Source organism: Tyto alba, unplaced genomic scaffold (genome assembly GCF_018691265.1).
Source record: "Tyto alba isolate M040663 unplaced genomic scaffold, T.alba_DEE_v4.0 Super-Scaffold_2, whole genome shotgun sequence".
Classification (NCBI taxonomy): Eukaryota; Metazoa; Chordata; class Aves; order Strigiformes; family Tytonidae; genus Tyto; species Tyto alba.
Genome location: NW_024881282.1, coordinates 8,346,773 through 8,635,130, shown reverse-complemented (window position 1 = coordinate 8,635,130; position 288,358 = coordinate 8,346,773). Strand labels below are relative to the sequence as shown.

The 288,358-nt window shown below is 43.3% G+C and overlaps 7 protein-coding genes and 2 long non-coding RNA genes across 20 annotated transcripts; 5 read left to right on the top strand and 4 right to left on the bottom strand.

Annotated features, from left to right (window-relative positions):
- Window positions 1–15,238: 15,238 nt before the first annotated feature.
- Window positions 15,239–17,333, bottom strand: FAM181B (family with sequence similarity 181 member B). The gene has a single exon (XM_042793427.1). The coding sequence runs from the start codon at window positions 17,250–17,252 to the stop codon at window positions 16,167–16,169; it is 1,086 nt and encodes a 361-aa protein (XP_042649361.1). The 5' UTR covers window positions 17,253–17,333; the 3' UTR covers window positions 15,239–16,166.
- Window positions 17,334–46,107: 28,774 nt separating this feature from the next.
- Window positions 46,108–78,777, bottom strand: LOC104363095 (prolylcarboxypeptidase). Its single transcript, XM_032991124.2, has 9 exons — window positions 78,555–78,777; window positions 62,700–62,840; window positions 61,462–61,563; window positions 60,957–61,138; window positions 60,071–60,228; window positions 58,585–58,757; window positions 56,205–56,369; window positions 53,659–53,846; window positions 46,108–49,307 (listed from the first exon to the last, which is right to left on the bottom strand). The coding sequence occupies exons 1-9, from the start codon at window positions 78,675–78,677 to the stop codon at window positions 49,103–49,105; spliced, it is 1,437 nt and encodes a 478-aa protein (XP_032847015.2). The 5' UTR covers window positions 78,678–78,777; the 3' UTR covers window positions 46,108–49,102.
- Window positions 78,778–79,153: 376 nt separating this feature from the next.
- On the top strand, window positions 79,154–95,113 carry DDIAS (DNA damage induced apoptosis suppressor). Its single transcript, XM_032991085.2, is given in 7 exon segments — window positions 79,154–79,391; window positions 79,611–79,732; window positions 88,069–88,197; window positions 89,191–89,352; window positions 90,508–90,625; window positions 92,434–92,506; window positions 92,509–95,113. Coding segments are annotated over 5 exon segments (2,724 nt in total). The 5' UTR covers window positions 79,154–79,391; window positions 79,611–79,732; window positions 88,069–88,084; the 3' UTR covers window positions 94,767–95,113.
- An 11,782-nt stretch (window positions 95,114–106,895) lies between these two features.
- Window positions 106,896–151,827, bottom strand: RAB30 (RAB30, member RAS oncogene family). The gene is made up of 5 exons (XM_032990859.2): window positions 151,181–151,827; window positions 117,186–117,286; window positions 115,562–115,645; window positions 110,176–110,359; window positions 106,896–108,031 (listed from the first exon to the last, which is right to left on the bottom strand). Exons 2-5 carry the CDS (start codon window positions 117,276–117,278, stop codon window positions 107,781–107,783), a joined length of 612 nt encoding a protein of 203 aa, XP_032846750.1. The 5' UTR covers window positions 117,279–117,286; window positions 151,181–151,827; the 3' UTR covers window positions 106,896–107,780.
- Window positions 151,828–152,238: 411 nt separating this feature from the next.
- LOC116961117 lies at window positions 152,239–172,413 on the top strand. The gene is made up of 2 exons (XR_006165282.1): window positions 152,239–157,020; window positions 166,825–172,413. It is a non-coding gene; the product is annotated as an uncharacterized LOC116961117 (long non-coding RNA).
- Window positions 172,414–174,009: 1,596 nt separating this feature from the next.
- Window positions 174,010–177,972, top strand: LOC122153384. Its single transcript, XR_006165283.1, has 2 exons — window positions 174,010–175,213; window positions 176,895–177,972. It is a non-coding gene; the product is annotated as an uncharacterized LOC122153384 (long non-coding RNA).
- Window positions 177,973–180,752: 2,780 nt separating this feature from the next.
- On the top strand, window positions 180,753–202,349 carry PCF11 (PCF11 cleavage and polyadenylation factor subunit). Of its 2 annotated transcripts, none has more exons than XM_032990790.2 (16): window positions 180,753–181,232; window positions 186,136–186,261; window positions 188,536–188,724; window positions 189,128–189,319; window positions 190,166–191,271; window positions 191,538–191,727; window positions 191,818–192,460; window positions 192,547–194,042; window positions 195,953–196,040; window positions 196,735–196,854; window positions 197,390–197,492; window positions 198,094–198,277; window positions 198,745–198,900; window positions 199,968–200,060; window positions 200,568–200,603; window positions 201,227–202,349. In XM_032990790.2, exons 1-16 carry the CDS (start codon window positions 181,044–181,046, stop codon window positions 201,434–201,436), a joined length of 5,121 nt encoding a protein of 1,706 aa, XP_032846681.1. In that variant the 5' UTR covers window positions 180,753–181,043; the 3' UTR covers window positions 201,437–202,349. The 2 variants fall into 2 exon arrangements, with proteins under 2 accessions (XP_032846681.1, XP_032846680.1); XM_032990789.2 differs by having other exon boundaries at window positions 197,387–197,492.
- A 1,443-nt stretch (window positions 202,350–203,792) lies between these two features.
- ANKRD42 (ankyrin repeat domain 42) lies at window positions 203,793–229,929 on the top strand. 10 transcript variants are annotated; one of them, XM_042792235.1, is made up of 16 exons: window positions 203,793–203,907; window positions 205,224–205,466; window positions 205,613–205,768; window positions 206,793–206,956; window positions 208,496–208,603; window positions 208,926–209,045; window positions 209,639–209,774; window positions 213,231–213,431; window positions 214,430–214,555; window positions 216,083–216,188; window positions 216,826–217,001; window positions 217,403–217,529; window positions 220,228–220,372; window positions 220,852–220,911; window positions 224,145–224,278; window positions 229,510–229,929. In XM_042792235.1, exons 3-15 carry the CDS (start codon window positions 205,750–205,752, stop codon window positions 224,238–224,240), a joined length of 1,584 nt encoding a protein of 527 aa, XP_042648169.1. In that variant the 5' UTR covers window positions 203,793–203,907; window positions 205,224–205,466; window positions 205,613–205,749; the 3' UTR covers window positions 224,241–224,278; window positions 229,510–229,929. The 10 variants fall into 10 exon arrangements, with proteins under 10 accessions (XP_042648169.1, XP_042648166.1, XP_042648168.1 ...); XM_042792232.1 differs by having other exon boundaries at window positions 203,793–204,316; XM_042792234.1 differs by lacking the exon at window positions 205,224–205,466.
- On the bottom strand, window positions 226,039–237,134 carry CCDC90B (coiled-coil domain containing 90B). 2 transcript variants are annotated; one of them, XM_032990849.2, is made up of 9 exons: window positions 237,010–237,134; window positions 235,318–235,437; window positions 232,560–232,663; window positions 230,133–230,234; window positions 229,464–229,505; window positions 229,313–229,384; window positions 229,176–229,229; window positions 228,325–228,439; window positions 226,039–227,267 (listed from the first exon to the last, which is right to left on the bottom strand). In XM_032990849.2, exons 1-9 carry the CDS (start codon window positions 237,098–237,100, stop codon window positions 227,212–227,214), a joined length of 756 nt encoding a protein of 251 aa, XP_032846740.1. In that variant the 5' UTR covers window positions 237,101–237,134; the 3' UTR covers window positions 226,039–227,211. The 2 variants fall into 2 exon arrangements, with proteins under 2 accessions (XP_032846740.1, XP_042648175.1); XM_042792241.1 differs by lacking the exon at window positions 229,313–229,384.
- Between the last annotated feature and the right edge of the window lie 51,224 nt (window positions 237,135–288,358).

Here is a 288,358-nt window from a genome sequence, read left to right as displayed (position 1 = left end):
TCATGGGGAACAGCATGGCATAGATGCTGAATGATGCCTGAATGGCCTCTCCTCATCTAAAGGAAGCCCAGGTGTAACAAGGGCTGAGGATTAATTTGTGTGCAAGGACAACACTGGGGGTGTCATTCCCACCCTGCCCCCAACCAGCACTCCTCTCGGCCAAGCTACACTGACAGTCTCAATGGAAAAGGTGAGTGTGGTGGGTTAACCCTGGCTAGCTGACCGGTGCCCACCAAGCCGCTCTAGCACTCCCCCTCCTCAACAGGACAGTGGGGAGAAAAATACAATGAAAGGCTTGTGAGTTGAGATAAGGACAGGGAGATCACTTAGCAACTACCATCATGGGCAAAACAGACTCAATTGGGGGAAATTAATTTAATTTTTGCCAATTAATAAGAGAGTAGGATGAGAAATCGGAACAAATCTAAACACACCTTCCCGCCACCCTACCTTTCATCCCAGGCTCAACTTCTCTCCCTTCTCCACCCCAAGCAGCGCACGGAGATGGGGAATAGGGGTTGTGATCAGTTGAAAACACTTCAGCTCTGCTGCTCTTCTCTTCTCCCTCTCTCCCCTTGCACCAGTGTGGGGTCCCTCCCATGGGAGACAGTCCTTCACAAACTTCTCCAATGTGGTCCTTCCCACAGGCCACAGTTCTTCACAAACTGCTCCAGCATGGGTCCTTTCCACAGTCCTTCAGGAACAGACTACCCCAGCATGGGTCCCCTGTGGGGCCGCAGGTCCTGGCAGAAAATGTGCTCTCACACGGGCTTCTCCCAGTGGGCCACAGGTCCTGCCAGGAGCCTGCTCCAGCATGGACTCTCCACAGGGTCACAGCTTCCTTCAGGGCACATCCACCTGCTCCAGCGTGGGGTCTTCCCCGGGCTGCAGGTGGAATCTGCTCCACCACGGACCTCCCTGGGCTGCAGGGCACAGCCTGCCTCACCATGGGCTGCACCACGGGCTGCAGGGGAATCTCTGCTCCGGCACCTGGAGCATCTCCTTCTTCACTGACCTTGGGGGCTGCAGAGTTGTTGCTCTCACATATTCTTATTCCTCTCTCCCAGCTGCTGTTGCGCAGCAGTTTTCAACCCTTCTTAAGTATGTTATCACAGAGGAGCTACCACCATTGCTGATGGGCTCAGTTTTGGCCAATGGCAGGTATGTTTTGGAGATGGTTGGAACTGTCTCTGTCTGACATGAAGGCACCTTCTGGCATCTTCTCAGAGAAGCTGCAGCCGCACTGTTACCAAAACCTTGCTACATAAACCCAATACAGTAAGCTTGGAGGTTTCTACCCCTTCCCCACTCTGTCCTGCACCAAACAACTCTTCTTCTAGGCTCACCAGGCACTCTTCTTCCTAAACTAGTCATTGACCCTGATCTGTAACCTAGCATTGCTCCTCCAGTTGGTTCTCTTACCCAAGGCCAGAGAGGTCTTGGGGCTTCAGGGAAAGAGAATGCTCTTTTTTTTTGAGGAAAAGCCATCTTTGTGGCAGGCACAAGAGAAGCACCAATGGGAGGACTTCTTCCGCCACTAAATCACTTTCTCCCTTGCCTTCTCTCCCAAAAACAATCTCCCTTAGGAACCTCTGCCAGCATTTTGGAACACCTAACGGTGTCTCATGGAGGTGGCAGGACAGGAGGGATGGCCACCCCCCGGGGCACTTGTCCTGTGGAGTGTCCATATGGGTCTCTCTGTCTCAAGGGGAAGGCCTGCATCTGAGCACCCCAGGCAGCAGCCAACAGCTTCAGCAGCCCAGCTCAAGGCTACCACTCTGTGCCATGCACTGTTCTCCAGCAGCCACACCTTCTGCTGCACACATGGGTAACCTTGTGTGAGGAACTGAAGGAGTTAATGCCTCAAACATTTATGGACGCAGAAAACTTTGACAAGTTGTGGCCTTTGTGATTAGCCTAAGGAACACTGCCTGGCCCAAGGAAGCGCAGAGTGTATCGCAGGATGCATGGCTTTTCTCCCTTGTGGTTGTAGTGCCAAACTCCTTAGATAAGCCCCAAAAGGAGGCAATGTAGACTGAGTGAAACCATATGTTGGGCTAAAAATTCTGATAAGAGAGATAAACAACATGCACCAGATGGATCTAAGCAAAAACTAAGGAAAAAGTAAATGTAGTAGGGGGGGGAGCACGACCACCAACTCAATTGAACGGGGGGTTGGGGCACCCCATCCCCACTCAATGCATACATAAAACCCATGCTCCACCTTTCCCTTGTCTCCAATGGAAATGAGTTCATGGAATACCTGCCGTGCAAATCAGCTGATAAGATGAACCTAAAAGGCAACAGAAATCTTTGTCAAGTGTGCACCCACCCACCCAAGATTACCAGACCTGAGACAGGCTGGAACCTGGGGTGGTGATCTGGATTCTTTGACTCTCTCTCCTTTCCTTTCCTTTTCTTTCCTTTCTTTTCTTCCCTTTCTTTTATTTCTTTTAGATTTATCAATAAGAGGCTACATTGCTTACTAACATTTTCCAAGTTCAAGTTGATTCTACCGCAAGTAAAGCATTTTGACCAGTTGTTTGGTGTTGTTTCACCTTAATTTAACCCAAGGGGGATCACAGAACCTTTAGGACTCCCTGAGCTCCCAGTCCAGGCTGTAACACCTTGTGGTGAGCACAAGCTGAGGAGGAGACTCCTGTTGTGTGTCTGCAGATTGCTGACATCATGGGAGGGCAGCTCCTGCAGGACACCAGAAGAAGGGCAGCAAGAGCCAGAGCCCAGATGGAGACCTCTGAGATGGGCATAAGGGAGCCGGAAAAGTACCTTCTGTGTGTCTGTGTCATTAGTGTCCATATTTCACAAATGCTGAGGAGCAGCAGTGTAAAGCAGAAGAGGAGAAATATATCTGGGATGATTTCCAGGCTCACACAGAACAGTTTTAGAGGTAGAGGGCCCAGGCATGGGAGGCATTTTTAGATATTTCCCAAAACAGCCATTGCCTCCTCCAGGGAAGCTTAGGACTGAAGGTACCCAGGTCCCAGGAGTACTGTTGCCCCCAAAGAGCCAGGCAGGGGCTGCTGTCTCTCTGGCTGGCCCCAACCCTACAAGACATGACAGACAGCAGGCAAACCCAGAGGATAAAACAAGGCCCCTCTGTGGCAAGGGCATGGCTTGATCCTCCCTCTCTTGGACTCTGGCAGCCCGCGAATTGGGGGCTGCCCTATGGCTGGGTTAACCCCAGAGGAGAGGTGATCCCTCACTGGAACGCAAATGCCCGGGAGGGGCTGAGCTGCCACTTGTGACACACACAGCGGGGTGCCAACGGGGCCAATTTTGACCTAGCAACACGTCCCATTGACCAGCCCCGCAGCCCTTGGCGCGAGGTGCTGGCTGCTCTCCCTTGCTGCCACTTCGCTCTCCAGGAGATGCCGTGCAGTGAGGAGCAGAAGGCAACTGGAGGCAGTGGACCGGCGTGGGACAGCTGCTCGGTGAAGGATGCAGAAGGGCAGGAGCCAGATGGAAGCCAGGAGCGCTCCCATCCTGCGCTGTGGCCGCCTCATGCTTCCAACCCTCCTGCACCTCTCGGATGATGGTAAGGCCCTCCGGAGGTGTCGGATGAGCTCTGCTGTAGGGCAGGCTCACCCTGTCACGTGGAGTTCATGTTGGGGAGGGGAAAGGTGTATCCCAGGACACTGGCACCTGCCCACCTCCATGCCTTGGGCTGACGTAGAGGATGAACTCCCTTTCTCTTGCTTTCCAGAGACTGTGAGAATTTGGGATGGTGTATCCCAGTACATCCTCCGGCAGTTTGCGCTGAACAAGGTGAGCTTTGCCATCTCCTTATCTCCTCCTACCCTGTTTGTCCCAGGAGTCCTCAACTTGCAAACCACCTCCAAAAGCAGAAGAAACATCCTAGAGGTACCCTGCGGGCTACAGGCGTGCCACCAGCCCCCCTGCTCTGATGCATGGGACAGAAAAAAGAGCCCAGCTGCAGCAGAAGGAACTGATTCATGCTGCCTGCAGCTAGCTCATTGCCCACGACCAGTGTAGGCAGCCCAGGATTCAGCCTGATCCATTTCTACAGGCTCTCCCCACTTCTGGAAAAGCCCTTGGGGGGTCCTCCCTAGATGAGGGTGTTTCTCTGCTCTTATCACTGCATCTGTTCTTGAGGGAGCAAACCAGAGGGAGGTGAAAAAGACCCATAGGGTGAGGCCATCTCCAAAGCTCTTCAGACTGCTGCCATCCAGACCTTTCCTCATGAGCTGGGTACAATGGCCCATCACCTTGCTTGCAGAAGCTATGTGCTATTTCAGAAAAACTGAGCCCTGTTCCTCCTTTGATGTCTTTTCAGGGTGTCACAATTCCTGGCCTGGGCACCTCCTGCCTTATTAAATACTCTCTGCCTGTGGGGGGCTCTGATCTCCTCCACACACAGAAGCCCACCTTTCAGCTCTTGGAGAACTTTGCATGGGTTCACAGGCTTCAATATAAGAAAGAAAGTCTTCCTGGTAAGAAGGCAGATAAAAGGGATGGATTTCTCTTAGAGGGCTATTGAGGTGCATGTTGCTTCCAGGGGACTGAGAGGAGACTAGAGCTCCATCAGAAAGTCCTGAGAACAGCCTGAGCTCCTCACAAGCAAAGATAGCCCCCCACCTTCCACCGCCTGCCAAAGAGCAGCTCCTGAAAAGGTCCCTCTCTGAGCTGTTTGCACCCCAAAGGCTGCACTGGCTGTCATTTCTGCTCGTGGCAACTGGCACGGCTGTGGGTGCGGGCTGGCAGCAGGGGGGATGTGATGTGGTGCAAGAGATGCACCACCAACGTGGGGCACCAGGCCCTCAGAGCTCTGTTTTCAAGGATTCTCTTCTCTCTCATGTTGCCTCTCAGCCCAGAGAGTGCTTTGAGCTGGGGGTGGGATGAAGCTATGAACATCGCATTTTTGGGCTGCACCAGAGCAGTATGCTAGAGAAGCTCTGTAGCACACCCTTGCCTGTGGGCTAAGGCAGCTGCCCAAAGTTGAAGTCCTCCACTTCAGCAGAGTCGCTTTCCTCCTTTCTTCTTTATTCCTAGGTGATCCTACCAATGTACTGTTGAATTATACCTCAGTATCCCTGGACACCCACATTCCTCGGGACACGGTGCAGTGCTGCATTCAAGAGCCTGCTTTTTCTGTCTTACACCCTGGCAAAGAAGCAGGATGTAGACTTCATCTTCAAGGACACTGGCTGCCTGCACTTCCAGAAGAACAAAGTCAAAACGCAATTTTCTGCAGACTTTCTTTGCACCCTGGATAGATCCGGCCACTTGCTGAAATCTCTCCTCAGCGTGAGTGTCTCTTGGCCAGCACTGCCACGGGTTCGTGGGAAATGCCCCGAAAGGCCGTTGGCAGTGACTTCTCCTTGAGGGTCCGACTCGTCTCCTGCCTGGGATGGCTGCCTCTTGCCCTTGCGCAAAGCCTGGCAGTGTTAGTACCCAGGTGCGGGCACTTGCTGTGCAGCTCCTGCTTGTAATAAAGCGGGGTTAACGCTGAGGACAGGGAGCTCTGCCAGAAGGCAGCTTTCTGCCTTAGCAGCCCACAGGCTGGCTGCCTCGGTTGGCAACAGGATCCTCTCCTGGCAGTGGTCTCACCCAGGGGTGTCTATCCTGCAGAGGCCAGGGATGACGGGTTCAGCCATCTCAGGCAGAAGGAACGCCCCTTCCCAGACAGGTTCGGGCGATGTCGTTGTGTTTCCCAAGTGAGTATGTTTGATTCTGCAGCCCTTGGCTGCTGACTACTCCAGCAGCTTCTCGTCTTCTCTTGGGTCAGCTGCTAGTGCCAGGGATCCGCCCGCTGCTTGAAAAGGAGCTGGGGGGAGATTTTTTTTTTCCAAGGCTTGGATCACCCATTACTCCACGCTTGCTCCTGCTTGTTTTGGAAGATGAGTGGATTCACAGCACAGAGCATGGGCTAGTGATTGCCCCTTCCCCTCCCAACCTATAGCAAGCATCTCTCAGAAGGTGGCACCAAGACCAGAGCCCTGCAACCCTGGGAGGTGGCACCCTGGAATCAAACTGCTGTTGTCCTCTTGCTTCCAGGATTGGGGTCTACACAGCACCCGAAAGAGCTGCTGGGGAAAGGCCTCCTCAGACATGCAAGGGGCAGCTGGAGGAGAAGAAGAAGGGAGAAGTGAGGCGGGAAGAAAAGGCTAAGAGATCAGGTACTGTGAGATCTGGATCCTGGGAGCAATGGCTCCTGTAAGACCTCTCTACCCTTCCCTTTTGTACTTTCTCCTAAGGGCAAGGGGTTCAGAGCCACAGCTGGAAGGCTGCTCTTTGTACAGGATGAGGCCCTCCTGTGAGTCTGACTCCCCATGACAGTAGCTCTGCAGGGCCTCGGTAGGGACCAAGATGGCAGGGCAGCCCAGCGCTTCCAATTGCATTTGATACTGCTTAGCCCTCTTCTGCACTGGGCTCCTGTAACTCCTGTCTCCTGACAACTCCTCTGTGGGCTTGACATGCCCAAAGGGACACGGGGGCCACAACCGTAGCAGGGACACCCAAAACTCACTCACCCCCCCACCTGGGAAATGCGCGGGAGGAAGGAAGAGCAGTGGGAGAACTGTCAGGCCTCAGAAATTAAAAGCTGGACAAAGTTCAGAGGGAGAACTCCCCAAGCACAGATTGGTGTGCAAGAGTGTCCCTGTCCCGCTCTGCTAGCCCCTTTCCTCACTGGCACGGAGGGAGGCTTGGTCCCTGCCTGGTCACAGGGTCACCAAGGGGCTGCTTTGACCAGCCTTTTTGTCACCTTCTGACAGTGTCTCTCACTGGCAAATGCCAGCTGCTCTCACACAACCGTCTCTCTCCAGCCAGACAGCCTCAATTGACAGTGGAAGGAGAGCTGGGCGAGGCTGCCAGGGCAAAAGAGCCTTCTCTTAGGTGAAGCTGGTGGGGAGCTGGAGGAGGCAACCCCAGGGCTCTGGTCCTTGCAAGCAGCAAGAGCTTGTCTTTGGACAGAGGGTCTCAGTGAACTCCAAAACCATCGTGACACTGACAAACAGTCTTGCCTTGCTGGGCAGCGAACAGAAAGCAGGTTTTTGCAGGGGTTGCTCTCCTGACCCTGCTGCCAACATACAGCCCTGTTGGGAAGTGCCGGTAGAAGCTCACAGCAGGAGTTGACTTCACACTCTCCACAGCTGCACGAGAGCCTCCTCGTTTGGTCAGAGGAGGGCAGGGCTCAGGGACTGCCAAGGGAGAGGGTTCCTCTGGATGGGGCCTGGATCTGGGCACTTCAACTCTGCTTCAGGAGGCTGGTGCCACAGCAGAGTTTACAGCTTCTCCTTGGGACAGAACACAGAGAAGAGATGAGGGGTGATCCATGCAGAGAGCTGCCCCGTGCTGCCAAAGAGGCACAAACCGTAGCTAAAACTCTCTCCCCACTCCTTGTGTGCTTGCAGACTGCCAGCAGTGCACAAGGAGAGCTCTTCAAGGAAGGGAGAAGAAGGGAAGCACAAGCGGTCTGCTACGGCCTGGCCCCAAACAGTATCCCCCGTCTGTGAGGGCCACCGGCGAGCAGGACAGGTAACAGCGTGCCTGCAGCATTAGATGGATACTGATTCCAGATATTTCCTTCCTCGGTGTCTCTCTCACCACTGCCTGCTTTTACTGCTGGCAGGAAGTATGCTACCTGTGCGTGCAGCGGGATGAAAGAAATCTCCGGGCATCACTGGCTGAGGAGCGGCTCCAGAAAGAAAGGGAGGAAGAGCACGTGTGGGCAAAGTACCTGGCTCACAGGGAGAGGAAGGAGGCAGAGAGGGCCCCAGTATGACAAGTCGTTCAAAGCACTCCAAAACTGAACCTTTCTCTGCCCACGGGGGGCCTTTGCAGAGACCTTTTCCCTCTCTGAGCGTTACCTGTAAGCTTCTCTCTAGGAGAAAGATCGGCATTTTCCTTTCAGAGCCTCTTTTTCCTCCCATGAGGACAAGGGATCCTTCCAAGCCCAGTGCAGGGAAAGCCTTCTTCCCCTTGGCTTCAGAGGCTGAGGGCTGAAGCCTTTTGGGCTGATTTTCCTGGAGAAAGGCTGCAAGAGGGTCTCTCCTGAGCTTGGGCAGACTCCGCTGAGAGGCTTGCCACGCCATCAAGCTACAGCTCCTGGCTTTGCACCTCCATCGAAAACGCGTCCTGTGCTTCTGCTTGCCCCACAGCTGAAAATGCAGGCCGAGAAGCTGAAGCTGCATCCTCGCTGTGGCTCGCAGAGCTGGAAAGGAAGGGGAAGGCTGGCGAGAGCACACTGAGTATGGTAGGAGCCTTTTCTGGGAGGGAAGACTATGCCCACCCTGGGAGCTTCCTTGCCAAGGCTGGAGTGTCTTCCCAACGTGTAGGATTCAAAGCAAACCACTTGAGGGCTGTAGAGGACTTTTCTATCCTTAGCTTTTGTCTAGATCCTGTCAGTGGTACAGCACATTTTACCAGGGAGTTAAGCAGTGGCAATGAAAATTTTTTTTCTTGTTCAATCTTGTACAAGAAAAACTCCCTTTAGAGGGACTCCTTACTGAGATCAGAAATTGCTGCGTGGCTGCCCTACAAGACACATTAACTAGTAAAAGAGATTAAATCAGTGTAGGAAAAACACAAGTTGAATATTGTGGGACTTTTAGCTGCTGTCTGCTTGTATTTTGCCTTCTAATTTATAGCAAGGATATCTATAGCAGATCATTTTGGATTTCTCTGTTTGCTCCCACTTTTATTCTCAGCAGCAGAACAAGCCCTCTATTCCTAAATTGTTCTTTCTCCCTTCCTTTGAAAAAGAAGGTGATTTGAAACCAGTGATAAAAATAGCATAAATACAAGAAAAAATATATCAGTACAGGCAATAACGTGGCAATATCAATACCTGTTTCAAGCCCAAGAAGGTTCACTGTGGATGACTAAGATAATGCTAAGCCTGGCGGTTGACTGATACCTGAATTACCTCTGCCAGGAAAAATCCGTGACTTCTCTTTGCCTAGTCATTCATGTCTCTCCTCTTATTTAATAAAATTGCATCTTATTTGTAATCGCAGCTAGTCTGGATTAGTCAGGTAGTGCTTGTCCCATGGTAAAACGCATTCTTCCTTCCCCAGCCAGGCCTGTCTATCGCCCGAGCCAGCGCCTTGATCGGAGCACTCCGCCGCAGTCTGCACCACTGGCTCGTCCCCGGCGTCCAGGAGCCAGCGCGTGGCTCTGGCAACCAAAGGGTCTCTAAACAATACGATAAAAATATATTGAAGTCAGGGCCATGCTCCTCTGGCCCAGCTTGTATTTCAGCCCTTGTGCCTGGTGTTTCTGTCAGCTGGCTCTAGGCCCAAAAGGTCAACTAATTCATAAAAAATATTAATCACAGACTTTTGGATAAAAATCAGGTTATCTGGTCATCACATTCATGCTTAGCACACCAGGCATGTTGCTACAAGCAGCCACCCCAAATTAAAACTCTACCCTTTAAGTCATTTTCTGAGGCTTCTTCATCACAAGCCTTGATTTCATGTGCAAATTGGAGACATTTGTTTTGCTAGCACTTCAAGGGTGTGCTGACCTTTCAGTCCTGAAAGGAATATCTTGATAAAATCACTAATTAATGACTGAGTTTGAATCATTTTTCCCAGATATGCGGATAAACAAAGAAGCTAAAGGTCTGGCTATTAAACAGAAAAGAAAGGCTTTTCTTCATAGAGCAAGCTTGGCTGTTCAAATACCTAAAATGGTGGTAATTGATTTATATTCAATTATTTGAGTGCACAGAAGCAATTATAGCTATTCTTTAAAGCCCAGTTCTACTGTGAAGTGTTACTATGCAAAATATTATTCCTTATTAGTTACCTGCTGATGAAAAACGGTGGTAGAAGGATGGAATTTCCCATTTATTTTGAATTCACACCCAATTTTATCCATCTGATCTCTGATTTCTGTATATTGAGAAACAGGGCTCTTTACTCCAGACCTAACAAATCTAGCTGATAAACTACTGACAGGGAAGAGTCTGATGGAACTGGGAGGGGATTTGATCACAGAATTATAACATTGGCTGGTATTATTCAAACAAGATCTGTCAGAGTCCAGTTCAACTCATAGTCACCCAGGCTGTACTCATATAGTTGGCTGTCAGAACAAAAAGTAGTGTTTTAATCTGTAACTCCTGCAGATTGTTTTGGAAAATCGCTGAGACTTCCAGAGATCTCACAAATTCACTATAAACCTCATTTTTAACTGTTGGAAGGAAAAAGCACCTTTCAGGGTGCTCAGCCTCAATAACCAAAGAAGCACTCCAACTAGCTTAGAAGATGAACACATCAAAGAGACACGGGAGAAGAGGGAAATATAATCTATGTCATACTAAGGGAGGGTCCAGGATAGCTCTTAAGGCCACCCTGGAGCATTATCTCAGCCTGAACCTACAGCAGAGACCTGAGTACGGTCAGCACAGGGTTGAGCTCTTCACCATGAGGTTTGGATGACTACCTGCAGAAAGGGCCATGTCTGCTACGTGTCATTGAAGCGGGTCATGGGGATCGGTCCCTATAAACTCATTCTTTACCTTGAAGTGTAGATGAGCCTGTATCACAGTCTGCACTTAAGAAACTGAGAAGAGACAAAATCTGGGCCGCCGTTTCTCCTGTGCCACCATCCCTGGTCCAGCAGCCTGCCTCAGGCAGGATTCTTTACATTTTAAGAGTGTCTTGACAACATCAAATTAAAAATCATTCACTGAGTTTTCACCACTGTGGAGGCACACAGAGGTTTAAGCAGTGGGCCTGTATCTTTTATAAAAGCTGAACTCACAAAAAAGATCAGTAACGATTACACCTAGCTTCTACTCAAACAGGTAGAAGTCTGTATTCCCTGTCTACAGCTACTAGTAAATATTGTTGCCACCCAGTATCTCAGGTTTAACTCACGCCCAGTCTGCAAGCACATTTGCTTAGCTGAGCTGTGGCTGAAACACCTGAGCTGATCTCCAGTCATTCCTGAGCTAATCAGTACGACCCGCAGTTCAAACCATCCTCAAAGATGGAGCAGGGCACTGATCACAGGCTGGAGTAATGGAGGCACAGGTACAGTTCCCCTCAGTACACACAGCTAAGGGATGGCACCTGTGGCAAAGAGGCAAGGCAGCAAATGGGGACAGTCACCTCTTCATCTGGCACAGCAAGATTTGCCAGAGTTGGTTCAGCAGAGCCCGCAGACTGAATAACAATTAGCTGCTAAGACTGAGGCAGTCTAAAATGCCCACCAGGAGACATCCTAACACACAAAACACCCACTAACAGGAGCGCCACAACCCATCACTACAAAGCTTGAATCCTGTCCTCCCTCCCTTAATACGGACCAATTCACATTTTCTTATATGCCCAACATTGCCAAGGAATACCTGGAGGGAGCACAGGGTAAAGCGTGCAGTTTTAGCTGCCTCTCAGAGGGTCACAGAGATTTCATAAATAAGACGTGATTCGCCCCATCTCGGAGGAGGAGAGATGAAGGATCATTTGAGAAATGCTGCATATTCCTCAACTACACTGGCCAATTCAAGCAATTAAAAATATTTTCCATGGACAGCACTGCAGTGATGTTGAGTCTGTGATCTCTGGACAACTGTTGGTCTGTGGACTACAACCAAAACAACCACAAAAAATAAGGCTTTGAAAGTACATTTACATTTCACATGGAGGGGGTCCAAAAAGCATAAAAGGCTAAAAACCTCCAGTCTAGTGAAGTAGTTCTCTGCCAGTGAGGGAGGGGGAGTCATCAAGGATAATCAAGGTTACAGTGAGGTGTTGAAAAATATAAAATACATAAAATAGAACTTCTCCTCTCACCTCTGCCAATCTTTACCTACACAGATTTTGGGAAAGGGGGTCACTATAATACACTCTATTTTTACTCTTTTATGCAGATGTGTTACACAAAACATTGGATTTTTAACAAATGTTTACCAATCTTAAAAATGAGAGATGAGTTTATTGCAGAGGAGGCAGGCTGCTGTCTCTTCAGCTGGCATAAAGCTATCCTAAAAGCATTCCCAACTCTCATGTCATATAGTCTGGTTTGTAGGCTTGAACTCTCGCATTTCCATCTTAATTGCTTGCACATCACTACAAAATTGCTCCACCACCTTTTTCCTCCCGTTGCAAATAACTGCAGCATGACCTTCAGTTTTTGCTCTGTTGCCAAAAGCTGTTTCTTCAAAAAGTTAGAAAACAAAAAGAATTTACAATAAACTTTTGTATCCTTTTTATTAACATCGTTTGAACAACTATCTAAGCTCATCAAAGATGGCTCATCACTGATGGTCAGGATGTATTAGAGCAGTCCCAAGCTCAGGTCATTAAATAGTTAGCGAGCCTGTTTCAAAAGCCCATCCAAGAAAATAATCTTTCTGCTTTCTTGAAGCGGCTTTGGAAAAGACCCAAACCATTTAAGTCACAAAATATTGAGACACAGTAATAACTATTCATGGTGAATCCTTTGTTATTCATCAGGACATCACCATTAAGGAAAAGATTCCCTCACTTAAAAAGAGAATGAAGTGTTCTTGCTATTCCCCATTATCATCTTTGACTGCATATGAAAAATCATTAAGATGTGTATGCTTTTCCACCAAAATCTTCAGTAAAATCAGATAATATGTGTAAAATACACCAGCAACAAAATAGAATTTAGTATATCTGAGGAATTGAGTGCAGACTTTGTAAAACGAAATAGTTTGATAGTCTGACCTTGATCTGACCAAACAGAGCCCGCTTCCATTCAAAGGGACACACTTCTTTTAAGACAGAAAAGCTAAAAAGAATCAGCTTTAGTTCTTAGGGACAGACTCCTTGTAAAAGTGCACCCGATAAACCAAAATATCTTGCTCGATTACAAAAGGTTTTATTCTTACAGATGCTTAAGATGATGCTCTTCAGTGTTTCAGCAGAGAAAGCAATTTCCCAAGAGTGTTTCTGAGTGAGACTCTCATGTGACATTTTCAGGGCCTGCACTATTCAAGCTGGGGGAAACAAGGGCAACAAAAAGAGCCCACACATGCACAAAGCAGATAAAAGACACAGCTCCAGTAGATAGCAACACTTGGTCTGGTAGCGGTGCCTCCTCCACAGCGCGGAGAGGAGCTCCAGCACTCCTCAGGAGTTGCACAGAAGTCCTTTGTCTGGCCTCTGCTGTGGGAAAAGCTGTTGGGATTGACCCAGCCATTGTTAGCTCCTTTCCAGCCTTACCAGACTTCCCATACCAGGTACTCCTCACACACATCCTCTGGCAGAAGCGCAGCAGTACTTCAAGGAATACTGACACTAAATTTTTTTTTTTTTTTTTTTTTTTTTCAGTATAAGCTCCTACAAACTCAGAATCCCCTTTAAGGAACTCTTGCAGAATAGAGGCTAAGCTGAAGCAACATCTGCAGCTGCTGCTCAGTCAGGCTGACTCCTGGAGCCTGCCCCAACTTCTTGCAAGAAGAACACTTGCAACCTGGCAGCATCTGAGCAGGTTGCCATGCCAGCTTTATACCAGCCCAGCCCTGACACCTACAGGGCTGCTACTCCCACTGGCTTGAGAAAAGATCTCACCCAAGAAGGCTGATGATGCTCAGCTTCTGAGCACCTCAGGTCACCATCTACAAGGAACCAAAGCACCAAATGAGTGAAAACCACCGGCAGGTCAGATCTGTGGCACTTCATGGCTACTCAAAATAAAAAGGTGAAGCCTGTAGGCAACGAAATCATTCAGGTTTGCAATGTCTACATAGCATATGCCACAGTGCTCCTGAAGATCTCTTTCAGACTTTTTTTTTGAGCAAAATCTCACCGTCTGTGAGACAGCTGATAGGATAGGCTGTAAGGTCTTCAGGATTAGATCCCTGGCTAATACACAGTTGCATATTGAGCCTGTGAAATAAATAAATTGCTCAGTGAAATCTTAAGTCAAAAAAGGTGTTTTCTTTCTTTAGCAGAGTCCAGAGCATGATCAGCTTTCCCTTCATTTGCTTGGCCTGCTGCAAGTGCCAATCTCAGGCACACAGCTCAGGTGAGAAAGATGGGTAATAAGATATATTAGAGCAGCACCATGAAGCTGAAATACTCCAAGCAGCTGCCAGGATGTGCTACAAATTCACGTGCTTGAAGCAGTTGCTGAACAAAAAAAAAAAAAAACAAAAAAAACAACACAAAAAAAAAAAAAAAAAAACAACAAAAAAAAAACCAAAGACCTCTCCAACTGAAATCCCCCCCTCCAGCTGGTCTTGTCTAGATAATCTTAAAAGGCAGTTATATGCAAGCTCTGCCGTGAGCTGGCAGAGCACTGCTTGCAGATGCAAACTCGCCCTCTCTTCACTGGGAGGATTGCCAAAGTGAAGAAGGCAGGCCTGAGTTCACAGAGTAGGACATTGTCTCGTCATCAAAACCAGCAGCAGGGCAGGATTAACCTAATTTGTAGCTACCTTGGCTGGACCGGCTGCCCGTTGTTCCTCATACACGCTCTCATGAGCTTAGTTAAATAAACTATGGCAAAACTACACTTGAAAATTACATTTCCTTAACAGTGTTCAGCTATTAGACACTGGAGTGTTGTGGACATTCATCCACAGTGGTTCCTTTCATACAGCTTGTGGGCACCTTGGGCAGTCTGGGGGGAGGAAAAAGGCAGCATAAGTTACAGCTCTTGCTGTTTAAAAGTAAAATTAAGCCAATTTCCAAAACAAATTATCTCATGGTTTATTTCCAGAGGATCTTGCTTTATCTCTCCACACATCCCAACGTCTTGACCCCAAGTCTCTGGAAAGTTAAATCTAGGTTGATGAATGAAGAAAACTAGTTTACCTTTCACTTTAACTTCTAAAAGATAGAAGGCACAAGGATTTGTCACCACCAAGGGTAAAACCTCAGGCTGATCCGTATGTGGATCCCGTTTCAAAAACAAACAATCCACTTGGGACTGGCAGGGAGCCAGACTGCGGGATTGCCTTTTAAGACTTGCATCTCAATAGGAAACCTCTGAGTATTTTGATCTGTTTTCATAACTGTAACAATTTTCATCCCTTGGCTTTGTAGTGTATTATCATTCCCTTCTTTCTAGTAAGTTAAAGAAACAGCCGGTACAAATGAAGGCAAAACAAGCACGGGTCGCTGTGAGTAAAATACGGCATTTCAAAAGATTTAGGAAAGACAAAAACCACTGCCTGTCTTAACTCCTGCCAAGAAACCATTACAGAGGATGGAGGCGCGGTGAAAGCCCCTTGAACGCTGCATTTCAACAGCAGTAACAACCACAGATCTTGGATCTATTGTGTAGCTTTATTTTTATAGGACCTATCATAGACTCTTTTACATAACTTAAATGATTATCAAATAATCTCCTGTACACACTGAGACCGAGCCGCATTGCTTTCCGAGCTTTGACACATTCCTGGAAGAAATCCAACGGTCTGTAGGAATCACATCGCCGCGGTGGCTACAGTACATTTTTGTCCCGAACTTACATCATCAATTAACTTACATATCACTGTTTGTAAGATCCTGCAAGACACTGTTAAATTTCAGGACTTTATGTTTTGGTAGCAGCATTTTTAATTTTGCTTTATTTTAATAATTCCCCCCCCCTCGCCATTTGTGTCCTCAACTGAGCATCCATCAGCGCTTGCAACGCACACCAGCCCGGGAGAAATTTTAAGTGCGCCGCAAGACGTGACGGAGTCTTACTTTTAGACCGAAATCATTTACAAGTCGTCACGGCCGCCTTCAAGAAGAGCAGCCCCCGTCGCAAGGCCGCCCGAGACAGGTACCCCAAGCCACGTCTGCCTATAAAACAAAACCTGACCCCTACGGAAGGCTAAGGAAAAGTAGAAAAACACCTGAAGGAACCCAGTATTTCACATTTTATTTGCAGCGTCTCCCAAACCGCAGGAGGAGGCGACTCGCAGAGCACAAGGGTGAATCCTGCGTGGGTCTGGGTGGGGAGGGGGGAAACACACACACACACACACACACACACACAGCCCACACACACGCGCGGTGGGGCGAGCGGAGCCCCCGGCCCCACGCGTGAGCGGCGGGAGGTCCCCACTCACCCCCCGAGCGTCCGTCAGCTCCCCGCGGGTGGGCTCGCCCGCTCCCCCCACCCCCCCCCCCGTTCCGTCTCATCGTACCGGGGGGGCACTTGGGGGCGAGGGGCCGAGCCCCCCCCCCCCCCTCCCCCCCGCTGCCCTACAGACCGGGGTAGGCGGGGCGGGGGAAGCCGGCGCCGTACTCGTAGGGCCCCTGCGGCGGGGCCAGCGGGCACTCGGGGAAGAAGGGGGCGAAGCCCGGCGGCAAGTGGCCACCGGGTTCCTCGCCGCCGCCGCCGCCGCCGGGGCCCGGCTCCCCGCCGCCGGGGTAAAGCGGGCGCAGCGCCTCGGCCGGCGCCTTCTTGGGGGGGCTGCAGGGCCCGGCCGGGCTCCAGGGCGGCTCGGGGTAGAGCAGCCCGCCCAGCAGAGGGTGGTGGGCGGCGGGCAGCGGCACTTCGTAGAGGCCGTGCTCCAGGCCCAGCTCGGCGGGCAGGCGGGCGGCGGGGAAGGCGTCCGGCGGGGCGGCGTGCTCGGGCAGCAGCCCGCCGTACTCGGGGCCCAGCAGCTCGAAGAACTCGCTCGCCTCCCCGCCGGCCTTCTCCAGCTCCTTGGCGTCCGGCGGCGGCCCGCGGGAGGAGGAGGAGGAGGAGGAGGCGGCGGCGGGCAGCGCCGGCTCCGTGAAGAAGGAGGGCGGCAGGTTGCGGTCCCGCAGCGGCACCTTCCGCGGGCCGCCCGCCGCCCCGCCGCCCCCCGCCGCCCCGCCGCCCCCCGCCGCCTCGCCGCCCGCCGCGCCCCGGCCCGGCTGCAGGGAGCCGAAGAGGGCGGCCAGGCTCTTGCTCTGGAGGCTAATGGCCGCCTGCGAGGCCTCCCGGCGCGGCGGGGGCTTGGCGGGGCAGGCGGCGGGCGGGGAGGAGGAGGAGGCGGCGGGCGGCGGCGGGGCGGGAGGCGGCGGCGGGGCGGCGGCGATGATGCCGGTGCAGCGCTTGATCTGCTTCTGCAGGTACTTCCTGTGGTTCACCTTCCGCTTGGACTTCACCGGCTTGTCCAGCGCCAGCTTGATGTTGCTGGAGGCCGAGTCGATGAAGCTCAGCAGGTCCCGGGTGGCTTCTCGAAAGTCCCCCGCGTCGCCCTCGCCGCCGCCCTCGTAGCCCTTCTCCAGGTCGGCATAGCCCAGGAGGCTGCCGGCGGCGGGGAAGCAGAAGGAGAGGAGGTGGTGGGGGCTGAGCAGCGCGGCTGGCACGGCCATGGCCGGCGGCCGGGCGCCGCCGCCCCGAGCTCCGCAGGGCTGCGCCGGGCGGGCGGCGGCGGCGGCGGCGGGGAAAAGGCGGCGGGCGGGCGAGGAGGAGGGCTCAGGAGCGGGGCCGGCCCCGGCCCTCCCCGCCTCCCCGCCGGGCGCCCGGGGGCCGGGCCCGGCCGGTTGCACCCACCCCTCCCGGCCGGGGACACCGGCAGGGGCGGGGGGGCGGGAGGAGCATCACCCCCGGGGCAGGTACACACACCCCCGGGGCGGGTACACACACCCCCGGGGCGGGTACACACACCATCGGGCCGGGTACACACACCCCCGGGGCAGGTACACACACCCCCGGGGCAGGTACACACACCATCGGGCCGGGTACACACACCCCCGGGGCAGGTACACACACCCCCGGGGCGGGTACACACACCCCCGGGGCGGGTACACACACCCCGGACAGGTACACACACCCCCGGGGCAGGTACACACACCCCCGGGGCGGGTACACACACCCCCGGGGCGGGTACACACACCCCAGGGGCAGGTACACACACCCCAGGGGCGGGTACACACACCCCCGGGGCAGGTACACACACCCCAGGGGCGGGTACACACACCCCAGGCAGGTACACACACTCCCGGGGCGGGTACACACACCCCAGGGGCGGGTACACACACCCCCGGGGCAGGTACACACACCCCCGGGCCGGGTACACACACCCCCGGGGCAGGTACACACACCCCCGGGGCAGGTACACACACCCCAGACAGGTACACACACCCCAGGGGCAGGTACACACACCCCAGGGGCAGGTACACACACCCCAGGGGCGGGTACACACACCCCAGGGGCAGGTACACACACCCCCGGGGCGGGTACAGACACCCCAGGGGCAGGTACACACACCCCCGGGGCAGGTACACACACCCCAGGGGCAGGTACACACACCCCAGGGGCGGGTACACACACCCCAGGGGCAGGTACACACACCCCAGGGGCGGGTACACACACCCCGGACAGGTACACACACCCCAGGGGCAGGTACACACACCCCAGGGGCAAGTATACACACCCCCGGGGCGGGTACACACACCCCAGGGGTGGGTACACACACCCCAGGGGCAGGTACACACACCCCAGGCAGGTACACGCAGCCCCTCAGGACAGGCTGAGAGAACTGGGTTTGTTCATCCTTGAGAAGAGAAGGCTGAGGGGACACCTCATCACCACGTTCCAGTATTGAAAGGGTGGCTACAAAGAAGATGAGACGCCCTTTTTACAAGGAGTCGCATGGAAAAGAGGAGGGGGGACGGATGCAAGTTATTCCTGGGGAGGTTCTGAGTGGACGCGAGGAAAATTTTTCACAATGAGAACAATCAGCCACTGGAACAATGTCTCCAGGGAAGTGGTGGATTCCCCAACACCGAACACTTTTAAGATTCAGCTGGACAGCGTGCTGGGCCATCTTGTCTAGACCGTGCTGCTGCCAAGAAAGGTTGGGCCAGATGACCCTTGAGGTCCCTTCCAACCTGTGACTCTTTGAGGCACACTCCCCTCCAGGACCAGATACACAGACACCCCCCAACCAGATACACGCAGCCGCCCCGGGCCAGGTACACACCACTCCCCATCAGTGTGGTCCTCATCACTAGCACGCAGCCCCCCTGCAGCTGGCACTACATGTGTTCCGAGGCCGGAGCCTGGGTCACCGGCACGGCCCTGGGGGCACGGACATGGCAGCACGCTCCTGCTCTGACGCTCGCCAGATGAGCGAGCCTAAATTAATTTGCAAAGGGGTTTTTTTCCCAGCTCGTTGCTATGCGCATTACCGGGCATCTTGTATTTTCCTAGTCAGGTCAAGTCCTGAGAAAATCCAACACTGTGACCCAGTAGAGCTTTTAAATGACTCGGCTGAATTCAGTTAAAACAAGATTTCTACTTGCAGGGGTTTAGTGAAGCAGCAGTATAAATCTTCCATATGGAAGGTAGTAAAATTAGTGAAGTGGCTACTGAAAGTACTGATAACAGCTCCTGAAGGAATTATCTTGTCTTTTCTTTTGGGGAGGGGTGGGGGTGGGGGGAAAGCATTTAGTTTCCTTTAGAAAAATTTTACATTGATGCAGAACAACCTCAACCATTTGAGCTCCAGATTTATTTTTGGTGACATTAAATGTCCAAATATGAAAAAATATGCATATCTGTTTTTTACTGAAACAAAGTGAATTTTCTTGGTCTGCACTGATTCTTTAGAGGTGCAACAGTTTTGTGTTGGAAAGAAAGAACAGAAAGCAAAACTGCAGAAGAAAAGGGAAACAAGCTCTTAAGACTATACTTACTGGTAAAAAAAAGGAAAAATCAGCCACATGCACCTCACTGTGGTTTCAAACACTTGTTGAATGCAAAGCAAATATTGCAAGGAGAAAAGATAAAAAAGCACATATTTCAAGAGAGGAAAAAAAGGCTAAAAATCCTCTAAAAAATGAAAATACTGATTTTCTTGGTCTCTCAGCAGGTCTCAGCAGAGTCTCAGTGGCAAGCAGAGCCTCCCTCTGGTGCCAGCACATCTGGACCGGGTTTCCTTGCAAAACCTGCTCAGCTGGAGCCACCCGGAGTCTCTTACTTGGGAAGTTGCTCTGAGTGCAACTGTGTAATTGAAGCAAAAAACCCTGGTAGGCAGAGGGCTACGGGAAATCTATATATCTGTCCATATCAGAATGAGTATTTCTACATAGAAGATGGATTTAAACTACTTAGCTTGAGTACAACTGACACGGATTAGCTACCCGAGCTTTTACCCTCAGGTCCTGTCAAGCCCTGTCAACCTTTGCAGCCAAGCTCCCTTCTTGATGAGGAAATGTAAAGAACAACATATACATCCTCTGTGTGCTCCACTAGATAGTTTTGCATCCACTTTGAGGCCCCTTCAAACTGCACAATGGTCTATAAAATACCTGTCTATATCACTAGCTGTCACTGGGTGTGCAGCCAGTTTGGATCCATTTCTTATCTGAGAAACGTGAAACAACCCTGTAATAGAGCAGCAACTAAGTTGTTCTCAAGTTAGCATCTGCTTTAGCATTATAGCAGCAATATTTTATAGCCTGCTTAAAGGGGGTTGTTAATGAGTCTGGGTGGTATTATATGCAGAGTGGCTAAATATCCGGTGGCTTAGAGAAAAAAAGGCTGAAAGCCCTGGCTTCTCTTCTGTAAGGCTGAATTCATTCAGTGAAACAGCTTTGAGAGCTCAGCTACGGTTTAGTGGGAGACTTTATTACCTCCTAAAAATTGGAGAGTATTAAAACAATTGTCAGGCATGCAAAGGAAAGTTTGCATTCAGTTGTGCTAAGCAGTCGAATTTACATATCCTCAACCAGATCTGGAGATTTAGAAAGCCTTCATAATTGCATTAAACATGCTTATTCTCCATGTTCTCTCAAGCAGAGCTGATTACCCCAAGTCGGGCAATGCCTGGAGGGAAATTTGCTAAGACACATGATGTCAACAACTTGCAAAGAAATTTAATTTTTCCAAGGAAATAGCAGTTTTCTTGTTCCTGTGAAACACCTCTTTCCCAATGGCTGTGCAAGCCAACATTTGTCTTTCACCTGTGCTCTTTGAGGATGATGATGCTCAGCCCATGCAGGATGGCTCCCACGCCCCACCAGCGATTCATCTCTGCTCACTGGCAAGGTCTAACGTCCGGGAAGTGCTGGGATTAGGCCCACAAAATAACCCCAACCCCAGGCAAATGTTTAGACCAGATGTCCTGGTCCCTCCACTCTCTCCACATCAGACCAAGGTGAGTGAAGTGGCTGTAGAAGCACTTCCCCCACCCCAAACCTCCATCCCACAGGGTGGTATTCAGTGCTCACTAAGGGGCTCCAGGGGCTCTACTGCTATTTTCTTGCCCACTTTTGTGTAGGAAATTCATCTGGTTTTGTTTATTTTCTTGCTCATTGTAGGTAGCAACATCGCAACCAGCTCTGAGGATTAAACCAAGGCTTTCCAGAACGATGCCCTTGGCATCAAGCTTGTTTTTTTTCAGAGGGAACCGCAGCACAGCCACCCTGTGAATCAAAGGGAGCAGGGACACGCCGTGCTCACTAATGCTTTGCACAGGCCACAAATTGAGCTCATAGCCACGCAATCAAGGCCTTCTCAAGAAGAACAATTTGTTACCCTTACAGACCAAGTGGGCCAGAAAGGAGAGAGTGGCTTACACAGACAAGAAAGCCTTGCACAGCTGAGGGCTGCGTTACGGTGCCAGCACTTTTATGGAGCAGCTCCTCACCAGAGGCGGTCGCAGAAGCTGCATCTGCCCTCCTGATGCTCACGGGACTGCCCGTCTGCGTCCAACACTGGGGTAAAGCCTCTGCAATGCAGGGACAGGATCCCACTAGGATCCAGCCTGAAGGAAACATCTCATGCTGGGCCCCCATCACTAAAAAAGGGTAGATTCAGGCTGATAGAAGGAAGAAATGTTTTGTGATGGGGGTGGTGAAACACTGGCACAGGCTGCCCAGAGAGGTGGCAGATGCCCCATCCCTGGAAACATTCAAGCTCAGGCTGGACAGGGCTCTGAGCAGCCTGATCTAGTTTGAAGATGTCCCTGCTCACTGCAGCAGGGGTTGGACTAGATGATTTTTAAAGCTCCCTACCAACCCAAACTATTTTATGATTCTATGGTCAGTAGCAAAACCTTGCCTTGGGGAAGGCAAACCAAATCCAGCATGGAGCCCAGCCCTCACAATTCACAACACCCATTTTCCTTTCACTGTAGCATCAGGAAGGCAGCGTGAAAGTAAGAAAAACTCTACGACTGGGGAGGGAGGACTTTTTCTTCCCTGCCTGGTTGTATGGCCCATATGGTTGTCGAGTTATGGGAAAATCTGGCTGCCCAAACAGGTGTCACCACTCGCAACCTACAGTCTCATTTCCTGATCGCGTCTTAATCGGCGAGTTGGTTGTGAAAGTTGATTTCTTGCACATTCTTATATCAGTGGGAATTTCTGCCCTTCCCTGACAAGTATTATAGGCAGCCTTTGACATACAGCCCTACAGGACCTAAATAGGCTGCTATTCTTTCCCTACGCTGAAAGGGAGCTTTGTGCCAGGGATTCATTAAACTGCACTGCACAGCCCTTCATAAATGGGCTCAATAATGAACAGTCGATTTAACTGGAAAAGCTGCTGGAGCTGTTAAATTAAAGGGAAATAAAGTGCACTTCAGGCTCAGTCTGCCAGAAGAAAATGTTGACCTAAAAAAAAAAAATCTTCATTTTACTCCATCTCTTGCAAACAGGCTAAAATCTTCAGGAAGTTTATACTTGCAATAGTAGGAGAAATTTTAAAACATACTGGTTTGCTTCCTCATTTACAAAGAAAGAAAAATTGACAATGAAATATTCAATAAAATCAAAAGGAGGGATAAAAGGCATACTCTGCTTAAGCCAAATTTAAGCCAATTAACCTAAATTTAGTATATGTGTGTAAATATAAGTTTGTGTGGCTTATGTAGTTCCAGTCCTCATGTGCCTTAAATCACTATAGCCCCTCTCAAATGATGCACATTTATACGTGTGCATATACACAGCCCCTTCCTTTATGGTCTTGGCTTCTTAGAGATACTATTTTATTTGGATTATAGTGGACACAGGACTGCATACCTGGCACCCTGCAAACAAAGCCCCATTTTCCTCTTGCAGCTTCTGGATGGCACTGACTCAGTTTCCCTTTCCCTCTTTCAATCTTGGTGTGTGTTTCATGTTCTCCTGGGATACATTCCCTTCAGAAGAAACAGCAAAGCAGGTTTTGGTTGTTGTGCCTGTGTTTAGGGGATCATCACTCCATCAGGAGATCCCATAAAGGCTCTCCTGGTCCTTGCCCGGGGCTGGACTGAGCTCCGAGATGCCACTGGAGACTTCTGGGTTTCAGCAAAGTATAGGTGAGCTAGACACAAGTGTCTGAGGTGGACTTTAAACATTTAACCTGAGATTGTTTTATATGCTTATTTTAAGCAAGCAAGGGAAAAACAAACAAACAAACAAACAAATAAAACATATATGGTTTAGAACTGAAAAATAAATAGTGCGTCACTTCAAGCCTTCATCCAATCAACTTTGTATATCCAAATTTTCCACTGGAACTGAGTCCATAAATTCATCAGGGAGAGACCTTGTTTCCCATTTGCCAGGATTTTCTGAAATCTCGGGAATTTGTGCAGCCCAGTCCTGCAGTTCCCTGTCTGGGATCTTGGTGCTCAAAAGGCAATGGTTGTTTCACCCACATGGGGAGTGTGGGACTCAGCAGAAACATGGACCACACATGGGGAAACTATATTTAATTTTCTGGATGAACAGGGAAGACCATCGTTCACATAAGCCTGACCCAACTCTTGGTTTTAGAATAGTGGAATTCCTTATCTCAGTGAGGTTACTCCAGCCCAAAACTGGGGTTGTTTAGCAGTGAATCAGCTCTCCCATCATAGCCATCTCATTCTCCTTCATCTGAACAGTTGTAAATACTGTCCCACAGCTGTGTTATGCACTTCATATATGATATATTGTGAAGGAAATCTATCTATGGGAAGGTAGACTGGAAGCTTAAGGAGAACAAGATCAGAAAAAACATGCAATGGGGAAGGGACCATGTCCAAATCTACTTCCTGGGACATCTCATCTGAAAGCAAACCTCAGCACCAGCTTAAAAAGCTTTGTGTTGCTTTCACCATTTCAGATTGTAGCTGGTTTTTCATTATATAAACTTCCTAGTTGGAGAAACACTCATCTTCTTCATACGATTGTGACTTTTGTTCAGATTGTTTATATAATTTTAAAGGTGATAGCAGCAGACTTTCAGCTCTTTACTAAAGTTATCTTTAGTAGGTTAATTTGTTTTTTCATATTGTCTGAAAATATGAGCATTCAGGAAGAGTGTTAGCTGTAATATATCGGTCTTCCACCTAAATTTTGCATCATTATTTATGGATTGATCAAAAATTACCTGGTACAGATCAAAATCCCACAAATTTGGAAAACCATGAACTTGTCTGCTACAAAAATAGTGCATTTAATGAGTTTTGTGGGCTGCTTTCTTGAACACAGCACTTGGGTGTATCGCTGGTGGATCTCTGTCACCACTGCAAGAGTTGTGCAAAAACCACCACTTGCCTCTTCAGGAAAGAGTTTTGGGGATTGGAATTTTAGTTTCATTTCATTAAGTTCAATACCTGTTACTGGTAGAAATATGCATTGAGGAAACATTTACCTATACTTGAAAAGAATAAGAAAGGAAGTTACTTTTCACATTATATTTTTTCATACTATTTTTTTTTTCCTCAGTCCCTGTGTATTCCTTGAAATTTGCAGGATTTTATCTTCACTCAGAGACACTTCTGCAGGTAAATGTGTGGGGCTTAAGAACAAACTAATTTTTTTTTTTTTTGCTAGTCATGCAGGGTGCTGCTTGGAAGAGCTTTGCTGGGTGGAAATAAAACATGAAATGCAAGCAAATAGCAACTAATGATGTCAAGCAGTCTTCTCTGCTGCACACTACCCTTCCACTAATCTCTGTTTGTTTGGCAGGAATCAGTTTATTTGATCTTATGGTTCCTGTCAGGCTTTGGTGGGGGGTGCATGACCTTGAGGAGGACAGGAGCTCCTCAAATCTTACCTGATGTAAACAGTGAGGATTTAGAAAATGCTGCAAAATAGTCTTCATATATCTCAAAATGGTCACTGAGGTGTTTCTCAGAGGTCTGGCCGTGTGCCACCCACAACACGGCGGGGAGCATAGGAGGGCTGGGTGCTGTGTGGTGTGTGGTCCGTGGTCACACACAGCTTGGCACCAGTGTTTCAGAAAGAAGTCCTCTCCTTCGTTATTTCTGCTCTGAAGTAAGGACCCAGTCCACCTCACGGTGAAGGCATTTCTGCTGACTTTCATTGAGTGATGAATAAACCCAATTAGTGGACCTAAATTTCAGAATTGCTGAGCATCAGCAATTCTCCTGACTCTGGTGAGCCAGTCCCTGCCTCTTTGCCCTCCATTTGGGAATAATCAATTTTTCTGAGCCACGAAACCCCATGCCAAAATCTTTATACAGCGTGTGGCATCTTCCCCCAGTGTAGCTATAAACTAAACTGTGCTTGTCCTTCCAGCTCTCCCATGGCCTGGTCTCAGCCCCCTCTCCCACTCCGGGTAGGTCTCAAATGATGCTTCAACCATGCTGAAGAGTTCCTGACTTGGAGGTGACTTCAGGTACCTGTGACCCTGGCTATGCTATCATAACTCTTCATGTTCCTTTAGATCTCTTAAACAAACCTGGTGCAGCTCAGCTGATGGATCTGTAACTTGATGACACTGGCAACAAGGTGGCCTCTGCCTATGGAAGCTGCTCTGGACCCATCTCATCCATGTCCATGCCAGGGAGACAACTGGGACTGGGGTGCTGCAATGGTGGGAGCTGTGTGACCCCCTGAGAGACAACAATAGGCCCCAATTCTCACAGATAGTTACCTAAAGGAAATTTTTTTCTTTTTTTTTTTTTTTTTTTCTGCTGTGTTACACTTTTTATGAGATATTTGCAGCATGGGGTCATCTTTAAAAATTTTGGTCAGCACCATGTCCCAGTATTTAAACAGTTAAACTCTGGGTTTTTTCCAAGATTTTTTTTTTTTTCATAAAAACAGACAACTTTGGAATTTTTAATTGCTTTATTTTAAATTGAAAATTCTATCAAAACTGTGAGCAGTTTTGCCTATTAAAAACTGCCCATGAGAAAGGTTCAAGAAGTTTTTAATAAGCTTACTGAAGAGGCAAATACGATTTTCTATTCCCAACCTCTCCACCTGTCCACTGAAGCACTGGTCTGCTCCGAGGAGGCCTCCGAGACCTGGAGCTGAACCAGGTATATGTTTTTGCCATTGTGACAGATCCGTGTCAAAAAAGACAGATCCATGTTGGATGTAGCACAGCTGACGCCCCTTACTGAGCTGCCATGGGCAAATCAGCAAATCTCAGATGAATTCCATGATCTCCTGATACCAGCACCAATTTTTGTTAACTCCCTTTATTTTTTTCACCATTTATTTTCTCCACTGTGGATGTATGTCTGCAAGGAGTTTAATCTCATCAGGAGCAGGAATTGGATCCAAGACCCCTTTCTTACAGCAAAAATAACCTTCTTGCTGGTGCAGCACAGTTTGAAGGCTGAGATGGCCACTGGTCAGCAGGACTTGGGGGCGGCAGGAGTCCCTACTCCTGCACAAAGCACTTCTTTGGCCCACCCTTGGCCACGATATGTTCTCACATGGAAAGCCCCAGACCCTAAATCATCATGACACAAGTGTCAGCCACCCAAGTCAACCTCTGGATTTCAGTGGGCTTACTCTCATGCTTAGATTTGGGCATATCTTGCTGAACTGAAGACTTGATTCACGGCAAGAGGAGCTCAAAACCAGTCTGTGGGGCACAGCTACCTTTTAAATGTTCATAGGATTCATAAAGAGTTTAAATCCTAACACCTTGTCTATAAATTATCCAGATAAACACATAATAAATCATTATATACACATATAGACCCAGAGTGGGAGTATACTGTGGTTAGGAGATTTGCATACAGCAAATACATATAGACTAAAAATACTGTAAAAATTAAAAAAGACGTGTTTTGAAAGCTATAGCTAACAAAAATATTGGATTTTTGGTTACCAGGAAAGTTTTTTTAACCAGATGTTTTCAGTCTTTTCTTAACAGAGCCATTTGAAGATTGTTCCCTGAATTATTTCATGTTTAGAAATGGTGTCTTGTTAAAAGAGAGACGGAGACGGAGGGAAAGAGTTGCACAAACTGCCATTATCATGCAAATAGCCCCAGAGGAAAAAGGACAGTGAAAATGATAGCACTGATCTAATTATCTGCAGGCCAATATAGCTAAGTCACTGAAAGAGGCCCACAGAAAAGGCTGCCACAGAAACACAAAAAACAGTCAGAAAACAATAAGGAACTTAGCAACAGTATAAAAACGGACTTCTTTCTGGGCACAAAGAGTAGTTTTATGAGCATTTTTCTTGCTTTCAGTTTGCAGAAAAGGTTAGAGCACATTTTAAATTCTATGCCAGGGTTTCCCCCCCCCCTCTCTCAGCCCCTAAAGATCCTTTGGCACGCCGTCATATCGCTCCACGCCCGGTGGTGGGAACGTGGCCGCTCCTGCTTAGCGTGTCGGAACCGCCACGCGTGTTGGGGGCTGCTGAGTTCGTGCGAGGTGGATTTTTGGCAGCGCTCTTCTCAGAGACTTGGATTTTGATCAAGACATTCAAGCTTTGCCCTTTCTGTGTGTTAACTCTCTCATCTTCCTTTTGGGGCTCCCAGGGCGTTCCCGGCTGGAGGATGGAGGTTTGTACGCTGCCCACCTTCCCTCGGGTGACCCGTGTGAGGGTCTCAGTGCTCCCTCCATGGGGAGCCCCAGGAGGAACCCAAATTTTTTGCATCCCAAACCCGGGCACAGCCGTCCCCACAGCCATAATTCACCTCTGTAAGGTGTCCTGGTTTGGGCTGGAATAGAGTTAATGTTCCTTTTTGATAACTAGAATAGAGCTGTGTTTTAGATTCAGCACTGGGTTCAGTATGAGAAGAATGCTGATAGCACACTGATGTTTTTGGCTGCTGCTGAGATTTCAAGAACTCTCCAACTCCCCATGTCCTGCACATGTGCAAGTGCACAAGAAGCAGGGAGGGAGCAGTGCACAGACAGAGCACCAGACCCAAATTGGCCAATGAAATATTCCATATCACGGAACGGCGTGCTCACTAAATAGAGGAGGAGCAGTTGGGAAGGGGTTCTCTCTCTCTCTCTCTCTTGCTTCGGGGATCACGATTGTGGGATCTTGGTACTTTGGGATCACTAGCTGGGAACGGGCTGGGTATTGGTCAGCGGGTGGTGAGCAATCGCATTGTGCATTGCCTGTTTATATTTTCTATTGCTGTCATTGTTTTCATTTTATTACCATTATTAAACTGTTTCTATCTCAACCTGCGAGACTCCCTTTTACCCCTCCAATTCCCTCCCCCATTCCCAGGTAGGTGGGAGGGTGGGTGAGCGGCCGTGGGGTGGTTGGCTGCCGACCAGGCTCAAACCACGACAAAGGGCTTCAACAAGGACCACAAGATGCTGCCCACCAGATTGACAAATACAGACACTGGCAAGCGATTAAAAAAGACCCAAAAGCCACTGGTCATGGTTGTTGAAGAGGACCCCACATGAGCTTCTCACCCAGTGGTGGGGGTTTTTAGTAACAGGGGAGGGGGGCTACAGTGGTGGCCCCTGTGAGAAGCTTCTTGAACTCTCCCCTGGCTCCAAGTTGGACCCACCTCTGTCCAAGGCTGAGCCAATTAGTGATGAGGGCTGCACCTCTGTGATAAAGTATTTAAGAAGGGGGACCTAGGAGGATGGGGTTGGGACTTGTGAGGAGGAGTTGGGAGAAGGACGGACACCGAAGGCAGTAGAAGGAAGGAGAAGGAAGAGGGGGAGGTGTGCCAGAGCAGCAACCCCCCTGTATCCTGTGGTAAGATGGAAGAGCTGCCTCCATGCCACCTGTGGAGGTCCGTGGTGGAGCAGAGGCTGACCTGCAGCCTATAGAGAAGCCCACACCAGAGCAGGCAGCTTTGCTTAAAGGAAGCCAGGACTCTGAGGGGAGAAGTGTCCCCCACTGTTGTGGCTCGGCACTGAGAGGACTGCAATATGTGGGGGTGACCCATGGCAGAGGAGCATGAGAACAGCTGCATCCCGTGGGAAGGATTGACACCAGAGAAAGTTCATGGAGGACTCTCTCTCATGAGAGGGTAGCCATGTAGAGCAGAGGAGGGATGTGCAGCATTCTACCCCCCAAAGGAGGGAGAAGTGGTGAATGGACCATAACCCCCATCCCCTGCCCCCTGCGCTGCTGGGAAGGAGGAGGGAGAGAGCAGACCTGAGCCTGGGAAGAAGGGAGGGGTGGGGGTAGGTGTTTTGGGGGTTTGGTGATGCTTCTCACTGTCCCATTCTGTATCTTAACTGTTGTTTTTGTTAGTGTTTGACTTAAAGTGATGTTATTTTTCTTCCCCTAACAACTCTGTCTTTTGCCTGTGACCATAATGGGTGAGTCTCCTCTCCCTGTCCTTATTTCGATTCCCTAGGCTTTTGCTTCATTTTAGCCTTCCTAGCACTGGGGGGAAAGGGGTGAATGAGTGGATGCATCGTGCTCAGTTGCCCTCTGGTCTCAAACCTCAACACACCCTCAACTCTCTGGTTAGTAGAAAGAAAAAGGCAGCTCCGGAGTTACTTTTCTGCCCTATTTTAGAGATCCTGCCTTGTGATTGGACTGTTTTCCCACTGACCTTGAAGGAAGGTCCCATGATCAATCTAACCAAACTAATCCCATCCAGTTCTGAAAAACTCGGCATCTGTCAGCTTGGGCCAAGATCCTTTGGAGCTACAGGTGTCAAAGCAGTGCAGGGCAGTGGCTCAAAATGTCCTGAAAATGCTTTTTAGCCACTTGGAGGTCACCACACTCCTGTGTGAGGTGAAAAGTCCCAGCAATTAAATGTTTCTGTTCATTGCAGATTTAAACTGGACTGGAACCAAAGTTGGAAAGAGAGAAAACACAGAGAATCTCTCTCTCCAAATTCTCCAAGTCATCTAATCCCTCCTACCCCCATTTTTAAGTTTAACAAGCTTAATAAGATCTCAAAAATATACATAATTAGCCTCATGCTAAGAATGTACAGATGCTACAACAAATAGTTGCCAGATATGGTAAGATTTGATGATATGGATAGGTGCTCTAGGAAAACAAAGGTGAGGAAGGGCAATATCTTTTCTGAGGGTAGGGTTTTGAATTATTTCTTTTGAGCTTACGGAAGGGACTTTTAAGAAGGATCTGAATGGGAATATGGAGAACTCGTTCAACTTGGGTGGGGAGAGTCATCAATATAGGCAAAATTCAGTCTTCTTGTAGCAGCACAAGGAGGAAGAAGAGAAACCACTGGGAAATGATGAGGGATGAGGGGATTCAGGCTACATCCTGAGACACACACAGGGTGAGCATTTCTGCCAATGGCTGGAGCCAGTTCTGAGCCTGGCACCCCTCACAAACAACCAGACATGCAAGATATGAAAATAAAAGCATTGTGCCCTCAATTTTGCCCTAAGGCAGGTTATTTAGTCCTGCTTGAAGGAAATCTGAGAATTTTTTTGCAAGAGACTATCTTTAACCCATCCCTCTTCAGTCTGAGGCCTTCAGCTCTGATCTTCAGGTGAGGACCATGAGGACTGAACGACTACAGAGTGAACACAGGGCCCATATGCACTATATAAAGGTGGATTTTCCTTAGAAGCACGGTGTGGGTTCATGGGACAGTATGGGTGTCATGGAGGAAGAATCAGAAGGAGAAAGAGGGCAGAAAGACTCAAAAAAAAACCCCCAAAAAACAAAAACCAGACTTTTGGAAGGGATGGGCAGATCCACTTGAAACTCAGTTCTTGAGAAAGATGTTAACTCTCAGGTGTTTAAAAAAGTCACTGTGGATAATGGTTCCTCTATCTAGCCAGCAAGTGCTTCTTGCCCTCCTGCCCAGTCTGTGTCAGTCCGAAGAGGACAAACTGGGGATTCACAGTGCACATGACTTGAATGGAGATATACAGAAACATGGATCATTAAAGGGTATTGGTCTGGGCAGCAGAGTCCTGTTCATTAGAAACCTTCTAACGAGCCACAGGCAGACATGTGTGCATCTGCCCTGGTCCTTCCTTGTTCTCCTGCCTCAGCCCAGCTCCCAGCACGTCTGGAGCCAGCATCATGTGCAGCCCCATGGTGAAAAGCCTGAGGAGCTGCTCAGAGGTAAACCTCTCCTTTTCCCATCTTGCCAGGTTCATCTGAACCCTGATCAATTCCCCAGTGCCCTTCACTGCATCACCAAACACTCGTACCAGCTTTTCCTTAGCTCGTGAAAACACAGCAGAGAAAGAAAGAGTAGAAGTCGAGGTGGATAGGAAGAGCATGGCAGGTAGCTCTTTCTTCAGTGTGGCAATCCAACTGCACAAAGTCTTTCTACATTTGAAGATGCAACACACAACAACAAAATAAATAAATCAGATGAAGGAGACTACCACAAATACTAAGATGGAGAAATAAAAAGCACACAGCCCCTCCATTCAGCTCTCCAGGGCACTCATTGCATCTTATTTTGACTTTATAAAGTGTCCCCAAAAGTCATCTATTTCATAGGAGAGATTTGTTAGCATTTCTACTATTGGAGGGGGGGACTGTCATTTCTGTGAATAGTCAGTTAAGGTCAGAAAACAGATTTTGGTAGCAAAATTGGCTGTGTCAGATAAATATTAGTCATGGTGATTATCTGCCAGGGAACGTGACAGGCTACAAAGTGATAAGAGGAGCTGTTGGCACCAGAGATCCTGTTTAAATTTGTTCCATGTACATGGAATTTAATTTATGCAGGCTTTGCAAACGGCATCTGATCATTGTGTCAGATGGTCCAGCAGCAGATCAGCAGCCGCCAAACTTGTACCCAGTTGAACTCTGAGAGATGGAAGGGATTTGAGCCTTTTTCCTCACTACTCTTTGTGCATTTTTTAGATCTTCCACACAGCAATTCTCTCCCCATCTGATCTCTTTTGTGACAGTATCTACACAAGACACATTCCTCCTTCCCTGTTTTTTTTTTTTTTTTACTTGCTGCTTCCCAGGCCACTCTGTTGGAAGAAATGACATCATCAGAGAAATATCTGACATTTCAGCTGATCTAAATTCAAAATACACTGAGTGTTGAATAGCGTGGCAGAGAGCACACAAAGACCACTGACAGTCACAGGCCATAGCAGATACCTCAGGGAGGAACTAGATCAAGCGCTACTTTGGTTAACAAGGACCATGAAAACTAGACTTAATTGTCAAGATCTAAACCATACCCTTATAATTCAATATGTAATAGGCTTAATTACTTCTTGTGTTTCCCAGATGCAAAATACACACCAGTAATCTGCTGTGATGGAGGGGTGGAGATGACCCTCACAGTCTGATATCCACAGTCCATGATTTGCCCCATGACATGAAGGGCCATATAGAAAGGCCCATCCATAACCCAAGGGGGTAATGCTTCCTTAGGACTCATCTGGATTATGGGCAGAAGGGAGCTGAGACCAGAGGTGACTTTGTGAGGACCTCCTGGGCCAGGCACCATCAGCATGCCTGGAAGGGCTGCCTGTCTAAGCGCCCCAGTTCTTCCCATCACCAAGTAAAAATATGACCATTTTTTAAGTGCCTGGGATACACCAATCCCTTTCTGAGCACATGGAGAATATTTGTGCTGGTAGCCAGGGGGCTGGTTTCCAGCTACTTTGACTAGTAGTTTGATTTATGGCTTGCCCTAATCCTTGCCCCAGTTCATCCTGTCCATAGTCACTGGCCAAGGTGGGGTTGGTTATGCCCCTAAGACATTAGACAAAATTGGGCACTTGAGACCACAGGGGCTGCCTGGGTGGTATGTGTTTGGGCTCATACAGGACCAGAAGACACTATCTGGGTCAGTGAAGCCCAGACAGCTACACAGTAAGAGGTCCCCAAGCCATGAACTGAAGGAGGATGGGGACAGTCTAGGGGGGAGTGTTGCTCTGTGCTCACCCCATTCTTATAGCTCTTCCCAAGGGTCTCCTCTGGCCTCTGTCAGGGAGAGGACATGAAGTTGCTGTAGCAGACATCCAGTTCAGAAGGGTCTGTAGAGCATCCATTTCACATGCCATTGCATACCCTGGACCACAGGAAATAAACTCCAGCAGAAGACCAAATCAACAACTGTAACGTTCCTCAGGAAGGGAGAGGAGACCTGCAATGTCCATGTCTGGGCTTCTACAATAGCAGAGAAATCATGGAGTAAAATCTCAGATGATACTATGAAATTCCCCAAGCTTCACTATGCAGCAGAAGGAAAATCAAATGCTTATTTAAAAACACAGAGCAGATGAAGTTGGCTTGCACCCCTCACACTGGTGTCTGTTAATTCAGGATCCAGTGGGACAGAGAGCAGAAGCGTTCCTGCAGCTTCATGCCAAAGGTAAGTGTCTGGGAAGGGAAGCTCTGGTTACAGGTATCTGCTCCCAGTGCTGCTTTGGAATTTAACATGAAAGACCAAATGGCTGCCCCCTCTCACTTCCACCCTCTCCATCTCCTCCATCAGCAATGACAGATGAATGTCCTTGCATCTCCAAGATGTTCCCTGATGTCCCCTTCAGTTGTGACGGCAACCCTCTGCCTTGAGGATGAGTCCCAAAGGCAAGGATGTTTTATCCATTGGGATTTTAGCTGAAAAGCAGATATCATTTCCTGCCCAGAGGGACATTTCTTGTTGGGCCAAACCTTGAGGCTCACACCCCTAAAGGTGCCTAATCCCTACCAGTTTCTGATGTGGGTCAGGGAATATTCCCTAAATTCAGAGATGAGTTGTGATGGCAACTATCCAGGGCTGTAAGACTTAAATGAGAGTATATCACACTTGGTCAGATACAACCCCTTCAAACTAAAGTAAATCAAAAAGAATAATTTTTTTTTTAATTACATCACCCAAATATTTTATAAAATTTGTACAGTTTCATCTACATTTTCCAGTTTTTCTTTTTCTATTTGCCACACACAACATTATACTTTTGCTTTTGAAAAAGGGAGAAAGAGAAAAAACAAATAGTAGGAAATAGTAAAACAGGTAATTTTCTATCTTGCCAGGGAAACAGCCCCCCGTTAGAAAAACAAAGTCAGAATTTTTTATTTTAAGAATGACACCTGGTGGAAGCAATCTGACTGATAAATCTCAGCGAGCCCTTGCTAACCAGCTGCCCTAAGAGCAGCACCGTATTCCTGTGTCCATCGCCACGGCAGTTGCACAGGCACATCATTCACGCTGCCTCTCTTCCTCCCTGACACGCGGCTCCGCAGAGCAGCCCCGCAAACGCGACGGCGAGCAGCTCGTGATGTCCCACTGCTGCCTCCCGCCGCTGACCACCGCCTCCCCCAGCGACCGTCAGGGCCAGCCGTGGCTGTGTGCCCTGCACATGTGCGTGCACGTGCGTGCGTGGGCAAATTCCCATGCCAAGCAAGGGGCTGCTGTAGTTTGACTTTCTCTCAAGAAAAGATGTGCACGCCTCATAACTTGCTGCTGTCACTGTCCTCTCATTTTTTTTTTTTTTTTTCAATGCAAAAACTTGCCCAAAAGCGGTTGTGTAAAGATGTAATCAGCTAATTACTTGTAATTGGAATAAACTAGGAGGAGAAAAGCTGGAGGACTGGTAATGTGGGATCCCTACCCACCTTGAGGACACAGCCCACTCAGAGGGCCTGAAGATACCAGCACATTTTCAGGAGCCAATCGTTTCCTGACCGGGATTACCCAAGGTGGTGTCCATGGTGGTCACTACGCTAAAATCCTGTTCTTCACTCTGGATTTAAGGCTACTGTGACCACGACAGGAGCAAAGAGACCTTTTGATGGCACCAAGCCGTAGGTCCCAGCCCCCGAGCGGCCCCATGCACGCATCAGCAAACCCACCGGGACATCACTTATGTCCCCCCCTCCAGCTCTCAGGGTTCTTTCTCCAGGAGCCGCTTATTGACTTGCCTCAACCCAAAACAACGACGTCAGTCATCGTTCCTTTTCCTGGCTCCGTCCCCACCCTGACCAGAGTAAGGAAAAACATTGAATAATCCTCCTCCATTCGGTGTGTGGTCTGGTTTTCCATGTCGTCATGCAGACAGTACAGAGACGGGGGGTCAGGCGGGTCATCAGAATGCTAATAAGAAATCTGATTGATGAGCCGGTACCTCAGGGATGAATGGGATACTTAATTAATGACTTCTGCTCTGTTTAAGAAAAAGTTTCCCTTAACTCCCATCCCCCTTTTTCTTAAAAAAAAAAAAAAAGAAAAAAAACCCTCTATAATCCCAAGTTTTGCAAACAACGTAAAGGCAACTTCAAAGACAGACATGGTCAGTTTTTATGTGTTGGGTTGGTTCAGTGATTCTTTCCTTCCTTTGTTTACAAGGGCAGCCAGGCTTGATTCCAAGGCTGAAAAAGAAAAGGCCACATTGTTCAACCAGATTCTGGATTTTTACAAGAAATTTCCTCCTTCCCAGTAGGGCAATTAACTGCTTCATTTCTGGGTCCGTGAGTACCAAATCGCACTGCCGGCCCTGTGAAACTCGGCAGCAGTTGGTTCCTGCCAAAACACAGCTCTGCTTCGGAAACAAGACGTACTATGGAGACGCTATTGTCCCATTAAAAGCTAACCAGCGAGCCAGGACTGGGGGTGGGAGCAGGGGGTGTTGCAGGAAAATAAAGGCCCGTCAGGGAAAATACCTGGTAGGCATTTAGCTTAGGAACATCAGACTGTATTCAGGGCCATTGGAATGGGATTTCAAACCAGTAATTAGCAATGGGGAAATGGCAACAGTTTCAAATTCTCTCTTCCAGATTGATTTGGAAGGTTATTTCATGCTAAATGAATAGCAGCGGGAAAGAAGATGAAAAGGGGGAGGAAAAGAAAAAAAAAAAAAAGGAAACCCACACAAATGAATTTTTTAACTCTGAGGTCTTTTTTTAGGAACCAGCTCAGCTGCGGCGTTCAGGGCAGCACAAGCTGCTACGTATCAGCGCTGGGCAGATGGGCGATGGGAAGGGAGCGGTGCGGGGGACGGGCTGGGCCCCGCGTGTTTCCCAGCCACATGCGGTCCCTGCCAGCAGACAGCTCTGGCCACCCCGTGTGCCCAAACACCGCGACACGCAGCCAGGCCCACGGGCTCAGCAGAGCCGCGGCACCCCGAGCCCCTTGGTGGGCCCACGAGGGGAAGGGAGCGGCATCCCTCGGCCCCACGGGGGCTTCACCAGCCCCTCGCTTGGGACGTCCTAAATGCCAAGTCGACTGCAAGAACATTTTGGTAAGCAGGAGCTGCTCGTGCACTTGAAGTGAAGTGTATATTTAAGTGCTTGGTTGGTCTGAAACCCATGGGAGGAAGAGATGGACCCTGAATACGCCAGTGACTGCCCCTGGCAGTGATGCTTAGCCCAGGCTCACAGGGCTTGAGGCTGCCTTCTGCTGCATGGCTGGAGCTGAATTTTGATGTTGTTGTCTCTTTTTTAACATCTCCTTGCAGTAAGCCTGTGTGCACTTGACATAACGTGCAGATCTGTTCAGCTGTAGCTTTAAATACAATTAATTTATTTTTAAAAAGTCCAGAGACCCTGAGGGCACAGAGTCTGCACCAGTCTGAAATCTGGACATGTAAGAAAATGTGCCAATTACAGAAGAAGAAATGTCAGGCATGGCTTAACCTGGCAGCCTAGTCTACTGACTATTTGTACTTTTTAAAAAATAGTGCATGAATTTTCTAAGTGGGTAGACACCTGCTTTGGTCTAAGGGTTTAAAGCACCAGTTACTCTCACCAGCCTCGCTGGTTAAAATCCCACTTGTTCAGATCCCACTCATGGGAGATTTAGGAGTCCCTCTGTCAAGTATTTTATCACCTAAAAAGCACTGACCTATTTAAAGTGATGGGAAAGTTCAGCATCACCTTCTTCCCTCTGATCTTGGCCCTTTGCAGCTGTGATGGCCTACCTGATTTTGTCCAGGAGATGAACCCTGCAGAGAGGCAGCAAAACAGGAACATAAAGTGCCCAAATGTTCTCATCTGGGACCAGTGTGGCCCACTCAGCCATTATTTTAGGGAATTTGAGCAAGTTCTGGTTTATTTTTAGCCCTTCAGCTCTTTCTGCTAAAGGGGTTAATAAACAGGCTTTAAACAAGTTGGGCAGCGGGAAGAGGAGGAGGAGGAAGAGGAGGGCAGAGGTGTGGGAATGGAGCAGGTCTCTGACCCTCCTGTGGAGCTCCCATCGGACACACCAGCTAAAGTAAAGGGAGGAAAAGAAACAAGTGAGAAAAGACCCGCCAAGTGATGCTGGGCAGCCAGGAAAAAAAAAAAAAAAAACAAACCAACATTTACCGCCTGGAGCTGATTTGCATTTGTATTAGGTACTGGGGGAATACGGATAAAACACTCTTTATTTTTCAGGGGAATTCAGGGAATATCAGCAGCAACATCCGTGCATAAGCACAAAAGGGAAAATAGAAGTATTCGATGATCCAGTTCTTAGTCAGCAACAGTGATAAGATCAGAATAACGCATCTCACCCCTTTTTTTTCCGGATCTCATCAAGAAAAGCAGCACAGGCACAAAATTACAGTCATTTCTGGCAGTGGTGTGTGTGGGAGAAGTCAAGGAGGGAGGTTAGATGGGGGGGATGGATGTCACTAGCAATTTATTGCTAAACTGTGAACACGAGGAAGGGCCTGGAGTCTAAAAGTAACATCAGAGCCCTCCGTGCCTCCTGTCATCGATGCTGGCAGTGCTCTGTGGCCCTCCTGTCTGCCAGCTGGGCACTGGCAGTGTAAAAGCAAAGCAAAACTGAAAATTGAAAAAGAGAACTGGCCAAACATTGAAAAAAGCCACAGAAAGAAGAGTCATTTGTGGCCCACAAAACAAGTTGTATGGCTGACCTTCTTAAACCTCAGGCTGTGGCTGTTCACCATGGGTGTAGGACACACTTACTGATCCTAGATTCCCCAGTTCCCAGCCAGAGATGCCATCTGCATGTGTTTCCATAGATTGAATAGTTTGGGTTGGAAGAGACAGTCAATCCTATAGCAGGATGGATGCCCCATCCCTGGAAGTGTTAAAGGTCAGGTTGGATGGGTCATCCATCCAGTTATAGGACTGTCTATCTGTGCACTGCCCAAACACATTAAATGCCTTCCTACTGGACTTCTGGGGCTCTTCAGTCTGGTGGCTTTTCAGGTTCAGGAGCAGCTCTCTTGAGCAGATGGACATCTAGCAGCTGCTGGACCTCTGCTTAAATCTGATTTAGTTAAACAGCCATCTGAATTCTACCTGATCTATGAAAAAGCAGTGAATTGGCCAAAGTTGTGACAGATGGAAAAGGGGAACCACCCTGTGTGCTTCGTTTTCTGATAGGAAATGTGAAGACTAGTCCCAGGCACTGCTCTACTCTGTCTCCAGTGGGGAGGTGACAGCCTTCCAGACGGTGCTCTGGCAGCCCCTGGTCTGGTAGTGGTTATAGTTTGTTTGACAATGGAGCCAGCGAGTCTCGTGACAGCCGTAAGTGCTTTGTTGGATCACGGACCCAGGCAGCTCTGTGGATGCACCTATATTCACTCCTCGCATGACAGGCACTCCCAGTGGAGGATGAACTGGTCCACCAGTGCACTGCTGCAGGGTATTGCCTACCCCCAGGCAGCTCCACATCGCCAGCTTCTTTTTGCTGTACAATTTTGTGGAGATTTACTCATTTTGCACTTTTGAGGACCAAAGAGAACCGCTGAGTTCACCTCATACCCCAAGTCAAAGTGTTGATGCTACTACTCTGGTAACAACCTCCGCCTGTGATCAGAGTGATGCTCCAGGAGGGCTCCATGCAGAGCAGGGCACCCCACACACAACGTCGCTTCCCGGTCACTGGTGGTGACCTATCATCTCCCACACGTGCGGTGGATCAAACGGGGACAGGGGTCTACCATCTCAGGTAGTGCCTGAAGCAAGAGCCCAGCTCTATTACCGTGTTATGAGAACAGCTCTGAGGCAAAATATATTCTGCCAACCAACATCAACTTCTGCCAGGAAGCCTTCTCTGATCTTTTAAATTCCCTTGAGAAACATTTACCCCCATGTTTAAATAAACTATGTGCTCCTCTGCATGAGGAAGGGTCAAAGCCACGGAGGTTTTTCTTGCCTGTTTGTCAGCAGTGTGTACCAGATCAAAGCAAGGTAGTAAGTAGCCCTCCACTGTCATTTCCCAGCTGAGAAACAACTCACAGGTTACTTCAGGCTTGATTCACTTCAGGCTTTGCCCACGTAATTCCTTACTGCACCTTTGCAGCAACCTTTAGGCCAAATAGAGCTTCAGTTGGGTGAGGAAGGGTCACAAAACCCAAAGTGGTGATGTAAATTGGTTTAAAATCCCAGCTGTGGCCATGCAACCCTGTCAACACTTGCATCCCTTGGCACCCATGTGCCAGGGTCCATACACATTGCAGAAGACATTGCCCTCTACACCTGCTCTCAGGTTTTATATACGTCCCCTTCACCTAGGAAGTCTCTAATCGCAAAAAGAAGTTTCTGCTGCCATTTCTAGACATTTTGGAGGGTGGGGGGTGGGAGGAGAAGGGAGGGACTGAGATAGCAGAGGTCGAGCCCCTGGCTTACACCGCTGATCAAATCCTGGGCTGTGGCATTACCTTCCTTTCCAGCTGACCCAGTTCGAGCACTGTGACTGCCTATTCCCACGCCACGTCAAAGAGAAGGTTTACATTGTTCACTGGATATTAATTTAAATTATTCTGGGGTGCTTGGAAACCACCTCCCCCCCGTTCAGTCTCCATGGGGACTATCGCAGAGGCTGGGAGATATAAATGAGCAGCCACTGGCACACTGATCTTCCTCCCCTTCTGCTGCAAACTGCCATGAGCAATTTTCACTGTTGAAGGGGACACATTAATATTTCACTGAATGACTTGCTAGGACAAGATAAACAGATTTCTTTACTTGTTAGAGACCGGTACAATATCCTATTAATACAATTTTCCATTTGTTCCTTAGGTTCACACGCTTGTGTTGTGGTTCTTTTCTTCACACCAACATCCTGCTGCTTGTTGATGGTATTAATAATACACCCAGCAGGAGGGTGGGCCCCCCGGGGTCCAGGCTGTCTGGATAATTATTGAATGACATTAGGGTTGTTCTGTAAATTACTTTGTGACCCAGGAATTCAGCAGGTTACCACTATAACTCAGGCTCTCGCACTTGATTGCACTCACCTCCCGCTGCCCCGACATTTATTAGACTAGTTTGCGTAGCAAGTACTGACTTCATCTGTTGGGAGGAAAGGTGGGAGCCTCCGCTCTCCTCCAGCGTGACCTGGGAGGGCCTGGCTTTTCTTAATGGCCTCATTCATGGTGGCTGAGAATGGGGGACTGGCAAGGAAATTACATCCTTTGCTTTGTCTCCTCTCCTCTCTGGCACATGGTTAAATGTGAAGGGGCAGCCAAAGAGTCCAGCTTGCAAGACTGGACACATCAGCAGGCTGCAAGGAGGGAGAAGAAGGTAATTCCTTCATTTTTTTCCCATGCATGCTCACACATATATACACATTTCATGGAGTTAGGGCCCACCGTTTTCCCCTTGGACCATAGGAATTGGGCTCCACATCACCAGAGCCTGTCTCAGCCAAGAAGCTAAGGGCAGCCAGTGGATCTGTGAGATGTTTGGAGAAGCACCAGTGGGTGTTAGAAGCAGCAAAAAGTTGAGTTTCTTCCTACAAAACTAATGCACGTGCAGGTGTGGAAGCAGAGCTCTGGGTGCTCCAGGAAGCCCAGTGTTGGAAATAGTGACCCACCGGGCCTTGCCTGACATCACTCCTGAAACTCCCCCAGCACCTGCCCAGATGTACTGGATAACTTCCCTGGGAGTGCTGAGCAGCCCTGGAGCACCGCTCAAGATCTGGGCAGTGGTATCACATGAAAAGGTTTATAATTCCTCCTGAAGAAAAACAGTTGAGACCTCTCTGATCTTACTCTGGTCCAAATTCCTCACCTATGAAATGGTGATATAAAACAATGGTGATCCAATGCATGGTTCTCTCAGACTCGTTTGACCATATGAACCACCCTCCAAAAGAAATCCCTTGCTGTTTGCAAGGAGGTAGCCCAGGCCACTCTTCTTCCCCATCCCAGTTGTTTGGACAACGCTTAACTGTTAAAACTTGTTTCACAGTCCCTCACAGAAATGACTGGGCTCTGTTTTCATTGCAACACAGAGGCTGTGGTGACTGAATGTCAAGGCACATCTAAAAGCTCTGATGTACGTCAGGGCTCTGGGGGCAGAGAAGCGTGGGGCTTTCCTCCCTTGTTCTGACAGCTGGTGAGATCTCAGCTGCAGAATCCATGGCAGAATTGATGTAGTGATGCAGACAGCAGAAAGGTAGTCAGGAAAGATGTCATCCTTTCAATGACAATCCTTTCAATCCTTTTTGGTCCCCGCTGTACAAAAAGATGTAGACAAGCTGGAGATGGCCCAGAGGAGACCACAAAGATGATCAAGGGACAGGGAAGCCTGCCATGTGAGGAAAGACTGAGAGAACTGGGTTTGTTCAGCCTTGAGAAGAGAGGGCTTCAGGGAGACCTCATCACCACGTTCCAGTATTGAAAGGGCGGCTACAAAGAAGATGAGACACCCTTTTTACAAGGAGTCACATGGAAAAGAGGAAGGTGAATGGATGCAAGCTATTCCTGGGGAGATTCTGGGTGGACACAAGAGGAAAATTTTTCATAATGAGAACAATCAGCCCCTGGAATAATCTCCCCAGGGAAGTGGTGGATTCCCCAACATTGGACACTTTTAAGATTCAGCCGGACAGGGTGCTGGGCCATCTTGTCTAGACTGTCCTTCTGCCAAGAAAGGTTGGGCCAGACAATCCTTGAGGTACCTTCCAACCCAGTGTGCTGTGATTCTATGATTCAATGCTGCAAATACATTAGAGAACAACTGCTTTCAAGACTAGTCCAAGCATATATTCTACAACAGATAAAAAAGAAACTATGTTGTCCTCAGGTTTCAAGTTCTTTGGCATTTCTTAGTCTTGCAGGTGACACTAAGTTGGAGAGAAGAGTTTACACACTCATGAAAGGACAGCCATTCACAAGCTGGGCATGAGCCAGCTGTGTGTCCTGGCAGCAAAAAGACCAACAGCCTCCTGGGCCCTATGAACAGGAGCAGGGCCAGGAGATCCAGGGAGGGGATCATCCCCCTCCAGTTAGTGCTTGGTGACCACAAATCAAACACTGCATCCAGTTTGGGGCCTCCCAGTAGAAGACAATGATCAACTGAAACAAGTTCAGTGGAGGACCACTGGGATGGTTGGGGCTGGAGCATTTGACCTGTGAGGAGAGGATAGCGGGGCTGGACTTGTTCAGCCTGAAAAAGGAATAGCTCTGGGGACACCTAACAGCCGCCTCCAGTGTCTCCAGGGCTTATCAAGACAAAGCAGGGCTCTTCATAATGGTGCATGGTAGGAGGATAAAAGCATACATAAACTGAAAAAAGAGGTTCAGACTAGATGTAAAACTTTTCTACCATGTGGACAGTTGAGCAAGATGTCCAGAGAGGCTGTGCAGGTTCTGTCCTTGGAGGTTTCCAGAGCCTAATTGGATATATCGCTGAGCATCCTGGTCTGACCCCACAACTGACCCTGCTGTGAGTAGGAGGTTGGACCAGAGACCTCCTGAGGTCACTACTTGCTCTGTTAAATACTTTGGTAAGGTAGGGATTTCTACTTATCTTGCTAACTGTTGCAGGCAATAGTATTTCCTCATGTTTCTCAGATCTGTGTATCCAGATGGACATGGGGAAATCAAAAATTCATAAGCAGAGATCTATGACCAGTGGAGGAGCTAAGCAACGCCAGGCTGGTACCAGTCGAGGTCCAGCTACGGCTGCATCCCACAGCATCACTCCTCTGTGCTGTCCTTCCCATTCAAGCACGGCTATGTTCACCCCTGCTCAGGCAGCACCCTGAAATAACTTGTCAGCAGATGCAAGCTTTTCCAAAGGGTCGATATGGGAAGCAGGACCTCTGCAGAATCCGCATGGGAAAGGCTGCTTTCCCAACACACAAAAAAAGACAGGGTCCTGTCATCCAAGTAGCTGCTAGCAGCTTCCCTGCCTGCTCAGAAAGGAGAAAGCATTTCTGTATTTCATGTTGCAGGGAATGTGGTTTTGCAGGAGGGCAAAAGGAGGACCCTCTATTCAGGTGGCAGTCAAAGGGAGCGGAGGGTGCTCAGCCGCCTGGCGGAATTGGCCCTGTATTGGTTACACCCCCAACTATTTGAGGAAAAACTTGGCCTCTCAAAGCTCTCTGCCTCTCTCCTGTGCCTTTGTATTCTCTGGAAGGTGAAGCGTAAGGATATAAAAAGCTGCAAACAAGTTCCTACCTCTGGAGACCAGGCATTTACTCTAAGAAAGAAAGACCAATTGCTTCCCAGAGCATTGTCCACCCACATTAGAGAAAGGATTAAGCAGATACATTCAGCTATTCTAACAGATTTTCTTTAAACCTTGAATACGCCTCTCACACTTGGTAAGATAATCACATTAGTTTTGTCATTAAAAGATCCCTTTTATAGAAAGTACCTAAACCGCTTAAACCACCCAGAGAGGTCGCATACATTAGAAAACAACAAGACAAACGGAAGGGATTTGCTATTCCTGGTCTCAGTGTTTCACTGCCCCTACTTTCAAAACTGAGGGATTGAACTGAAAGATTTTGCAAATCACCAGCGGAGGGTAAAGCTCCCGAGAGCTGGGCAGCAGTTGCTCTCACTTGCCCTGAGGAGCCTTCACTCCCCACCAAGGAAACTCTCAGATATAGCACTGAGAACTATGGAACATACATTTTCCATATGGAGATGCTCACGTTACAGCTGAAGCACCCCACTGATTTTCCTGAGCTGAGTATTTGGGACCCAAAAGCCAACTGAAAGATAAGCAACAGCTGACACAGTTTATTGCTGCCTTGGAGAGCACAAACATTGGGGTGCTCCACACTAAAGCAGCACATCCTTGCTCTCTACTGCTGCAGACATTTGCTGTCTCTGCATCACTCCCCAGGACTGGGGGGACCTCCATCATGGGGCTGCAGAGGGGACAGAGTGGGTCCCCACCTCAGCAAGGCCCAGAGTAGCAATACAATTAGCTGTTAGCAATATAACTAATGCTATGAAGCAATTTCTTCATTGGGCTTGTGTTATTGAAAGGACACATAGAAGGAAACTGCTCTAAAGCACGTGGATCAAATTGTTTCAGATTTGCTGGTGAAAATGAGTTGGGCTGGGGGAAAAGAAATTGAAAGGTTGACTTGGGGCATCAATGCTTATGTCTCTACAGCTGGAGACAGCACTGTGAAATCAAGGAATCAAAATAATATAGGAGCACAAATCTATTCATACCAGTTGCCCAGAATCTTTAAAACGATAAAATCACAATATTTTTTTTTTTAACAATAGAAGGGGAAATTTGAAAAGCACTTAAACACTGTGAATTTATCCCAGATATCATCTTCAGTTCAGATCTTTTGCCATTGCTTCACTGCTCAGGTAACACAAGGTAACATACATTTTCTGCTACCAAAACAGACCATTTAAGTTTTTTAACATAGACAGTCTTAAAGAAGCTGGATTTGTGAAGTAATTTTTGTAAGACCAAGACTTTGGTTCAAAAACACACAAAGAGGCTAGATTATAAAAATTCCAGAGGCTACAGTAGTACCACCCCGTAATATGCTAAACATCAACACCAGTGACACTATCACAGCAAATGACAGAGACATAAGTATAACGGGATTCAAACAAATCCCTCCAAAGGATCATTTAGAAATTATTCTTAAGGAATATAAATCACATACAAGGTTTCTACTTCAGACATGCTTCTATTTTAGGGAGCAGCGGTGTATTTTGGAAACATGAGATGAATGTGTTACTCACCCAGCTCTGTGAGGACCTGTTTTATTGTTCCAACACAAGCACAAGTCTGTCCCCATGGTGGTCTTTTAATACAGGTAATTCCTTCAATTTGGTCAAGGCTATGGGTGCAAGTATTACCGGGTAACAAGCCTGAGAAGTTTCAGACATATTATTTTTAACTCAAACTATCACAAAAATATTTAATTTTTTTCCTCTAAACACATAGTTTCATGAATGAACACCCCTAGTTACAGTATAGCAATGGTGTTCTCCTGAATCAACAGGGGAGGGCAAAAAATGTGAGCTTGGAGGATACAATCCCCTGTGCCCTTTCCACCCCATGTTTATGGGTTTCATAGCATCCTCCAAACTGTCAGAAAGACACAGTGATTCCACCATTAGTGCTGGAAGGAGCTAAACCGAGTGTCTATGTGCAAAGTCTTTAACATACATAAAGCTGTTTAGGTCATTTGTGTTTCCTTAGAGATTAGATTCACAACAGCTAAATACCCTTCTTAAGAACAGAGGCAGAAAAAAAAAATCCCTTTATTTAAAGCATATTGACATTTGTCTGCAACATATTTGGTGAACAGACACTATGGGAGACAAAACTTGATTCTCCCTTTGCATACCTTTTTCCTGCGATTAGAATCTACATTCCTGGTTTCTGAAGGGGACTTCCTTTCTATAGTCTCCTTTTATGATCTTAAGTTGAAATTACCTACAAATACAAGTTGCAGAAGCTATTTAGCTCCCTCCAAGACTCTGCAGCCTCAGCCCTGCCCAATTAACTCTTTGGGTTATACAACCCAGTTAAAACCTCCACTTGCCAGGTCAAGGAGTGTTACAGATCCATCCATACAACCATCGTAGACATGAAGGAAGTGTGTTTGCTTGGGACTGCAATAAGCTTTCAAAAACAAAATGGATTTTTTCCCACTATAGCTAGCTTGATTTACATTCAACATGGTTACCTATAGAGAACAACTGGTTCATACACCTGCTCCTCCCCAGGCAGCTAAACCTCTGAAGTGAGAAACTACCGGATGAGAGCAGAGCCTCACCATCTGGCAACTTGATTGCTGTGTGTGTATAACTTGAGGATTTCCCTAACTAGTTTTCCTCCCACTCTACCAAAGTCAAGCACAAAACAAGACAATGCTATTTGCAGAACTCCAAATCTGTAAAGGGATAAAAATCCATGTTCTTACAAAACAAGAGCCAGTTCCAGAAACTCACAATTCATTATTCTAGTGCATTTTTTATTGATACAAACTGAAATTTCAACAGCAAGATTCATGCTTTGGGGAAATCATTCATTCTTCTTCCTTCTGTATTTTCCCCAATGAGTAGAAAACATACATTTTAAAATTCCAATCATTCATGACACATGCCAAGGACATACATAAGCCTGAGATGAAGCACAGCCCATCATCATACACCTAGAAAGAGAAATCAGCCATTTCTCATGGCCCATTTTGTTCTCACCTGCATGAAACAAGCAGGAGAGCTAATATTTAGATGAGGTAGCCAAACATCACAGACAGTCCCTCGGTAGCATAGAGAGATGTGCACTCAGAGATAAATTCTGAAACCTTAGAGTAAGTAGGACCTAAAGTTTCAACTACTCGAGGGGAAAAAAAACTAAAAAGGAAGAACAATTAGAAATAACAGAAAGCTAGTCACCTAATTCATAAGCTAGTCCAAGCAGGAAGAACTTGATGCAAAATGCACTTAAATCAGTCTTACAGACAGAAACTGAATGGAATAATAGTACGATTATTGAAAAACAAATAAACAAAAAACCCCACAAACAAAGCCACACTGAACAATTTTTGTCTCTAAATGTAACTTCAAAATGTACAAAATGTGCGAACTGCATGGTTTATGCTTTATTAAAGGCATTTTTTTCTGCTCATGAAAAGAGTGAAGAGGAATGGAAGCTTAAATTACTTATGCTGATTGAAACTAAAAAGTGTTTTCCAAAGAACAAAGCAGCTCTTTCCTGAGAAAGTTCGTTAGCTAGCAGGGGAGAGAGAGAGAGGAGGAGACACAATCTGATTAACAATATATGGTAGCTGTTAATTTGGACCGTTCATAGTCCAATGCATTAATATCCCCATGTCTTTCTCCATACAACACAGAAATGTTTATCGCAGAATATGCACTTGGAGTAGCACCCTGAGAAATTGGTGGGAGCAGTTGGACCAGGCTCTTCCTTGCTCAGGTAAACCATTTGTATACCCAAATTGCTTTTATTCCTGCAGATTCCGTTCCTTGCCTTGCAGTAAACCAGGATATTACCATACCCTACTTAACACTAAGAAGATACAATGGTATTTCTAAACTTGACTGTAACCCACTTGATTAAAAAATCAATTTTTATTTGTTTCAGAAAAATGTAAGGTCACCCTATCATTATAAAGTACACAAGTAACAGACTGGAATATATTTATAGCAGAGTACCAAAAATCAAAACTCTTGGAAAAATGATTGTCAGCAGGGGTCAGGCAAATTCTACATAGATCTTCCCTTCCCCCTGTGGTTCTTCTTTGGTCTTATTCTCTATAGTCTCTTAAGTAATTACCTTGCTCAAGAGCATGAGGTTCAGATTGTGGAGTCTGAACATAAATGTCATATTCAACACAAGCCGAGGAAATGCCTGCAACTATTGGAAAGAAGATGCACAGGAGTGTTTTAAAAGACAAAATTTCAGTGTTGGGTTCACTTTCTTCCCAGAGGATGGGAGGAGACTGGAAACAGAGAAGGCCACCTGGTGTCTTAGGAAAATACTCAACTATCAGGCATATCACCAAAGCTGAGAAAACTTTTCAACCGAATTGGAATTTTAAGAGTCTGGGGACAAGAAGCCTTGCCCGAGTGTTTCTGAAACAGAGTTGTCCTTTAAACTGCAAAGAATCCTTTCTGAAGAAGGGCTTCAGTGTGAATGAAAACGAGGGGACTGCCCCAAGCCATTTATTAATGTCAAATATGCTGTCTCATGAATCAGGGCAGTTTGTCTGTTTTGGAAGCCTTACAGAAAGCCCAGTGCACCTGGCTCGTTGAGCTCAGCATCAGGCTTTAGGCTGATCCAAGAGGATAGCTGCATTCTGTGTTTTCAATAGTTTGTCCCGCAAACAATTTTTTTAAAAAGGCTTTTATTGAAGACCCATCAGCAAACAGATCATGCAGAATTTGAACAATACACAGAATGGGAGGGAGGGAGGAACCCACACAAGGCACAGCCCCAATTATTTGTCACTTCATAAGATCTAGCCAGCACAAGTGTCTCTTCAAGAGAATAGCTTCGAAAGCTTCCCAATTTGAAAAAGCTAAGTGTTTGTGGGGGATACACACATATACACATACACACACACAAAAAAATATATCCAGAGTTTTCTTTGGCAACTGTCATCACAGTGGCAGATATTTCAGAATTAGGACAAACAGCAAAGGAAGAAATAAAACCCTGATGCGGATTGTGCAAGCTCAGCCAGTTATCAGCAGAGTGAGTCTGGGCCCAGCCCTGACCATTCAGTACAGCATAGAATGGAAAAGCCACCTGAGGCAGCTTTGATTAATAAACTGCCAGAAAACTGGGGGGGCATGGGGGGGGTGGGGGGGTGTGGAGAAAAGAAAAAAGAAAAATAAGATATTTACTTCTTTTCCAGCACTGATTCCAAAGGGTAAGGACTGCTTAGTTTCTTTACAAAGAACACAGCCAGTTTCCCCATGCCTTCCCTATCTCTCCACCAAACATCACAGTAAGATGTGATTTCTGTTTCTTCATTATCTCTGTGCTCCTGCCCGGACAGTTTATACCATCCAAGGGTGCCTGAAATTCAGTCCCACTGAAGGCAGCAGGAGTTTCATCAACAGCACTGCCATTTAATCCACAGTATATACCAGCAGTCAGGACAACCACCACCTAGCTCAGCAAGGAAGGCATCAAGCCTAAAACAGGAACTCTTTATGGTAAAGCATTTGAGAAGAGCAGAAGAGGAAAACAAGCCAGAGCAGGCAGCTCAATCCATGCATTTTGACTAAAGTTTATTATCTGAGAATGCTCTCCATCTATCTGCTGCCTGCTTCTCTCATGGGCACAAGCAATAGTTAGCACTGCAACACGGGTGAGGAAGCAGGAGTGAAACGTTCAAATGACTGTGTGATAACGCTTGGCCCTACTCCCAGCAAAGCCAGCAGAGGTATAATGGCCACAGTCGTTGCAGTACCACTTCAGTGGCTGTGCCTGGCCTTCTTAATCCACTGCTTCATGTAGCAGATTTCCAAGGCTCGAGCTTGCTGCACAGATCTGGGGTCCAAAGGGTTGCGGCTGCGTAGGTCTAGGTGATGGGCTCCATCTGGGATCACAATTGCCACGAGGGAATCGGTGATGTTCTGAGTCACCCCACCTGCAGACCAGGGGTCCAGGCCACCATTGCTGTCAGGAGAGAACACTTCATTAGGGTACATCTGCACAGCAGCCAGCAGTGGGGCTGCAGCTCACATCAACATGTCCGTGTTGACTTTCACCTGGTTTTGCATGTGTACTGACAGAAACAGACCTCAGCCCTGCCTCAGTGTCTTGTGCCCATCACTCTGCAGAGAGAAGCCTTCTTGACAGAGGTACAAAGATATTAGTAACTTAAGCAAGGCTATGCTTCTGTCATTAATTATCTGTTAATTCAGATAATAGCCTATAATAGTGCCACAGTATCCGGAAATCAATTTGTTGCCACCTGTCATTGTCACAAAAGGTTCAGGTTCCCTTGCACCAAGGCTCCCCTGCAGCCAGACATGTCCAAATTCCAAAATCAAAGCTCTTTGCTCTCCTTCTTCACAGTATGCCATAATCTAATAAACAACTGGACCCTTTAGAGATGAATTTTCAGGAAGTTTACCTTTTGCTGTCTCAGCTGCATGTCAACCTGGTTTTGCAAGGAAATGCTTGGACTTCTGTTGGTCTCCTTATTTCTAATAACAACCACATTAAAAGCTTTTATCCCTCAAGAAACTGTGACTCTTCCTCTGTGACAGGACAATTTAATGCAATTCACTTCCCCTTCTCCCTCATCCCCAATCAACAAAAGCATTCCTTGCTCTATAGATCTGGCTCTGGATAATGCCTCGTCCATGGAGCAAGCCAATGGCTGAACAGGGATGTGGGTTTTTCTTCTCTCATTCCTAGCTTTGGGCTTGACCCAGTAATACCTACCACATCTTATTTTGCTTTACTGCAAAGTTCCTCCCACGTGTGGTCCATCTTTCTGCACAAAGCAAGCAACATCTGTATACTTATGAAACTACACAAATCTAGATCTGTTCCTCATTTAAAATACTGGACCTACCCTCAAAAGGAAACATTAGAGTGGGACTACTGCATGTCAGCATAAATTTCTAGGAATATCCAAGAAATTAAAACATCCTTGAACATTGAGATATGCAGCTAGAAAAATACCAAAATGGCAGCACCAGAAAATAACAGAAAGAATGAGTTAAAAATAATTTTTTAGAAAGAACTAAGAGTAAAAACTTGATGAGGTCTGAACTAATACATTATTTGTTCCTCCATTGAAAAGAACCAAGTATCTTGAATCTCTGTAGTTCTTCATTTTCGGTGATTCTAAATATGACTTAGGAGAAGAGAAACATTTTGTATCTGCAAAACAAAAAGCATACAGAGCTGACCAATAAGCAAAAAGCATTTGATTTAAAAGGTTGCCTGAATCAGCAGAGCACCTTGGCAACAGGGGGATGAGTTGCTGAGAGACCCAAGATGTACATGAACTTGGATCTTTTGGTCCCAGTCATGTGGAAACTAAGCATGCCACAAAAAACCAACACTGTCTCTGGCTTTTCTGAGAGCTTCTGGCTGCATCCTCTGCAGTTCCTGCCAAATGATGGCACCAGAGGCACTGACGCAGTTTGGGAAGTCATACTTGCTGAGAGGAGGGGCGGTGGGGGGCTCACCATAAAAGTCTTAACAGTTTAACAGAATAAGATAATTCAGTACCAAGTGGGATGGTTTATTTATGTGTTAAAACTAAGCATGCATGTAAGTACACAGTTGCCCATCTTATAGGACAGGAGTTTCCCAATGTACACAGAAGCAGTAAAAGAAAAGAAAGAATAAAAAGTCAGCCATTCCTTTCTAGCAGTGTCCAGGCAAGTAGGGCTTCAGAAAAACAACCCTAATGCAAAATATCAGCACACTAGTCCTGTTTTCAATTCATATTTCCTTGACAGCATAAATAGGGTCCTGCCTACCCCACAGTATGCAGTTCCCTTTCCTATCATCTCTTCAGAGCCTACTCAGCTCTCTAGCCCTGCCCAGAACAGAGAGGTTTTACACAACTTTAGCAGCATATCTGTGCATCCTTTTTTATTATGTCCATTCCCCACAATTGCCAAGTTTTGTTTTATCAATTTTTTTTCTCTCACCTTTTCTCTTCAGCCAGGCAGCAATCTGCCTTTTCTTCTCCTCCATTCCCTTCTTTTATGCTAACAATCCACCTCTTTTGCTAACAATGTGCAGAACTGGATAGGTGGGTGCTCTAATTTAGAAGTGTACAGACTAGGTGTGATCCATTCAGATTGAAAAATATCAATTTTTAGACTGTGCACACCAAATTTATTACTGTTGGATACAACCTGGGCTGATTTTGACTACCATAGTATGTTGATGATGAGACACTACCAAAAGCTACAAACTCTTTGCCACCACATGCATGAAGAGCATTAAAACACCATTTCCTCCTCTGTGCAGCACTTCCACACCAAGTACGCAGCACGTTCCGCTAAGAGTACCAGGGGTGGAAACTGCTGGAAGAAAAAGGGAAAACAGGGTTCTGAAACCCCCAACTTCCTCAAACTAGTGTTTTAATAAAGATACACTGCCTGATACAGGCAAGTAATATCTGCCTACAGCCCAAGTAACCACTCACTCACTACCTACCCTGAAGAAGGTAAAGTGGCAATGGAGACTCCTGTGTCGATCCCATACAACACAGCGTGACTGCAGTGATGCACTGCTCACAGAGGTAGAAGCAGCAACACCTATTTAAGTATCCTGGCCAAATCCCACAGCAGCTAGATAAATCCACCCTACAGTGGTTCTCTTCAGATGGAACATTCTTCTCTTCCTGTGCTAAACTGTTGAGCAAGTTGCCTGACACTTGAAACACAGTGCTTTACCCCACGGGGAGCCACATCCCCTGGTAAACATAGGGGTATTTTTGTAAAGCACTCTGCAGTGTTCAAGGATAAAAGGCTCTTATATAAAATGTACAGTATTGACAGTGTATTTGTTTGAAGAGAAACAACCCAGCTTGAGATCCAAACCTCTGTGTGTACAGCACTACTTCTTCATTGATTTGGTTGCTTTCAAGCTTTTCTCATTTCAAGCTCCTTCAGCTGGCATAAACTCTTAAACACTTAGATTTGTTTGCTTGTCTATCGTTCACAAAGCAGACTTCTACTGTACAGAGCTGTGAAGCCTTGGAAATAAGCAACACTGCAGAAATTAAGTTAAACCAACACTTTTTTTTTATTAAAAAGTTTTCCAAAAAAGGGTGGACTTTCTCACTCCAGAACAGATATCCTGCTGGGACGGAAACAGCAAGAAGCAAACACAAGAGGAAAGTAACAGGTCTTTGGAGGCAAACAGACCAACGCTAACAGTTGAAATAGAGACTACTTCCCAATTCAAATGAGAACTTTCTACTTTTAAAATACACACCTATTTACCAAGCCAAACAGACTAATTCTGAGTTTTGTTTAAAGAAGTGGCAGGGATTATTTTGAAAAGGCCTTGCACGATTTTAACCAGAGCAGAGAGTAATATATTTATCTATCTATCTATGTATCTCCATATCCATCCAGGGTCTGCCTGCAGTGGGCAACCAGTACAGCAAGTCAGAACTTTTGAAGCACAGGCTCTACTGGGTTTATTAAATGCCTCCCTACCACATAACAACCTAATGAACAGCCAGTATGTAGCTGTTCTGAATTTTGTATCACCTCACAGCAGAAGTATAGCTACCCAAATATCCCTTTAAAGAAAGCAGAGTTTAAACCTTAAAAATAAGGAAAGTGAAGGCTGTGTAGAACACAAACAGCATGCACTAGTCTGGAACATTTCTTTCACTTTTTGTCCGCATTCAAAGGTGCTTCAGAAAAGCTTCTGTTGTATTACTGGTATGCCTTGCTAGAATGGAAACATCTCTTTGTGCTTGGATGTTACACAAGTTTGTTGAAACTTGCCTAAGTACCACTAAAAGAAATGGGCAATTGGCAGTGATAGGAAAGCTCCCCAAGTTATTTCCCTCTTTCTTCTGTATCAAAGAGGAATGTCACACCAGCCCCTCCACAAGGCTATCACCCTGAGCAACACTTTTAGTGACTGAGATCCTGTGTCACATCTAGAGCTTCTTTAGACTTTCCTATTATGTGGAAGAGACAGTGCTTTGGCTTCATAAAAGCTAAATGGACTTACCAGCATGGGAAACCTGGACTTTGACCACACATAAGGAGTCCACATTGGAAAAAAATTACATTTCGCAGAATCCCAACCCAGATTGTTCTTTTAGAGTCACACAGGCAGTGACAGAACTGTTGGCTTCTCTGGCCACTGCAGCTTCAGCATTTTACTCCCAAGAGCAATACAAAGCATGCCCATCATTTATTCAGCTAGATTGTTGGACACAGATCCTTTTGCTACTTATGGCAGGCTCTCTGCACTGACAACCCAAACTGGTGGAAGACTCCACTCTAGAAACTGAAACAAGGCTTACCTGAAGACAATGTTGCTGTGTGAACTGATGTTTTTCCCTCCATACATAGAAAGAATCCAAGAGGGACGAGGTCTTACTCCCCACAGCCTGTAACACTCTTCTGAAAGTGCATCAAAGTCCCATTTCTCAGGCTCAAACATGTCACTGATGCCATCTGTGCACATGGGCATCACCATTTCGGTGCAAGCCTGAAAGAGCGAGCAGGGCAACAACATGTATTCCCAGGACACTGTTCAAAAGCTGTTAGTAGAGTGTTTAAATAAATATGCTCAAACAGGATTTGATCACTAATTACCACCAAACCATTTAGGGTGGAAAAGGCCCTTAAGATCTTCAAGTTCAACCATTAACCGAACACTGCCAAGTCCACCACTAAGCCATGTCCCTAAGCACCACATCTACATGTCTCAAATACCTCCAGGGATGGTGACTCAATCACTTCACTGGGCATCCTGTTCCAATGCCTGACAACCTTTTCAGTGAAGAAATTTTTCCTAATAACGAATCTAAACCTCCTCGACACAATTTGAGGCCATTACCTCTTGTCCTACAGCTTATTACTTAGGAAAGGAGACTGACCTCCACCTCGCTACAACCTCCTTTCAGGTAGATGTAGAGAGCAATAATGCTCCCCTGAGCCTCCTTCTCTCCAGGCTAAACGACCCCAGTTCCCTCAGCTGCTCCTCAGAAGGCTTGTGCTCTGGACCCTTAACTACCTTCATTGCCCTCTGGACATGTTCCAGCACCTCAATGTCTTTCTTGTAGTGAGGGGCCCAAAACTGAACACAGGATTCGAGGTGTGACCTCACCATTGCCGAGTACAGGGGGACGATCGCTTCCCTAGTTCTGCTGGCCACACTATCTCTGATACAAGCCAGGATGCTCTTGGCCTTGACCACCTTGGGCACACTGTCAGGTCACATTCAGCCTGCTACCAACCAACACCCCCAGGTCCTTTTCCACCAGGGAGCTTTCCAGCCACTCTGCCCCAAGACGGTAGCGTTGCATGGGGTGGTTGTGACCCAAGTGCAGGACCCGGCACTGAAACTTGTTGAACCTCATACAGCTGGCCTCAGCCCTCAGATCCAGCCTGTCCAGATCCCTCCATAGAGCCTTCCTACCCTCCAGCAGGTCAACACTCCTGTCCAACTTGGTGTCATCTGCAAACTTACCGAGGGTGCACTCAATACCCTCATCCAGATCACCGATAAAGATATTAAACAGAACTGGCCCCAATACTGAGCCCTGGGGAACACCACTTGTGACCGGCCACCAACTGCATTTAGCTCCATTCCCCACCACGCTTTAGGCCCGGCCATCCAGCCAGTTTTTTTTACCCAGTGAAGAGCGCACCAATCCAAACTGTGAGTAGCCAGTTTCTCTAGGAGAATGCTGTGGGAAACAGCGTCAAATGTTTGTACTAAAGTCCAGGTAAACAGTATCCACAGCCTTTCCCTCATCCACCAAGTGGATCATCACTAAGCCTGATCACCTGGTTGTCCTGTATGTGCCATGTGATGGCACCCAAGGTGAACTGCTCCATAACCTTCCCTGGCACCAAGATCAGACTGACAGGCCTGTAGTTCTCTGGATCCTCCTTCCAGCTCTTCTTGTAGATTGTACAGAACACACATACCAAGCAAAAGTTTTCTCTTTCACACAAACTATTCTCTGATATCTTACTGATACTAGCAAAAAAAGGAAAACAAACTATATCCTGGAAGCAACATATTCCCCACCATGGCAATTAATCTGTTTGTACTTGTCCCCCTTCCTACATGCCTTCAGAAGCAGGCAGGGAACAAGCTGTATAGTGGATGTGTTGTTTTGATGAGCCCAGCTGTCATATTTTTGGTTACCCATATGGCATTTCCCCCTTTTCTCAGAGGACAACTTACAAAGCCTGCACATCTCCTGGGGCTGTCCAGCACAAATGCATAAGAGACAGCAGCCAAGAGCAGATGGTCACGACCTGAACACTGATTCCTAACACCTTGCTTCTGGAAGCAGCTGTCCCGCCCCTCTGAAGAAAGACTGTGTATAACTGTGTTGCATGTGCTTAGTAAATGGGATAGAGAAAGCAGAATGCCCTGGATCTCTTACTGCAGGAATCTGTATTTTTGTTGCTCACTTGATGGGAAAGGCTGTGTCTTGGTGAGCTACAGGATAAACAGCTTTTGTTGAAAGAAATTAGTATCAACATATCCTCACATATTTGCCTGCACAAATTGAGGTAGGCAGCTGGGATGGGGGGATTAGAAGACCGAGATGCTGCTGCTGTATATAACTTTCAGACAATGTGAAGAGCTGAAACTCAACAATTAGCTAGATAACGAAGATACAACCTAAACCTCCTGGGAAAGCTGCTTCTCTTTTGTGCCTTGCCCGCCCCACTATAACCATACCTGCTTCATGCTTACATTTGGCATCAGTACATCAATTACATCCGGTGCAATACATTGACAGCTAATTGACTTGACAATTCTCATCAGCTCTAGCCCAAAAAACCTCACCAAGTTACAATTTGGAAAGGATAGAGCACATACCTGATAGTACCAACCCAACTGTCCCAGATTCTTTGTTGCAGTCTCCAACATGTCTAAGCATGAGGCTTCTCCCGAATAATTGTAATATAAATTTACTGCCTGGAAAATATTCTGCAGCAACAATTTGTCAGAGATACTGGGATCTTTCAAGAACTTGCAGACTTCCTGCAATGGAGAGAAGGGAGAGTTAAAACTATCAGAAATAAAGATTAATACATGATACCAGATGGGATATCAATATCTTTTCAAAGTACTGTCAGACCTCTTCCAGAAAGCATCTTTCTATGCAATGATATACCCTGAGCATTATCATGAAAAGCAGTATTCCACTGGCATAGTGCATGCTACTATGAGGGACGTGAAACCACCTCCTGGTTAAAACTTTAAAACCAGTGCAACCTGAATATTTCATTCAAACTTTACAATCTGTTTCCCATTCTTTAAAACAGATACTTAATAAAGAGCATTTAATGAAAGACGACACATGCAAATATGTAACAAAAGCTCCAGGTAGAGATTTGGGTTCCCTGCAGTTTGCTCTAATATAAATGGAAACATCCATGTAGGGAAACCTCTAACATTTTTTAAGTCTTCTTATGCAGCAACATTGCAAAATTCTTACATCTTCGTGTTCAGAAAATATGAAGTGGTAAAACAAGACACTGTCTCACCAGTGAAAAATTAAGAGCAATCTTGGATAGAGTTTAATTCAAAATCTTAACTGAGGACACAAGTAGTGGGGAAAAAAAAAAACAGAACAAAACCCAGAAAACACAAAAGCTACTGTTGCAGAAAGTTTTCTCATCTTAAAACACTCTTTTTGGCAAGGCTCTCTCCTTGCCCCTGCTCCCATGGAGTTGGGACTAATAAAAGAACAGTGAAGGGCAAAAGCTGTGAATCTGAGCTCCCAGCTCACCAGAAGACTCCAAAGTTACTCTCTGCAGGAAGCAAATGACACACTGCAACTCCAGTGCTGTTCAAGTACAGGGGGCACAGGCACACGGAGACAACTCACAAGGCCAGTGCAAACTGCATCTTCCCAGAAGTGAACTTCCTACCCTACCCTCTCCTGTATAATCTTTTTCCCCTCATTTTCATTGTGGAAGCTAGGAAACCAATCCCTCCCTTGTCCCCTACAGAAAGTGTCAGAGCACAGCTCCCACATTTTGCTATTCCAAATAGGTTTTATGGTTTGGCTAGCTCAGCCATTGGTTCTTAACTCAGCAATTAGAGGTTTAGAGAGCTTACTAATTCATGCACATATACACTGCAAAGAGATATCAAAGCAGAGGGCTGCAGACAGTTCTGTATCTGAAGCTGAAATTGCGTGGTAGAGACAGAGATCACTATTTCTGAGATAGTACTGGCAGCCCACAACACAGAACAGATTATGCAATATATATCTAGCTACCCAAACACACTTTTCTCCCTTTTCTCACTCTCAGAATCAGATTAGTGCTTCTGTTTCGGAAAAAAGCCTCTGAACAGCTTAAATAACTCAGATTTCATACATTAGCATTGTCCAGATAAGGAGCAGCCTTTTCTATTTTAGGTTTATACCTCAACTGAACAGAGATAGCATGGACAGAGGCAAAGGTGAGCACATTTCTTGTGTCAGATTGATAAAACAGCAGAAATAATTTTCAAGGTGTTCATACTGCCCTTTTCAGACAGCCACCTAAGACAGATGAATGTCCCTCCCTTCCTCCATCAGGCAGCTCTACACAAGGAAAAATTTTTATTTTATATTGAACTACTACTTAGTAGTGAAAAATACTAATATATTACCTGCCTCACTTGTCATACACAGTAAACCCAAAGCCATGCAGGGAAATTCAAACAGGGTCTTAAAAGAACAAAAACACTCTAAGAAAATAGAAATCTTGAAAGCACTACAGATAAACAGAACTGCCCAAGTGAAGGTTTGAAATTGTGAAAAGTGGTTCTGCTTTGAGAAGCGACCCTGCAAGGAAAACTTTTATGGGGATCCACACTTACTCTCACTTAGTTCTCCCACATCAAAAAGAACATAGGCTCAAAACTTTGTCTTCAATTGCAAGCTCTGACAACTAAGCTCCCATCAGAAGCTTTAATTGCATGTGTTTTTTGTGCAGCAATCCTGCTCCTCATCTCTGCAGGACAGCTGAGGATTTTCAGTCATCCCTGATACTTTTCCTCTGGGCTCTTGATGCAATTTATTAGCCCTACAAGCAGCCATTAGTCAAACCAGTTGATACGCAAGAAGAAATTGCCCTGGTTCTCTTTCCAGCCATGTTGGTTCTACAAAGCCAAAAATAAAGGAAAATGTGCAGAGTAGGAGACAAGGAGAAAATTAGTTAAAACAAATGGTGAATTCTACAAGACACTGATTCTTAGTTACCTGTACAGGCCAAGCTGGCAGAGGCTGCAAGAAGTCAGCTTTGTAGGGATAGTTCACCATAGCCAAGTTTACCCATGTTTCACTCAGCCAATTTTTCAATACAGCAGCATCCTGAAGATTTTTTAATGGGGTGCACAAATGAAATGTGCTGGAAAGCCACTGTAAACCTGCATCTTTAATAATAAATAAAATATTTAATGTATTGTACCATTAACACACAGGTCAGTTGTGCTGCTGCTAAAAAATATTTTCACTTAGCATACCTAATCTGGTGAAATTATTCCACATACATACAAAGCACAGCAAATTAAATTTTAATCAACACCTCTAAGTGAAGGGAAATACAATCTGCATACTTCAGCATATGGGTGTGTCACACCTGAGATTATACAAAAAACAAAGACAGATTTACAACACTTTTGGCATTTTTTTGATAGAAGTAACATCAGGGCATGCTTCTTCCAATTAAAAGAAAAATTTCAAACCAGCTAGCTCAGTGCAAGGACTGTTAATAGATAGATCTCTTGGGACTCTCCTGGCCTTTGCTTTCATTATTTTATCTGGTCTAGAACTCATCCCATTCATCTTCCTTGATTTTAATTAGCTAACTCATCATACCAGGCTTTCTCTTAAGGACACTTAATTAAAAAAAAAAAAATCTTGGTACTTCAGTTAATTCCTTTGTTGTACAGTGATCTCATCTGATATAGAATCATAGAATCATTCAGGTTGGAAAAGACCCTTAGGATCATCAGGTCCATTAACCTAGCACTGACAATTCCACTACTAAACCATGTCCCTAAGTGCCACATCTACATGTCTTTTAAATATCTCCAGGGGTGGTGACTCAACCACTTCCCTGGGCAGCCTGTTCTAAAGCTAAACAAGCCTTTCAGTGAAGAATTTTCTCCTAATATCCAATCTAAACCTCCCCTGGTACAACTTGAAGCCATTTCCTCTTGTCCTATCACTTGTTACCTGGGAAAAGAGACCAACATCCACCTTGCTACAACCTCCTTTCAGGTAGTTGTAGAATCAGAATCGTTTAGGTTGGAAAAGACCCTTAAGATCAAATCCAGCTCAGTCTCTAGCACTGAATTCATAAGGGCTACAGTGTTTTTTCTGTACCTGATTGCCTCGGTATTTAAACTATATTTCTTGGAGTAACAACTAACCTGGCCTACTCTGTCGGGAAGAAATACAAGCCTTGAGGTTCTGATCTGGAATCAGCCCTGTCTGAATTTAGGGATGTTTGGACCTGGATTCTAGATCACATCAGGCCTGAATGAAGCTTGTGATCCAACAAAACAGACATTTAAGAAATAATCATGAAGCCATTTGGCAATTTTCAGAACTAATGGCATAGTTTCAAAAAACCCCAATACCTATATAGATGAATGCCGTAACACAAGTTTGTTGATTTTATTAAGTCATAGAACAATCCTGAACACCATGACCCTTTGCAAAAATATTGGTGAGGTCTTACCTGTTGAGGAAAGACGGTTAATGGCATTCCAGGAATTCCGGATGCTTTCTGAGCAGCCTGTCCCACTCTTTTTGAAATCATTGGTCACTATGCTGAAGTAAGTGCCACACGGAACCAAATCACCAAACTGCCAGATTGGGGCAGAGGCTGCCAGAGCTCTGCAAAGGGACATAAAAAGATCCTGAACCCCTGCAAAGCGAACTTCTGTCCTCTGGTCAGTGCCCTCCTCACAGTCACTATTTAAGTAGCATTTATAATTCAGCTTGGTCACTGAGTCCTAGGCAAACTAACCATAACGTTGCAAAACTATCCCATAGGTCTGCATGCAGAGGCTGTTGAAGGTTAAGTCTTGGACACAAACATAAAGAGACCAGTAAATACATAAAGTAGAAATTCAGACTTGCTTACTTCAGTATTTTTCATTCTTACCTAGCAACTAGGTCTTTCTCACTAGGCACTGTTTAAACTCAACTGAAGAGAGCCCCTGGCCACAAAAATCTATTCTCTAGCATAAAAGGTAGGGAAATTACTATTCTTGTTTCCTAGAGGAGAACAAAGGCACTGAAGAGATTAAAGACCTGCCTCAAGTCATCAGGAAGTCTGGTGACCCTAAAAAAAATCATGTGCGAAGTCAGTGTTCATAATAATTGTTTTCACAAAACTAATAGATAGCTCTGAAAATATATGCCATCCAGTACCTTCTGAACTACAGTTGTCTTACAGGCAAACAGTACATCTTCCCAAATTCAAGGTAACTTAATTCCTCCTCTGAATAGTGAAAAATTCAAGCCAGCTTAAATTATGGTACTTCTCCCAGTGCTGTAATATTTATAGCATAGAAGTAACAAACGCCCACTCTGTGTATGAGCAGAATGAGTACACTCACCCAACTACCACATGGGGGTACTTCATCCTAAACCAGGCTGCAAGCATTCCTCCGTAGGATCCTCCTATAGCTATGACAGGACTGTAACGGGCTCCTGCAATGGTCGTCTTTAAGTACTCAATTAGTACTGCAAAGTCTGCCAGAGCTTGTTCTGAAGTCAGGTAATTCAGATGCTTGGAATCCTGAGACAAAGAAAGCAGGGTATATACAGCATTGGAGTGATTTCCAGGAGCAGTCTTTCTATTCCCCACAGCTGCTGTAGGGTTCTAAATCTGTGCCTGATAACAAATTAAATATTTGCAGGTGTCCCTTGAAATGCTAGAACATCTCAGATTTTTTTTTTTTTTTAATCCTAGCATTGATAGTTACAAAAATAGGATGGTTGTGTGCTTCTAGCACATTCAAATCTTGCTAAGGCTAACAGTCTTTGCACTGGCGAGAATTACAATAGGCAGAATTATGTTTGTACAGAACACATTTAAGGAAGACAAAGGATGACACTTACGCTGAAAGACTCATTCCCAAAGGGCAAAGATTCTCCATAATATCTATGTTCAGCAAATACTAACATGGCATTAAGCTCTTCAGCAACATCCCACATAAACCCCTGGTTGGATGAAAACAGACATTTAAATAAGTAGAATCAATTATTTTCAAAGTCTCTATTTTCAGTCTAGTGAATTCCAACTTATTCTTTGATTAGTAAGATATCACTATCAAAATACAATTAGACAGAGTGCAATTTGGTTTTAAATTATCACTGAAGTAAGAAAACACACAAAACAGATAACCACCCAGAGACAGGGACACATACAAAAAAAACATGCATATTTTAATTCTGCAAAATATTAAACAGTATTGTTTTGTGAGTACACATGGGCAATCCTGACAGAACTCCTATGGCACAAAGTTAATACATAGGAAATAAACACTGCAGGAAAAAAAGCATGCATTTGAGTTAGGACGACATTACAGAAAACGCAAAATTTGTTTGGCAATAAGCAATAATCTAAAGCATTGCAACACACTTATTTTCAACTAATAAATAACTATAACTTGTTATTACTTGTTGACAGCAGCTTGTTACCACCAGTTATGGAAACAGGCAGACAGAGATCGCCTGCTGACAGAACAAAGTGTGTAAGCAGCCCTTGGTTGCTTTGAGCTCAGCACATGACACCTCCTGTTGTGTTACTGGACTTTGTATTGAAGTGGCTGAAAAATACCCACACACTCCATTCTGCATTTTTATCAGTCAGGGAAGTAAAAACTTCCACAGCGCTTGTCGGGGAACAAGAATCATCTATCTTTCATTTCCAGCCCCCTTCTTTTCACTTCACATTTTTCTTACAGAGAAAAAAAAACATCAAACCCTCCCATTTTACTTAGGGGATCTAAAATAATTACTAGTTATACCTAAAGTGTAATTTGGTCCAAAATTTTGCATTCTTAGCTTGAGGCACCTTATAGTGTTTCCTTGAGATTTTCTTCACTACTCCAGGAAATTAATACAAGTGCATCCCCTTGATTTCTATGGGCTTTGAGCAGGACCCTGCACCCCCTAAAACTTTTTCTGTGCTTTTGTTCAGTTTCCTCTTCCTCCTATAACAATCATAACAATTACAAACATCTCTTTAAATTACGTTCTGACACTCTCTCCTTGTTCTTTTTTATTTTTTTCAGTACATTGCTACAGGAAAGAAGGACTGTAATTCAAGAATCAAGAATTTATTTTCTGCATACCGTATTGTTGCAGAACCACGTGATGTCTCCTTCATTGCCCGTGTAAAATAGTATTGGTCCATTGTCTTTCTTCCAGTGCTGATCTGCTATAAGATAACGCTGCTGGAATGTAAGATTTTCATCAAATCCAAAGTGATCAATCTGTAAGAACAAGGAACAATATGTTCAGAAAGCTAAAATTGATCCTGGAGTCAACTGGAAGTGCTGACAGTCACTTTACGGAAGAAAAAATAAAGCAAAAAAGTTTTACCAAGATAAAATATGACATTGAATTAATTTATATTCCTAATACATCAAAATTATTCTGCTTTATGAAGGAAACCAGCCAAAATTACAGATGTATATGCCAAAGGAGAATGTTATTTTCAGCCATAATAGAAAAAAAAAAACAAACATGCCCTTTTTATAGTATCGTACTTAAAATGAGATTTTCTAAATATATTTAGGAAATGAGACAAATCTTCTGAGGTGTCACAAAGTATTTCATGTAATAAAACTGTATCAACAAGTAGAGTCATTGTCCCACAACGTTTTGAGTCTTAGGAAAATTCTTTACTAGCCTTATCATTTATTAAATTAAAAAACCCAAAACAAACAAAAAAAAGGCACCTCTTTCTTCTCTCCCCCTTTTGGCATAAGACCGAAATTTAAACAGATTCACAGATTCTTGTTAGAAAGTGTTTTGTTTTTTTAATTCTTAGAAAATACTATTTCTCTGTAGTTCTTGTGCTATTGACAGATTTTTCAGACAGTTTTGTGAACATTCTCCTCTCCGTGTAATTTTCACTATCCACATATCCTCCCCAATTTTTTCTACTGCCCTACAAATATTGCAAGCCTATGTACACCAATTAACCCAAATCCCATGATGCTAGCTCTATTCCCTCATTAGAAATTCAATTTTCATTCCTAAGGTCAGTTTTTCAGCTTTTATTGACACTGCTTTGCATGCACTATTCTCCTTGATCCTTCCCCAAGCATTCATGTGTACCGGAAAGTTTATCAGTCACTTTTACAAGGTAACCCCCTGCACGGGCATAATCTTATTCTGGAATGCCTGTGAAGGCTTTTACTATAAAAAAAATTTTTAAGAAACCAAACCAAAACACAAAACTACTGCAGAATAGCTATGCTGTTTAATTACCACGTATGGACAAATCATCACTATTTTTCTTCATCGGTTGAAGATGACCTGTAGCTTCCCAATTTTGCCTTCCATCAGCACAAAGCATCATCTTTTCCTTTCAGTTTCTTGCTGGCGGTAACAGCCTGACCTCTGCTGGCTTGAACATCTCTGCTCACCCATCTGCTTTTACACCAAAAACTCTGCCAAATCTTCTCAGATGCTCTAGGAACCAACCTTTCACAGTTTCTGTTTTGGGAACCTCTGCAAGTTAACGTTAAAAAGCAGCAAATCACACAAATCCAAGCACTCACTGCTAACCTAGTGACCCAACTGCTGGGCAGATTCCTCCAGGGAGCTCAGGAAAGCCTGACTCTTGACCTGCAGGATGCAGCTACTCCACACCACGTACTTACATTTAATTTGGGTCAAAGAGAGTGGAGGAATTTAAGATATACAATCTGCTGCAAAGTGGCTTTCCAAACTCTCTCAAAGCTTACTCACTCTTGGACTGAAGTGAGAGGACAGTTGTGTTGCAGCTCACCACTAGCAGAACAGCAGGAGCAGTTGAAGGTCTGTGCATGATCTTGACAGACATAAGAGACAAGGTCTTCACCATAAGTTAACTTCACTGACTGCTTCCAGACCCAAAGAGAACTAAATTATGTATGTTCTACAGTTTTGCTCAGTAAGACCATTTATTATTTTGTCATAAGTATGTGGTGACGTTATGTGCATATTTAAGGGGTCTTTCACTGAATTCAAGTGCTGACAGCACATGCTGTACTTCTTGCACACTGACAATGCACCTTTATCATTTGCACAGTTATTAATTTTAGTTTCGCTTTCTACATCGGGCATAATCACGAGTGATTAGATGTAGAAAGGCAGAACAAGGTCAGCAACTGAAAAGTATTTGATCATAAGACCTTGTGACAGTTAAAGAGAAGGATCAGATAACGCACATCTAATAAAAACCACAGTATAGTTTATTAAACTTCAACACTATTAGAAAGTACAACACATCTTTTGTCTCAAAAGGGGAGAAATATCTTTCTCCATTTAACTTTTCTGGTTAGGCTGCTAGTGAGAGATAGGAAAAAAACACAGCTCACGTGTCCTGTCTGCCCTTTATAGAACCATCTAAAATTAAACACTTAGTTTTAAAACTTGATTTTGCATCCTTCCTGCCTGAAGCCATAGTGCCAACTACAAGACTACACCACAAAGTATTCAACTGTCCTGATCTACAAAGTTATGTATCACAATCTTCCCAGTGCAGGCAGCTTAATATGCAACAGACAAAAAAACATACAGTAGAGGTGGGGAAGAAACAAATCCGAGTAGTTTAATGGATGAGCATCCTTTTGGCACCAGACTGAGGTTATTCAATCGGTTATTGTGCAGAACAGATTCTAAAGCCCATCTGTCTGTTCCTATTCCACAGGAGCTGTAACATCAGGATAATAATATTTAAATATGAATATATTTTCCTGAATGAAGGCAAATTTTCTTTAGAGATATGATTTACTGTGATTTCCTTGTTATGTGATCTGTCAGTCTGCTCCCACACAACAAACCGCAAAATCCCAATGCTCTAGTGAGTCTGCCTCTCAACACTGAGATGGAGAATTTAAGTTTTCTTTTGCCGGTTTTAGTAACCACACTGATCAAAGTGTCATGATTTTCCATCTTGACTCTAAGCCATGCTGTAGACTCACTCACTACCATCAGTCATGTTCTTTCCCATTTCTCCCTCAATCTGTAAAATTGATAGCCTCACAGCAGCTGAACTGCCTCTGTTCATCATATTCATAACACATCAAACCATGGACACGTGTAAGATTCCAGACAGCACAGATAAAAGTCCAGACCTCTACAGAAAAAGACACAAGTACTTATTACTCAACTGAAGAGCAGGAACTCCTTTATTGCTAGATGATATAGCTTCATACCTTGCTTTTGCGAGGGTAAGACACATAACATGACTGAAAAACCTGATGTTTGTAAAGCAGAGAAATAGAGATGTCACAATTACTGGTTATTGCCAATAAATTAAAACTGTATCTAGAATATCAAAACACAGTTTGGAGGCATCACAAGGAGTATTTCCTCATAAGAGTAAAAATTCTTTGAAAATGTATTAAGTCAGAGGGAAGAAGCACAAGAATCAATCTAAAATTGTGAAATGAAAGGTTTGGACACAAAGGGAAAGCTATGGTTCTAGAACAGCAGGTGGAGCTGTCGTGTAGCCAAACTGCGCTGCAGGAACACGCAGGGCTGCGCATGGGAGCCGCTGGTTCCATTCAACAAGTGCTTTCTTTCACCATCCTTCATAGAACAGGTACGCAAACAAGTAATAAACCCCACAAACTGTGTGAAGTATAGTTTACAACTCAAGTCACCCAGACAACTTTTTAGCTTTTTTTCTTAAGTAAGATTTCATTTAAAAGTTGAACCAGAAAATTTATTTTCCACTCACAAAAGGTATAAGGCAAAAGGAATGACTTTAGCAATCAGACTTACTTAAATAGACCACAACAACAAAAGAAAAAAGCAGTATAGTACACATTTACAATACCTTAACTGTTGGTTAAAAGTAACAAAGATAAAGGTGTACTAACATATATGAGGTTTGTCTAATTATAGTTTTCATAGTTACAATTATTGCCAGGATCTCAGAAGTACAGGGTCCTGAGCAAACTAATAGAACTTTGAAACTGGCCCTGCTTTGAGTGGGAGGTTGAACCAGACGACACGCAGAGTTCCCTTACAAAACTAAACAATTCTAGGATTAATCCAAACCAGTTACACAGCCTAAAGTTTTAAGCTTCCATAAATAGGACTACCTAGCATGTTTGGATAGAAATGAATACAGTTGTCATTAGCAATACAACAGCCATGTTTTACAAAGGAAAGTATGATGTACATAACAATCTGACACAGAAACAGTCAGTCTGGTGCTAATAGAAGGAATGGTAAAAATTGAAAAAGGAGTACTGAAGATAAGTTATGAGTAAGTTTAAGGGAAACTTCTGTCAGCTGAGGCAGGCGAGATGGGAATGCTTTGGAGAGCTACAGCTGTGAGTTAAAGAAAAAGCAATAAAATTTCAGTTCCATGAAGAAAAATCATGAACACTGCTTGATTAAAAAAAGGAATCACCTTGTAATTTCCTGCATATCTTTGAGTCCAAAAACTCACAAAGCATTTGGGGAAAATACAAACATACACACAACATTGCTTAAGAGGCAGCCAGCTCCAGATGAAAGACTGTGGCCACTACGCAAAGCATGGCTGCTGAGAACTGCATTCAGTGACTTTAATTAAAAACAGCAGTAGGCAGCACAAGACATTGTGCCCAAGAGGCTGATGAGAGCTCCAGGCTGAAGACTCAAGTCAGCAGCTTTTGATGCTTTAGCTCAGAGAAACCTTCTGCAGTCAAGTGCAGCTCCTGAGCTCATGATGAGGAGCCTTCTTCAGACCTGTCCACTGAACAAACTCACACCAGAAGGAAGGGCCAAAACCCACCTTGCTGCCTTCCACTTGAAATTCATGGCACATTTCTTTGACTTTACCTTATATGTACACAACTGTCATGTGCTTTTGTTGACTTCTCAAAGATTACTTATCTCAGGAGTTTTTTTTAATGTGTTTTGTGGTTTTGGAAGTACCTTTAAAATAAAACAAGCCACTCTGCCACACATCTCCCCTGAGGAGTAGACAAAAAAGACACAACAGATGTTACTGTACAGATGTTAGGCTGCTTAATATACTTTTTGAAGTATTCAGGAACTACGGCAATGAGTAAAGTACAAAGACAAACAGGACATGTGGGCTAAAACCCACTTCCTTCTCAGCAGCACTTCAATGTCATTAGTGATTACAGAGACAGGACAGCAGAGACAGGACATCAAACCAAAGCCTTTTCCAAAAAAAAAAGACTAAAATTCACAGGGTAGCTTCTAACTAAAAGCATTTAATGTCATTTGAGTGGTAAATCAGCACCTTATAGTTTTACATGTTTGAGTTTCTGGCAAGACTATGAGCACCTGAAAGCCTTTCTGTCATGCCTTGAATTTCAATCCTTTATGCAACAGTTTTATTTTCCTCAACTTGGACATTGCATGCAAAATCAAGTCAGTTGTTTTACTGGTGAGAATCCAGGGGACTTTAAGAGTCATGCTCCACCCCTCCACATGTTCATGGAGTTGTTTTGAGTGCTCATCCTGTCTGAATTATTTCCTGAGGACAGGAAGATGCAGGATAGTCTGAGGATATCCTCCTGTGTGAACAGCAGTGTGGGCACTAGCCTCTTTGGGATTTCACTGATGTGCTTCTATTCCTGGTTTTACTCCTGACAGGCTGTGGGACTCCAATCCACTCAGCTGGTCCTATTAGTTTGTTTCCTCTTACAGTCTTTGCTGCCTCCATTTAAGTTGCAAGTTTGTGAAGGGAAGGACTGCCTTGTCATCTTTGTACAGCATCATATTCAAGGGGACCCAAATTCTGTTACAAGTACTACTACATATAATTAAATATTCAAGCTCATAAAGCCCATTGCAGTAGTAGAATATCACTAAAAAAAAAATACAAACTCACACACTATTTATGTCTTCATAGCAGGGGAGACACAGAACCAGAAATGAAAGCTAAATTAAAAAAAGTCTCCCTCCCTGATGCTATTTTTGTTTCTTTGTTTTCTCCTACTGCACGTTTATATGTATCATAGCCTGCCAGGCCTGAGGCTGAATCTTACCAAGAGCTGCTAAGATTCTCTCAGTTTGTCCTTGTTCACTTAGTGCAGAAGAAAAGGAAGAAAAGACAAGAAAATCAGTATTAGCTTTCTTTTATCTTTTCCATTTTAAATGCAAAGAATAAGGTGTTTCCTTGCTTTCTAGGCTGATACTGCAACGGATAGTAGAGACTGAAGATTAGCACCAGTCTGTTGAAACTCAATCATCTGATGCTCTGTGGAAAAGCAGGAAGATGTAAACCTCTTGCATCAGGCTCTGTTAACCCACTAACTTAAAAGTTCTACACAAACAATGTAAGAAAGTTGGAAGAAATAGACTCTGTGTCATTGTAACCTTCCACACTCCCCACAATCAGAGGTTTTGTTCACTATATTTATTTTTACTTCATTAATCTGTCATATTTACAAAACATACAGACATAACACACATGCTTTTTGCCAATCAATTGCTTCCAACTTCTATTCTACTAGTGATGGTCTATAGCAACTGTTACCAATTTTTCCTTGGCTGGAATTAGCTTTCAGCCAAACATACTCCCCAAAACAAATGCAGGCTTAAGATCCTTGTAATGCAGGGATCTCATCCATTGTGACTATGTCCTCACGAACACATTGGCCTTTGACTAGAATCACGCTTTGTGTATTTTACTGAAGCTTCTTTTATGGTGCAGAAACCATGTCACCTGTACTTGGGAAGTTGCCACTGCTTAAGGAAGTTTGCTCTTAACACTCGTTTATCACTTCAGTGATTAAAAAGCACTGAGAAGGAAAGCCTCCACAGGAACTCTACCCCTGCTCTGAGTCACACCGTTAGGACAAGGCACTTCAAAAGACCAAAGAACATTTAAACAGCTACAGGATATGCTGTAGGAAAGCACCAGGCTACTCAGGTCAGTCCTTGTTAGAAACAAACAGTTCCCAAACAGCACATGATGAAACATGATTTTCATGTTGGAAACCTAAGCAGCTAATGAGAACACAAAGAAATTGGTTTCAATTTCCACAAACCATTAGTAGTTTTGTGCTGCAATTGAAACTCCAGATTCTGCTTACCATGTAAAAATGAAGTCCATAAACACATTTAGGCTTTAATTACTTACGTGTAAAATCCTCCAGCAGTCACAGTGACGATGCAATTCCTTGTTAAAACTGCTCCAGTTGGAAGGACAGTCAAGAGATCCCACATGCCCTCCCAACATTTTCTGACCCAGACTTGAGGGTCTTAACACTCCAGCACAAGGGAAAATGAGTGACCAAGGCAGGAGATGGCAGGAATCACTTCAATCAGCTTTACTACTCATGCTCCTTAACCACACTCTGCATTCCCCTGCTACTCTGTTCTTCTCCAAGCAGTGGAGAGGCTTGTGCTGCTGAGAATCAATCAACTACGTAAATTTATAATTACTTTGGTGATAAACACAAAATGTTCACATCATTGATGCTTCCATTCAAGGCATTATTACCCTGGTGAAATTCTTCCACAGGACAAGGGATGGGCACGGTGTAGGAAGAAACCAGGTCAGAGCTGTATTACCCAAAGTGTGTTATTTCTAAGGCTGAAATAAGAATGAATATGCACTACACCAGCAAAAACAAAGTTACCCTTGTGAAAGAAAGGTCCCTCAGACCCTTAACAGCCAAAGGCCTGTAATTTTTTCCATCTGCCTTCCAGATTGAATTACAAATCTATCACATTTGGAGGATTAACTTCAGAGGAGAGGAAAAAATTGGACATGAACCTTCAATATGTCACAGATTAAGCAGTATGAGAACATTCCTGTTTTGCTGAGAGTGTTCTAAAGTTTTGAGTAGGACTGTTTAACCAAAAGACTTTACAAAATAAGTTTGATCTTCCCTGATCAAAACAGTTTTCATTTGAAAGGCTTCCTCGATCTTTTTTTAAAATAAAGATGTGGGAAGAAAAACATTTCAGATTCAAGACTATTTTTCTTTAGTTAAATATTTAAAACACCTCTACTCCTCCCCCCAAAAAGGCTAGAACTTTCTACTTTGCCAAATATTTTTAAAAGTTCAACTCAAGTTGCAATTGTTTTACCTCCCACATTTTCCGAGCTACAAAGAAGTTTGCTCTGTTCTATCAATTTCCCAGCCTTTGTTCAACTACTATTATTTGTGTTTTATTTTCTACAGCTAATCCCACATAAGACAAGGGATCCAAGGAAGTACACAGACGTAATGAAATCAAACAGGAAAACTGTCCTATCATTCACCTGGATATTCTTCTAATTAGACAAAGCACAGGCAAAATGGCAAAAGCTCAATGCAGGGATGGCAGTTTATTTGTATTAAAAAGGCACTGAATACCTACATTAGGTCCAGTGCTAGGGATTTTACACATGCCACTGCGGATCATTTATTTAATAGCCACCAACTCTGATGAGCATCTAAGAGGGAGGGGGAGGAAGAAAATTTCAAAAAACAAAGCATCAAAACAGCAATTATTCATACAGCCCTTATGCAATAGCAAAAATACCACATTGCAACTGCTACTCAGGCAAGCTTGCAACTTCTGAACACCAAAGAACTGTCTGCTTGAAGGGCTCGGAGACATTGGTAGACAGGATGATAGGGAGACTAGCAGTACTCAGGGAAATAACATCCACTGCTCCCTGCAGGTGAAAAGTTTTTCTACAGATTCCTCTCTACCACAGAAACATCCAGGTCTCCTGTCACAACCATTACAAAAGTTCTCCAGTGGCTGAAAAGCTCTAGAAAACATACCGATAAACAATGGGTCTTTATACCAGTGCAGTTAGCACCCAGAATTGAGCTGGCTCACTGATGCTTTTCTCATAGCAAAGCAACAGTTTTCTCATCTAAATAGAGGCTTTCAAATTGCTGTCCAAAAAGATTTTTCTATTTCCCTTTTTCCACTTAAAAATGGGCAAGAACATTCTTATGATTAACCTGTCCAGAACCAACTCCAAACAACTCCATAGATATTGCTAAAAGCTATTTGACATCATCTTATAGGACAGAAGCTCCTGCTCAGGAGTCGAGGGAACTCAACATTCACACGCTTGGTAGCAGTGACTTGCAGGACTGAAAACTGTACACTTGTAGGTGGCCAGCCATTTATCACCATGTAGGAAACATTACAGAAAAGCCAGCATTTCCAGAGCAGCATGTGGTTCTGAACAGCTTTTGTGGAAGACTCCATTTTCAGGGAGTCACGCGGTAGGGCAAAGCAATCTGCTGCTTTGAGGCATAAATCAAATGTTTTGTTAATGCTAGTTTTGCTGTCACCCACTTCCTCTAGTTTGGCCTGGCCTCAGTCCAAGCCCTGCTGAAGTCAACGAGCCTGGATGCCCATCACTTTCTGTTCCTGTTGTCTTGAGAGGAAGTTCCTGCATGGAAACTACCATCTAAGCCTACCTCTGACTATTTTTTTAATTTCAGACTAAGTCTCTTTGTTGATGCTTTTTAAAAAGGTCCTTGCCTCACGATGCAAGAAGACTTACTCCCCTTTGGCAGCAGAATAAATTAACTAGGAATGCAAGGAGATATACCACCAAGTCTATCTATATCAGCAGTCAGAGGGAGAAGCTAGACCAGTGTCGTATCTCCCTGGATACTTGCATCCCATGCAGGCAGGCCTTTCAATGAACCCTCTCCTCTTCAGAATGAGACACCTGTCAGATCTTATTCTACAAAGACCTCTTCCAGACAATCTTCCCCTAACCACTCTCACTTTAAACCAGACACAAGGGTGAACTTGTACAGAAACCATGTATCTTGGATGTAGGAGTGAATAATGGAAAAAACTGTTACATCAGTTTGAAGACAGAAACAGCCCTAAAGGATCAGAGGTTTTGTTCTTTGCTGACTATATGCACTTAGAGAACAACCACACCACAGCACAACTGACTGTACTAATGCCACTTGGCAGTAGCACTGTAACAGCGCTGAGTGTCAGAAAATACTCCATGGGAGACAGCAACTAAAAATTTAAAAGAAAAAAAAAATTATCCCCCCTACACCACAGGCAAGGAGGACAGTATCTACTGACTGTGCTTAAAAGAAATTACATTCCTGTTCTTCTGTCCATATTTAATTCTCTAAATTCACATGCCTGGAAAACAAAGAAGTAAACCATTTTGCAAGTATATGGAAGATGACAGAGTACAGCCTGTTTTTTCCCATAAAGTGTCTTACAGATTTCACTGCTTTAGATCTAAAATTTAAATATTCCAGAATGTATGAAATAAAGACAAATAAGGTATTTCTTCAGTTTTTAAAGATTTAAAATGAAATAACCAAGTGTGACCTCTGGTCTCTCACCAATTTTGCATAGTATTACAAATTATCTGCACAATCTGTGACAACTTCTTATGGTGTTGGCTGGTCTTGATCTCCTCAAAGTCAGATGAAGACATCGATACAGAAAACATTATCATAAAATTCCATTTTGAACTTAATTTTCTTCCCCATCTCCCCACTCAGCCCCGCCCACCTAAAAAAAAAAAGGCAAGAAATTCAGAATCAAGACTTTGATTCAACTGCTATAAGCTCATGGGCAATTGGTACAAGTCAAAGTAACTTCAGAGAAGTTAACTGGATTTATCTCATGCATGTCTGGTTTGTAAACAGCTTGCTACTTCAGCCATACAGTTTTGTTTATTGTTTAGTCCTTTAGTCTTTCTTTAATCAAGGCAGTCTATCAGAAATATGCTAGCAGCCTATTAGAGCTTTTAATGATTGTCTAATAAGATTAAAAACACTTATTTTCAGAGAGAATAGTGATCATTGACACTTTTTGTAGTTTCTAGTATTAACTGTTCACTTGAAGGAAGAGGCTGTAAGTTGTGAGGAAATTAAGTGTTTCCTGCTTAATTTGAGAAGCTGATGCCTGCATTGTGACCCACTGATAAGTAGTGCATAAAAATAAAAATTCACTGACAAGCTTTAACAAGTACTTCCCCATTTTCCTGTCCACTGAAAAAGAGCTATTGTTTCTGCTTATAGACCTGGTTTATAGCTTACTGCTCCTGTTTTAAATCACACTATGAAATCACAGAGTAAGAGCTGCCAAGTACTCCTGTATTACTTGATGAGTAAAACATATATTCCAAGTAATTCACCTCAGAGACAAACATCAGCATCACCTCTCTAAAAAACTGACATAACTTTTAATGGGTACCAAGGGGCTCTGTAAGAAACACTTTGTTTTTCCCTTCACCAGAAGTTAGAAGTGCTATTGTATTGTGGTGGCAGACATGAAAAATAAACCCATCTTAACCATTCCCGGCATCTGTTACTATTCTAAGACACCAACCTGAGTCACAATAAGATGCTTAAAAACCAGCTAGCCAGAATTAAAAGTGATAATCTCAATCCATTTTAACATCTTCATAAGCAAGATTTAGGCCCATGGTTGAAAACTACTCAATTAACATTAAAAGAGCTTATACATAACTGTTGTATATACATTTTTAGTGGCACTCATTCACATACAACACTGAAAATTTCAAATGCTGAAAAATGCTGAATTGGATTAAAGATAACTTGTTCCATAACTGTACTCACAAGAACTAAGTTTACAACAGATGCAACATTTGTTCAAGAGCAAAACTGCACCCTTAGTTTGGATTAATTTGATAAATGAAGACAGCATTGTCAGCAAAAAGGTGATCCGATCTCTTCACCACATTTTCTTTTACTCTGAATTTATACAGCAACCTGACTTAAGTAAAATTGTTTTTTGAAGGAGTACTGATTTTCAGTTAAAGTAGGAAAATTCTGGGATTCACTGGCTTCCTCTAAACAGGCCCTTCCTGTAAAACAAAGAACCATCTCTATTAAAAAATTTCTTTCCTTGTCCTTTGCAATCCTTCTCAAATTTTCTTTTCTGGCTTGAAACTTGTAGTCTAATTTTCACACTTACAAACAAGGCTTTAATTTTCTATGCCTCAGAACTTCAATCTGTAACACAAAATAGGGTATTAAAGACACCTGATAAAGCCAGGAAAAAAAAAAAAATCAAACTGCATTACTTTTTGAACTTCATTACTTTGAAGCTTCAGCATAGGTTCCTTTTATATACACACAGTATGAAGTTCAGATGTGTTTTAGAGCACAAAGACTTGCATATAAATTTACTAAGCTATGAAATACTGACATAGGTATGAAATCTAGTAAGTTATTAAATGAAATTAGAACGCCTCTTCTGGAAATGGTGACACAATTGACATGTATTAGTTCAAAAGACAATGTGATTGAAGGACCAGACTCAGTATTTGTGCTTGTTAACATTGGTTCTTAAACAAGTTCATAGCAGTTCACAAAGCAAGGGATGTGCTTACAAAGTGTGATTGGGACAAAAGGGTCCACCAGCACTTAAGTCTCACACAGCCATCAATTATCAAATTGAGTGAAGAGACACCGCATCCACTCTCTTTTCTAAGACAACAGTTTATCACTGCGAAGCCTTCAAATATCGGGAAATTTAAGGCATCATCCTCTCAGCAGTACTGCACTTCAAGTTCTCAGGCTATGGTTTTTCTAACACTGGTATGTGCATTGAAGACAAGAACGCAGAGGTGCAAGACAAGGCTCCCCAAAGGTCAGAAAAGCTGCCTGACTCCAGACCCTCCCCACTATGATATAAGATTATTTCTGCCTGGGCAAAGTGTAAAATTCAGGTTTGGATGGATTAATTTAACACACAAATCACAAGCAACCTTTTAGCAAGCAAGCTACCAAAGCAGAAGCGAGAATAGTCTTGCCTACAAAAGTCCCACTACTATATCAGAGGAACTGAAAAGAAGACCAACTTCCCCATAGATAGAATTTGTTGATGTAGAGATGCGGGTGATGGCAGTTTCTCCTTCAAGAGCCATATACTAATCTAGGTCAGCATGAGGTACCTTTATACTGGGGTAATTTCACTCATGCCTTGGAAGAGTAGAGGGCTGAAAGGCATCAGTTACTTCTGAAAGTGAAGTGGGGGAATCACACCCCCAAACCAAAATATTAAGAGTTGGTAAGGTCATACACTGGCCAATATGCAAGCTCAGATCCTAGTCACACTGACAGACATTGCTTGACTTGTTTCTCAATATTCTAGACTTTAGCCCCGTCCTCAAGGATGTCTGATACTTAAAACAGTAAACAGGAAGTTCAGCATAAATGAGTGTTGAGCTGAACTTTGACCCTGTTATTTCTCCATTTTTATCAAAGCAGACTTATATATCACTGCTTCTCAGTAAAGGCTGACACTAAACCCTCAAGCAACACCACAGGTCAATAGGCATTCATGCTAAGAGGCTCCATTCATTTAGAGATTGTAATTCCACATGAGAACTCTCATCTTCTGAAATTCACTTCTCCAGTGTGCAACATTAATCAATTGTTGTGTGAATATTTTTTAATTTTAAAGCTATTTTTAATTTTAAAGGTATTTTTAAGCAACAGAAATCTACTTAGACTTTTCAAAGTTTTCTTTTGTGCAAGTATTAAATATTTCAAGACTCTAGTCAAAGGGAGTTTTAAATATAAATAGGTATAAGAAATGTTTCCTTTGTGACAGCATAATATTTTGCTATTTTACGAAGCAATTTTTATACTGTATGACTTTATATAGTTTCAACTGATGTTGAAAACCATCAGAGGGAGAAACCAGAATCAAAACAGAAGCTTTAGCTAAGAAGAAAGACTCCACAGAACAGAAGCAGATGATTCATGCCATAAGCAACTACGATGTAAATAATTAAACTTCAACAATCCTGAGAGGTGGCAAAGTATCACCACCCCTATTTAATATTAATCATGGTATTTATGTTCCACTACAGAATCATAATGTAATTACAAATTGCCAGACAGCAGCACTCGGTGCACATTTCGTAAGGCCTGAAGAGTTTGCCTGTCAGTTCTGCGTATTATGCTACCAATAAAGAGCAGCCTTCAGCCCTCCGCATGGTTAGATGTCTTATGCTAACCCTACATCTTTCATATGCCAGGCAGCATCGTTCAAATCTTTGATAAATACAAATCATACACACATATACACACGTCCCACCACATTCAGCAATACTAGTAAGTCTTTGGACAGGGAAAGCAAGGCTTTGAAGACCTGTGAATAGGACCCCTCTTTCCTGCAGCAGCCACTCTCAGCCAACGTTATTTTGCGTGAAGTATGAAGGGAAGAATACGTGGAAGAGACTGAATGGAGCAAGATGTGGCATCAACTTTACAATAGGATGTTACTGGGACTCTTCCCTCCCTGCTCTCAACATCTACCTACCTCCTAAAATCCAGACCTCAGGTACACAGCAGCTGTGCCACTTTGCTGGCAACTGGAAGGCACACATGCTGTCTCTGCCAATAGCTGAGAATAACCAGGTGGTATCACAACCCAGAGAGGGGATGAGGACAGAGGTGTAACAACACAGGGACAAAGGGTGGCTCAGAGCACAGCACAGAATTAGTATGACAACAGTGTGTAGCAACTGATGCACCAGAACAATTAGGCATCATGCTTAGAGTTACTACACTACCACAGGATTGATATCCTGGCCAGCACTGACCACATACTGCTGAAGGTATCTGTGGTATGTTACCAGAACGAGCTTCAGGGCTACTAGAGGAGTTAATGGAGGGATCCAAATCTCAAACCACTACCTGAGTGATTGAAAAGCATTACAGATGCTTTCAAGACACAGGAATTCCATGATTTATGCAGGGAAACCACTGGAAGAGAAGCACTCCCAAACCACTAACGCTGTTTGCAGAAGAGTATAATCTCAGTGCGTGGATTTCTCACTAAAATTGTTCCCAACTCATCTCTTGCATCTCTAGTGGCAAAGACCTTAATTCTAAAATTATTCTATAGTTATTCAGGATACTCTTACAAGGGTTATCTGTTTTCTTCATGTCTGTGCTCTGTGTAAGTGCAATCTTCCCATTTAGCTTATTCCATCATAAATTGATGTTTGTACAATGTTGAAACAGATGTTCAATCTACATCTCATCCAAGATACCTGTGAATTAAACACCTTCTCCTTCCCATCACTCCCTACATAGACCAGGGCATGAAATTCAGATGCAGGCTACAAGCCTGATTCTAACCAAACCAAGAGAATACTAGAGAAGTGTCTTCCCTCCTTACTGTGCCTCCCAGGAAGAGGAACCATTACCTCTCCTGCAAAAATCAGGTACAGTGCAGGTAAAGATGCAGACATTCCCTGACACATGCAAAGGAACTTTTGACTGTTTTTGTGAAAACCTATAAACAAGCAGGGTTTCCAGTTTTCTGCAAGGGGACCACACCAGCACTTGTAGCTAACATTGTGGAGCCTTCTGTCCACATGCCAACAAATCAAGAGAAGAATTGCTGGAGCAAGCAGAAAAACAAAGCTCAGGTTAGTAGCAGAAATCAGTTTCATATTTGAAACGAGCAAACAAAATTCACACAACTGCTATTCAAATACCATCAGTACATTTGGGAACACAGACTTTGGTGCAGAGCTAAAACAGAGCAGGCTGTCACTAAATAGTTGCAACTTAAGTAGAATACTCAAGACCTGGAATATTTTGCGGAAGGGACCAAGAATTGCAACGCCCAGAAATCTGTGTAAGCATACTACTGACTATATACTATACACAAAGCGTATGATAGGAGAAAATGCCCCCTGAGTCCCCACGGAAACTCCCTGCCCTAGTGTGACTCGGACCACCGGCTCGTCAGAACAGCTGCTATCGGCTGGGCTGCGGGCAAACCTTGCAGTGACAGAAACTGCACCGGCAGCACCTCCGAGCCCCACAGCGCGGTGGCGGGAGCCTTCCCGGGCGGACTTCCCCTCAGCTCGGCCCCGCACCGCGCTGGGGATCAGCCCCCAGCACCGCTCAGGAGCACCCGGAGTGGGAGCGGCGACCACCCACTTTATAAACAGCCTCTGGGTGAAGCGGAGCCGGGCAGACGCGGCGTGTGGGGCGGCAGGAGCGGCGGCGGGCTCCTACCTGCTGCCTGAGGTAGCGCGTGAGGTAAGGGGCGGGCGGCGGCGCGGCGCCCCGGCGGCGGGGGAGGGCGGGCAGGGCACCGGCCGTGCCGAGCAGCGGGAGAAGCAGGAGGAGCCGCTGCATCGCCGAGGAGGAGCAGGAGCCGCCCGCCGCGCCCCCGATTTATAGCGGCCCCGATGCTCCCCCCCGGAGTCGGTCCCGCGGGGAGCGGCGGGCGGCAGGACCCGGCGGAGGGGGCGGACCCGCCCCCGAGGGGGCGGGGTTACCGCATGTGGAGGGGGCGGGCCCTAAGTAGTGGGGATTTTGCGATTGGCTGCGGGGCCGAGGGCAGCTCGCGCGCGCGTTCACTGTTGGCTGCGGCGACTTGGCCGGGGGAGGGGGGCGGGGGGGGGGGTTGGGTCGCGCGGAGTCCTGCGAGGGAGCAGCGATTGGCTGCTCGGAGCACGTGATTCGCTCTGCTCGTCGCCCGGCGCCGCGTGGAGGGCGTGTGAGAACGAGGCTGGCGTCTTATTGGGCAGCGCGGGGCGGCCCTTGCCGCCGAGCTGCGTCGCGATTGGGTGATCGCCCCCCGTCCCCGCCCCCCCGCCGGTCAATCCACGCTTCCGGCTTCTGGGCTCCCTTCAGAGCCGGGGCGATAGTGGTGTGCTGCGGCCGGTGGTTTCCCGCGGCCCGGCTACGATAACGGCGCCCCCGTCCGTCCGTCCGTCCGTCCTTCCCTCCCGTGCGGCCCCAGCGAGGCGCCGCCGGCGGCTTCCCGTGTTCCCTTCCCCCGGTTACAGCGCGGGGCCGGGAGGCGTTGGTTCGATTTGGTCACGGAGCGCTGCAATAGCCACATCGGTAAGGGCGAGAGCACCGCAGGACCTGAAGCGTTTCCTGGGTGTCAGGATAAAGTGTAAAGCGCCCAGATCCGGCCTTGAGCGCCCGTGTGCCGCGCCCCGCTAGCTCGGCCTGGCGGCCTCCGGGGTCGCCTCGGGGCGGGAGCGGGGAGGAGGCCGTTGGTTAAGGGTGGAAATTGCGGCGTGAGACTTGTTAGCAACTCCTGTTTTTTTTTCTTAGGGCGAGTTTAAGGCGAGGAGCTCGCTAGAGGGCACCAGGCACCGGTGGAAATCTCGGTGAGACTTCAGGGCTGTTGAAACGTTACTGGAGGCTGGCAGTGGGGAGCACCCGTGCGATTCCCGGTATGTGGGTTCAGAGGTTTGGTTTGCTTTGTTTGTTAAAAAAAGATAAAGTAAAACACGTGTACTTATACTGTTCTTTTTAAACATGTCCAGATAACAAGTGTGGCAATTCCTAAAATGGGCCAAAACAAGTCAAAATCTGAAAAGGGATCAAAATCTAAAAAGGTAAAAGGGGAGGAAAAATAATTGCCAAATATTCCCCCAGGCGGTCCCCTTGGGACAATGCTTAAGCACTGGGTTTCCTGGCCATCTCAGGAAGGGAAAACTAAGGAAAAAATGGTCCATTACTGTATGGAAGTATGCTCGATCATCTATATTGGCTGATATTTGTATCCTTTGATGATTGGATTTGTCAGGCGTTGAATCTATACGTGAATAACAAAGAACCCTTTAGCCAGGAAGAGAGTGAATATGCTGCACTGTGGAAAGGGTCAGAAATGGGAAGATCGGTTTTGTTATTTCCTTTGAAAGCAAAGGAAGAAAAGGATTAAAACCAATAATTGACGATTTAATCCAAAAAGGGACTTTGGAGCCTTGTATGTCCCCACATAATACACCCATCCTTAAGAAGCCAGATGGTAGTTATCGGCTAGTTCAGGATTTGAGAGCTGTTAACCAGAGGACCATCACTAGGTTCCCAGTAGTGGCAAATTCATACACTTTATTAAATCAGGTATCCCCTGAACATATTTGGTACAGTGTAATAGATTTGAAGGATGCCTTTTGGGCTTGCCTGCTATCGGAAGCCAGTAGGGATTATTTCATCTTTGAGTGGGAAGATCTGGACACAGGCAGAAAACAACAGCTAAGGTAGACAGTAAGACCTCAAGATTTTACTGAATCTTCAAATTTGTTCGGACAGGCACTAGAAAAATTACTCACGCCCTTTGAAACTAAAGGTGAAGTGAAATTTCTACAATATGTAGATGATTTGTTAATAGCGGGGAAATCAGAAAAGGAGGTTCAGGAGAGCACCATAGATTTATTGAATTTTCTCAAAGAAAGGGGGCTGAAAGTGTCACGGACTAAATTGCAATTTGCTGAACCGGAGGTAAAATACTTAGGGCATTGGATCACTAAAGGGAAGAAGAAATTAGATCCAGACAGGATAGCCAGGATAGTTGCCTTGCCGGCTCCAAAAACAAAAAGGGAAATTTGACAATTATTAGGACTGTTAGGATATTGTAGACAGTGGATAGAGGGGTTCAGTGAGAAAGCAAGGTTTTTGTATGAAAAACTTACCTTGGATGTGATAAACTGGTTGTCACAAGATGATGAAAAATTCCAACGTCTTAAGGATGACCTGGTAACGGCTCCTGCATTGAGCCTCCCAGACCTAAATAAACCATTTCAACTCTTTGTAAACACCAGTAGTCACACTGCCTATGGAGTACTCACTCAGGATTGGGCTGGAAGTAAAAAGCCTGTGGGATATTTTTCAAAATTATTAGATCCGGTAAGCATAGGATGGCCAACATGTTTACAAGCAGTGGTGGCTGTGGCCTTGTTAGTCAAAGAAGCTAGGAAGGTTACATTTGGGAGATCTTTAGTAGTATATGCTCCTCATGACATTAGAGGAGTCCTCCAACAGAAAGCAGATAAATGGCTTACCGACAATAGATTATTGAAATACGAAGCTATTTTAAATCATTCCTCTGATTTAGACTTAAGAAAAAACTACAGCACAGAACCCAGCACAGTTTTTGTTTGGGGGAAGGGAGAAAGAGGCTTTAATACTCAGACATAACTGTATAGATTTAGGATTTGCAAACAAAAATTAGACCAGATTTAGAGGAAGAAGAATTGGAAGAAGGAGAGAAATTATTTATAGATGGATCTTCACGAGTGATTGAAGGAAAGAGAAAGTCAGGATATGCCATTGTAGATGGGAACAATCTTGAAGTAATAGAATCTGGGCCACTGAGTGCCAGCTGGTCAGCGCAGGCATGTGAATTATATGCCCTCTTGAGGGCATTGAAAAGATTGCAAAATAAGAAAGGGACGATTTTTACAGATTCAAAATATGCTTTTGGAATAGTCCACACATTTGGAAAAATATGGGAAGAAAGAGGTCTAATAAGTACCCAAGGAAAGGGATTAGTACATGAGGAACTAATAAAACAAATATTGCAGGCTATACAGGAACCTGAGGCGATAGCTATAACTCATGTTAAAGGACACCAAAAAGGGTTGCAATTTAGAGGAAATAATCATTCAGCAACCAGGACTAAAAGAGGAAAGCATGAAGGAACAAAAGGCTTATTCTGAACGTGAAATATTGGAATGTGAAAAGTCAGGAGCTAAGCAGAAAGACAACAAATGGATTTTGCCAGATGGTAGGGAAATGTTACCAAAATGATGTGCCAGAAGGATGTTGCAAAGATGACATCAACAAACACATTGGGGAGCTAGAGCTCTTATAGATCAATTCTTAAAATTTTATGGGTATATAGGAATTTTTGAAATTGCAAACCAAGAAGTGCGGGGTTGTTTGATTTGTCAGAAAATTAATAAACAAATGAGGCAAACACCAAAAGGAGGGTGGCCCTTGGCTCACTGACCTTTTGAAAGAATACAGGTAGATTTTACTGAATTACCAAAGGTGGGACGTTATAAGTATCTTTTGGTGATCATTGACCAATTAACCCACTGGGTTGAGGCATTCCCTACTACAAGGGCCACAGCTCAGACAGTAGCAAAGCAATTACTTGAGAATATCATTCCCCGCTATGGGATAATTAAGGTAATAGATTCAGATCGAGGATCTCATTTTACATCCAAAGTTCTTAACAGTATTGTATCAGCTTTGGGAATCCGGTGGGACTATCACACTCCCTGGCATCCCCAAAGTTCTGGAAGAGTGGAAAGAGTAAATCAGACTCTAAAACATCAGTTATCAAAGCTCATGATTGAGATGAGAATGTCATGGATAAAATGTCTTCCCCTGGCCTTGTTAAATATTACAACTATGCCAAATTCAGGAACTGGAATTTCACCTTTTGAAATGTTATATGGGATACCTTATACCCAAGGGTTGCCAATAGATCATCCTAAATTGGAGGATATGACTATTCAACATTATATCATAGAATTGAATAAAAATATGCAGAAGCTCAGGGCTAAAGGACTATTGGCCCAGAGCCCCCCCTTGGATTTTGCAATACACAAAATTCAGCCTGGAGACAAAGTGCTGGTAAAAAGCTGGAAAGAAGATAGCCTTAACCCCCAATGGGAAGGTCCATTTCTTGTTCTTTTAACTACAGAAATGGCGATAAGGATGGTTGAAAAGGGATGGACACGTGCATCAAGGATGAAGGGACCTATAAAGGAATGGAGGATTGTAACTGAACCTGGAAATACTAAACTTACCCTTAAAAGGACTTGGTGTGATGGCTGAGGGAAGTTCATATTGACTTCTGTAAAAAGATAAATTCTAACTGAACAGTGTACAGAGAGCAGACATTATCTTTTGGCTGAAGAAGCCTGCTTTTCCTCACCTTTTCCAAGCACTTGTTCGTGTTGGAAGTCCAGTATTGAGTAAAATAATTCCTCTCACTTATAAAGGAGAGGCGCACCTTGATAAAAGCTGGAGAGGGCAAGACCGGAGGGAATCAGTGCTGCAGCTGACAAGGTCTGCCAAGGGCTGCAACCCCTGGGGCGGTGACCACTGAGCATTATGATCCTGACCGGACCTCTCTTGATATGGATCCTGATTGGAACCCTGTGGGAAGGTGTGGACTCCTCTTCCGACCATTGTAGCGAGTGTATTGCTGTAACAATGCAAGGTGATACAGTTTCCCATACATTGATCTGCCATGCTCACTATGAATGTAAAGGTTAAATCATGGGAGACTGCATATATAATCAAACCAAAAATAAACTCTGTAAGGATCTTCCAACCAACAAGATCATTTGCTATGATCCTGAAATACTTCCAGCTCTGTATTGGATAGAATTAAAAGCAGAGACATACAAATACAGTGGATTGGAAACTTTGGCAGTAAGTAATCAGATCTATGATCCTAAATCCCCGGTATCAGTTATTTTTGATGTCTGCCAAGCGGTTGATAGGGACTATTACACTGACTGTGGAGGTATAAATCAGAGGAGACAATATGGAAAAATCAAGAAATACATGTGTATGAATCGTTCTTATCTTGCATCGGGGTCCACGGGAATCACCTGTGTGGAATGACATGGGAAGCTGTGTGTTGGGCAACTGCTGACTGGGGGTATGAATCTAACTGTAATCTGAAAGGCAAATTGGAAAAAATAAAGGCAAGCCCAAATTGTGGACTCCATAACTGTATGCTGGTCAATCTAACAATTATAGATTTTTCGTCTTGGAAAAATATTGAAAAAAAATGGAAAGGGATAACAGATTTCGGAATTAAGATATGGACCTCCGATTCTGATCCAGGAGCCATAGTCCATGTATTTTATCATCAGGAAGTGAGGCAAACTATACAACATCATTTGTTATTAAACTCGTTTTACCATGAACTGGAAACGGGAGTCTGATATGAAATTCCCACAGTTGCTAAAAATCTGTTTGTGAACCTTGCTGAAAATATAGCAAAAGTGCTAAGAGTAACTGTTATGTGTGTGGAGGGACAAATCTGGGAGAACACTGGCCTTGGGAAGCCTTAGAGACCAATATAACTGACCCTCAGATCTGGAAGGTAGTCAAGATAGACAACAGTGGATTTTACAAACTAACCTAATAGGGAGAAGCTGCTTCCAACATTTAGCCAAGGAAAGGGAACCAGTGGGAAATTTAATTTGTGAAGGAGGTTATATATGGAATAAAACGAGAAAGGATTGGGATAAATGGGGAAATCCAATGAAAATAAATCCACAAGTGGCCAACTGGACAAATGGTAAAGATATACCTAATGGTTGGCCTGCACCGGAGGGACACTATTGGATTTGTGGAAAATTAGCCTTCGCATCTTTATCAAAGAATTGGGTTGGGTCATGTATAGTAGGTACAATAAGACCTAGCTGCTTCTTGTTGCCAGTAGGTAAAGGAGAACGATTGGGGGTTCCTGTGTATACAGATTCTGATAAGTTGAGGAGATACAAGAGAGATTTACAAATTGGGAATTTGAAAGATAATGAATGGCCTCCAGAGAGAATAATAGCCTATTATGATGCAGCGTCTTGGGCAGAGGATGGATCTTGGGTCTACCGAACTGTGATATATGTTAAACAGGATTATACAGCTACAAGCAGTAGTTGAAACAGTAGTGAACAAAACTGGAGATGCTTTAAGCCTACTTGCAAAACAAAATACAAGAATGAGAACTGCAATATACCAAAATCATTTAACATTGGACTACCTGTTGGCACAAGAAGGGGGAGTTTGTGGGAAACTTAACCTCATCAATTGTTGTATACAAATAGATGGCGAAGGAAGGGCTGTAGATGAACTGGTTAGAGAAATGAAGAAAGTAGCTCATGTCCCAGTGCAAATGTGGAATGGATTTAACATCGGAAATTTAGGATCATGGATGTCATTCTTTAGTGGTGATTGGTTTACTAAAGTGGGTATTGTACTCCTGGGGATATTTGGAGGGTTGTTAATTATCCCTTGTATAATACCATGTTTTATTCGATTAATACAATCAGTGGTGCAGGGTATGCAATTGGAAATAAAGAATGATAAAACACCATTACTGGTATTGGAAACTAAAACTACCCCAAATTTAACTGCAGCACGGAAAGCTGTTACCGAATTGGAAACCACAACACGAATCAATGAGATGAACAAAAACAAAGGGGGGAATAGTGGAAAACATAGGCATGATTCGTGTCAAGATAGAGTATGGTGTGATAAGTGTAATTGTTGTACCCTGTGTGTATCTGAGGTGATTTGTGATCACTATGACCTGTATAATAATTGTAGTGAATGTTGGAATCAAATCGAGAATGTGTAGGAATATAGGGTATGCTTCTTGTTTGGAACAATGTAACCGCCTTTTACCTAGACCAAACGTAAACACTCTTTAGAAAACCCTCCCCTAGAGCTGATGCAATAGCAGCTTAGAAAAAGCCCCAGGAAAGATGAAACCCTGGGACTTTCAAAAGATCCAATAGGAGGAAAGCACACCAAGAGGTAGAAACCTTCAAACTTTCAAAAGATCCACTGGGAGGAGGACACTACCCCAGCAATTCAGATGACCCAGTGGAAGAAGAGCAGGACAACTATCTGATGGAAAGAGATTGGTCAAGACACTGGTGAAAGAGTGTAAGAGACACTGCTGTTAGAACTCGGTGTGCGTGTGGCAGAGCTGAGACTCTCTGCGCACCCGGCGCTGCTTTGCCTATTGCTTCTCACCCTAAATTGGTTGGACCCAAGTAAAATTATTTGCCTTTTATAAAGATTGGCTTCAGTCATTTGTATCACAAGTACAACATTTCTACCAAAGAGAAATAGAGGTGTAGATCTTGGGTCTGTTTGCTCTAAAGGGAACTCTCACCAGGACCTGTGTGAATACTTACATGCTATGCTTTATCTCCTGTATTCCAATTAAACAGTTGAAGTATTCGCAATGTTTTCCGAGGTGTGAATGTTTGTTTTATTTCATTAAAAACCACAGATGACAGTGTACTTTGTTTATGTAGTTCTGAGTTGAAAAACATTTGGAATGTGAAAGCACCTGCTGGTTTCTCCAAATCCACCTTCTTGGGCAACAGCAAAATCAGACTTAATTTTATTACTTCTTTTCTATATACTGATATGTTTTCCATGTACCCCTTACTGATATCTTAAACTGTAACTAAAACAAAATAGATCTGCTCTGGCAAGAATTGAAGGCATTCACCATTTAATATATTAGGTCAAATGACTCTTATATGCGTTCTGAAGAGAGATTTTTTTTTTCATTTTGGTTGGCCCTCCAGTAAAGCTTTTACCTTTCCCTGCCTCTGTTTTCCTGGCCTTTCTGCCATAGGGATTACTGGGATGTCTGATATTTTTTTTTTTTTTTTCTTTTCTGAACTACTGAGTAATGAGTTTAGTCACTCACATTTTTCTAGTACTCATGTTATAGGTCTTTTTTTTACCAGAATGCTGAGAACAGAGCCTCCTAAGGACAAAGGGGTAGCCTGTAAGTTGAACTTTTTTTTTTTTTGTGGCAAAATGCAAACAAAACATGATTGTTGATTATTGAATAGTTTTTAACATGTAAAAGCCATACTTGAGTCTCTTTTTTCTCCTTGGCCTTCTCCTCCCTAAAGGGGTTCTGGGATGAAGATGTAGATTCTCTTTCTATTCTGAGTTTATTTTGCAGTTTTGATTGAAAAGAGATGTATATTTAGCAACTGTGATAAAAGTACTTTTGCAAAGCAGGATTGCTAAGGTGTCCTTTAGTTCAGCTGTAGAGAACATTTTGGTTAAGTTGAAACTACGATTTGAAGTGCTTTAGGGTATTTTTGTTTACATGTTTCTAGTATCTCCTGAGAGAAAAGTTACGCTCTCTAAAATAGGGGATGTTTCCTAAAAATTGGTATTTTTGGACAGTATAATAATAATAGAGGCAAGATAGTTTTGTAGGAAAGTATTACTGAATATAAATAAATCAGTTCTATTTATTTAAATGTTTAGTTCATCGTTTATTCGTCAGATCCATATAGTTTCTGTTGAATCAATGGTAACTACTGTAGAGATGTCCCTTTGGCTCAAAGAGCATGAATACAGTTGCAATTGCAAGCCCTCTTGAGATTTTTCTGGTCATCCTCTCCTTTCAAAGTCATTGGTATTGAAGGCATTTGCAGAGTTACAAGTATAGAATCATTTCGGGTTTTAACTCCATGTTGTGACTTCATTCTAAAGGAAAAAAGCAGAAACAGATTTGCTGCAGTGCTGTGCTCAAAGATGATAGAGATGATAGTTCTAATAAAGATTCCCTAAGTACGAGTGGGAATTTGCATGATTTATCTGCAATGGTGTACAAATATCACAAATACTTGGAATCATAGAACCATTTAGGTTGGAGTCTGTTACCTCACTGCCAAGTCCACCACTAAACCATGTCCCTACGCACCACATCTACAGGTCTTAAATACCTCCAGGAACAGTGACTCAACCACTTCCCTGGCCAGCCTGTTGCTTCTTATTGCATATTTTCATCTTTTTTTTTTCTTTCTTTCTTTTTAAAGGATTAGTTAAGGGTGATAATAGATGTTGCCTCAGTTGGGCTACTATTTTCAGACAGAGATCATAATTTCCTGAGGGCTGCCTTTCAAAATGTTCAAAATACCCAGCTAAAAGCAGTTGATGTTAACATCTCAAAAAATGAGAGCTCTTTTGAACCATTTTGACTTTGTTTCAGGTGATACTGTGAGCACATGAATAGTGTGAGAGGACTCTTGGCTGCCTCTGTAATTTCCATCCAGAACTCCTGCTTCATCTACCCTGCCTGCCAAAAATGCTTTTCGAGGCTGATTCTGGATTCTAGGAGGTACATCCTGTTTTGGGGATCATTAACTGTAACTGTCACAGCCTTGGGAATCTCTGTTAGCTGAACACAAGTTATAACAAATTAGTGAAAATCTAGCCATAGTAGAAATAAGTGCTAATTTCAGACATTTATGTTACTTATCACTATTTAAATCTCTTTATATTGCAGCAGCAGCTTGGAGGTAGTTATGAATCAAGAACTCTGTTGTGTTCAGTGCCACGCAGTATCGGCCAGTTTAGGAGAATAAATTCCCTGTGCTAGCTTCAGGTGTATTCCTGCAGTCCAGTTCTTCAGTGCTGTTCCTGAATTGGAAAGCATTGCTTGAAAGCACCTCCAAATCAAGTCCTATTTTTTTAAAATTTATTCTAATTTTATATGTGCAATGCATCGGGTAGTCCTCTATGACTCTTCCACTTACTGTGTGTCCAGAAACATGAGTTGTCCTTTTTATTCCCATTGTTATGTGAAATCTATGACACACAGAAGAACAGTAAATCAATGAATGTCAGCACTAAATGGAAGGAGCTGACATTGCAAAGCAGGAATGCTTGAAATGCTGAAGTAAAAGATAAGTGATGTTTCCCGATGAATTTTTTTTTTTTTTTTTTTTTTTTTTTTAATATAAGCTTTATACTAAAGCTACAGGAATTAAAATCCCAAACTGGAACAAACTTTAAAAATGGGGGTGCAGGGAATTCCAAGATTCCTTCCCAACAGGTCATTCAAAGCCCACTGTCTCCAATTTCACAACAGGCTAGCATTTAATAAATCAGTAAAAGAAGCCAAAGGCATTTTGTCATGATACAGACACTTTGCTGAGCTTGTGGTAAGATTAGTGCCTCAAGCAGTAAAAAATAAATAATCTTATAGTTTGTAATGGAGTATTTGATGTTATAGTAGTAATACTTACAGCTGCCATTAAGTTTCTACCTCAGCCGTGATTAACAGAAGTTCTCATATTCGATCTTTTTTATCCCTTTACTGTCTTGTCAGGTTTAACTGTCTAAAATGTGGCTGCACAGGTGAAGCTAAAGATGCAAGCTACAGATATAGATTGTCCTTAAAGGTTGCTGACACTAATGATTTGTTTGAGATTACGGTGTTTGGAAGTTGCTTGGATCCATTCTTTGGGGTCACCGCAGAAAATCTGCAGAGGTATGGAGTGGATTGTTTCCAACTATATAGCTGCTGCTTTTCCTTCAGTTTAAAAAAAGTTAGATGAGCTTGGATGGTGGGGAGACGAGTGGGAAGAAGCTGCTAAAGTGCTCACTTCCAGCATTTCTGTGGTACCCATCACCTTGAGAAAATGCTGAAGCTTGGTTTCTTCTTGAAATCTTGACATCTTGGGATGGATTACTTCTAAGAGATCCTCCACTTGTCTATTGAAGGCAACTACCACCTGCTAAGTGAGCTTCACAGTTTGGTTGGTTGGGCTTCCTCCTTGTGTTCTTCCTTTGAGATGATTTAATTTTCTTTGTCTAATGGCACATTACTGAGTAAGTTGGCTTTTTCAGAGACTTAGACGTAATTTTTCTGCAAGGTTTTAGAAGAGTCTTAAGGTAAAGATAGAGCCTCTGTTTTGTTTTTTTTTTAACAATTTGGATTTGAGGGAAGAAAAAAAAATGTGCACTTTACAACTGGTCTTCAATGTGACCAGATTTTCCTTTAGGAAGGAAAGATTTCGAAGAAAAGCTTTTAGTCCTCAAAGCCTGACTACCTACATTATAAGTCTCAGACTTTTTGATATGTGAAACTGCTAGGATGGGATATTTGGATATGTTCACTGCTTGTTTTTCAATTCTGTCATTTTCCAATGCCTTGTGGTATCACTGGGTCAAAGATGAACACCTTTAAATCCCATATTAGCAGCATTAATAACATTCACATGGCAGACATTCTACACCAGACTGATGTACTACTGACAACTGTGAAAAAGTTATTTGCATGTCTTAATATAGGTGCTGCTGTCGCTGTAAAGATGCGGGCAGAAAGGATGTGTAAGCAATAGCAGTATATTGACAGCATCGTACAGTCATTGTGTTGATACAAAAATCACAGCCATACAGGGAACAGTCAAAAGTTATGTGTATATTAAACCTATTCAAACTGGTTATTTTATTTACTTCTATTTCACTATCAAAGTGAAGTAAACAAATGAATTTACAGGTTCATGATTTCCTGTTTTCATTCTATGTTTAGTTTAAGCTACCACAGTATCTCGTCTTTAGCATGTGTGCTACCTATATTACAGCTAAAATGCTACGTAAGGCTGCTTCTGTTGGTCCAATACTTCTATGTTTTTTTCTCAAGGTGTATTCAAGACTTCAGTCAGCTGTCAGGAGAAACAAACACAGATGCATCTCCAGGAGTGTTAGTTCAAGCAGTGGAAACCTGTTTCATTGGAAAAAGATTTATATTTGGAGTGAAGGTAACTTTTAATTCACATTACTCTCTTACAATTAGTTTTTTCATTAGTTTATAGCCAGTTGGGGGCATAGACTGAGTTGTCAAAGCATCATGTACAAAATCTTTTGGGAATTTGTGAAAATTTTTAGGACTAGGACATGGGAAGGATTCTGTTCCTCTTCCCCCAGACTCCTGCGTTACTTTAAATGAGTCACATCCAAAAGCCATCTTGAATGGCAGCAGTCCTCTTGACAGCTTGTCAGGGCTGCTTTTCAGAGAGCCTGAGGAGTGCCAGCTCCTGTGCATGACAGTAACAGCTTGGAGTCAGTAAAAAAACCCATGTACAGTTCAAGCAAGAAACAGACTGTCTTTTCAAGCACTGCCCTACCTTTCCCATCCTGCAGCCTCCTGGTGTCTGAAATGTAAGGAGAAACACATCCCCTTGCAACATTTTAGTATTTCTGGATTTAAGAGCATGTTTAAAAATGTTGATAAAGTACAGCTGTTCAGCATATGCATCTGTGGCTCTTTTATGTGTTTAACAGACTTTGAAATATTAGTTCTTAGTAATATTTCCATAGAAACAGTCTTCTAAGTTCTCTTCAAGTGGTGCTTGTGTGAGTCACTTGTATTATGGAATCTGTGAACTAAATCCTACCTGGCAGGTGTTTTTCCTCTCCCACAGGTACCATGAGGTTTGTATCTGAGCTGAGATAATGCACAGCATCATAAGTAATGGAAGCTGGAGAACTTCATGGATTAACTTAACTGGAACCATTCACCAGTGTCTAGGCCTTTACAAATATAAGTAATCCTACATATCAACAGCCTAGTGGCTGCTCCTGCACATACAAGGACTGAACACACATTTGAAGACCATTTGTTCAGCCTTTGGCTGTAGACAGGTCTGTATAGCTGTGTTCAGCTATGCGTACAGTTGCACTCTCCCACACAAAACTCAGAGTCAACATCATGTACTTTAAGACTTACCTGGAAGGGTACTGTCCTTGGCTAACAGCCTTCAGCCTCAACCTTTGCACAGACATAGGGAGTAAGAGGATCGTTGAATTTGAAGACGGCTCTATTTGGTTTTTGGCCTCTCTGGCATTGCCAGACCTTAAGAGGGAGATGAAAAAGGGTTTATCTGCTTCCTAAAACATCAGATAATTCCCTCTGCTTGTAATACAATTTTTCACCTATAATTTCTGTGTAGAGAAAAGCAGGCTCTGTAAAGAGTTGCATCTGAAGCTCCTTTGAAACACTACTCTCCAAATAAATCAGAGAAAATAAAGATTGTAGCTTATTTACCTTTCACAGAGGTAGCGCATAGAAAATATCATGCTGGCTTTGATAGCTGAGCTGCCAAGTCAGGTATCTGGTATCAGAGTGCTTTGCTTGAAGTACTGCCCCGTGCATCCTAGATAAAAGAAAAAGCATTGGCCTTAGGCAGCTAGCCATTTGTACAGAACTGCACTGGAGGAAGCCTGGAAGCACTCAGTGCCCTAGAGGGAGGAAAAAATTTTCTCTGAAGTTGTTTCTTAGAGTTCTTCCTTGTTTTCTTAGCTCCAAAACTGCGTAATTGCAACAAGCAAAGAACTTCTCACTGTGGTGCCCTTTATAGCCCTTGCCAGTGTTTATTTCCCAGGGAGTACTGCTTTGTGTGACAGACTGTTTTGTATTCTCTTCCTTGCAGATCCGGACAAAAAGTGAGAGCTAAACTTAAGCCTGACTTAAAAGGCATGAGTTAATTTTTTTTTCTATCACAAAATAAAGCATTGTATTAAGTTGGGTGTTTTTTTTTTTTTTTTTTTTTTTTCCTTTTCCCCTCAGGGTTGTTCAAGGGAAGATGGAGGGCATTCTGCTGCCAGCAGCATCTTGCAAAACTGTTCCAGAATTAATAGGAGTACAAAAACCTTACGGCTTGCCAGATCTTCCTGCCAAACGCTGCTGTTACTGGCTTTACTGTTATCAGCTACTGCCATTGGCTCCTGCAGTCGGCAAAATTCAAGAGCTGTAATAACAGCTTATACTTACCTGATGCATCTTCAGCTCCAATAGATGAACCTGTCAGTGAGCTCAGCAGCTTGTCTAGCCTGAGCAGAAACTCCTGGTTTTTTCAGTCTAGTGGCAGAGAAAGTTTTTTAGGGTCCTGGCAGCAGTCCTTCAGCCTGACTTCATCTGTTGCTTGGGTAACAGCGGAAGACTTTCCCACTCTGGAAGCAGGAAAGCTGGTGAGTGAACAGCATGAACAAGAGGGGAGGCCTGTCTCAGCAGAATCATGTAGTGTAAGCCTCAACAATGAAACTCTTTGGGATTCACAGTTTTGCAGCTCTTCTGTGAAGGGAGGGAATAAGGAGGAGGATAATGAATTTTGTTCACAGCCTAGTCAGACTAACAGTATTGCTGTAACTGATAAATTAGAGAGGGTATCCTCTTCAAAGACTGAGTGTTTACATGGAAACAGTTCCAAGTGGTTACAACATCCCTTGGAATTAGGGGCAAAAAGCATTTACCCAAAGACTAATAGTAGAAATTATTCTTACCCAGAAAAATCCCACAGCTCCCTTTTTTACAAGAGAGATGCTTCAGCATCTAATCCCATAAGTGTAGCTGTAGTGTCTCAGATAGACTCTATGCTTTGGGATGAACTTCCATTCTCAGAAAGCCTAAATGAATTTTTAGCCAGATTAGAAGATGGCAAGAGTGCTGTAACGTCATTCAGCCTTGATGCAGACAAACAGGCTCTTCCTAAAAGTAGCAGCTTGGGTGTAAATCTTAACAAATCATATCCCAGGCAAACCCTAGTAGTCAGTGATTTGCCTGAAGGGAAAGTCTCAGGGAGGCTCATTCCACCAGTGGAGAATGATAGTTGGGAGAACGCATTGTTTGCTTATCTTCAGTCAAATGCAAATCTGAGTGATGAGGTGTCACTTGAAGATAAAACACTAGAGGAATATACTGCTGAACATGGAGAAACCTCCTGTTTAAAAAAGAGCAAGGCAGCTACCTGTGTGCATTGTGCACATGATAGTTGTTTACCTGGTTGTGAAAATAAAGAAAATTCTTCTTCTACACCAAGCCAAAGAACAGATCTTATATTCACAGGGGCATGGGACTCTGATCCAACAACTCCCAACAATACAAGAATATATAAAAGAGAATTAAAACCATTGACCGAGCTGTCAGAAAATACCTTAAAAAGTGTTAATGGGAGAGAGATGATGTGGAACGGTATCTTCCCTGAAGGCAGTTACAATGCTTCTGCTGATCTCTTTGATGAAAGTGCAAGAGCAGTAGCAAAATCTGTAGAATTCTTAAATAAATCGTGTCATTCTTTAATACAGGAAGATACTTTGACAGAAGAGGTTACAGCTCCTGATTTGGTGCTTTGTCCTGGGGATGTTCCCAGTAATGGTTCAAAACCCAGCTCATCCCTGCATAGGTCACCTCCTGCTTGTAGTAAGCACAGTACACCAATAATGTTCTCCTTTTCCGATTCAGAATGCAATTCAGTTAGTGCTCAAGACTTTGTTCCTTATTCACAGTCGACTCCTATGGCAAAACCTCTCCAGAAACTGTGGTTTGTTGGGGAAAGAAGCCCTTTTGTCACTATCTTCACCCCTAAAAATCACGCTAAAATCCATTCCAAATGCAAGCGATCTAGATCTTCCTTTCAAAACACTCTGCTGCAGCAGCTTACTGGCAGGTTAGTGAAACGTGAAAGGACAAGTAACCAAGAAGACAAAGTAAGCAATAGCTCTGTTTCACAGCAGTTCATTAACAGACAACCACCTGCCAGTTTTGAGGAGTGGATCCTTCCATCTGCAAACAAAAGGTTGAAACCAACTCCATCTTTAAAATCGGTTATCTGGGCTACTGACTTGCAGTTGACTCGTGGGCACACTGAGAGGAACCCGGTTTCTGAAAGTGAAGAGAACAGTGAGAATAATTTATGCTTCCAAAAGGAGACATTAAACCCTGGGGATACAGCAAGGATTCCAGCTACTCCTGTATCTGCAGGTGTCACCAGGGCCTTGTTTTTAAACGATACAGTCCTGGAAACACGTTCCCCTTCAGAAGGCAGGAATCTCTTCTCAAGTGCACGTTATTCAGGGGGTGTATCAGAACATGCAACTGGCTGGTCTCCTGAGTTGTTCTTCTAAGCACGGACCCCTTTTTCCAGTAAGCCAAAACACTAAAAAAAAAGCCATTTCTATGCTGTGTGGTTTTTTGTTTATTTTTTTTGTTGTTTTTTTTGTTTGTTTGTTTGTTTTGTTTTGTTGTTTTTTTTTTTAATTAGACTTTTGGGAAGGAACCAGTAGAAGAAAAGAGCTATTTTAACAATTAAATTTTCTATATTAATATTGGCATATGCCCTCCTATGAGATGACTTATGTTTATTTGCACATCTTTATACCAGACATAGGGGCGGAAACAGAATTTGCAGTTACTATATTTTATTGTAAATGAACTTTAGAATGTGCAATAAAAGCTTTTGTAAATCTCAGAATATTTGATAGATCTCACTTTATCAAGTACAGGTGGGTGGAGTGTTTTCACATTCGGTGTTGTCTTTCATCACAAGAAGAGCCCTGGAGTCCATGTCAACTTTAGATTATTGCCTGATGATTCTCTGTGGACAAGGACCAAATTTTCATCAAAGCATTTCAGATACCATCTGGGAGCCTTGTATTTGAGTCCCCTTGGGATCCTGTGACAGAGTTGAATTGGGTAGAAGGAACCATCCTGAGAGGTTGGTAGCAGCTCTGAGTTTTCCTGTTGGCTTTTTCAGGTTAAAGACCACTATTGGCAGATTCCTGGCAGTTCCTTTCCTGACATTGGAAACGGATCATTGAATAGGAAATCTTGGAGCTGCTGCTGCAAGCTTGTAGGTCAGGTCCTGCAGAAGGATGTGATGGCACTGGATCTCACCAGCCTGAAACTGCTGACTTGTAGAACGAGAGGCGGGCCTAAAATTATCTGTTGTGATTTTTTTTTTTCTTTTTTGAGGTGTAGAACAAATATGCACCATTTACATTGTGACTGGTGACAAGAAGAGTTTACTTGGTTCATTCTCTGACATAAGATAGACATTACTACATTTCTGTGTTTGAGGCCTCACTTAATTTCTAACGTACCTACTTAAGCCCTTGACTCTTGTGTTCAGAAGAGTTTTGGGTCTTCATGCAAGGATCAGATTGTATCAATACTAATAAATAAAGCACTTTATTTTCAGGTTATAAAGACACCACCTCTGCCTTAAGAAATCCGAGAGGCAAAATTTACTGGAAGTTAGAAGAGCATTGTGGGAATGTATCATTTTGTACTCCTCTTGTTTCTATGTACTTTACTTACTATCTGCTGTTAGTCACTGTTGGAGTTGGGGCTAGAAGGGTTTCTTGTGTGACTCTGAAAGGCTTCTCTAACCTCACCTTCACTTGGTCTCACCATAGGTACATCACTGGGGCAGGCAGCCCAGCATGTTAAGGCAGGACCTAAGACAGCCAATGGAAACCATGTTTGGGAGGGAGGGAGGGATGGAAAAAAAAATAGACTTTGGAATCTGAGCTGTAAGCTTTGTGTGCCTTCATATCTCTTCTATAAAATAATTATGTAACTGCTCATTCTTTTCAGGACACTTGTGGAAGTATGAGGGCATTTACTCTCACCCCCTTGTCCCTTATCCACTACTTTTAGTATGGCTCGCCCTTACAGAACGTACAGGTAAACCTTTTCAGTTTCGTGGTCTCTACCCTACATTCTAATCAAATGCATGTCTCATTGCAGAGTAGGAAGGCAAAGAGTATTTGAAATCAAACAAGCTGCCTCTGCAGCTGAGCAGGGTATTAATGAGATACAGCCTTTCCTACCAAGGGTATGAGTGTGCTGAGTCTGCAGGCTGAGCAAAGAAAACAGTTCTTCATGGCTACACAGCAAGTCTGCACAGGTAAATTCATGTCACAAAGTTTTTCCATAGCAGTCAGTGTTGTGGGTTTTTTTCCCACTACCTACAGTTGAGGAAATTGAGGCATGGGTTCAAAGAATTGCCCAGCATTAGGAGAGTATGGAGCCTAGCTCTGGATATCACTGAATGACCTCAACCAGCAAACCATCTTTTCTCCTTGCTCCCCTACCCAGCAAGATACTCAAGCACAACCCAAAAGTTCTTCCCAACGTTTAAGGATGCTGCAGCAATAGGTGAGGCTGGCAAGAGGCTCGGGGTTTCTTCTTGTATGTCTGAGCCTAGATTCCTGCAGTCCCTGGATCCTAGACGTAAACAGAAGAAAAAAGGAACAACCAGTTAGAGCCAAAAAAGCCGGGGTTGGGGGGGAGCAGGGAGAAGAAAACAGAATTAAACATAATTTGATGACCAGGGTAACTTCAAGGATCGTACCTGTGAGCGGAGTCACTTGTGAAGTGCTGTGCCAGTGTGACCCACGTAAACCACTGTTGCAGAACGTGGCAATGCTGTGCTGTCAGGGATACACAGATCCCGATGCAGGGCTTCTTGGCATAGCCAAAGGGACAGGGTGATAGTAGAAAAAGACATAAAGCCTCTAAAAGCTGTTGAGGGCTTGCCCAGCTGAGCTTCAGCCCTGCACTTGACAGCAAATGAGCGCACCAGAACCGCACCAGGGTTGCTTCAGTCAGGATAGTGCAGGGCCCCAAGCAAACAAGCCTGTGCTTGTGCCTGCATTTACCAATGCTGTGCCTATTCAAAAGATTTTATTTACTGCAAATAAAATCCTCCTTGATGAATCTATGTTGGGGCAAGTTGAAAAGGAGTAAGAAATGTAGCCTGCCTGGAAATGGTAAATCTGCATTGATAGCTTATGTAGAACAAATAAAGGGAAAGATAGCAGTACTCACCCAAATCACTGAGCACAGGCAAGGCAGTGTTGAAAGGGTGTTAAGACATCAGTACTCAAACAAATGAAGCTTGACACTACTTGTTTCTACTACAGCCTCCCACATAATAAAAGACTGCAGTATCACTGAGTCTTTAAGCACCCCCTTGTGATAAACTGGACAAACATCTGGTTTATCATGGATGTTAGACCATGATCCAAGTGACACACCAGAGACTTGATGTGGCTAGCAATGAAACACTGCCAGAACTTCTATATCATACACCTGGCAGCATCTTGACAGGAAATGTTTTTTTCTAGCATGAGTGATTTTATTCAGCAGAGAATTTATCCACATGCTATGGTAGGTGATGACTTTGGTGCAAGCTGATGTGATTATAATTAGAATCTTGTAGAAAAAGAATAAAGCTCAGCATGTTTAATTCTGAAGGTAATAAAACTCCTGAAAATGCATACTAGGTTTGTGGTTGATTCCCTATGCATAGAAATCCATAAATCAAGACTAGATTTTAAATTAGGTAGGACTGTCTCTACGATACCATCGAAATTAATGCAGGGCAGTCAGATCTCCTGTGCTTTCTGGAAGAGGACTGCACAAATAGACCAAAAAGTACTGTTGTGTGACAGGCCCCTGTCAGCAAGATGACATGTTCTGGGCAGAGCTCCCCAAGGGCTCGGTAGGAAGACTGTACATGAGAAGATGGAGAAGAGGCAGTAAGCTGTCTTGTTTTTGCTCCTGTAGTGTGTCAGTCGTGCAATTCTTCCTCTGGGCAGTTTGTTCCTTTTTTGCAGGGAGCTTTCATGTTCCTACAATACTTTTACCCACAGCAAAGCCTGGCACAGGCTGTGCCCTTGCTGCTGTACCTGCTGAACAAGAAGGGGGAGGTTGCACATCCCATCAGTTACATGCTCCTCCCAAGTAAGAACTGCCACTTCACCTGCCCCTTACCTTTCCCCAGGAAGCACTTGGACTGGCTTCTCCAGCCATTACCCCCACAGGCAACACACTCCAACCCTTCTCTCTTCCAGTAACTACTCAATTCCCAAGCTCTCTGAGCTTTAAGGATGTTTTCTTCCCACCCGCTCTGCCCTATTCCTACCTAGAAAAATACAGGGACTTTTCCCTCTCCAAATACTTCTCTGTTTTATCACTGACTCAAATTGCCAGCTTCCTGGGGAACACAGAGCAGATGGTCTAGCCCTCATGTCAGACATTTACCAAGGAAGGAGCTTCAAGGTCAGTGGAAGCGGCAATAAAAGACACATGGTGTCTTCAAGCTTCACAGCTCATTTCTCACTCTTGGTGTTAGCAGAAGTCATCTCTGATGTGGAGCAGAGCACTGGAGAGAAAACTTGATCCCCAGAATGATTCAGAGCACAGAACTGTATATTGACCGAAAGGCTTCAAATGGGAGATATTGTCCAAAAAGATTCTAGGCCCTCAGAAAGGCAGGTCATTAGGGAAGTCCAGTGGAGTTGTGTGAGCATGAAAAGAGCAAGGTGTAGGTTGAAGAGAAGAACTAGAATTTAAAAAAGGGGCACCGGGACAAATAAAAGACAACTGAAGCATCCAACTACCATCTTCATCCAATGCAAACCTAGCGTCTTGCTAGGACGAGAGTTTAACCAGCTACAGGTTTGCAGTGATGGTGAAGATGGTACCTCTGTCGAAGACCACCCTCTAGTGACTGATGCCGGCATTTCTTTGACATTGCAAACTTCACTATGATCTCTCATTTTAAGTAAAATTTTTCCTCTGTTCTATTGCAAAGGGACATTGCTCCCATGGACAGCAGCTCTACTTTTGCTCTTCTTGTGAGGTCCCAATGCTGTGAGAGCCTTGGTATGCTCAAGCCAAGCAGAAAATCCTTAGCAGCCACTCATTTGTTGGTCTGATATTAAATCATGTCAAGTGAATGCCTTGTACATATTTTTAAGGCAACTTTGCTTTGCAGTTCAAATAAAAAACCAAACAAATCAAACACTTTAAACACCAAGTGGAAAGGATTAAACATTTATTTACATACAGATACATATGTAAGCAATTTCTAAGTATAAAAAGGACATTACAAATAAACATGAAGCATCATACATTCATCATCCTGGATCATCCAAAATACATTCCTTTCTTAACCCCACTGTACCACACTTGACCACAAGAACTTAAAAAACAAACAAGCCAAATGCTTCTGACAGTCAATGATTCACAGTTTGGCGATTTGCTAACACCTATACCCTTCCCAAAGACAGCACGACCCCAGCAACGAGATCAATGATCTGGCCAGCTGTAGTGCATTTTCTCCACTGAAATGGTTGTGCTTGAGCAACAAGAAACACATCCTCTCCTCAACCTTCCGACCACATGTTTAGGAATCAGGATTCTTGCTAAAATTCTGTACATTGTGCTAAATTCACAATTGTCGGGGAAAAGACAGCAGACCTTTGTGGGAAAAACTCCAACCCAGGAAATTCCTTTAATGCTGTGACTTCTCTGGCATGGAAGTTGCAAACAAAGTGCTGCTTTTAGTACTTAAACAGGTTTTTAAATTACAATTCAAACTACAGTTGATGTTATAAAACATACTTTGTTCATGCTGTAAAAAAAAATTACGTGCTTCAGTATTGATTTGCTAGTAGTCAAAGCTGAGAGTAATTCAGGTTTTCTCCTGAGGAAATGAAGATGCCTTTAACTTCTCTAAAAGTGATCATAGCTTTCAGGAAAGAGGAAACATTTTAGACTCAAAAACCTAAAGGTAATGCAGAGCATGACGAACTTGTCAGATAACATTACAAAGGGAAACAAGCCAGTAAACATAAAATTAAAATGCCTACTCAAAGTATTAATGAATTCAGATGAGTGCTGGGTGAGTCTTTCTGTATAGATCAAAGGCAGTTTGAAAAAAAAAAAAAATTCTCATGATCTGCAAATTCACAGAACAGCCAAATATGTGCAGCAGAACAGAGTGAAGTGGAAATAAAAGAGGAACAGAAAGAGCCTTGTCCCATATAGACAGCTGAGTGACTGCAGCTGCTCCAATCTCAGGGGTTTTTATTTTTTTTTTTTCCTTTTGTAAACAGCTGTGGGGAATAAAATGGATGTGACATATCTGCAGTGCATCTTATTATGCTAAAAACCGTGGCACATTTTAAACTACTTCTCTAATACCAAGATATACTTGTCACTCCAGAGCAGCATAGCAACAAGCGCTGGGCTTCCTCCATGCTCTCATTAGATGGCCTTTTCTCCCCCAAAACATTGGCTTAAGAAGTTGGTTTTTCCTCTTCAGTGCTGACTGTACGTGGGGGCCAGCAGTAAGGCTTTCATCCAAACAGTCTGCAGGAGTTGAGGCAATGGCAGTGCCTGAAATCCCGGCAGCTCTCCCCGCCATAGACCAAACATTTTTATTCTCACTCCATTAAAATGTCAAAACAGCATTTCCCTCTCCTCCACTTCCCCCTCAGTAAAGGCTTGACTGCTGAGGACGCTGAGGCCATTACATTTACTAAAGCTTGTGCCAGTGATGCAACCCAGACCCTCGGAGGTACTCACGCCACCACCCAAGTGACAGCTCAGAATGACTCTCCTCCTCCACACAGCCATAAGTCTCCCAGGATGGAGGGCAACATCCACCTGCTCACTGGAGATTTACTCACTTGCACCAAACCCCCACTGGATCTCGTGTTGGTCCCGTAAGAAGGGAAACATTCCTTACAGGGTGCCCTGGCTGAGTATGGGCTTATTGAATTAATTAGGTTTATGTTCATAGTAAGAAACTCAAGGTGGCACAGGAGACAAGCCATGGATGCTCTTCCTTCTAGCTAAAGCAGGAGTTGGATCCAGAGGTTCATGCAACCAGGACTGTTTCCAGTCTGAGACCTCCACAGTGCTTGAGGCATGAGCAGTATTGGGAAGGAACAGATTCATGGATAAAAGGTACTAAAGGAATCAAGCTTTGAAAAGCTCTGAAGTTTGCATTCATGTGGCACAACTGATCACTGCCCATGCAAGCATTAAGAGTAATTTTAACATCTCCTCTCCCCCAGGGAACCATGCACAGCTAAACCCATGACTGACAGAGGTCTGGGCCATGTCAGGTGCCTGTGGACTCCAGAATATGCTCAGCAGGGTCATCACTTGGGTGCACTCATGAGTGTGCATGTTACCCCCCAAGATAAGTGGCTGTGGAAAAAGCAAAGGTAAAGCTGGTATCTGCTTCTTGAGTTTAACTGTAGCACTAACTAGAGCTAAAATTATTTTCTGAGCTTGCTGGAAAAGGATAACTGGTTCAACAAATGGGATCAAATCCAAGAAGTGCTAACAGCTAGTTATTAATGTGAAAACAGCCAATCTCTGAGTACCGTACAGCCAGCTCCTGTTTATCCAGACAGATGAGCTGTTAACCCTACTAAACCAGTCTAATTTTTCACTGACAACATTAACAGCTTAAATTACACTCATTTCTATTTCAGTTTCTGCTATATCTGGGTTATCTTTCTCCAGTTACCCAGCTGACTGTATTTGGAGGGGCAATACATTAGAGATGAGGGTTTTTTCCTGGATCTGTGGCTCCCACTTGGAAAAAAAAACAAACACCCTCAACTCACATGGCATAGTTTTTACTTCTGGTTTAAGTTACAGCTCATTCACATGAGGGGAAAGGGTGCACTGGCATCCATGGGTGATGACAGCCAGCAATCTCTCTCGGCTGGATATAGTACAGTACAGCAAAGGAGACTTTGGGTCAGTTTAGCAAGGTGGTGATTAGCGAGGTAAGTCAGAGCAATGCAGCGGGCTACTTTGGGAGCCTTGCATCACAGTCAGCACGATTACCCTGTTGTCTATTTTCCTAGCCAAGATAAATCTTAAACTGAGGCAGATATGAGATCTGTAGGAATCAGAACTAGTGTTTCCCTAGAACCCCAGAACTGTAGGAACCAAGCTAGTGTTTCCCTACCGTTCATCATCGTAAGACAAGACTGTCCTTCAAAATTATGATCCTTTGCTGCTTGTGAACAGTAACTAGAACAATTATTATCCACAGCAACAAGAGGACAGACTTGATGAAAGGAAAAACTGTGGTGTCAAGAGCCAAAATTGTTCAGATAAGCAAATAAAGTTTATAAATGGAGGAAGAAAACATTTTGATATAACATCTTTCACAAGGTTTTCGCTACTAGGATTAGAGTATTTCCTTTGGCTCCAGTGGGTTTTCTGGTGAGCCCTTATGTACATCAACATTTCAGAGTTTCCATACTTGCTCACTAGGAATTCACAGAGTGTCCTCTAGAAACACCTTTCTCTAACTGCACTAACTCAAGAAGGTCTTTGTTGGTAGGAGCAACTCATATAAGCATATTGGGTGCTTTGATATTGAAAGCAAAAGAACGCAGAATTTCAGATGAGACTCAAATTCAAAGCATCCATTCTTAAAGTCCAGAGCAATCAAAACCTGTTATAGATGCATTTTTTTTTTTTTAAAGAGGATGGGATTGAGAAAATCCTGAGCGAATAGAACCATCTTCTTCCTTTGCATTTGCTACTCCACACTTTCATCTTTCCCCTTGAAAACAGCTATAGTACTCAGTCTGCCCCACAGCCAGGAGGCTTCTGTGAGAGTGTCTCCAGCCATATCCAACCACGATGGCACTACTGGGCCCCAAAGGGCAGTGTATCTTCCGTGTTTTCTCAGACTATTTTAATAGCTGGAGAATTTCACCTATTTTGCAACTAAATTCAGTCTCTGACTACAGAAGTCATGCCCCCTCAACATCTGAGCCTGACTTATAGACAGTTCTTCATAATGAAAAGGGAAGACAAGTGGAAAAGCAGCTGAACAAACAGCAGTCCTTAGGGATAACAAAAAGGCAGAACCCAGTGGGTCTGACTATAACTAATTGCATCCCTTGTCAGCAAAAGCTCGGGAAGCTTGTTGTCCCATGTGTGTGCACCCACCATGCTTCTGCATCACTAATTTCAACTTTCCCTCTTTTCAAATCACTGTCTCCTGTGTCAACCTCAGTCTGCTGCTGTTATTACTGCTGCTGAAGGAATTCAATAGCCATCAATCACTAAACCTAGACTAGCAGGAGCCAACTGTTACCAATACAGCTATTTCCAAAAAGACAAACAGTACCATAAGGCTAACAGATTTTAAGGGCTGTTTCTTGTGTTCTACAGCAAAGAACAAAGTATCTTGCCTGACAATTTGTCCTGTGTGGTTTTCATTAAATAATGATCACAAAGCCATTTAGTATTCAGCACAAACACGTATCTGACTGCATGCTCAAACAACTTACCTGTAGATCAAATCAGGACTTCAGTGTTAAAGGTAGGAAGAGGCACACAGTGTCCCCTTCTTTACTGAGTTCATAATTTTACTTTTTCCATAACAATTCTTTGACCTGAAGGTTGGTTGTTTTTCTGTTTTTTTCCCTCTAGCATTTGGTTTCTCATGGGGAACACAGACAGAAACAGAAGGGAGCCATGGCTTGTCCCAACAAACTTGCAGTATAAATACCCAACGCAAAATACCAGAGAGTACTTTACATGCAGTGGTCTGAAGCACAGAACATTTGGTGGTTTACCCAAGATCAGCCTGACTGAATCAGTGGCTGAACTGGAAAACAGAGTTTAGACCATCCAAGTTTTCAGGAGATGCTGTTACTAATCTGTGCAAATAGGTTTGCTAGATAAAGCAAACGTGTGTTGACCATCCAATACTGGCTCCTGCTTGGAGCTACTCATTGTGCTAAAAAATTACAAGAAAAGGTCTCATTATGGGACTACTATAAAAATTAATATTAACCCAGAAATAAGAAGCTTACTCCATGGCTGTGAATATATCACCTTGAAAACACATCAAAACCTAGTAACCAGATGAAAAGCAACGCTTCGCTCTCTTAATAGCATAGAATATTTCCAGTCAAATTTGGCCCCATTATATCAATTCTGCATGGCTTGTGGACACTCAACCCAGCAAGCATGACAAGGCTTTCAGTAACAGTTCTCTCAAAAATCCACTCATCTAGCAAAGTGATGGCCAGAGCTGGAGAGCTGATTGTCAAATAATTGGGATTTGTATTTTTTAATCCTCTTTTATTTTTCAAGACTTTGATCACTATGCCACAGCACTAAGTTGTCATTAGCAGTTGATAAAGCTCCTCTTCTAGTTGGGAAGCCTTCAGCAGTGGACCAGAGCATAGAACAGAAGATAAGCCCTCAACGGTACAAGGAGAGGTGGGTTGTATGCAATAGAGAGATATTCAAAGGTGTACAAAAATAACTCCTGCAAAGGAGTTACTACAATAAAACATCACTTCTTCAACAGGTAGTGTGTTTGTTAACTGCAGAAATTAGGTGAGTTTCAAACTACAGCTTTGGCTTATGACCTTGTAAAATGTTACACATACCACCACTGTTTCCCTTCAACTTTTTAAGTCTACGCAGAATAAACCTTGAAAGGAATCAGTTCATATTTGTCCCTGGAGAAGTCAGATACTTCACTGTAAAATCAGCCTAACTGCAGCACTCCACCCCGCCACAAAAGCACATCACTGTCTGGAGATAGAGTATATATCTCTATCTTATACACAGGGAAAATTTGCCAGCAATAAAAGGACCCAATGCATTGAGGTTGCTAGTAGGCAGCTAGTCTCCAAAATAGTCACCTACAGGTTAAGAAAGCACTGGAAAAAAGAGACTTAACCTTCTAGAAACCTCAGAGTGAATATCCAAGAAAATAAAGTTAACAGTTTCTGATATTGACCAGTTTAGCTTGTTCAGTCAGGATAATGTGTTAAAGTTCAACCTCCAGAAGTGATGTAAGGAGCACTTTAAAATGCATTTATAGTGGTACTCAGCAGGAATGAGAAGTACATGCCCAGCTTTGATGCTTTTGGAAATCAGACTGAGGAACCCACAGGTGTTTTAGTGGGCAGTCTCCTTCCTCCTTAACTCAGTCAAACAGCCTTGCCCTATTTGTTATCAATTATATGCTGACAAATCCAGCATCTGAAGAGTAAGAGCCTTTACAAATTAAATATTCATAGTATTGATTTTCAACTTGAGTGTTACCTTACATGTAACACCCTGAGCCTTGCTCTAAACAACTACCTAAAGGCTGTGCAGAATCAGCTGGCTCAGAGCTGGGTGGTCTTCACAAGCTCACCTGAAACTGCATTTGGCAATTTGGGGAACACTCAAGACAGACGTTGCTGTTCAGCACAGGCTGTACCACACAGTCCGGCACAGCAGAAGCCACCAAGTCCCACACATTTCTAAATCCTCTGGATTACACCATGAGAAGACACTGAAAAGGATGAGACCAATGCAGCAGATGACATGTCCCCCAACACCTCACACTTACAGAAGCTCTTTGCTAAGTGTTACTTAAATGACAAACACGCCTCATACCACTTCTACGTCTTCCTTTTTACCACTAGTCATAAATGAAGAAAGTGACCTAAAAAATAATAACAAAATACTAAAAATGGCCATGACATACCGATCCCCCTTCTCTCTGACACAGATCAAAGGCACAACATGATACAGACCAAAGAAGTCTTTCCAGAAAAATGTGAAAACGCATTTTAAAATGCCTTTTTTTTTTGTTGTTATTCTCTTCAGCAAGTACTTACTGGCAGCTTTTTCTGTCAATACAAAAGCTCTGTTATAATCTTCAGTAAAAGCCAAATAATATTAAATTTATTAACTCTAAATTACAGCATATCACAGCCACGTAATTGGCAGGAGATATTTATCCAGATTAGCTAAACTGAACTCAGACTTCTAAATATAATTTTTCATGTGCGCATTCACTATCTTCCAATTTCACTTTAATGACAACATGTAAATTTGCAATGCATTATTTGCATATGGCACTAGAGGTATAATAACATCACAAACTCCATAGCACTTCCGCTTCAAGGGTTTTGTAGAACAAAATTGCCTAAACAGTTACACATACACTGGAGTCTGGGATAAAGAGTACAAAGCATCAAGTAAATTAAGTGACTCTACAGCCCTGAACCTCAAAGCCACTCTAGCGGAGAGACTGGATGCCAAGAAGATACCTTCAAGATCATCTTGGAGAGCAGTTCCACAAGGTGAGTGCTGGATGGGTCACACACAGAATGATACCACTTGTAACCCATCGCTATTTCCACTTAGCATTAAAAAAAAAAAAACCTCTACAAAATTGGATGCCTGCCTTTCAACAAGAATTGTATCTACAAGCTTTATTTGTAAGCCAGACATACTGCAGACTGCCACTTCAAACTGTGTTCTCTTTGAACCCTTATACACAATCCATGCGCACACGAAGTTTTGGTCATGTCTGGTGCGCTTTTCCAGCTCCACAGATAACCCTTCCCAGGGCTAATTTTTCACGTTAGGACATTACTAATTAGAGGATGAACAGTTAATTATTATTTTTAGTTATTTATTTATTTCTGGAAAGTCTTTTCATCCTGTGTTGGATATCAAAGAAGCACAGTACTTTCCCACTACGTTCAGGCTTAGAAAAAGAGGTAACAAGATTTTTTTATTTTTATGAACAGTGCTTATTAGTGTTTTTTTCCTAACCAGTCTAAGTTACACATTCAGAGGACAGTAATGTAGTAAGACTACATTTGGTCTATGGAGTATTTGCTGAACTGCTAGCACCAAAGGGAGCAACGGAGCTGTATCCATGTCTTCTTACATCTTGAAAATGCTGATATATGTAGCTTTCTTTTTTTTAATGTCATGTTTATGAGAAAGTGCCAGTGGATGAGAGACATAACACCATTTCAAACATCAGAGTCGTCCATGAAGATGCACAGGAAGATGATATGTACATGTCCTAAGAGCTCACTTGCTGGCACCCCAGAAGATTGCCAGTGTAGTCCAGGGTCAGTGTTCATTGTTTTTTTCTTGTTATTTATTTTAAAAAGGACCAAACACATTGCTCTATAAGAGAGATTTTGATCTCTTCAGTGTCTTCAAGTGAGGCTGCTCTAGTCTCTCATAGAAGGAAATGCAATAGCTCAAGTTCTGCATTACATGAAGCACTTGTGCAACTCTTCTTTTCCTACCCCACTCCAGAGACTGCAAGAAAAATGACATTTAAACCATGTTATATTCTGCTATGTTGCCATGCATCTGGAACCATAACCATCAGCCTGCCATGCTTCCAGGTCTGCAACCTGACTCACAGTAAGTCAGATGGGTCAAAGTGGCAGGAATTCTCCTCAAGCAGATAAATCCCAGCAACAAAAAAAAAAAATCCTCTTGGCCCATGGTAGAAGGGGAAATCACCTGCCAGCTCTTTAATTAAAATTACAGCAAGTCAAGTAGCTGATACTTTTCCCCTCTCCTGGTAAGGGGGATGAGACATTGTTCACAAGGGTGTTCTGTCGTGCCTCGCTGATCAACCGGCAGGCCAAGTCCAGGAAGAGTTTTTCCACATTATCCGATTCTTTTGCTGAGGTTTCCAGATAGTACATGTCCTGTGCTTCAGAAAACTCTGCAGCTCTTTGCTGGGAGACTTCCCTCTTATCAGCTAAATCAATCTTATTACCTGCATTGATAAAATATTTTAGAAAATGAATTAATTTGACTTCCAAAACAAGAGAAACAGAGGTTGATAAGGGATAGAGAAAAGCTTGATGTTGTATATATGCACGGACAGTGGTTTTGATGTGAAACTCTTAGTGCTTACTCTCCCCTCCAAATAATGGCTTCCCTGATACATGCAACCAAGCTCATTTAATATCAGCCCTTTTAATGGAATATTCCCTGATACATGCAACCAAGTTCATTTAATATCAGCTCATTTAATGGAATATGCCCTGCGAACATCCAAGTCAGTTAGCTTTAATTTAGCACCAGTGCATCTGTTTGCTGCTATCAACCAGCATCAAAGTATTTTCATTTTAATATCCATTGAAAATTCTCCTGGTCTTCCTCTGAGGAGCACTTAAAATGTCAATTATAGCATATGAGAGACTAAATGTGGCATTTCTCATGTCATTACAAGCTTTAAAAATAGCCTGGCATGGAAGGCAGCTTTTCTATTCCAATATTGACGTGAAGGATTGGCTGTTGAGGCTGGAAGAGGGACAGGCATGGGGGCACCCACAGGGCGAGGTGGGGTGAGAAACCAGTCCCTTCCCTTTCAGAGAGCTCAGTTTAACAGAGTTGATTAAAGCCCCAAGCAAGCATCTGATGTGATTATACCCTATTACCGGCCATTTCACTTCAAATATGATGTTTTTGCCATAAATTAATCTTACAAAGAAGATAACAGACCAGGACCTACAATAACAGGGGCCTGTGTACCTGGCAGGTTCAAGAGGAAACATCTGGCCTTGCTTCTACCAGCAACTTTGTGAGAACTAGTGGAAGGAAAAGACTGTGGGAAGCCATGTCTCATTGCCCTCCTCTCATCTGAGATCCCCTTTCTTTCCTGATAAAGCATTTATTTGGACCTCCTGTATACACTGAAGTTACCTTTCTGAACAAATTATCACTCAACACAAGCAGTTTATGGGTGTCACCATCTTCAAAGTGTATGTTATGGATGTTATCATTCATATTTTGTGCTGTTGATAATTAACTTAGTGTTCCCTAAAAAAATAATGTATACATTTGTTAGCCATATTAATTATTTCTGTGATATTTGTACATGTGTCATACCCTTTGCATGGAGTATGAGTTTCTTGTATGGAAGCTCCATAAATCTCAAGGCTCACTTGCAATACCCCTGGGGCACGTAAAGCTCAAAAGATTTTTAAAGCCAGTTAAAAAACACTTTACAATCCTCTAGATTTTTCCTTTTGAACAGCAAACTATTAAAGGTGATATCAACACTGCAGCATGAAACTTCATGTCTTTCCCTGAGTTATTTTTCCATTGTTCTTTATATAGTCTTCAGCCTTCAAAAGACAAATCCTGACTATTGGATGCTGAAAGCAAAGCATGGAAAAGTGCAGGTAGGCAAAATAACCTTCACCTTGCTTGTAGCAGACAGATGGCCTGAGGTCTGCTTTAGGTTAATCCATAGAGCTTCAACTCCAGCTAACATTCAGTTATTTATTTTTAGTTTCCCTAAAATCCATGCAAAAATATCCAGTTTTCCAGCTCTGCCCCATCTATGAACGTTATGATCCACACAACCACCACATCCTGATGTTGTTCCCAGATCCTGACCCACTCAAGACAAGACTCTGGTCGTCCCACAGCTATGAGGTACAGCAACCTGCAGGCACCACCAGCTTGAGCAGATCCTCATATATTTGCACTGATCCAAGCTGAGAGCCACAAGGGAAACTGCTCTATCCCTAACTCAGTCGGTAGCTGCACCATCAACACTTTAGTCCCATACGGGACTGACTGTTGGGAAATATCCACCCCTGCATGCAATAGCCTTAGGCCTGAGACAGGACTGCACTTCAAGAAGTGGCTGTGGTGTCCTGAACATCACTATCAGCATCTTGGGGTTATTTGCAGAAAGCACAATCCAATCACTGGGTTGGAGGCACCGGCTGTACCCTGTGCCCACCTGCAGTTACAACTGGTTGGCAACAAGATCTGCTGTACCAGTGTGAGCATCCTGCACCACCAGTTCACACAGATGACACGCTTTCCTCCTGCTAACATCTCCATCTGCCACCAACCCCTCGACATGCACAGCTCACCCCACTAGGGACGATCGTCACTTACCCACTAGCACGGTTATGACCTTATTGCTGGCATACTGCTCGATTTCTCGCAGCCACTCAGGGAGACACCGGAAGGATTCCTCGCAGGTGATGTCGTAGGTCAAGATTAACGCGTTAGCGCTGCGATAGTAACTCTGCGTGATGGATCGGAATCGCTCTTGTCCTGCAGTGTCCCAGATCTGCAGCTTTGGGCATAACAAGGAAGGGTGGTAAAAGGAAGGAAAAAAAAAAAAACCAAACATTTTTTTAGCTGTTTTGACCTAAAAAAAAACCCCTTCGGGGTAAAACCAATGCTGGGAAAGCACTTAGCTCTTCTCTCCTTTGACTTCCCCTCCCCCAGCATTTTTTGTTTCCATTCCTGTACTTGCGGATTGAAATGCAAGGCACAAAGTCAGTTGGCACTGTGGCAAATGGCCCCTGGAAGCCACAAGTCTGTGGGTTTTCACGCGACTTGTCACACGTCCCTCTGCTGTGGACAGAGCTGCTGGTCTAGTGTTACAACACAGGTGCTGGAGGAAGAAAGTTATTTCTGCCCCTGAAGTCCAACCAACAACAGCATCCATTCCAAGAAGAAATAAGAAAGCCTCTTCTCTAGCTCCCAAAGCTAGTTACAGTTATATTGAGATGATAGTGATGGGTAGAAACCACAGAACTGAACAAGGAGCTCAGCTGAAGGCTGATCAAGGTCTAACACATTTCCTCTCTACAGCTTCAGCCATCTCACCCAGTTGCTTGCTGCCTGCCTTCCCAACATGTAGAACTGGTTGACATGTCCTTAATTATATCAAAGAGTGTTTGCCAAACCTTCTGGGTCCAGGAAGACAATATACATTTCCCAGTACAAACTAAACTCATACTGGTTTTATAATATGACCATCTGATAGTTTTTGGAGGATCATCAAAACCTCAGTTCTTCAGAAAGGCAGTCAGAGAAACAAACACCCAAAATTAAATCATTTCAGCATAAAAGAATACTTCTCTGCTTCAGCTTTTACTTTTTTAAGGCACCCCTCCCTGGAATTAAATATGTGAAAGGATGATTTCCAGCCAGCATCCTGTGTACTTTGGGAAGAAAAAGGTAAAGTATTTGAGATTTTTTCCATATATTCAGCAGCCTATAACAGAGAAAACCTTATTCTTGCCCAGTTCCAAAATCAAACTATGCCAGCTACTCATCATAAATGTGTTTGAAATGAGAGCTCCCAGTAGCAGCTTTCAGACATGGGGAATGCTTCTGAAAAAGTACATTTTTGCAGAGAAAGTAACTTGTGGCTGGCTCACAGCTCCTGGGCACCTTTGTGCTTAATCTCTTGGCACAGTTATGTTTAAATAGAACCTGGCACCTGCAGTTAAGTGACATACAAAACCATAAATGAAATTACTTGCACATGAAATTCAGAGAACAAATAAGTCCCTGTTAAAACAAACAAGGTTTGTTGAAGTTCAGCAAGGCCAAGTGCAAGGTTCTGCACATGGGTCAAGGCAATCCAAAGCACAAACCCGGGCTGGGAAAGGAGTGGATTGAGAGCAGCCCTGTGGAGAAAGACATGGGGGTATTAGTGGATGGAAAACTGACTGAGCCAGCGATGTGCACTTGCAGCCCAGAAAGCCAACCATGCCCTGGGCTGCATCAAGAGAAGCGTAGCCAGCAGGTCGAGGGAGGGGATTCTCCCCCTCTGCTCTGCTTTGGGGAGACCCCCCTGCAGCGCTGGGTCCAGCTCTGGGGCTCCCAACATCAGAAGGACATAGACCTGCTCGAGCAGGTCCAGAGGAGGCCATAGAGATGATTAGAGGGGCTGGGGCACCTCCCTGTGAGGCCAGGATGAAAGAGTTTCAGTTGCTCAGCCTGGAGAAGAGAAATCTCCAAGGAGACCTCATAGTGGCCTTCGAGGACTTAAAAGGAGCTACAGGAAAGCTGGGGAGGGACATTCTACAAGGGCATGTCATGGTAGGACAACGGGTAATGGCTTTAAACTGAAAGAGGGTGGGTTTAGCTTAGATGTAAGGTAGAAATTCTTCATTGTGAGGGTGGTGAGACCCTGGCACAGGTTGCCCAGAGAAGCTGTGGCTGCCCCCTCCCTGGAAGGGCTCAAGGCCAGGTTGGACGGGGCTTTGAGCAACCTGGTCTAGTGGAAGGTGTCCCTGCCCATGGCAGGGGGGTTGGAACTAGGTGACCTTTAAGGGCCCTTCCAACCCAAACCATTCTGTGATTCTATGAAACCAGCCTCCAAACTCTGGCAGATGGAAAAATACAGATAATTTTCTTGTTGCTCAGCTATTTTCTTATTGACTACAATCATGAGTCTACCTGTGAGCTGGGTACAGAAGACAGTGAAGAGCCTTCAACCTTACAGTCACTGACAAATTCTTCCTGCACAAAACGCATGCCACACTTCAGCCCACTGATTATTTCTGACAAATAAAAGATTTTATAGCAACCATTTTACTTGTACCATTTTTTCAGACAAACCAAAGAACAGTGGCCGACTCAGCCTGCAGAAAACCTAGATGTTTATTTTATTGGAGACAGATGATCCTTCCCACTCTCCCAACATCGGCACATACATTTAGCTTTATGCATATGAACATTTTCACCAAGTGCAATAAGATCACAGGTCCATATAGCATAGTCCTCTGTTTGCAGCACTAAGGATGTTTAGCTTTGACCTGCATAACTGCTTTCTAGTTGGCTAAAGTTTGTGTTGCCTCTTAGTATACCTGGTATACATATTTTTGGTTTTATTAGGAAAGGCTAGGCATATCAAAAACCCCCTCAACTGCACAGTTCTCAGCTCATCTGTCAGCAAGCTTTAGTAGCCACTCATATCTAATATGGCTTACACACAGCTTTTATGCTTGCAAGTCCCTCTCCGCTGACTTTCAAATACAATTTTGAAAGCTGGAAAGTATTTTTCCCCAGAAATCTATCATTTATTTTCAAGTCTGAAAACCTTTTCAGTAAACAGCTCTGCTCTCTCATCCTGGATCCCAGCAGACACGCAGGAGATGCTGCCCAGCACAGAAATGGAGTCATGGCTCGGGCACTGTTAAATGAGCTAAGAGTCTGAGAAGCGCCTCGTTTGCCTGAGATGTCATTTTTATTGCTCTGTGCTCTGACTCATTCCTGCTTTTCCCGCTCATTAAATGTTTATTCTCACTAGCACTGTTTACTCAAAAAGTTTCAGCTACAAGATCACTCCCTGAAGGAAATCCGTTTGCCTTTCAGTTGCTGGAAGGCTCATTCAAATGCTCAAATGTATCATACTAAGCTTCCTCCCAAGCTTGGACATTGTGGCTGACCTCCAGTGACTAATTTACTCCACTGGTGGGGTCGGAAGAGGGACTTTGATTTAACAACTCATTATTTGCTATGTACATTCACCAGACATTTGCAGGGCAGCAGGGGCTTACCGTGCTAACGAGTTTTCATTTAGCTTGTAAAGCTTCCCTGAACCATCCTTGCCCCTGAGGTAGCCCATGTTGGCATGACTGTTCCCAACATTCTCTTAAGGAGTTTGCATCCTCAGTCCAAGCTAGTCTTAAAACAGGATTATGTCATGGGAGCAACAAGTCAAATGCAGATAAATCCTTAGGGTGAATTCACCTGTCCAAAAACCAGACCTCGGATATAAGCAATGTTCTTAAGGCTCCATCTGTACTTGACAGGGAATCAGGTGCTTGGAAAGGAGAGGTGTCTGAAGCAGATGGGATTCATCCTCAAGATTGGTTTTCTCCCTCCATTGATCAGAACAATCTTGAGTCAGCTAGTTTAAGTCGGGTTTATAAGGGAAAAAATGAATTCCACCTTCAGTGCAGTACTTAAAGCATTTACCAGCTTAGATCCTCTGAGCTGCTCTACTGGAGCTGGTTTTGGCTGAAAGAAGCATCTTTGCTATCTGAGGAGCCTGGACAAGGAGCACCAGCATCCTGGCCAACTCTGCTACGTCAGACGCCTGCTAACAAGCATCACAACCACTGAGCTGAGCACCAACACCACGGGGGCTACACATGATCCTCACTGCTTTCCTGTCTGCTGCTCTGTCCCACTTGCACAACGATGTGCTGAATATTAACTCAGTCTTTATCAGGTGAAGGTATTTACACCTCATATCCTTCACTTGCTCAGGCTGAAAGGTCTTCTGGTCAAGGACTATTACTTGCCATAGGTTTGTATAGCTCCTCACCCAGCAGGGTGGCAGCCTGCTGACATGATCATGGCTTCTAAAATCTGTTTTAAATTCAGGAATACACCACCTGATTTTCTTCTTAAAATCCCTCTGTGCTGAAATACAGGTTAAAAAAACCCAGGGCTGAAAATCTGCACAGGTCCACTGTTCCCATGCCATCACTTACAGAAGCTTAAAAATTGCTCTCGATGTCATGTCCAGCTGCTATCACACTGCTGCTGCTCTCCCATTTCCTCACTACTAGACTTGAATGCAGCAAGGGGGAAAATGCCATTTTTCACTTTCATGCCCCTGGATTTAATACAGGCAGAGTAATTCCAGGAGCAGATCAGGGACCCTGGACACCTCGACATTAGAGGCTCAGATAACTACACTCCTCTCCCACCTCTTGGGCACCACAATAGCTCTAGTGAAATCTCTACTAATGAACAAAGCGTCACCAGCAAACATTTCTGGGTGCTGGAACATAACCATGAATCCCATTAAAGCATGAGATTCGTCCCCTGTGTGTTTTGGCCCAGGCAAAGTATCTCTCTGCCAAGTGATGCTCAGGCTGTTTGGGAGTTAGCACAGGACAAGGCCAGTTTCCCAGCAGCGATTTGGTTGCAACTGCCCTAATTTTGGAGGGTGAAAGAGTTAATAATATGGAGGACATTGCCCTTTTCCATTCAGCCTGTTGACTGAAGCACCAGTATTGTGACCATCTCCACTGCTCCCAAATCCATAACTCAGCAGAAGTGGAAGATAAGCCTTCGTTGTGCAGAACGGCACAAGTCCAGAAGCCTGCTCTCCCCGACAACCATCGTGGGAGCTCACAGGAGAAGATATTCATCAAGCACATCCCAGTGGGAACACAACAGATTTCTGCTTACCAGAAATGCTGTGAGCAGAGGTCGCACTGAAATGCTTCTTTGCGCTTCCTCAACCCCAGCAAGGTATGATCTTAGCATCTCCTAAGCAAGGACAGAGTTTTGAAAGATCCCCCCCTTTCCATTTTCTCCCTTAGAGTAGGTTCACTGTTACAATCCTGATGGTAATTGTGGAGAAGGACGCCAAGACTGTTAGATCCAGCATTGCCTGAGCTGTGTCAGACAGCCTTGCGCTTCCCCACATGCCTCCCAGCAGCAGGAGGGCTAGAGCAAGAAACCTCAGCTATGGTACTGCCACATGAATTTACACTTAAAACCATCAGGCTCCTACCTTTACTTTTTCACCATTTATCTCCACAGTTTTAATCATAAAGTCAACCCCAATCGTGGCTCCTTGACCTGGTGGGAAAAGCCCCTGCAAGAAAACAAGAGTTTCATTAAGCAAATTTCTATAGCAAGACAAAACTCTCTCTGGGTGCCAATCCTCACCCTTTTCCATCCTCAAAACTATTCCTCCCTTGTCCCCTTCCCCAGACACTTATTTCCATCACATTTAGAGAAGAAAATGTGACATTTCCCCAGTACAAAGGGTACCATAATTCAACCCCACAGAGTTTTCACTGCCTACATGTCCCTGTGTAGCAAGTTGTTGACTTGAGAGGTGGTAAACAGGAGAAGAAAAGGAGGATACATACAGGGAAAAGAGAGGGGAAAAGATCTTAATGCTTCTGTGCAGCTGGCAGAGGCAGGAAAATTGCAGATGGAGACCCTCTGTCCCATTTCCCAACGCCTTGAAAAAGGTGGGAGCGCCTGGGTGGGATGAGATGCCTTTGCTCCTGCAACCTCACACCTTCCCTTCCCTCCACCACACACCACGGCACAGAAAGGCATTTCTGGCAGCTCCCAGCACCGGGGTCACATCCCTGCACAGTAGTTCGGGAACAAAGCTTGGAGCCACCTACTGCTGGTGCCACAGCAATGGCAAGGGACAGTGTGATGCTGGTGGTATTTGACTGTAGCACCATTGGAAAGAAGCAACCGCAAACAAACAAACAAAAAAAAACAAAGCAAACAAAAAAAAAAAAAACAAACAAAAAAAAAAAAAAAAACACACACAAACCACCACAACAATTCAAAGCTTTTCAATTTCTAGTGTCTAGGTCTACAAAGTCATGTTGATTTTGGGGCACATCCATCCCCTACAGCAGCTGCACTGTCAAAGCACAAGCAGCAGAAGTAGCCACAGATTTTTGGGGTTAACCCTTTGGAGTTGACTAGCTTTATTTCCACCAGCTGTCACATGCAGACAGAGAGTATTTAAGATCACCACAGCTTTAAAACTAAAATTAACAGTGAAGGGGAAAATTACTGGCAATTCATAGTGGAGAGTGCAACAAAACCCCCACAACTTTTTGCATTATGAAAAACCTTTTTTCCCAGATCACAGAAGCCTGGTCCTTTCCCCATTATTCTGCCACAAAAAAAAAGGTCTGGTCGTTAACAGAAGACACTGGACTGATAGCCCAGGACCCAGATTATTCAAATTACCTACAAATGACAAATAAGAGGGAGAGCCTTGTACAGCAAGGGATGGGGAAGAGAAGGCACATAGAAGCACACTTGGAGATGCGCTGCCCCTTACAACCACTCCAGAGCACCTCCAAATCAGGAGGAGTTGTCCCAACAGCTTTCAGAGGGGCCCTCCCATCTTTGGCGAGGGATAAACTTTCTCCAGTTCAAGGTCCCCAACAGGGCTAAGTAGAGCATTAGGTACAGATGTGCTGCTTGTACCAGTATGTTCCTATAGGTGATGCATGTACCAAGAACGTGGAAAACAAAATGGTTTGGAGCCCTGATGCCAGCAGAGCCCTGGGTGCCCAGACACAGGCTTCATGCTCCCATCCCAGTGCTGTCTCCACCCCAGCATCCCATGTCCAAGAGGCAGCCAACCTTACCTGAGTGAAGCGACGGACTAAGCAGGTCTTCCCCACACCGGCGTTGCCGATCAAAACAATTTTGAAGAGGAAATCATAATCTTCCATACTCATTTACGCAGCTGCAGGAGAGACAGAAAGCACAAGCACAACACAACGTGAAGCAAGGCAGTGGGGAAATGCACTTCTATTCCTGCTGAACTTTATTCTCCCAAATATTCAGAACAAAGGTCTCCTGGCACGTGCATGGCTCCTCAGATAAGGGAGAAGAGCCCTTCCCGCTGAGCTGGGGCATCCACGTAGTCCAATATCAGCTGCTGTGAAACCTCAGCCACGTTTCGGCTTTCACACCATCTCACCTGGCTGCCCAGGAATTAGAGATGCTGGTTTTCAGCTTTCCAAGCAATGCTCCACAAGCCCGAGCCACCATTTCCTAGATTTCCCCAAATGTTTGTTTCACTTTTAAACTATGTCAGCTCCAACATGGACTTTGCCACATTTTCTGAGGGGATCACGTAATTTGTTTTTGTTGAGACAATACCCAGAAACACCCCGTGAGCTCCTCCAGGTGGGTACTGGGTACCCACGGAGCAGGGTTGGGGCACACATGAGGGCAGAACAGATGGGGAAAATACAATAATTTTAAAATAAATGCAGCAGCGTTTGCCTTAAAGACAGAATGAGGTCATTTGCTAAAATTGTAGTGGGGAGTGGGGTAACAGCTTGGATGAAGTATATTACAAGATGTTTTTTAAAAAGAAGAAATAATAGATTCTATTTGGAATACTAGTACTACCGTGATAATTTTCTTTAGATTTGTGAGGATAGCTTGCTTGGCGTAAAGCTCAAATGGGAAGTGAACACAGAAGAGCGTGAGGGGGAACCCAGCACACATCCCCCCCATCAAGCCCAACTTCCTTGGCAGAATGCAGAGACTGACATTTTAGCAATGTCACAGGAATGGACAGGGAAGACCTACAGGGCTTCCTTAGGCCACTCAGAGTATGGGGAGGACTAAACAGATAAATGTAGTTTGCTGCAGCTGAGCGAGGCATGAGGAATGAGTATCCACACCTCCGTCTCCAGTGCACCCAATGGTGCAGTCAGAACTGCAACCAGAAAAGAGGTCTGTAACCTTTGAGAAAAGCAAAAACAGGCAGAAAAGACTCAGTTGGAGATTTGGGGCAGACAGAAAAACCCACAGACAAGGGAGCAGAAGGGCAGTGTTCAAACCCAGCTGTGTCCAGGGGGACTCAGGTATTATACACAGCATCAAAGACCTGTCCTCAAGACTGATCTGGGGTGATGGCATAAGAGACTTTTGTGAAGATTTACAAGCCATTAATTGAGATACTGGGTAAGCTGATACCTGAGTACCGGTACCTAACCTACCAGTACCTATAGATTAGGCACTGGATGAGAAGATAGAGCCAAAGATAGAAAGCGTATGAGATGGGTGGGTGAAAAAATTAATGAAAAAGGGTATTAGGAAGTTGCTATCCTTGGTAAAGCCCCGGAATTCTTAAAGGGTTTTTACAGGGCAGACAAAGGGAGCAAATGCAGCACAGGTGAAACAAGCTTCTCATGCTCAGCCCAAAGGCAGAGTGCCCTCTCCTGCTGCCTCCAAAGGTCCTTCCTTGGGAGCACGGTTCATTGCCACCCTGCTGTGGCTGCATACCAGAAGGCCTCAGCTACACACCCCAGTCCCACCATACAGCTGTGATAGGCTTATAGTCAAACAGCCAGAGAGTAAAAGATAAAACCGAGCCAGCCTGGGTCTGCCTGGCAGGGCACACCAAAATGGCTCTCCAAGCACAACCAAGAGTCTGATGGACCTGAAGGCAAAAGAGGTGGAAGGCTGACTCAGCTGCTTCATGTCTATGTGACCTTTGGTCTTTCCAACAGCCTTTAAAAAGGGTAACCACAGCAATTAGTGACTAACGATCTGCATCACATAAGCAGATGGTTAGCAGGGACACAGCTGAGTCACTACATGGACACATCACTTCCCCTGGGCCGGTGACACAGTGTGGCACTTGCCCTGCTGTTGCTTTCCTGAGCTGGAGCTACGGTCCCCTGCAAAGGACCACCGAACAGCAGCAGCTGGAGCTGTCCTGGGGATGCTCTAATCTCGCCTTGCTCCGACACACAAGACCTTGCAGCTCCTTCCTATCTCGTAATACAGTGAAAGAGTGGAACCTTAAAGAGCAGCCTCAAAAAAATGCCCTTTTTTATTTTCTGGGGTTATTTTCTGTAATCGTTTTGTATCTTCATGCCTGGCTTTCCCAGAGTGCAACTGGATAACAAAAACAATATTAAGAACATGTTGACAGTGCTCTTACAATGAAGGCTAAATGTTAATGTATGGTTTCAAGCTTTCACGCTAGCCAACACGAAGAAAAACATGATCATCCACTAAAAGCTATTTCAAGACTAACGAGACTTACTCAGCACTGGATAATTATCCCTGGCATGCTTCAAATCCCAGAGGGTACTGCTCCCCCCTGGAGGGACTTCAGTTCTATTGCTTGTACCCTAAACAATCCAACGTTCAAAATTTATCTTCTCAGGAAGCTTAAAAATAAACTTCCTCTGCAGATCTTTGAGCTCAGAAACAGTAAATGGCTCAGATATACCCTAGAGTTATGTCTGATCCCCTTCATTTGGCTCCAAGATTAATCATATGTGATAATGACCCCAAATGGGAACTGGAAGATGAGCCAAGGCCGTAAAACAAACAACGCAATAATGAGATTAAATGACAGAACTGAAGAGACACAAAAAGTGGGGACACATGAGGGGAGAAAGCAAAGGAAGCAGCAAGGAAGAGAGAGAAGTGATTTGGGAGGTGAAGTGGGCAGGTGGGGTTGACCATCACTGCCCTGTCACCCATTTTTGCCCAAATTGGTGTTTCTCCTTCTGATGTGCGCACACACTAAACCTACCACGCTGTCAGTGCTGAACACAGATACATTGCATCAGTTACCGTTATGAAATCGTCTCCTGCAAGCCGAGCCTTTCGGCCAAGTGACCTTTGCTGCTGACTCAGGCTCACGCAACCCTCCCTCTCCCCAGGGAAGATGTGTCTCAACCTCTGCCCGGCTCACCACGGCCAGGGAATGTGCATCTCAGCAATACATCACACTTTGAATTACATACTTAAAAAAAAAAAAAAAAAAAAATAATGCAGAATGCGACTTTTTTGTTTGTTTTTGTTTTCTTGGGTTTTTTGTTCCATCCCCCCCCCCACCATCCCCTTTTCTGTTTTCTTGTTTTCGCAGGCGCAGGGCTGTGTCTTGCATCCCTGCAGCGGTTTAAAGAGTTAGGGCAGCAGCTGCCTGTCCCACCCTTTGGCAGAGACAAAACCCTGCAGCGAGGGCAGAGGATGGGATGCCCGTCTATGCCTCAGCCACCCCTCACCACATTCGTTTCAATCACAAACAAGGCTGGCTACAGCACTGAGACATGTCCTATCATGAGATGAAGCAGGAGCAGAGCCTGTGGCTGGCAGCAGGGCAGAAAATTGGGTTTCACGGCCATTTTTCCTGGAGACAGCTTATACAGCTCACATCCCAACCAGCCCCCGTGGCTCATGACCCCCCTGGGCTGTTCCCACCAGCTTTGTAGGGGATCAGTTTCTCAGGGTTCATTTGTGTCACTGCTCTGCTCCAGTACATCACACAGCCCCATGCACAGTCACCGTGGGCAGAACGAGGTGCCAGGAGGGATAAATTGAAGCAGGGTGACCACCCGGAGAGGTGGTCCACCAGCAGGAATGCAGCTGAAGGACACCAGGACGTGTTTTAGGCTTAGTTGGTGTTCTTTACTTGGGTAAGATAGCACAGTAAACGCCTTTGGTGTTTTTCAATTATTCAAATTCAACCAAAAGACTGGTGAGAGCCACCTAAAACAAGAGCACAGGGACCAGGGGCTTTCACCTCTCCTTCCCCTCATGCTCCAGCTCCCATGGAGACACCTAAAAAGGGAGGTGCAGAAGCCGTGGGCTGCCTTCCCTGTGCAGCAAGCACTGCTGCAAAGGCTGACGCTCACCAGTCCTTCCCATTTCTCCCAGTGTCTTCTATTGCTAGAAACTCTCCCATAGCATGGCCAGCAGGACTTGCTCCTCTGATTCACCCTGCTCACAGGATGTCCTCACCCTGCCTGTAGATGTGGGACAGCAGCACAGTTGATGGAGAAGACAGACACACTCCCACTTGCTTCTCCTGCTCACCACAAGCCACAAGACAAAGAGTTTATCTACAATAAATACATGCTTCAGGAAATAAGATGTCCAGGCATGTTTTAGTTTATTCCCCTACATGATGTCCTCTCTCCACATTTGCTCCATTCATCTCTTAGTTCTCCCTGATACACTTTGGTTTACTTAGTGTTTATCACCATCTGAACCAATTATTTTATTTTTGCAGTGTTTTTTCACCTATTATCTTGCAAGGGCACAGAAGGTCCCTCTTCATCTCTGACCTACCCTTACCATGCCATGCTCAGCCTCTTTGGGTACCAACTAAGTGGCAGAAGACTTTGGAGTGATCAAGTTCTCCTTCAAATGGATGAACCACCATTCTGCCTATCCCTCATCAGCTTTTACACCAGCTCCAGTCTTTGCACAAAACAAACAGCAAATGAGTGAGGTTTTTAGCTGATAAAGAAATCTCTGGCATTTCTCTTGATTCCTTTGCTCAAAGAAGACTTTCCACCTCCAGGCATGATCAGAGTAGGCTCTATGATGATGATTTTACCCCAACTCATTGAGCCAAAAGTGGAGTGGGATACATCAGAAGAGCAAGCCTTTCTCAGTCAACCGCAAGGTGTGCCAACCTCTGCCTGTCTTTTACCCTCTTGTAAGATCACAAGATAATAAGTGCTCAGGAAACTTGATGGACAGCCTTCATCTGAAGTCAAAAAACCTTTCATGTCTAAAAGAATGTTTTGATGCCTTCATTTCAGAAGAACAAAACAGAAATAATCTGTTGTTTCTAAAACTCCATGGTATCTCAATCCTCTTCTGAGTTAATAGGTGTGGGAGTCATGGAGCAGCCATTCTCATCGCCACAAGGCCAGGTGACAACTGGAAAAGGGAGTGCATGGCACATCATGGCATCACCTCTCCCCACCAGTCTCACTCCTGGGTTTTCATTTCGTATAGCTTGAAGCATCAGAAGGCTTCATGGGCACGTCCTGCTTACAAGCCATGGTTAGGGGACTAGAGGTCAAATCAGAGCAGGCTTAGTAAAGCCAGGTGATGCAGCCCCATGCATGGCTAGAGAATCACAGAATCATGTAGGTTGGAAAAGACACTTAAGATCAATGAGAACAACCATTGACCTAACACTGCCAAGTTCACCACTAAACCATGTCTCTAAGCACCACATCTACACATCTCTTCATCAATACCTCCAGGGATGATGACTCAACTACTGCCCCGGCAGACTGTTCCAGTGCTTGATAACCCTTGCAGTGAAGAAATTTTTCTTAATATCCAATCTAAACTTCCCCTGGCACAACTTGAGGCCATTTCCTCTTGTCCTACAGCTTGTTACTTGGGAAAAAGAGACCAGCCCCCACCTCACTACAACCTCTTTTCAGGTAGATGTAGAAAGTGATAAGGTGTCCCCTCAGCCTCTTCTTCTCCAGGCTAAACACTCCAGTTCCTTCAGCCACCCCTCATAAGATTTGTGCTCGGGACCCTTCACCAACTTCATTGCCCTTTTAACACTCTCCAGCACCTCAATGTCTTTACTGGAGTGAGGGGCCCAAAACTGAACACAGGATTCGAGGTGCAGCGTCACCAGCACCGAGTAGAGGGGGACGATCACTTCCCTTGTGTCTTGCTGGCCCCACTATCTTTGATAGAAGCCAGGAGGCTGTTGGCCTTCTTGGCCACCTGGGCACACTGCTGGCTCATATTCAGCCGGCTGCCAACCAACACCCCCAGGTCCTTTTCCACCAGGCAGCTTTCCAGCCACTCTGCTCCAAGCCGGTAGCGTTGCATGGGGTGGTTGTGACCCGAGTGCAGGACCCAGCACTAAGCCTTGTTGAACCTCATACAGCTGGCCTCAGCCCTCAGATCCAGCCTGTCCAGATCCCTCCATAGAGCCTTCCTACCCTCCAGCAGGTCAACACTCCTGTCCAACTTCGTGTCATCTGCAAACTTACCGAGGGTGCACTCAATACCCTCATCCAGATCACCGATAAAGATATTAAACAGAACTGGCCCCAATACTGAGCCCTGGGGAACACCACTTGTGACCGGCTGCCAACTGGATTGAACTCCATTCCCCACTACTCTTTAGGCCCGGCCATCCAGCCAGTTTTCATACCTGGCAAAGAGCTGGGTAAAAATCCCCATCCACATCTGCAAAGGCTTCTCCACATTTAGGGATAAAGACTGAAACTATATTAAGTCAGGAATGCTGACAATTTGCACCCCAGCTCTACCCAACCTCAAAGTCTCATTTATAACCTACTGCTTCAGTTAGACATAGAGAAGGATCTGCAGCCTCTTCCACCTGCTGGATCTAACCAGTAGGTTAGAGTGGGTTTTGATGTATTTATACAGTTCTTAATGAACAAGTATTTTCGTTCTTCATCATCTAACAGCTATAAACAAAAATAAATTTACCTAAACATCTCAGGTTCAAACAGCAACAGTTATGTATACAGATACTACATTGATCACACATGCCATATGAGCCAGGAAATTCAAAGCTAAGGCTATTATTTCAAGCAGAAAATTATTCCTTGCGGGCCAGAAAATTGCAGGGAACACAAGTCTGGACATGCTGCTGCATTACGTAACTCAGGATAAAATATTTTCATTTCCAAAGCACCAGCCAACCCAAGCAGGATCCTGCAGTCAGCAAGCATGAGCCCAACTCATGCCCTCTGCAAACAAGCAGCCTAGATTTCCTTCTGCTCCCCTGCCCACCTTCCTCACTCCTCCTCTCTACAAGCTTTAATTTCACTTTCATTCACACCAGAAAAATTGAGACTTCATCTAGCACAAAAGCCTCTGTGCTACTGCTGGCAAAGCTGCAAACACATGGGATCCACGCTCTTAGCTTGGTGTGACATTAAAACCTCCAGGGATGTCTTTCCCAAATTCAAGGGAGAAAGATTTATTGCAGGCACCTGGGGTTGCAGAGCCCAGCATTTCCCAGCTCTTTCCATCACACTTGCCATTCCAGGGGAGCAATATCCAGTTGTCTGTGCACTGGCAATCCTAAATGTGCCTCTTCATCAAGGATGGTCCCTCACAGGGAGGGAGAAGGTCTGAAGTGCAGAAACACCATGCCTCTAAATGTGATTTCCCAGGCAGAAATGCAGCAGCTTTTATCCCACACACGCATCACTTACAGACTACTAGTGCACACGCACCTCTATGGTCCACTGGGCTTGCGGTGTGCTCACACTACCACCAAAACTCAGGCTCAGTAAGTCCATCTAACGCTTCTAGGAGACATAAAGCAACTACACCCGCAGTGCAGTGAGGCGTGGGGCTTCCCTGTGCACAACAGCCCCGTCAGCATTGTCTGACCAGCTGCCAGTCATCCAAAAGTCTAGACGTATTTTAAAAATTAGCAAGTTGCATCCAAACTTTCCATCTGGAAAAAGCATTATATTATGAAAACCTCAGCCCTACCCTATTTGGAGAGATTCCTGCTCCTCCACCTTTTGCTCAGGATACTTCTCCTAAAGAAACCAAGCAATCTGAGTAGGGTCGAGTTCCCATGTACCATAGGTATGTTTTATCTCACAGATATATTTCTATAAATAACAGAAAAGCTAAAGCTGAGGGGTTTTGCATCAATGACTGCACAGAGCACACGGCCTTTCCCCTTACTTCTTTTGCCACTGGGGAAAATTTGCATCTCACTGAACTACTTTGATCAGGTCATGGCTCATAGGTTACTTGGCCTCCAGGAGCCTGTACAAGCGCCATGGAGGAACCTACTAACTAGTGATTACAGGCACTTCACCATAAAACAAGCAGGTAAATCCAGCACCAATATCATCCCAAGGAAGAGCCTGAAGCAGGAGCTCTGCTTTACTGGGCATAAGGAACTCAGGAGAGCAGGATGCTCAGCTGTGACGCCCACACTCAACACGAGAGGGCCCAGACTTGCCACAGCCCACAGCTGGACACCAGCTCTCCTCACTTCCAGAGGTAACTGACTGCAGACCGCCCTCTTTGCCCGCTTCACTTAATGCTGGAGGTTACAGATCTCACATTCAGGAGCAATCTTTGGATTTTCACATGTTCCTGGCATCCCCTGATAGTGCAAAAGGCTTTGGGTCCATGTTGTCCACCTCTGGGTGAAATCTTCTAGGAGGGCTTTGCTAGTACTGGTGTCAAGAGCAGCATTAACACATATCCATTAATCATTTCTTGTTGGATGTTGGACACATCCTTGAGGACCTCAGTGACACCAATGGCTCTTCAAGAGAGACCAGGCAAGTCACAGATTCTGTGGTCTGGTGTCCTCATTTAACTTTCCCACCTCCTAGAGGGAGGAGACACTCAGTGGCATCTGTAACACACTTTGGTGTTGGGAACTGCCACGGAAGTGCAAAATACCACATGCAGACAGCAAGTTATATTCCATCAAATATCTGAGGATTGAACTAGTATTCAATGATTATTCTCCTCGCACAGATAAATGAACTAATCTGATTTCTGCATTACTTAGGAAAAATGAGATACACAATTCTTGCAAAATAACAAATAGAAAATTAATTTCTTTAGAAATGGAAAAAAAAAGGTGACATGCACATCCACAACTCCACAACAGTGGCTGACCAAACTACACACTATCTTTGGAAAATTGTTCCAAGCATGAGAACAGCCCCACACTCCATTACTGGAAGAATCTGTGTTCTGACTGAAAAAAATTGGTGCAACATTAACACATGCTTTTATAAACATATTTTAAGATATATCTGGACATGGACACCCAATATTGCATGCTCAAAACACTCTGTTGGTTTTGGCCATGTTTTATCAAATCACACGACCACCAAGCTGTGTTCAGCAGCAACACATTTTTGCGTGGAAGCAGTTAAAGACTCAGCCAGCACAGCAGACAGGCTGACTTCCAAGCATGGAAAACTGCATTGCCAGAAATCCAGCCAAAAATGCCATTTTATCTACTCAAAAACAACAGATTCATCCCAAAGGAAAAAAAAAATATTTTTTTTTTTAAACTACAGACAAGCATTAACTAGAGCGTGCCTTGCATGGAAAAGTCAGGAAAGCTTCCTAAAACCATCTCTCTACAATGGGAAATAAAGCTCCCACACCCAGACATGACCCACTGAAATGGGGAAACCCATCAGCACCTTAGGTGAGAATTACTCTGCCTTTAGAAACCACGTACAAGATGAGGCTGAACCTCAGGTGTCTCCCATAAGCCAGACAAGTTTTGGGGACAGCAGTTCTACAAGCAGGAAGGCAAAACTGAAGAAGTAATGACTCTCCCTTGGTACAGAAGAAAGGTAAGTTCATGTCAAGTTCATGTCAACTGGGTAAGAGGCAAAGAAATCTGATGCATTAGTTTGCTGGGCTGGCATGGGCTTGAGTGGCATCACGGTCACATGTGGAGATGTTTAGACACTGGGTGACAGGGCTCTGATAAAACACTTGCAAGATTAGACAGTTTGACAACAATGTTTTTGAAAAGATACAAGAAAAGCTATCACAACTAAAGGATTTCAATTAAATATTTATGGGAATATCGTGACTCAAATGAGGTTGCAAATACAGAAGTATCATAAGTGTATGTCATTAACCAATTACATAAGACCCATAAAATATGAATATGTACATTAGATAGTATGGGTTATAAAAGCATGTCCAAGAAAATTTTCTTGAGTTTTAATGATAATGATGTGTCTTACTGCTGTTCACCAGCTTGTTTTGACTGTTCCACAAAAACACTAAAAACTATTGCTAATAAGGTTTTGTTTTGTAAGAATGTTTTCTACTTAAAAAAATTAGTAGGTATTTCCACCTCTTGATTTCTGCTCAAGCTAGCTTGTGATTTACATCACTTCTCCATAAAACCTAGAAGTAAAAAGTAATTAAGCCTCATCTAATCTCACTTCCACATAGCTGAGGTCAGTGTCCGGAGGGCTGTGGTTGGTACCCTGCAGCTTGGGCTGCAGGATCCACAGCACTGTGCATGATTCTTCTGTGCCGTGCCATGCTGTGTCATGCCATGCCACTGGTGAGGCCACACTGGGCCAGCCTGACAGTATCCTGCAGTACCAACCAAAAAGCTAAAAACTGTGATACTAAGATCAAAGTTTGCTGTTTGTTCAGAAGAGACAACAGGATCCACACAAAAAGAAAAAACAAAAAACAAAAAAACAAACAAAAAAAAAAAAAAAAACAAAAAACAAAAAAAAAAAACCAACACAACACACCTTTTGGCTCTTGGCTCTGTGGCTTGGGACAGATAGATCAGGCTTAAAAGGTAACTTTCCCAAAATATCATGATAAAGTAGCAATCCCAGCAGTAAAGGGAAGAGGCAACAAGCAAGATAATACCCTAGAACGGTTTGGGGGTTGGAAGGGACCTTTTCAAAATCATCTAGTTCAGCCCCCGTGTCATGGGCAGGGACACCTTTCACTAGATCAGGTTGCTCAAAGCCCCAGTCCACCCTCCCCATGAACTCTTCCAATGATGGGGCATCCACAACTTCTCTGGGAAACCCGTTCCAGTGTCTCCACCTCACTGCAAAACAAAAAACTCAAAAACCTGTCTTGAACACTGTTCTTGACAACATCTTTCATCAATCTTACTAATATTCAGACAGCTACACCTCCCGAGGAGCAGACACAGTACCTATCATTCCTCCATACCAGATTGAGTCTGCGTCCCGTATCACCAGATCTCCAGAGGAGATGTACGCTCTCCTGCTACAGCTATGTGCATTTGCACTGTCTCTCTTAAAGCAAGAATCAAAGCCAAAACTGCAAAAGCCAAGATACTACAGCTGCACTGTAGAATCTGTGTACAAAAAAAGAAAAAAATCACCTTCCTCTGAAGCATTAGGATTGATAAGGTTTCAGTGAGAGAATATTAACCCCTAACTAGCACCTCTCATACATTTTATGTTGCAGCCTGAGGTGCAGTGAAGAAGCCTTCTAAGACAATTGCTTGAAGGAGCTTTCTCCAGGAAGGAACACAAAATTATTAGGGCAATTAATCGCGCAGTGCAGGTAACCCGCCTTCAGTCAGTCATCTGTATTTTGTGGGGCAGCATCTTCCTGGTGACTCAAGAGGAAGGCTGACATCCCCAGGCAAAGCTTTCAGGGACACCCTCTAATTCAAGAGCTACTACAAAGTAGGATTGCTAAGAGAAAAGGGTTTCTTGTTATTTTTTTTTTTTCCAACCCACATGAAGAAATAAAGAAGTGATCCTGTGTTTCAGCTGGAGGCTCTCTTACCACAACCACACGTGCCAGCCACATGGGAGCTGTACATCACACCCCTCTGCCACCACAATAGGAAAGGGTGGCAATTTGCAACAGCACATTGGTATTTAGGAAAAATTCTGCCTCTGTGATGCATTCTGAAGGAAGGTTTCTCTCCCAGAAATGATAGCATTTTTGAACATGAAGTGATGAAGAAATAAAAGAGTTAAGCCTTACAGGCTCCTGTTAAGGTGGCAGAGGTGATGCAATAGCATTGGCTATTTAAATCCTTACAGGGAGGGAGATGAGGATGCTGGAGAAGATGAGGGCAGCTCGGAGAAGCTCATCTGCCAGGTGATCTTCCCTTCAAAGATAAGCTTGAAATCCCAAACCAGAGGGCCTTCTCTACCACCAAGATCAAGTCAGGGATGATGGGTCTAGGATATGCCCAGGCTGCATATTGTCCCAGTGTTCCCCAGTTCATTACCTCCTCTTATTTCCAGATGGGAAGCACAATTTACCTGTAACATCATACATGTGCATGCACCCAAGCATGCTTCTGCTTCCTAACAAAACAGCACCTCCAGTACAAATGTTGCCCCCTCTAAGAAGTTTTGCCCTCTAAAGATTCTCTCATTTGATGGAAACCCCATAGCTGAGATCAGCCAGCCTGTCTGGCAAGCAGCTGAGCTAACAGGGAATATTCCTTGCATTTCTGCAAAGAAACACTTCAATACAGTTTTAACTGTGAGTATCTGCCAGAGAACCAGATGTTTCATGAAAACAAATTGTTCAGAGAAGGAAGAAAGTGGAAATAATAGCAACTTGGGTGTAACTTCAGGGCTGGTTTAAACTGATGTAAGCCCTGGTGCCTCCAAAGGTTTGGTTCCCAGCCCTGCCCACACAGCCCTGCCTGTACCCCACACCCTCACAGCTGCAGGGGGGACCCAAGCCAGATGGGGAAAAAAATCTGGGGGGTGGTACAACAGATTTAGATTTTACAGCCCTGGTCCCAGAATTTCATTTTTGTAAAAAAGTATCTTTACTATAACTAGTATCTCTATAATGGTCATTTCATATTATAACAGGCTCCTGAGTAAGATTTGTAGAAGGATATCACAGGTCTCGTCATAAAGTAAGGAACAGTATTCATGTTCTGGTTAAATTTTAGCTCAGATACTGACACGTAGCCTGTTTTCAGTTCCCTTTATAGTTTCAGGTGGTTACAGTACTTTTCATTTGTCCTAAGCCACCACAAAAGTACAGTTACTCATCTTGGGCAACTACACACTGTTAAAACCTCATTTCAGATTCAATCCAGCTGCAATTCAAGGGACTGCACAAGTTAAATTTGACACTAGAAGAAATTCTGAAAAGAAAAAAGGCAGCTCTTTAGTGGAAGCTTTCTGCTGTAGGTCTCTTACCACTGCAGGAACATTACTCAAACAGCTTATCTAAAAGCCTTAAGTCTGAAAAAAATAATAAAAAAAAAAATGTGTTCCCAGGGCAGGGTATTTGAGATTTATTATTTAGAGCTGATACAGCAAATAGTACCTTGAGGACTAAAGCAGGCAGGCCCCCACAAAACCAAGCGTCACATGTGCATGCACGCACACTAAAACACCGTGTCGGTCACAGCATCTCTCTAGCCCAGATAAATCATGTCTTCATCTCCGCACACCTCTTCTCCCAGCTCAGTCACACATGTTAATAAATTATTGCAGCAATTTGCAGATAGAGATTTGCATTTGGAGAGGAGGCAAAGGCACAACTGCAGCTACTGCTGCACAAATATTCACCCTTTTGATGTTGTCAACGTTCGACAACCTTATGACATAGCCCAAGATCTTCCAATACACAGTATCTGCATGCCCTTTGCTCAAAAATACATCCCCATCGCAAACATGACCTCTCAGGGCTTTGCCAATACAGACATTGCTGTGTTATATATAATACCACATAAAAATTCAGAGATTGTCCTTTGCTGCAACTGATCTGTCAGCAGCCTACAGAAATTCTGACCCGTTTGGGACCAGTATTAGGAAACAAAGTTATCTCCTTTTGTTTATGTAAAGCAAACAGTAGCCAGCCCTCCGTAGGCACCAATGCCAATGACGTGTGCAGCCTGGGCAGTGCTGTCACTGCCCTGCTAGGGACCTTCAATACCCGCAGCTTCATGGTCATGGGGACCCAACTTGGCACATCAGCACTGTGTTTGTGACCATTTATTTTTATTCCTTAGCAACAGAGCAGCTCTTGGGGTTGGGTTTTGGGTTTGGCTTTTTTTTTTTTTTTTGTGTTGAATCTATATTTGGCACCCTGGGGAAATTCCTAAGCAGAAGATAGCAATTTTTAAGAGAGGATAAATGCTGGCACTGAAGCTTTACTGACAGTAACACCACCCCCAGGCTTTCCATTAGTGTGAAGTGCTCAGACCTGGAGCTGGCAGGAGTCCTTGCATGGACTAGGCATCAAGATTCACACCCATCGCATTTTTTGCCTTTGCAAAATCTTGCTCCAGTATAAGAGTAGGATTTATTAGCCCATCAAGTCTCCAAGTAATTTTTATCATATGTAAACCAACATCTCCAAGGCTCAAGGCACTGAACCCTCATCACTGTTCATCAGCACTCATGGGTCGCATGATAGTTTTTGTCCTGTGGGAGCCAGGACCCTTCAGTAATAGCACTGTCTCAAAGAAGAAAAGAAAACAACAAAAAACCCCCACCCACACACCACAAAAAAACCCAAACAAAACCAAAGAGACTTCAGTGCCATACAGTAATTCTGAACTAAGACACCATTCTTACCATGAATCATGAAAATACCAATATTGCCCAGCTCTCTACAGCTCCCAAGCAAACATGCAAATTAAATCCTGCCTAATCTACATGAGAAAAACAAATAACACCTGATGTTTTCCAACTGTTAGCAACATGGCCTTTACAAAAAAAAAAAAAAAAAAAAAGAAAAGATTTAATCATAGGAAAGACAGAGAAATCACATGGCTTGGCAGTTCCATTGGTTGTCATGGTAAATTAAAATCCCTGATTCTGACTTGTGTGTTTTAGAGGAAAGGAGACAACAAAAATGCCCTTTTTTTAATGACTAGAAAGCAGTGTTTTCCTAATAATCACTCATGAACCCACTGCATACTATATATAAACAGCTGCTCCTTCCCAGGGAAAATGTTTGCTGTTTCTTACTGAACAAATCTCAGGGATCCAGGCAATTCAGCCACAGCGGACATTCAGGCACAGATAATGAGAATCATGTGCTTTTAAATGAGGTGACTTCTTGCCTGCCAAAGGGCATCTGAACTAGCTGGGGGGGTCCCTCTGCTCCGTGATAGCTCGGCCACCAGCTCCCGGGGGAGGCTCCCAGGGGAGGCTGCCGGCACGGCATGGCCCGGGGAACCTGGCAGCGGCACAAGTTCCCCCTCCTGCTCCTATACTCAGTACCACCACGGCATTTCTTGCTAAGTGTCCAACAGCGGGACTTCCTTCATGTGTTCTCAAAGCAAGCCAAAGCCACAAGTATTTGCGTGAGTTTTAATCTTCCAGACAGGTAACAGCGGCACAGATACCCCTGTGTTTACTCCAACACAGGCAACCCAAAGCACCTTGCCTCCACAAGCCTGCATGACCAGCACCACACACCTTCATTAGAGTTGATTTTCTGAATATAGGCGGGAGTCTGGCTGTAACTTCAGAAGCAGGCTCCCAGAGAGCCAGCTCCTTCCAGCCATGCTGTCTTTTGATTTTGGCTGCACGTTAGAAGTCTGGGAAGTTGAGGATATCCATGCAGCAGATCTACATCACTTATTTCACCACCAGGTCTTATTTGGTTCGTTTTGCCTCCAGCCCTTCCCCTCCTGCAAATCTTTCTCTTCACTCCCAGGCTCCAACTCAAGGCCTTTTGTCTAGAAAGAACAACAGGATCCTAAAGAATAACGATGTGGTAAGCGACGCTCCTCTGTGGGTTAGGTTTTTTCTGCCACCCCCATCTGCCGTGGTTGCAATGGAGGGGGGGAACCAGCAGTTGCATAACCACACACATGTGGCTGGCTGGAAAGCATCCCTTTCTCTAATGAAAGCCACAAGCTCCTTCCCTTCTATTCGCCGAAAAGCAGCTGTGTCTGAAACGGCACCACCGCGCTCCAAGGCTGGCTGCGTACGGACACCGAGGGACGTGTCCGAACAAAGTCAGAGGCCTCAGCGCGTGTTTGCACTGCAGAGCCTTCGTCGTGACCACAAACCGGGCTGTGCTCCTCCCCAGACCTCATCCACAAAACTGAGCCCTCATCAGGGATGCCCATGAAAATTAGCTAAAGGCAACAGGATATAACAGGGATAACTAGTTTGGATCTTTTATCTTTTGGATAAGAGGCAGAAGGAAAGAGATTCATCATCCTCCTCCCTGGCTGGGCTATGCCTGCAGGACTGTGGGCGAGACACCCACCTTCTCATTTACAGTGTGCACATACCAAAAGGAGGTCACTTTGTATTGAGCATGAGATAAATAGATTTCCACAATAACTTTTTGGCTCAAACACTGTGAATTGTACCACAGGCCACGTACATTAACCCCTACCCACACCTCAGAGCTGAAACTTTGAGGCTGCTGAAGCTACTGGAAATGCAATCACAAGCCAGGGGACAAGGGAACTCATCTCTTTCACCCAGGCAAAACCACAGAAAATAGGAGCTTCCCAGGCAGGACTCCAACCAGAGTACCCCTCAGCACACCGGTCCCACAGCATCCCTTCCCTGCAAGGGTTGCTGGCTCACACGCTCAGTCCTCCAGCAGTTCAGGGTCCAGAGCATTTCTGGATTGCTACGCATGTGGGTGGATGTGGGGAGAGATGGGCAAGAGAGAAAGAGCAGGCCAAAGGGGAATTAAAAGACAGGCTGAAAAATAGAAAGAAAACCAAAACCAAGGAAGAATAATTCTCTTTAAGACATTACACCAGAGTGGGCTGACACTGTTGAACACCACCATTTTATGCCTTTAAGTTGAAGGTATATGACAGATCAAATGTTTTTCATCCCGACTAGAAGACTTTGTCCCAAGGCTGGTGCCAGCTGGTTACACACTTGGGTGTTCAAGATCTTGACACACAATCCTGGAGGAAAAGCATTTCAGTCACAAAAAAAAAGACTGCATTAGCAGCTTCTTAAATACATATATACTTTGACATTTTTCTTTAGAACACAGCTTATCAAAGGAGATGGCATGAGCCAGACAGACTGCTTATGGGGGTAAGGAACATCTCACATTTGTTCATTCCTTGCATTTTCCCAATTTTACACAAAACTATTTGGACTGCCACCATTTGTTCTTTAACAAAATGGGCAGTCTACCCAAAACCACTACTTGTAATTCCAAACTCAACATAAGCCATTTTCATTTAGTAGAATACAGAATTCCCTCTTCATGTTTCAGTTCACCATTTATTCCAAACACAAGCACAGCCTTGCTGCCCCCCATCAAGTATAAAGCACACCCCCATGAAGTATAAAGCAACGCACAAGCACCAGCTCCTCTTGCACAGCAAATTGTCATGAGTTATAAACAGATTTAATGTCTAATGGAGCCCATCTAAAGCAAAGAAAGGACTTCTAGAAGTTCTATATTTATTTCTAGTCTGTTCCATATGTATTTCTGTACTACATGAGACTGAAATTCTGTACCCTGAACTGTACCACAAATCAGAAAACAAACCAATGATTTTTTTTGTGCTTATTTATTCTCTCAGCAGGGGAAAAAAAGGTAAAAACCAACACTAGAAGTCAGAATATAAGCTGACTTTTTGGCTCTGCTGACAACAGCTTGCAGAACAGGTCCTACATGGCACTTCAGATTTTATTCTTCCCTATGCAACAGTCATTATATTCATTGTCCTGAAGTGGCACTGAAAAACCAAACCCACCACCCATCCTGCAAAGCTCTGTGCCAGGAACTTTTGCAGAAGCATTATCTTAAGACTTAACTTTGAAAGCAGATTTACAAAGTCACTGGTTTTCTCTCTGAAAACAGAGAGTGGATACATGTATGATAAAAAGCAAAAGAGAAGCTGTTGTGGTGATAAAGAATCCAGGCAGGGTAACAAGGCTTGCAAAACTGGCTTCATCTGGACTGGGGTATTTGCTTAGCTAGTAATACTCAGCATTGCTACAGGTAATGGTGAAAGGAAACATGTAATAGCTGTAAAAATCTAGGTTTAAAAGGAAAAAAAAAAAAAAAAAGTGATTTAAAGAAACTGTGAGTTAATTTCAAGTTAGGATTATAAAAGGAAGAAATAAAAGTTATAGAGTAAAAAGACAGGGAAAAGAGGAAGCACAGAAGGATATGGGATGAACCTGGGGGTAGGATGTTTAGGCAGAAGTTGCTGGAGCACCAAGGCATAAGCCCAGCCAGCAGCACTGCGGACCCGGCACAGCAAAACAAGAGCAAGAGTAATGCAGACCAAAGTGGATGATGGGAAAAACAAACTGGCAAAAAAACATCCCTAACCCTGGAAGGACACCTGCCAGCTACCTACAGAGACAAACTCAAAAGCCTTAGATTTACCTCTGCCAAAAGCTAGAAAACACTGTTTTTAAAAGTGCAAAGGAGATGCATATGCTGGTGAGACTGAGAATTGGATCTGGGAATCTGAATTTGAACACTGAGCACAGATCGGGGTCAAGTACAAACCTCAGTGGCCAGCCTGAACAGCAGTCACTACAACTCCAGCTAACATATCCGTCTGTAATAAAACATGCATTTGTATGTCACAAAAAGGCTTTCGGTTCAGCGTCAAAAGCACAAAACAACCCAAGACAATCAGGGAAAATTAGGTATTAAGCGTCAAGTATCCCATTTGTGCTTCAATACAAGGGAACAGGTTTGAGTGTTGTTTTGGCATAGAAACGTAGGTTGGCTTGTGGCAAAGACAAGTGCTCCACATCAGAAAAAGTCTTTGTAGCCTTTTGAGTGAAGAACTTCACCTCCAGAGGAGAAATCCAAGCTTTCACTGTGGCTCACTAATTCCCTGCTTTGGTTCACAGCTCTATTTCTGCTGCTCTGCAGTAGCCTCACATACTGCCTGGGGTTACAGCTGGCAGCTCCAGGTTCTCACTTAAATTGGTTTGAGTTTCTTTTCTTGGCAACTAATAATCTCGTTTCACCCTCCCTCGAAACTGGGTAAGCACTGAGTGAGACTTCCCAGGTACAATACAAGAGTTGCAAATAACACACAAAGCACCACGTTTGCATTTCTTTGTACTTTTATTACACTTGAACAGTCAGTGAAGACAGTGCACACTCTTTGGAGCAGATCTGTGTTCTCTCATGTCTGCCCCAAAGCCAGCAAAATAAGGTCCCAGCATGGTCACAAACATCACCCCCTTCATCCTCAACACAAATGCACTATTGGGACAGATCCAGAGCCTGGTTGTGATGAGCACGTAGGGAATAGGAAGCCACGATTAAGTATATAATATTCTATCAAGTTAAATTATTAATTCATCATGCCATTACAACAACCAACAATTTGAACACAAAACTAATTCAAACATCATCTGGGTTATTTAAAAGCATAAGAAAAGTGCATGGCTTCTCTGCTCTGCCCACTTCTCAGACTGTTCTCCCTTTTGTTCTTTGCTACTTGTTGGTGTACTTCGGTGTGCATGTACAGAAGGTTGTATCGACCCCAACAACATAAAAGTTGTGCTTTGAAATAATATATTACAATTTTTTGGTCTATCACATTGAAAGAGGCCTGTGCCATTTTTACATGGTTGAAGTTACAACTCAAAAGCTTCACTCAACATTCAACTATTGCATGGAGGAAATGTCCAAGCAGACTTTCCACCACATGCATGCCCACATCTACAACCTTTAAAGGGAGAGCAAGTTGTGCATAAACAGTACGTACATTTTTCCCCCTTTCCTCATCGTTAATAGCTTCAAATCTGTATCACGGTAACACTTAAATCTGAGCCAGGCTGATGGCCTCACGGTACTCTGTACTACACACAAATCACTTAAGCAGCACTATTGTCCATCTCTGAGCTCTCTGTACACACAGACAAGATGGAAAAAAAAGTAACAGATCAAGTGATTTGCCCAAGGTCAGAAATTTGGGAGTTGCCCCCACATAACCTAAGCCTCATGTTCTTTGTTGGACTATTTTACCTCTCCAGCTTCCTTCCCACCTGCCACCCACAACTCCACTTTACTATCCTCGAGCTCTCTTTTTCTTCTTTTCATTCTACAGTCTTGAAATCTGACTTCCTCTGCCCTGGTATCACACTCTCTACACGCATTTTTGTCTGCCAAGTAAGGTGTAATAAGGCTAGTATTTTTCTCTGGGAACTATTTCTGGGCTGTACTCAGGAAATTTCCCCTTTTAACTAAACCTTTATATAAAAGTTACAGCTACTAAAATAGAGAAGATAATTCTTTCCTCTAGCGTCTCCTCGTACCCACTCCTAGGTGCTAGAGGACAGGTCACCCATGACAGCACAGCCTTCCCTTGGGGGTCTTTACTGTTTCCCCATGTGGACAGGACACATCCCACTGTTCTGCAACTGCCCAAATACACACCTGGCCACTGCTGCCTTAGTGCCACCTCCATCCCCAGACTCCAGTAGAAATGGTTTCTATCCTAATATAACATTCTGTAGGCAGCAATGGAACTAGTAAAGCTGTGAATGGCAAAAATATATGATTCTTCCTTGTGCTACTGGTTGGAAGACTCCTGGACAGCAAAAGCAGCTCGGAAGCTCCAACAGCTGATACTTATCTAGGAAGATTTCCAGCTTAAAACAGACATCATCCACCTCTTAAATCCTCTCCTCCCCTTGCTCCAGAGAACAACCCTTTGCTCCCAACCAAAGCCTTGCCTACTAGAAGCTTCACTATTCACACAGGTCATTCATGTGAAGAACTGGCTTAATCTCTGTTGGCCAAGGAACCTCCTTGCTGCAGAAGTACACCAGTGAAGCCTTCTAAAAAAAAAAAAAGGGAATAATTAAGTCCCTTCAGGATTAATCCAACACAACATCCTGACACATCTCAGTTGTTATGGTTGTCCCTCTCCAGCCTTGACAGATCTCCTCTTGGATCACTGGCATCCCCATTAAAAAAAAAAAATCCCGTTAAAGGGCAATTTTCCCTATTTTCCTGATTTGCATCTTCAGGGTTTTCTGTTCTTCCTTTCATGGTTCCCCAAATCCTTGTTATTATTTTTCTAATTTATTTTACAGCCCACTAATTATCTTCAACAGTAGCTCTGTCAGCGATGCTCTCCATCATGGAGGTCTCCCTTCAAACACCCACTGAGCTTTCTCCTGCTCAAAAATACTGCTGTCGCCTAGCCTTTCCCTGCCTGTCTGTGACCGTGACCTGTTGTCACCCACCAGAAAGCTCTGAGCTCTACCAGGTAGAAATTGTGTTTTGTGTTTGCACAGTTATTCGGGATGCAACAATTGGCCATGGGATGCTGCAGCAATGCACAGCAGCAAGAGGCAGAAGAAGGAAACCTGCTTGGTAGGCCCCCCTTAAATTAAAGCAGCAAGTCTCCCCTGTCGAGGCTTATCCAACTGTTCCTAAAATGGAAATAGCATGCTGTTACTCCCATGACACTAATTTTCCTCCAGGTCTGATCCACAGAGAATGGCAATCCCTCCCAGCTCCATCAGGCTGAGATGCTGATGGTGAGTTGAAAGCACATGGCTCAGGATTCTTGCAAACAGCAGGAAAGCAGGGAATTATGAGGAAGGATTTGAAGCATCACAAGATGCATTTTTGATATTTACAGGAATTTCTGTGACTGTTCGGAGAGTCCTTCCCACACAAAAGCAGGAGTGTGATGGAGAGTATCTTTACTTTCCCAGGAATGTTCAAAACAGCTATTATGAACTTGCTCTTTGCAAGAGGACAAACAACCCCAATCACAGTGGCACACTGGGACCCACCTCAGGGTTAGGATAAAAAATGACAGATGTTTCTTTTTAAAACCAGAAGTTGGAGAATAAAATGTCAGAGACTTAGACAAAACCCTCAAATGCCAAACAAGCTTCAAAAAACCTGTACATTGGTCCTTCAGCTCCTGAGAATAGGCCACGCTCCCAGCAACACGCATGTCTTACACATGAGAAATCCAGATAGTTTCAGTGTACAACATTTTCATACGTATCACAACACATACTAAGATTCAATTACTACATCCTCCCTTTAAAAATGGGACAGAAGTTACAAACCCTTCCTTCCCAGGAGGAAATAGATGCTGATTACAGGAAGGCATTCTCCGTAACAATCCTCTTCCTAAATCATACCAATTGCCTTGTCCATTTGAAAGGTGCATTTGCTATATAGGAAATAAATAAGACCCTTATTATTAGCAATGTCTGAACCACTAGCCATCAAAGCTGTTTGCATACTGGACATGTTATTTTTTTCTGCATAGCACTACGTGAATCCCTGTAACACACAAATGAGAAGTTCACACTTCTCCTTCCTGTGGTCCTACTCAAGATGGTACACAATTAAAGCTATAAGCAAAGATAATGAAAGTATCAAACCAAGACAGGTTGCTTACACATGTCACAGTAATGCTTGAAAATCAGTCTCTCCTCTAATTACCACAGTATTTCCAGGAGGAATGGATTACAGCAATATGGATGAATGGGATGATAAAACTGAAAAATGTACTGGATTAAACATTAATGCAATCATTGACTGTTATCAATATATATATTTAATGGAGGGTGGGTCATAGCAAAATATAGACTTGATGGGGTCTTAAATATCTAAAAAGACCAGAATCCTGAACACAGAGGCTTTAAAATATACATACCAAAGATATCAATTTATCCACCAGGCTATAATGATACTTTGTGTTTTGTTTTTATTGTAAACATTGGTGTAAGCATATAGTGAGGCAGCAAGCCAAGACTCAAACTGTGCTCTGTTGACTGCTGAGGTCTCCATTAGCCCAGGGTGCTCCAAACAGAAATACTGGTTTGCCCAGACCAAGCCTAAAAATGATACAACACAACGTTTACTCCATACCAGGCAAGCTTTGGACGAGCACTGCCAAACAAGCACCTGAATTCAACAAGCACTGCACACGCTTTAACCCTATTTTCTAACAAAAACAAGCTTTTGCAATCATCTAGCCTGGTCAACAGGCTCAAAAGTTACTGAAAGAAAGACTGGTTCAGCAAAATTACAAAGCCAATACAGTTTCTACAATTTTTGTGACCAACAGGCAGCTGGAATGAGCTCCAAATCAGCATCTGCACTGTAACTGTGGGGCTGTCCTCTGCCCTTGCTGCTTGTTCGGCTGCAGCTGGCTGGTTGCTCAGGACAGTAATGCCTGTCAACCAAGAGAACACATAGCAGCCATGTATTTCTTCTCCAGATGTTCCTGCCATAGCTTCTAGTTGTAGCTACCCATTTGTGTTATCCAGTTTTTGGACCGCTCTGTCTTGGTTTTTAATGGTTCTGAGCCCTTGAAGCTTCAGGACACAGCCACTAGAGTTGAAAGTGCTCGCAACCACTCCAAAAACCATGATCCTGTATGGGACACAAAAGCTGATGAACCTCTTGTTAATAAATGACTTGACAACTTGAGCCCTGTGTCTAGTCAATTAAAGCACTATGCTGCTCTGGCAGGTTACACTGTACACAGTGGCACCGTCTGGTCTTACCTTTGAGGAACTAACCAAAATGTCCAAGTTAGTCGTATACAAGGTCTGGTCTCCCTACCAAACTGCGAGACAAACATCTCTGAGTATTTCTTAATCTGACATCTCTCTCCAGCGATGGTGGCTGGGTCCTACGATAACAACATTTAACTTCAGACAACCCAACTTAGGTGTCTACGATTCAGGGGAGAAATGGCTCCACCATTCAGTGAACAAACTCAACTGAACACAATCAATTCTTAGCCAAGGTATCTTTGCAAAGGTATTTATACTTTCTGAAAGGATTTAGGGTTAACGGGACTTCAGTTTGAGAGTAAGTTATCTGGGTTATACTTTCAAGTCTTTTGAACATGCAAAGCAAACTCCAAAGGACTATGCCCTTTGCCTCCATAAGAAGTGGGCATTACACAAACAGCCATACCAGCCTGAGAAACCACTGAAATCACATTGCTGTCCCACAGTATTTGAATTAAGATGTCCAGAACTGCACATGTTCTGCAAGAAAGAAATCACGGGGAGCTAGCAGGACTCTTTCTGCTAAACTGGAATTGTGCTAATACCACAGCACTGTGAGACTGCAACAAAAACACCGTGTTTCTCATGAGAATCACCTGATCTCTAGGAACCACTGATCACAACAAAGCTAAAAACCACAATTCAGGTATTGGCATCTTGTCTTCCCATTTCCCTGCCTGTGTCACCTCCACCGCTTGCAGTATTACTTCTCTTTTTTGCTACCCTCTCACATACGGCTGCCAGTGGCATTGCAACATCCATCATGCAGCACCTCACTGATAGCTGATGGCTGCTAAGGCAATATTTACACTATGGTTTGCATTACAGATTATAAAATTCTTTGGAGCTCTTCCAAAGGAAAAGCCCCACATAAATTGAAGTTATTATTGTCACCTACCGGCTAAGTCCAGTTAAGAATTTGCTTGTGAAGACTGCAGATGTTTGAAACACTGATCAATCTACAGCAGAGGGGCTGAGTAATAAACTTCATTAACATTGCCCATAACACTTTTCTTCAGTGGCATACAATAAATCACTGATGAATATTCAAGGCATCCCTCTGAGGTTATCTCCATTTTACAGATGGAGGCAACCAAGAAACAGAAAGTTCAGAAGTGACTTGCTTATAAACACAAAACAAATGCAATATTCAATTGTCTTGCCTCCAATGTACAAAATACTTCTTTCTAGACAAAACTGCAAGTTATATAGATTGATTTGCAGTGAAACTAAGGAGACTATCGTTCTCCAAAATCACTAATGGCTATTCCCCCCCGAGTTACAGCACTGGTTACTCAGATTACAGTAACACCCACAGATTGCAGAGAACTGCAGATTCTCACTGTACAAACTAGGGACTAGCAGATAAAACCCTATGCCAAATACCTTACTATGGATAATAAAATCCAATCTATACATAAAATCCAATCTATAAATAAAATACAGGAACAGTCAAAAAGAGATAAGTGACTCAAAAACTGTATCAGAGGAAGAACAACGAATTGACCAACCCTCCAGAGTATCAGACAGACATAACTAAATTCATTAACTAAGCATCACCCAACATTGCCCAGGAGATATTTTTAAAGCCTTCTTCTGTATCTCCAAGAACTGATGTCATCAAGCAAAACGAGGAATATTGTGAAAGATGTGTTAACATGATGGGAAGAATTTTTATGTAGTTTCACACATTTTCCAACAAGGAGTTTGACATTTAAGCAGAATGGCCTGGTTACTAACGGCTATTCTACGAATAGAGGTAAGAATCTCACTGCCACAATGACTGACAGATGCAGTAAATAAACAATAATTCACACCAGGTTCTTCCTCCCTGTGGCGACAGCTTTCGTAAACTGCAGAACTTAATGAGCCACCTTATTTAATATTTATTTCACAGTCAGCCTCCTTTAACAGAATTAGCCTCAGCCCACAACGAATGTTTTCCTTGGTTGTTTCATTGTGCAAATCAATACCCAATTTATTTTGAATTTCTTCGGTTCTAAATTTCTAACTAGGGGGGATTTGTTTTAAAGATGCTTTTATTATTATTAAATACCAGCTAACCACCCACATGGCTGCAAAGGGAATCAGCCTGGGGACACTGTCCCAGAAAAATTAACCTAGCAAAAATGATTAATTTCAAGATTGGCTTAAACCAAGAAGTTTCCCAATCCAGAGGCACAACAGATATAACAGAAAACACTGATAAAAATGGGATGGCCACTCACAAAAGACTGAAGGTTTACAACGAGTATGGTGAAGTTACTAATGATGGAAGCCCTAATGTATCTGGCCATGCAGCAGCTTGAGAAGAAACTTTAAAAATTCCCGATACTACATTCACATCTGCAGTAGGAAGTTCAGGAATGGTCCACAATAACGATGCATAATGGCACAGGACAGGGGAATCTCAAGCATTTCCAGCACAGGGATGTCCAACACAACCCAGTAGACACAGCTTTCCTGCAGAACTGTGACAACAGAACTGCTACTTTAGAAGGAAAGGTAAAGAAAGATTTCTTAGTAGAGTGAAACAGTCTATATTAACAAAAGTTGTTTCCAAGGTTTACAAACATAATGGAAAAACTGAAAAGTACCTCAGGATCACAATATGGATATATCTAAGGTTTTCTTCCAATTTTGGGACAAGGCAAAAGAGACTTTGAAATTTGGGGTTAGGGACTGTTAAAAAGACACAGCTTGTTTCTGCATCAAACATACGCTACATCCCTGCAAGAGATGTCCAGGGCATGCCAACGGCAGGTCGCAACACAAGAGGAGACTTCATTCCTACAGATACCACAAAGCAGTTTCCAGCCGAGTCGCACAGTCGTGCCTCCCTCTCCTAAATAGGTTGAGCAGAAATCCCTTAGCCCAGAGTTAACAGCTGGACTTTAGAATTCCTGTTTGCCTGATGAAAATAAAGAGTTAACAGAAATCTGGGTTTATTTGGGGTTTTTCTATGTGTGCACACACACACACACATCCATCCATCTGAGCAATGCTACTACCATATTTTAGAAATGTGAATACTGCTGGCTTGAAGAAAATGGGCACAGTTCCCTTTTTAGAAGGAACAAATTGTTCAGAACAAGGACAAATGCAATAGAGAAATCAGGCACTGGCTTTGCTTCTGCTGTTTCAAGCTGCTGGTACATGCAGCTCAGATACAGCCTTTGCATGATTTTTTTTTTTTAATAGACCCAACACTGTTCAAGAATTCCCCTGTAACTACCTAATGCTCTCAAGAGCAAATATTTACAGTGAGGATTTTTATATTACCAGATATATCAGAAATTAGAGGGTGCCATGATCTTCTGTTGGCTATAGACAGGAGACAGTTATTGTCCACAGGGCCAGAATAATTGTGATGGTGCAGATACTCGCTTCACTTGGGTGTGTTTTAGACAGAAAACATGGAATTAGCTGCAAAATGTGTTAAAACGACCCCCTTTAGAGTGAAAGCACTCTTCTGTAGTTATGCCACGGAAACTGGGATTACAGGGAAGAGGAACAGAGCCCAGACCCATCATCACACAGGTTGAACTTGCAGCTACATCTCCAGTCAACCAGGACATGGAACCTGATGCTGGAACCAGCCTTCCTGGGGTCCTCAGCAGTCCAGAGACACATGGAAATCCCAAACCTGCCCTTACACTCTTGTGAAAGCTACAGATTACTCCAGTCTTTGCTGAAGTTTTAATTAAACTCATTAACACAGGTTTATCCGAGTTAATACCTTTTCTTCACAGGACACAGTGCACTGTGAACTTCAGAGGAGATGCAATAATTAAAAAAGCAATGTTATTTCTCTTAAACTTTTTCTCTATACACAAAAATGAACTGATACCCTCACAGTAATTTCAGACTAGCTGATTCTCACTTCCCAAGACTATTCATCTCATGATGGAATAATCTGATGTCTCCAGAGGACTAAAAAGGAGGACCAAATGAGTCAGGAAAGCTTTTTCAACCTTACATTTATTTTTCAGGTATTTGAGTTAATAGTTATAAAGCAAGAACAAAAAAAAAAATTTTTTTTTTCAAGTGGCAGTCATCTCTCTCAGTTAATCAAGTTCAGTAGCCTTTTATTATAAACTTGAATCTCCTGTGTTGGAGAAGACAGAATTTAAAACTCCTTTCTGCCATCAGAAAGCAACAGGAAAGTAAGACCACACAGCACCCCTTAGGGGATTTATTGAGGTCACTAACAAGAATCCAGGTTGTCTAAGTAATAAATTTATATAAGCTTGTCTTACTATGTTTTTAAGAAAGGATGTTATTTTAAGTAAATATTCCCATGCTGCAGCCACAACTCATGAAAACACCAGGCGTTAGACCCTGAAGCAAAAGAGATGGCACTATGGAGAACTTCTCACTAATTAGACATGAAGCTGGCTTCCTTTAAAAACTTGTTAGATAAAAAGCCTTGACTGATCTATTTTCCATTACTCCGAGTTCAGGCAATGAAATTTAAATCACACAGAAGTGCTAATGATTATTTTTCAAGTCAGCTTTTCATTAATGAAAGCATTCTTTGCACCATAGCAAACCCAAAAATCTCTCTTCTAATCCTGGCAACCCCTGACACTTGTTCTTTGATCAACCATAAATCTGAACGTTGGCGTTCATCTCCCAACTCAAGGTGTTGATCTACGTCTTCAACATAGATCTGGGATTTTTCTGTAGCACAGATTTTTCTGGGTCCCCCACCACTTTTGTGTCAATGGATGAATGGGTATTTGGAGCAAAAGAGTGACAAAAGACAGGAGGGCTTGACAAGTTCCTGTGCCTCAAGTTTCATCCACCACAGGGCAAAGCATTGGTTGCCTGATCTACTAATCAGACACACATTCTATCTACCCAACATCTTTAGTAACCTGTTCCCTATTGGTGTCACATCATCTTCAGAAGAGAGTCTCCATTTGTGCCCATTCACAGCATTCCACAGATTCATTTGTAGTCAGGGAGTATCCAATATCCCAAAGGTTATCACTGAACATCACTAGATAGAAGAAAAGCAGAAGAGGAAGGGGAGGTGGGGTGGCTGCACTGGCACAAGGAGAGCCTTAGGTAGGTGGAAGACAAACATGGAAAAAGCAGATGGGAATAAGCACGTCCACAGTTCCCCTCAAGCTGGTACTGTCGCAGTAGTGACACTCTAGGTAAAACATCCCATACAACCCAACACAGATTTGTTGGAGGGCAACAAAGCTGGTGAAAGGGCTGGAAGGCACATCCTGGGAGGAGCAGCTAAGGGCTTTGGGTTTGTCTAGTTTGGAGAAAAGGAGGCTGAGGGGTGACCTCATTGCTCCCTACAGCTCCTGAGGAGGGGAAGTGGAAAGGGAGGTGCTGAGCTCTTCTCCCTGGGATCCAGTGACAGGACATGTGGGAATGGTTCAAAGCTGCACCAGGGAAGGTTTAGACTGGACATTAGGAAGCATTTCTTTACCAGGAGGGTGGTCAAACACTGGAACAGGCTTTCTAGAGAGGTGGTCAATGCCTGTCAGCATTTAAGAGGCATTTGCACAATGCTCTTATTGACGTGCTTTAATTTTTGGTCAGCCCTGAACTGGTCAGGCAGTTGGACTAGATGACTGTTGTAGGAGCCTTCCAACTGAAAATATTCTATTCTAACCACTTGATTACTCTGGAGAGCAATCCTGTACTTCCACATCCAGGTAAAGGAACAATCCCTTCTGCCAAAGCTATGAAAGCGCCTCTTCTTTTGGATGTGAGGGGCTCAGTCCAACACAGTCTGGAAAGCACATGCAACTGATTGCTGCTGCAGAACATGAAAGTCTCGTATGCAGTTGGATTAATTTTCTTCACTGTTTGAAACAGATTGCCATCAAGGCTCAGCACCAGCCTATAGGATAGTAGTTCCATGGCGATTCCCTTTTGCAAATAGGCTGAATTTATATCAAGAAATACTCCCACTTTAAATGCACAGACTCTGCCCTTTGAGTAACTGACTTTTTACTTAATCAAAAAAGAAGAGTTTAGTTTTTGGTAACTTCATTACAGAGCAGCAGCAGCACAGTGCAGCATTGGATCGGACTGCTGAGGCCCTGCATTAAGTTCATTTCTCTGTGGAGAGCATCTTTAGCAGGACAGACTTACCCAAGCACTGCTTGACTTCCATATACTTTGGCATCTCTAACACCTTTTTTTTCCACCCCTCACCTTTTAAATTCACCCTGCAGGACACAGTCTTTTGAGAAACCATGTGCGAGCTCATCTTTTGTCATGTCAGCACAGCCTTTCCTCCCCTTCCTCTTATCTCTCTTCCCTTTTCCATTACTCTCTTCAAGGTCTAAAAGAAAACACTATTGAGATACTTAAAGGTTACAGTTAACTTTTAGTTCAGCAGTACTTAAAAGAAAGCATTTCTGCCAAAAGGAAAGCAAATAAACAGGGTATCCTGTGATCTTTAAAAGGACAGTAGCAGATTTCCACGAGGCACTCTCTGTATCAAGCAAAGCAAGACCTTACAGAAGGGTCTCCTCTGTACAAGTATTCCTTAATTATCACAGGAAACTAATAGCTAGGTTAGCCTAAACAGGTGGTTTAAATTTTGCCTTAAGTATATCAGGGAAGACTGCACCTCTGCATACAGAAGCACAGTGTAGCAAGAGCAGTAACTCCAGGAGAGGCAAGATGACAAATAGCAATTCAGTCTCAAGCTGTTCGCAACCTAAATATCTAGCCCCAGCTCAATGCAACAAAGCTCTCTAATGATTTTTATCTACGCAGGGTGAAATCAAATTACATCATAACACAAAGCTCACCAATTCCTTATTCAGGGCCAATGTTTAATAGCACAAATAAGTTATGAAGCCACTGTAACAGCAACAAACTTTAATGTGGTGTTGACTCTGTTTAAATACTGACAATGATTTTAAGGGACAAGTTCTGCCCTAATTAATTCAGCATACTAGCACCTAAGGAATATTTTACTCGCACACACACAGAGCTTAAATTCATGATATAAACACAGGCTGACCAAGAGATACCAGGATTATATGACAAACATGACAGATCAGTTGTTTCACGTCATAAGAGTTCCATTAAAAATAAAATGAGGATTTAGTTAGCTATTGACAGAATCACTGGCAGAGCAGGAAGCTAAATGCCTTGCTGCAAAATGAAATTACAGGAACTGGAGAGTCAATCAAAACATTGCCTTAGGTCATCTCATCACCTCCAGCCAAAGCAGGGCTGTTGCTGAGCATCTCTGCCACAAGGGTTGATATTTTTGGTGTCAGACAACCGTCTGTAATACAGAAGATGATTTTATTATCTCCTAAATCTCCTGCTGTGAATCCCTGCAAGCATCCATGTGAGCTTCTTGGTTTAAAGAGTCTCATCACTGCAAGGTGTGCCCACCCTGTGCTGCCTTCTGTGCTCCTGCTATGCCAGCCACACTATCGCAATGAATCTCTGAAACTTTTGCAATGTCTGGGTGGTTATTTGGCAATACACACAAATTAGCTCCTAGCACAGTCCCCACTCCTCTTTCTGTACTTGCCAAGAGCGAGGCTTGCACTCAAACTGTTGGTCCTGCAATTAAAAAAAAAAAAAAAAAAAAAAAAGAGAAAGCAATATGCCTTAAAATTAGAAAAGGAAATTATCTAATTCTCAGCTATTATAATTTCTTGTTTGGCTATATTTTATGTAAAAATAAGAAAATGCCAACAACCCCACATTCCGCCCACCAAAAAACCCAGCTGCAGATATGCCTGCCTGGCACACACCACAAAACTTAGAGCAAGCACCTCAGTTTGACGGTTGATGGATGCCAGCTTTGCTATCACAGCAAGGACCGAACAAGAGCTAAAACCACGAGTTCTGCAGCTTGCATTAGAGAGCTCCAATGCCCCCGGCTCAGGCTGTGAGCAACATCTATCACCTGCAGCTGGACCTGTGAATAAGAGGAGCACGCAGCCTAGATCTGCAAACTGAAGAAAGCTCTTTCACAAGAAAGTGACTAACAGAGGTTCAGTTTGCTCACAGACACCTTTTTCCCCACTCCTCAATTCTCACCTACCCTCCCCATGCCTGTTTGGGAAGCAACTGCTCAGTTCCCCCCCAAAAAGCCTTCTTCATGCATCCACCTCTCCCTTCAGAAAATCCAGTTGCCTCACCATACCCCAGCACCAGATTAGAAGGAAAAAAAAAAAAAAAAAAAAAAAAAATCACTGTCTCCTCACAGCTCAGCTCTGGGGCAGAGATGAAAGTGAAGCTTAACAGACAGCAAGCCTGTCCCAGCTCTGGCTCCTCCCAGTTCCACTCATCTCACTAGTCTTTGGATCCCTCTATACATAAGGTTGGGAGTCACCCCAGCATCCCAGTGCAGCTTGAACCTCTTTCTGCAATAGTTCTGGGATAGCAAATTTAATACAGCGCTGGGCATGTAGGTGATGCTGATAAAGCCAATTTGCAAAGATGTGATTTCTGGCTTTACTAAGAAGCCAATCGATGGCATCAAGCTCAGCTTAAGAACAGGACTAAAATACAAGAAAACTGTACAGGGTCTGACCGTGAGACCACCTAGCTCTCAATCCCCTTTCAGAAACTGGACGCTAGTAAGAAATTATGGAAAAAGTAAAAGACCAGAGGAGATATTTAGTGCTGCCTTCCTGGGATAGCCTCTCTGCTTCCAGCAATTGGCACCTCAGGGACTTCTTAAAACACAGTAAATGCATACATTGCACCTAGGTCTTTGCAAGATCAGGACTCAAACTACTCAAGAGGAAGGGCCTCTTAGCTCATCTGTGCTTTTTCACAGCAATCACTCATCTATTGAGCGATTTGCAGCTTTTGGTCCATTTTTGTGTCTTTATTTCTGTTCCTATAAGGCAAATTTTCATCTTATTAATAGTGTGGATATCTGAGCGACATTTTTAGTCCATTTCTTGCTGTAGTATAACACAGCTTGAAAATGCCAGCACACAAGACAACATTGTCACAAGTCTTCCTAAATTCAATAAATCAAGTAACTTGGAAAAATAATAAAACAAGCATAAATGCCAATAAACATTTGTAAAGATGAAAGCAGAATCAAAAAGAGGGACATCACAAAAACTGCGTTACTTAAACACAAAATCCCTGACCACAGATTCCTTGCTTATTCTCCCCAACTTCTGTAACAATATTTCCCAGAACAATTCCCAGGCTACACTTTCAAATTATCACTTAATTTCCAGTGCCTTCTCTCCATAGCTAACAAAATCACCGCTATAAAACTTCTCCTTTTACAGCCAAGATGGGAAACCTTCTATTAGGTTACCCATTCTCTCCCTTGTGAAATAAAGAGGAAAATGACATTCCAGGAAATAAAAATGTTAAAAAAAGACCAACCAAACAAAGGCAACTCCTGCACAGACTGTTGTTCTTCCTCTTTGAGTCAGTAACAAAGAGGAAGGAAGGAAAAAAACACGGATAAAATAAATGCAAGGAGGAGGTGTGGATGCAGCATGTTTATCCCACTTGGAGAGGAGGCTGTAAAACGCCGTGCATCGTGCATGGACACCCCAACCACTGCCTTGGTGTTTACAAACACTTTGATCAAACCAAACAGGGAGTTTCATTGTCCCCACTGCACTCATGTCACCCCGTCCCCCAGCGCCGTGATTCCAGGGAGAGTCTGCCAGAGGACACACAGTGCCAGTTACACAAGAGAAGCGCAGAAGCAAATATGCAGCAGGGGAGGGGGAAATCTCAGCTCAGCTGCACGCTCCCTTCCTGCTCTCAGAACAGCCCCCGAGTCAGGCTTTGGAGTGAATTAACTTTAGAGGGCATGAAAAGATGCTGACAGATTTGAGGCAAGCAGGACCCCTTTGTGTGCATGCATTTCACTGCCACCAACACAAAATTAGATGTCTAGGGTCCATGAGCAATTGCAGCGATTATGTAGTTATAGAAGGGGATAAAAACCTTCTCACTAGAGATAAAAAACCCTAGTATCTTGCACTAATACCATAGCACTGTTCAAGTAAAGATCTGAAGTGCACCTCGCAAACAGCCAGGAACAGGGAAACAAATAAAAAAGCTACACTAAAATAAAGCTCTGCTGGATCAGAAAGTTTTTACAAAGTTTACAAAATACACACTTTGTGTATTTATGAGAAAAGGGAAAAAGACCAAAGTGATACTTTGGAAGTTGAAATAAACCATCAGTCTGTCCAACCAACAATTTTGAAGAAGCATACCACAATAAGACTTGGAAAAGAAACCTGGACCAACTGCACGCAGCTGGAATTGAGTCAGTTTGACTCAAATCCCTGGATTTCCCTGAAAGAGGGGAGGAACAAGGGTGTCAAAACGCAGAAGCTGCACAACATAGCATGCCATCACCCCAAAACTGATCCTGAAACAGACGTCGTTTATTCGACTTCTTAGTTTTGTTTTGGTTTTTTTTTTTTTCCCCAGGAACACCGGGTATCAGAGGCGCTCAGCAAAACTCAACAAAAGCAATTAAAAACCCATCTTATTTTCCGCTGTTATATAGTTCAGAAGCCAAACGGGAGAGGGCTCCCCTCCGGGGTCCGCCGCTCAGGACCGCGCTATTTTGGGGCGCCCGGAGCATCCCCGAGTTGCGGGACTTGCTCGGAGGCTGCGGGACGCGCAGCCAGGACCCACCTGCCCTCCGGGCCCGAATGGGTACCCCTCTTCCCAGTATTTCTCTGATTTAAGGATTTGTAGGGGTTTGTTGGGGTTCCCTCTCCCCCCCCCCCGCCCCTTTTTTCAGCAATTCCAGGGACAGGCGGGGCTCTCCGCTGGGAATGCACAGCGCGGGGAAGCGCATCGGGAGGTGGGGGAGTTGGGTGTGGGGGTAAAAAGGAGAGAAGCGCAGAACTCACCTGGTTTGGGATTTTTCCTCCCTCTCCACGACCATAAAACGAGGCGGGAGCCAGGAGCCGGTCACCCGCGACGGGAGAAGGCTGGCAGCCCCCGCGTCGCCCCACGATGGGGAGAGCGGGGCTGGGTGCGGCGCAGCCCCCCACACCTCCGGGAGGGGGGGGGGGGGGGAAGGTGCGGTGCAGCCCCCCGGCGCGGTGCAGCCCCCCCCGGGGATGGGTGCAAAGCAACCCGCTCCCCCGGGGATGGGTGCTAGCCACCCACCCGGCGGCAGCGCAGCTCCCCGGGAGAGGTGCAGCGGGGTTGGGCGCAAAGCAGCCCCGCTCGGGGGATGGGTGCTGAACCCTCCCCGCGCGGCGCACACCCCCCCCGGGATGGGTGCTGAGCCACCCTCGGGCCAGAATAGGCGCACACACACCCCCCCTCCCCTCCCCTCCCCTTCCCTTCCCTAGGATGGGTGCAGCGGGGCTCAGTGCAAAGCAGCCCTCCTCCGGGATGGCTGCGGGGCTGGGCAGCCCCCCAACCCCCGGCTGGCGCTCGGAGCAGTGGCCCCCCCAGACCGGCGCGAAGGGGCGGGAGCGGGGCCCCCCCCGCCGGCAGCGGCAGCGGGAGGCGGCACCGGCCGAGCACAATGAACGGCGGCGCGCGCCCCCGCGGCCGCCCGCTGGGCAATGACATCACCCCCTTCTCGCCTCGCCGGGGCTGGGCGAGAGGCCGCGCCGCCGCCTTCCCATTGGCCGGCGCCGGCTGGGGGCGGAGACCTCTGGGGCTTGTAGTTTGCCGTGGGGAAGGGCTGGGCGGCAGCGCGCAGGGCGGGGACTCGGTTTTCCAGCAGGCCTTACGCCGCGCCGCCGCAGTGGGGAGTGGGAGGGCGTGGGTGAGGAGGAGGAGGTGGTGCTGGCCGCCATGTTGATGGCGTGGGATGCTTTTAGCTCGGGTGGAGCGGCTTGGGAACTGGGTTAAGATGTCCGAAAAGAAAGGGAGGGTGGGAGTTAAGAGTTGGCTCAGCGGGCGGAAAGCGCTTGTGTGAGGGGAGAGCGAGGGGGGGGGGAGACTGAGGGGGCGCGGCGGGTTGTGGAGGGCCCTGAAGGACGTCCCGTAGCGGCCGGTTGTTCCATGGTGCACGCCGGCTCTTGGTAGGGCAGTGTATGTCCGTGGCCGGAGAGAGGTGTGGGGTGGGAGTCTGTGTTCCCGGGGTTCCCCCCTTCCCAGTTTGTGCGGGCTGGGGGGGGCGGGCCGTGCGCCCTTGCCAGCGGTGCCCTGAGACGGGCGGGCCCCCGGGGGAGGGGTCCGGGGGGTGGTCGGAAGGGGCTGCGGGCGTGAAGGCGGGCTGGTAGGCGGCCGACGTGTTCGTCGGAGCGAGTTTCGGAGGGGGAGGCAGCCGTGGGTGGCGCAGAAGCTGGGGCGGCTCCGGTGGCTCTCGTGGTTGTGTCTTTTGCGCTCCCCGGGGAGGGGGGGCCCAGGCGGGCGAGGTGTCTGCCGGGGTGCTTGGTCCTCGGCTGGGGTGAAGCACAGGCCGGGGTTTAAAGAGCAGGGCCGAGCTCTTGGCCTGGCCTTGGTGGGGGAGGCCCTCAGCAGGGATCGGGCTGGGACATGCCCTTGTCACACACCAGGCGACAGCCTGTGCTTGCTGATTTGAGGCTCTTCTAAGGGTTGTGGCTTCTGTCCGATGCCTGATAACTGCACTGACAGTGTTTGGCTGTCATGGATCTGCGGCTTAGTGTAACCAGCAGGAGGAGCTTTGCTCCCTCTTAAAGGCAGCTGTCCTCAGTATGTCTGCGGAGACATAAATCAACCTTGAAAAAGCCAAGAGAATGGATGAGGTGGTGTGAGACCTCAGCGTGGTATGGGAGCAGCCAAGCTAACTTGCTTCCCTGATCTCTCTCCTGTGCTTGCTGTCTGGTGTTAGCATGGCTTATCCAGCTGATGAGGTGCTGTCTGAGTTTCGGCATACCCTCTGGCTGGTGTGTAGGAGGTAGGCTACATTTCGAGCAGCAAGTTGTAGACTTTTCCTATACTGAACATCATCCCTGCTTGTGCTAGTTTCTGTGTTGGGGAATGGGAAGTGAACCATTCAACAAATGAGAGGTTAATTAAATCTCTGTTAGGCTTAAGGGACTGGAGTTCCCTGAAATAATGTGGAAGATCTTTGCTCAAAATTGGAAGGGAAGACACTGAAAGAATTCATGGTTTGTGAAATAACATTGTTTCTAGTTACAGCTGATTCCTGTGAAATAAAGTACTTTATTACTTCAAGAAGATACTCCACTGAAAAGAGTTGAGAAGAGTTTTGCAGGCTTGCTGGAAGTCTTGGTGAAAGTTAAGTAGTGGTATGGCTCAGGAAAAATGAGGTTAACAAATTTTTTATTTCATATTTTGGCTCCTCCAGGAGGTAAGTACAATACATTTGCTCAGGATATTGCCTCACAGTAACTACACAGATACAGTAGTCTGTTTGGCCTGGGTTACAGTTGAATGGTGGAAGAAAGATGCTATGAGATGTTCCTTGATGCAGTTAACCTGAATCTTGCAGCCTTTCAAGATTTGTTGATATTACAGCAATGTGTGCCATTCTTCTACCTCTTTAAATCCAGCTCCCTCTAGTTAAAGAATCTGAACCAGGTGCTTACCCTCCTCTACAGTGTCTGGTGTCCTGGGACAGGAGGTGCTTGTCACCACCTTAAGTTTTGCCATGTTCATCACTGAAGAAAAGGAGTGGAGAGAGTGTAATGCTCTGTTGCTGCTGTGACTTTCAGTAATAGTTGCATACACCTGAATAATTCTGAATTACAAGTACAGTCCCTTTTATTTCTTTTCTACTTCTGTTTCTTGTCTACACAGATGCCATTAGATTAGGTGTGCTGTGAGTGAAAAAAAAAAAAAAAAGGGCAGTGGCACAATGATTTCTGCCACAGCAGTTGTCCACTGTAGACTTCAAGCCTATGTTTATATCTCTGCAGCTTACACCAATAATGGTAAGTATTGCAATGGGATAATTGGGGCGGGAGGAGCTTGGTTGTCTTTTCTATAACTGGCAGAAAACAAGTCTGTGAAATCTTCATCCAAGATAGTCTGCTGACCTAAGGGCAGTATGCTTTCTCATTTAAACTGGTTTAGAAGCAACTGCTTTCATCTGCACTGATTCTCTCCCTGCCTTTCCCTGTTGTGTCAGTGCTGCTTCTCTGGGGAGGACACAGGGATGCATCTTGCTTTACAGATAACTCTTTTATTATTTATACCATGTTTGTTTATCTGAAGATGTAGATGCCACAGATGTCGCATCTAAGAGTTGTTATATTGAAATGTAAAAAAAGGAACTGTAGAAAAATTGTAGAAAAAAGGCAAATGAATGCTTGATTCAAGAGACAAAACAGTTTGCTGTGTGCATATAGTTCACTTTCATCAGTTTGGGGGATGTCTGATATGTCAGCGTATGGGTCTTAGTCATTGATGACAATTTGTCAGAGATGTTAATGACGAAACCTGTGTTACATGTCTCAAGCTTGGATACTCAGTTCACCAGGAAGCGCAAATGCCCAAGTCTTCTGACCCAGTGGGTCTTAATTGCAAGGTCCACAAGAAGCTTACAGTCCTATTGCAGAAATAAGTGATGTCTCAGCACTTTATATGAAAAGACGTAAGGTGATGATAGAATTGAAAGCCTGCCTTTGGCATTTCTTAAATACGTGGGTACACTCTGATTTAATACTGTTAATGAAAACTTAGTCCAGTGTCTGTATGATCCTGTGCCTATGAAGCTTATACGTTTTTTTATATTTGAACTATTGTGCTGACATCCAACACTGCAGAAACTCTGGGTTATCTTTGTTACTAGAGTGATTTTGATGACTGTGGACTCAGGTAAGCAACCACCCAGTGCCCTGAAGACCAGAAGAAGCGGTTGGAAGACCCTGCAGAAGGGATGCAGAAGATAAATAGGAATGTGTGATGCATTTGCTCAAAGAAATTGCTTAATTTAAGTTCATATGTAGAAACCCGGCTTCATACTTCGGCTTTCATTCTGACAAGTTCTTGCTCTTAATGAAAACTTCAGGAGTTGGGATGCTCTAAATTGAGCCTTCGCTAGATAGTAAAATGAGCTCTGCCATCTGTGTGAGAAACACACGAATTTACAAGATTAAGTGTACAAATATGTGGTCACATAGTTTTTAAGGTGTCTGATACTTTGCTGTCATGCTGTCAACATCCATGTCAGTGCAGCATAGGGAACTGGAAGGATGTTGGGGTTGTCTCAGTTCTTGCAAATTAATTGTCAGGCCTTACATAATTACTTGCATGCAAATTACCCAAATGAAAAGACTTTCATATATACTCAAAAGGGGAGTGGAATATGGTTTCTAAGGGCGAGTGATAAAATCTATGCTACTCTTGGCACATAAGTTTTGTTTTACAATCCCATTCTCCTAATTATCCCAGCTATAAAACTTAGTTGTCCACAGTCTTCTTGCAAGGAGGAAGGTTGAGGTGTTACTGACCAACTGCTTACTTCAGAGCTGATGGGGGAAGGGTGTAAACCGTAATATCAAAGTTACTGCTTGGATTCTGGAGAAGCTGCTATGAAGTTTTTTGGTTTGTAATTGTTTCCCATGGAGCTATTTCCCAAGGAGATGCCAGAGCTGCAATGTAAAAGGTGAGATTGAATTTAGCAGGGTATAACAGGTAAGAAGTACTATATTGTGTTATTGTTACAAGTATTTTAATGTTAGCAATAAGAAAAATACATTCTATTGCTAATTTTGTTCATAAACAGGGAGAACTTGGAAAAGCAGAAGTGAAAGGCTTCTGCATTTTTCAGTGTTCTCAATGAAATTGTGGGGAGGCAGCTGTTACACCAATTTCTGGAAGAACCTAGTATCCCTGCATCGCCAAAAAAGTTTGTAAAGCATCCCTGAAAATAGTTATGGCGACTAATTATAAGGTGTTCACTTTTGTCTTTCAGTACAAGAAGAGTGCTCTAAGACCAGTCAAGAACCTCTTCAGGTAACATGGACATGTTCTTCAGCTGAAACATGGCAGCAGTTCAACAGCAGTTACACAATAAGGAAGGGTGTGCAGGCTACTGCAAGTCCTTGAGTTCATAAGAACTGGTATCTGAAAAGTCATTTCAGTAGAGAGAAAAGCTTGGTTTCTTCCACAACTTTTAAATCCCTTGAATTTAAATGAGAACTCATCTAATACTGAAACAGGAAATTGTTTCTATCATAGATACTGGAGAAGGGCACTGGAAAAGGGGACTTAAAAGTGATAGTCAGGGCACTGTGGTGGGCCTTGGAAAAACTGCAGATAGTTCAAAAGACTGCAGTTGTGGGAAGCTCCTTTTTGGGAAGGCACATGAGCAGTGCGGGAAACCTAAACAGAGGAGACTCAGAAGTCGAGTATGTTATGCAGCTGTTTCTTGGCTACATATTGGTATATCTCTTAAGGCAGGATGGCATAAGATAACCACTGATGAGAGCATATACGAAAGTATCCAGACCCACCTAAACAGCTTCAGTTTTGGTTGAGTATTTCCTGATTTAAAAATAGCTTTGCTTGGTTCACCTGACTCCTGCAGAGCTATCTGGCTGATTGCAGCACCGCTCTGGAGAACCCTTCCCCACCTGTGGGTTGCTGGTCACTGGCACACAAACATGACTCAGATGGGTTCCAGAGCAGTACAAATCATTTGGTTGCCTGTGTTCTATCTGCCCACAGGGCGCACCTGAGTGCTTCCTCGTGGGACAAAAAAAAACACTTGGCCTAAGCTGGTTCAGCTGAGCTTTGTGTGTGCACTGCCCTCTTCAGCACAAAACTTGATAAATCCCTGTGCTGCATAAAGCAGGTAGGGCTATCCCATTGAAGTTACACTAGGTGTGGACCTCAGTTGGAATTAATCCTGGAAAGGTCTGGTGGTGGTGTGTAGTGGTAAACCTGAGTTAATAACTGATACCGTTCAGCTGATGTGCGTGTCTGTGCCAGACAAGTAGTCTGTGAGCTGACCTCAAGAATGGTACTAGCTTTCACTCCTTAAAAAAAAAAAAAGGGGTTGGGCAGGGGGGCTGTTGGATGGATGCAACAGGGAATTTTTCTGAAGGGCCACATAAACTTGAAAACCCCACTAAAAATATTTTTGTGGAAGGAATACATTTTGGCAGATGATGGATGCTGTGACAAAAGCAATGCAAACCTTCAGTTATGGTAAACTTCAAACACTCTTTCTGTGAGGTTTGCAGGAGGAAAGTGCAAGCCATAACCAGACGTAAAAATTTAATTTTAACAACTGAAAGTTGGTATCAAGTTACGCACCACTATTTATTTTCTAAGAAAGTTCTGCAACTAACTGATACGCTGGAATCCCTGATGATGCATGCTAGTGTTCTTGTGTTCTCCAGCTATTTGGATGCAGTAGTAGAAATTACATGTTGTTTACTATATGATTCAGCTTAAAATACAAGCTTTGGCAGTGTAGTTACCTAAACAGCAGTATTGCAGTTAGCATTCCTTAATGCACACAGCCCATTTTTTGGGGGGGTAAGTAAGTGTGGAAAAAGCACAACTCTGAGGAGGCCATCATTTGATAGTGTCTGCTGTGCCAGAATTCCCTGGGTTTGCTCTCTTCCCTGCCTTGGACTCCACTGTTTACCCAAACTTTTATTTAGCCTTCCTGTACATTATTCATTATTGCTGGTTGGCTCTTATGTACCACCTGATTAATTTTTGCTTGGTTTGTTGGTGTTTTTTTTTGTGTAGTGTGGTTTTTGTTTTTCTTGGGGGGGTGGGTGGGTGTGTTTGTTTTGTTTGTTTGTTTGTTTTTCAGTTTTTCTTCAAATATCTCTTCCTGGAAAACTGAACAACAGTGTCTCAGGTTCCTGGCCAAGTTTCCACTTGCATAGCTTCACTTGCTCCATTCTGTCAAGCTATTTACATGCAGTGTCTTAAGGATATAATTTAGTGGACTGCTAGTAAGCAGCTAACCTTTATGTCTTGGCCCCAGTCCACATAGGTCAGGTTTACACAAGCCTGCTTCCTCACGGTGAAGTCAATAGCTACTCTTGCAGCCATTGGTTTCCTGTTGTACAACATTATGAAAAAGATAGCGTTATGCTGCTCTTACAGAGACTTAAAAAAGAATGTGCTAGGATCAATCACTTTACCTATTGTTGTATGACCCAGAATAGCTTCTGAATCTTGCTCTTCTGCATATGCAAGACCTAGGGTTCTCAAGGTGAGAAGGGTACATTTTTCTTGTCTTAATAGGTCTGACATGCTGCAGTATAGGAGAGATTTCTCAAAACTAGCTTAGGGGTGAGTAGCTGGCTATTTAGGTTACTTTGCTCAGTCTTCTCCTCAAGTTCTGGATTCATGCCTATCAGAGTTGTTTTGTATCCAATAGAGGCATATTACCCCAGCTCCCTGCTTTAAGCTCTCAGAAAATACAGCTGCATGATGCGGTGGCTGTGGTGGCACTGCTGGTTTAAGGAGTTAGGTGTTATCTTTTGCCCCTTGCCTTTCTGTGCCACAGTACACCATTCCCTTTCACAACAACCATACTATCTGGAGCAGCACAGTGAGCTATCCGTGTCCTTATCAGGGTGTTAACGCACACTCCCTGCCCTGTGTGTGCTTTTCTGTGACTTGGAGTGGGAAGTGGAGGAGGTTTGTAGTGCGGCTTTCTAAAGTCTGGATCAGGTTAGTGAGCTGGTTTAGAGCATTTGCAACATAGCACTAAAAATAGGTGGCCAGGTGCACAGCACAGAGCAGAAGTTCTTGGGCTTGTTGCTGAAGCCTGTGTCTCATTCAGTCGTGCATTTAAGGATGCAGTTTATTTTGCGGGGGAGGAGCAGCAGCAGCAGCAGAGTGTCCCTTGTGCATGTGAATGCCTTTGTTAACCATGTTTTTCTACTTCAGGTCTCACAACCCTGCTAAATGTTTTTCTGCGTGTGGCCACCTGACTAGACAGCAGCAGTTCGAGAAACCCCAATGTATGTAAGCAGCATTGGCAATTGTTAGGTGTGGTGCACACAAATCCCAGCAAGAGAACAGCTGGAATGAGGCGTGGAGCTGTTTTCCCTTAAATTTGGGCTTATTTTGACAGTTACAGAGAGTACAAATATGCTCTCTTATGATAGAACTAATTTCTTCCGTTTAGGGAGTTGTATGTTACCCCTGCACACATAGCCAAATACCCCTTTTATATTTAATGATAGAGTGGATCAGGAAAAAAGAAAATTAAGTACTAAAATGTTTCACATGTGATAGATGAAAAGCCTAATCTTGGTTTTCCACATCAGTGTTTTTGCAGTGCTTCTGATAGGAGTGAAGTCAGCTTTGCTACCATGAACTCTTACAATGCAAATATGATTTACTGCCTCTGTTCTGATAATGGTGAAGTCTTACGAGGATGATGTGGTGGCAGCTGTTTCAGAGTGATGTGTAGTGGCTTCGCTGTACTTGCTCTGCTTTAGCAAATGTCAGCTAATGTAGTAATTGCCTCCCCTAAGAGTTAGGTTATTGCTGTTGTTAACCTTTCTGGAAAAACAAATGAGAAGGAGAGGCAGATTGTCAGGAGGGTGTTGCACAGCCAGGTGGGTGCTGTGTCTCACCAGGGATGAAGGGCAGCCACAATTTACTAGCTTGTATCATTGAGGTCCATTTATCTTGCTGCAAATTCTTGCCCGTGGAAAGCTCTCATCTCCAGGGTAGACTGTGACTGGAGCAACCACTGTCCCTGTGCTACCTCCTGGAAACAAGTGGGTGAGGAAAGAGTTTATTTTAGTAGGACCAATGAAAATAAATTAATTTGATTACTCTTTACTACAAAGAATAAATATTTTTCTACAATAATAATTTATAAATACATTAATAGGGTAAGTATATTTGTAAATGCATACCTGGAAATACAGGCATATATTTATATAAAATGTGTATAAATACATTTATATACATTGTTAATCGTTCATAACAATTTATAAAATACAAATTGATAAGGCAATCGCAGAAAAAGAGAGGAGCTATGTGTTGCCAACAGACTCCTGGCATGGAGTAGCTGTTCCCTCTTGAGAACAGATTGAACGTGACGGTCTGCTCCCCAACAAATACAGTTTGTATGAATCATCTGGTTTTGTTAAAATATCTAATCGTATCTGTCTTAAGCTCTCATCCTTGAGAAGGTTATTTGGCTGCGGATTAACCTTGTCATGAGTACAGAGGCACGTGACATGCTTGGCCATGAAAGCAGGTATGTGTGGGGTCTCTCACAAGTTTCTGTCAACGCGTCGGTGTTGCAGCTCTCCGGAATGGGTAATGTTGCTGCCGTTCATTCTGAGTGGCATTGCAGCCTCACCCACATGGGTTTGACAGTATCTCAAATATCCCAGCCTCTTGCTATAGTCAGTTCTCCATTATCTGAAGGTAAATTTAGGTACAAATCATGACAGCCAAGATCCTGGGTTTGGAATATGCCTGCCTCCCTGCGACATTCCATCATGCTCTCTGATGTGGGTGGATCTTCCTCTTGGGTACAGTCAATTTACCAGTCTTATTCTTCCCAAAGGAAACATGCACCCTGAACTTTCCCTGTGCTATGGTAATGCTTTATGTGAACAGCCTCCAGATAACATTCACGTCTGTGGGATGCAAAGGGGTGGGTACCCCATTCTCCCCTGAATTTACTGCTCAGCAGTCAGTGACATACAGCAGGGAATACAAGGTGTTATTTTGCTTGTGTCCACCACCTACAAATGGCATTTGGTTTTGGCCACCATTTTGTTTCTAGCTAATACACAGGTGTTACGGGAAGTTTTGTGCCAACACACAGGTTTTCCAAACTGGGTTTTGGGTTTTTTTTTGTTTGTTTGTTTTTCTTCCCTTTTGTGTAGCATCTCCCTGTCACCCGTACATAGTACACTGCACTCAGTGTTCAATCAGTAGGTTATGCCCTGATGTGTGTGAGAAGCCAATAGATAATTCCCCATTTGTTTGGCTGTGTGGAGCTGGCGATTCCAGTGGCTGCAGAATTCTGGCTATCACATCCCATCTTTATAGAGAAGAATAAGCTTGGAGGAAATAAGTCTCCTTTCCTTGTCTGTTGGTTTGTCCTGAACAGCTCCAGAGCTGATGCAGGGGTCTGATCAGATGCTGCCCTCCATCCATGCCCTGTTCTGGGTGGTGGGACAGCAGCACCCTGTGGGGGAGGAGGTGAGAGGACACCAGTCTCAAGAGCTGCTGTCTCCTGCCTTTGTCCCTTTCTGTCCCCATGGCTTCTGTGTCCCCCTTCCTGGAGCTCACTCCCATTCTTGTTTGAGAATGGCTGCTCTACTGTGGCCCTTCAGCACTAGCAGTCATCAGGTACAGGAGGCCTGGATGTGTCCTGGCGTGCCATCAGATGAACCTTTTTTCAGGTCCTTACATAGTTTGTAACAAAGGGGACATGAATGTGGACAAGGTCCAAGAAACACCTTTGTAGAGTCTTGTGTGTGACTTCTGTTAAATTTAACAGAGCATCTTCTGTGACTTGGTTTTCTCTTTAGTGGTACCATGATCAGATACTCTTCCATGGCCCTATTGTGGTAATCCTTCATTAGGATTTTGAAATTCTATGCTAAGAAGGCCCTGATGAGCTCCCGTGAAGGTGGCTATACACTTTTTCCAAGGGTCCTTCAGAGCAGGTGCTGATGGGAAGAACATGCTTGACCCATTTCCTTTTTTTTTTTTAGTAGATGTTTCAGCCCCAGAGTGTCCCTACATATTCTGTGTAACTTACAGTCAACTACATTTCTGCATTTTGTACAGATATGACTTTTTATGCAAAGGCATATGAATCACATTTCTTATTAGGCATTTCATGTTTTATGTTACAGCTGTATGTATCCACATTAGGTAAGTCAGGAATATTTGAATAACAAATGTTAAAATTGAGTTACACACCGCAAGAGGTACTGAGCTCAAACTTAAGAGGACCCGATTCCTCTACTAGTACGTTCAGTGGGCAAATGATTTCTACCAAGTTTTCAGGACCATGTTTTGCACTGGAGGACACCTGTGTGAATATCTAGCTGCTGCTACTCCAGCGTCTCTTACCTCTGGGACAAAATCTGGTTCCCACTGAATTTCAGGAGTGGGTGGGGAGGAAGAGATCTAATAGCACTTAAAAGGTAGATGAAAAACACTCTCTGTGTGCTGAGTTTCATATTTTTAACCCTTGCATTTTAAAAATTTAAAGTAGCACCTTCCATTTTCTAAACCGTTGACACGTGAGGCTAAATAGATTTCTATAGCAAATTACCTCAGATACTTCTGACGGAAGTGCCTTTTTGCAGATACCCAGGGAAGGTGTAGAACCACTTTATTGCTGTGAACCAACCAGTCACTATAATAGTGCAAAAACTTGTCAGCAGGCTGAGCAAACCCAGCCCTTCTTATGATGTTATGCCTACAGTGTTCTGTCTAAAAACTATTTATCCCTTGGAAAACTAGTTGACAACATTTTAAAGAGGACACTCAAATACTTAACTCCCTCTGAGAGGTTCCCGCCATTTTAAGGCACTAATAAATGTAGCCAACTACCACTCCCACTTTAATAATGATTATATTGGAAGGCATCTGTAGATAAAATGTAACTTCTTGAACCTTGAAACAGTTTTAACTACTCTCCCATCTTCATAGCCAGTTTGTAGCATCATTGGGTAGGTTCACATGTGTAAGTCCAAGATGTAAAGTGGCTTTTTGTTATTTCTTTAGAAAACAGTAAAAAACATAAAAGCCTTTTTCAAAACAGGAACATCAGATTTGCATTTCATTTAAAATGTATGTATGTTCTCATACAGTCAAAGTTCAGGCAGGGTTTGTGGCTTACTAGCCCATCTGTTTTGCCTACAGAGCAGCAAAGAGGATATGGATGGTGTTAGCAGTCATAAATCCTTCCCTTTATAGCCTCTCCCCCTCCGCAGACTCTCCTAGGGATGTGGCTGTGAGTTTAACCTGGGCTGGATGCAGCTGCAAGGGGAGTGAGGGAAGGGCAGAGTGCCCCTGCTGCAGACTCCCTGCACCCTGTAATGCTAACAGGCAGAGAGGGTGTCTTGCTCCCAGCTCCCCACCACTTGTGTCACACCTCTGAAGTCTTTAGTGCAGCCAAATACTACATGGTGCTGCAAAGTGCACCTCGGAGTTGTTGATCTCTGCTAGTTTTGAAATGAGAGAGGCTGCTCTAGCTGCTCATCCACTGTACTTGTGGGTCTCTACCAGCAGAGGGTGGCTGTAAAACCATTTATATGTTGCTTTAAATGCTACAGGCTGAATATTGAGTGTGTTGGTCTTAGTGCTTCCTTTATTTCCTAATCCATTTATTTTTATATAGTAATTATGGGAAATTGTGCATTTAACAGATTTTCACTTGAGCTTTTCCTCACTGTTTATTTTACTCTGACATTATTCTTCCAGATGAGAATAGCTAAACATTATAATCAAATTTAGGAAGACAGGTTTGAGGTTATGTTGCTATTGACTGAGCATGATTTCATTCTATGACCAAACTTTTTTAAAGAAATAACTCTGTGAATAAGTTGTCAGTGTTCTAGGATTTATTAGGGATTGCAACTTGAGACACTAATAGTGAAGGAAATGAATCTCACCGAGCTTCGGACACCTAGCAGATGCCCAGTCTGTGCTCAGGCTTTTCTTACACTCTGTGAAGAGGGCTGCACATATCCCAAGGTTGATTTCAATACCCCTTATCCTAATTTAGAATCTAAGGTTACAAATAAGGAGCCTGATCCCAAACAACATTTGTGCACATATAATTGCTCTCATGTGGAGTCCCACTGTGTGCGACAGTTAATGACTAGACAGTTAATTATGTGAGTAACTATTACACAGGAATGGCTTCAATTCTCATGCTTGTGTTACAGGGAGACTAATTTGTCTCTTGAGATGTCTGTTGCTTTCTGTTGACTACAAAGGGAGCAGAGGTTAGACTAGATGAAAGTTCTAACCTACACCTCTAGCTGAGATACATCTCACCACTGTGTCTATAGGCTGGTGTTACTATTATTGGGTAGTACTGCCTCATCTTTAAAGGTCTGTAGACACTTAATAGATTTTATGGATCTGATTTCACATCCACTGGCATAAAGTATGGCAGTTACTTTTGTAATCAGTAGAAGTCATTAACTCTTCTGAAATCAGTGGAATTGCACAAGTGTAAGTAGTTTAGGCTGTTGACTGCAGATCTGTTAGGAAGCTGTTCATAATAAAAGGCAGTAGTAAGTGATGATGGAAAATGTGTCATGTTCTAATATATAGTGATTTATATTCTGTATTAGATATACTGTTGAGAATTCTCCTACACATATTTAAGTAGTTTTAAAGGTTTGAACAAAAATTCAAAGATTCACATCCTTGATTTCAGTTTATTTACCACTCTGAACCCGTTTTCAAAACTGAATTCCTATGTAAAGTTCTTTAATTTTCAAAAAAAGAGTACTAGCAGTCTTCATTTTGAACTATTTCAGAAGTATGGCACAGATAAGGCCTTAGTATCTCCTAGAGCAGGTAATACTCCTCTCTGCAGAAACAGAGTAACCTAGTGACCAATTCAAGCAAAAGGTTGAAGAGCATCTTCCATAATGGCTACAAACAGCAGATAACCTCTGGCTTTCACTTCCACAAAACATAGGCAATACTAAACACAGACATGAGTAGGATTTGCATCCTCTTCTGCCGGGATCAAGCCTTTTGAACCGGTTTCCAAAACTGTGTCCACAGTGCAAGAATGGTGCTTGATGTATTTGAATGCAGAGAAATGCCATGAGAATGATTAAGGGGTTAGAGGAACAGAGTCAGGAGGATAAGACAAGGCTATTGCAGATATGGGAGTGTATTCATGACACCAGCATACGCTGTAGCTCTTCCGGAACAGTTTCCAGTCAATACCAGACTGTATAGAGCTATCTGCAGGATTTAAGTGTGCCCAGTACTTGTGCTCTGCTTGAGATTAATAATACGTAAAATTCTGTGTGTAATTCCTTGCTGTAATGACCTGTTAGCATACATATGGGCTTTCAAGTTATGGAAATGACCCGTGATTTATGAAATAGCCTCTTCCTTTTTGCAATGATGCAGTGACATACTGAGTCATCTCTAATCCTTTAGCTTTCCCTGTACAGGCTCTTTGTTGTTTGCTGCCTGTCCTCTAGGATTTGGATTGATGATGCTAGACAACAGTTTTTACTTGAACTAGTCTCAGTTTTATCAGTTTTGAATGGATTACTGCCTTTTCCTAGAGAACAGGGTTGAGCTACATCCCTGTTAATCTGAATTATAATGAATTGATAAAAAATGAGCTGTGTGTAGTTTGGGTTAAATTATTGAATTCTTGATTTCTGGACTAATTACTTGCATTCACTGCAAGCTCTAGCTTTTGATTCCCTAAAGCAAGGTTAAATTATGTCAGTGATTTAGCCCTTAACTTTTTCATAGAGGAGGCAAATTCTGATTTGATTTTTTTTTTTTTCAATATGATGACCATCTATACAGAAAGATGAGGTGTGGAAATATCATCCTCTAATAGCATCTTGATAAGCATGGGTTTTTGCTTTGTTAAATGGAGCCAAGCTGTAATGAAAGTATGTCATAAAACTGTATTGTAGGTGTGTAGTTATTAAGACCAAATTCATTCACATCTGTGATATATCCATTGATGCCCTTACTCTTACAATCTAGTTCAACTCCTAACATGGTTTTGGTTCCATCCACTAAAATTAAGGTGTTTATTTTCTGTGTAGTAATAACACCCTGCCATCCAAAAGTCTATTTGCCTATGAAAACCTGTCTCACGGATCACAATCCCCTATAAGGATCTTTTCTGCCATCTACACAAACCCTTCTGCTTTTGTAGGACTTGCGGTGATTTGTTTGTATGCCTTAACTCTATGCCTTGAGTGTGTCGTGGCAGTAAGCACTTCTGTCCCAAGCTTCTCCAGCATCTTGTGGGCAGATTCCCACTTGGCGTACTGACTTGAAGTGGTTTCTTCCCCAACAAGGAGACTGTTTTGTGTTGCATGCCAAGGCACCTAACTCTCCTCCCATAGCTTAATGAGCCCAGGAGCCAAGAAGTTCTGGATTCAGCCAGAAGTGTTCCCCTGGATTGCATTTCACTGCCTTTAGAAGCGAGCCCCTAATGCCACTGAAACCTCAGCCATATGACATCTGACCCTTCAAGGGCTGAAATGGAGTAGGTGACTGAAAACAACATAAATTCTTTCATCAGGTTCTTACAGTTGGATATTTCATCCTTTCTCTACAGAATATAGCAGGTGCTTAGGTAAAGCAGATTGGATGCTCCTTCTTGTTCAGGGTTGCTTAGTTTAACTTGTGACTCTGAGAACATAGTGTCTGGCTAAAGAGCTGCATATTCAGAGGCCACACAGTCTGATGGGTGTGCTGACAAATAGCTGGAGAACGCAGAGCTATGTTGTTGTTAATTCCTTCTTACCAGTGAGACATTCCTGTTCATGTCTTAAACAGTATCATAAGTCACTCATTGGTCTTGTATATCACTGGACCCTGCTGATGCAGTGTGAACTCAAGCATAATCTGTATGCCAGTTGTATAGCCATCTTGCCTTCCTAGAACCAAGTCTTTTTTTTAGGTATTACCCCCCAAGAAAGAGGAAAGAAGATAGAGCAAACTAAATTACATCAGTGGGGTAAAAGAGCCAACAATTTTCCAGATTTGAAATGCAGTGCCTTTGGATATTGACAATTTGCAGTTGTTTCATCAAGGCACAGAATTTCGCAAAATCTATGACAAGGAATACACATGCGACATGATGGGTTTTCTTGTGAGACATTTTAATGGCTATGCTGAGCTTTCCCAGTGTAATCTTTTGTCACCACTTACTTGATTTGGATGAACTTTCTACCAAAATCAACAAGGAAGGAATTGACAGGATGGACTTCGGTAACAGGGAAATTGTGACATGTTTGAAGAGAACGCATGCTCGGAGGAGGGGCTACTTCTGTTTCAAAAACTGGCTTCTTATCAGCAAAACAAGCTCTGCTTTTTCCTGCAGACGTCTTGTCTCTGCCTTGCAGCAATGCTAAGGTGAGAAGCCAAGGGAAAGAGATTTACTGTAGTGAGAACATCTATGCACTTGTTATTTAAACTCTAGACATTAGTTGAACTAAGACAAGCATTAAAAACAGCTGGAATGATAATGATAAGTCTTTGCAGTTATTACAGGATCTGTTTTTTTCTACTGAATTAACACATGCTGCAGCTTCTATGACAAAGGAAGGAAATACATATTGGTACAACAGCGCATGAAAATATCACTCACTGTCCTGCCGACTGGTCATGGGTGGCTTGGGGCAGACATGTCAGTCTTCCAAGACAAATTAACAGTGCAAAACTTGAATGTATGAAAAACATCTCTTTAATACACAAAGGTCAGTTTTAAAGCAGTGGAGATGCTAAGCAGTGCGTGGAGCAATTGTATCTTTCATAACTCTAGCTGAACACAAGTAGCCAGGAGTCCAAGAACTGACTTAAAGCAGTGATGATGCCTTCTCTTCTCCTTCTCCTCACTCTTTCCTGAAATACTACAATCACGATTCGTTGTGTACCCTGTCTTCCCAAGCCTGAACATTCACTCACAGAGAAGAACATGGGAGGCTTTTTAAAAGCCCCTTAATAATTGGAACAAAAAAACTTTGTTTAGCTATGAGTGGAATGTCCTCTTATAAAATGTCAAATAGCCTTGTGGGTTTTAGGTCAAAAGCTAACCAGATGAGCTGTGAGCTCTTATTACTTCTTCTGTTCCTTCACAGTAAAAAATCTGGAGTGCTTAAAAAATGCTGAGGACATGACAGTGATTGACAAGAAAATAAGAGATTTAAGGAGATACTGTGCTGAAGAAATTTTAATTATTTCTATAAAACAAAATTGATACTGGTGTAGGTCTTGCATGTGCAGTCACAGCTAGAAGCTAGGGCTAAGTTTTCTTAGCCAAGACCGTTACATGCTCTGCCTTTCACCCTTATGAAAGAACACCTAATTTGGTAAAATCCCAGAGTGACTTTAAGGAGAGAGATCCTAAGAAATTAAACATCTGCTTGAACTTTTTATTTTTAACTTTTTCTTAGTGAAAGCATGTCTTATTTTTAGTGTGTGTGCAGTGCATGTGTGAGGCTGATTCCATCATTTTTATTACTGGATCCGTGCACTAGTGGATCCCCAAGCATACGGTTTGGTTCCAGTAAGGTGTGGGCACGCGACCACGTTTCCATTGAATTAAGTATCTATGATATGGGCTTCATATGAGTTTTATAACAGCTGGCAGCTGATATCTGATCTGACATAAAGTGATAATGCCACAGAGAGAGCAGTAGCTGTAATCACATTGTGTCAGTGCAAAATTAACAAAACTTTTAGAGAAAATTTAACTGAGTAACAAAAGATGAGTGAAAGCTGGATCTGCACCGTGGATAGTGGGTTATGGTATATATGGTCTGATACTATGGACCCAAATGTTGGATTTATTGTGTCATTAAGCCACAGTCAGAGAGGAGGAGGGTAAACTATCTTTTACAGTTGCTAAAAATGGAAAGCACTCTGTCACTGGTATGTTCTCAGCAAAAAAACCCAGTGCTATTTGAAAAGTGCTGTTGGAGATGATTCAACCACCATCTATCTACATGTTAAATCTTCAAAATATTTTGTGTTACTGCTTAGTGATGGCAATGAACAATGTAAAACTGCTAACATATTAACAGGGAGATCTAAAGAAGATGTGGTACAGACATCTGTATAACTGTACTTTGTTGAGCTGACCATGGGCACAGTTCTTGACTGCTTGGATCATGTAACTGGCCTAAGACCAAAATATACACTTGATATTCAACAGCCACCTATGCCCAGTAGTGACAAGAGCCCTCCAGTGACAGGTTAACTCTGTCAATAAATTATTAGCTAAATAGTAGCTGGGTTTTTCTAGTTGAAAGAAAACTAGACCTTCATTAAATTCTAACATAAGGGTAACAGAAATAATTATTTCTTTCATTCTGTAATCTGCTGTGTTAACTTGGTGACTGGATAATTTAAATGTGCTAACTTACTGACTTAACTGAAATGGCAGCCTAAATCACATGAAATATAGAGCATTACTTTGTTTTTACTCAGTTTGGTGAAACTGTAAGTAAATTAGGTAAGTGATGTGCTTTGTGAGATTCATGTTTGTGCACTCTGCCTTTTTATGCCACCCATACATAGGACACGTGTTAACTTCCAGACTACAACCTGGGTCACAAACTCTGAAGGCATACAGAAGCTCTGGTGTAATATCACCAGCCTCTTGTGTCTGTCTCTAAAGCAACTACCTACATCCCTTACATTACACAGGCCGTAACATCCCCAATTAAAAAACAAAAAAACAAAAAAAAAAAAAACAAAACAAAAAGATATTTATCTATCCTGCAATAACTGTTTATAAATTATAAATATGCTTATGTGCTATGGATTTGCTTGTGTCCCTTCTTTCACCCACATAAGTCAGCAGAGGACACACAATTGCCAGATATATTCACCTATAATGAACACCCCCCTGGATATACAGCTGGTAGGAAACAAGACAAAGTAGGCAATTACATAGAGCATCTAACCGACCGCTGCAGGGCAAAACAGCCACAGCCATCGGGCCGGCTTTGCCAGGCTACAAGGGTAGTACCTCTGCTGCTCATTTTTACTATGTATGCTGTTCTCTGGAGCATGATCTATAACAAAACACCGAGGGTGGTGGCGTTTGGCACAGGGGAGGAAGGCTGCCGCTGTCTTGGATGCTGCAGCCATGGTCAGACCCGTGGAAGGAGATGAGATGCCTTTCTTTAGCGCAGGTAAGCACGGTGAGAGTTGGGTGAACCATTTCAAGAGCAGGATGGGACAGAGAGAAGCATTTGAAAGAAAGGACCGGCCCTACAAAAAGTTAATTTAGAAATTCTCTACTTCTGTTCTGCCTCACTTGAAATGTTCTCTATTAAAAAAAAAAAAAAAAAGTATTCCTTTATGTTTTGAGAATATCTGATTTCTGAAGTTAAGAGCTTTGTGTTTCGGGACATTTGCTTCAAGGGAAAACTGAAGGTAGGTCCACCTCAAAGATCTGCTGACTCTATCAGAGTGCTAATATCACTATATATGTTCATTACCTCCAAAATGAGGAGGTGCCTGCCTTTAGGTGTCTTTCAGGATTATAATGTGAATTCCTTACTTAATTGCCAAAAACGCTGTTCCCCTGCCCTATGCTAAGTGTATTGATTTGCATGCTTGCAAGGCAAGAGTATATTGCAGAACATAGTGATTTGAATTTAAACTCATTGCTAAACTTTGGCCTGGAAGCATCAGGTTGTTCTCCTGATCATTCACATTTACACAAGCTGAGTACAGAAGTAAAGAGCAATAAAAGGGCAAGGCAAAGGAGAAAGACTCATAAAGCACCTCAGCAGAGCTAACTTGTTGGTCTATATTAATCAGCCTGATTTTCACCCTTTTAAATGCTTGCGTCTTTGCAAAATTTGCAGCATGAGGCCCTTTATAACAGATGCAGAGCTTGAACAAAGCATATTTGATGCCCCTCTACTTACGTGCTTGTGTGTAATTTTTTTCAGTGTTTCACATAGTATGAGCGAAACAAATAGCTACTGGTGTACTTCCTTATTCCTGTGACAGAAGTAGTGAGAGGGGAAAGGGCAAAAGGAGAAACCAGAATTTCTGCTAACAGGAAGAAAAAGCAGATAGATTCTGAAAAGATTTTATTTGAGCAACCTACTAATGTGGCTGCTTACTGCTGAGTTTTGCTGCAGTTTACCAGCTCGTCAGTATGCATATATTCTGCTGTGTTAACTTGGTGACTGGATAAATTGAATCTGCTAATTTATTCACTTAACTGAAATTGCAGCCCAACATATATATATATATATATATATATATGGATTATCAAGGGTCAGTTTTATTATGGGGCTAGATTCTGGCTCCTTTCACAGCACTGAAGTGGTTAATTAGACACAGAAATACACGACTTTCACTCTTTGTCTAAATACACTTAAAATTATGCCAAGCTACCCAAACTTGGTATTGTCTTATATAAACCCAACTCAAGGCAAGAACTGCTTTTGTCCAGGCTAGTGACCTGTCCCAATCCTCACCTCACTTGGCACAGCTCCCAGTGGTGATTCTCACAGTATATCCAAATTTACCTGCTGCTCCCGATGTAAAGAGAACAGTTTGTTAATTCATTATAGATTGTTTATGATTGACAATATTTACTGTAATTTCTTTCTGGACAAACACAGTGCTGTGAACAGACAGGCGTATTAGGCAGCTGTATGTTCCCACAGCGTGCAGATAAACTGCAGTTGGAGTTTTATCCCTGCTAGAAACTCAGGCACAGATTGTAAAAGCACTTGGGAATTAGCCCAGGACTGTTATGATGGTCTTGAAGAAGAACACTGTGAGTACGTCTCTAAACATCCCCGCTTAGGTCACCTAGTGAATTGTTTTACTGTAGTGTCTATGGAGTCCTTAAAAAGATTACACTTCAGTTCGGCATTACTGGGGCTCAGCTGGAAAGGCGAAGGCTTTATGCACCACCAATATGTGAAGAAATCATTGTGCTTTTATCACTTTGTCCTGTAGCCTTGGAGAGCGGGCTGTCGGGTGCAGATCTGCTGCAGGGCCCCTCTTTTGAGGCCACATTCTTTGTCCCCTCTGTGTCCCCTGCACCAGCGTGCCACCACGGCGCTGACGTGATGAGCGGGGTCTGCTCAGACCACTGACGAAGGAAGTGCTGCTCACCTGGCCCTTGTGCAGGAGCCCTCAGGCAGGGTCTGCAGGGGGGCGAGGGGGCATGGCTTCACATGCTCCATAACACCCACCCCCCCAGGCACCTTCCACCTTCTCTAAACATTTGCATCACAGCCAGGGTTACGTTTCCTCTTCATATATTGAAATAATTACTCTGCTACAACCAAAATAGGATAGTTTTTCTAAGAACTGTGGACGATGGCATGTGTAGGCAACTACAGAGCTTTGGGGATCCTCTGGAGTTGGATGCAAGCAGGGTGTTCCAGCTTGGAAGTTCTCAAGAACAGCATAAAAGGTGTGTAATCGTGCCCTTCTGCTTATTCTGGCCCTCTATAAAATGAAGCTATGTGTCGTATGCTTAATATTAAATGGACTAAACAGGTCACTTGGTTTCTTTTTAATTCTTTTAATCTTCTTACAAGATACAAAATAGGCTTAAGTCAAAAACTGTTTCTTAGTGTAGAGGGTTGAGGGAGTGGTTGCTCGCTTGGCTGTTTTGTGATGATGCCAGCTGTCCGCTAGAAAGATTGGGTTTGCAGAGCACTGATACTACTCTACCGAGCAGGTTTATGCCTCCTTACTCAATATCCTTAAAGATGTCTGGGAGACAATTACAATCATAGCAGTAGGAAGAGTCAGACTGTATTTAAACCTTCCAGCCCACACACAGTAACAGGAAAATCCTGTTTGAAGAATCAGGGAAGAGCCTATTCTGGATAATAAGATATAATGTGCTGATAATGCTGCAGTTCCCCCACCCTCTGTATGGTTACTTGGGTGTAAGTGGCCACAGAGTCCGGCCCACTGTGATTTGATATTTTTTACATTGTTTTATACAGCAGGGCTAACCAGGGTGGGATAAGGAGAGATGGGTTTCTTGGAAGCGTTTCTGCAGTTGGGCTACGGACAGTTTTATTCAATGACCACACAAGCTCAGGTCACTGCAAAAATAATTGATTTCTGACCCATGCATGGGCTTTTTTGTCCAGACTGAAAATTAATGAAGGAAGAGATGTGTTGGTAGGGAGATGCATAGCAGTGCAAACCACCCCGCATGGGAGTGGGAAAGGAGAGGGGGCCTGTTTTAGCCCCTATTCAAGGTCCCATGAGTGTTAACAATGCTGTAACACAGCTCTGTTAGGTAAGAGTTAAAATGACATCCTGAGACCAGATTTGGTTGGAAATATTTTGCAATAGAGTACACACAGAAAGATTTTTCACCAGAATACAAAGCTATTATTGGGCTAGTACTGTAAGCGGAACCCCAAAAATTGGCACTTCCAGGCAAGTGAGATTTTTAGCCAAGAATCACAACATTCCTCCCCGGATATATGCCCCGAGAAGCAGCATCAAATAAAATTCATGGTACTTCCTTCTAATCTAACCAAAGAGCTGGAAAGAAAGAACACCCCCCACCTTATCTACTGACTTCGGGGAGAACTGCTTTGCATCTCACAGTCAAACCATCCATTTTCTGATGGAAAGTGTGCTTCTGTTAAAATCTGAGGCTTTGCTTTTAATTAAAAAAAAAAAAAAACAACAAAAAAAAAAAAACACAAATGTGTATGTTTTTTTCAATCCCTTGCAAATCTTTACCAACGTTTCAATTTTTTTTTCCACAGCAGGCAACAAAGACATTAGCAATTGGCAACATAAATTTATCTGGAAAAAATCTCATCAAACCAATAGAAATCCTTGTATGGGTAAGAAGCCACTTGGAGAGGGGAAAAAAAAGCATTGAAGATAAACACTTCAGTAGGGCTTTTGTCTCACATAACAGTCCCATAAGCAAAGCAGCTGAAATTTCTACAGGGTTGGTGCAAAACTGGTTGTGTAACTGTATTCAGAAAATATCAGTGATTCACAAGCAGAACAGAATGATGCACCTGCAGGGGCCCGTCTCAGATCTGTTTCCACAAAGATGTAAAGGAACAACTCTTTCTTTTCAGAGCTTGGTGTTTGCCTTTTTTTTTAACTGATTTTTACAGTGTTAGAGGTCAGATGCTTCTCTGCTAATCAGATCCTTGCTCATTGTGAGCAGGCAGTTGTGCAGGCTGTAAGTTAATTATGTAAATCACTTCCAGCATTTCTAGTGCATTAATGTAAGGTGTGTAACTTTAATATCATCAATAAGAAGCAGGATCTGATGGGTTTGGTCTTTGGAACTAACAAATTAAAGGCCAGCCATCTTCAGTTGCTTCAATTTGGAACAGATAAAAAGTTATTTGTAAGCATTTGGAAAATAACAAGAGGAGTAGCAGTTACCATGGATTTATCATGTAGAAACCGCAATCAGATTTCTTTCTATGATAGGCTAACAAGACTCATAAATAAGCGAGAAGCAGTAGATATCAGATATCTGGACTCCAGTGAAATTTTTGTCTCATGATGCATTCTCATAAACTCAATAGCTGAAATTCCTACAGGGTCAGTACAAATCTGGTTTCATAAATTTTCAAGGCAGAAAGGTGGCTACAGGGATCTAATCTAGTTTGTTCAATGTTTTCACTAACAGCACAGATGATGGAATAGAAAATACACGTATGAAATTTGCTGATAGTACAAAACTGTGAAGGCTATAGTTATAATGGAGGATGGGATTCAAATTCAACACAAACCTGACGACCAGAGTGATGTTTTGAGGACTGAAACTCAACAGGGACCAGCACAAAGTTGTACACTAAGGCATGAATGATCAGGCGCACAGATACAAGCTGAGGAGGAGCTGGTGAGCAGTTTTCCCAAAAGGATCTGGAAAGTAAAATGGATCACAACACGCCTTCCATCACCTGGGGCAGAAATGGCAGTTGCATGGATATGGCTGGAATAGACCTTTATCCTGATGTAGATCCCTGCGCTGTCGCTGTTTGGAGCAGAGACCACAACCAGAAGTCTAGAGATTTTCAGTCTCTTTATAGTTTACTCTACAGAGTTGGCAGGCTAGAAATATTTCTAAAAAGGGACTGAGGAAAAGCAGATACATTCTCCCACACTAACTTCAAAACATCTAGTCAGCTGGTGCAATGCACAGAAGCATCAAAAAATACAGAATATTCCACAGCCAGCTGTGATGGGGACAGGGGAGGCAGGAGGGGCTGTAATTCAGGTGGCAGCTCCCAGCACAACGATCTGGCACTCACAACCTCCAGCAGATGCAGCTGACCTCTGAAGAAGACAAATGACATGTAAGTGCTAAAGGACTTTTTTATTTTTACATGGATTACATACCATATACAGTGTGCTTCTTTTGTAACACAACAAAAAGGTTAGTCCATGACTTGAACGGAGGCCAGGCTAGCTGCAGTCATGTTAAACACAAACACAACCTATATACTATTTAACTACATGGAGTTTACTCACACAGTTCTTGGGCAATTGTTTTGCTAAAGGTGGACAAGAACTTGGCTTGCGCAGACACTGCTGCGGATTCCCATCTACCCCAGATTCATTGACATTTATCCCATACTCACTGACGTCCACCGCATATTCGTTGACATTCATCCCACATTCATTGAAAATAGTTGTAAAAGGGGATGTTGCTGTTGTTGCAGAAGGAAGAATTGAACTCCCAGCTCCAAACAGCAAAAGCATGGTTGAAGGTGGGATGGATTAAATACTGGACTGATAGTTTGCATAGACAGAAGTTAGAGTGAGAAGGGTTTACAACTCATACAGAGTGAATCCTCTTGAACTTGTCTGTAGAAGTCTTTTAATAGTTATACAGCTTAACATCAAGTTTTAATGAGCAGTTACAGCAGCATGCATAAATAGAGCCTAAATGTTGTGAGTCCTTCACCGCTATGGTTACCCAGTGATACCTGTGCCAATGGCTGCTGCTACCCACAGGTAGAGAAGGCCAAGCAAATCTGAAACAACAGGGGATCTTTTCCAGCTTATTCCACTGTGGTATGTGACTGTGTGCTTTATCAATCAGAAAGCCAGCTGCCTCCTTGGCGGCTGCACTGCAGCGAGGGACAACTGGTGAAGCATGATCTGATGTGTTAGGAGTAGGTTTAGTTAAATGAAGAGTCTGTCCCATTATCTTTCTGAAAAACAGTCGGCAGACAAGCTTGCTGGTGTTGCCTCTCAAAAAAAAAATTATGCTCTGAAGCAAAATGTTTTGAAAATATAATATACTTTAGTAAACATGCCTTTAACTGTCTAGGGATGAGTTCCAGCTAATCACAGCTACTTTCCTTTGAGCCACCAGCCTGCTTGTAGGGAAGGCATGGAGAGCAGGCCAGCAAAAATGTGAATTATTTATGTTCCTGCTGAAAGCATGAGTCTTGTCACTAGAGTCTTGCTTGATTGAATGGATCTGCAGAGACAGTTTCTGTAGCAACTCAGAACCTTGCCCAGCAAAATGTCACCCAGTTACAGGTAACACAGCACAGTAATAAATATCTGCCTGGGTAGCTGAAGATGACACAAGTGGCAGAGTAAAACATATCTGGGTTTTGAATCCTTCAATTTCCCAAAACCCACCAACATGTCATTTCAGAAGGTGTGTTGGTAGCATGTCATCTGGGGTACTGGTAACAACCTAGCTGTGACAACATGGGATTTTGAAAGATTACACAAGCCGTATGTGGGAACTCAGCACCAGAAGTCTTTAGCACCAGAAACACAAGCTGCTGTGCTCAGGCTCTTACCAGCAGCCCAGCTAGATAGAGTTAGTGTGAATAAAGACACAGTTCCCAAAAGCCTACTGTCACATCTTGGGGTGTTATATCCACATACCAAATACTAGGTTTGATAATATTGTCCAAAATATTTGAGATCTGTTTTTTATGCTACGGTATTTAGTGTAGATTGACAAAGGCAGGAATGTGTTAGTTCAACAGTTTCTTCCCTATCTATCCTTAGCCTTTGATCCTGGCTTGTTGCTGTTTCTAGTCTTTCTGCCTTCTTGTAAAGATGAACCCATCACAATGAAAATGTTACGGAAATTACAAGCTGCCAGAACTATCTTGCAAAGCTTTCAAGGGCAATATAGGTTAGTATATTTGTCTAGAAATACTAAACATTTTTTTGTATTTAAATTTTTCCTAATTATCAAACTATCAAATGATCTTTTACTAAATACATTCAGCTTAAGAATTTCTAAGGTTGTGAAACCCAAACCATATTAGAAAAGTTACAATATGCAGAATTTCATAAGTACAGAAATGTTAGATCGTTCCTTAATCAGGCACCTCCGATTCAGCCCTATTTACCACCAGACACTGGAAGAGTAAACTGCAATTTTTTGTGATTTCCTGAGCCTGTAATTCCAGTGCTTCCTACATTTCAACCTTATGAACAGAATTAGGCTCTCTGCATTCGGAGTAACCTAGGTGCTTAGTTCTAAACAGGTAATCCAGTTATAAAACGCTTATGGTTATTTGGTCAGAGGTCACCAAAGTACAACTCTAAATGTGAAGAAAAGTGGGGGAAGCTGCATGAGACCCGTGTAACCTAGACAAGAAGTAATCTGACTGGCAGACGACAGAGGCCTGGTTTATATTTAAAAGTTTTGCCAATTTAGCAATACCAGGACTGTAACAACATTCACCAATCAATACAGCTCTACTGGCAAAAACCTGCAGATGTACTTTCAACGGCAAAATATCATTTGCAGTGCTGATATAAGCAATGCATAGTTATTAAAGGAATTTAAATTGGATCCTGTCTCTAGGAGGGTTTACCAGCTCTTCTGCTGTAGCTACATTGGCAAACTTTCTAGTCAAGGCTGTTCTACAAATCAGCTACTGAAGAGTGCAAGGCTGATGACAGGAGAGCTGCTTTGGAGGCCTGACGAGAGCGTAAAGCTTTTCGCCCTTTGGGAGGCCCACAGAGAAACCCTGTCTGCTTCCTTAAGTGAATCTCGGCTGGAGAACAAAGGACTTCAGCTCATATACAGAGGGGTAATTTACATCTCATTAAACCAATATTTAAAAATCTACACTGTGCTTGTTTCTTTAGCGTCTGTGTTTTTCTTTTCCAAACGCGTCAAAAAGAATGCTTTTTTTTTAATTTTTCCAGAATGAAAAAACAGCAACAACATTTCTGGGTGCCTTGAGATCCTTTTTTCTATGCTTGCCTGGCTATAAAACACTTTAATTTTATTAAACTTCCCAAGAAAATTCAGCTCAAGCATAAACACAAGTAGGAGTATTTTCAAGTACAACTACAGATGTTTTGGAACGTAATAAATTCTTGAAAGTCTTCTTACCTTGATGTATTTTCTCATGTAGTACTATAATTTCACAACTATCCAGAAAAACTTAATTATCAGCTGGTGATTCTCAAGCCAAGTGTACTACGTGTAGGTCTAGTCTAGAGGCTTTTTAGTGAGTTTTATACCAGCAAAACCCCCAGCTGCATCTATAAAAAAAATCGCATCAAACTTTAACTGACAACTATGTCAACTGGGTTAAGCAGTGGTGGGATATAGCTGTAGCGGAAGCATTTCTAACAATTTCATAAAAGCTATGCTTTGGATAGGGGGTGGTTTCAAGAACACATGTAGGAAGCATGCTTTTGCAGGCACAGATAAACCCACGCTCTGCACATATTGCTGGCACAACACAATTCCTGTATTAATAAACTTTATTAGAGAGCCCAAGGAGAGACTCAATGGGCATTTCTGTGCCACTCTTAATGAGCTGTTTCAAGAATTGCTTAGAGCGTGGAGTGTTCCCACAACTCATCAGCATGGGGCCTCACGGGCAACTTCTCACTAACAGCCTGTAGGCCTTGCAGAGGTACTGCTGGCTTCGTATGGCGACCAGTAAAGACAAACAACAAACTAAAATACCAGATCTGCTGGGGCACGTAGGGTGTACTTGGTCTCAGGGAGCCGGGTGTGTTCTGGAGGGTAGCAAACGACTTCGCCTTGCATGGGGCTCGGTCCTTTGCTGTTTACTAAACAGCAAATCTGGTTTTGAGGGTGTCCTTGGACCACATGACACCCTCATGAAGGCAGTTTTGCTCGTATTATTGGTTTTGCTACTGTAATTAGTACGAACGAGCATTCTAACTTACAAATATAGTTGTTTGAGGAAGAGCTAGATTTCCCCACCCCCACATTTCTCCCCTAGAATCAGAACACTATGTACTGGTTTTGCCAAATAAACTGGATTTACATTATGGCTCGATTCCTGGTACATAATTAATATTCTTCATGGACAGCATGTCTTCAAATAGCAGGCTAATATTTACACCAAGAAAAAGTCTTGCTGTCCCAGCTACAGTTGGCCTCAGACAGAAACTTTAGTTTCATTTTCTTATCTTGTGGTGACACACTGTAAAGGCAAAGTGGTGTGTACAAAGTACGGCACTTCAAGGCTTACTGGAACAAATGTAAACATGCAATTCAACAGGCAAATAAAAGATGCTGTTGCATTTCCTGTCCACTCTTCCTTGTTTTGAAGGTCACATTTTTCAGAAAGGGGGATACAACTAGGAACATAGATAAAAACATTTACTAAAAACTAAAAAAACATTTTTATCCAGATAAAATGGCAAACAACAGCTTTGACCAGAAACTTGCCAGGTCTCCATTTTTGCTATCTTTCTGTTACATTCTGCAAATATATGAAATAAAAAATAAATAACGGAAAAAATAGTTTTAATATAATTTGCATTCTAAAAATGATCACACATATTTTTTTTTTTCAAAGTGTATTTTAATGAAGCATTCACCCATGGATTACTTTCAAATGCTGACAGTTCTCCGCAGTTAATAAGTAATATGCAGAGGGGGGAAGGAATGGCTATACCTTAAAATGCTTTGCAAGCAAGTTAACTTCCAAGAGTTACCCTTTGGGCAAATCTCATGACCAAGAGCGGGTTTTGTTACTTTTGACTATACTAGCACTCTAATACCAGTGTAGTAAAGAGAAGGAATGCTGCTTGTGGCTTAGTTTAGTGGGACAGGGACCTAAAACCAGTGGTGTAAGGGGTGATCAGTTAAAAGGCGCAAGAGAGAGGGGCAGAGTCGCTGCCTCCTACCCCCGCTGAGGCAAATGAATTCCCACCAAGCAGGGATCACCCTGTGCCCTGGACCGGCTGGCGCCCAGCCCTGTGCCGGCACCCCCGGGCCCCCCCGGCTGCTGAGGCACAGCCGCCCCGGCAGAGGACACGCACGAGCGCTGCGGCCTGTGCTGGTACGACTCGCTTCGCTGGAGCGGGCGGTTTCTCCGGTGCGGGGCTGCCGGCGGACACCGCGCCCCGCTCCCCCCGGTGCTCACGGGCCGTTCCCGGCGGGGAAGGGAGGCCACGGCCCGCAGGCCCCGGCAGCGCCCATCGCCAGCCCCGGCGTTGCCAAGCCAACGGCTGGCCCAATAGCGGGCGAGAGGCGGAGCGCCGGGCAACGGCGTTGCCACGCCAACGGCTGACCCAATAGCAGGCAGGAGGCGGAGCGCCGGGCAACGGCGTTGCCACGCCAACGGCTGACCCAATAGAGGGCGGGGGGCGGGGCGAGGCCGTGCGGTCGCCGTTGGCAGCGGGGGAGGGGGTGGGGGGGGTAGGGAAGCGCAACCAATTGCGAGTCGGGACGCCGGGGCGAGCGCGGGGCTTCGGCGCAAGCGGGCCAATCGGAGGAGGCGAAGGGCGGGCCTAACCAATCCTTGGCGACGGTAGTGACGGCTGAGCCAATCGCGGGCTGAGCAGGCGGGGCGCCAGCCAATCAGGGCGCAGCCAGGGAACAAAAGGGGCTTTCCAAACCGCCGGCCCCTTTTCCTGAGAACAATTTCACATGACGCAACGGTTGGAGGAAGAGGCTTGCGAACCGCAGCCGCCGCCGCCATTTTGTGAGCGTTGAGACTGAGTCGGCGGCGGCCGGAGGAGCGGCGACACGGGCGGCAGCACCACAGGCAGCGGGAGCCGCAGCCCGGAGGATGCGGTAGAGGAGCCCAGCGGCAGCGGCGGGGGGGGGGCGGCATCACTCGGCGGCGGCGGCGGCAGGGGATCGCGGGGAGGGGGCTCTCGGTCGGTGGGTCGGGTCCTGGTGCGGGCCCCGGTCGGAGAAGCATGTCGGCCCCGGAGAGCAGCGCTGGTAGCAGCGAGGCCCGGGAGGACGCGTGCCGCGATTACCAGTCGTCGCTGGAGGACCTGACGTTCAACAGCAAGCCGCACATCAACATGCTGACCATCCTGGCCGAGGAGAACGTGCCCTTCGCCAAGGACATCGTCTCCCTGATCGAGGCGCAAATCGCCAAGGTTTTTATATTCCACCGACTACTACTCCTACCTATACTGCTGGGGGGACCGGCCGGGGCAGCGGGCTAGGGCGGCCGTGGGGGCTAGGAGGAAGGGCGTGGGGGAGATGGCCTACAGAGGGGAGCGGGAGGAGCCGCGGAGCGGCGGGCTGAGGGGCGGCAGGAGGAGGAGAGTGGAGGGGACAGGGAGAAACAGCGAAGCAGGGCGGGTGAGAGGGCCGGGGAGACGGGAAATGGGGCGGGGGGGGGGGGGGGAGGGCAGACAGCGGGCCGGGTGGGGAGAGGAGGCCGGTGGCGGCCTGGGGGTAGCTGGGCTTGGGCGAGGATGAGGGACGGCGAGGCAGGGGAAGGAGGTTCAGGGGACGTGGAGGTAGCGGGGGTGGGGGGGTGGTCTCGTTTAGGGTGAGAGCAGGATTTCGACGGAGTTGGAGAGTGCCGGGTATTTGGATGGCGGGGGGGTGCTGTGTGGAGCGCCGCGGCAGTGGGGAGAGGGCCAGGAGGCTGAGGCTGCTGTGGGGGAAGCAGGCGGAGGGAAGCGTGGCTAAGGTGGGATCAGGGAGCACGGGGCGAGGCGGCGGGGGCTCCTTTCATCGCTAAGCTTAAGGCTGCTGCTTCTTCTACCCTCCACCCCATAGGGAGCAGGGGACTCGAGGGAGGGGAACAGCCCCCACACCACCCTCTTCGCAGTAGGGGAGGGTTTGGGACTTGCCCCACCAGTAGCTCTGGGAGGGAGGGCAGCGTGGCTCGCGATTTAAGCCCCGTGTAAATACCAGATACAACATGGCGGCCTGGCAGTGACTGGGCAGCAGCACCTCGCCCTTGGAGCTGGGTTTTCCCCCTACGTGGAGCCAGTATTCAGTGTCTCGAATCTGGTGTCTAAACCCTTGCATTTAGCGATTTCGACAGTAGATGAGTACTGCGATCGTTAGAGAGGGCCTGACTGGGAGATTGTGTGGAGGGTTGGGTTTTTTTGGGGGGGGGTGGGGTAGTTTAAAGCAATGAAAATAAGGTTAAGTTTATAGCATCAGGTTGTCCACTTCTGAAGGGCTAAAAATAATGACTTAAGTATCAGTTAAGATAAAGCTATTTTCCCACTGCGGTCCCTTTTGGGGGTGGAGGGTGGGGGGAGCGGGCACCCTTACCTTACAGTAAAGTTTGTGGGTGAAAGGTGATCATCTGCTCCGGATAGAGAAGTGTGTGTGGTGGTGATGGGGGTTGTTTTGCTCTGTCTGATTAGAGAAAATTCTGTGGGCTTGGGTAATCTGTTTGGATTTCAGGTGATCGGTACCCTGAGTAATGCTAGTGTTGTGTGTGTATTTAATTTATTTTGGCTAGAGAAGTTTATTGGTTGAGGATGGGGAAGGAGTCCTCCCTGACTAGAAACTGCAGCAGCCTGTAGGATCCTAACATGGCGTCTGAAAGGCACATGATATAAAAAGAAGGGAAAGAGGAGGCTCCCTCTGAGCCCAACCCAGGCAGTTGCTGACATCAGTCAGCCACAACACATGGATGGGGGTTTCCAGCACCTTTTTAACAAGAGCATTTCCTAAGAAAATGGTTCTTCTTTCAGTCCTGTGCCCCCCCATTCGTGCCAGTCACCCCTCCCCCGTTGTTTCCCTTGCTCCCTCTGATCTTAGGTGTTCAAAGGCTTTTTTCCTTTGGCTTTAAATCGTGGTTTATAATGGTGAGAATTATACTATCTAATGATGGGGAGGGTATGATCTCTTAAGTTATTTAATCTATCTTTCTATCAATGCAGGATGGCTTTTTAGTGTTCCACAGACCTCTTCCAGTCTAGTCTTAAATGCTGCCAGTGGCTGAGTTTTGCCATTCCTTGGGGAGGTGACCTCATAATCTAATAGATCTCACCATTATATCTCCTAAAGGGCAGTGGATGTGTATAAAATGATTTGTGATAAATACCAATGCTGTCAAATTTTTTTTTTTTCATTTCTGGGTGATTTAGAGCCTGCCCTGAAGTGTGTTTTTTAAAAAGATGTTTTAAATCCTGTATCAATGGTTAGTTTTGCCTAGTTACTGTTTGTGACTGTAGTTTATTCAAGGCAAGTTTTTAGTTGTTTCTGGGAAAGTGATCTCCTTTACTAAGCCACTTTTTAAAAGTGTTGCCTGGAGACAGTTTGTTTAGTGTAAAACTTGAGTGGTCTGCTTGACAATTTAATAAATGGTTCTGAAATGTGTGACTGGTATTATAAAATTTGTAAATAAAAAGTGTGAAATATGTATTTGTCTTTTTCTTTACCATTGTATAGTGCAGAATTTGTTTCCAAGACCCATTTTGTATACAAAGTTGTTTTTTTTAAACAAATTTTTGCACAAGTTTGTGACTTGGGATTCAATTGCCAGATATGATTTTAAACTTGAAATCTTTTAGGAAACTAATAAAAAAGAGCCACACATTTCCAACAATAGCTTTCCTATGTTATTTGAAGGAACAGTGGGAATTCTGTAATTAAGTCTTTAATACTATGCTGGTGAGCTCAGAGATAGCATTCTTCTGTGTTCTGGTGATTATGCGGCGCCTCCCTGCCTTTTGGTTAGTGTCATGCGGGCATCTTTCTTGCTAGGGGATAATGTATAGGCTGCCTGAAAACAAAATACATGCAAATCTGGGATTCCCTTTTGTGGTTATTAGAATATTTGCTGGATACCTTGACATAATAAACGTTTCCAAAAGAGAAAACTTAAATATTCCAACCATATTTAAGTCATGGTTCTTAAAATGTGACACCCGAGTAGATCATATTTGAAGCAGACTATGCTGCTAAACTGCTAATTCTGTGCCATGGTTTGAAGTAGGGTTCCTTACTAGATTACGGTGCTTCCATGAATGATTATTTTTAATGGTCTGATGCATAATGAAAGTGACAGTTAAACTTGTTACAGTGCATTCGGGCTACCATTTGATTCCCCAGCGTCTCAGACATGAAGCTTAGCTTAGTGAGCTACTTCCATACATTGGTGAAATGGAATAATACAATATTCTACATCAGTAGCTCTTGGGCATAGGTACTTCTGAGGCAGCTCTTTGTTTCCTTAACAGCTGACTTTAAAAGTCAGAAACAGTGCACTGTCATTATTTTTTTATAAATTAAGGCATTCAGAATTTAGAGTGCTTTTAATATGCCATTGTGCAGACTGCTTTAAAGAAGAAACAGTATTCCACAGGCATTTTCATATAAAGTAGCTGTAGACCCACAGCCTTTGATTTCTGAGACTAGAGAGATGCCTTTATTCTAACACTGTTGCATATTAGCTTGTTTACAGCTCAGTATTATGTCATAGTGTAAGACAGGCTTTTAATGTGCTGCAATTAGTTTTAGCTAACTTAACTGCATTTTTCTGTCTCTTTATGTACAAATTGCACCACCTGCCTGTTTTTACTTTTTTTCAATATGCTCAAAGGCAGTGACACCACCCCCCACCCCCAACTAACAAGGAATTCTGCCCTCTTCAGTATTAAGTTTCAGATTATAGTAAATTAATACACAATTAAGGGTGAGGAAACATTGTGATTTACCCATATAAAAGTATTGTTGACTTGGTGCCCTTCTGTGAACCACCTTAGAGAGGGGAAGGAGTTAAATTTTAAATTGTAAAGCAAGAGCAATTCCACACACTTGTCTGGACAGTGGGTCTTCGAAGTAAGGTGTTGTTAATTAACCTAGTAGCCTATCCTGTTTAAAATGAGCAGTGAGTAAAGTTATTCTGGCTTTATCTTGAGCTTACCGGATGATGAATGGGACTTAAAAGTATTACGAGTGGATGCTCTTCTAAGGGAATCATGGTCAACACACAGCTTGTGGTGGTGTCTTTCATGTCCTCTTCAACAAGTCTGTGTACTTGTTGATGTTTTCTGGAACTTTGCTGTGCCTTCTGTTCTGTGAAAGCCAATGGTGGGCGTTAAAATCACGTTGATTTGGGCTGGTAGTGCTTTGTGTACGTTAGAAGTCGCTGTAGCGGTCCGACATCACCACACTTCTATAGCACAAACTTGCTACAAGTTTTGAAAATGGATTTAAAAAACCCCAGACCACCAAACCCCAAAACCAAACAACAAATACCAAGCCTTCTCTTGTAGCAAAGATGTGTCCAAAGTTTGAAGACTCCTGTGAAAATCGTGGTTGCAGTTCCTGAGCTTGTCTGTGCATTTACCTGGTCAACTAGATGATTCAGTTTTGTCTGGATTTTGAACTTTGTTCTGACTGTGCATTTTTGTGTGCACTCTGGAAATGTGAACTGTCACTATCTGCAAGTGCCAAGAGAGAATGGGACTCTTTGCTTTGTCCATTTGGATTACAATGAAATAGTTGCGACCTGTTCTGCATGTAGTTTATGAAAAGACTGTGATACTCGACATACAATCTACAGCTACAGAAGTTCACTAGTTTGGGCTGTTTGCCAGAAGTCTGATTTGTGTTCTGTGAAATCCAGAAAAACAAGCATTCGGGAGGTTTGAAATACAAACTTTTTTTTTTTAGAAGTTCCTTGAAGTGCTAACGATGGTTTCCCGCAAACCTAAAGTTACTTTCTCAAGTGGGTTTTGGAAGGTTACACTCAGTGCACTAGCAGCAATACTGTCTTGTGGGCTTTTTTCTTCTTTTTTTTTTTTTTTTTTTTGCCTTTTTCCAAAGCTTTCATATGCGAACAAAATAAGGTGTTCCTTTTTTGTGTGATAGACCCACTGCATTATACTTTGAACGGAGTATCAATTTTCCAGAATAAGTTTTTGTATAAACAAAAAATCCCAAGCCAAATCCCTTGGTGTTTATAGTGGCAACCAAAAAGAGAGGTCTGTATTTCTGGGATTGGCAATCCCTCTATTTAAAAAGCTTAAAATATGTTTTTGTTGTACTAAACTTCTCAGTTTCTTCTTATTACTCCAGGCTCCTGCATCAGAGAAGCTCCCTGTTATGTACCTTATGGATTCCATTGTCAAGAATGTGGGAAGAGAATATCTTACTGCATTTACTAAAAACCTAGTTGCAACATTTATTTGTGTATTTGAAAAGGTATATACACTTTCAGAAAAGTTCTGTATTCTAAGCAAGTTTTCTTCCTGGTAAAATAAATACATGCTTTCAGTTTTGGGTTTTCTTGGGTGGTGAAATATACAAATGGATTACTTTTTCTAAATCTCAGTACTGTATCTCTAGTGTGGAGGATTATTCCTGCTGTTATTAAGCATGTAAGTTAATGTTAGCTGAAAGATGTGAAGTCTTACTTAATTTGGTTCATAAACATCTGTAATTTTCCTATCCAGGCAAGATTTTACTAACAGTATTTTGGGTACCAATTGCTTACCTGGATGGACTTGTTGCAATGTGTAGAGCAATTAATTATGAATTACTGCTTTATTTTTAAGATAGTAAATAATCGTTATGCCAAGAATAGAGTGAAATTGAGTTTGTGGATTTCTGAGAGCTTCTCTCTTCTGTAGATAGATTCGTCTGATTTACTTAATTTATTTTGTGCAGAATGAGTGCTTAAGCTGTGAAGAGTGAATAGCACTTACACTCGATTCTCTCCTGGTGGTCTGTGATGTGAAAAAAAAAAAAAATGATAGGGGGAAAAAAGGCTCTTAGAACGTATTGCTATATTACATTACAAAGAAGTGTTTTCATTCAGCATTTAAAACTACTGCCATATATTTTAAGTTTTGCTCTGAATCTTTAAACCCAGTGAAGTAATTGTGCATGCTTCTCAGTGAGAAAGGCAAATCAAAGTCCAGTTTTTGAAATGCTGGACTTGAATTGGCATTAAGTTGGATCAAAAATGAAGGGTTGACTTCTGTGGTTTCCTCTTTGCTAAAAGAAAGTGGCATCTCATATGAATGAGTGGAGCTTTTACGTATTTAGCTATCATTACATATCAGCAAGGATCTGAGATACCAGTATGCTTTATATATGGTTTTCACATGTAAAATGCAGGATGAAATAAGGAATAGATTGTAATAATGACCAAATTCCTGTGTGTAGAGTAGATAGGTAGATACTTTATTGTTTTTTTCGGTATTAAAATGTAAATGTTATTTTACTGAGTTGCATTTAATGTTGTAGCTGAAGCTCTGGATGATAACTGATTTTCAGTTTTATAGGTTAACTGTCTGCTAAGCTAACTAGAACTATTTAATTAATGTGTATTAATTAAATGTGTAAAGTGGAAGTCACTTCTAGTATCTTAATTGGTCATGTTAAAAGATGCAAGTAAGAATTCCAGCACTGACTTCGTTACAAATTTTGTTTTATCAGTAAATGGTCACTAAGGTATCTTTAAACTCGTGATGAAGTCAGAAACTTTTGCTCAGTCATTTCTGCACCTTTTGGAGTGAACTTCGTACCCTCTCATTGAAAATTGTATAGAGGCACCCCCCAGTATCTAAGTATGAATTATTTTTGTTGAAGTTCCTGCTCCTCCCTGAAAGAACCTCTGAATTTTCCAGACTACTCTGTGTCTTGCTGTAGCATCTTAAAATAAAACTGCAGCAAAAAACATTACACAGTCAATACTTGACTGAACTGGGATATTGACATTAAGACAGCTGTGTATATTTTTTCCTCAGATGTTTTTCATTTATTGTTTTGTTTGAACTACTCAAGTTACGAGATGAACTAAATTTTGCTTTATTGTAAATTTCTAATTTACCTGTCATGAGGTAATCCAGACTAATTGTGAAGGGATAAAATGGGCACTGGTCCTACAATTATGCTTGATCTGTGGCTCATAGATGAGTCTAATTTTGCAGCTGAACTGAAATACAATTGACTTCATTTTAGCTAATACCCCTTTTCTTGCATTTGTTGGAAAAAAAGTCCTTCAGTGACTAAACAGCTGAGCAAAACACCTTTTCTGTTCACAAAATTTGTTGTTTCCTGGTTTGTTTGTCATTGTTATATTCCATTCAGCACAAACACTTAAATGTATTGTCTCAGAGGCTGTTGCCTTTCAATATTTTTGTTACTGTATTTTTTCCACAGAAATTGGGCAAGTAAAATGAGAATTTTGGTAATGGAAAAGTTGAAAGAAAATTCTCAGAGAATGGTAATACCCAATAAAACCTTCAAATGGCCTTGAAACAATTCCACATTTGAGCTTCTGTTACTGATACCGTTGGAATAGATGTATGATCTGCACTGTTTCTAAAATCTGTATAGCAAGTTCAGTGTGTTAAAATGGCAAACAGTTGATAGAAATAGGAAATAAATGAAGTCTTAAGTTCTACAGAAAAGTTTACGAAATTGTTTTATATTAACTTAACAAGCCATAGAATTGTTTTATTGTTTTAGGTGGATGAAAATACTAGGAAAAGTTTATTTAAATTACGCTCCACATGGGATGATATTTTTCCTTTGAAGAAACTATATGCACTTGATGTCAGAGTCAACTCATTAGATCCTGCTTGGCCAATTAAACCTCTGCCCCCAAATGTGAATACTTCTAGCATCCATGTGAATCCTAAGTTTTTAAATAAATCGGTAAGTTTTTATGTCTACTGTATGAACAGATGGTAATACGTGTAGTTCTCATTGTTTGTATGCTGCTTTTTGACAATTTAGTATATTAAGAATGAAGTATCTTGACCTTTGTAGACAGGTAAGAGGAACTTCCAAATTCAGAATATTTGATGGGTTTGGTTTTTATATTTTCAAACTGTATTTATGTTTTGGAACATTTATGAATTTGTATTAGATGACGTATACCTGTCACAGCAGGCAAAAGTTTTAAATTGTTTCAGTTATATTTTGCATTAAAAATGCAATTTATAACTGCTGTACAAACTTCAGTCTTAGTGCTGGATCATGATAACAGTTAAAGGAGATGGGAGTTCAGTTGATTCCATCAGAATTTTAAGCGTATCTTACTTTATTCTGTTTTTAGCCAGAGGAATCTACTGCACCTACCTCTGCTGTCACTTCTGGTGCCTCTACTCCTCCAGCTGTTCCTGAAATACAAAAGAATTTGACACAGGAGCAACTGATAAGGCAGCAATTGCTTGCAAAGCAAAAGCAGTTGTTAGAACTTCAGCAAAAAAAATTAGAGCTGGAGCTGGAACAGACTAAAGCACAGTTGGTAAGTAGGATAGTTGATGAAACTTTTATAGTTGGGTCTCAATTTCTCTTGGACAGTGCTTAGCTATACTGGTAACTGCAGTATGTTATTTTTTCTTCATGTTAGACAAGTGTAGCTATTTTAGGACTAGAGAAATGCAAGTTGATCTGGGGTTCCTGAACAGTGTTTGTTACCTGAAAGCCTTAAGAATTAAACCCAAAATAGAGATAAAAAAAGCTGCTGTTCTTTTTTTTTTTTTTAACTTCTCTCCAAAATGATGCCTGCCTGTGATGTTCATCTCCCACCTCTTTTTGTGGCTCACAAGAAGCCAGGCTTTTTCAAATACATTTTTTTCTTATAGAACAAGGAAGCCTGACTGTTGGAAATACAGTCAGTTTCTTCGTTAGGTCAGGTTGGTTTGATGCCACCATCTGAAGATGGCAGTTAGGCTGCATTGTTTTACATTCATAATTGAAAGTCTTACTGTGTTGACAGTTGATGATTCCAAAATAAAACATCTCTGAAGTGTAGAAATATGAAAATCAGATACTTGGCAGCTTAGTTGCCTTGAGCATGTGGAATATATAGAAAAACTAACACTAATGAAAGAGAACATGTGCCTAAGTTACATTTTGCAGTATTGACTTTGTAGTACTGATTTTGCATTCTATTTGGATTTGATCTTTTGTAATTGTACTACATTATTTAATGCTTGTAATTAGCAATTAATGGGTCATTTTCAGTTGGATGGCTGAATCTCGTAGCTTTCAAGATACTTCTAGTTAGAGTTTTGGATTCAACACAGAATATGAGCATCTTGGGGTAGTTGTGTCATGCGGATAAATGCTGGATTTTTTCATATTTCAGGCTGTATCTCTTAGTGTTCAGCAAGGATCATCTACTATAGCTTCAGTTCCAGCACCTTCCAAGCAACACATGTCTCCCACACCTCATATGACAGTTAAACCACCTCATCAGACTGTTGTGCAATCCGAAAAAAACAAACCATCCCCAAGTCCTCCACTTCATGATATCAAAATAGTCAATAGGGATCCTCGACTTAATAGGATGGCTCAACATTCTTCTCATGGTAAAGATCAGTCACATCGGAAGGAATTTCCACCAAACACGACCAGTCAGTCTGATACCAAGGCAAACAAAACAACACAGGCTGAAAAACAAAACTCAAAGCAAGAAAAACTGAAAGCAAGTGAAAAAACACAGAAGAAAGAACTTGACCAGTCAGAAGCAAAATCTAAATCACCATCCCCCTTGAAAAATAAGCTACCCAGTACAAAAGATACGAAAATTCAGGAATGTGAAAGCACAAAAGTATCTGAAATTAGTAAGAGGGATCCAAGGCTGAAAAGACATCTTCAAGATAAGTCTGAGGGCAAAGAGGAGGAGGTGAAAGAGAAGAGGAGGAGTACAGAAAAAAAAGAAAAAGAGGAACATAAGACATGTGAACATAGACCAGTAGGCAGCAGAAATAAAGTAATTAATGGTGCTGTTCAGAAACAAGACACAAGTACAGAGGAGTCAGAAAAACAGGGTGGAAAACAAGGGAGATCAAGTAGTAGAAAACGGTCACGATCACGCTCTCCTAAGGCACGGTCACCGTCTACACATTCCCCAAAAAGACGAGAGAGGAGATCACCCAAAAGAAGACTTAGGAGTTTATCTCCCACTTCCTCAACTCCTAAACTTGGAAAGATACGTCAGATAGGCCCTAAGCAGTCTCATGTTGAAGAAGGCACACAAGCAGCAAGAGATGAAAGAAATTCTAATAAGAGAAACGTTAAACAAGAGGTGCGAGATCCAAGAAGAGTGAAAAAAGCTCAAGAAGACAGGCCCCAAGAAACAGCAAGCCAGCATTCTACAAAAGCTTCTCCTGATCCAAAGGAAAATGCAGAAAACTGGCAAGGGTCCAAATCAGGCAAGAGGTGGAAATCTGGTTGGGAAGAAAATAAAAAGTAAGTTACTATCTTTTAAACAACTTCTGTTTGAAGTCAGTGAAAATTCTACTGCTGACTTCAGTATAGTTGGCTTTGGGTGTTGGTGTTCAGATTGTTAAGATTGATAGGTTTAACTTACATCTACTAGTGAAATATGGAAATGGTGCATACTTAGTTTCTAAGGTGATAGTGATGTTTTGCCATGATCAGTTCTAATGAGGAATGTAACACTTATGTCCTGAATAAGGAAGTAGTCTATATTTTAAATGTATTCTTGCTTTCAGCTCACAGCAGAATGAAGAACACCAAGCACTTGGTAAATCCCCTCACCAAAGACACCGGGAAAACTGGCCTGCTGGTAAAGGAATTTTATCACCCCGAGCACCAAAGCAGCAGCACCGGTTAAGTGTGGATGCCAATTTACAGATTCCCAAAGAATTGACATCTGCAAGCAAGAGAGAATTACTTAAGAAGGTAATATTAATAAATCTGTCTTCATTAGAAGTGTTCTGGGTATACTTTTCTTTTCTTTTTGGAAGGCTTAACTTTAATTTTCTGTTACAGGCCAATGAACGCTTAACATCCGGTGAAATAACACAAGATGAGTTTCTGATGGTAGCTCATCAGATCCGACAGCTGTTCCAGTATCAGGAAGGAAAGCACAGATGTAGTGTCTGGGATAGCCCTACAGATGAAAAATGTGGCTTGAAAAAGAAACCTCTTCTGTCAGATGCAGAATTAACATATTATGAACATAAGGCTAAACTAAAAAGAACACAAGTTCAGCATTCATTGTCAAGGCTTGATCTGTTGGATCCTGATGATATTTTGGATTATCATATACCTGATGCATTGCTTTCTGGAATAGAATGTGAGCAAGCAAAAGCCAAGCGTGGAGTACAGTTTGACAGAAAAGAACAATTTGGAGAAAGATCAAGGAGACACTCTCCTGTAAGTGGCACTAACAGACCTTTTGCTGATAACCTCTCGCCTCTTGAGAGTCGACGAAGACTTGAGGAACAAAATGCTACTAAAGGAGCAAGAGGTTCAAAGAACTTTGATCCTTATGACAGCTGGGGAGAATCAGATGAATTTAGAGATGCTCTCAGACAACAGGGGAAAAGCACAACAGAGTTCCAGAAAATCGATGGTGATGCAATCTGCAGATTTGATAATCGTGAAGACAGACAGCTTCTTGGGCAAGCTGGTATGTGCTTTTGCTTTATTTTATATCTGTTAAATAATTGGCAACGTCTTAGTGAGTGGTTATCTGGTTTATTTGGTTTTTTTTAGGTGTTCGGGAGGAACCAAGATCACCATTCAGTGAACGTTTCAAAAGAGCTAGGTATGAAGATCCAGAGAAAGCACCGTTTCCAGAAAGTCCAGGATCAAGATTTGGAGGCATTGAAGCAAAGCAGAGGATAAGTGCACTAATGGAAGACAGACCTCTATTTGATGGCTCACCTAGACAGGCTGCTTCAAGGGTTGGAGTAGATGGACAAGGAAGTCCTTTTGTTGATGGTCCTGCTGCTGGTTCAAGTTCCAGAATTGATGGGCCACCTGGACAGGCTGCCATGAGATTTGAGGGGCCTCTGGTGGGGGCGGGTGCATCTCAGTTTGATGGACCGCTGGCAGGAGCAGGAGGAGCTGGAGCCCTTAGATTTGATGGGCCACCAGGGCAGCTGGCAGGGGCCCTGAGGTTTGAAGGACCCCCTGGACAGGTTGGTGGAGGAGGTCCACTGAGATTTGAGGGACCTCTTGGGCAGATAGGTGGGCCTTTGCGGTTTGAAGGGCCTGCAGGGCAGCCTGTAGGTGGTCCTAGATTTGAGGGACCTGGAGTTGGTCTCAGGTTTGAGGGTCCTCGTGGCCAGCCTTCAGGTGGTCTCAGGTTTGAGGGACCTCATGGTCAACCTATGGGGCCTCGAGGTCAACCAGGGGGTGGTCTCAGGTTTGAGGGACCCCATGGTCAGCCCTTGGGGCCTCATGGTCAACCAGGGGGTGGCCTCAGGTTTGAGGGGCCACATTTACAGCCATTGGGACCCCATGGTCAACCTGGAGGTGGCCTCAGATTTGAGGGGCCACATGGTCAGCCTATGGGGCCACATGGACCGTCAGGTGGTGGGCTCAGATTTGAGGGACCTCATGGACCATCAGGTGGTGGGCTCAGATTAGAAGGACCACATGGTCAGCCGGGTGTAGGTCCTAGGTTGATTGATGGACCAGTACACCAGGGAGCTGGTGGACTTCGATTTGATGGTCCTCTGGGTCGGGCCGGACCGAGATTTGATGGTTGTCATGCAGCTGGATTTGATGGTCAGCCTGGACAGCTGTCTCTCTTGCAAAGATTTGATGGAATTCATGGACAGCCTGGTCCAAGATTTGAAAGGGCGCCTGGCCAACAGGCACAACCACGATTTGATACAGCCATACCTCAAAGATTTGATGGACCTCACCAGCCAGCCTCTCGATTTGACTTGCCCCTTGGCCTTCAAGGTGCACGTTTTGAAAATGTAGCTAACCATCCTGCCTCAAGACTAGAAATGTCACCATACGGACAAGGTGGTCCGTTTGTTGAACATCCCGGCCAGGGCTACAATGGACCATCTCATGGGATGCAGTTCCAGAGACCTGATATATTTGATGGCTCGCCTGGACCAAACTTTAATGGGCCAGCTGGCCCAGGAGCACAGAATTTCCCATTGAGAGCAGCTGGACATTACTTTGATGAAAAAGCTCTTCAGGGTCCTCAATATGGGAACTTCAATAATATGCCAATGGGAAGTAATCAGGTAAGAATTGATGACGATAAATGATTTGCTTGCAGAAGTACTTCTATGTAGAGAAGTAGCAGTTTTTCTTCAAAAAACGAGATTTTTCTGAAGAGCTGGCAGACTCAGAGGCAGTTTCAAGCTAAAAAAGTCATCCTTCTTCGATAACTTCTAGATAATCTAAGAAGGTCATGCATTACTATTTTTAAAAAATCTGGGTTTAAGAATTAAAGTAGTGGGTCTTTACAGTTACTTTGTAGTTGAGAATATGACAGTGAAATCAATATTTTTAATTTGAAAACAAAACTAGGTAATTGGAAGCCTGTGGTGTTTTCATTAAACTTTAACAAAAGTGAATTCTATATAAAGCATGAAAGATAATGTAAGTGAATATACATGGTTAATTTTTCTAAGAGGTTGTCGTGGTTTAAACCCGGCCAGCGGCCAAACACCACACAGCCGCTCACTCACCCTTCCCTCCCCTGGGGAGTGGGGGAGAGGGTTGGAGGGGTAAAAGTAAAGGGAGTTGTAGGTTGAGATACAAACAGTTTAATAATTGAAGTAAAATAAAATAATAATGACAATAGTAGTAACAGAAAGTACAAACCAGTAATACACAGTGCTGTTGTGCACTACCTGCTGACTGATGCCCAGTGATCCCAGAGCAGCAAGAATCTGAAACCACAGTCGTGGAAGAGAGCTAGCTTCCAGGTCAACCCTCATCTATATACTGAGCATGAAGTTATATGAGATGGAATATTCCATTGGCCAGCTTGGGCCCGTTGCTTTGGTTGGGCTCTCTCCCGGCTTCTTGTACACTGGCACACTAGCAGGACATGGGAAGGTGAAAAGTCCTTGGTTTCTTAGCAACAGCCAAAACTGTCAGTATGTTATCAATGTTCTTCTGGTACCAAGTCCCATACTGAATCTATAACACAGCGCTATTCCAGCTACTAAGATGAAGAAAGTAGCTCTATCCCAGATGAAACTGGAACCAGAGGTACAGAATTAGAATGGACCAAAGTAATTTTGACTTGTCGTAGCTGTTAGTAATGGCAACAAGCCAATTTTAAAGAGATACCCATTACTTGGGGGAATTGAGAAAGATGGGGACATTGTTGAAATATGGTCTTTGAAAATTACCTCAGCATTAGCATGTGTTATTTTGTCTTTGCTGTTTCCTGTTGGAAATGCTCCCCTAGAAGGGGAAAATGATACTTTTCATTAGTGATAATGATGTAATTTCTTTCAGTAGATTAGAGATTTTAGAACATTTTGCATTTGAGGGGTAATAATTGAACATGAAGCGTTAACTGATTGTACGAAAATGGGTAATGTGTCCTGCTAACCTCTAATGGGATAACATTGTAAACAATTTGTAAATCCAGAAAGCAGCCAATTAGGGGAGGAAAAAACCCAAACATTTTTATTACAAGTGTGTTATAAAAACTTTTCCTATTTGAAGCTTACTGTAGCTGGTTTGCTGAAAAATCTGCTTTCAAGCAGAGTTCCATATAGGGGATGCTGAGATAGCATTTGTTAACAGACGTATACTGATTTCTCAGATTTCTTTCTGATGGGCTCTACTTTGGTGATCAGGGGCAATTTAAAAGGAAGTACTGCGTTTGGAAGATGCAGTTGAAGGCTAGATAGGTAGAAGAAAAGGTGGTCTGTTTTTTTTTTTTTTTTTAATTGTTAGGTAAAATGAGAATGTGTTCTGAAATTTTTCTAGTGGGAAATGAAAATGAGGGAAAGGTTATGTAGTCACTTGTGGACCTTTCAATACTAAACAGACATGGTTCACTCCTTGAAGGAGTTTTATATATATAAAATTACTGAGAAACGCCTAGAAGTTAATGATAACATTTTAAAAAGTAAGTTTTATAAACGCACTATTATAAAAAAAATCACCTAAATGTTTACTTTCACAGGTTTCTCTCATGTCTGCTCAACCAGGGCCTTATGGCCAAGGTCAACAGTATTTGCCAAATCCTGGAAGTTTTGTTCAGAACCCTGCAGGTGTGTAGCAAAATAATCACTTCCTTTTATTTATTTTAGATTGTTCTGTTATGTTCTGTTAGCGGCCACAAAAATTACCCTTTGGGGATGTCCTGGTGTTCTAGGTCTGTATGAGGTGGCTATAGATGTGGTTTCTGTAGTACCTTCATCTCTTTAGGGGTTTCCCTCAAACAGTGAAGGCTTTCGTTAGTTTTCATGAGCTGTGCAGTTTTGGTATGTAGTTGTGCTAAAAACAGAAATAAGTTTTGGTCTGCTTTTCTGGAAGGCACCAGTCTGTAGGTCTGGCTTGCTTTGCCAGGGTGTGTAAGCATTCCCAGTGTATGAGTGGTTAGTAAAAACTTCTAAGAAATCATAAATAGTTAAAGTAGGTGAAGTAGTAGATTGGTCCTGGCAAAATACTTAAGGATAAAATAAGGAAAACAGTGTGTTTCAGTAAACACTATCTGGTAGAAATCTATGTGTGGGCAGCCAGCTTAGAGAGTACTTCAGAATACATTATGAAGGAATCTGTTGCAAGGGAAGAAATTAGCCAAGGACCAGACATAAAGCAAAGAGAGTTGATAGATAATTTGAAATAAAAACCAGAAGAAAGAGGAGGCAGAAGGAAAAGTGTGTTGTGAAATACGCTGATAAAAGTGAAGTAAATTTGTGGTGCTAACATTTTGTCTCCTTGAATGTCAATGTTTTTTCCCAGGAGCGCTTCCACATTCATATCCTGATAACCACCTTGGACAGCTTGATGTCAATGAATTGTTTGCTAAACTGCTGTCAACAGGGATCCTTAAACTGTCAAAAACTGATTCCACTTCAGCACGTATGTAGATCCTTTATGTTCTAACTACTCAGTTTTTCCACAGCTGAAGTGTAAAGCTAAGTATAAGAACTTTTGTGAACTCCTGCATTTTTTTTTTTAAATGCAACTTTGTTTTGGGAAGGGAATTTAGTGTGTATGATGGAGTAAATTCTTAGTATCTTGTTTAATTTGTACACTTCAGCTATCCAGAGCAGTCAGTTTTGTCTTTGGTGCTATGCCTTGGTAACTTGTTCTTGATTATATTCATATTCTTGTCAGTTTCTGAAATATTTCTGTGTCTCTGAAGAGTGAATTTTAATATGAAAGACAGGTGAAATACTGTTCTAAACAGAAATTCTAAGTAACTTACAGTATTTTGTATGCTTTTTAAAATGATGTTAGAAGATGACTGACTTGGCTATTACACACTTACATTTTAGCATGATCACATCGTATTTATTAATATTTGAATAAAAATAAATTTCAGGAGCACATAATTTCTTTCTCACGATGTACTGAAAATTTGATAAAATGGTATCTTTGTGTTTTCTAGAAGTAAATGAAACAGCCCAGCCAGGTGCTGAAGAGGAAGATGATGACCAGAATGAAGATCAAAATGTTCCAGACCTCACTAACTTCATAGTTGAAGAACTTAGACAGTGCGTATAGTAGAATGAGTTTACAGTGCAGTAAGAATAATGACATGGTAGTATCGAGATAGTTAATCCGAGACAGCAGAGAGCTTTTAAAAAATTATATGTCACCTTGTGACTAAGAGGACCTGCAGTTTTTCATATTAGCCTTGGAGAATTTGAGGGGGGAATAAAAGGGAATATTAACCTGGGAAGACTATCTTTACACAAGTTGCATGTTGTTACTTAATCAGTAAGGTTATGATATGTATTAAAGTCAGTGTTTCTTCCTTTGTTACTACTACTTTTACCACCTTTGTGGTAGTTTGCAAAGCTGAGACAAATGCTGGCGTTGCCATTTTATGCACTATTGGGTGATGAAGCTAGTAGGCATGAAATGCAACACTAGCATGTTTCTCTTGAATAGTTAATATGAGCCCATTGTTTGTTATTTGAATGTTTAAATTGTGTTATAAAAATCAGGAAGAATTTAGCTGTATTGTGTGCTTTAATCTTGCAGTAGATTTACACTTTTCTTCTGTTGTGGGCATATAAAGTAACTTACTGAGAAACTTCTTCCCTGTTTTATTTTCAAATAAATGTTAAGACTTTTTTTCCTTTTTTGTAGGCGTTACGATAGTGTTATAAATCGACTGTACACTGGAATTCAGTGTTACTCATGTGGAATGAGATTCACTACTTCACAGACAGATGTCTATGCAGATCATTTAGATTGGCATTATCGTCAGAACCGGACAGAAAAAGATGTTAGCAGAAAAATTACACACAGAAGATGGTACTACAGTTTAACAGTAAGTAATGCAGTAGGACACTTGAAAGATTACAGACCGGATTTTGTGTTTTATTTATGTAAGTGCTGTAGGATTGCAGTTGAAATGTACATCATTGCAGGAGTCAGCCTTTGGTAAACAACAATGTCTTAGATATTTCACGTAGTTCTCAAATGCCTGTCAAAATACAGAAGGCAATTGTATGATGAACAATAAACAGTTTGAATCTATTGGTAACTGTTTTCATTGCACTGAGAATGGAATGGAAATTGAAGGATAGTGGATTTTCTGGAAAAAGCTTTTTTGAAGTGTAGCATTGTGAGAAAGTGTGCACTGTGCTAATGCTGCATGTGAAGAGTGTTTAAGTTTTAATGAAGTAAGATATATTAAATACGGTACTTTGAGGATGTCTTTTTTTAACCCTGAAGCTTATTTTTTAAACATCTTGGCTGTCTGTGTCTGAGTATGAATTAAAACTTTTTCCTCAGGACTGGATTGAATTTGAAGAAATAGCTGATCTAGAGGAGCGTGCAAAAAGCCAGTTTTTTGAAAAAGCTCATGAAGAGGTTGTGTTGAAGACTCAAGAAGCTGCGAAAGAGAAGGAGTTTCAGAGTGTCCCTGCTGGACCAGCTGGAGCAGTTGAGGTAAATTCCAGCTTGCCTTTATTAGCCCAGATACTGAGAATGATCTTATATTTCAAAGAAGTTTGCAGCAATCTTTCATACAGTGGGTGGTATGTAGGCTGAAATCTTGTTCTTGGACCTCTATGCAGTTACTTCACAGGTGGTGTATTTGTGTATGTAGTGGTAGTTTCCCAGGGACAGATAGTATAAATAGCCTGTAGTTCAAAAAAATCTACACCCATTAGTGTTCTGTCATTTTAGCAAAATGAAAATGGGCAAAGTGTGTTCATTTACTAAATTTTTCCATAGAAAGAATAGAGCAAGTGAATTGGAAATGGTAAATTGTCATTCAAATAATGATTGGGTGTACTGCGTTTTTGATACTTTGACACAGAAATTTCTTTTTCAGTAGGAGGATAGGCATTAGGACAAAGAAATACCTCAAAGTAAGCACTAGATCTGTATTTTGATAGATGAATTGGTATAGTAATCAAATACAAATGTTGATAGAATTACAATTTAGTTTTACATGCTAAGCCTCTAAGTTATCAAGACATGAAAGCCTTTGTTTTAATTTTAAAAAGTAACTTCTAACTTCTGTGCTTTGTTCTCAAGAGTTGATTATTTTGCACAGAAGTACTAAAAATGTTAATACTTCATCTAAAAGTTCTGCGTTTTTGATTTGAGACTCCGGGTTAAGTGAAAGAGTGACGATAATGCCATAAATAAAACTAACGAACTCCCTGTACTGGATTGTTTTACATGACAGTAAAACAGCATTAGATTGTAACAAAGTGTTTTACAGAGACTTCCTAGCTGAAAGGGCAAAGCTTACCTTTCTCAAGTAAACAGTCTTCAAGGCCAGATGATGATCATTGCTCAGTCTGCAAACTCTACTCAAATAATTTTTAAATAAATTTTTCTAAAGTTATTTTTAAAGTGTGGAGGAAAGATCATGTTGTAGTGTTACTGTATTTATCTTAATTTAAAAGACCCTTTTTTGACTGTTACTAGATTCCTGAAGTTCATGTGTTGAGTAAATTGTTGCAATAACCCCACTTATGTCTGTTACTCCAATAACTTCTCAGAGCTGTGAAATTTGCCAAGAGCAATTTGAACAGTATTGGGATGAAGAGGAGGAAGAGTGGCACCTGAAGAATGCTATCAGAGTAGATGAAAAGGTAATCTGATCTTACTTACATGTGATACTTGCAGTAAAAAAAAAGAATTACAGAAAAAAAAGTGTGTGGGGAGGAGGACCAAGTGCTCTTTCTCTCCCAAAAGATTCCTGTGGTAGTTCTCCTGGCTTCAAGTACATAAATATCTCAACCTTTGGAAGTGCGTGAAGCGCTGGTATCGCTAGTATAGGGTCACTAGCCTTCCCTTACATTGCAGTGCTGAAAGAAAAATGAATGTCTCTGTATATGGGTGTAGATACCGGTTCAGTTATTTCTGTATGTAGCTGTACACAGATAATTCCCAACACTTACCAGGCTTCTGTATGATAACTTTTCTTAAATAAACATACGTCAGATCTTTTCTCAGTTGTATCTGACAACATACTTGGCCTGCTCACACCATTATTTTTCTAGACAAATGGTGTGATATGTGCCATTGACACTGTTCTGTTCATAACCGGTGATCCTGCTATAATTTATGTTCTTAAATGTGTTACAATTATTTTTCAGATTTACCATCCATCTTGCTATGAAGATTACCAAAATGTAAGTGAATCATTCTTACTTTGTTAAGCATTTTGCTTTCAGTTTGTTTGCTTGATCTCTGACTTTGCAGAGAGCAGATGTGTTCAGGATGTGCTACCTGTCTCTCTTGCCTGTGACTTAGACAATTAATTGAAGGCCTTGGGCATGGCAAGTTCATAATACAGAATTAGATAAGCTGTATTTCTTGTTATGATGTGCCATGACAGTTTGTGTGTCATACGTGACTGAAAGCAAAACCGTGGTTTGAAAACACATCATGCATTTATTGATGAGTAATGTGCGTAATTTTAGGAATTTGCAAAAATTAAGTAAATGGGTGTTGGGGAGTCTGTTATGTTTTTAAGGCTTTTGGAGTTACAGTTTCTCTGGGGATAGCAGGGAATAGTTTATGGTAATGTGGTTAAGCATTTCATCACTGCTTGGATGATACCTGTTCAAAGTAATTGTGAAGAAGTAATGCTATTAAAGAATAAATCTGTTTTCTTATGATCTTGATAAAGTAGAAGTTTGGATTTTGAGTGCCTGACTACCAATGTGTCTGCATTTTGAAAAACAGTAAAAGGGATCAGAAGTGTAAACCAGTTACTTTGTCTGTTAATACTACATTGACTTTCACTTTGCAGACATCATCATTTGATTGCACACCATCTCCCAGCAAGACTCCTGTAGAAAATCCACTAAATATAATGTTGAACATTGTTAAACAAGAAACACAAGAGTCCTGTGACTCACCTAAAGTCAAAGAAGAACCTGATGACACCCCTACTGCCTGTGCAGAAGAGAGCACACCTGCATCTACAGAAATTAAAACAGAACCTGATGAGTCTGTTTAAACAAACTGAGGTATGATTTTTTTTTTTACAGAAGAGCTGCTGTGTTAACTCTGGAAGGCAAATACTTTTTATATGAAATAAAAATGTTCAACTGAGGCAGGGCCTCAACTACTGTTTGGTTAATAAATACATTTTTGTATTTGAATTTCTTATTGCCTGCACAGTTTCAGGTGTCATTGTGTGAAAGTTCTGTAGATGCGTGAAAATTTAATGGAATGAAATGGTATATGTAAAAATGTACAATTTTCACTTGTGGAAATGTAAATTATAAATAAAAGATATTTTTGCTATATATGGAGTGTAATGTTTATGCACACCATCAAATGAAGACAGTGTTTCTGTACTTTTTTCAGTTTAAATAGAACTAAAAAGAACTTTTGCTCAATAAGATTCATAAAAACTGAAGCAAATAACTTCCTTCAGTTATCCCATAGATGGGTTATTAAGGGAAGCAGTGCAGAACTTCTCAGACAGACAACCCTAGATTTCTTTTATTTTCTTTTTAAACTTATTTGAACAAACTTACATATCCAGATACTTAAGGAAAAAAAAAAAAAAAAAAGGCAAAAAAAGGGGGGCAAAAAGACAGTTCTTGGGTAGAAGGGGAAAATTAAACAAACCAACCGGAGTACTTGATTGTGAACACAAGTGCCAACAACCAATTAACAAACCAGGATGCCTGGTAGTTAAGACATTTTTAATTTTTTTTTTTTTTCCATTAGTCAAACATGTAAGAATTTAATACAGCTGAACAAACTTTACGTTACAGGGGGAATGAATGTAAGAATGCTCATTTGAAACATGGTTAACATTTTTTTTTTTGTTGCTTATGACTGGACTTAGATGGTAAACCAGATATCCTGAGATGTTAATATTTCTTAAATGTAATAAATAAAATTAAGCATATATTTAAGTGTGAGCTTCTTCCTTTCGATAATGGGTTTGTGTGACTGGCATGTTTGTGGGATTTAAAATAATCATACAGTTGTGTTTTAGGACAATGTGCATTTAATGTTTTATTCACTGCCATGTGCATAGTGCGTATTTTAAAAGCTGCTGGCAGCAAGACATAAGCACTAAAAGAGCAATGTTGCAGTCCTAGTGCATTACTCTTGCAGTGAGGATACTTAGGAAATCAGAATTCACTTGTAGTGTATGATGTACGTAGAAATAATTAGCTGTGATGGTGGTTTTAGTGTTGGCTGCAACACTTCTTCCCATCTTCACAACCAGGCTTCAAGCAGTTTTTAATATGTGAATAATTCCTCGACTCTCAGTATTAAGGCTGTAACTGTAGTTGTGAGTGTGCCCTGTTCTAGATGTCACCCTTAAAAATACCTTTCAATTGGATAGAGTCCAGAGGAACAAAAATATGAGATTGATCATGGCTAAGTCAGTCCTTGAGGTGGTGTGTGTGGCTGCTGGCTGTGTGCTGTAGGGAGTTACTCCAGTGTTGTAACTTCTTCCTCAAACAGGGCTGTAGGTCTGGCCTGAGTAATACTTTATGTACTGAAATACTATAAACAAATTGGAATTCAGAGGAGATTGAGCCGTGTTAGGATGTCTTTCAATATGTAGAAGGCTGTTAGAAAAAGGGAAGAAATTTCCCTGTCTACTAGGGGTATAACAAAAAGATAACCTGTGATCTTTTTACAGCAAGGGGCTTTATGGCAACTTTCCTAATGACCAGGGTAGTTAAGCTCTAAATGGACCTTGTTTGGTCCATGTAATTATCAATGTACATCTGTAAATCCGATTGGAAGTGTTCATCCTGCCTGGAAGCAGGACTCAGGAAATGCTGTGTGTTTCTTTTTTTGGCCCATCAAAGAAACCCGGCTTCCCTCCATGGCACCAGCTGGTTTTGACTAAGAGTGAGGAGCAGGATGAGGTAACAGCAGGGAAAAAAACATCCCCCCTTGCACCCTCTGAACATCTTAGTGCAGAGAGAGGGTTAGATGTATAAAAATCGTGACTGGAGTCTGATTATCCCGCAGAGAGGGCGTAAACTGGTTAAATAACTCTCGGTCAACACGCCACTGATTTTTTCAGAGACGAGAACAGATACTTGTTACACTTCTCCCTGGGGAACGCCATGAAGACACTGGCCCAGGGCTGCCAAAAAGCACCACCCGGCAACTCCAGTTCGCTCCCTGCCGCCATCGTTCCCCTGCTTTCCTACCCTCATGCGCTACAGCCATCCGCGGGCAGCTCGCGGCGGGGAAGGCTGCCCCGCACCGCCGCGGGCGGCCGCCGCCCTCCCCTCGCCCCCCAGGCTCCTGCCCCGCACGCCATTTTCCGCCCGGTGGGCGCGGCGAGCTCGGGAGGGGCGGGGAAGCGCACACTGTGCCCATGGCAACCCCTCTGCGGCGTGGGGCACGGGGAGGAGGAGGAGGAGGAAGGTGCGGGAAGCGAGGCGGGCTGCCGGCCCCTTCTCCTGTGAGGGGCCGCCCTGCAGCCGCCTCCGCCGGCCGGTGAGACTGGTTCGCCCGCGCTCCTTCTTCCCCCGCCGCTGCCCTCAGGGCTTTCCTTCCCCCCAGCGCCGCCGAGGCGGCAGCGGGCGGTAGCTGCGCCCCCCGCAGCGCCGCGCCTCCCGCCCCGGGGCCGTGAGGGGGGGGAATCGCCGCGGGGCGGCGGTGCCATGGCGCGGAGCGGCACAGAGACCGCCCGCCGCACTCCAGCTTTCCTGATCGATTTTTTTACCCAAATCCTCGGTTCTGTGGCATGTGGCTCCGCCGGCACCCCTCACAGAACACTGAGGTTGCTCCGTATTCGCCACACGCGCGGGGAAAGGCGGCATAACGGCGGCGGTCACCCCCCGCCCGGGCCGGCCGTCACGGGGCCCAGTAGCGCGGCCTCCACCTTCAGCGAGCCATGGCTGGGGTAGGCAGCCTGTCCCCTGCAGCTGCTGCCAAGCATAGGATTGTTGGTGGTTTTTTTGTTTGTTTGTTTGTTTGTTTGTGGGTTTGGTTGGTTGGTTGGTTTTGTGTGTGTGTTACAGAAATACTGTAAAACCTAAAATTGTCTCTTCTCCCCTGCCCGCCCCATTCTGAGCCATATTCTTCTTTGCTTAATTTCATTAATGAATTGTGGGCAAGTACTCCTATCAAAATGAAGTCTTTCTACAAAGGAGTTTTCTCTTAGAATGTCCAGTGAGCATTTGACAGCAGTTTTGATAAAAAATTGCACAAAAATTATGGAACCCGTCCTTCACTTCCAAAATCAGGCTATTTTGTACAGAATTGATGTTAACAGCTGTTGACTGATTTTCCGTCCTAGGTCAGCTGCCTTTGGCTTATTCGTGATGGCCTGCGCCCAGAAACCGTGCAGCAGCACTTTGCATCAATCTCCATACAGTTGTAGGTCTCCAGAGGGAGAAGGGAGACAGAATCCATTCTGCTGGCTGGCCTTGTCGTTTGTTTTGCTTCTGGATTAAAAAAAAAAACAAAAAAAAACAAAAAAAACCATTACCTTGAACTGGCTACACTGGAACATTGTGTTAAACACATTAGTACTTTGGCAAGTACTGTAATTGGCCAGATTGTCCTCTGATGTAAATCTGTATAATTGCACTGAAGTCTCTAACCCTCACTTGGCATAATGAGAAATTACTCCCTTGTGGGAAAATTATGTCCTGGTGATATTGTTTCTTAAAAAAAACAACTCAAACCACAAAACATACTTAGATATTACTTGGAAACATGAACTAGATGACCTCCTGAAATCCCTTCCAACCTGAATTATTCTGTGTTTCTATGCTGCTGCTGTTTGTTCATACTATATTTTTCAGAATGGAGTCCTGGTTCCTAGCTGAAGCTGCATTGCGCAGGGCATCGATACAGCCTGCTGAGCTGGGGGAGGTGGAAGTGGCATGAGACACAGCCACAAGATCAAGTGCTGTGTTACAGCACAGGGTGTGTTACGGTCAGCCTGGATTATTGAAACAGCTTCAGCTCTTTTTTCCTCTCTGTGGCAACCCCAAATCTCCCTGAGCACTACTGTCATGCTACAGATTACATAAAAATAGGCACTGGTAAATTGGCTGTTTTTAATCGTATTGAGTGTTTTTTTTACATATATCACAAACATGTTCATGCAGTATCTCATTTATATTCTTTAATTTTTTTAATCTCAAATTGCATAACAATTTTAACTACTGCTACCGTTTCTTCTCCACAGGCAGAGAAGCTGGGGCACTAATACCTTAAGACCTACATTTTCATGCTTGCTTGACTTGCAAAACAGCAGCCCACCTCTTCAAGACTTCTAAGAGTGTGAAATCTTACAAAACGGTGTTAGTGCACTTTGGTACTGAAATGATGACTACTCTAGAAGGTGATTACTAATTGGTTTAGGTTTTTTTTATGCTTGGCTATCTGAAATTAGACCCCTCAGCCGTTAGATCTGCTTAAATATTTCTGTTTACAAGTTTTGGCAAAATACTGAGATGTTGCAAGGGGGTTTGGATATGTAGCTCCCATTGTTTCCAGTCATGTAGTTAATTTGTGAAAAGGCCTGAAGGAGAACACAGGTTATTTGATCCCATGGCTTGGTGATGGATTTAATTTTTTTTTTTTTTTTTGACCCCAGTGCTTCTACATTTAGAGTTTGATTCTGTGCCACTGAGGTCAGTGAAAATGTTACTGACTCTGATGGGAGCAAAATACCAGGCTACTAACAGTGAGCTGTGACAGAGAAGTGCCATAGTTCTGGCAAGAGAACAATACAGGGTGACTAACACACTGTATAAAGAACTGCTTTTGTACAGTAGCTTTAATCTTGATAGCAGCTTGTCCTGAAACCGATCTGTGTAGCTCAGTCAAGAGTAATTGCATGGTACACTCACCTGGTGAAGGCTCTGGTGCCCTCCAGCACAGTATGCCGTGCTATGCCCAGTCCTTAGGCAGCAGCAGAAGCAGCGTGGCCATGTGAAGCACCTGGGAAGTGGTGGCTGAGGGTTTGTTTGCCCAAGTGAGGAGCCTTCCTAGTGGTGTACTTGAAAATGTGATTAATGAAAGAGTTTGTGATGCCCGCGGTTTGGGAAGAGAGCCAGTGTTGGGGTGGACCTGCTCCAGCATTTGCATACATAGATGGAGTATCTGTGCTTCCTGTTCTTGCTGTGCGTCTTGCCATCTTTCTTCTGGGTCTTATTCTTTTGTGCCCTTTGCTGGGACTGGAGGGGGCATGACCGTCTCATGTTTTTGCATATTGCTCTATTTCTGACAAACATAAGAAGTTACTTTGAACATTTTGATTGGTTCCTGTGAAGCTGACACTGATATTTCTTTGATTCATCACTTATTTCCTATTTCTTAAATGTTGCTGAACTGACTAATGCTCTTCTATTATTCCTCAATAGCTGTCAAGAAGAAGCAAAATTATACTAGTGTCCATGAGGCAGTGAAAGCTGGTGATGTAGAACAGCTTGCATCAATAATAAAAAGTGGAGCTGGTATTAACGAGGTGGATTTAGTCCACAAATTCACACCATTGCACTCTGCTGCACACTCTGGAAGTCTCGAGGTAAAACTTTATGTTAGTGTTCAGACATGGCAAGGTTTTTGTAAGTTAATATTTTCCTTCTTTAGGAGAGGCTGGACACAAAATTTGATCGAGCTAAATCAATAATCTCTGCCTGTTTTTCTCATTACGTATTTTCACCAGTAGCAGAAGTACAGGATTTTAGATTTTCACTTTCCCTTTCTAAAGCCCCAGGCAATGGGTGTAGTCAACATTGCCAGATTACATTACCAAATCAGTTATTTTCTTACTCTGAAAAAATATGCCAGACTGATAACCTTCTTTTGTCCCTATTGTGTTTTTGCCTTCTTTTGGGACACCTAAGAAGTCCTGTAGGATGTGTAAAATGTTCTAAAGGTGATTGAAACAGGTGAGAAGTGACATGAAAACATATTACTTCTGTTTACCAGTGTCCTGTCCCATGCCTCATTCTCTATAGAAATAGTCTTACATTTTAATAAATAAAAAGATTGAATATTGATGGAGAAATCAGCAGGTGTTTGCATGAATGTTTTTAACTTCCAGAGGGACTGAACTGCTCTCTTCAGCACAACATTCACCTTCTTGTTGCAGCCTCCTTGTACAGTCTTTATAGCAATCTAACCTTGAAGCAACAAGGCCATGAATAACCATCTACAAATTCATGTCCCAAAGGAAAGAATGTAAAGTTCTTGCTAAACTCACAAAATAAGAAGTGCAGTGCTGTTTCTGGAATGTACAGAAACTTTCAAGAAAATGGTGATCATCATGTTGTCAACCCTAAAAATAGATTGCTTACCCACCCTTTTCTGCCCATATAAATTCTGCCATTTTTCATTTGACTCTCCTACTTTGCAATCACTGTATTAGACTTTATTGAATTATCTGTCATCTGTTTGTCCCTAAGTTCCTTGGTGGAAAAGGTGGAGGAACCAGAGCTGTAGGCTGGCCTGAAAGAAGATAATAAATCATAATAATATATCGTCAAAAGTTTTAACTGGTCATTTAGCTGTTTTTCGGTAGTCCATAAAGCTTTCTGTTACAAGCAATAATATCTACTGGAAAAAGGTGAATAAAACAAAGCTAGGCTGTGGAAGGACAAGAAGAGAGATGGGATTTTGCACACCTTAGAAGCCTATGAAGTTAAATAAGGCTTTAAATTTGGTTCATGGTATTTTTCCTGCCATTAATTTTAGCTGGAATTCAAGTGAGTGTGTTTGCATTTTTTTTTCCAATGCTTTTACCTTGTGCCATGTGAATGCTCTCGCAGATTACATTTTAAAACCATAAGAGTAAAATTAAGAAGCCATACTGTAAAATCAATGCTAGGGTCTGAATTAGTAGGTTATTTGCACTTTTTCTACCCTTGGGTGAAACCTGGAATGTATAACTTACCTGTAACTTCTTAATGCACTAAGGCATGCTCTGGGGTGTCATATTTCCCTAATGAAGTATTCCAATACTGTTTTGAAATGTAACAGTGACTGATAAATTATAGCTAAAATGTGCCTCAGATACTCGATAAGAATAGTTACATAGAAAACTTTGGTTTTGGTTGAGCAGTGCCTTCACTGGTTGCTCTGGCACGGAGCTGATGTAACGCACGTAACTGTTGGAGGCTGGACAGCAGCTCACCTTGCAGCTATCCGAGGTCAGGATGCTTGCATGCAGGTATGTATAAATATTCACTCTCAAGAGAAAGTGAGTAGGGCAGACCTTCCATTTGAACAAATTCATTATGAAGGTCAGCTGGGAGAGCTCCCGATGGAGCTGTGAGTATCTCATCTTGATGTCTTTACATCCAGAATCAAGTCGCTCTTGTTAAAACCAGCGCGCTCATTTGCACTATCTGTGCAAACAGGTTTATTTTGTGTAGTGCAGGCCTTGAGGTGGTCAGCCTAGAGTTATCCCACTGATTATCTCAAGTCATCCTGCTAGGCAATGTTTGCCTTTTCAGCTTGTGGACTGAAGTTCTGCTTTGCATTCCTTTTAGGCTTTGTTAATAAATGGAGCAAACGCAGAAGCTCAAGACGATCGTGGGTGCACACCGTCACACTTAGCTGCAGCCCATGGGCAGTCGTACACCTTGCAAACCATACTGCGGAGCGGAGTGGTGAGAGACTCTTACCTGCAGTTCCCCAGCACAGAGCTGAAGTCTGGTGTCTTTTTCCAAAGAAAACTCTCCCCAGCTAGAGATTTAGGACTGTAGATTAATTACTGTTGGTGAATTTAATTTTAGGGTAAATTACCATTTTTTTGTTGTAAGATACAATGGGGAAATGACCCAAAAATCTGGAGAGAATCAATAATGTGAGGAAACCACATTTCACTGAGGATGTCATTAAATGAAGATCAGGTGCAGTGGTGGTTGTGATTTTTTGCAATTGTACAAGTCTTCTATAGTAAAAGAGACATAAACCTAAAAAAAATAATTAATCCAGATAAATATTTAAGGAATAATGACCAATGCAGGGACAGAAGTATGTCTAAAGATGCTTTTATGTGTGTATTATTTAAATAAAACCAAGAACCCGTGAAAAGTACCTATCTTGGAGTGGGAACTGCATACACAGCATGAACTTTGAAAAATGTTACTTGATTTGATTTGAATAATTTAACACAATGAACAGCTGATTCCTATTTATAAAATTTGTCTTGTGTCTAAGATTGATAAATGAACAAATTAACCTGCTGCTTTCATTTTAGAATGTAAATGTTTCAGACAGGAATGACTGGAAGCCTGTTCATTATGCTGCTTTTCATGGTCGCCTGGGGTGTTTGCAGCTTCTTGTTAGATGGGGAGCGTGTATAGATGATGTGGATAACAATGGAAACCTTCCAGGTATACCAGGATAAATCATATGGGTTTTAATCCTTGGTTTACAGTTGTGTTATGTGATAATTGTAGCAAATTACAAGTAATACATACCAGCAGTGTTTGCTATTTGATTCCATGCAATCAACATAGTTTCTCCATTTTCATGATGACAGGGGGATTTATAGAATCCAAAGTATTTATCTGTCGGTGGCAGTATCCTGTTCACCTCGTGCTGCTGCTGGCAAGGATCAGAGCTCACGGGGGCTGGAACAGGGAGCCGGCTGAGCCCGGCTGAGCGCGCTGTGCAGGTGGGCAGCATCTCCTGTGCGTGAGATGGAGCGCATGTGCCAATGAAGGTCATAGGAGGAGAAGGCTCGGTGGAGCAGGAGGCACTTTCAGCTGCTATATGCTCCTTTTTGAATTTGTGCCAGGCTTTAGTGGCTGTGCCAGTGTGATCAGATTCTGTCATGTCCATATGCAGGTTTTTGTATCCCATGTTTCTTAACTGATCTGGTAAAACCTTTGTTCTCATTTACCTGTGATTTCTTCATCCTGATTTCTGGAAGACCAGTATTTCTGTATTTGTAATCTGTACTTTTTTCATAATCACAAGTGTAGTTGCTTTAGCACAAAAAATGAGCAGTGTTTATTCCTTGGTCTTCATAGTTTCTCCAATGTCCCCCTGCCTACCATGCCACTGCCTCAATACCCTCCGTAAGTTGAATGATATTGTTCATATCCTGGGTTCTCACTGCATCCTTCCCCTTTTAGCATTTTCCTTCGTATGGTTTGTCACATGATTTTTTTTTTTCTCTGTAACTTTCATAGATTTATCTTTTTAAATCCATTCTTAAAATCTTTTAACCTCTGTTAAGCACCACTTACCTAGTAAACTGATTGTGTTCTGTTTTTCAAACCTGGGTCTTGTTAAAGAATGAGAGGCTTTTGCACCCCAGCAGGACATCTGGTGTATTAGCAATAAGGGGTCATGGTGTTAGGCACCCTGGTGGCAGCGTAGAAGGTAGCTTTATTTGCATTTGGGAACACTTCCCTGATAACAGACTTGTATGGAGGGATAGCAAATGCCAGCACAGTTCTACTTAAGTGCTCTGTATACTGCTTAGTAGAAAAGACGTCTATAGAATCTTGATCCTCCGGCCTTTGTTCTGTTTCATTTGATCATATTATCATCCAAATGAAAGAAAATGCTTTGGAACATTGCTAGCAAAAGATTAATAGAAGTAGTGTGCTATATGGAACAGCTTTACCTCAGCTTGTGAAACAGCAAAGTGAACTTAGATCATCTTTACATACTTCAGCTTCAAGATTAGCCTGGGCAGTGCTGTAATTTTTCTTAAGAGTATACTGAAAGAAATTTACTGAGGTTGCAATACCATACACCTAAAACTTAAAAATTGTCTGCACCTTTTGCATGTGTGTGTTATAGCAGGGGCTTTAATTAGCTTTAGCATGCTGATTTTTTCAGAGAACTGTGGCTCATTCAGTGTACAGAATGGGCTGTGCTTATTAATTCAAGATTTTGTTTTTTCTTTGTATTAGGTTTTGGGCCATATCCATGCTTCTTTTATTGCTCACTAGTTAAATCTGTTCTAAATATGATATTAATTTAATCGTAGCTCAACATCTCAATTTTTCACATATACTGTTTTTTTCACTTGCAACTTTGAGAAGAGTGACTAGTGTTAGCCTGATTTTATAAAAGGTGAGATGAAACACAGAGAAGTTGGGGTACCAATGCCAACTACCCACTGCCTATTCGTGATGCCTCAGACAAGGTTTTTCAAAGTTCTCAGCACTAAGCTGCGTATAACACATAGCTGTGTTAACATCACAGTACCCTTTGGCTTTAGTCTCAACTGCAAGTGCTCAGTGTGCCTGAGGATGGAACGGCACAGTTACATGTTGGGCACTAGCTACTAAGAAACACAGGTTAAAAGCCAGCTATGAAAAGCTCCCATATGTGTCTTCCACAGCATCCCACTGAAACTGTGGAAAAATACATGAACAGAATACAACTCTTCAATCTATTTTCCCCTTGCCATCTTTGCAGAAAATGTTGAGCTTTTCTGACTGCTTTTTGCATAGAACAGACATCTGATTTAAAAAAAAAAAAAAGTTTCATCCTAAAAGGTGAAGTTTTATCCCTGAGATTTTAGGTATCTGAAAGTGGATTCACAAGAGTTGAGTCAGTTTTTCACCAGCTGACTAGTAATCAGTACTTGCCTTTAACAAGATACCTCTTCACTTCTTCCTAACTGACTCACCAAATAAAATTAAGACAATGGGAGAAGCTGCGCTGACTTCAGTGAAGCTCGGATTTTGTTGCATTAAACTTTCGCAATCATCTGTACCTAAGTGTTGTAATCCTGCTGTAAAACCAATGTCCATCACCTTTTAGAGCAACTACACTTGGAAAGCTGTGGATGGTTTGCAATAGAGACCTTGCATGTGCCAAAACTTAAGTGACATGGGGTTTTTTTTTGGTCCTGGGTACATTGTCTATTCATTATGAAGATAATGAGATTCTTATATGGAGACAAACTAATCGTTTTGCCACTAGAACATCAGCCAGGTTTTATAGACCTTTTTCATGGAGCGTTAACACATAATAAATATTTATTTGGCACCTTTTTCCCATTAATTGGATTAGAGAATACTACTCATTTCAAAATAATGAGCTTGTGTTTTGTACTTACTTTGTTATGGGCCCAGCACTCTAGTAGTAATAAGTAACTAAACCTCAGCATAGCATAAAGGGCAGGGGAGGAAATGATTGACCCCTACAGGGGAGCTGTCATTGCCATGGTGAGATGGAGCAGCTCCTGCACACAGCAACTGTCTACAACAGTTGAAGAAATAAAATATATAATAGAATGGTATAAATAGAAGCCTCTGTTATGGGATATACCTTCAGATACTTCACCCAGTAAAGTGAATGTCACTGTCCTCATTTTATAGGTGGGGTAACTAAGGGTGTGATGCAACTTGGTTGTGGTGGCACAGTAGAGGTGGGACTAAAGCAGAAATGGCTTTAACTCCAGATCAAGGACACCACTTGCTGGCCTTCTGTAATGGGTATCCCTAGCACAGCAAAGTCAGACAGCTGCTGAAGAGCGAGGTTCATGTTCATGGGGGAGACCCCAGCCATGCACTCTCCTACTTAGTGCTCAGTGGTCTCTTAGCAGTGTTTTGTTGTCTTCTGCAGTCAACTCTGCCAGGGAATCTTTGTAAATCCTATCCTTGACAGCTTTCTTTTACCTCCTTTGCATAGAGCTGAACTCTGTCCTGGACAGGAGCTGAACATTCCCTATTCAACTGAGGCTGCTCCTACTTGTTACTCAGTGTTGTGTGGCTGAAGTGCTGGTACATGAGCTATATGTAACCAGTGGTGAGAGCACTGCTTTCTTGGTGGGCAGCGGTGCTCTACTCTAACATATTTTGTTTCACCTTGTGCTATAGCTCATCTGGCAGCAGTGGAAGGACACTTGCATTGCTTTAAGTTCTTGGTCAGTAAAATGGCCAGTGTCATGCACACACTGAAAGCCAGGAATGACCAAGGAGAGACTCCAAGGGACTTGGCTGAACGGTTCTATAAAGATAATATTCTGCAGTATATTGATGATGTGGAAAAAGAGGGGGAGCATCTGGAGACACAGGAAGGTGAGTATGGATCAAGATACTCTTAAAATAGGCATTGTAATTCTGTAGAAATGCTTGATTCTGAAAACTTGTATGAGCAGAAGTATGACATTTAAATTACTGATATGAGGAAGAGCAGTTCTTTTCAATGCTTACTACACTTACTGATAGCTAAAGACTGGGATACTCACTGTGATTTTATAAATATCTTAGTTTTGCCCATCTTCAAATTAAAACTTGTCACTGTGTTGCACTAGGAATGCCAAGTTATCCATGTTCTTAGACTCAGCAGAGATTCAGACAAACTATGATTTTAATGAGTTTGCAGATTTGCCTGCTCAGAATCCCTTACTTGTGTTGAATAGCAACTCAGCTTGGAAATGTCCCACTGAAATTAAGGTTATTTGATAACCAGCAGTACTACTGCAGTCAGAACAGCCGAAGGATGCAAGTGTGGCAAGGTCTGTAAGGAGAACCTTCAACAGAACAAGAGTATGAGAAGTGCATCTTCACCTCTCTGCTTTTTCCAGGCACTTAACTGTCTTTATCTGCTAGTCTTTTTTCATCATACATGCAGGTATATATGTCGATACTCCCTGTCTATAAAAAATAACTAGAAAAATCAAATTGTATGGGTGGTTTTTAAGCAAGGAGAAGTAAAATAGTTTATATATTTGGTTAGACTATGAAATTTAGAACAGGCAAATTACTTCAATTACCACCAGTAATACAGCATCAACTGTAATACAAAGGTATACTTGTTATTTCAGGTTTATGAAATTAATCTCTAAGCTGTATAAGATGCCTGCAGCCATAACCAAGACATGTTTAGTCAAGTGTATGATGAACACTGCTAGTTATGCAGGTACATTTTAATTAATTAAGACTGCATTATCTTGCTAACTACAGCTAAGAAGTGTCCATAAGTTGCCATGAGAGAGGCAAGCCGTGAGACAAATACGAGCATGTTTAGTGGAGTTACTGGCATCTGTTTGGAAACCTGAGTATTTCATTTTCAGTTTTAGCTTTCCCAGCTCATGGCGCTGCTTTCAAAGGGGACTTGTTAGTGCTTAGAAGATTAGTGAGCAGTGGAGTAATCAACGTTAATGAGCGGGATGATAAGGGATCCACTCTTATGCACAAAGGTCAGTAATTATGAACTGTGTTTCAGCTTGTTACTGTTTGTTGCTGACTTGTTTACCTAGTTTTTCAAGTGGCCGCTTATCAGATAAATGTCATGAAAAACAGCATCTCGTTTCCTGAGGGCTCGAAAGGGCAACCCTGAAAAACCTATGTTGTCATGTACGTGTGTGTAGATGTTACATTAAAAACAAAATAACCAAGCTGAAGTCAAGGAAGAAGAGTTTATATTAAAGAGAAAACAACATCTAAACTGAAAACTAGGTTTTTTATCAGGTGAAGTGTGACTTTTAGAAACACTAGCTAGCTAGGTATAAGGATGATCTGTACCGTGGCCTGGGCCTTTATTTACTGAACCTATCAGTACTGTGGAGATATGTTGTAAAAACCACAACAAAGTCATTTGGTAGAATGCTGTGAAGGAAGGTAAACTTCTGGTATGTAACACCTTGATATGTAGTGGAATGCTAGCATTACAAAAAAATGGTCCTGTGTTTGGGGCTTTCATAGTAATGTCTGAAAGAAGAAGTACAAGAGGAAAGAAAGAGGGAGGTATTTTTGTAATACATTTTTAATACTTTCCTACATTTCTTTTTGACTAGATACAAATGGTAGAGTTTTTAAAAACATAATTGAAGTTCTCATTAAAAAAATTGATATGTAGTGATTTAAAAAATGTTTTCTACATTCTTTCCCACTCTCTTTTCTTGGGATAGTGCTAACCCCAATCTGTATATGCAGTGTTGGTGTTATGGAGAAATACTACAGCTGATACTGTAATTTAATTTCCTTATCTCAGTAAGAAAACAAATATGGCAAACATCCAAAGGGGCTGCTGTCAAGATACTGATTTATTCTTCCTTGAGAAAAACAGCTTACAGGTTTCAGCTAGGGATGCCAAATACTGTCTTCCATATGTGAGACATCATTCCTGGCACCGTGCAGTATGAGCAGTAGCAATGCCAGATCCTATGACTAGGCAAAACTGTTGTGTTTGGCTGCAGCTGAGAAGTGTTGTCTTGAGGGTCTGTCCCAAGAAATGATGTACCGATAGCCCCAGCACAAAGCCCTGGCTTCTCTCCGTGAGACAGCACCGTACACTGCAGACTGGGACAACCAGCTGTGTCTGACATATGGGAGCACAAAGCCAGAGGTGACAGTGCTTTGCTGCAGATCTGTGGTGCATAGGCCTTATTGCAAGACAGTGTGGGGCAGCAGTTATTTGTGTGTCTCATGCTCAGCACATGACACTGGGCAATTTTAGGTTACATTGTGTCCCAGAAGAGTTGCTGTAAACTTCTGAAACTAGAAAGAGTCACAAAACCCCATCACATGATCTTCCCCAAAACTGTGTGTACCCATGTGACTTGAGCGTCTCGATACATAGGCTTCTCTTGAAATAGTGTCTCCCCTGTGGCATCTTAGTCAACCCAACCTCTGGCATGTCAAAGCATGACAAAGGGAACACATTTTAGGTTTGCAACACCAGTTGTATATAACTGACTTGTGTGCACCTTCCTTCCTTCCTTTAGCGGCTGCACAGGGACATATCCATTGCTTACAGTGGTTGGTGGACATGGGAGCTGACTGTGACATTACAAATGATGATGGAGAGACTCCAAAGGATGTAGCCAAGAGGTAGCAGTACATATTCTGTAGCCCTGTCATTTATTTACTTACTACTTACATATCAATATCATGTCAACTTTGTTGAAATTATTCCTGATTTTCAGTGACGGAGCAAGAATTCCAGCCATGAATTCCAGCTCTGAGTGATAAGCAAAACTGTATTGTAGCTATAAAAGGTTTTAATTTAATTTAATGTGTTTTTTTTTTTGTTTGTTTGTTTGTTTTTAGCAAGATTAGACTTAAAAGATGAAAACTAGCTGATCAGCAAAAGGAAAGTTGTGAACCAGTATGCTCACAGTTTTCTGTACAAAGTAAATGAGAAGTAGTGAAGGTCAGATGATTTTTGCATTAATAAAAATAACGCAGTTTCTGATGAGATTCAATTAAGAAATTCTGCAAAGGAAAAGATACTTCTGATGTAGGAGTCATTGACATAAGATTCTAATGAGGTAGAGCCCATGCCATCAGAATATTATAAAAAGCAGATTAGCTGCTTGTAGTTTGTGTACCAGTGCTTCCTTTAATCCTGAAAACCCCTCCAATAAATGGGAACATGAAGAGTTTCAGAGAGTTTCCATCAATCAACCACATGCATTTTTCCAGAAGATGGGGCTATTTCAGTGTAGGTTAACTGTTCTCTGTGCAGATTTGCCCAGCTGGCAGCTGTGGAACTTTTGACACAAAGAACTGGAGACAGTAACTCTAGTGATGAAGAACTAGATGCAAACAACATAAAGTTTTTTGAAAGACATGGTGTGGAAGGGAGCACAGATAGCAAAGAAGATTTAACCCTGGATAAAGCAGAGAAAAGGAACGCACGCAGTAAGCAATCTTTCCATCACTCCTTATTTGAAAAAGTTGGTGTCAAGATATTATAGTCCTAGTTGCACAGTTTCTGCCAACTGCTGTGACTTTTTTGCTGTAAGATGAGCTCGTTAACAGGATATCTGTACTACTTCGCACTCAAACCAGTTGTGGAAAATTAGCATAGCAGAGGGCAATCAGAATGTAATTATTACACTGTTTTAATCCATTTTGGTGAAACCGTATTGGGTTGCTACTTGTTTTTGAAATCAGTTTGCTGTGTGGGTGTCAGGTGTAACTCAGTACTTGCTGAGCAGTGTTATTTCTGGTCTGTGTTTGTGAGGTTGTTTTCCAGACTATTGGATTCCAGCATGACTGTCTTCATGCATTTTACCTGCCCAGAGAACTCTGTCTTACAGTAAGGGCCTATCGCAAGATTCAAGAACTTCAGCAACTTCTAGAAATTGCCTACAGTAACTACAGACAGCTGGGAGGAATAACTGAAGAGGAGAAGAAGATGAAAAAAGAAGAAAGGGAAGCTGAGAAGTAAGGTTAATTTGCCTTGCTAATGTTTAACACTGTGAGGCCCAATTTAAAGCCTTCTTTAAGGCTAACTTACACTGAAATTGCTTCGGCCATTCTGTCTTTTCCACTTCCCAACTTTAGTCAGGCCAAAAAGAAATGGACTTTGGCAATTTGTCTGACCATTTCTAAACTTCTGCTGCCAGGACCAGCCCCACAGCACCACGCAGGTGTTTGATGGGCCCACACTTTTTGTGCAAGATCATCTGTTTGGCCTTCAGGTTTTCCTGCAGCATATGTGCAGTAGGTCTGGTAAGTCCTGGGTGTTTTGTTTTCATCGAGAGTGCCAAACACATGTATGCACGTTAATAAATCTGAAAAAAGGCCTGGCTTGGGTGAAAGTGCATATACAGCAGAAATTATTCAATGACCTGCTACATTTCTGTGTCAAGGGCAATATATTTCTATGTTCAAGAAAGCATTAGCTCATACCCAGACCACAGAAAACAGAAATCTCAGCAGACCTTCCCTTGCATGTGAAGCACTTTTCATGACGTCTGTCTAATTCTGAGGGTCTCCATTAAATGAAAGGGTTCTGTTAGATTAGTCAGGTGACTTGATGGGCAGACCGTCTGAGTTTCAAAGAAAAGCCCTTCTGTCTATCAAAGATTTAGAGTTTAAACAATGATGAAGCATCCAAAAGACCGCTCTGTCTCTACTGCAACCTGTTAAAGATTTGGCTACCCACTGTTCTCAGTCTCTCTAGATAACCACATCCATTGTGTGTTTGGGCCACCCCAAGCCACTGGCTTTATGTGGTCACTGAGAGGAGGCTGTATCTAGAGAGCTTGTATGCTATCAGGGGAACAGCAGACTTCCAGAACAGAACAGATCAGGAGCAGGTAATAGGTGTCACAGATTGGAATTTAGTATATGAGCCAAGAAACTGAGGTCAGGATTTCTTTTGGTTCCAGATCACCCTTTGACTCAGCCCAGGCTGAAAGTCCATCTTCCTTAACTTGATATGTCTGCAGCGTAGATATCTGCATCCGAGTTAGTTATCTGGAGCACCTTTTTGGACTTCCTGGAGAGACTGTATGCTTTCAGGGCATAACTGGACATGTATTTCAGGATAAGATTCATCGGTTCCAGGAGTGTCTGTCCTGGCTTTAAAGAAGGAGGGTAACCATCTCAAATGTTGATGCTTACGTTGGAAGGTCAGAGCAATCTATCTGCAATGATGAAAAGGTCACTGTTGACTAATGGCAGAAATTAGAGTTCATTTTGGATAGAGCAGCTACTCAGAAGCTAGCAGTGCCTATTAGAGGGCTCTGATAAGGCTCTTTAAGGGATGTTGCTTTCTGAGGCATGCGTGGCTAAAGTAGATAAATTGTGAGGGTTTCTGAAGGGTCTCTCCCACCTGTAGAGGACAGAAAGCATCCCTAGCTCCACATTGGCCTTTTGAAATGGAAATCCTGCTTCTCAGCGTACCTGCTTGCCCTTCTCAGGGTACCTACCTGTGAATAAACCCCAAGATGCTTGTATCATATGCCAGAAAACCTAATTATTGAAAAATATTTAATGACAACACCATTTTGCTAGATGAAAAGTGAGAGTTGCCACTTGAGAAGGCCACTGTAGCAGATTTTGAAGATTTCTGCCTTAGTCCAGGTTTTCTGGCTGTAAGAGGCCTGATGTGAACCACTGTGCAGCGCTCTGACCAGACTGCATTGCATGGAAAAAATTGCCACCGTACGTGTGCCACATAGTAATGAGACACACTCCAAAAATCTGAAGTGTGCAAGAAGTCAGCCTGTTGCCCTCAGGCACTAATTTCCCAGCATAAGCACAGGCCATTAGGCCGATACAGCCTGGTAGCTCTGGGCTGTGTGAGTCACGAATACTTCAGTCCAGGAAATGAGGTAGCTCTTGCCCAGAGCTTTCCTGCTGTGCTGTTTGAATCCAGAGGGCAGACATCTCCCTTTTCCCTTTACCAGTCTTGCATCTTGGTAGCTGTGCTAATTTATCCTGAAACAGAGGAGAGCCAGCTCAACTCTGGATGACTAGTTGGTGAGGTCAATTGCTGTTATAAGAATATATGTGAATTATGTCTTAGCTAACCAGTTCCAGGAATCTCAATTAATTTAGGAGCCATTGTGGGTGTGAGCAATGAGATCTTGTGCAACTGTTTATCAGCCAGTGCTTCAGTTTCCCTTTAATAAGCATCATGCAGGCTGTCATTTGAGTATTCCTCATCTGTGGCTAAGCCAATCAATAGGAAGGATGTAGAGATACCAGGCATAAACAAAAAATCTGCCCTTGACCCTTCCAGAATCCCAGTTTTATACTTTTTTTTTTTTTCTCTTTCATAGAAACCTTTTTGCCCTCTGGGCGCTCCTCCCTGTTCTGAGCTGGAGCTGGACCTGGGTTACAGCCCACACAAGACCGGAGCATATGGCTCTGTGTGTGGGAAGACATCTCCATCTCGTGGTCAGGTTGTGCTGAGCACAGCTGACAGCGAGGAAGGAAAACGGCTCTTTAGGGCTGTTAGAGTCTTGAGGCAGGAGCACGCTGTAGCTCGCACCAGCACAGTTGGTGTGGGGGGTCCTGTGCTGCTTTCTGCTGTGAGCAAGCTGTTCCTTAGCAAAGGCACAGGACCGCGTGGGGTAGCCAGGGCAGGTTTGGATGTGCTTCATGCTCTGCTTGTCTCCGCTTTTGTCAGGGCTGTGAGGGAGCTGGAGGCCCAGCTGGAATACGAACGAGTCAGGCGGGAGAAGCTGGAGAGCCAGCTGGATGACTACCGTGCTGAGATAAACCGCCTTAGGGAGAGCCTGGAGAAATCCTGCATCCCCCCTCCTCTCCCCCCGGTGAGTGCCACACAAACACCCCCGATGTGTGGGACAGAGGCTACTGCCTGTTGCTTGCGCATGTTTGTTCTCTCTAAGATACCCAGGCATGGTGCTAGGAAATACTGGAGTAAATGTGTTAGCTTTTAGCTTGGGACACTGAAGGGAGCAGTAGCTTTTGCTGCATCCTGACAGAGGCTCTGCTGTGAAAGGGTATCAGTTTCTCTTTGTACCCTGGCAGAGAAGAGCTGATTTTCTTCATATTAACAAGGGGAGTGGACTGATCCCTGAGTACTTCCACTCTGCATATGCCGTGACTGACAGTTCATCTTGGCTGGTACCTGATATCTGAGGCTGGACTGGTGCTTCGGGAGAGGCATTGTCACCACCCAAAGGGTCACCCGGCCTGCGGATGCGTAGAGATTGCAACTGTGGGTTTGTAGGATTCTGTAATCCATGAGGACACACAGGCTTATATCCTCTAAATTTCTCTATTACAGATTACCGCAAATACCACAAAAATCACCACCAGCAAGTATACTACCACAAAATCACCACCAGTAAGTATACCTATGATTAATAAAGCAAATAAAAAAAAATAGATATCAAGCTATTACAGCATACTGTTAGCAATCAATAATACAGTATCAGTCAATAGTATGGTAGCAATCAGTGGTAAAGCAACAATCCATAGTACAGCAGTAACCATGTAGGGATATATTATTACAGTTTATTACAAACTTACCATTAGTGAAGCAAACTTACGAACAATATAACAACTGATGTACTTAAGATTGATTACATGTAAGGATATATAATATTGATGTGAAGTGAATTAGATTTCAGAAGGGGACAAAGCATCCTGGAGGGGAGGACAAAGTAATCCCAGAGGGGGACCCAACCATCCCCAAAAGAGGAGAGGACAAACTGAATCCCAAATGTGGGCCCGGAAGGGGACCAAGAAAATAACAGGATCTCACTTCAAAGATGGTCTGTGTCACAGAGTCTGGAGTCAGCCAGGTGTCATGAGTGAGAGTCCAAGATCTCATAGAAAGCTCATGTGGAGAATTCATCTTGTTTAGGGGAGGAAAGGCATATGCAGCATGGAAAGTTTTTAGAGGGAGAGGCCCAATTTTGGATTAAAAATTATGCCCTTTTTATATTATCGAAACGTAAGAGGGTGGAGGGTACCACCACTGCAAACATCCAATAGATACTGACATTTCTATCTCTAATTTTCTACTTTTCACCTGTATCAGCCAATAGATGATGAAGTTTCTATTCTCTCAGACCATTTTTTATTTTTCCAGACTATTTCCACCTTTTCAGACAATAAATTGCCTTTACAGTCTTTTGTGCTTATTGGTGGTATCTCAGGATGCCTCTAATTTCTAGGCACCACAGCTGTACTTCAAAGGGGCTGGCTGCACTTTTCAAGGATGTTTCTGGTTCCCAGCCTCTCAGTTTCCAGGCTGGCAGACATTTTCTGTGTCAGTAGTTTTCAGCAGGCTGTTTCTTCCATTCAGTAGTTTTCCCTTCTAACCAGGCCACCTTTCTGGCTGCTCACATCAGCTGTCAACCTGATGTGTCAATCCCTCACCCCCAGCTGACATGGTTTGTAGCAATCACAGCATACCTTGTAGGTTATTTCTTTTGTTTTAAAACTTTCCTTCAGAACTCTTCTGTTTTCCTCCCTTTTACACCAGACTGGGAAGTGAGTTGGTGGAGAACTGTAATACAGTACTGTGTTGCTGTGTGCAGTGCCTGATTTCAGTGACTGTTCTTGTCTGTCATATGCTGTCGGTCATCTTCACTATCGAGCTTGCTGACAGCAAAGAAGATGCAGATATGAACTATTGATTAACTTAGCGGGCAAAGACAGAAAATCTAGCTTTTAAAAAAAATAAAATCTTGAGGATAGATCAGAAATCCACATGCTAATTTTGCAGACAGGAGAGCTGGTGTTTCACATCTTTCCCTGCCATATAACTCCCCCAAACTGATGTGACAGTCACGTCCCCATTTTTCAGATCTTTGCCATCCAGTCAGTCGGCAGCCTTGAGTGAGGCACCTGAATTCCTCCTGCTATGAGTTGTGGGAACTGGTGTGTAGTGACACTGCTGGTTCTTCCGAGGGTGCAGCCAGCGGACAAGGCTGATGGCCCTGCCTGCCTGGGCTGCTCATTGCTGTTCTTGAAGCTTCGCTTAACTGCCTTGACCGCTGCACTGCATTGGCTGTGCAACTGGTTGTAGGGCCCTGCTATAACCAGTATAAAAGTCAGTGAGGCTTCTAGTCACTGACAATGTGGGCTACTTGGGTTTAACTCCTTCCTCTGCTGAGAGGAGCTGAGAATACCCATTTTCTTGGGGGGGTTGTGTTCTAACCAGCACGATGTCTGCTTTTCTGAGACAGAGCCATATCCCTGCTGGCAGCTGTGCAGAGTGACCACTGTATTTCAATTTTCACTGATTTAGAGGGAGTGAGTGAGAGAAAACAGCTTATAAGCTGATTATTAGGGCAGTCATGCAGGAGGGGGGGAGCTGGCCTGTGCTTCACATTATTTACATTTTTCTTGGAGGAGAAATTGGGTTGCTGGATAAAAGGGATAACCTTGCCACCTTCTTCAGCCAGGTTTGAAGGAAGCCCAGGTGCTTGTAGTGTCCCTACTAGATAATAGCCCTTTTCTGAGTGTATGGGGAAGAATGCTTGATGGATGCTCTGAGCAGGAAACAAGCATTTAGAGCTCAATTTTGTTACCATTTAAGCTGTGTGTGGATTTGGCCACTGAAACATCTAGGGTGTTTCAGGCCCCTTGAGAGCGGAGGCGGTGCCGCTCCTGGGCAGCTGGAGCTGTGGACTGTGCTGTGCTGCACATCACTGGAGAAAGGCAGAGGAATTTCCATCCCAAGCATTTTAGCCCTCCAGTTGCCCTTGTCAGATCCCAGGCGACCGTGGCACGGCCGCGTGTGCAGCGTTCCCCGGGTGGCCTTCACTTGCTGCAGCTCAGCGCAGCGAGGCCCTCGGGTCGCTGTGGTGCCTGTGGCACACGTGTGTGTGTGCACTGGCTTCACAGTGCACGTTCAAACACGCCTGTGTGTCTGGCACAACTACGTTGCACAGTTCTTTCCACCTCTCTCTACCTCCCTTCCCTGCTTTCCTCCTCCTGCCCCCCCTTGCAGGGTTGTTTCCAGGCCTTTCCTGCCCCTGTGCCTTTTTCCCCTTTCCTTTAGCCTGGGCCAGCTTTCCCTGCCACCACATAGGTGCCATGATGCTCCTACAGCTGTTTGTTTCCACCTGTATCCTTGAGACCAACCTTTTCCATGCTGCTGAGCCCCCAGGCCTGCCAGGTGCTGCCACCTTTGAAAGAAAAGCCACGTTCTGCTTCCACAGCTCACTTTAAGACATCACCCATTCTACTCCCCTGGCAGGTTTAAAAATCTAGGACAACTGTGGCACAGTGTCCCATTTCTAGGGTGGAAGAATGGCTGTAGTCAGTTTTTTTACCAGCAGCAGTCTGAAACAGTCCAGTTGGGCATTAGGGTAACTAGCTGGGACTGGAGACAACTCCTACCAAGGCAGGTTTGTTTTGAAAAAACTTCTGCTCTGAGTGCTACAACCAAGGGGCCTTCGGATTGTCCCCTGCTGTGACTGTTCCACACCCTGGGACTACCCTCTGCACTCAGCTTCTGTTTGAACACAGTATTCTGTGGTTACTCAAAGCCACAAATACTGTCTTATGAGGTAGAAGGTTTAAGTGATTGCTATTCAATGGCTGCAATGTCCTCTGTTTCAGGAAGTGGAGACCATCTTCGAGTCTTGCAAAGAAAAAAAGAAAGTAAAGAAGAAACTGGCATGCAGCCCTGGAGGAGTGTTTGTGAGACGGCGCTGAGGAGTGAACCTCTGACGAGGGGCAGGCAGACTAAGAAGGTAGAACGACAATATTCTACATAATGCAAAGGGTTCACATAGCCCAGCTCCACAGATGAGTTCTGATTCTCTGCATTTCACTGAACTACTTTTTTAATTCTCTGGGATAGAAAATATTTTTAAATCACAGCAGCACCCTCTTTTATTACCAAAAAAAAAAAAAAAAGCAGCAGCATAAAGACTTTTTTTCTGTCCAGGTTGTAGTTTAGCAACAGCTTTGTAAATTGTAGGGTGACATTTCAAGAGCTAACTGCAGCAACGTCATTGGCCCTGTGAGGTCTGAGAAAAGTATCCCCATCTACTAGTCTATTCTTAGGAGGAAAAAAAAAAGAGCACTTCCTAAAATAATCAGATAGTACTGCAGACAGGACAGCTGCAGACAGGTGCCAGGTCCCTTGATTTTCATCTTTAAGTCATTCCTAAGCCAGGAAGCGATGCCTTCATGAGGTGCCAGATGAAGGGCAGCGCTGGGCTGCCTCAAGGCTGGGGAGTTCACTAGGCTACAGGGCATGGTGTGGTAGTGCTGACCTCTGCCCCACGCCCTAAAAACATTGCATGACTTCACATATAAAGGTTTTTCACTCATCTGTGTGCTACTGTGAAATTCCTTTTTCTTTGGAACCCTCGCCATGCATATTTTGAGTTTTGATTTCAGCAAGAAATCCTTGCACTGCAAGGTTAATTTGCTACTGCTTGATGCTGATCTGCCCTCTCCTTAGTTACCAAAGGAAACTTAATCTATAAGAATTTCAAAGGTACTAGAAAAAAAAAATGTTTTTGTGTGCACAACCAATTGTGAGGGAAAGGCACGCTGAGCAACAGCATAAGCCTTATGCAAGAGCTAAGGAGGAGAAATCTGGTCTCTAGAGCCCACTTCAGTGTGCAGGGGAGGGTGGTGGTGAGAAGCTGCAGTGGATGACCTCTTTCCCACATCACTTGGTGCTAAATGCTCATGTAGGAAACATGCAAAATATCAACTCGGGTCATTCCCTGTCCAGAGAAGACCAATGAAGCTGATGAAAAGGTCCAGGTCACAAGTCTTACAAGGAACAGCTGAGGGAACTGGGGTTGTTTAACCTGGAGAAAAGGAGGCTGAGGGGCAACTGTATCACTTGCTACTGCTACTTGAAAAGAGGTTGTAGGGAGGAGGGGGTCAGTCTTCTCATCCAGGTAACAAGCGAGATGACAAGAGGAAATGGCCTCAAGTTGTGCCAGGGGAGGTTTAGATTTGATATGAGGGAAAATTGCTTCCCCAAAGGGGTTGTCAAGCACTGGAACAGGGTGCCAAGGGCAGCAGTTGAGTCACCATCCCTGGAGGTATTTAAAAGATGCAGAGATGTGGTGCTTAGGATCTGGCAGCATCAGGTTAACAGTTGGATTTTATGATCTTAAGGGTCTTTTCCAACATAAATGATTTGGTGATTCAGAGAACCTCAGAACTGGTTATAGTTTACAAGAAGATGGATTTGTGCATGTAACAGTTACAACAGAATCTGCCACCTGCAGAGATCATTGCTGCTCACAGCCAGGCAGAGACAACAGGAAAAGCAGCCTCACCTCCCTGTATAATGGCACTGTGCCTAGTTACAGTCTGGTAATCTGTATTCAAGTCTCTCTCATAGCAAATATAAGAAATTATTTCCCATTTCTTAAATGACGATAAATGATTTAATGCAGAGTATAAGAATTGGTTGGATACCAGCAAGTTCAGCTGTAAATAGAATAAAACTGCAATAAAATTACTATTCATCAGTACTACATACTCTTCAGCCCACAAAGGGCCCACTTAAAAGTTTAATCCAACAAGATTTTTTTAAAAAAATATTTTATTAAAAGAATCAAACCAAGTATTTGTACTCAATAAGGTGTAGCTGCTTCAGTTTTGGAAGGCGGCCAGTTGGTATGTCCCATCTCTGCAAGAGGAGTTGCAAAGTCCTTGCAGAAGGTAGAAGTGAGGAGTGTCAGCGTGTCCCACAGGGTTACAGAACAGTCTAGGGGAGTGTGGAGATGGGAGGAGGATGACCACCACCACCCTGGCACCACTGCCATGCTGAGTATTTCCATGTTACAAGCCAGATCCTATGCCCAGAAAATAAGGGTTTACTGGAAATACCCTGCCCTACTTGAAGGGAGGAGTTAGGAGCACTTATCTGCCCCAGGGCTGCACACAGTTCCTGAGAGAGGAGGCATTTCTCCTTGGGAAGACAGAGATGTTCTCCCATTCTCTTGACCTCTGGGGTTACAAAAATTGCAAAAGATACTTAAAAAAGAAAAGAAAAAATAACCTATGGAGACATTTTAGTTCTACATGAGATTTTCAAATTTATGTAAACCAGTTTTCAGGAAAACCAAGGATTCTTTAATAAAGGCCTATGAGTGTGTGCTTATATATAAATAAAAAAAACGCAAAGGGGCAGGCTTCAATCAGTCAGAAAAGAGGGGAACAGACTGAATGCAAAAGTACAGATCCTATATTTAAGATTAATTTACTTGGATCAGAGTAGATCTGTTGGAATTTGGCATTAGTATTCTCACATTGGGAACACTAACTTGGGAATAGCATTCCCATTTCAAGGGCCTGTTAAATGTTTAATATTTCCAGTTCAGGAGGAGCTGAGTGTGAGAATGTTCCAAACAGGAAACAAAATTAATTCTGAAACACATTAGGAAACAGTTTCTGATTTAGTGTAAGAAGCCCTTTGAAATAAATAGTCTTCAATAGGGGACAATGAAATATTGTTATTTGCCTAATCCACCCGCCCAGTTATTTTGATCTTTAGTGTTACATATCAGAAAACACTTCTAGTGCACAGTAAGAATATCAAAACCAAAAAGGTACCAAGGTTATCTACAGTGCAAACATGATCATCGAACTGATGTTGCCTGGGTGGCCTTTTCTCATCCTGTATTTGATGCAGTCATTCCATTTGGATCTATTTCCAGAACCTGTAAAATCCCAGCGCTATTGCTAAGCAAGTGAACACTGAGGCTGTTAAAAAGAAAAAGAAATGAATTAGCTAAATACTAAATTGTATCACCTTCTACATACAGGAAATTAACTGCAAACAGATAGAAGAATGAGACAGTAATTTTAAAAGACAATGACCTTTTACACAATAGTTTTAAAAGACAATGTCAAATGCAGGAGCCCAAGGAACTATGTTTTCAGGGACACATCCGCATAACTATGCTGGATAATCCAGAGCACAAGAGGCTGCAGTAACTCTTAACTACTGTCACCCAGCTACTGGAAATTGTATTACAGGAGAGATGGCTGTCTTGCATTAGACACAATTAAAATGATTTCCCACTGAAGAAAATGACAGTGAACTAACAAGACACAGAGCTGACAAAACATTAAGATATCCAGGCAGCACCTCTGAAGCTGGCTAAGCTGTCTTTCAGATTTGTTAAGCTGCTGTTTCAATTAATGTTGGAATAAAGCTAATTATGTTTTCCTCTGAACTTGTTCTCACTTCCAATTGTAATGCATTACTCTCTTTTTATCCAGCTCCAACACAGTAAGAAATTCACTAGTTAAGCATATATTGAGAAGACAATCTCAAATCAGACTGAGATTTGTTCTGCTTGGCAGGGGAGAGTCCCAGTACTGCCACACTGGCACTGTGTCTGTGGAGGACTGAATGGGAGGCAGAACTGGTCACTCTCAGACTAGTCCTGAATATCAACAAAATTTCAGGGTAACTTAAATAAGCAGCTGCCCTGCAGCAAGCAGAGGTACTGTCAGACCAGACAAGGTATTTAGGCTTATTTCCTTCTTTCTTTAAAAAAAAAAACAACCACATTAAAACAACATGTCCATGTTGTGGGTGCAGTCCCAGTCCAACCACAGCTGTGTTGCGTATTCCCACCTCTTCTGTGTCCTCTGTCACGTTTCCTTCAGCTGGGGAGGGTCCTGCCCCCCCAATCCCAGTTGTCTGCTGTTACACAACTGACTTCTTGAATTCACTTTGCATACATTCCTGAATAAAATGTTACACAACCAAAATACAATACTGGTACTCACCTTCTTGCCTATCACATACCTGCCAAATAACGTATTGTATCGAGTTTATTTGATTCCATGAGTGTTTTTAAGGAAGCTATTTCAGTGTCAATTTTATTACTGATTTCTGAGATAACACTGTTGGTACTTGTATCCTGAAACATTAAAAGACAGCATCATTTGATAATGAGCTCCAGCCATTTCAACTTTGCAAAGCCAAACATGAATACCATGCTATGAGCAACAAGAGAAACAAATTTCCAACCTATCACTGAAATAAAATATATAACTGGAAGAGAACTTAGAAGACACAGAACAGCATTTAATACAATTCAGGAAGAATACTAAAGAGAGAGAAAGAGAGAAAGAGGAAAAAACTCAGATCATACAGAGTTTTGACATGCCAGTGCCTCCTAAAGGAGGCATTCTACAGCACAGATAGTACCCCTAAATTTTTGCAAAACAAAGGTGTAAGCATCCACAACCCATGTCCAGAAAAGGGAAGAGACGCTGAAGATGGGATGTGTCCAACCTCAGCTTCTTAAGTCTTCAGTGCCTGCTAGCAGCTTGGAGGCCTTCCAGCCCTTACACACCTACCTGGCTGCAGGCACCCAAACCACCCCCCGGTACAGCCTGTCCCACCTACCACAGCCTTCACAGACGACACTGGGGAAGCGAGAGACAAGGCTTGTGTGCTGCTTCTGCCTGAGCTGTGTTCAGTGCAAATCTCACAGGTCTAAATATATGAAACAGACGTGACCGAGACTGCCGAGCCTTTTGCTTTACCATATTCACAAGTCTACTAACTTTCACAGAAGTTTGGGGTTTACATAACATGCAACACGCAACTGTATCCTGTTCAATATAAAAAGAGCTTTGTTCAATACCTACTTTTTTATGAAACTCTGTAGTTGCTTCCATCAGTTTCCTCTCCTGATCTGTAAACTGTGGATAAAAGATAAATGACAACTGTAGCAACACAGAAGAAGACACAGAACTGATAAGGGTATCTTCAGAGACCAGCTTACCATATCTGTCACTCTGCTCCTTTCCAGGTTTATGTCTAGCTTGCTGTCAGCTCGGATTTTACCCGTTTCATTCTTTAAAGCAAATAAAGATTATAAATATAACTATTTACTTTCCCTAATAGAAGTGTGTAGGTACTTGCTGTTTGCTTACCATTAGCTGCTGTTTAACTTGATCTAATTCAATTTTCATTTTCTAGGTGCAGAAGAGGAAAATAAAAAATGGTTTTACAAATTCAGAAAACTGCTGACCAAATTAATCAGTCATGTAAGTGTTACCACGCATGTATGCAATTACTCCTCTATAATTTCTCTCCCAACAGACCAACTTGTTCTTGATTAAATATCCTAACTAGTGTGTTCGATCTGTATAGCCACATATAATCTGCTGAGAACCTTCCTCAGAATAAAGGAATTATTTTGTAGCTATGATGATCATGTTATTCTAAGACTAAAGACAATAGAAAAATACCAAAATGCTCTCAAGAAAAAGTGAATCATGTCTCAAACACCAGTTTAATGAAATTGTTGCAAAGAAATGGCTGGCTGCTCTCCCTGGTTAATGGTGATGGGACTGTACCAGAATCACCCTTAAATAAAATTACAGAAGATGATTCAAAGATGTGTAGATTTTTTTTTTCTTCACAGAACTGAGCAAGTCTTATCACATGAAATATATTTATGTGATCACAGTAGTTGTAATATGCAAACACTTCAACTCCGATAAAAGTATCCACAGTTACTTTTACATTCATATTTTGTTCCACAGGTATAACAACATATATTACAATTTAATTGCTTCATTAAAAATATTTATTATTACCTCATTTTCTGCTCTCAAGTTTGCAAATTCACTTTTCTCCAGGATGACCATGTCTTTTCGAATGGAGTCCAAATGTGCCATTATCTGCTGTAAAGTTATTTCCTTAGAAACAATAAAACATGTCAGTAATTAAGTTGTACGCTTTCTGGGAAGTAAAGGAAAGTGAAGATTTTTAGGTCTGAAATGATGAAATTACCTACTGCAAAGCACAAAAACGCGGAAACTCTTCAACAAGTGAGTGACAAACAGAATTTTATAGCTGCAATTTGTTTGAAAGACTCAAGAGGTTTTGGTTTTGTACTTTTTCCGTTGCTATAATACACTAACTGTGAATTTAAGCAAAAAAGCCAGAGGTATTAGTCCAAGTAGCTATGAAATGAAATAACTACAGCTTAGTCCTTCATTCTCTTCCATTATCAATGAGTGCTCAGTAGTCTATGAAGCACTAACTATTGGTTTGAATCCAGTTCTTAAGTAAGCACTTCCATTTCTTGCCCACAAAGTCATCAAAGGCCAAAGATTTAATGATTCAAGTACCACATTGTCCTCTCAGCATTAAAGTCTGACAGAGACTAGTAAAACATTGCTAAAAAGCACTGAAAAAAGCCTTCCTGATGTTTGGGCTAACAAGTTCAGAATTCAACTGCTACTTATAAACTACATATAAAAAAAAAAAAACAAACAGAAAAGAAAGGATGAAACTTTCTATTTTAGAATCTTGAAAGCAATACTCCTTTAGTTAGCGTATGGAAGTTACCCATCTATTTAGCACAGAAAATGACATATCTCTGTGGGATTCTGCTTTTAAATCTGAGAACCAGCAGAATGAAGATCTCTCATTCAGACTACAAGCAAACAGGATTTCTCAGATCCTTTGTTGAACTACATTCATTAAAATATGCCCTGACCAACTTCCACAGAAATCTGACTACTTTGTTGAACACAATGAAGTTTTAAGAATTCCTGGGAGAACTTCAATTGCATTCATGCTGAGGAGCTAACCTGCCTCATCCCATTTTAAAACAGTCAGCCTCAACACTGACTACACTACAAAAGCCAGTGTTTCTGCTTAACACAATTCCATGCGAATTATATGCGAGATGCTGTCTTTCTTTACACATAATAGGATTTCCGAAAAGCAGGGTTTCCATTTTGATGAAAGAGACACAAGTTCTTGTGATCTTCTGAGATTTATAGAAAAGGAAGTTATATAACCTTTATTAAGAATAAATGCCATTAAGATAAAAATCTGTTGGAAGTAAGGCTCAGCAGTTTAAATAAAACTGCAATGAATGCTTAATCGCATTAACTCATTGAAGAATGACACGTAATTTCCGCCTGCAGAGCCTTCTTGAGTAATTATTAAAACCGCCCCTGTGTATCAGAGCTTTATTATCCTGGCCCAGATGTCTAGCCTACAAGAAAAACAAAAGTTCTTTTTATTTTGGCAATTTATTAAAATGAAACTTGTCACCGACCTCTAAGAGAAAAAACAGCCATGCTCCTTAACTGATTCCCTGCCTCCAGGTATGTCCACAAACACGAGCAGCTAAGCGAAGGAGCCACTGCGACACTTTGCCAGAGTGCAGGCTGAGGTGTTGACCTGACCAGCACAAACAGCCAGGTTTATACCAACAATTAAATAATTCAGAGCTCATGTGCTGCCCCTGAGGGCACATGACACACCACAGATTACATCCAGATGGCTAAAATCTCCTCCTCTTCAATCAAGGTGGCTCTGCCCACCCTGTCTGGTAGGAGCAGTGCCTGGCCCTGTATTTTCACATAAATTGTGGCCAGGTCAGGGAGACAGAGTTGGCACAGGTCAAAATCAAGCCAAGGTGCTGCAGGAACTGCTGAACACTCTGGACGACCACAAAGTGGTGTCTGAGCCCACACCCAAGCCATGTTTAGCTTTTACTATAGATGTAGCTTTAGAGACTGAAATGCAGAGTAAAATCATTAAATAATTTTAACAGTAGTTTGTAGTTTAAAAATAGGAAAATAGGACATATACAGTGTTTCTCAGAACAGAGTTGACATTATTACTAAAGTTCGGTAAAGAAACTGACAATTTTCTGATATTTTAGGTGGTCTTGATATCTCTCAGAAACCCCTCCCTGGATCTCTCTTCTGCTCTCAACCGTTGTAATGCACAGTTAAAAGTCTGGTTTCACCTCAGAGGTTTTCAGCAGCAAATGAAGCAATCTCTGCATTACATTTATATATTGTGGCTGCATTTGGAAAACACTCCTGTGAAATGAAAGGTCTAACATATTACTATTCTTAATACCACCTTGAAACTTAGGAAAACCTGTCTCAGTGAAGCATTTACAGTGCTACAGAGTTGCTTGCTTGTCTTAAATATGCAAACATAAGCCATTAGTTACACAATGCTGTATACATACACCAGAGCTTACTCGTTACCTGCTGAGCCTGTGTAACCATATCCTTATAGACTGTGTCTAAGCTGACATTCGACAGGGTTATTAATGCTGATACGATGGTCTCTGCTTGTTCCTTCCCAAAGCCTAGAAGACAGTTGGAGGATGACATGTTAAAGTAATATTAGAAAGCTGGATGAAAAGCAAGAGGTACATAATAAACTGGGACACTCAAGTGCTGGACCTAACTACAGTGGCAAATGGGAAGCCACACAGTTACTGAAAACGGACAGCGAGGAACCAGTCACTCTGATTTTAACCAGAAAAAACCCCAGACTTAATGCTGCAAAAATCTGAAGCACATTAACTTTTAATATACCTAAACAGTCTATGCATGTAGCTTTAACTGTACATGCATTATAAAAATAATTAATCAAAATTTTACTTGGTAATGAATGTTCACAAATTCTGTTAAAACCGAGCTTTCCTTGAGCTACAAAGCATGCACCCTATACAATAATAAAATTAAAAGTTAAGTCTGCATATATTGGAATTGTTGTGCACAGATATGAACGCATACAGAACTGACTTTAAAACTGCTGCATGCATTGCCTGTAAAATGAATTCAAACTGGGATTTTTGATCTCTGATGATAAAAATTGGACTTTCTTGATAGCTGGGTACAATTCTGAATTGTTAAAGATGATGTGTGATGAATAGTGGAAAAAAACCCCAGCTGTCAAATTAGCCCTGTCTGATCTAGTGCTGAGAGCTTTGGCCCTAAGGGTTTATTTCCGCAAGTCTCACTGATATGTTGTATTTCAATTGACCTATTTTATAAAGAGGGATCAATTACCCCTTTGATGAAAAATGCTTTCAGGGCAAATTACACAGAGAAATATGCCACCGCTCCCTTCTAAAATACTGGTACTGTCAAGGTGCACCATTGGTTTACATTACTGAAAAAGCTATGCACACTTTATCACAGTTTCCTTCCACTAAGAGGTGTGATAGTATTACTCCAGTTTCTCTGAATCTTCAGGGTTACTAAGATTTTTGCCAATTCATTATTTTGTTCTTCCTCTGTAGGAGGAACTGTCCTTGTTGCATGGAAGTTTAGAAAATGTGGAGAAATTAATATAAGCAAGAGGATGGTGTCTGAAAACTGCCTGCAGCAAGTCTGGGGAAAAAATAAATGCCTCTCCTGTGGTATGGATAGATTTCACCTATAGAGCCCTGTCACTGTAGTACTGAAGTATTTGTAGAAGTTACAGAACAAATTACACTGAATATCAACACAGTGTACCAGCACCAGACAGACCTCACCCCATGAGCTCTAAAGGAACTCGAAGAAGAAACAGCTGAATTAGTACCAGGGACAAGTAACATGTCACAAACTACCTCTGTTACCCAAGGACTGGAAAATGGCAAACAGTGCCAGATTTTAAAAACAGTTCCAGAAGAGATGTAGGAAACTACAGGCTGACAAGTCTGACATGCATGAAAAAAATAAACATTGTTAGTGGACTATTAAGAGTCTTCTAACTACTAATACATATTATCATTAGACCCAGATAGTGGAAAAAAACCTGACCTCAGATTGGATGAAGTTCTGTCACTTAGGAGACAGATCTTGGGATTTTAAAAGGTAGTTGCTAGTCTGATGAAGATATCAGCTCAATGCTTATCAGGGATCAATAAAGTAAACCAAACCCTTAGGAACCACTAAGCAAAGGAGCAGAGAACAAAACAGATGCAACGTTATGTCATTGTTCAAATCCACAGGACATTGAGTTGTCAAATAATGTAGCAGCTCTGATCCCTCCCCTTTGAAACAGGATGCAATCGAAGTGGAAAAGATTCACAGAATGGAATCGTGAATGATTAAAAGTATGGAAAAGCTACTGCTCAAGGAAAAAATTAACAAGCTAGGATTCTTCTGTTTGGAAAAGAATTATGGGGGAATATGACAGAAATTTACATCATCATGAGTGACACGAGAGATCAAATGTTCATTTCCTCTTCCCACAGGAGAGCTGAGCGGGCATCAAATTGGCCTTGTAGAAGCCAGATTCTGTATAAATGAGTGGATATCTGAAACTCCACAAGAAAGGGTGATTTTGGGTACTAATCAGTTTACAGCGTTTCAGGGACTGAATAAACTTGTGAAAGTATTTCCACTGACAGTTACTAAAACTCACACCTGACCCAAAATATGTCCAGCATGAAAACATTTGGAGCCTTAGAAAGTACCAGAGGACATGTCATACATCTGCCCCATTTTAACACTCTCCTGCAGGCACTGACTCATGGCAGCTGTCAGGAGACAGAACCCCAGATGAACCTTTCACTTGACTTCTGCCACACTCACAAAAGTGCAGCTATTAAGAACGTATCACAGCCCTGTGCTGCTGCAAATATTTCTAGTCAGAAAAAAGACCCTTGTTACTAATAGTAGGTAAGTAGAAGGAACTTCTATTAAAGCTTAATTTTTGCTAGGAAACAGTTCTTTAATTGTTATTGTTACTTTACATTTGTTGACTGTATTATGTTCCTTGGTTGGAAGACACTACATAAACCTGCCTACACCTACGAATAAGGTAAATCTAATGTAACAGTTACTTGTATGGTACAGAGGCATCAAAAAGTGTCCGATGACCCTCCTTCAGCAGCCTCTTTGAGAGGCTCCCAAAACGTTTTATAACACCAAGTGTTAGTACTTTGGGAAAACTGAGAGCACTCAAAGTTATAGTACTTAAACTAAAAGTTTTCCTTTGAATTATTTATCAGATATCACTTACCATGGGCTTCCAGATCCTGCACTAAAGCATGGGTATCAAAAGTTACCTTCCTCTGCTCCAGGGGAGTGATTTCAACTCTTCTGACATCATATGACTTCCTAATGAATGTGGCAGCAAAACCTGGAAGTGACAACACATGTCTTAAACTTAACCTGATTGGTTCACCAAGCAATATGCTAATTTTAATTTATATCATCAGAGCAAAGCTGCATGGATATTGCAACAAAAAGCTGGGTCCTTTTGATCGCTTGGTTACAGCACACGCCAAATCATCAATCTCATTTTCACAGGAATCTATACCAGCTAGGACCCATATATCGATCTTAAGCGCATTTGTACAAGGGAACTGTGCAAAAAGACAAGCATCCCGATACAACAAAAATAAAACCACAACAACTGTTTTGTAATATTTGAGAAACATCACTTAAGTAATTTTCTTACTTTTAAAACTAGTTCTAACACTACCAATTTCTACTGGTTACAGCTAGCATCATTTATTTGTTTCTTCACAGAACCCCTCAATCATGTTCTTTTAACACTTTCTTCTATGACTATCCTTTCCAGCAAGGAGAGTGCCATGTGTGAAGACAGAGCTACAGACTTTTTTAAGAAAGCTATGCAAATCTAATGTTTAGAATAAATTTGTTGGTTCACCAGGAAAGTACTTGGGAAACTAAGCAATACGATGTTTGCACCTAATACCTTTGAGATGGGTTTTAGTTAAAGATCCACTCTATTTCATGAGTGCCTTCCCACAAGATGTTTCACTGCTTCTCCTACTTTATTTCAAGCATATTTCTCCCTTCATCTTAGCTTTGTGGGGCATTGCATGTTAGATTCTATTCAGATAGATTGTTATCTAAAATGCTCTGTTACTTCTAAATCTGTGCTTATCTGAAACCTTTTGTGCTGCTGGCTCTCTGCCTTAACCAAAATGTTGTTCTGTATATTATCGAGACCTTTACTCAAAGCTTCATATCATTTAAACAACAGGGAAGTTACACTGTGCCACTAGTAGGTAAATCGAGGTACATGCTACCTCCTGTCTACTCTGAAGAACTGGTTATAACCAAACCAGCCATGATACCCACATCAGTGTCTGCATTAGATTTAAGATGAAAAAGATGAAGGGAAGATTTAAGCACACGAACACATAATACTATGTACAAATAATTAAAAGTAACACTAAACGTTCTTTTTTTTTTTTTTCACTGAGCCTTAACATCTTTTAAACACACAGCTCTTCATCCTCTAAATGCCTTCACAGATTATTTAATTGCACTGAACAGCTATACCGCAGAGACATGCTCTCAGAACAGCTGATGTTACAGCAGGAAGCTCTTGGTCGCCTTGGCGGGCTGCTCCTTCCCCTCTCGCTCCGCTCCCGCAGCGAGGCGATGCCCGGTGCTCAGCCCACGGCTGCACACCTCGCCGCGGCTCCCACTCACCGCACCCGAGGCGCCATTTCGTGACACCGCCCCGCACCCCTCGGCCAACCCCCGCCGCTCCTCCCGCCCCCGACATTCTCTGTCGCTCCCTCCAAGCTCCGTGACCGGTCGCTCTTGCCGCCGTGACGCAGCCCTCGCCCCAGCCCCGAGGAGCCGTCCTGGGCTCCCTCCCACACCAACAACGCCCTGAGGCAACCCGCCCAGCCCGCCAAACGCCGAGCACCGGATCTCCGGCACCACTCACCCCTCCGAGGCCGGGGGAGCAGCGGGAGCGGGGCCGGAGGCAGGAGCGGGAACAAGCCCCACCTGCGGCCGCTGGCCCAAGCGCACCTCATCACTCCGCGAGCCGGCCGCTTCCGGCAGCTACCGCGCCAGCACTTCCGCTGGGGCCGCGCGGGGCATGCTGGGCACTGTAGTCCTCGGCCGCCCGGGTGCGGGAGGGTGGAGGGGCCCGGCTCAGGGGCGGTACCGCTGCGCCGCCATGCGGAGGGGAGGAGCCGTCGCGCATGCGCCTGCAGCTACCCCTGCCGGCGCGGCCGCGCTGCGGGCGCCATGTTTGTCGTGTGGGAGTGGCCGCGGGCCCTGCCCCGGCCTTGGTGACGGCGAGAGTTCTGAACCAACTGCCGAAATAGCTATTAAGCAGGTGTTCTTTATTCGATGTTTCGGAAGCATAGGGGGATCATTCCTCCTAATATGCGTACCACCGTAGTGGAGCTTATATTTATACACAATTCACTTACATATTCATGTGATTTCCAAGAACTAATTACAATATTCCTTACTTTTTCACTATAATATGTTGCCACCTATTTCCATATGTGCTGTACAGTCTTTAGGTGGCCGTCTAGGACCCGAGGTGGTCATTTACTTTATCATTCTCATCTTCGTTACAGTGTCCTTTCTGTGAATTTGGTTCTGTTGAAATACAGAAACCCACCCAACAGTTTGAGTCCGATGTAACTGTTAAGCAGGTATTCTTTATTCACGGCCCTGGGCAGCATGGGGGGTCCTTCACAAGCGCTCCAATGGACCAGAAAAACCACCGAGAATATATACTGGGAGATTATACATATTCAGTGAATTTCTTAGAACTAAACTACATATACATAAGATTTCCTAGAATTTATCTACATAGTTTGAGCATGCGTGATAAAATGAGTGTTAGGGTCTCTTCCCCTTCTGGTGACCATTCATAGTCCTCCTCACAGCGTCCGATGATTGAATTTTGGTCTTCCTTTGCCCGTATTTGGTCACATAGTTAGCTCATCTGTTTTTCGGCCCTGTGATGCTCCAAGAAGGTCAGTTTTTAATTAATTCCCAGGTACTCATCTTGACACCGGCATTTTAGGCCCCTGTTATGGGGAGTACTCAGGAAGCTTAACGAACCATCTCAAGGCCTACTTAAATTTTCTCATAGAAAAGTCGCACATTTCAAAACATCTTGTTACATTTTTAACTAAACTATGCGAGTGAAAGGAATAAAATAATAACACAAGTGGAACATGCTGACCAACTAGGATTCTACTGAAAACAAGTTCTCTGCTCTAAACAAGAGGAATAATTCTGGTCTTCTCTCACTGTCTTCCCCGTTCTCTTACAGCTGAGACCATACCACCAGTTGCATCTGGTAGTTCTGCAAGCTTCAGCGTCCTTCTTCCATTATCTTGTTTTTCATAGATAGGAGTGTACCTAAATCATGTAAGCAAACAGGCTCAAGGCTCAAGCCTGTTAATCATAGATGAAGTGTACCTTATTCCTTTGTTAGGCAGATTCCTAAGCAGAACTATGAACAAGATACTATTACATTAAGCAGTCCTGTAAACAGACCTTGCTGCTACTGACAATTTGTAATTTTCCATATGTCTTTCCTCTTCATTTATAAGCTCAAATTGCTGTCAGCAACTGGGCTGTTTCGGACCACAAGCATTTCTTGTACCTTGGCTAAGGTTTGGTGGTGCACATGAGGCTGATCTGTGGCAAATCAGTCTGGGCTGCTTGGGGTTTTAGGCCAATGACGGCAGCCAGCAGTCTGGTCTGTGCTACTACAGTGTGTGTAAAAGGTGTTGATGCTTGTTGAGAGCCAGGATGAACAGCCAGTGTTAAAACACCCACAGAGCACAGCGTGTAGTAAGAGAAGGCCAGAACTATTTCCTTTGTTTAGTGTAAAATAACTTGTTTATAGTAGAATCCTAGCTGGTCAGCATGTTCCACTTGCATTATTTTCTCAGTTCACTCGCATAGTTTAGTCAACTGCTGGGCGGAATTAATAACAAGATGTTTCAAAAAAGGCAGGTTCTCATCTGATAAAATTTAGGTGGACCTTGAATGGGTTCGTTAAGTTTCCTGAGTACCCCTGATAGCAGGATCCCGAGATGCCACTGTCAAGATAAGCACTTGGGAATTAGTTTGGAGCATCTCAGGGCAGAAGGACAGGAAGGATGAGGCAAAGGAACCCCAAATTTCAACCAGCAGACACTGTGAGGAAGACTATGAACGGCCACCAGAAGGGGAAGAGACTCTAACCCTCATTTTATCACACATACTTGGACTATGTAAATAAGTTCCAGGGAATCTTACGTATATGTAGATTAGTTCTTGGAAATCCACTGAGTATGTATAACATCGCAGCATATATTCTCTGTGATTTTACCAGTCTGCTGGAGCACTTGTGGTGGAATGATCACCAGTGCTGCCTAGTGCTGCTAATAAAGAATATCTGCTGAGTGAATTCCTGTGTTTCAGTAGGGTGAGGTAGGAAAAAGATCATCATGCTGTTCTTGCTTGGAGAATGTACAGAGAAGGGATGTCCAGAGAGAGGCTTGTGTCCGAGTGCTGATCCAAGGGCTCAGAGATACAGTGTGCTCTGATGCAGACCAGAAATGGAAAAACATCTTGCATGTTGTACTGCATATTAGAATAAAGGACACCTCACTTCACAGCATGTGCACCCTGGGGAGGTCTGTTGTAACATATCTGACTGAAACAACTTGTGCAGGTGCAGTGGCTGTATCTCTGCTACACTGTGGAGAAGCAGCTGGGCAGCCTTGGGGCCAGCTGAGTTGCCTTGTGTGTCTTGTCAGCCTGATGGAGTATCCTTGGGCTGTACTTGGGAATCCAGGAAGGTGTGCCCCGTGCTTTCAATATACCACAGAGAGCGCTTAAACCAAAGTTTGAGTAAGACAGATTTAATCTATCCAAGCACAGGGGAGCTTATCGAAGACCTTCCTTTTAAGAACCTGGATGTTGCTTGCCTTCAGGCCAGAATGATTTCTGGGCAGGCAGAGTCCAGAAAAAAAGCAGGCAGCCTGCAATAGGCCATACAGAATTCAGAGCAATTCAGGTCTGTATACGTGTGGGCATGGAACATCCATGCAAATAGCATGAAGACATAGCTTGGGCTGCAAAACTGCTGACCAAAAATGCAGTGTCTAGTGACATGAGGGCTGAGTGCTTGCTGTGTATGCACAATACAAAATCTTTGGGGAAAGAAAATAGCTCAGAATTTCTCTTACATATGGACTTTCATGCCAGTATACAGAGTTAGAATTAGATTTTTGATGGAGAAGGCTGTGCACGGTCTAAGGGGCCCTATTTTCTCCCAGTTCTGTTTGGATGATGTGAGCTGCTCCTGACTTAGCCTGATTTCCCCTTATTCCTGATGATAGCCTGATTATCCCCTAAGTCCTGAACTTACTCTAGACAACTTCCATAGGTGAACCTCTCTAAGCCTGACTTTGCCTATGTCCAAATATCCCTAACTTTAAATGCAAAACCAGCCCTGGCTCCAGTTCTGAAAGAGGAAACTGTAACTCTGGATCCTGGTGCTTTTGAACTCTGAAGCTTTCAAACTGCAACCTGTTTTCGTTTTATTCCCTATTAAAGCAAAATGCAGATTTCACAGCCCCAGAATGTTTTTGAAAAGTTGAATTCTTGCTTTTCAGTTTGTGCTAGTTACAACAAGATGCATTAGGCTCTATCAGACATCTGTTTCACTGCAGAAGTCCAGGGATGCTGAAGTTATGTCTTAAAATAAAAGTGCAAACCAAGAGAGAAGATTGCTAGTGGCACTTTTTAGAAAAAGTTCTAACGGAAATAGTAGAGTTTGAGAGCCATGATGTAATACATCTGTGAGTAAAAAATATGTATTTTTCAGCAGTTAACAGCAGCTGCAGGTTGTCTGAATTCAGCCCTCTGTGCTCTTCCAGAAGCCTGCTTCTCTTACAGCTAGTATGTTACAGTGCTAAGCACATAAAAATTCAGGCTTTCAGAGCAGAAAAAGTCTGCTTGGTAATAAAACCCCCTTGATTTCAGTTACTTGAAGGTCCCTTCTGCTGCCAGGTTTGCTTCAGTCTCCATTGAATCACTTGTCTCCATTCAGTAGAAGGGGCTCTTGCTTCAGTGGACTTGCTTACGTGGAACTTTGGTCCTGCCTTGTTTCCTTCCGTACCTAAGAACCAGTTGGGGGAATCTTAGTTAATTCAGAGGAATCTCCTCTTTCAGGGCATGACTTTCATTCAGAGGACTTCTAGGATGAGAACAAAGGTGGAAGGAAGATGTGTATGAGATATCTGGGGGAACAAGCACTGCTAGCAGTGACAGTTGTCTGAACCAGGGTGATGAAGGCAAGCAGCTGAGGAACTCACTGGAACGGCGCTCTCAGGAAAGCAAATGCCTAGTACCTGTGTTGAGGTGTAACTTCACAGTCCTGCCATGGTAACAGATGCAGGATTCGGCAGAAAGGCTCAAACAAGCCTAGCCTTATTTAAAGCACTGAGTTTCCAAGTCAACAACCCCTGTGTTGCCAAGATACAGACATTAGAAGAAACCCCCAACAATAGCAACAAAAAGCTGTCACTGAGGGAGAGGAGCCCCAGATCCGTGCCCTCTCTGCAGGGACATCATTGTTCAGCACTAACAATGCCACATGTAGGCTCAGGATGGCAATTGCTCCTTGAGCAGCACGCAGTTCTTTCCAACCACAAAGGCTTCCCTCACAGGACAGAAAGGCTGAGTGCCCCAGGGTGCTGATTTTCTACTTCAAACAGACAGTGAGCTGGCAAACTGGGTGTTTGGATGCTGTAATTTCTGTCAGCTGGTACCAGCAACTGAACTTTGTTCATCTTAGTAATTCAGAGAGCTGTTCTGGAGATAAGGGCGGCTGTCCCAGCTTGCCGTAGGAGGGCAGCAGCCTACAGCCAGACAGGGTCTAACGATGGGACTGTGTATTCTGATCGACTCACCCTTCTGTTCTGTTTTATTTGTTGTTGTTTATACAAATACAGTGGAGGGCAGCTATTCTTATGCTCTCAGCCAGCCATCCTGCAGCTTCTGCATGCATGCAGGTAACGCATCTCTATATTGTCTGTGCATCCATCTGGATGAGGGCCTGCAGCAGGGATTACTTCATGCTGCTGTAGTCTGAAAATATGCTGTAGGGTAGAAGGCACTCCTCTCAAACAGATGAAAATAAGGAAGGCAAACAGATGTGGATTCCCTGACAGAAAAATGTTGAAGCCAGTGAGGGTTGGAAAGAGACAAACTAATGAGACATGATAATTAATTTTTTAATCTTCCTCCCTGTTTTTTATACAGTATATATTTTTTGCTATCTGCATCCTTCATGGGAGCTCCCTGTTGTCTCCCTTGCCTTCAGGATACAGATCAGAGTTTTAGTATTACTGATGGTGGTGCTATCTAGTCATAGGTATGTGGGGCTGGAAAGGACCACCTGTCTTGAGTCCACTCCTTCTGCAAACAAGCACACATACCTCCTTTTTTCTCCCTGTTTTCTTTGAGGTCTTTCCCAGCCTAGGGTTGATTTTCCTACTGAATCACTAGCAAATGCCTTTCTTGAGTTTAAGTGAACCAAAGATTTTCAAAGCTGGGTGTCCCCTGACCCGCATTTAGAAACTTAAACTGCTGCTGGATTTTCAGAGATGTTGAGTACTGAATGCCCTTTCTGTCTGCTCTCTTGTTTCTGAATATTTCTGAGTCTCCCACCCTCAGAAGAGGCCTGGGCTGTGTCAAACTCTATATTGGCCATGTTAGTGAGCACAGGTCCCTGAATTCCGCCCTTGCAAACCTCTTCTGGGGTCTGTGGCCAGTGTCAAACAGAGTACAAACAGATACAGCAAAGCAAGATACTATTTAATCTCAATAAATCATAGAATTGTAGAATGATTTGGGTTGGAAGGGACCTTAAAGATCACCTAGTTCCAACCCCCCTGACATGAGCAGGGACACCCTATACTAGTCCAGGGTGCTCCCAGCCCTGTCCAACCTGGCCTTGAACCCTTCCAGGGAGGGGGCAGCCACAGCTTCTCTGGGCAACCTGTGCCAGCACCTCACCACCCCCACAGGGAAGAATTTCTTCCTTATATCTAATCTAAATCTCCCCTGTTTCAGTTTAAAACTGTTACCCCTTGTCCTATCCCTACACCCCCTGATAAAGAGTCCTTCCCCATCTTTGCTGTAGCTCACTTTAAGTCCCAGAAGGCTACTATAATGTCTCCCTGGAGCCTTCTCTTCTCCAGGCTGAACAACCCCAACTCTCCCAGCCTGTTCTCATAAGGAAGGTGCTCCAGCCTCCTGATCATCTTTGTGGCCTTCAGTACACCCACTTAAGCAGGTCCACGTCCTTCTTTTAATGGGGGCCAAGAACTGAATGCAGTACTCCAGGTGGGGTCTCAGGGGAGTAGAGGGGGAGAATCACCTCCCTTGACCTGCTGGCCATACTTCTCTTGATGCAGCCCAGGACATGGTTGGCTTTCTGAGCTGCAAGTGCACATTGCTGGCTCATAGTTTTCCATCTGCTAATACCCCCAAGTCCTTCTCTGCAGGGCTGCTCTCAATCCAGTCATCACCCAGCCTGTATTTGTGTTTGGGATTTCCCCAACCCATGGGCAGGACCTTGCATTTGGCCTTGTTGAACTTCATGTGGTTTGCACGGGCCAGCCTCTCAAGCCTGTCCAGGTCCCTCTGGATGGCATCCCTGCCCTCCAGTGTGTCAGCCACACCACACAGCTGGGTGTCGTCGGCAAGCTTGCTGAGGGTGCGCTCAGTCCCACTGTCCATATCGCCAGCAAAGATGTTAAACGGTGCCGGTCCCAACACTGACTCCTGAGGAACACTGCCCATCACTGCTCTCCACTTGGGCATCAAGCCATTGACTCTTCAAGTGCAGCCATCCAGCCAATTCCTTATCTTACAGCACCACTGTGCCTTGGGGGAAAGAGGCGAGACGGAGACTTGTGGAGAAGGTTGCCTTCATAATGCCAAAATCTCTGCCGGGAGTCGACCTGTGAAATTTGCCATGATACAAAGCACCCAAATATCTTGAGTGCTGCACAAGTCCCTCATCCTCTCTCAACTCATCCTCTACCTGATGTTGGGACCATCCATCTATCATCCCTGCCTCAATGTACACCTGCATATCCCCCTCCCAAACTTGTTCTCCTATACTTCATGGGGTAAAAGGGGAGTATTGCTGGGGGTTGTGCCATGGGAAGCAGAACTGCCTCTGATGCCTTCTTCACCGCAATGCTGAGAAAAAGCCAAAATGCAAGATACAGCTTGGGAGGCAAAGGTGAGTGAGGTCCATCAAACAGCCTGGAGTGGGACAGAAGACAGCTGGTGTCTAGAAGACACTACTATTAATCATCGTCCTCTAAGAATTTCAGCACTGGTTGGGATTGTATATTTTAAGGAACATGAAACAGTGTAAGTCTTTTCCCATCCCTACTCAGGCAAAGTGTTGTGCTCTCTTTCTTTGGTGTCGCAAAGGCAGGCTGTACCACTGCTGGCTACTCAGCAGATTATTCTGCTTCAGAATTTTGCTAGCAAACTTCTGACATGGTTTCACTCTCATTTGCTAGAGGTACCTTGCAGGCAGGATGTTGTTGCCCAGCACCTCTCCAGAATTGCTTAAGCTCGTTATGGAAAACCCAGAGGAAAGGGCTGGTGGATTCCAATCAATTTTGAACTGGGCCTTAGGAGCTTAACTGTGCTTCAGAAATACATTGAGACAAAGAGTTCAGAGAGGGTGAGTAATTCCAGTGCAGAATCAACAACAACAATAAAATAGATTCTATATTCCTAATATAAAGGAATACACTAAGCCATGCTTTCTGGAAAGCTTCCTTCCTTCTGGAGTACCTATCAGAGTCTGCTTTCCAGCTAAGTAAGCACATTTGCAGCAAATTAGATTACGTTTGAAAAAAATATGCAGGGTGGGGCACAGGAGTCTGTTGTAGGATAGGCCAGTGCTCTGCATGATTAATTTAGTTACATCAGGCTCAGATAAATCTTACCAAATTTCATTTTGGTGGAGTATGGGCAGTGGACAGAGACTGTGAAGCTGTGATCGGTATTAATGACACTCTGTTGGCTTTCATCCTTGTCAGTGTCTTGAATAACATTGATACCCAGTGGGGAAGGAAAAATAGGATAGTGAAATAAAGTGTGTGATCACAGATTGATTCGACTAAGTCTTGTCTAAGTCAATGGGGTTGCTCTAGTCAATGGAGCATGCTGCCTTGTATCAGCAGAAGCTATTGCTTGGTTTTGTATTCCTGTAATACTGAGAAGCCCAAATCCTGTGTCAGCATCTCACCATTGTGAAAGCTCAATATGTAGATTCTGTGTGTGGCTGAAGGCAATAAAATTCTAGTATAGAAATTAGGGAAAGAAGACTTCAGTGCTGGGTTGCATGATGCTCCTCTTGCCTATCTTTCTGAATTATAGAATCATATAATCATAGAATTGTTTAGGTTGGAAAAGACCTATAAGATCATTGAGTCCAACCATTAACCTAACACTGCCAGGTCCACCACTAAGCCATGTCCCTAAGCACCACATCTACATGTCTCTGAAATACCTCCAGGGATTGTGACTCAACCACTTCCCTGGGCAGCCTGTTCCAATGCTTAACAACTGTTTTGGTGAAGAAACTTTTCCTAATAACCAATCTAAACCTCCTCTGACACAACTTGAGGCCATTACCTCTTGACCTATAGCTTGTTACTTGAGAAAAGGGGACAGCCCCCACCTCGCTACAACCTCCTTTCAGGTAGTTGTGGAGAGTGATAAGGTCTCCCTTCAGACTCCTTTGCTTGAGGCTAAACAATCCCACTTCCCTCAGCTGCTCTTCACAATACTTGTGCTCTGGACCCTTCACCACTGTCTTTGCTCTTCTTTAGACATGCTCCAGTACCTCAATGTCTTTCTTGTAGTGAGGGGCCCAAAACTGAACACTATTCAAGATGCGGCCTCACCAGTGCAGAGTACAGGGGGACGATCCCTTCCCTAGTCCTGCTGGCCACACTATTTCTGATACAAGCCAGGATGCTGTTGTCCTTCTTGGCCACCTGGGCACACTGCTGGCTCATATTCAGCCGGCTGCCAACCAACACCCCCAGGTCCTTTTCCACCAGGCAGCTTTCCAGCCACTCTGCCCCAAGCAGGTAGTGTTGCATGGGGTGGTTGTGACCCGAGTGCAGGACCTGGCACTGAGCCTTGTTGAACTTCATACAGTCGGCCTTGGCCCGTCAATCCAGGCTGCCCAGATCCTTCTGTAGAACCTTCCTACCCTCCATCAGATCAACACTCCTGCCCAACTTGGTGTCATCTGCAAACTTACTCGATCCCCCAGTACAGATTGTTGATAAAGATATTGAACAGAACTGGCCCCAATACTGAGCCCTGGGGAACACCACTTGTGACCGGCCACCAACTGCATTTAGCTCCATTCACCACCACTCTTTTGGCTTGACCATCCAGCCAGATTTTACCCAACAGAGTGCACCCATCCAAGCCATGAACAGCCAGTTTTTCTAGGAGAATGCTGTAGGAAACAGTGTCAAAGGCTTTATTGAAGTCCAGGTAGACAACACATACAGCCTTTCCCTCATCCACTAAGAAGATCACATTGACATGGAAGGAAATCAGGTTAGTCAAGCAGGACCTGCCTTTCATAAACCAATGCTGACTGGGCCTGATCACCTCGTCCTGTACAAGCCGTGCAATGGCACTCAAGATGAGCTGCTCCATAACCTTCACCAGCACTGAGGTCGGACTGACAGGCCTGCAGTTCCCTGGATCCTCCTTCTGGCCCTTCTTGTAGATAAGTGTCACATTTGCTAGCTTACAGTCAGCTGGGGACCTCCCCAGTTAGCCAGAACTGCTGATAAATGATTGAGAGTGGCCTGGTGAGCAGTTCTGCCAGCTCCCTCAGTACTCTTGGGTGGATCCCATCCAGCCCCATAGACTTGTGTGTGTCTAAGTGGTGTAGCAGGTCACTAGCCATTTCCCCTTGGGTTAATGGGGACATCATTCTGGTCTCTGTCCCTGTCTTCCAGCTCCGGGGGGTGGGTACCTGAAGAACAACTGGTCTTATTAAAGACTGAGGCAAAGAAGGCATTAAGTACCTCAGTCTTTTCCTCATCCTTTGTCACTATGTTTCCCCCTGCATCCAATAAAGGATGGAGATTCTCCTTAGCTCTCCTTTTGTTGCTAATGTACTTACAGAAACACTTTTCATTGTCTTTTATGGCAGTAGCCAGGTTAAGTGCTAGTTGGGCTTTGGCTCATCCAGTTTTCTCTCTACATAACCTCACAACATCCTTGTATTTCTCCTGAGTTGCCTGCTTCTTCTTCCAAACGTCAAAAACTCCTTTCTTTCCTGAGTTCCAGCCAAATCCCTCTGTTCAGTCAGGCCAGTCTTCTTCCCTGCCAGCTTGTCTTTTGGCCCATGGGGACGCCTGATCCTGTGCATTTAAGATTTCCTTTCTGAAGAACCTCCAGCCTTCCTGGACTCTTTTGCCCTTCAGGATGGCCTCCCAAGGCACTCTGTCAACCAGACTCCTAAACCAGCCAAAGTCTGCCCTCTGGAAGTCCAAGGTAGCAGTTCTGCTGACCCTCCTCCTTCCTTCTTCAAGAATCGAATATTCTATCATTTTGTGGTCGCTGTCCCCAAGGTGGCCTCCAGCTGCCACATCACCCACAAGTCCTTCCCTGCTCACAACTGACAGGTCCAGCAGGGCCCCTTCCCTAGTTGGGTTGGAAGGGACCTTAAAGATCATCTAGTTCTAATTCCCCTGCCATGGGGGGTTATGATAATATGTTACATATTAATACAATATAGATGATATAATAAAGCAGTATACATAAGGATGTACAAGAAACTTGGGACCCCATGCAGCAGAGCTGGACATGCCCATCTTGGAGGAGCAGAGGGAGGTGTAATCCCTTGTTCTCTCTGCAAAGTAGCTCACACAGCACAGGAACACTGTCAGCACCAGGGCCATATGCCAGCCCTGGTGCATGGCCATTGCTTTTATCAAAACATGTCCAGGCACAGTGGAGTACAGTGATAAGCACCACAGCAAACAGCAAAAGCAGCCACTGACAAGCCCTGGACTCTAATATATGGTAAAGAGAGCAAGCTCTGTGACCAGCACAGGACCCTGCCAGTTAACAACTATAACTACTATAGCATGCTCAAATCAAAACTGTTCTTATCTCGAGCTCCATGCAACATTTGAAAAAGTACTGTTGTGGGTTGACCCTGACTAACAGCCAGACACCTACCCAGCTGCTTGCTCATTCCCCTCTGTCATGGGATGGGGAGAAAATGGAAGGTGAGGAGACTTGTGGTTTGAAGTAATGACTTTTTAATAGGGAGAGCAAAAACTGCACGCACAGGCAAAGCAAAAGAAAAAAAAAAAAGGAATTTATTCACTACTTCCCATTGGCAGGCAGATGTTTAGCCACTTCCTGGCAAGGAGGACCTCACCATTTGTAACTCTTGCTTGGGAGGACAAATAACATAACTGCAAACATCCCCTATTCCTCCTTTTCTTGAGCTTTTATTGCTGAGCATGACGTGGTATGATATGGAATATCCTTTTGGTCAGTTGGAGTCAGCTGTCCTGGCTGGATCCCCTCCTAGCCCCTTGCCCACCCTCAGCCAACTTGCTGGGTGGGGTGGGCAGAGTAGGAAAGAGAAAAAGCCTTGATGCTGTGCAAGCTCTGTTCAGGAATAGTGTGCTGGGTTTGTGTGGTGGGTTTTTTGGTAGTGGGGGAGGGGGTTACAGCAGTGGCCCCTGTGAGAAGCTTCTTGAAGCTCCCTCAGCTCCAAGTCAGACCCACCTCTGGCCAGGGCTGATCCAATCAGTGATGGTGTCTGCGCCTCTGAAATAACATATTTAAGAAGGGGAACCTGAGGCGGGGTTGGGACTTGTGTGGAGGAGTTGGGAGGAAGACAGCTAAGCAAACACCGCGGTCAGTGGAAGGAAGGAGAAGGAAGGGGGGGAGGTGTGCTGGAGCAGAGACCCCCCTGTATCCTGTGGTGAGATGGCAGGGCCACCCCCCTGCTGCTCATGGAGGTCCATGCTGGAGCAGATACCAACCTGCAGCCTGTGGAGGACCCCAGACTGGAGCAGATGACTACATCTGAAGTAGCCTGGGACTCTGAGGGACAAAGAAACTCCAGCTGTTGTTGTTTGGTGCTGGGAGGGTTGCAACATGGGGGGGTGGCCCATGCTGGACTGGCATGGCAGTGGCTGCAGCCCATGGGAAGGACTCATGCTGGAGAAAGTTTGTGGAGGACCATATCCTGTGAGAGGGGAGCCACATGGAGTGGGGGAGGAATGTGCAGAGTTTCCCCCCTGGTCCCAAGGAGGAAGGAGCGGCAGATTGACTGTAAACCAGAGGTAGAGAGATCGGGAGCAGGAAGAAGGGATGTGGTGGTGATTCTCACTGTTCCACTCTGTCTGTTAAGTGTTGTTGTTAGTATTTGAATTGGAGTGATGTTATTTTTATTCCCCTAATGAGTCTGTCTTTGGCCTGTGACCATAATGGGTGAGTCACCCCTCCCTGTCCTTATCTTGATTTTCGAGCCTTTTGCTTCATTTTCTCCTTCCCGGCACTGGGGGAAAAGGGGTCAATGAGCAGCTGCATGGGGCTCAGTTGCCCTCTGAGCTCAAACCATGACAAATAGCCAAAACATTGGTCTGTTATCAACACCATTTTAGCCACAGGTCTGAAGCATAGCTCCACACAGGCTGTTAGGAAGAAACTTAACTCCATCCCATCCAGACCCAGAATACCTGTCTAGCAAAGATCCTGAAGGACCCAAGTGTACTCAAGAAGCTGGCACAAGTTCACAAACAAGTTCATAAAAGTCACTGTGATCTTATTTGCAAGTTATGGAAATGGCTGATAGGTCCTGGGGAGACAGTTTTTCATGGGTCCTGAAGTTGCTCAGAAATCTAATGGAGTCCAAAATACTTTGCCTTGGATTACACAGTGCACTTTTAGTGTTTTGAGACCACATAGGCATCGATGCATTTCCACGTAGGCACAAACAGCACCCACTTAACCACAGCGCTCTGTATCATGAGAACAGCTTGCAGATCATTGTTTTCACAGATCTTCTTGCTTGAATAGATTATACCAGGACTAAGAGCTTTTCACAAAGCGGTCAAGTATTCATGAGCCTGGAAAAAGAGCAAATACATTTCTTTGCAAGTTAATGTAAATCCATCTGGGATCTTAAAATATTTAATAGATGAGCTTCAGAAAAGGTACATTGTTTGCTTCAAGACAAGTGGAGATGTGGAGACATCTCCATTTAGAGTTCCCTCAACACACAGAGGATACAGTCATGCCGGATTGTGAGGCTGTGTCAAGGGAGACATGTCACTGTAGCAGCTGCTCACTTCTAGATGCTCATTTCATCCATCTGCCCTGCAACCCATCGTGCTGTTAACTACATTTGCCTGTAAGGACATTTGTCTTCTCACCAATGCCGTAATGGTTAGATACGCTATAGCCAACTGCAAAATGCCACAGACCTTCAGAAATGACTGCAGCTAGTCATATGTGCCGTTGCATAATGAAGTTAAATGAGGTAATTTTTCTCCTCTGTTTCAGGTACAGCAGTTTACACTGAAGAGCTCTGTCATCTTACACAAATGTTCATTAAACATTAAGTGTCTAAACCACCAAAACAAGAGAGCCCACGCCTGACCTTCAGTCCCCAGGAGCCAGTCTCACTCAGTAGATAACTGAATTGTGGAGCTGCTGACTTTATGATGCAAACACACACACATTTAGGTAAATTTGTTTCTCATTATCATGGCTATAAATAAGGAATGGATTCACTGCAAAACTATTAAGACTCATTTGGTGGCAATCTTTGAAGTGCTTTATGTTAGCTGAAATTCAGTTGAAACCAAATCTCTGCTGATGTCATTCAAGTTCTGATCATTTTCCCCAAAAGGAAATTTGTCCCCTGCTTTGTTACAGTGCATGAATAAAAAGTCTTTTGTTCCTGCCCAAGAGCACAGAAACCATGCGAATAAAGGCTTTCTGCATCGGTGACCTCCAGGTTGGTTTGCTGCAGTGATTGCAAATGGGGATGAATAAGCAAATACTACAGACTTGGTTTTTATTCTACTAAAGGAGCAGGAGTTTGTCACTCCAATGTTATGCCGATTCCCCAGCAATCAATCCCATTAAAGGTTACAATGCTCCTTTTTGACAGTTTTACTGACTTATGTATGCAGAAGATGGAAGCCGTCTCTCTGGTGAGGTTGTTCTTCTGTTTCTCATGTTAGGGGCAATAGGTTTTTCCCAGCAAGGGATAATATTTATGGGAGCTAATGATAAGTCTTTTTAATAACCAGGTTTTGGCTATTTCAGCTTCCCTCTCCAGGCCAAATGAAAGCTTGAGTGTTAGAAACTCAAATGTGCAGTCATTTGCCCTTTCTGGCTTGCAATCTCAGCTCCTTCTAAAATGAAAAAATAAGAGTTTTTGGAGTTGTGAAGAAGATCGTGAAGCTATGAAGCACATGGTAACTGCTGTCTCAATGTACAGGATATGTGAAGTGGTTACTTTGAGAAAAGTGCACAACAAGTTCCGTATCAACACCATCTGTGTATTTCCAAGGACATGTGTTGGGCTTGTGTATGTGGTAGGGTTTTTCGTTAGTGGGGAGGGGGCTACAGCAATGACCCCTGCGAGAAGCTTCTTGAAGCTCCCCTGGCTCCAAGTCAGACCCATCTCTGGCCAAGGCCAAGCCTATTAGCGACAGTGGCTGTGCCTCTGCGATAATGTATTTAAGAAGGGGAGCCTGAGAGGAGGAGTTGAAGTTGTGAAGAGCTGTTGCGAGGAGGACATCTGTGCGTAAACGGAGGTCAGTAGAAGAAAGGAAGAGAGGGAGGGTTTGCTGGAGCAGAGACTCCCCAGCAGCCCCTGGTGAGACAGCAGGCTGCTGCCCATGGAGGTCCACAGTGGAAGAGATGCCGATCTGCAGCTTCTGGAGGTCCCCATGCCAGAACAGGTGTCTGTGCCTAAAGGCTGGGACTCTGCGGAAAGAAGAAGCCCCCACTGTTGTAGTTCGGCACTGGAAGGAATGCAGCATGTGAGGGTGACATGTGATGGAGCAATTCGGGAAGAGCTGCAGCCTGGGGGAAGGACTCATGTTGGAGAAAGTTCGTGGAGGACTCTTTCCTGTGAGAGGGGAGCCATGTGGAACAGGGGAAGAGTGTGAGGAGTTCTCCCCCTGAGGAGGAAGGAGCGGAGGACTGACTGCACCCCCATCCCCTGCCCCCCTGTGCCTCTGTGGGGGAGGAGATAGAGATATCATGAGCAAAGCTGAGCCTGGGAAGAAGGGAGGGGTGGGGGGAAAATGTTTCTAGGATGTGATTATACTTCTCACTGTCCTGCTTTGTTTGTTAAGTGATGGTGGTGGTGTTTAAATTAAATTGATATTCTTTTTCTTCCCCTAACAAGACTGTCTTCTGCCCATGACCATAATTGGTAACTCATCCCTCCCTGTCCTTAGTTCAGTTCACAAGCCTTTTGTTGTATTTTCTCTTTCCTATTCCTGAGGGGGAAGGGAGGAGTGAGCAGCTGTGTGGTGCTCAGTTGCCCTCTAGGCTCAAACCATGACAACATGAGGAACACATCCAATCATGAAGAAACAGGCCTCCCAGTGACCAGTACAAGGCTAGAGCTGAATTGGAGTTTCAGGCTCCCTTAAGATATCTCTATTCCCTTCCCCAGAATTTAAATGTTTCTCAGTATCTACAGGTGTCATGCAAAACTGAACTCTCTCCCACCACAATAGACAATACTAATTAAAACTTACGTAAGGTGTTCAAGGTATTCATCATTGGATGTGTTCAAGGAGAGGCTGAATGGGGCTTTGAGCAATTGATCTATTGAAATATGTCCCTGCCCATGGCATGGGGGTTGGACTAGATGATCTTTAAATGTCCTTTCTAACCCAAACCATTCTATGATTTGATGATAAACCTCACAGGTTAGATGTGGCAGGAGAATTACTTCTGAATAAATGTTTGGTAGATCATCAGTTCCAGTATGAGTCTATGAGAGGGGGAATGATGCTCAAGATGAAAAGAGCAAAAAGGTCAGATAAGGAGATGCCAAGGGAATGCTGGCTTGGGGAAGGCTTGAGGTGGAATTCAGACTCCTTTGCAGTAAAATCAACATCAAGAAGGAGGGAGCAAAAACAGATGAGGTCTTTTGTCAGGAGTAGAGTGGAAATGCTGCCTGCTTGTACCATTTACAGAGAGAACAACTGAGGAGGCAAGGACATGACACTGCTCAGAGGTCTGAAGTTGCTCAGTGGCAAAGATGAGAGTAGCACAGAGGCCTTCTGGCTCCAATGCCAGGGTCTAATCACTTCCTGGTAGAGAATCTTTTTTCTTACTACAGTTTAATCATTGGGCTGAAATTTTCCAAGTTGGAAATTCTGTTTGTGGCTGAATTTGAAAACTTAAGAGAGAATGATTCAGGTCTTTCTGAGCAGGCAGCTCTTGAAGCACTTTGAAGCACCTTGAAGCAGCATGGGAATTTTTACAGGGCATTAGCCTGGGTCAAACCCTTTACTTTCTCTGTTATCTCTATATTGTATAATGAAGAGACTAGAAGATGCTTCGAATTCATCACAGTTCTGTGAGTGGGGGGTTAATCCACACTTCTGTGAACCACAGAGGCACATACTTAAGCTCTGAATGAACGGAGGCCTTAAGGAAAACAGCACATGGTCATGGCATTTACAACTGAGTCATAAGCGTGCACAGCATGAGCACAGGTAACCTTAAATCTGGCATTATGGTACTTGCATATGCTTGATTTTGCAGTTTCAGTAGTATATGTGTAATATATATTTATGCATGTGTGTATATACATACAATATATATATTTAAGCTTTACTGTTGAAAAGCAGCCAACCTCTGTTTCAATAGCAGTTGGAAACAAATTATACAAAACACTGAAATAAAGCTGAAGAAAGGATTGTTTTGATCTGAGATATTATTTCTGTTCTGATTCCCCTTTTCTTTTCCTCCTTTGCTTTAATCAAAACTATTAACCCAAGATCATACCTCAGAGCTAAGACAAAGCCATGGGGAATTTCTGAAATATCCAGAAGGAGTACAAAGAAGCAATTTTGCTTTATTTTGCTAGCTATAATGTAGGTGTTCTGTGCCAGGTCTAGTCTCTCTTGTATGCTCAGGAAAATTACTTACACAGTCCTAATTGATGAACATCAAATAACTGGCATAGGTGAACTAGTATTAATGTGCCATCCCCTCCATGCATGAGATGAACCACCCCCTGGAACGGACCCCACCAAGAAATTGTGCTGCTCTGGGAGCTGTAATAAAATGACTTGACCTGCCACATTTTAAAGTACCTCTTGATCTCAGTGCTGATGTGTGGACATGTCTAGCAGCAGCAATCCTGGTTGTAATAGAATTAAATCAAGTAGTAATAGGATTAAGTTAAAGAGTGGAAAATGAAACTTCTGTAAAAAATTTCCTGATGATGAGACTCAAATAACCTGACAAGTAAAGCTCATCACCTGGCATAGAATCACTTAGGAAATCTACAGTACAGAAATTTGATATGAGAAGGGATTAAATCTAACGCCTCTTCTCCACCTCAGAGTTTTAATGATTCCTATTATCTCTGCAAAGTCATGTAATTTAGCATGAAGAAAACAAAAAGAACAAACACTGTTGCAAGTTTACTTTTATAAATCACCCCTCCGGAGAGAGAAGGTGGGTTTCTCCTGTTATTGACTCTGAACAAAATGGTCATGATTTGTGAGAGAAGTTGGGGCAGAGCATAGTCCAGGTGCTCATGTGAGTCACTCACATTTACAAAGGTGAGAGGAAGATGTCCGAGACTTCCAAGGATTTCAGGCTGGTATTCTATAAACCTGCTTTCAACCAAGGCAAATCCTTCTTATTTATTTCAAATGCATTTGAATTACCTTTAGTTATTTTCACAGTGCTCCCTGAAAAACAGAAAAGAGATGTGTGTGTGTGTGATTCAGCTGAAAAAAAAAAATCTTTCAAATGGCCATTCTCATATTCCCAATATGGAGATAGCGTTTTGTTACTATTTGTTTGCATTACAGAAGTTGCAGCTGAAATTATCTCTCCCCATAGCTAGAAAAGATACTTGCTCAGGAGAAGATTATTCTGGGTCCAGGAATGTAAATCCTAAATCAGAATTGTACCCAGCTGGCAGTGCATTGGATACTTCCCTCCTGTCTGCCAACTTTCTCCCTAGAGGAGCTAAAGACTAGGTTTTCAGTCAGCAGACACAGATGGAGAAGTTGAACAATTTCTTTTGTCCTCAGAAACACCTGGAGAGCAAGATAAAATGCAAGGTGCATCCTCACTTATGCATTGTGCTGTCCGCTTTGCGTACGATAGGTCAGCAGCCTGTGTCTCATATAATGCCTAGGGCCCTTATGGACACCTAAACAATGAGGAAGGATGTGCATGGGCTTCCGCTAACAAGTAGACCAAATTAAACCTTTTTTATTTCAGAATGTGCTGGAAACTCATACCTAAGAGTGATTTTTTTATTGAAATAGTGTAGATTCAAGGAGAGGATGAGCTCAAGCTATTAATTAGACACTGCCAGAATGGTTATGTGGCTTGATCTGAAATCTCTTGAAACTTGGCCAAGTATCTTAACCAGAGATCCTATTGCCTTTTTGGGTCAGTGGGATTTTAGTCAGTGGGAGACAGTGAGCAATTCAAAAGGATGCCATGAACTGCCTACTGATCTTTTAGAGCCAAGCATTTCTTCAGCTGCTGCTGTGTTAGGCATAGATAATAGGTTTGAATAGCAGATGCAACATGGGCAAAATTGGTTAAAAACTTCAATTTTTCCATGAATCTGTCAGAAAACACTTTCCAAAGTGTTTCCCAGCCTAGGAAGTCTTGGTACCTTCTGGTCTCTGAGACTAGTACATCAGCAGAGCCTTGTCAGCTTGACAAACAGACCTAATGTTATTTCAATTTATGTCAACTCAAGACCAAATATATGTGCTTTGCAGATATGAAGGCCAGGTAGGTTACTAGCTCAAATCAAAACAAGTCTGCATGCAGAATTGTAAGTGTTGCATCATAAAACAATTTCCTAAGTCACCGATAGCAGCAAAATTTGAACAGCTTCTGTAGGCTGCCAGCCGAATCCAGGAGAGTAACATGGCAAGGCAATGCAGTGGGAGAAAAATCAATTTTTATTCAACTCTGTTAGGAGTTAACTGGAGTGTGAAGATTTGGTGGTCAATTCCTGCTATAGAAGGAAACCGTTCTTGTCCTGAGGGGCAGAATTTTGGAAACAACTGATTTTTTGTATTCACAGCTGAATGAAGAACAGTAAAAATAATTTATTTGGGCTTCATCCAAAGGAAAAAAAAAATAAAACCAAAACAAAAAACAGTAAAACCAAACAGATTTCATGTCAGTCGGATCAGTTAATTTTCTTATAATTTGAAAAAGTACATTTAGGTAAAACACAGGTCTCAAAACTTTGTTTCTGTAAGAGAAAATTCCAAATGTCCCATTTAAAAAAAAAAAAAAATAGGACCTGATACTTTTAATAGCTGAGAGTATCTGAATTTGTCATTTATGACAATTAAACTATCTGACCAAAACATTTCATGCCAGTCTGCTCGAGGACGTCTGGAAGCATAGCTACAAGCTGCACAGGGTCATGTTTCTGTACGTCAGAGAAGACACAGTTAAACAATCCTTCCACCCCACAAGGGAAAAAGGAAAATGTTCATGGAAGTGAAAGATCCAGTACAGAGGAGACAGAAGCCTATAAAAGATGAACGAGCACTGGCAGCACAGTGCTTTCCTCGGGATGTCCATGAACTTTAGTACTTTCAGGGAGGGCTGAAGAGCAAGTCTGTCCCAGAGTTGTCAGGTTTTGCCTTCATGTTTAAAGCAAGCTGACGTGAATGGAGGGGCTCTCCTGGGTGTGGAGGGCTGTGGCTTGCACTGTGCTGCACGTACAGCCTCTGCTGTGCTGCAGGAATCCCTAACGTAGCCGGCTCACTGTAATGGTGGAGACTGCAGGCAGTTCTCAGTTGGTATCGGTGGTTACACCACCTGCGTGGCCTTGCCTTTATTAAAAAGTGCAGCAAGAACTTCTCATGCAAACAGCCTTCCTTGTGCTCCTTGTGAGAAAATCCTATAGTAGCTCAAATGACCAAAATGGGAGAATCTCTTTTATGGATGGAATCTGCACACTATGCTGTGTGTGGATTGGAGGGCTGTTTGATACTATACCACTTGGAATGCCCAGCATCTCAAACGGCATAAGGTTATCTGTACTATTCTCTCTTCCTTTATAGTCTTAGCTTTAATAAATAACATCTTAAATGATACTTTACAGAGTGTGAATACCCTACCATTTAAAAAGGATGTTCAAGTCCTTGAACGCACCCAGGGGAGGGCAACAAAGCTGGTGTAAGGGCTGGAAGGCATGTCCTATGAGGAGCTAAGGGCTTTGGGTTTGTCTAGTTTGGAGAAAAGGAGGCTGAGGGGTGACCTCATTGCTCCCTACAGCTCCTGAGGAGGGGAAGTGGAGAGGGAGGTGCTCAGCTCTTCTCCCTGGGATCCAGTGACACTTTCTAGAGAGGTGATAGATGTCCCAAGCCTGTCAGCATTTAAGAGGCATTTGGACAATGCCCTTAGTAATGTGCTTTAACTTTTGGTCAACCCTGAAGTGTCAGGCGGTTGGACTAGATGATCCTTGTAGGTCCTTTCCAAATGAACTATTCTGTTCTGTTCTGTTCTGTTCTGTTCTGTTCTATTCTATTCTATTCTATTCTATTCTATTCTATTCTATTCTATTCTATTCTATTCTATTCTATTCTATTCTATTCTATTCTATTCTATTCTACTCTTAATTCTGTTCTTCTTCATAATGGACCAGCACCTCCTGGTTCAAAAGAGCACGTAGGTTGTTTCAGTGTGGGAGCTGGTAGTTTCAAATGCAGGAAGGTAGCAAGAAGGACTTGTCTCTGCACTGAGTCTGAGAAGGCTCCAAAAGGGCTTTCACAAATTGAGTTCTGTAAAGAGGGTGGTGAGTCACTGGAACAGGTTGCCCAGAGAGGTTGTGAATATCCCCTCCCTGGAAGTGTTCAAGGCCAGGTTGGATGGGACTTTGAGCAACCTGATCTAGTGAAAGATGTCCCTGCCCATTGGAGGGGGGTTGGACTAGTTGATCTTTAAAGGTCATTTCCAACCCAAACCATTCTATGATCTGGGTACTTCTGTCCATATTGCTGCCTTTTAGCTTCAAAATGCCATCACTGTCCTTTATAAAGGTACAAACTATGGAGCTTCAGTGTGGGCATGCTTTGTTACCACTGCCCCTAGTCCATCCAGTGCATGAGCCAGAACTGATGTGCAAGCATCCCTTGAACTGTCCCTATACTCTCTGCCCCACTGGGAGCTCTGGAGCTGGGTCTACACCTGCACCAGAGCATGTCCTGCATAAACAGTGTGGAGAGTAGTAGAAGAAGAAGTAGATGCACCAGACTCGTGGACAGACTGTGAAAAAGATAATTTACTGTGAGGTTGCAACTGTGCTTGAAATTATGTCTTTACCTGGATTGGGTGAGACTCCCCAAGCTGCTGTTCTGCTGAATTCCTGTATTCCTTCATCCACTTGGTTAATGGTCCTATGGGACCACTACAGCAAAAGAATGGTCCCTCACTACTGATTATCTTAAACTATGTACAGGTATCTCTGGACTATCTTAACTATGCACAGAAGACTGTTCTATGTGGCCATTTTTGCACCTGCAGGCACTGTTACTACTGTATACTATTTTATCCATGTACAGTTAGGTCAATTCTGTAGCAGGAACTACCTGGGAAGTCTCTGGGATGGCCAGATTCACCATCCCAGGATGTGACTCGGCACATGGTGACAAAAGAATTGTTCTGTGTGCGGGCAGGAGCCGCCAGGAGGCATCTGAAATTGAGTTAGTCACAAGTTTGGTTGCAAGGGTCACTAGGAGGGCAGTAAATCACCTTGTCTTAGGTTGGACTGTTGTCTCAAGACAGTCCATTGTCTCATCACTGCAGATAATGAGCTCAAGATTTTCTGGATGCCCAGGGAATTAATGACTTAAGTGCACTAGGTGTGCACCTAGGCACAGCCTTGATGCCCAGTTACACCACAGCTATAGCTGTAGGACAAACTTGGGCCTCACATTTACGATTTAAATGCTCTATCTCTTGCCACAAAGTCTGCACTCCAGGTGGCTCTAACTCACATGCTGACAACACTGGCCTAATGAGAGGTCTGCTTGCTGATTTTGCTGCTGTTTATCTCTCTGATCTCATGAGGTGGAGGTTGCTGATTGGGCTGTCCATTGACACCGTATCTAACATTTGCAAGAAACTTCTCCTGGGTGTCCTTTATTCCCTTGCAGCAGCCAGCAGGGCTTCTTGCATCTTCCTTAGAAACTTGTGAATGTTAGGAAAAAAGATCCTGGGCCAGGTAAATCATTCCTCTGGTCCAATGTGGCAGTTCTAGTATTCCTTGTCTGTACCTGTGGTATGTGATTTATCACAGCATCACAGGGTAACGGAGGCTGGAAGGATCCTCAGGAGGTCTCTAGTTGAACATCCTGCTCACAGCATGGTCAGCTATGAGATTAGACCAGGTTGCTCAAGGCTTTATCCAGTTAGGTCTTGAAAACCTTGATGAAAAGCGGCTGTCTGGTATCTCTGGGTCACCCGTCCCTGTACTTGACTGTCCTCATGGGGAAGGTTTTTCTTTATATCCAGTGTGAACTTCTCTTCCTTGAATTTACATCCGTTGTGTGCCACCTGCTTGCCATGCACTGCAGTGAAGATCTCCCTTGTGACCTCCCATTAAACACGGGGGGCTGCTGTTAGGCCCCCTGAAACCTTCCTTTTTTCAGGCAGAACAAGCTCAGCTCCCACATCATTTCCTCACAGGACAGGTGCTCCAACCCCAACCATCATGGCGGCTCTCCCCTGATTTTGCTCCAGTTTATCAATGTCTTCCCTGTATTCCCTGTACCACCCCAAAACTGAATGCAGTACCTACATGTTGTGCAATGAGTGCTGAGCGGAGGGGGATAATAACCTCCTTTGATCTTCTGGATCTGCTCTGGTTGGAAATGGCCCAGGAGGCTTTCGGTCTCTCTGCTGCCAGGACCCATGCTTCCCCATGCTCAGCTTGATGTCCACCAGGACCCCCAGGGACTTTTCTGCAGAGCTGCTCCCCAGTCTGCCAGTCCTCTCCCTGTGTTGTTGCCAGGGGCTCTTCCTTCCCAGGGAAAAACTTTGTATTTTTCCGTGCTGAATTTAATGAGGTTCCTGTTGTTCCCTTCCTCCAGCCTGTCAAGGTCCCTCTGAATGTCATCCCTGCTTCATATTGACTTTCTCCCCAGTGTGGTAAAAAGAGAAGGCGGATGAAGAAATAGGGATGTTGTTGTTTCTCTTCCTTTTGTTCATTCAGATGCAAAGACATTTCTTTGGGGGACAACATCAAGCATTTAACTTGAGTAAGTCGGTAAGCAACAGTAAGTCTATGTTTAAAAAGCTCTGGATAGGAAAAAAAGGATGCAAAATTTTAGTCTTTATTGAATGTATTGAATGTTAGCATACTGTAAATAATATTCAACTTGTGAAATCTTTTTTTGAAAAAAACACAATCATGGACATTTGGACTGGGGCATGTTTTCTCTGGTCAGAATGTGAGCAGAGCTGTGCAGCACCCAGAAGGATGAGATCAGTGTCACTGGCTCACTTGATACAGAATTACATCAATCTAGTGAACCAAAGGCAGGGAGTTGTGATTTCAAAAGCCTTAAGTCTGGCTAATTTTAACAGCCTGACATGAGCATGCAATTGCTTTTCACTGAAGATATGCTGGTGCCTACTAATCATCTCATTCCTGGGATGTCTGAACTCAGGTGGTGGCTGCTCCAAGCTGAACTCTGAAATGAGTGCTGTGCAGAATGAACTTGGCAGCAGTTAGGATCACTCTTGATGAGTTATAGCATAACAGTGTTATAGCATAACTCCTAAAATGGGAAAGACTAGCATTTTGCAGTAGGGAACACGTGCTGCATCTTTTTTCCAACTCCATCACTTTGGGACAAATGTACTTTGAATGCTGACTTGGTAAGAGTCATTAATATCCATTCATAAACAGTTCCAGTGCAGGTGTTACTACGTATGAGAGGAGAAAATACCATGCTCCTTGAAAAGAGGATCTATTTCTTTCTATTGGAATAGACAGTGTTACCAAATGAAAGCTCTCCCGCATTCCCATGAGACTAGTTTTATCAGATTTACTTTTTATCAAGATAAATAACCACACAAAAATTCTTAGAGTGTGAAAGGGATAAGCAGGCGCAGGGACTTTGTATATGAATAGTTGGCTGCATAGAACATTTGGAGTTTATCTCTGAATAGATCTGGACACAGTGAACCATAAATTTTCATGTAGAATAATCTGCTCAGAAGACTTGAACACAAGACCAGTGTGTCCGGCTCTGAGGTGCCAGCATAGGGCATGCTTCAGAAAGGACAGCAAGGCTGTCCCCATCCCAGCACAACAGCCTGGCTTCTGCTGCTGGGTTGTTTTCCTGGTGTCCCACCGCTCCCTCCTGGCTTAGCTTCTTTGGAGCTACTGGATGCTGTAATTTATAGGAGTTTTCAGCCTCCAGTAAATTAGCTGAGTGCACATCTGGTCTATAATTATAGGACTACAAAAGTGACATTTATACAATTTTCATTGTGTGCTCTCGGAATAAAGCTGAAGATTGGGTCTGCAGGCTTACTCGGCCTCCTTCGTGCCAGTGGAAACAATGTGCAACACCCCCCCCCCCCCCGCCCCCTTACTTTCTGCTTATTAATATAGGTGCAGCTTGTATCCAGCACCACTGCTAGATAATGTGGAATAAAACACAGCTTAAGCCTATGTACTGATTGCACCAAGGGCTTTCAAGGAGCAACTCTAAGATCAGCTGATATCCCCATTAGCTCACCCAGCAGTTTTCAGCAGGAGCAGCTCAGCAGCCTTTGTAACCATTGATGGAAAGGCTTCTTACTGCTTGCAGGGAAGAATATAAAATAAGGTGTTATTTTTCAGTGTAAAAGCTAGATTTTTTTTTTTTTTTCACATTATGAAACTATAAGTGTGACATTATTTAAGTCAACCTCAGGAATGATGATTAAATGCAAATAAAGGAGAGAAAGAGATATTCTGTGCAACCTCTACTTTATATATATTGCTAATACAGTTTGTGGTGAGAATTTCAATGCAGGAGTAGCTATGGTTCATCTACCAGCCGTATCTTTTAACTGTGACTGTAACTGTCCCCTTGCAAATACATATATTGCTTATAAGCTGGAAGCAAATATGCTAAAGACCATTAAATTGATGTGCTGATATACACACACAAAATATTCAAATTCCAGCTGCTGCATTATTGAAATACTCATTATACATATACAGTCAGAGTTAGACATAATGGCGAATACTGCATTTATTGATGAATAATCACTGTATTACTATTCAGCTTATTCCTTGACTCTGGGAGAAGACTACAGATGTGAAACAAATTTGCTTGGTTAAATGGTTGATGATGTAAAGATGGATTTGAACCTGTGACAGAGGAGGAGGGAGTGGGGAAAAAAAAAAAAGCATTAAAGCCAACTGCAACAACAAAGCACAGAAGACACACTCCTGAATGTATAGCTGTGCTTGAAATTGTAAAACACATATTCAGTGTTGCTGGGTGTGATTCTCTTTTATTTTATTTTGTTTGGGGATATTTTGTGGCTACAGGAGATATTCAACTCCCCAACAGAAGAGCAGTCTGGGAAAAAGGATGAAAATGAGTGAGACAAATCATCATAATATGTATTAACTCATCGTTGCCAGGTGGATTAGTCAGTATGATGCGTATCATTTGATGTTCTCTCTATCTCATACAAATCACAAAATAATTCAGGTTGGAAAACGCTTTGAGAAGTCTCTAGTTTAACCTTCTGCTCAAAGCATGGTGACCCAGGCACCAGACCAGGTTTCTCAGGGCTTTTTCCATTTGAGACTTTGTATTGGATTTGCATAGCAGGGTTTTGATAGCAGGGCAGCTACAGGTGGCCTCTGTGAGAAGCTGCCAGAAGCTTCCCCCGTGTCCTGTAGAGCCAACGCCAGCCGGCTGCAAGATGGACCCACCACTGGCCGAGGCTGAGCCCAGGGCTCAGCGATCATCATTGGTGTCCTGGTTGGGGCTGGCCTAGAGCTCCCGTTGGTCTGGCAGCGGGAGGAGCTGCAGCACCCTGAGACCCCAGGGGCTCCCCAGGGCCCAGTGCCCTCACCTGTGTGCGGGGGTGGGGGGAGCACAGCTGGAGGGCTGGGCCCCGATTGGCCGATAGTCCATGTCATGTGACACTGTGCTCACTATATAAAGGCAGGAGAGGGCCAGGAGGGGCTCTCACTTCTGGGGGTGTGGCTGTGGGGCCTTTGTGTTTGGGATTGCCGGCTGGGAGCAGGTGGGTGGTGAGCAGCTGTATTGTACATCACCTGCTGATACTGCTGTCAGTATATTGTTCTGTTACTGTTATTAAACGGTTTTTATCTCAACCTGCGAGTCTCTCTTTGCCCCTCTGATTCCCTCCCCATTCCCAAGTGGGGGGAGGGTGGGTGAGCAGCTGTGTGGTGTTTAGCTACTGAGTAGGCTCAAAGGATGACAATTGGGATTTTTTTTTTTTTCTTTATCAATATCTTTCTTGCATTGGGGATGTGAATATGTGTAAAAATGGGCACTATGTTCTAGATATGATCTACAAGTGCTATGTAGAAGGGGGATGATCACTTCCCTGGATCTTCTGCCTCTGCTCCTGTTAATTCAACCCAGGAGGCTGTTGGTCTCTCTGCTTGTCATCTGCCAGGACCCTTAAGGCCTTTTCAGCAGAGCTGCTCATTGGTCTCCAGCTCATCCTTCAAGGGACAGGACTTTGGCTTTGCAATATATTTTTTTGTAATTTCATAAGGTTCTTGTATGCCCCTTCCTCCAGCCTGTCTCGGTTTCTCTGGATGACAGCCCTGCCCTCTTAAGATTTTCAGTGGCTTCTCCCAATGGGTATGAGACTGTTGTGGGAGAAAGGGATGAAAGCCTTGCTACAGTTGAAGTAGATTACATCCACTGCTCCCCATCATCCACAGATCCAGTCATTTTATCCTAGAAGGCAGTCAGATTGGCCAGGTGTGATTTACCTCTGGTCAATCTATGCTCACTATTCCCACTCATCTTCTCCTTCAGTTGTCTGAACATGACTTCCAAGGTGACTTGCTCCAGGAGGACTTGCTGTATGAATTTTCCAGAGTTTGAAGTTAAGCTGACTGTCTGCCTGTTGCCTAAATCATCCTTCTGGTGTGTTTTGAAGATAGGTGTGATATATTTGCTGTTCCCCAGCCCTCTGAGACATCTGCTAATCTCTAGAAACTTTCAAAGATGACGCTGTGTCTTTGGCCAGTTCTTTCAGCTGCCTTGTACAAAGCCTGTCAGATCTCTGCTATTTCATGGTAACTAGAGCCAGGCATATCAATGATCATTGCATCCCCAACCAGTCCTTCTGTGGTAGTGAGCAGCAGATACAGCTGTGTGTCACCCTTGACTGGCCCATCCACTACCTCTATCAAGAAGTTATTTCTGACACACCCCAGAAATCTCCTGGACTGCTTGCATCTCACCATGCTTTTCTTCCAGCAGATTTCAGGGAGATTAAAGTCCCCGATGGGAGCAAGGGCATGTGATCCAGAGCTGTTTAGATAAGGCTTATCCACTTCCTTACTGTCATCGGGTGGTCTGTAACACACTCCCACCACAATGGTGCTCTTACTGACCTCTTTTCTAAGCCTAACCCATAAACACTCAACCTGACTGTTAACCACACTGTAGAGAATCTCCCTGCATGTGTCTGAGCTTCAACTTCACTTGGTGGGCAACCCCCATCCTCACTGCTCCTGCCCATCCTTTCTGAAGAGCTTGTATCCATCTGTGTCAGCAGTCCAGTTGTGTGAATGGTCTCACCAAGTCTCTGCTCTTGAAGCGACATAGTTTTGTGACCACATGTGGAGCTTTAGACGCTTTGTTTACCAAAGTCATTGTGAAGCTTTGTGTGCATAGCTATCTTTATGATTTTTCTTTTTCTTTAAAAAAAAAAAATTTTTTTTCCAGGTGACTGTTTCTGATCTATTCAGGTCATCTCCATGTTAGCTTAGAATTGCACTTGACCTGAGACTGGGACATACTGTGAATGGCAGGGTTTAATATCAGAGAAAGAACAAAAAAAGTGAAATAACTAAAAAATCTTACCCTAGTTCTGCAAATATAAAAGGGTACAAGGAGGTTTTATTGCTTCCTTCAGACCACAAACTTTATAGCATGTGTGAAAACAAGTTCTTTATAAATGGTCATTGCTGCTGTTTTTCTTTGTTGACAGCCAAAATGAGCAAGGGAAGCTTATATATTTATATATTGGCCATAGACCAGGAGTTACTGGGAAGGGACACTGAGATATCTGTGCATGTAAATGACTTTCATTGTAAGAGTTATTGCAAGAATGATCCTCCAGTAGTGATAAACAGATTATCTTATCTCATATATTATAGAAGCAAGACACTGAGTAGGAACAATCAGATTCAATGTGACGTGAGATTGAAATATTAGTCATATTTCTTCTCTCATAATGAACAAATCTAGGCAGAGTTACAGAGGCTCGTTTTCCTTTTTTTCTTGACTACTTTGTTAGAAATTAGTAGCTAATAGATAAGCTATGGGATAAAATAAATTTTTTAAATTAGATTTGTCCTCAGCAGTCATACGTCAATATGGAAAAAATAGTCACGTGCACGGTAGAAACTAGATACAGGTTTAGCAATAGCATCAAGTAAGCACACTAACCAAGCAAAACTCTTGCAGTTATTATACTCACACTCCCAAATGGCAAATATCAGAGATCTCATCTTGGGTAATTGGTTCTCTCTTTCTAAGCTTATAAGAATATTAGTTTTATCCCTAAACCATATATTTTCCATATAAATTTGTAGGATACAGACAATAGTTATATACTCCATTGTATAGTGTAGTCTGTTCTCTGAATATCATATTGCAATACCTATTAGTATACTTACATTCATCCTTTGTTACAGTCCTTAACACCAGCCACAAGTACAAGAAGTTGTAAGATTTACTGCCTGGCGAACACATCTTAATCTAAAATACCCTTGTGATTTAGTATAGAGACATTTTAAACCCTAATGTATTAATGTCTACAGTAATGATGTTATTAACTCTAATAGTCCTATTACTCAATTAAGAAAAATACATGCTTTCTCATTACGCACTTATGTTAAAGGTCTCGCATGTATTTCGGTCCTGCTGAAGTTTTGTGCGTGTGAGCTATACCTCCATAATCAGTAATGGGAAAAAACCTAGTCTTGTTAAAGAAGAGATATTGATGATCTTTCTTAGCATAGCTGAAGGGTTAATGAGGTTGCCCAGGATGTAGAACATCTGTGTTCAGGTCAGCCAAAGGGACTCAAAAACCACACCTCATGAGAGAGTGGCTTTCCTAGCCTAATCAAGGCAGGCATTTTGGGGTCATTCACCCCCTGGGGTGAATGCAGTAACACAAGGCTGCTATATAAAATGTGATACACTGACATTGGCCCTCTTTCCTCCTGTGTTTTAAGGAGTTACACCAGTACTTTGAGTAGGCTGTTGGGGTGTTAGGCATGCTTTGAGAGTGCATGCTGAACTGGTAAGTCCTCTCAGGGGCCTGTGTGCTCCTTCATCTAATTTTGGGGTTTGGCTTGAGTAGAAATAGGTGCCAAAATACCGAGAGGGGGTGTATGTAGAGCTCTGTGCACCTGGGGAACTTCACAGTCCAAACAGACCAGATAAGCTACACCCCTTCAATACAGCTGTAACAAGAACTGTCCTGTTGGGAATTGAAAAATGATTTTGGGAAGGACAGCACTAATGTTGGTTGTAAACCATTTCTAACTTTAGCTTTACAGTGGACATAGTTGTGAAGTAGTGCTCACTACTGAGACATTGACATTTGCATTTATGAAATTCAAGTGGGGTATCTCTTCACTTGGAAGACATCTAGATGCCTCTTTTCAATTCTCAGGAACATAACTCTGAAAAATAATCAGGGAGCAATAGCAAGTTTATTGTCCACTAGTTGGTGGGAAAAGGCATCTGTTGGTCTGCCCTGAACATTTTCAGAGATGTCAAGAGCAATCCTGAGAAGGGAAAATATCCTTGCTGTTGTGCTGCACTCTAGATGCCTGTTGAAGACTGTGTTACATGAAGGGTCCTCCTTGGGGTGGCTCTGGTAACAGCGTGCTCTCAAATCTAGCTCTTGGAGAGTGCCTGGTAGCACAGTGTACAACAAAAGGATATAAGAGCTGTCTTGACACATGCTAACATGGGCTGGACTCAGTCAGAAGTCCAGGATCCAAGGAATTGTGGTCTTTAGAATCACCTATAAATTATGGACATCTGATATTATAGGCAGGGAAGGACACTCCAAAGCCATTCTTAAAACTAAAATACTCCTCATTGCCGTGAACAGGCAATAAACCACCACAGCTTTCACCAGCTATCCATGTCCTGAAGAGGTCCACTAGCTTTTTAGAGGAAATGCTGTTAAAGAGATTTTCCACACCAGCAACACTGTGGCCAGGCCTTAGCTAGGGACCTGAAGCTTCTTTTAACTAGGATGGATATGTGTTGTATCCTATGTACTCCCCTCCTAGGGTAAAATCCAAAGTGATTTCTCTTATATGAGCTGATCAAGAAACCACATGAGAACATCTTTTTGAGGTCAAGGGCTAGCTGGCCATGGTCAAAACCAAGCCTGGGACGGTGCCAACATGTGCAGATGATGTTGTTGCACTGCCCACAGCCTACATGGCCTTTACCCACACAGAATACATCAAGATAAGCAGAGATATCCTGACTCTGAGACCAGACCAGAGCCCATGCATCATGGCTAACCCTGACAGGGTAGCCAGGTTGGCCGCACATCACAGAGGTGCTTACATATCATTTGCCTGAGATGAAAGTTAAGATAATTCTTGCTTTTGGAGTAAGGGCACCTTCTCCATTTCACGACATGTGCAGTGAAAGATTTTGTTGCTTCCATTTAAGGTTCTTGCTGAATCAAGCACTCTTTTGCACCCACAAAGGTTAAAAGAGTAGTACTGGTTGCCAAGTCTAATAGTACAGGCAAGATGAAATGTTTTACAGAATTACAGGATAAGTCAGTGCAGATATAGAATTTTCATTTAGAACAGGAGGTGTAAGAGTTTACAACTTCACCTATGAAAATTATTTTCTTAAATTTTAGCTGAATGTATTTTTCAGGCATTCATAATATGTTTTAACTAAAATTCAGAATTATTATTTGGACAACATTTTATTCAAGAATTAAACATGCAATTGTTCATTTTAGTGCAATTAGAGATAAAGAAATCCTAACCCATGCCCTTGCTGACTCAACAGATCTGTCTACCTGTACTGACATATTTTAAAATTGGTAAATCAAGTCCTGAAGTTTAGTTCTGTTAATTTCCATTACAAATTAATAGGCTAAAGGAGAATGCATTGCAATCTATTTTAGTTTTTGTATCACAAAATCATTATTACTAGAGGGTGATTTGCAAGTCAATAAAACCCAACCAACTTGACTTCCTGATCCTCTGCTGAATATGCTGTCAGTTAGGAATAAGACCTAATCAATTTTACTTGCAAATTGGACAAATTTGATGTAGAGTCATTGATCAAGCACAGAGGCTCCAAGAGGTGTTTTCTTTAAGAGGAATTGTATTTCAAAGTTAATTATGGCTTTTAAAACATGCACTCATCATTGCATTGCAAATATAAAAGCAGCTATATTACCTGGATGTTTCTTGTCTGAACTCTTGGTAAATAAAAGGTGGAAGAAATGATTTTAAGAAATGCTCAGCACATATTCTGTGTTACACCCTGGGCATCATGCAACACACAGCTGCTTATTTTCTGTGACTAAAGCATTTTTGTACAGAAAGGGCTGTGTCCTTGCTGCAAGCACATTATCTAGAAATCTGGCTTCCAGGTTGCTGCTGGCAGCAAGCTTCTGTTTCATTCTGTGAGCTGGTATCTTAACAGGCTGAGCTTAGTGAAAAACAACGGTGCTTATCTGTACTGTGGACTCCAGGGGACTCTTAACATTAAGGCTTTCATTGCTGGCAGCACAGAAGGGGTTGCTTTAATGAGCTTTAAAATCACATTAGAATGCAATAAAAATCAAAGTTCTTGCAAAGCGTCTTAGCAAAATCTGCTCTCTGGATAGACATGCAGTTAAACTCCCAAACGGGTTTCAGGTAAAAGTCTTTTATCCTAAAGTTCCTTGCTAATTATTTCCAATTTCCAACTACTCATCCCTGGCACTCTAATAGCACTGAGCAAGAAGTTGATTGGGAATGATTTATTTGGTGGACTTTACTGGTTTTAGGTGCTGGTTGCTAACAATTTTATCAGAGTTCATTCCTTATTTAAAATCAGTAGATGAGTAATTCCAGAGTGATATTTGGTTTGTAATTAGTTGGCAGAGAGCTCATTGAGCCTTTTGGGTGTGACTGATGGATGAGAGTTTAAACAGATGTGTGTGGCATGTGGTTGGCTTATTCTTTCATTGGATGCATTTAGTAGGATAATTGTGTTCAGGTATAAAAAATTGCTTTTAATTTAAAGATTGTAGCAGAGTCCTCTGAATCTTATCTACAAGGGAGAACACCCGTGTTGGTGGGGATGTGTCATGTGTAGTTAAATTTGACTGTGCTACAAATAAATAGCCCCCTGGTTTCACGTTTTCAGTTACCTTCACTTCAGATGGGTTGAGACTTCATGGTTAGAATCTTAAAATCAGCTTTTTGAAATATGCAGCTCTATTCTGGTTAAAGAGAGGAGGCCAATGAAAGATGAAGTCCACAGAGAGGGTGTCAGGGCTCTGCTCTTCCTGCCTCTTGCCAAGGAGGAAGAAGTCAAGAATGGAGGTTGCTGACAGAGGAAGCTGACCTTGCATGTATGCCTTTTGGGCACAGAGTTGTGCTGGGGGAACTGCAGGAGAAACTTAATTTCAGAAAGCTTTTAAAAGTTGCACTTTGAGACTCCCAAGTGGACCTGTGTTGCTGCATGGTATGTGGGTGAATGGTGCACGGGCAGAAATGCTTCTCGTGAGAATACATGGCTTGCAGCTGCTATTTTTGGAACAGTCAAAAACCATCAAGGAAGTGGTTACTCCCAGCTGCTCCCTGAGCTGTTATTTTACATCCTGTAGTGCACCATGAAACCAGCTGTGGGGAGGCTGTGGACACCTCCAGGGTGGAATAAATGAACACTTTTTGCCTTTTAAATAATGAAGTAGGAAAGATTACACAACATTTCAGTTCTTTTAAAAAGGCCAGGACATGCCCTCCATCTTGAAGCCATTATTGGTCTAAGCAACATTGCTGATACCAGGTTGATGACATTGCATGTGGAGTAGAGGGACTTGTTTTCCCTTGGACTCTATGTGGCCACCCTGCCTCCACTTCTCCCATGGACTTCCCCCATCCCTCACACATACTCCTTGTCCATACACAGAGCAAATCAGTCAATAATACCTGACTTGTTGGCTTGGCAGTTTATTCAAAATAAGTGTCATTCCTGCACCAAAGCCCAGGACAACATACAAACTTCTTAAATTGTATTTCAGGGGCCTGGGATTATACATGGTTTTTCTGAACATGTTTTTTTTCTTGTGAAACAGACTCAGAATTACCAGCAGCACAAACCCATATCACGCACCTCATGAATTGAACCAGTGAGCTGTTGTCCAGGGTCTGTGATGATCCATGCTTTCAGGAAGCTGCTGGGAGAGCAAAGCAATGGCAAGTGAGAAAGAAGATCTAAGTGAAAAGGTTATAACTGTGGACCTGTGCCTTGCACCATGGCTGCTTCCTTGGCACTCTTGTAGATGGCATCATGTAGCTGTCATTTCTCCTGCTCCTAATTCTCATTAATGCATTGTATCAGACAGTGCACCTGGTGTCATGAATGCTGGTAGGTGCTTTATTGTACTTCACAGCCTGCTGATTTTGGCACAGCCCAATGAGTGCCGGACCTTGCACTTGGCCTTGTTGAACCTCATAAGGTTCACGTGGGTCCACTTCTTGAGCTTGTCCAGGTCCCTCTGGATGGCATCCCATCCCAAAGGTGTGTCAACCCCTCCACTCATCTTGGTGTCATCTACAAACTTGCTGAGGGTGCACTCGATTCCACTGACTATGTCATTGATGAAAATATTAAACAGTACTGGTCCCAGTACAGACCCCTAAGGGATACCACTCATCACTGATCTCCATCTGGATATTGAGCCATTAACCTCTACCTCTGGATGCAGCCATCCAGCTAATTCCCTATCCACCAAACAGTCCACCCATCAAATCCATATATCTCCAATTTAGAGAGAAGGATGTTGGCAGGGATCATGTCAAAGGCCTTACAGAAATTGGAAAGATGACATTCATAGCTCTTCCCTTGTCCACTGATGTAGTCACTCCATCAGTCTAAATATGTAGACTGATGGCAAATAGGATTCTCCAGAACCCAGGTCAGTGCTACTGAGTATAGTAGAAATGGGATATTTCATCTGTCATTATCTAAATACCTTAAAAACTTATTAACTAATTGAGTTGCTACTATACGTGTCAGGGATGAATTCAATTCTTTGCCTTGAGATAAGTTTTCATCCTGTTGTTTATGTGACTGAAAACATTCAGCTCAACATGACATCAGCTCTCGTTCCTCAGCAACTGCACTAAGATTTATGACAGTGTTTCCAGCAGCATGTTTCTCCTGCTATTAAAGAAAAGACAGAGAAGATGAGCACATCAAAGACATGCCCTCATCTAGCACAAGGCAATGAACTTTACATAAAGCAGCACATCATTTTTGTCTTCCATTTGCCATTGCTGTGTTCAGTGATGTGGCAGCAGCTGTGACAGGAGCAGTGAAGGTTCCTGACCCGTAACCTCCAGTCAGTGTTTGCGAATGCAGCAGAGAAGCTGTGGGACAATGGACATGCAGTCTCTTCAGGCAAAAAGTTATACTCTAGAAAACCTTACTTACAGGGTTTAATTTGGCTGCACAGACAAGGGACTTCCATGTAGCTGGGGTACTGCCAGCTCTCCTTCCTTTCACTTGGGTGAAGAAGCTCCATTTACTTTGACAATGGTATCTGCTTCCTCAGTGTATTTTCCTCATGCTTTTCCTTGTGCTACCCCTCAATGCTTGCTGATGCTCTCCATCTTACCTTCTGCACCAGATAGCTGCAAGTTAGGTGACTTCATGCATGGATCTTTTCAGCTGTAAATGTAAAACCCATGTTCCGGATAGGAGGTGAGATCACTGCAGTAGAGAACCAGTTTGTCCCAAAGTGTGACTCTAGATATGGAGAAAGTATTCAAATTTGGTGTAGGAATCATAAAAAAATATGGAGTGAAAGAGTTCAGTGCGAAGTCAACTCTACTTATGGTGAAGTTCATAATTAATTGAATTCAAAGCAAACAATGAGGCAGTCAAGAAAAGCCTCCAACCTTCTGTCTTGAAGGCCATCAAGTCAAGGATATGGCAAGTGAGAGGAGGGAAGGAGGTACTTGAAGACAATAGAGATCAGAGGGGAAATTCAGAGACAGTCTTCACATCCTGCTGAAATATGGTCAGTGTAGTTCCTCAGGTCGGAAGAAGGCTGATCATCATGGCTTCGTGGGGCTAACAAATGTTCACAATTAGTTTCTTCTTAATTTTAAGACAGCACAAGGCCTCCTCAGCATAAAGCTGAGGCATTTGTAGCTGTGAGGGAAGAATTACATATTTTGAACGGAAACTACTGCTTCCACTGATTAGGTTTTCCATCCAGTTCCTGACAAGTTAATGATTTTGATTTGTTAAGCTTCTAAGCTATAAAAAAATATCACAGTTCAACATGATATGGCTTCATATTCAAGGAATATTTAGAGCTTCTTTCTTAATCAGCACCCCACACAGGGCAGAACTGTGGAATTCCCCAGTGACTGCCAGGGATCAAAGGGATCCAAACATATTTATTTTGCACTTCTGTTAGTTCTTTTACTTATTTACAGTGTTCTTTAAACCAAAGTCATCAGTTATTTCCACAAACATGTTAAGAAAGTCTTTCCATATTTAAATGCTTTGTCATCAAGCATCTTTCAGTTTACTCTGTTTTGGAAATGATGAAAAAGAAACTCATCACATTTCAATATTAGGCATGTTATGACAATTGTTCTTTCTTCCATGTTCCCTATGACAGCTCTTCAGGCAAACATCAATCAGTAGCTGTTTTTCTAACTTCAGAGGCAGTGTTTGGCCTATGACATCTCAGAGTTGCTCATTAAACAAGATATATTTGAAAAACAAGGTAGCATTTAAATACTGTGACTGCCCTGTTAAGCATACTTGTTCAATAAACAATGCAAGTAAATAGCATTGTGCTTGGAGCTTCCAAAAAGCCAAAGCTATAAATTACTTGTAACCTTTGGCAAAGCTTAATTTATGCATTCCCATTCATGCAACAATCATGTCTGACTGGATCTGTTTATGAGTGATCTCAGACTAATTTCTTCTTTAATTCCACTGATGCATGCAGTTATACTCTCTATTTTCACTAGTGAGTGTAGAAGGTAAATCAACTCCATATTATTCTCAGCCTTCCCTCCCACCCTTGAGTTAATTATGTACTAGAGGGAGATGAAGGTAGGAACTTGGATGGAATCGAAACATTTCATTCCCATCTTCAGCTAGGTATAGACTGATATATTCCTTGAAAAGCAGATTTATACCCCTTTTTCCTCACAAAGTGGCAGCAAAAGATCAAAATGATAGTGAAGAAAGCTTGAGGTGAGGAAAAGAACTAATATTCCATGGTACTGACTCCTCTGTTTTCTTTTCTGTGGCAAATCAATTGTTATGACTTTTTAGAAAGAAAAAATGAATGGAAGTTTGACACCCTTGCCAAGTCAAGCAGTTGGTTATCTTGGTCTCTACCTCCACAGCATCCCCAGGATAAGAGAGATCTAGATAACAGTTAAAACAAGACATATATCTCAACCTTCCAGGGTGGGTCACACAGGACATTTCCTGTATAACTCTTCCAAATATCACAATTTTAATCCATTTTAATCTTTTGGTTAATAGAATAAGATGTGTCCTTTCACTCTAAATCTTACCTGAATAAAACGTGGGGACCTGATTAAAATAAGGGAGCACCTCTAGCAAGAGGTGAACATTGTTAGTGAGAGTGGAACGGCTCTGGTTGTGTTGATCTTACCACTCTTCGGGATTGCTGGATGCTCTTCAACAGCACTGCAAGGGCCAGGCTGTAGGTTGCTGATCTGGTGCCAAATCTGGGGCAAGAGTTTTGCCTTGTCATTTCTCATCTGTGACTGTTAGCTGGAGAGCAAGAATAAGAGATGAAACTCTGGGATCACTCTGAACATGTCACACTGTGCCATATATTTGAACAGGGAAAGCCTACAGAAAATTTCTAAGAGTTGTAAGATTTTGTCCTCTGCTGGTAATATGATTGCCTTAACCACCCTGGGTCTAACTGTGCAAGTCATTGAGGGAGTAATAATTTATAAGTAATACATTTTAGAAACCCATGAAAAAAGGCCTAACATTGAAATTTCATCTACAATGCCATGTTTTTGGTGCCAAAGTGTTAGAAGGACTTGATCAATTCCCTGCTGGAGAGCTGGAATCTCATTTTTCTAGTCCAGTAGAATCAGAAGATATTAAACCTTATGTTGTCACTGATGCAGGATAGGGTGGTCATCAAAATCCCAAGGGAGTGCTTTTGTATACATGGGAAGTACCTGAAGCCACATGCCCATCACTGACTCTTATCCACTGAATTGCACTTCTGAACTGTTTTAGGATTTGTAATTCTTTGGTCTTGGCTATTCTTGACCCTGGAACAGAATTGAGGAGGATGCATCAAACCTCCCTTCCATCTCATATTAGTGTCTTGATGACTGTATATTATAAATAAGGCAGCAGATATGTGTGCCTGGAGAAGTTAAATGGTGGGTTGGTGAAACAGACTGTCCAAAACTTCTTATATTTGTACAGAGAAATGTTTTGGCTGATGCTTCCTGGTGAAAGACAACTTAGACTGCATCCCATGCTAATGAATTAGTGTTATAGATTAAAACAGGTTTGCTACTGTTACTTCTCCATATTCCCCTTTCAGAAATAATATTAAAAGGTGGGTGTCGTGGTTTGAGCTCAGAGGGCAACTGAGCACCATGCAGCCACTCAGTCCTCCCTTCTCTTCCAGCGATGGGAAGGGACAAATAAGCCAGGCTTGGGATTCAAGATAGGACCAGGAGGGGCAGATCACCCATTATGGTCACGGGCAAAAGGCAGACTCATTAGAGGAAGAAAAAAAGAACATAGATTTATTACAGACACTAACAACAATTAACAGAGTAGGACAGTGAGAAGCATTGCCACATTTTAAGAACACCTTCCCCCCACCCCTCCCTTCTTCCCGGGCTCAGCTCTGCTCCGGATATCTCTACCTCCTCCCCCCAGTGGCACAGGGGCAGGGAATGGGGGGTGCAGTCACTGCTGCTGCTTCTTACATCTTTGGTAGGGGGGAGCTTCTGGAAATTCTTCCCCCTTCTCCATCCTGGTCCCCCCTCTCACAGGAGACAGTCCTCCACAAACTTCCTCTGACATGAGTCCCTCCCACGGGCTGCAACGTTCCCCACACTGCTCTGTCGTGGGTCACCAACTTTCTCCAACTGGAGTCCCTCCCACAGGCTGCAGCCCTTCCTGAGCTGCTCCAGTGTGGGACACCCCCTCATGCTGCAATCCTCCCAGCACTGAACTACAACAGCGGGGCTACTTTTTCGCACAAGATCCCTGCCTTCCTTGGGCACAGTCACCTTGATCAAGCATGCAAAACACAGGCCATAAATCAGTGTCTGCTCCACTGTAGATCTTCATGGGTGGCAGGAGGGGCTGCCCTGCCGTCTCACCACAGGATACAGGGGGGTCTCTGCTCCGGCACACCTCCCCCCTCTGTTCTTTCCTCTGTTCCTCCACTGACCTTGATGTTCACGCAGCTGCAGCAACTCCTGCTCACAAGTCTGACTCCTCACCACGTCCCTTCTTAAATACGCTATCGCAGAGGCGTAGCTGATTGGCTCAGTTTTGGTGCAGAGGTGGAGCTGACTTGGAGCTGGGGGAGCTTCGAGAAGCTTCTCACAGGGGGCCACCTCTATAGCCCCCTCCCCTACTACTGAAAAACCCCACTACTCACTCAAACCCAGGACAGTGGGCCTCATCTGACGAAATGCAGACACCTACACATATGATCTCATCATTTAATCTACTTTAATAATGGGAGAGTAATGAGCATTTCAGTTCATTCTAAAATATGCCAGATGTGTCACAATTTAAAAGTGATTGTTTCTCCCTGTTGAATAGAAAAAGAGCCTATGGGGAGTATTTCAGATACAGGTATTGATACTGTGGATGATGTCTAAGGCTAGATTAAAACCCTAGGACCTGTCCTGGTAATGTTTGGCAAGACCTTTGAAATGGAGAGTTGCTGCTTAGGTTTCTTTTCGTGTTTTTCTTATGTGCTCTGAAATTGCTGGCATTAACTTTTCATAAAGGGGTGCATTTTTTTTCCGAAAGGCAAAAGAGTTTAAAACACTTTTGGCACAAAAGTTGCATGATACCAGCATACTAATGGCTATAATGGTTTATAATTAACCTCTCCACTATGCAGTTTCAATATTTACTGTATTCATTGTGGTGCATGCAACAGAGGCACCACCAGCTAAATAGTCTCTATAGACATATTTCTTTCATGTTCTTCTCTGTGATTTAGCAGTCTTTGCAAAACAACATGAGACATGATAGATAGCATTCTTCTCATAATTTGGTTAATGCTGGTGTACACTAAGTAAGGGGTAACGAGAATGGTATTGATAGAATTATGCCAAGACAAAACTGCATGTTCCAGATCAGAATCAGGGTCTTTTTATTTTTTCTGAACTGATGGGCCCCTAATTCGGCAAGTTCTTTTGCAGTAATATTAGTGGGAATAGTGTCGAGGACTGACTAAATTACTCAGTAGCTTTCTTACCAGCACCCTTACTTCTTGTGTCTGCTGAAGATAGTATGAATCAATATACTTTGCTGCATTTACAGTAATAACCCTTTTATATTAAAAAATTATTCTTACTCAGAAATGTCAGCAGATAATGATGTCCATTAGTGAGCTGTGTCTTTGAAAACCGAAAGAAGAGATCTTAACAACACAACAGAGCAGACATGGGATCTTGAAGAAAATCTGACTTTTCTTTCCAAGCTGTTTTGGTTTATTATCTGAAGGAGAGAGTGCTTGGAAATCTTTTGCAGACATCCAAACTGAAAAGCAGAAGAGTGATTCAGACATCAGAGGACATGCAATACAATGGCAAATACCAATACACTAATTGCTGTGCTGTTCTTGGGTTAATTGAAAAAAATCTGTCACTATTTATTCTCCTAAGACTAACATCTAGTTTACAAGCAAGCTCTATTAGTGGCTTCTTTAAAAATTAATTGGCCGTATCACAGTATTGAGAAAAAGCTGCACTCAAAAGAGTTCCATAAAATGTCTCATTATATTTCTCTGTAAAACCAACAAGGATAAGTCCCTGAAGGACTCTTAAGCCATTTCACAGGTAAACTGCATTCAGAATAGAAATACATAGAAACCCATACCATTTAATGTGGTGACATGTTGTTCATACCAATTCTTACAATACAACAGCGCTTTATGACCATAAAAGTCCTAGTCAGACCAAGAATCAAAATGTTGGATGATCTAAATATCCATAAAAAAACAGTCCTTCCCTTTTGCAACCTTTAGTTACCAGGCCTGACCTGATTATGTATAAATGATGCCTTCCTTTGTAGAGGAAATCCTTCTGACTGGCTCAGGTAGATATTGCTTCTTCCATTGTCTCCTTTTTAAAGCATCATGGTTTGAGGGACTTCCTGAGTCCTGCAACCTGAAGGCTGAGTTAGCAAAGCCCAGCCCTTCTGTGCCTGCCCAGCCCTCTGCGACCAGAGCAGCATCAGGCTGCAAGGGCTTTAGGGGAGGTGTTATGCAAACCAGTAAATTCCATATACTGGCAAAGATGTGAATGTAAGGGCTAACCTAGCATTGCCCCCAGGCTCTATTGCCTAAACATCGTGCTTTTTCATAGAGGAATGTGGATTCCCTTGGAACTCAAAGAACAAAGCAAACAGGAAAACATGCAGAGGACCACAACAGGAGATCAGTTGAAGCCATCTATGAAGGTTATACTCTGCTTCTTGTTCCTGCTGCTCACTCAAATATGCAGCAAATAGAAGACACCCCATTACTTCTGGGTTTACACCAGCAAATAAAGCAACTTCTGGAGTTTTTAAAGACACTTACGGTATGGGTCCCTCCACCAGTAAAAGTCAAAGGTTTGAGTTTGTGTATATTTTATGTCACTGAAAGTTTGCTGTGCTGATTTTTCATGTTTAAGACAGACTTTCATCCAGCAAACTCCTCAAAGATATGCTCCAGCTCCCTCTGAGGTGCAAACAAAATTGGGAACATGTAAGTTACAACTGGATACTTGATAGTTCAAGAAAAATCAATTGTTATATCAAAAAGAAATTAGCCATTTGGATGGTTTCAGATCTGTTAATATTTCTCTAATCTAAGCCATAATAGCAATCCCTTAAGTAACTCAATACCATAGAAAGCAGAGCCAAATGCTCTCAGATCTATCTTGTATATTACACTGATCCGGTTCAAAAGCAGTTATTCTCATTAACAGAAATAAAATTATTAATTTGAATGTTTTCCATGTCCTTGTGAAATATCCCTTCTGATATATCCCAGTCTTCATCTGTAGGAAAGGAAAGAAGAAAAGATTGTTTTCTAATTAAAGTGGCCTGGTCAGCACAGCATCAATAGCAAAAGTCCAATTAATGTCAAGAGAGGCAATACTGGATTAAGGCCCTTTTAGAGACCAATAGATTCAGCAGAAATTCAGGTCATGTTGCCCTCTCGTTCCTACCAGTCTGTTTTAGAATTTTAAGCAGTCACTGCAATTCTTTCATTGATTAGATAACATGTTTAAAGAATAAAATAAAAGTCTGTTTAATATCCAGTTAATGAAGGGAAATTGTCTAGGTATTAAAGAAAGAGTGTCAAGAATCGTCCCACTTTGGAGTCTCCAGATGCCCTTTTGCTGTCCTTGTTCTGCTTCAGCTTTTCTATCTTTACTATGGGAATAATATTTAGTTACCTTTCAGGAGTGTTGTGCTTTCCACTTGGCCCCCAGAATGTACTGGTGCTGGGATTATTCCACCCCAGGGACAGAACTTTCTGTCCCCCTGTGTTAAACTTCATGAGGTTTCTGTTGTCCCAATTCCCCAGCCTGTCAGGGTCCCTCAATGAATGGCAGTGCAATTGTTGGTGTTATCAACAACTCCTCCCATTTTATCACCTGCAAACTTGCTGAGGGTGAAGCCTGTCCATTCATCCAGGTCATTGATGAAGATGTTAAACAGTTGTTGTGGTTTAACCCCAGCCAGGAACTAAGCATCATGCAGCAGCTCTCTCACTTGTCCCTCTTCCCAGTGAGATGAGGAGGAGAATCAGAAAAAAAGTAAAACATGTAGGTTGAGATAGGAATAGTTTAACAACTAAATAAAAAATAAAATAAAATATAATAATAACAACAATAATAAGATAATGCTAAAAATAGCAATGGAAATGAATATAACAAAAAGAGAAAAATAAAACCCAAGAAAAGACAAGTGATTCACAGTGCAGTTGCTCACCGCCCGCTGACTGACGCCTCAGCAGGGATCTGCCTGCCCTGGCTAGCTCCCCCCGGTTTATATACTGAGCATGATGTTCTGTGGTGTGGAATATCCCCTGGACTAGTTCAAGTTGGATGTCCTGGCCATGCTCCCTCCCAGCTTCCTGTAGATCTGCTTGCTGGCAGAGCATGGGCAACTGAAAAATCCTTAATTTAGGTTAAGTGCTACTTAGCAACAACTAAAACATCAGTGTGTTATCAACATTATTCTCATACTAAATCCAAAACACAGCACTGTACCAGCTACTAGGAAGAAAATTAACTATCCCAGCTGAAATCAAGACAGCAGTATTATCCCCAGTGCCAATCCCTGGCATACACCACTAGTGACTGGCCTCCAGTTGGACTTTGTGCTGCTCATCAGAGCCCTCTGAGCCCAGTTGTTCAGCCAGCTTTCAGTCCACCTCACCATCCATTTATCTAGCCTGTACTTCATCTCTTTGTCTATGAGGATGTTATGAGAGACGGTGTCAAAAGTCTAACTAAAGATTAAATAATGTCAGCTCCTCCTCATCCACCAAGCTGGTCACTTCATCATAGAAGGCTATCAGATTTGTCAATCATGATTTTGTCTTCCTAAATCCATACTGACTATTCCCAGTCACGTTCTTGTCATTCATATATATGTTTGGAAGTGGTTTCTAGGAATGTGATATACTTGTTACTATTCTGTCACAGTACATGCATGATGAATGTGAAGTTTTCCTCTATAAATATCTCTGTATGCATATATACACATATATACACATAAGGCTGAATCAGCACACACAAATCTGCAAAGCCATAGGTGTTAAAAAATATAAAATACTCACAGAAAGTATGAATTTGTAAGAGAAAATTGCTGATGCACACACAGGCCTATAAGGTGCTATCAATCTCTTGTTAAAAATTACATGGCTCTATTTGTTCTGTATTCTGTTGTGTTAGACAGACTCAAGAATTTTGAGAGTCATCTCCTAACAACAGCTTTAAGTTCTCTGAAGAGGCCCATGGTTGAAAACTACTCTGCTTGGATATATTGATGCTGAAGTATTTGTACTTAAAGGAGAGAATAATAGTTGCAAGGTCTGTCTTTCTGCTGTCCACAGCAGAAGAAAGGATTCTTTCAGCAGTGTATTTTTTCCCTTTGTCTAATCAATGAACTTCCCTACGTATTATCCATGGTCTTTAGCCATTAATCTTCTAGCTAGTAATTCAGTTTGATTTTGACATTTTCTGTTTTTTGAACAAATCCTCCAGGGTGGAATCAGAGCTTTGCTTTATAATTCTGGAAATGAGCCAAATAGAAAGATTCCTCTATCTTGTATGACAATTCTGGGACTTCCTGCATAGAACTTCTTTATTCTTTTGGACATAGGGATTTTTTTCCATGTCTGTGGCATACTGCATAGCTCCATTTGGTACACAGGGCTGTCTGTTGCCCTCATACCTCCTGCGTTGGGCTGAAACCCCAAGGAATTGTAAACTTGATAATCTTCTGTCTGCTAAAACCAGAAACTTGACACTTTGGACTTAATAAGGTGGTAACTCAGCATCGTGTCTTCTGGTGGATTTAAAATTTAAATTCAGTAGGGTCCAACTGTTTGGTGGGATGGTAGTGTTACATTTAGGTGTGGCACACAGAGTACATCATATGATGGTATTCCTGAAAAACATGGAAAGAGCTTTTGATCTCCCAGGATCTGTTCCTACTACAGATTTCTGAGATGCCATGCAAGCTGAAGGATCTGCTTTCTCCAGCCTTCCCTCTTCATTGTGCTGGCAAGTATTTGTGGGGCCATGAAACATCAATGGTGGGAGTTCAGCTCACTGGCTGGATTTCTTGGGCAGCCCTTACTTGGTGTATTGACACAAATGAAGGGGTGTCTTGGAAACATGAATGAGCAGTCAGGGTCAGTCTGTGCTTAGACCAGCAATGACACTGAGGAAAAAAATGATGTGGGGTTGTCTCCACTAAGGCATCAAGAGGAAAAACAAATATCTCATTCTGTGTAGTGTGTGGTGTTTTTAAAGGTCACCAGGATGCAACTTGAATGGAAGCAACTCCCAAATAGGAGAAAAGTCCCCAAATCATCAAAATCAAACCAACCTGTATTGTGCAAGTCTGCACTTTAGAAAAATCAATTGGCTCCAGAAATTAACTGAGTCAGAAGGAAGGGTGACCTTGTGAGCATGGCATGAAAGCCAAACAAGTTAAATTGCAGTCTCCTTATACAGTAGCAGACAAGTTGTTGCCACAGCTTCTGTCTGTGAAGGGTGACCATCCTGTGTCTCAGCTATTTAGATCTGGGTTGTGGGCTGTGACCCCTCTTCGGATCACCCAATGGCATGATTAACACTTAAAGGAATTCACCAGTCAAGTGGTATATGGCTAAACAAATCCCCAAATAGGGGCAGTCACTCCTCATAGATAAGTGGCTTTCTAGTTTTAAGAGAGTGGCATGAATTGGTCTCCTCCTGATCTGGTGCCATCCCAGCTGTGGCAGCTGGAGAGCAGCAGCACTCCCTCCCTGTCAGAGGGAGGCAGCGATGGCCCTGGCTGATTCCTTACAGAAATCTTCCACAAGTGGAGTCTACCTGTTTCCTACACGGGACGCAATCATTAAACCTTGCACCATTTGTGATAGCACTTGTAACCAGTGTCGCCTGCCCAGTTGTGAAGCTGCCCTGTCCCAAGAGCTGATGTATGGCTGGAGCCCACCCACTGCAGTGATGTAGTGAGCTGGGACATGTGAAGCCATGTGCACCATACAGTATTTTTGTTGGTCTCTTGTGATCCCTTCATTGTCTGCTCCCACCTTGCCCAAAGTGAGATGGCTTGGGCTAGGATTCTGGGAAAGAGTTCTCCCCTGGGGCAGTTATCCTCTCCTGACTCTTTGTTTCCAGTATTTCTCAGCTGTGTGTGCATGTGCACAACTGGAGAAAATATGGTGTCTCTACAAATTAATTCTCTCTTATATTTATTCTTCTAGAATAATATATTTATAGTTACCCGAGCTGCTTCTGACATTGTGGGCTAGCATGAAGTCAATCATTCACTGCCACTTTTCCTCATGCTATTTTATCAGTGGATTGCTTCAAATGCACTTATCTTGCAAACTGCACAGCAAGAATTCACTCTTCCTTAAGGGTAATTTTAAAAATAGTTCCCAAGAAGGCATTTTCTAGTCCAGACTGCCTCTTATTCTTTTTTCAAATAAAGGAATACTGCCTACAATGGATGAGCACACATGAAAATCCTGAATCCAAACATGCTTGCATTTCAGGCTATTTCAAGTCTAGATCCAAACTAGCTGGTGAGACCTTCTCTTTCATTTGCCTTCACTTCCTTTAAGTTTCATACATATTCCTGATGCTTCTTCCTTGGCAATAAGCAGAAGAAAAATGTACTCTCCTGCAAGGGAGGGAGCCTTTTAGTGAGTAATTCACATTGGGAATAATCCAATTATAAGAATTATTTGAAAAAAAAAAATAATGGATTCTGAGCTATGCTTTTGCACAGCCAGTGACTAACTTTGTAGAAATAGAGAAATCTATGTAAATCATAAATCTGTTATATTCCACAACTGGTGCTTAGCATGCTAAATGGCAGATGTAATTTGTTTAAGCATGAAACATGTTAGTTCTCTTATTACCAAAAATAAAACTATCTGTATAAGCAGCAAGCCAGTTCCCAGAGATAATTTATTTCCCCACAGGAAGAAAGCATTAGGAGCATTCAACCTCACCTAGTAATTATGGGAGATTAACGCGTGATAGCTAATAGTCTGTGCCTTACCACTGGGGACTGACGGACAGTGATCTCACACTCCTAGTGGTAAACCTGGAGGAATACACCTAGGATGAATACAGTCACCAAGGTTTTGGACTTCTGTGTTCATGACCAAATCCCTCATTAAGGTGAGCCAGCAGGAAAGCTCACTTGTCTCTAGGGCTTACTGTGCCAAGATAGCTCTGCCGGTGCAAACCTTTCAATTTTCTCACATCAATTCATCTTGCAGAATAGGAAACATAAAACTGTTGTTCTGCCTCCCTTTCCCTCGCCCTGACCACTGGACAAAAATCCCACTTGAGATTAATCATAGCTATTTCTAAGCAGTTTAGCTTGCCTTTGTAGCTCAGTCTGGTAGCTGAATTTTCTGCCAGAGCTGAAGGACTCCAGTAAGTGATTTAAGAAGTAGCTCATAGTTCATTAGCAGTCTTCCATCCTCATATCTCCTCATGTTCTTTCCAAACCATTTCATTTATTTTTGTGGGGTACAAACAACCCCGAACTGCACATCTTGTTTAGCAGATACATTTATTTATTCCTTATTGCTGTCCATACTTTTTTTTTTTTTTCAGAAGCAGGTGCCATCTACACAGCAGTTACAACGTAAACTTCTACCAGTCCTTGTAAAACCCTTCTTCTTCTACCTAATCACTCAGCCTGTGTTCACTGGGAGCTTTTTATGCTTGCTATATGCCACTGCATAGCACAAAACAAAATATGTCAAATGAGAGAGGAGGAGGTGACAAAGGAAATGAATCATGGTAACAATCCAGTATAATACGTATGCATTAAGTAACAAACAGTGCAGAATGTGATTTTGCATCGTTTCTTACTTACTGCCACGCTGGAAAAGAATATTCACACTCTCCTGCAAACACTCAACCTTGTGTTATTAGCTCTGAAACATCTGCAGAATGTATCTTTGGTGGTCTTAGTGTCCATTGGAGACCTCAGAGGTCAAGAAGACCTTTGAAGATGAGCCCAGTGCTCCAGAGTTATTGGATCTGAAATGCAAGTGAGTGTAACAGCCAACAGCTGACTCCACCTAGTCTGCCTGCACCATTATCCCAGTTTCAAAAGCCAATGAGCCCTGTATGAGACCAGTTTGGGTCCAACAGGTGTATTAATTCCAACCATGCACCACAAGGAAGCAAATACACCAAAAATTGTCTTTATTTCTGTGGAGCAATGTCTGAGCTAATACATACTGTTCAGCCTACCATGTCTTGGCATCCATGGCATGGATAACATGCAGCCCAGATGGTCCAGCAGCGGGTAATTCGGAAATGGATGTGTAAGTGCAAAAGACTCCAGAACTGGTCAGTGTTCCTCAAGGAAAGAAAGCAATGGGAGCAGTGTGGGAGACACTTTAGTGGCAATGTGTAGCACATGTTGCCAAACCAGACAGGAACCTCCTGGGGGAGGCTGTACTAAAATTTCCACTACAAATAGCTGAATCTGATTCATAGTAAAATAACATGGAAATATGTAGAGCATAAATACGATGTGTTCTCTTTTCCCTTCCCATCCCGAAAAAATACACTCCGTTTTTCTCCTGTGCTCCCAGAAGTGTTGCTGACTTCACATCTTCACGTGGTTTCCTGCACATCAAGTTCTTTCTGAAACATCTTTGAGTGAAACAAAACTGATTAATCTGCCTTGGACCTTAGATGATTTTTGGAAAACATTGCTCATGAGCTGATTAATCTGCTGTATTATTTATCCTTTTGTTACTCTTATACACAGAGATCTTTCACCCTCTCTTTCCCATCCAAATTGCTGAATATTTTCTACAAACTGTTAAAATAGAGAGCACTATGCTATTACTAATCCAGAGTGTCTAAGTTCTTCAGAAGATTTAAGTGCTTCACCACAGCCTTCAGAGGGGTTGTCAGTTGATGTTTATGCATTTACCTAAAGGCAGCTCTCTGATACTGTGTGGATACTGTAATGCAAAGTTTATGAATTTCCTAATCCTGATTTTAGTAGCCTCTGCAATGAACTAAAGATTGGTACCGTGATCAAATCTGATCTGATCTGTGCTATTATCACCCTCAGACAGCAGCTGTGTGTGTTTGAAGGCAGGAGCTTTAAAGCAGTGTCACCACTGTCTGATAACAATGACAGCACATCACAGGATGAGTTGTGCTGAATGAGGAGCTCTGTTAGAGTAAGAAATGTCTTGTCATCATAATAGCCACTTTGCCAGTGTCTGCCTCTGTATAGCAGTCTTGCCTGGAGTATTCTCCAACCATTTGCATACAAATTTAAATAAATACAATCTGTTTGTTTAAGCTGTAACTCACCCATCCCCAGTGCAAATTCTAGCTCTTTGAGGACTCATGTCTCCTGGGAGGACACACTGGCTGAATATAGGCACCCTGAGAAAGAAACAGGTTATAAAACAGCCTCAAAATTTTGGTGGCTGTCTACAGCAGATATGTTTTGGAAACAGCAGGGATGGTCCAACACTGGGCCAGGAACAGAGGCAATAGCTGAGCAGTGGGGAGGATCCACGGTCTGGTGTTTGAGCTGTCTCCCTGACTTTTATTTAGCATTTGTGAGAAACTATATGGATTTATTGGGTGGATGCACTGTTTAATCAAAGTTATGTCTCAAGAGCCTTCCTGAGATCAGACAGTCCTTGCTAGGCAGCACATACCAATGGCAAATCTCAACCCCTGAAGAATTTACATCTAAAAGGACAAGGCAGAGGAGGAGATGGGAGAAGGAGAGAAGGGGCCACTGTCAAGGAGAAGGTTAGATCGACTGAAAGGGAAAAAAATAAGGTTAAGCTAAACTTCACTTTATACATTTTGTTGTACTTAATGTGGTATGCAGCAGCTCTGAAAAGCCAGGTAAGCTCAAAGAAAAGTGCTCCTCTGTGCTGTTGTGCCTCTCTTTGTGGTTGGACTAGAAAAGATGACAGTGGTTTCAGCTCCTGGGACTCTGCACTGTCTCTGTAAGGTGATGAATGCAGGAGAAGGCATGGAGGTTAACACATCAAAAAGCAGTTTTTGAAGTTTCTGGCATAACAATTAACTACTCAAACACCTGGAGATATAGTACAGCAAGAGAGGAGGTCACCAAGAGGCCATGATTAGATTATCTAAAAGACAAGAAGAGGAAACAGAAGAATGAACCAGGTGGTGGAAGTACTTCGGAATTAAGACTAAACCATCTAAGTTGTGGTATGCGAGTCCAGAATGCAATTAGAACAGCTCACCCTACGTGTCACACATATAGACTATCAAACCTTGGTGTCCTTTTATTTGTAAAAGGGAATTTTATGGTGTGGTTGCATGGTTATGAAGTGGAGCAATGGTAGACAAACTGCAGTGCCAATTAAGGACAGGATCCAGGCTACCTGCTATGCTGCCCACAGAACTGTGTTTTTCCACACTACTGGGAGAAGGACCATCAAAAAGCAGCAGCTGCTGTGGGGTGTGTGTTGGAGGGGATAGGAACTGGGAGAGCAGAAGAGTAGTTGAGAGATGGGCAGATGAGAGAAGACATGAAGACTGGAAAGGACCAGTTTGTTCAGGATGAGGAGAAGAGCACTGGAGCTCAGAAAACCTGTGCAGCCCCCAGAGTGCTGCAGAAAGAGCTGCACATCCAAGCTGGTGGTTCCCAGTGAAGGAAGAAGAACCCTGGTGGAAAGACCACCGTGTTCCTGGGGCTGGAGTTAACTCACAGCAGAGCCCTGGATAGCATCTCTCACTGTGTTGCTTGCTCAGAAAGATCAAGTTTGGAGGTTCCAGCCACAGTGGTTGGCTTCCAAACATCCATACACCATTCCTTCCTGAAAGTCCTGTGGCACAGGGTTGGCTGAGGTAGGATGGGATTTTTCTCCCTACTGCAGCCTTTGATGGCAGAAAGCTGCAATGATCAGTTAAAGCAGTGGACTTCAGAGGGGAACTGTTCTTTGGGTGACTTTCAGGCCTATAATACAAATCCAGTGATTAAAGAAAAAAAAAAAGATTTTCTGTTTTGTCATTTGATCACAGCTACACTTTCTTCCTGCCAGCTTGCCAAAGCTTAGTGACAGCAGAAGGATCCTGCCAGTCTTGCTGACAGTTCCTCTAATAGCAGCTCTCGATAAATCCTTCCTTATGTTTTCTCCCAAACGGGCCTGAACAAGAACCCTGGATCTGAACATCTCCAAAGGTGGTGAGGAGTGTTAGTCCAAATCAGAATTGAGTTCTGCTTGATTTTATGTTGGAACTAATCTCAAAATGTAAAGTGATCCGTCAGGGGACTTTGGGATGTCCAAAACCCAGAGCCAGGTCTGGATCTGCACAGTGTGCCTCGACAGTCAGCAGGGACTGGATGACTCTAATATGCCAAGATACTAATCATCTGATTGAGTGCAGAAAATGCATACTCTCAGGCCATTGCAAATGTGAAATAGATTCCATTAACAAA

Bases quoted from the DNA above. Each gene is read 5' to 3' on its own strand.
- RAB30 (XM_032990859.2), bottom strand. From the start codon at position 117,278: ATGAGTATGGAAGATTATGATTTCCTCTTCAAAATTGTTTTGATCGGC. The intron at 110,360-115,561 runs GTAGGAGCCTGA...TTATGCCCAAAG, and splicing joins TAAATGGTGAAAAAGTAAAG to CTGCAGATCTGGGACACTGC. The intron at 108,032-110,175 runs GTAAGTGACGAT...TTATCAATGCAG, and splicing joins GGTCATAACCGTGCTAGTGG to GTAATAAGATTGATTTAGCT.
- PCF11 (XM_032990789.2), top strand. From the start codon at position 181,044: ATGTCGGCCCCGGAGAGCAGCGCTGGTAGCAGCGAGGCCCGGGAGGAC. The intron at 189,320-190,165 runs GTAAGTAGGATA...TTCATATTTCAG, and splicing joins AACAGACTAAAGCACAGTTG to GCTGTATCTCTTAGTGTTCA. The intron at 198,278-198,744 runs GTAAGTAATGCA...CTTTTTCCTCAG, and splicing joins GATGGTACTACAGTTTAACA to GACTGGATTGAATTTGAAGA.
- LOC104363095 (XM_032991124.2), bottom strand. From the start codon at position 78,677: ATGCAGCGGCTCCTCCTGCTTCTCCCGCTGCTCGGCACGGCCGGTGCC. The intron at 61,139-61,461 runs GTAAGTGTCATC...TCTTTGTCTCAG, and splicing joins TTGGGAATGAGTCTTTCAGC to GATTCCAAGCATCTGAATTA. The intron at 58,758-60,070 runs GTAAGACCTCAC...TTATTATTAAAG, and splicing joins TAACCGTCTTTCCTCAACAG to ATGCAGGTTTACAGTGGCTT.
- CCDC90B (XM_032990849.2), bottom strand. From the start codon at position 237,100: ATGAGGTGCGCTTGGGCCAGCGGCCGCAGGTGGGGCTTGTTCCCGCTC. The intron at 228,440-229,175 runs GTAGGTATTGAA...TTAATGTTTCAG, and splicing joins CTACAGAGTTTCATAAAAAA to GATACAAGTACCAACAGTGT. The intron at 227,268-228,324 runs GTATGTGATAGG...TCTTTTTAACAG, and splicing joins TACAATACGTTATTTGGCAG to CCTCAGTGTTCACTTGCTTA.
- FAM181B (XM_042793427.1), bottom strand. From the start codon at position 17,252: ATGGCCGTGCCAGCCGCGCTGCTCAGCCCCCACCACCTCCTCTCCTTC.
- ANKRD42 (XM_042792231.1), top strand. From the start codon at position 206,768: ATGCTCTTCTATTATTCCTCAATAGCTGTCAAGAAGAAGCAAAATTAT. The intron at 208,604-208,925 runs GTATGTATAAAT...CATTCCTTTTAG, and splicing joins GTCAGGATGCTTGCATGCAG to GCTTTGTTAATAAATGGAGC. The intron at 209,775-213,230 runs GTATACCAGGAT...CTTGTGCTATAG, and splicing joins TAACAATGGAAACCTTCCAG to CTCATCTGGCAGCAGTGGAA.